General features: G+C 38.2%; 24 protein-coding genes and 1 pseudogene across 29 annotated transcripts; 17 read left to right on the top strand and 8 right to left on the bottom strand.

The window, feature by feature from the left end:
• The first annotated feature begins 1,206 nt into the window (after positions 1–1,206).
• LOC131795112 (uncharacterized) lies at positions 1,207–5,419 on the top strand. The gene is made up of 5 exons (XM_066161506.1): positions 1,207–1,247; positions 2,502–2,779; positions 3,421–3,538; positions 4,042–4,298; positions 5,045–5,419. The coding sequence occupies exons 1-5, from the start codon at positions 1,214–1,216 to the stop codon at positions 5,417–5,419; spliced, it is 1,062 nt and encodes a 353-aa protein (XP_066017603.1). The 5' UTR covers positions 1,207–1,213.
• Positions 5,420–11,813: 6,394 nt separating this feature from the next.
• LOC131795111 (uncharacterized) lies at positions 11,814–17,388 on the top strand. Its single transcript, XM_066161293.1, has 5 exons — positions 11,814–11,927; positions 13,940–14,190; positions 14,462–14,582; positions 14,704–14,954; positions 15,315–17,388. The coding sequence occupies exons 1-5, from the start codon at positions 11,831–11,833 to the stop codon at positions 15,678–15,680; spliced, it is 1,086 nt and encodes a 361-aa protein (XP_066017390.1). The 5' UTR covers positions 11,814–11,830; the 3' UTR covers positions 15,681–17,388.
• Positions 17,389–24,324: 6,936 nt separating this feature from the next.
• LOC131795079 (uncharacterized) lies at positions 24,325–30,298 on the top strand. Its single transcript, XM_066161421.1, has 5 exons — positions 24,325–24,446; positions 27,461–27,738; positions 28,484–28,601; positions 29,106–29,362; positions 29,694–30,298. The coding sequence occupies exons 1-5, from the start codon at positions 24,365–24,367 to the stop codon at positions 30,057–30,059; spliced, it is 1,101 nt and encodes a 366-aa protein (XP_066017518.1). The 5' UTR covers positions 24,325–24,364; the 3' UTR covers positions 30,060–30,298.
• A 4,155-nt stretch (positions 30,299–34,453) lies between these two features.
• Positions 34,454–35,662, top strand: LOC131798307 (uncharacterized; annotated as a pseudogene).
• A 6,564-nt stretch (positions 35,663–42,226) lies between these two features.
• LOC131795078 (uncharacterized) lies at positions 42,227–48,670 on the top strand. 3 transcript variants are annotated; one of them, XM_059112643.2, is made up of 6 exons: positions 42,227–42,351; positions 44,278–44,394; positions 44,742–45,010; positions 45,468–45,579; positions 46,229–46,479; positions 47,085–48,670. In XM_059112643.2, the coding sequence occupies exons 2-6, from the start codon at positions 44,313–44,315 to the stop codon at positions 47,454–47,456; spliced, it is 1,086 nt and encodes a 361-aa protein (XP_058968626.2). In that variant the 5' UTR covers positions 42,227–42,351; positions 44,278–44,312; the 3' UTR covers positions 47,457–48,670. The 3 variants fall into 3 exon arrangements, with proteins under 3 accessions (XP_058968626.2, XP_066017768.1, XP_066017769.1); XM_066161671.1 differs by having other exon boundaries at positions 42,242–42,347; XM_066161672.1 differs by lacking the exon at positions 42,227–42,351 and adding an exon at positions 43,728–43,769.
• Positions 48,671–49,059: 389 nt separating this feature from the next.
• LOC131795110 (caveolin-1-like) lies at positions 49,060–50,762 on the top strand. Its single transcript, XM_059112681.2, has 2 exons — positions 49,060–49,296; positions 50,051–50,762. Exons 1-2 carry the CDS (start codon positions 49,132–49,134, stop codon positions 50,408–50,410), a joined length of 525 nt encoding a protein of 174 aa, XP_058968664.2. The 5' UTR covers positions 49,060–49,131; the 3' UTR covers positions 50,411–50,762.
• A 2,896-nt stretch (positions 50,763–53,658) lies between these two features.
• LOC131795109 (melatonin receptor type 1B-B-like) lies at positions 53,659–54,594 on the bottom strand. The gene has a single exon (XM_066161261.1). It carries the CDS (start codon positions 54,592–54,594, stop codon positions 53,659–53,661), a length of 936 nt encoding a protein of 311 aa, XP_066017358.1.
• Positions 54,595–60,137: 5,543 nt separating this feature from the next.
• LOC131795108 (melatonin receptor type 1B-B-like) lies at positions 60,138–61,492 on the bottom strand. The gene has a single exon (XM_059112680.2). It carries the CDS (start codon positions 61,490–61,492, stop codon positions 60,557–60,559), a length of 936 nt encoding a protein of 311 aa, XP_058968663.2. The 3' UTR covers positions 60,138–60,556.
• A 1,728-nt stretch (positions 61,493–63,220) lies between these two features.
• LOC131795077 (chromosome-associated kinesin KIF4) lies at positions 63,221–82,396 on the bottom strand. The gene is given in 32 exon segments (XM_059112642.2): positions 63,221–64,466; positions 65,215–65,272; positions 65,380–65,493; positions 65,924–66,133; positions 66,576–66,638; positions 66,816–66,860; positions 67,239–67,409; positions 67,767–67,856; positions 68,331–68,392; positions 68,395–68,409; positions 68,877–68,926; positions 69,244–69,341; positions 69,796–69,948; positions 70,451–70,573; positions 71,072–71,155; positions 71,682–71,792; positions 72,486–72,560; positions 72,879–72,951; positions 73,060–73,160; positions 73,442–73,657; positions 74,067–74,120; positions 74,489–74,585; positions 74,889–74,947; positions 75,099–75,176; positions 75,528–75,588; positions 76,161–76,228; positions 76,629–76,804; positions 78,043–78,165; positions 78,566–78,660; positions 79,344–79,507; positions 81,538–81,630; positions 81,902–82,396. Coding segments are annotated over 32 exon segments (3,843 nt in total). The 5' UTR covers positions 82,334–82,396; the 3' UTR covers positions 63,221–64,035.
• A 117-nt stretch (positions 82,397–82,513) lies between these two features.
• On the top strand, positions 82,514–91,559 carry LOC131795133 (SH3 domain-containing protein 19-like). The gene is given in 10 exon segments (XM_059112704.2): positions 82,514–82,607; positions 83,082–83,348; positions 84,985–85,835; positions 85,838–87,125; positions 87,321–87,444; positions 87,816–87,956; positions 88,404–88,884; positions 89,499–89,699; positions 90,534–90,634; positions 90,770–91,559. Coding segments are annotated over 9 exon segments (3,468 nt in total). The 5' UTR covers positions 82,514–82,607; positions 83,082–83,187; the 3' UTR covers positions 90,890–91,559.
• Positions 91,560–93,260: 1,701 nt separating this feature from the next.
• LOC131795131 (uncharacterized) lies at positions 93,261–102,397 on the top strand. The gene is made up of 13 exons (XM_059112702.2): positions 93,261–93,428; positions 94,669–95,392; positions 96,340–96,391; positions 96,525–96,595; positions 97,587–97,653; positions 97,848–97,929; positions 98,056–98,166; positions 98,575–98,677; positions 99,213–99,319; positions 99,725–99,761; positions 100,230–100,380; positions 101,287–101,348; positions 101,516–102,397. Exons 1-13 carry the CDS (start codon positions 93,307–93,309, stop codon positions 101,834–101,836), a joined length of 2,010 nt encoding a protein of 669 aa, XP_058968685.2. The 5' UTR covers positions 93,261–93,306; the 3' UTR covers positions 101,837–102,397.
• A 2,851-nt stretch (positions 102,398–105,248) lies between these two features.
• LOC131795128 (cyclic nucleotide-binding domain-containing protein 2) lies at positions 105,249–116,233 on the top strand. Its single transcript, XM_059112700.1, has 17 exons — positions 105,249–105,708; positions 107,250–107,320; positions 107,874–108,048; positions 108,487–108,561; positions 108,976–109,064; positions 109,386–109,459; positions 110,077–110,159; positions 110,893–110,976; positions 111,083–111,150; positions 111,559–111,636; positions 112,443–112,503; positions 112,975–113,161; positions 113,870–113,922; positions 114,022–114,117; positions 114,226–114,291; positions 114,872–114,961; positions 116,014–116,233. Exons 1-17 carry the CDS (start codon positions 105,337–105,339, stop codon positions 116,116–116,118), a joined length of 1,827 nt encoding a protein of 608 aa, XP_058968683.1. The 5' UTR covers positions 105,249–105,336; the 3' UTR covers positions 116,119–116,233.
• A 7,977-nt stretch (positions 116,234–124,210) lies between these two features.
• Positions 124,211–138,586, top strand: LOC131795084 (TBC1 domain family member 19). 2 transcript variants are annotated; one of them, XM_059112654.2, is made up of 23 exons: positions 124,211–124,381; positions 125,061–125,179; positions 125,682–125,757; positions 126,103–126,177; positions 126,501–126,570; positions 126,760–126,806; positions 127,372–127,424; positions 127,774–127,834; positions 128,048–128,126; positions 128,767–128,805; positions 129,370–129,482; positions 130,579–130,653; positions 133,771–133,833; positions 133,924–134,008; positions 134,191–134,235; positions 134,556–134,588; positions 135,120–135,189; positions 135,374–135,413; positions 135,749–135,840; positions 135,929–135,989; positions 136,517–136,571; positions 137,209–137,279; positions 137,862–138,586. In XM_059112654.2, the coding sequence occupies exons 1-23, from the start codon at positions 124,286–124,288 to the stop codon at positions 137,928–137,930; spliced, it is 1,587 nt and encodes a 528-aa protein (XP_058968637.2). In that variant the 5' UTR covers positions 124,211–124,285; the 3' UTR covers positions 137,931–138,586. The 2 variants fall into 2 exon arrangements, with proteins under 2 accessions (XP_058968637.2, XP_066017608.1); XM_066161511.1 differs by lacking the exon at positions 125,682–125,757 and adding an exon at positions 125,786–125,810.
• A 130-nt stretch (positions 138,587–138,716) lies between these two features.
• On the top strand, positions 138,717–142,078 carry LOC131795152 (uncharacterized). Its single transcript, XM_059112724.2, has 5 exons — positions 138,717–139,439; positions 140,108–140,219; positions 140,596–140,776; positions 141,104–141,251; positions 141,384–142,078. The coding sequence occupies exons 1-5, from the start codon at positions 139,412–139,414 to the stop codon at positions 141,437–141,439; spliced, it is 525 nt and encodes a 174-aa protein (XP_058968707.1). The 5' UTR covers positions 138,717–139,411; the 3' UTR covers positions 141,440–142,078.
• A 326-nt stretch (positions 142,079–142,404) lies between these two features.
• LOC131795069 (uncharacterized) lies at positions 142,405–145,158 on the top strand. Its single transcript, XM_059112633.2, has 6 exons — positions 142,405–142,543; positions 143,012–143,129; positions 143,413–143,505; positions 143,728–143,824; positions 144,154–144,322; positions 145,021–145,158. The coding sequence occupies exons 2-6, from the start codon at positions 143,093–143,095 to the stop codon at positions 145,066–145,068; spliced, it is 444 nt and encodes a 147-aa protein (XP_058968616.1). The 5' UTR covers positions 142,405–142,543; positions 143,012–143,092; the 3' UTR covers positions 145,069–145,158.
• A 5,832-nt stretch (positions 145,159–150,990) lies between these two features.
• Positions 150,991–157,371, bottom strand: LOC131795143 (zinc finger protein GLI2-like). The gene is made up of 3 exons (XM_059112714.2): positions 157,277–157,371; positions 155,109–155,606; positions 150,991–153,171 (listed from the first exon to the last, which is right to left on the bottom strand). Exons 2-3 carry the CDS (start codon positions 155,604–155,606, stop codon positions 152,473–152,475), a joined length of 1,197 nt encoding a protein of 398 aa, XP_058968697.1. The 5' UTR covers positions 157,277–157,371; the 3' UTR covers positions 150,991–152,472.
• Positions 157,372–158,365: 994 nt separating this feature from the next.
• Positions 158,366–161,854, top strand: LOC131795145 (transcription factor AP-4-like). The gene is made up of 3 exons (XM_059112717.2): positions 158,366–158,616; positions 158,729–158,885; positions 159,005–161,854. Exons 1-3 carry the CDS (start codon positions 158,540–158,542, stop codon positions 159,551–159,553), a joined length of 783 nt encoding a protein of 260 aa, XP_058968700.1. The 5' UTR covers positions 158,366–158,539; the 3' UTR covers positions 159,554–161,854.
• Positions 161,855–162,966: 1,112 nt separating this feature from the next.
• Positions 162,967–180,943, top strand: LOC131795148 (cytoplasmic FMR1-interacting protein 2). Its single transcript, XM_066160887.1, has 27 exons — positions 162,967–163,210; positions 165,883–165,960; positions 166,038–166,321; positions 166,770–166,998; positions 167,800–167,925; positions 168,446–168,664; positions 169,387–169,500; positions 170,117–170,194; positions 170,486–170,533; positions 170,701–170,870; positions 171,179–171,326; positions 171,954–172,187; positions 172,901–172,974; positions 173,471–173,567; positions 173,682–173,758; positions 174,364–174,481; positions 174,897–175,016; positions 175,137–175,336; positions 175,805–175,892; positions 176,257–176,400; positions 176,971–177,061; positions 177,619–177,749; positions 177,932–178,004; positions 178,657–178,751; positions 178,885–179,123; positions 179,610–179,757; positions 180,146–180,943. The coding sequence occupies exons 1-27, from the start codon at positions 163,013–163,015 to the stop codon at positions 180,302–180,304; spliced, it is 3,780 nt and encodes a 1,259-aa protein (XP_066016984.1). The 5' UTR covers positions 162,967–163,012; the 3' UTR covers positions 180,305–180,943.
• A 149-nt stretch (positions 180,944–181,092) lies between these two features.
• Positions 181,093–184,762, bottom strand: LOC131795147 (large ribosomal subunit protein uL22m-like). Its single transcript, XM_059112718.2, has 7 exons — positions 184,737–184,762; positions 184,608–184,644; positions 183,923–184,067; positions 183,095–183,160; positions 182,243–182,320; positions 181,937–182,006; positions 181,093–181,421 (listed from the first exon to the last, which is right to left on the bottom strand). Exons 1-7 carry the CDS (start codon positions 184,750–184,752, stop codon positions 181,201–181,203), a joined length of 633 nt encoding a protein of 210 aa, XP_058968701.2. The 5' UTR covers positions 184,753–184,762; the 3' UTR covers positions 181,093–181,200.
• An 83-nt stretch (positions 184,763–184,845) lies between these two features.
• On the top strand, positions 184,846–206,633 carry LOC131795093 (gem-associated protein 5). Its single transcript, XM_059112667.2, has 27 exons — positions 184,846–185,156; positions 186,176–186,230; positions 186,840–186,966; positions 187,460–187,599; positions 188,107–188,341; positions 188,782–188,926; positions 189,862–190,074; positions 190,460–190,545; positions 191,126–191,199; positions 191,801–191,928; positions 192,170–192,243; positions 192,561–192,688; positions 193,404–193,484; positions 194,076–194,224; positions 194,824–194,998; positions 195,451–195,918; positions 196,374–196,508; positions 197,190–197,315; positions 197,408–197,545; positions 197,936–198,083; positions 200,854–200,973; positions 201,064–201,148; positions 201,736–201,861; positions 202,834–202,984; positions 203,703–203,896; positions 204,266–205,528; positions 206,079–206,633. Exons 1-27 carry the CDS (start codon positions 184,848–184,850, stop codon positions 206,286–206,288), a joined length of 5,283 nt encoding a protein of 1,760 aa, XP_058968650.2. The 5' UTR covers positions 184,846–184,847; the 3' UTR covers positions 206,289–206,633.
• A 2,599-nt stretch (positions 206,634–209,232) lies between these two features.
• On the bottom strand, positions 209,233–231,405 carry LOC131795080 (octopamine receptor beta-2R). Of its 3 annotated transcripts, none has more exons than XM_059112647.2 (3): positions 231,280–231,405; positions 230,752–231,044; positions 209,233–211,791 (listed from the first exon to the last, which is right to left on the bottom strand). In XM_059112647.2, exon 3 carries the CDS (start codon positions 211,186–211,188, stop codon positions 210,082–210,084), a length of 1,107 nt encoding a protein of 368 aa, XP_058968630.1. In that variant the 5' UTR covers positions 211,189–211,791; positions 230,752–231,044; positions 231,280–231,405; the 3' UTR covers positions 209,233–210,081. The 3 variants fall into 3 exon arrangements, with proteins under 3 accessions (XP_058968630.1, XP_058968631.1, XP_058968628.1); XM_059112648.2 differs by lacking the exons at positions 230,752–231,044; positions 231,280–231,405 and adding exons at positions 212,279–212,342; positions 213,028–213,253; XM_059112645.2 differs by lacking the exons at positions 230,752–231,044; positions 231,280–231,405 and adding an exon at positions 213,028–213,253.
• Positions 222,731–226,912, bottom strand: LOC131792326 (uncharacterized). The gene is made up of 2 exons (XM_059109705.2): positions 226,370–226,912; positions 222,731–225,610 (listed from the first exon to the last, which is right to left on the bottom strand). Exons 1-2 carry the CDS (start codon positions 226,557–226,559, stop codon positions 223,446–223,448), a joined length of 2,355 nt encoding a protein of 784 aa, XP_058965688.2. The 5' UTR covers positions 226,560–226,912; the 3' UTR covers positions 222,731–223,445.
• Positions 231,406–234,199: 2,794 nt separating the features above from the next.
• Positions 234,200–236,070, bottom strand: LOC131795106 (melatonin receptor type 1A-like). The gene has a single exon (XM_059112679.2). It carries the CDS (start codon positions 235,948–235,950, stop codon positions 234,952–234,954), a length of 999 nt encoding a protein of 332 aa, XP_058968662.1. The 5' UTR covers positions 235,951–236,070; the 3' UTR covers positions 234,200–234,951.
• A 5,096-nt stretch (positions 236,071–241,166) lies between these two features.
• On the top strand, positions 241,167–242,081 carry LOC136278066 (histamine H2 receptor-like). Its single transcript, XM_066161263.1, has one exon. The coding sequence runs from the start codon at positions 241,167–241,169 to the stop codon at positions 242,079–242,081; it is 915 nt and encodes a 304-aa protein (XP_066017360.1).
• Positions 242,082–274,115: 32,034 nt separating this feature from the next.
• Positions 274,116–279,559, top strand: LOC131795127 (leucine-rich repeat-containing protein 59). Its single transcript, XM_059112698.2, has 7 exons — positions 274,116–274,289; positions 274,891–274,950; positions 276,507–276,770; positions 277,401–277,473; positions 278,011–278,163; positions 278,275–278,328; positions 279,197–279,559. The coding sequence occupies exons 1-7, from the start codon at positions 274,188–274,190 to the stop codon at positions 279,325–279,327; spliced, it is 837 nt and encodes a 278-aa protein (XP_058968681.1). The 5' UTR covers positions 274,116–274,187; the 3' UTR covers positions 279,328–279,559.
• Positions 279,560–283,622: the final 4,063 nt, after the last annotated feature.

Consider the following 283,622-nt stretch of genomic DNA (forward strand, 5'->3'; position numbering starts at 1 on the left):
AGAAACCGTTTAATGCTAGATTTTTGACGGGTTTTTCGTTTGCATGGACCGTTTACGAAATTTTTATGAAGAATGAAATTATTCTCCCTATGCTGCAGTATAGCAGAGGTAAATTCGCGTCTGCGCGGAAGTCGCCTCGTTGCCCCATGAAAACCCCCGCAATAATTGGTTAACTGATTATCATATGTGTTATTGACCAAACCTAAAGACAAGAGAACTGGATTTTAGCCGAGTTCTTTTTGCATTTTTATGGACCAAGACGACGTTGGGGTCCATAAAAAACAGAAAAAGAGAACGAGGCTAATATCAAGCCATGCTTAGTCAAAAAGGATTTATCATACAGCAAAGAGATTTCACTTTATTAAGAATCAAGAATGAACTATTTATTTCGAGAGCCGGGAAAGACACCTGTGTTCGTAGCACAATAAACCCACGAGAGTTGTTTATGTTTAGATTTTTTTATTGTCTTCTACCTCTGAACTCAGTTATCGACTCAGCTTCTCTTAATTCTTCGTATAAACTTTGCTTTTGTCAGAAGCCACAACTAGAATCACTTGGGGGTATGATAAACAATTAATAACCAAAATTAGAGCTTTTAATAAACGGCGAGGTTGTAATAAGTCACGAATTTAGAGAATCACTCGGTATTTAAAGTCTGACGGCAGAAATACTCTAAAATTTGTCATATTAATCTTCGATCGGTATGGTAAAAATAAGAAGGGTTTGTTTCGTCCCAATTGGGGAATATCAATTTTTTGGCGCAACTCCACAAGTTTCTTTAAAAGTCTTTGTATTATGTGTATTTAAATCATTTTATTTCCGACAGCTTAAATTTAACAAACGGCGAGGCTGTAATTAGTCACGAATTTAGAGATTCACTCAGATGTTCAAAGACTGAAGGAACTAAAATTAGTTTTCCCAAGAAAGCTGTCAGCAATAAAATGATGCACGTACGCATAACACAAAAACTAAGAGATTAAAAGATTAATTTGAAAAATAAACTGATTTTTGAGTATTTGTGCTGTCAGTCTTCGAACATCCGAGTGATTCTCTAAATTCGTGACTTATTACAACCTCGCCGTTTGTTAAAAGCTCTAATTTTGGTTATTAATTGTTTATCATACCCCCGAATGATTCTAGTTGTGGCTTATGAAAAATTCTTCTTATAAACTTCGCTTTTGTCAGAAGCCAGTTTATTTTTCTGATTGTAACGATGACCGTAATATTTATCTTAATAATTTGTGAAGGTATGGTTTCTGAAATTTGCTATTTTTGTCCTTTTGACCGAGCCTATGTTTGATCCGAGCATGACTTTGTAGTTTCAATGTTTGGTGCGTAAGCATCGATAAGGACTATCTTGAAGTAGACAACACACACTTTGATTACTCAGCACAACTCTTCAGTTCTAGAGGAACACCATAAATACATTTGTCTTTACAGATGAAACTTGTTTTTCGGAAATTGAGACCAATATTTGACACGCACCATGCACACGAAAGTCAAATTTCACCAGTCGCGCCGTCTTGGTTTTTTCACGGCTTCTTTTTTTCTTCCTTTACTCTCCCATTCTTTTTTTCTCGGCAAAACTGTCTCTTACCGAGAGCTCCTCTTTTTTCGCTTTTCCCCCTTTTTTCAGAAGAGGTTTCACACGATGTCGAGTGTTTTTATTGTTGCAATGTCACAGAAAACGGACGATCAATGTGAACTGCACGTTCAGGAGTCTAACGATGGAGATCAAAATAATGAAAAACGAGTTCAGTTTGTTATGAGCGATGAAACAGAATTGCTTTTTTCTATAACTAAACGCATTGAAAATGCTCGACACAGCTCAAAAATCCTTTACGGAAAGTCTGACTCAATCATCATCGCTATGGTAACAAGTGAAGACTAAGATCTTAGTTAACACCCATGTATAACAGCTTGTAGCTTTAAATCATTATTCACAAAACGGTCACTGCTAAATTGAACTACACTCACAAAGTACACCTGCCTCAAAATGTTTTAAGGAGGGTTTTAATGAGGTTGAATTTAGTCTTTAAGTGTAAGAATCGAAAAATTTTAACCTTTAGTTGTATAGAAAGTTAACTATAAATTTGTTTTTCAATCGCAATAGAAAAGAATTAAACAGCTGTAAAATGGCCAAAATTTCAATCGTTATTTAGATGTCCTCTATTAAACATACTTTGTCGTAAAGGATGTAGCTCTGGAAATGATAATAGGGGATTTTTTTGGTTTTAATAATATTCATCCCCTCCAGTATAATTCCGAATATTACAACTTGCCGAATTCTCTCTGATATTTCCATTCAACATAAATTTGGCTTTTGTTTTGAACAGCCCTGTTAAATTTTTTCCATTAAGTATCTTTAATCATAATTTTGAATAATAACAGTAGGACTGAGCTAAACAGTTTTAATTCAGTCGCCGGTTTTGCGGAAGGTTCTGTCGCACTTTCCACAGCTTTGATGAAACTAACATGAATGTAATTCCTTCTGTTAAAAGGTGTTCGGCAAGATTTTGATGAGCCAGGTGTATCATATGCGAACTTCAAGCACGAACAGTTTTCCTACTTAAACATCACAAGAATCGATTCAAAACTTGTCCAAAAGGACACCGAGTGTGGATTGGCTTGTTTACAAGTCACTTCATGTTCTTCTTTTAACCTGGCTACATTTCCTGATATCAACGGAAAACTGTTGTGTGAACTTCTACCTTCTGACAAGCACAGGATGCCCAATGAATTGATTCACAATCCGATGTTTGATCATTTCAGCAAAACGGTGAGTGTAGTTTGAATCGAAAAACACTCTAGTAACATCACAATTATCGTAAATGAAGATAAACCTTTTCAAGAGTTTTAGCAAATTCAGAGATTAGAGCAAGAAAATTATTTTGAAAAGACATTATTTCGCGTGATCGGCAGTCACATTATCGATTTTATACGTTATGATTTTCTGGCTAAGCTTCATAAAAGATGGGTATGTGAAACAGTTCTGATCATTGTAGATTAAGGAGTATACGACGTGAACATGGCCGATATATTTGTGAAGTTTGCAGACTATAATAAATCCAACTTGTATTTGGGGACCAAACAACGGCTGCGATCAAGGAGACTATCTACAACTGCTTGTGCCTGGTCTCCTTGATCACAGCTGTTGTTTGGTCCTCGTCAAGCAACGCGTTCAATAGTTGGAGGGGGCGAGAGCGCGTTGCATGTGGAGACCCAACTCTTACACGTATGTAAGAATGATTCCTTGGTTAACTTGGCACGTATGTTAAGTTCACTACGTCGCCTCTGAATGTTCTTATTCTTGTGGTAATGAGCCTAAAAGGTCTTGAAATAAGTAATGTTCTGATTATTGTCAAAACGCATTTTTATCTGGGATGATAAAGTTAACTTTCTCCTGTTTTGTGGAAACAGAGTCCCTGCATCAACGATCCTTGCATAAACAAAGGAAAATGTGTTGCCAAATTCAAAGATGGCGATTATTACTGCAGTTGGTGTCCTCGATTTTACAACGGAAAAGACTGCAAAACAGGTATCGTAATAAGAAATTCACGCTTTTTCTGTCCCTTTCTTTCTTATTCGTTACAATTCCCTTCATTTCCATCTCTTTCGTTCACAGTTGAACACAGTTCAACCCCGTGTTATTACCCTCTAATGGCCTACAAAGGGTTCCAATTTCAGAACAAGCTGATATAGATGTGGGAAACAGTGATAAGAGGCCCGAAAAAAGTTTAGACTCTCTGGTTATAGCCTTCATAGGCCTTTTTCCTATATGCCTTAGTAGATGTTGCTGATTCTTCTTCATCAAAGTGCCACAATACATGCATCTTGTATTTCAATATTTCACTCTGACGAAGGGGCATTGAATGTTCACTCGCCGTTGCTAAGCTTGCGGTTAAAAGCGCATTAACGTACGGTGACCCATTTTCTCACCTCATCGGTGTAAAATATACGTTCTGGCATGAAAATCAGAAAGTGAAATTTCTCTTTCCTTACATAAAGATTAATAATTACTTCGATTCAATTAATAATCAGGCCCCTTTGTTGGAAAGAATTGCTTGGACATCAAGGAGCGAGGTCTCTCACAAGGAGATGGCATGTACTGGTTAGACCCGGATGGAGGAAGCCATTCCAATGCATTCCTGGCCTACTGCGACATGACGTCATACAATGGAGGATGGGCCATGTGTTACACTACCGATGAATATATCAAACCTAAGACTGAGGTCACATACAACGCCTCTTTTCCTTATGGAACTGTCGGCTACAGAAGTAACTGTAACAATCTCCAAGTAAGTTCCCAATCACCCGTGGTTACTTTTCCGAATCCTTTGAATTATTGCAGTGTTATAACTGCACGAAGTGAAGTCCAAACAGAGTTCGAATCGAGTACACTTATGGAGGTGACGGCTACAGAACCGATTGCAACAACATCCTAGTAACTTTGTTAGCTGATATTAATCATCATACCATCGATATTCCGTTGTGCGAGATTTTAATGTAAAACACATTACTCCATTATCGTCCTTAGTCAAATGTAATTGAATATAGCAGTTTCGTGAAAGGTTGTCGGAAAAAGTGTAAAAATGCACGTTATAACCCCGAAAGATCTTGTTAGTAGTTGACCTCAGGATTTCAGGAAATCTGAAAAAACGTCACTCTAAGAACGAGGCACAGTGGGTTTGATTGATTGACTGATTTATCACGCTTATTGAAATAAAAGGAGTACCGGATACTCAGATTATCCTTTAACATTATTGTGTGCTCTTTTGCCTCTTTTTCCAGCAAAATTTCTCGAAACAGCTGTATGTGAACAACTTAATGAGAATACCTCGCTTCTAGGACTCCACAAAAAAGCTGTATATAATAACTAACTGTTTTTTCGTTGATGTCAATGTTTTTCAAGTTTATTGTTAAGTTCCTCTATCTCTTTTAAATTACGTTTTAGACAGACTGACTCCTCCATTCTGTATTGATTCTCTTCACTCTGCTTTCCACCAGAATTATTAAGTTTATTATTTCATTATGATTATTTCAGTTCACAGAAATCATCTTTGAGGATCACCAAACTGGAAAGAAGATTTACTTCAAGTCCCGAAACAATCAAGCTATTAAGGCCTCCCTCAATTACGGAAAATCTGCAAACTCCTATGGATTGTGGGACGGGGTGGGGGCTGATCCGGCTTATTCCTACCAGCTTCTGATTTGTGATGATCCGTTCTACAGGGGCTTCCTGATTTCTGCCCACACAGGGGGTTGTTTCAAGACATGCACCGATTGGTGCGCCGATGATAGTGCGTCATTCTTCCGCACTGCGTTCACTAATTCAAAGGGCGAGAAGGGTGGTGTGGCATTTGGTGAAAAAGGTCATGCTGTCCAGGATAAAAGGCGCATCAGTATCGGCTTACGATAAGTTTTCTCCTTTCCAGGTCCCGTGGCAAACACCGAGGCAGACCTAAATATAGCATGCATTTATTTCAAATATTTTCTGGGCGTGCAATTCGTAAATAGTTGCACGTTGGTACTAGAAAGTTCCTCTTATTTCTTCTCTCTCTCCCTTCAATCCGCACGGCACTCCTGACCCATTGTAAACGCAATGAACAATTGAGTCAGACCAAGTTATTCATCGTCACAGGTCCTATTAATTGTATTTAGAGACTAGTCGCTGCTCTGCTTTTCTTTTTGATGTTACTTACTTTTGAAGAATAGAAGAACGGCCGTCGTCAAATTTTATAACGTTAACCCTCAACTCCAAAAATGTAGCGGCGATTAGCATGTAATATCTCGATGAAAAGTCTGAACAATTAAACGAGTGTTAAGTTGCAGTCAGAATAACTGTGGACTTCATGTGTTTGTATAGATGTGTCGATACGCCACCACCTCTAAATATGTAAGTAATGGTTATCGATCTGACTGAAGTGCAATTTGGTCCAAAATTATAAGCTCGATTTGAAATCACAAGAATGATTTCAGACATAATAATATACATGAAAAGATTACTCAGCTATGATTGGTTGAGATAAATGCAGTTCTTAGGTAATTCAGTGCAGAAGAGGGTTAATTCAATGAAAAGAAAGTAACAAATCAGACATTCTGATTGGTCAATAATCAAAGAAACTCACAGACGGCCAATCAAATGCGAGCCTTGGATGTCGCAACAAAATTTGAAAACTTGCGAGCGAAACAATGGCCGGCGTTTTAGGTAGGTTTTCTTTCGCCACCGCGGCCGAAAAACGGCTCAAAGAACAAAAATACTGTAAAAAGCACTGTTTTTTGGTTGTCGGTTTGGAAAAAGTGGTGTTTAGAGAAGGGAATCGCTAAGGAAATCGAAAATTACGAACCGACCCAGCTTAACACTTTGCTCGAGCGATCCAACGCCGAAATTAAAAACAAACATGATTAAACCTCGGAACGACGATTCCATTTCATAGAAAGTGATTAAGACACGGACTGAACAATTCCTTGAACTGTTTAGCCGGACTTTGAATTTTTTTGCGCCTTAAAGATGTGAAGATATCATTGCATATTATTTATTTGATCGTACGCGGTTGTTTTGACCGAACGCACGGTTTGAACAAATTATTTTTGCACTTGATGCGCGCGCTTTGCTTATTATGCATTTAGAATTTCTAAAGCTGACTGTTTGAATGTTTGCTCGCCGTCATAACGCTCTAAAAACTCGAGATTGTTAGCGAAGGTTATACGATGAGAGCGTGGTAACATTTAGATACCTACAGCTTTACTGCAGTTCTTTCCTTTAAATCCTGGTGGGCATGTGCACTTATAATCGTCATCGACGCGCTTGGCCACACTAGTCGAACCGTTCTGACAAGGATTGCTGGAGCGAGGGTTCTGTTAAGAGGAAACTAAGTGTCAGTTTCATGAATTAGCATAGAGCGATATATCAGAAGCATGAAACAAGATCATGGACTCATTATTTATTGAACAAGTCTATCATTTGTCTGTGACTGGTGGAAACTAAAGTTAGGCAAAATTGATAAAAGAACTGAATTACACCGAACGCAAAATTAGGGAAGGTGGGCGGGTGAAATTAGCACGGAACTATATAGTTATTTATTTGGTCAAGTTTGAATTCAAATAAGATATAATACGCGGAAAACATCTCTTTCCATCTTTGATCTCAGTATTCCCAAATCTTTGTCAAATACAACTAGCACAAATACATTTGATCTTACTGGAACACTGAAGTGATTATGAATCGGACTGTAGATCAATTTATCCAAAGTTGTTATATTTGTGGTATGAGAGCTTTGCGTTGACACTAGGAAGTACAGCCAGGTTATACGAAAAACATGAATTCGTTCTTAAAGAGGCTAATCTACAGTCGATACCATCAGGGACATGTATGGACGTGATTCTTGTGGTGTTAAAATTGGAAAAGAGCGCAGGGATGAGGTTGATGAAAGCCGTGGTAGCCTTTTGGTTTCTGAATGGATGATCGAGTGGGTGAGCGAGCGAGCGAGTGAGAGATAAAGTGAATAAATGAGTGAGTTGTTTTCTTTGATTTCAATTTCAATATGGTTGTAATGATTCAAGAAAGTCGTGCGTTTCGGGAAGATGGTAAGCTTGAGTTTCTAACTTCAAGCTCATAGAACCAAGCTTCAAGGTTACTGATGCTGTATTTGACCTGGATAATAGCTCCAAAAACTTGTTAAATTTGGTCAAAACAAATTGAAAAAATTACGATTGAAAAGTAGGTATCTTGAGTTATAGTCCATCCAAACGAGAGAAAGATTGTCTTTGAAGCAATTTTGTATGACATTTATGATGCAAATGATGTCTACAGCGAAAGCTTATATCAATTAGCTATCTGAAACAATAGAAAGCTGACATGCCGCTTACCACGCAAGCTTATTGAATAAATGGCATGAAGCAAAGTGCGCTCGTAAATTTCTCATTTGCGCGTTCGTCATGATGTTGCACGTTTCATGATTACAGCAAATTTGGTGCCTGTAAAAATCATTTCCAGTCGTACCCCTGTTCAAAGCCTTGGGTAATTTCGATTTTTCAATTTCATTCTTAACAAAGCACATACCGTTCACATCTAGTACTGGCCCACTTGCCTTCCACTGCACACCAGAGCAGTTCCTAAAAGATCCCCGGCCGTAAAACTATACAGCTTCTTGCTTGTCTTGTCAGTAAATTTGGGCCTCCTCTGACCGCAGTGCTCGTAGGCGGTAATTTGCACAGAGTACTTTAGTTATATAGAGACCCTTTGTAAATAGCCCCAGTTTTAAATGTACGATATTTATATTGTAAATAGTTATTCAATTCAGCCTTTGGCTGTGACTTAGTAATTCCTATTAAACTATCTATCTTATTCACTGTTAACGGTACACTGTCAGTCTTATTCGATATGTTTAAATTTAAATTTTTAGTTTGTCAGATGAACCCCAGATAATCCAGGTTAGAATTACTGACAAACCAATAAAGCGACCGCAGATCTCCTTTGAACGTCAAAGAACTACAGTTGAGCGAAAAGTTCTCGTCCTTTAATAGAACGATACCGAGCTTTAATCATTCTCAGCTACAGGCATTTTCTTTTGGATGATTAAGCGCTTTTGTTTCCTATATTTGTCTCATCCTACACGGAAGAACGAATAAGGACAAGCCTTGCCTGTAACAGAATGATTTTGAATTTCTGCCACAAAGCTTTAACCGAGTGCAACAATAAATATCTTTGGAGTTAAGTACTTTTATTAAAGTATAAAGCAATGGTAGTGGAGAGCATTTTCGTGTCAATGATATTACATTGTTCATTCTCGCATCGCTCATCGTAGCAGAAGCGATAAGCTATTCAAAAATATCTTAAGTTAGATAGCGACTGAATTTTATTTTGCTTTGTTTTTGATTTTTGTTTTTTTGGGGAGGGATAGCATCTTTGAGCCTAGTGTTGAGGAAAGGTCGAATTGTTGTTTTAATTAAACTGCTAGTAATAACACTTCACTTGAAAATTGTAAATGAAAGAACATCAGTTGCCTTTGATGATATCATTTGTTTACTCACTCCCTGAAACACAAGGCTATCCAACCAAACCAATATAATGTTACACCTTCAAGACCTTTTAAAGAAGCTGTTGAATCTTTTGCAAACTAAAATAAGATGTGTATTTCATTCAAATACAAAATTTAGCCAAAATGCATTGTTTTTTTTTATGTTCCATGCATCTATGACATAAATGTTTAGAGAGAAAGCGTGAGCTAATATTTGCTCTTCTGAGAAAGTTGGTTTGACGTCTTCTCTCGAAAGCTAGAATGCAATTCATCAAAGCGTTTTGTTTTCACGATTTGTGCGTTCGACGTGAATTTTAAGGCTTGTATAGCAAAAATTTTGTAACCCGAAATTTTAAGTCCCTTAAAGTTGTTCCCCATTAGACGCGTCTTGTAATTTAGTTGTTGCTAATTTTAAATTTAAACATTAATATTGCAGAACTTTCTATGAATTCATTTATTTTTAAATCATAGTTCCACTGAGGAACTTCTAAGGACATTATTTAACCACCCAGGCGATGAATAAGGACCGGTTCCTAATGAAGGTGCTTTTCTACAAAAAAATGAACGCAACTGACAAATCTAGAAAAGCAGCAACATGATGGCGACAATGTCGATGGCGATAAGGAGAAGGTGGAGTAGGTCAGCAATGCTCACTTTATATGCATGGAAACGTTGACGTTAATTGATATCACTGATATAAAACTGATGCCAACTGAAACTAGAAGCAAAACCGAGAGGCACAGATAATAAATGTTCTTTAAACTCCTTTTTTAAGTAGTTCATGCATTAAATTTGCAAAGAAGTAACTTGGAATATTTCTCATTGGCTATTTCAATTCCAATTCCCACTCTAATATCTAAGAGTAATAACTAAGGTGTCCAATCCTCTGTTACTTTTCTTTTTGTTGTTATTATTTTTAAGGTATCCGTTTTCGTATCCAGCAAACGAAGCACTAGCGTTAGTTCTATTGTTTAGTTTTCATATGTCTATGAAAACACTGTATCATATGAAAACGCAAACCTTATGATGGGTACTGATTTGCACATCGATTAATATGAAGGGACAGCATGTGGCGCTTTGTTGTCGCCATTCTGTCGTCGCTACACTAGAAACGAAGCGCTTTCAAGACGATGCGCATCACAGAAAGGATGTTTTTTACTGAGAAAAAAATTGTTAATGATGATAATGACGACGACGACGTGGATGATGATGTAGATTACGAGGAGATCACTGCCCCATTAATTCACAACTTGTCCATAGTTTTCCTCTCAAAGCTTCGAACAATCGAGATGTACATTAAAAACAAGCGGACTTTTAAGAATTACTTGGGCCAATATTTACTTAGAGACTCCCCATACCAAAGAAACCGTATAATGCTAGATTTTTGACGGATTTTTCGTTTGCAAGGACCGTTTACGTAATTTTTAAGAAGAATAAAATTATTCTTCCTATAATGCAGTATAGCAGGGGTAAATTCGCGTCTGTGCAGAAGTCGCCTCGTTGCCCTATAAACACCCTCGCAATGACTGGTTACCTAATTATTACATATGTGTTATTGACCAAACCTAACGTCAAGATAACTGGGTTTTGACCGAGTTTTTTTTGGCGTTTTTATTGACCAAGACGACGTTGAGTTCCATAAATAACGGAAGAGAACGAGTCTAATGTCAAGCCATGCTTGGTCAAAAAGGATTTATCATACAACAAAGAGATTTGACAAAGACACCTGTGTTTATAGCACAGTAAACCCACGAGAGTTGTTTATGCTTCGTTTTTATTTACTGTCTTCTACCTCTGAACTCAATTATAGACTCAGCTTCTCTTAGTTCTTCTTACACACTTCACTTTTGTCAGAGGCCACAACAAGAATCCTTTGAGGGTATGATAAATAATTCATAACCAAAATTAGAGCTTTTAACAAACGGTGAGGCTGTAAAAAGTTACGAACTTAGAGAATCACTTGGATGCTCAAAGACTGACGACACAGATACTCTAAAATTTGTCATATTAATCGGTATGGTAAAAATAAGAAGGGTTTGTTTGTTTCCAGTTTCCTTGTTTCCCAAGAATGAGCTGTTTATTTCGAGATCCAGGAAAGAAAGCTGTGTTTGTAGCACAATAAACCCACGAGAGGTTTTTATGTTGAGTTTTTATCGTTTCTTTCTACATCTGAACTCAGTTATAGACTCAGCTCCTTTTAATTCTGCTTATAAACTAAGCTATTGTCAGACGCCACAACTCGAATCCCTTGGGGGTATGATAAACAACTTCTGAACTTCTGGACACAGTTATAGGCTCAGCTTCTTTTTATTATTCTTTTAAACTTCGCTTTTTTCAGACGCTACAACTAGAATCCCTTGGGGGTATGATAAACCCAACTCATTACCAAAATTAGAGCTTTTAACAAACGGCGAGGCTGTAATAAGTCTCGAATTTAGAGAATCACTCGGATGTTCAAAAGCTGACGGCAGAAATACTAAAAAATTTTGGCGGCTTACTCAGTTTATTTTTCATATTAATCTTCGATCGGTATCATAAGGGTAACAATAAGAATAGTTTGTTTGTTCTGAATATAGGAATATCAATTATCTGGCGCAGCTGCACAAATTTCTAAAATAGTCTTTGTATTATGCGTACGTGCATCATTTTATTTCCAACAGCCTTCATGGGAAAACAAATTTTAGTACTTGAATTCTAAGGAAACAGTTTAATAATTCATTTAGATAGGGCCATAGGTGCTTGTTTTTGAAACTTTCGTTTCAGTATTGCGAAAATAACGTATATTAAGTTTGTCTGTCAACAGTTCAGTTATGAAATTCCGTGCCACCACATCGCTCAATCTGCGACTACAAGGGATGGATCTGATTGTAACGATGACCGTAATATATATCTTGATAATTTGTGAAGGTATGGTTTCTAAAATTTGCTATTTTTATCGTTTTGAACGAACTTATGTTTGATTCGAGTATGACTCTGCTATGTTATCGGACTTTGTAGTTTCAATGTTTGGTCCGTAAGCATCGATAAGGACTGTCTTGAAGTAGTTAAACACATTTTGATTATTCAGCACGACTCTTCAGTTCTAGATGAAAACGATAACACATTTGTTTTTTTAGATGAAAGTTTTTTGGAAATTGAGACCAATATTTGATACGCACCATGCACAAGAAAGTCAAATTTCATGAGTCGCACTTTTTTTTCTGCTTCTTTTTTCTTCCTTTATTTTCCTATTCTTCTTTTCTCGGCAAAACTGACTTTTACCGAGAACTCCTCTTTTTTGGCCTTTTCTCCCTTTTTTCAGATGTGGTTTCACGCGATTTCGAGTGTTTTTATTGTTGCAACGTCACAGAAAACAGACGATCAAACTGAACGTTTGGGAGTCAAACGATGGAGATCAAAATAATGAAAAACGGGTTCCGTTTGTTATGAGCATTCAAACAGAATTGCTTTTTTTTCTATAACTAAATGCGCCGGAAAGGACCGAAATCGCCCAAAAATCCTTCACAGAAAGTCTGACCCGATCATCATCGCTATGATAACGAGCGAAGACTAAGATCTTAGTTAACACCCATGTATAACAGCTTGAAGCATTAAATCATTCACAAAAGTCAGCCACAAAACGGTCACTGCTAAATCGAACTACACTCACAAAGTAGACTTGCCTCAAAATGTTTTAGGAGGGTTTTAATGTGGTTAAATTTAGCCATTAAGTGTCAGAATTGACAAATTTTAACCTTAAGTCGTATAAAAAGTTAACCGTCGATTTGTTTTTCAATTAAAACAGAAAGAAACTAAACGTTAGCTGTAAAATGGCCAAAATTTTCATCGTCAGTTAGATGTCTTAATGTTATTGTGTCGGGTTTACCGTGTCATCGCGATTTCCCGAAAACAATGGGTAAAAGACAAGGCATAAACGAACAAGAAATATTGGGCAATCAAAGCTCAACTGCTGACAAGAAGCTTAAAACGAACGAGTTTCTTACATTTACCACGAGACCGTGAAGTAGATTCAGTATGTTTGAATTGTTGTTTATTAAAAATTCACGGCCAGGAAATTGCGAGGCTTTGCGTTGAAACTTCTCAGAATTTTACGATTTAAATCAAAATCTTCTATTGAACAATACTTTTAGGACATTAAAACTTAAAAATAATATTTACCGTTCCAAAGAATTATCCCCTCGCCGCAAAGCCTCAATTAAATTCAGAAGATGAATTTGTTCTTTTCCAGACATAATTGGCATCGCGTTTGGGAACGAAGTATCTTTAACTCCGAAGCAAATTTTTTTGCTTGAAAGATCCACATTCTTATTGTTTTTGGAAAAAAATTATAGTAGATTAGCATATTTACTTTTCATTTGAGCTCCAAAACGTCTATATAAGTCGGGATGGAACAGTAAAACAATGTCCAAAGGATTGAAAACTGAACGGGAACTTGCAGCTGAATGAAATTGCACAGCACACGTCATGTTATGGATGTACGTGTTTACATAAGCATTTTTGACATGGAATTTCCCATTTTCTTCTCTCCAACTGGTGCACTCATGGTGACCTCTTTCATTTTTTTTTTTTTGGGTCCGAGGCGCAAGAAAATATCTGCGAAGTTTCGGCATGCTAGCATTAGCTTGAGGCTCACATTTTTAGCCCAGTGAAACCATCAATTTATTTGCGGCATAGATTTATATCTGAATCTATACCTTTCAGTTCAGTTCATGATAGAATTGAGCAATGAATGGTTTGTAAATTAGTCATGCAAACCCGTCAAAGTTTCTCAAAATCGTTAAACAGCATCGCACTAAATAACTTTGACCTAGATTATGGCATTTCTTCAACACAGAAATATATTTTTTGCACGATATATGAAGGGGAAGCTTTATTTGAACTTGAAATGTAAAATCGAATCTTGATTCGATTCCTTACAGGTGTTTTTCACAGCAACTTCGCGCCTAAAGAGTTTGCTTACCTCAACATCACAAGAATCGGCTCACAACTTGTCCGAAAGGATATCGAGTGTGGATTTGCCTGTTTGGAAATCACTTCATGTTTCTCTTATAACCTGGCTGCATTTCCCGATGCCAATGGAAAACTGTTATGTGAACTGCTTCCATCGGACAAGTATAACAACTCAGACAAATTCATCTACAGCCCGATTTTCAACCATTTCAGTATCCCGGTAGGTGCAAATTCATTTGTTTCAGTTTTAGCGACTGACAGGGAAAAAAAATGATTGTCAGAGGAATAGTGTGAACTAAATTTATAGCATTATTAGTGGCCAACAAAAGTCGAGAATACACATTCGGAAGTACCTTCATCATCCCATGTTCTCTAATTTAGTATCACCATAGTGTCCACCAATCACAGACCGTCGATTGATAGAGCTGTTTAATAAATAATGAGTCGTTGATATTGCTTCATGCAAATGACAGCTTATTCATTTTCAACAGAACCCTTGCTCCAGTGATCCTTGCATGAACGGTTCAACTTGTGTGGCCAAGTACATCGATGATGATTATCAGTGCGCATGCTCTCCAGGATTTAAAGGAACACAATGTCAAATAAAAATAGGTGTGTCGACGTAGCATGTTCAATTTATTACCATCCAACTATATCTTTCTCAGTGCTACATTTATTTCGATATCTATTGCGACTTGAGTGAATTGTATGCTGATTTTTTTCCTTTCCCAAGCTCTGGGGAAAGACTGCAAAGACATTAAGATGCGAGGTGATTCTGGTGGAGATGGTATGCATCAATTGGACCCGGATGGAGGAAGCCTTTCAAATGCATTCTGGGCCTACTGTGATATGACGTCATACAATGGAGGTTGGACCATGTGTTACACTACCGACGAATATGTCAAACCCAGGACCGAGGTCACTTACAATGCCTCTTTTCCTTATGGAACTGTCGGCTACAGGACCAACTGCAACAACATCTCTGTAAGCTGATTGAATAACCTCTTATCTGTGAATATGGATCGCTTAGTATATGTGCGTATGGATCTCGAAATACTACTTCATTTTTTTCATTTTTTGTGCATGACACACACATAGGTGTTTCGATGTACATAATTGTTTGTTAGTATTTTTTTTATCAAATTCAAGAAAATTTTTTAAACAATTCTCTCCTTATAATGCATTTCATATACACAGATTTATTCGTTCACTGCACTAAAAATGGTTGCTGCTCTGTACCTTCTCAACTAAAGAAAATACTATAGCACATAAAATCTGGACTAAGGCAGTAAAAAAGGTCGGAATTTCACACCATATAATACGAGGCATTGTCTCTTTTTCTAGTTTACAGAGATTATGTTCTTGAATCATCAAACTTTGGCTAAAGTGTACTTCAAGCGAAGAACTAACCAGTCCATAAAGGCCAATTTGAATTATGGGAACAATGCTTCTACTTATGGATTGTGGGACGGTGTGGGAGTGAACAAAACCTACGACTATCAGCTACTGATTTGTGATATCTCATTCTACAATGGCTTCTTCGTTTCTGGTTACACAAATTGTTACAAGGATTGTGATTACTGGTGTGGCGATTATGTCTCCCCATACTTCCGCACTGCATCTACCAGTTCGCATTTCTCTGGTGTGGCCTTTAACACCAATGGCGCCCGAGCACTCGATAAAAGGCTCATCAGTGTCGGTCTGCGCTGAGACATTTACGGATTGAGCTGCATAATTCCCTTCTTATGTGTGTCATATTTAAACATGAGCATAACAGATTAATCGTATCTAGGCTTGTCCCGATTGTGCATCAAAACTTGACAACTTTTCTCATGCCTGTTGCGGTTCTTATCTGATATTGTAAGATGGCAAGACGTCAAATGAAACATGTATGTTGTTCCTTTAGGCATAAGAGTATCCTTAAATTTCACCCATATTTGCGAGCAATTTACTACAGCTAAGTTTTAAGCTTTTTTTCTTGACGAATGTTTGCAATTATTGTGAAGAATGAAAATAAAGATTTGGACTAACGTTTGAATAAAATAACAAGAAATTTAGGTAGTCACTTTTTGTATAAATTTACTATTTGTCAGCAACAGCAATTTGGTATTTCAACGAGTAACTTTCCAGAATTTTACGCGTACAATCAAGATAGGCCTAGTCGTATCTCCAAATAGCCCTGCCCCATCAAGTAATAATAATGATAATAATGATAACAATAATAATAAGATACATATTTTTTAAGAGGAGATCTCCATCACTCTAAGTGGTTTTCAGGGGCGTATGCCGAGTACATCTGAGGTAGGTGTGCTTTTGATGTCCTTGGCTCTACAATCTAATTATTATGACGTGCTGAACCAATCCTTCAGTACATCTGAGGTAGGTGTATTTCTGATGTCCTTGCCACTATAATCTAATTTCTATAACGTGGTGAACCAATCCTTCAGAGTAACGCTGGATTCTACGTATTTTGTCAATATATGAATATGTTGGTCTGCGAAATGTTCAGAGAGTGAGGCATGTAGCATAATATTTATCCACTATATGAATTAAAGGATGTTCAGAAATGGCTTCGCCACGTTGGTTGGGCTCGTAAGGTCAGCCAAACTTTAGGTGATCCCACGTTTAGGATGCATAAATTTGCGAATAAAAGGTCATGATGTCCATTATAAAAGGCGCATCAGAGTTGGCTTACAATAAAAGACAGCTTTAACTTTAAAAACTTGTAACTGTATGGTAATTGTATCTTTTAGCTTAATGTAACTCAGGATGTATATATTACTAACACACGCCAAGATTTGCCCATCTTACACCTATGCGCAGATTGTATAAATGTGGTGGAATCTGTGAGACAATACAGTCAAGAAAGATGTAGTAGCCAGTAGTTGAAGCAATTTACATGCTGATTTCGTAGAATCTGTGTCATAATACAGTAAAGGAAGATGTAGTAGTAGTGGTTGAAGCAATTTGCATGCTGATTTCGTAGAATCTGTGTCACAATACAGTAAAGGAAGAAGTATAGTAGTAGTCGAAGTAATTTTCATGTTGATTTAGAAGAATCTGTGTCACTATTAAATAAAGGAAGTATTCGTAGTAGTAGTTGTAAAGGCAATCTACGTGTAACATCCCTCTGTCATTAATCAACCAAGGTAACAAGAAAAGACGGAGGGCTTTATCTTAATATGACACCAGACTCTCTTGAGAGAATATTTCACAAGTATAATGTAAAGAGTGATTTCGGTATTGTTGTAATTTTATAAATGCAACATTTTGTAGGTAGTTGTCAGTATATAATCCATTGGAAAAATAGGTAAGCAGGCGGAATGATTACGAACAACAAGATTTGTTCAGAAAGAAAGTAGAAGGATTATGTATTTTTAATTCTACGTTTACGTACATTCATTGGCTTAGCAAAGCAATAAACAGTGAAACCGAATTAAACAGTTGATATTTTGTGGCATAATATTCAGGTCCATTTGTTGGACTTCATTGCCTAGACATTAAGGAACGAGGTTTTTCCCGGGGTAATGGCATGTAGTAATTGCACCCGGATGGAGGAAGCCATTCCAATACATTTCAGGCCTATTGTTACATGACGACACACAATGGAGAGTGGACCATGTGTTACAAACCGATGAATATGTCAGACCTAAGACCTAAGAGTTCGCATACAACGCTCAGTTTCCTTATGGAAGTGACCTACTACAGAACCAATTGCAACAACATCCCAGTAAGTTTGTTAGCAGACGTTAATGATCATACCACAGACATTCCTTTTCCTTTAGACTAGCCGTCTCTTAGCCATGTTAATGATCTTAAGTTGAAAATTTAAATGTAAGAGTTTTAAGCGAATATAAGTTATTTGTATAGGTAATCACATGATTTCGAGTGCAATTTGGAATAAATAAGCAGGAGTAAATTTTTTTAAAGACTAACAAAATTGCACGAGCCCGTAGAGCGAGTGCAATTTGTGGTCTTTGAAAAAATGAACAAGTGCTTGTTTATTCCAAATTGCACGAGAAAAATCATGTGATTACGTGTTAATAATATACATGGAAAAATACGAGATGGCTTATCATAATTAAACATAAGCAAAGCGCGCGCGTCCAGTGCAAAAATAATTATTCAAACCTTGCGTTCGGTCAAAACAACTGCGTACGATCAAAACAATAATAAATTATGCAATGATATCTTCACATCTTTAAGGTGCAAAAAAGTTCAAAGTCCGGCTAAACAGTTCAAGGAATTGTTCAGTTTGTGTCCGAATCACTTTCGATGAAATGGAATCGTCGTTTCCGAGGTTTAACCATGTTTGTTTTTAATTTCGGCGTGTGATCGCTCGAGCAAAGTGTTGAGCTGGGTCGGCTCGTAATTTTCGATTTCCTCGGCAATTCCCTTCTCTAAACACCACTTTTTCCAAACCGACAACCAAAAAGCAGTACTTTTTGCAGTGTTTTCGTTGTTTAAGCTGTTTTTCAGCTGCGGTGGCGAAAGAAAGCCTACTTAAAACACCGGCCATTGTTTCGCTCGCAGATTTTCAAATTTTCAAATTTTGTTGCGACATCCAAGGCTCGCATTTGATTGGCTATCTGTGAGTTTCTTTGATTATTGACCAATCAGAATGTCTGATTTGTTTCTTTCTTTGCACTGAATTAACCCTCTTCTGCACTGAATTAACTCTCTTCTGCACTGAATTACCTGAAAACTGCATTTATCTTAACCAATCAGAACTAAGTAATTTTTCCAAGTATATTATTAGTTTAGTAACATAACATTAATGAATGTTTTTTTGCAGCTCACACAATTTTTTTAGTTTCAAGGTATTCATAGAAAAGTAACAATGGAAACAACAAATCTATTTATATTATTTCTGTATTTTTTTTCCTCACATTATATTTGCCCTTGCAGTGTTAAAAAGCCAATGGTGTGGACTAATCGACACAATGAAGTGTTATTGCAAGAAATGTATTTGTTTGAACCTTGGAAGCACAAACGAGGAAGTAAGCAGCGAGGTCAAGTTTGGGAGAGAGTAAGTGAGTCCTTAAATGAGCATGAATCTCCCAGGTGTACTGTGAATCAGAAATCTGCACGCGATCATTAAATCCTGCAAGAGAAAGAACAAAAGAATAAAATAAGAGAAGAAGAAAAAGCCAGTGGGACTGCCCCGGAACATACACCATTTGATAATTCTATGACAGACATTATTGAACGATTCAAAGAGAGAGATGCTGAAGATCAGCACCTGGATTCAGAAAAAAGGAAAAAAGGCAGAGGAAGAGACGGCAAAGGCAGTTGAAATGCGAAAGGCTTCAATGGAAACATTTTCTCAGAGCAAGAAGAGGAAGGGCGAATGAGAACAAAAGAAATGCAAGCGTTCCACAGGCAATGAAACTGTTGCTTACTTAAGAGAAAAAGCTGAATTAGATGCCAGCCTGAAAAGAGAGGAGCTTCAATTAAGAAAGGCTGAGCTTGATGTAAAAAAAATCCAACAAGAAAATCTCATGACACAGCAAGAGAGTTTCACAAAGGTCTTATTAGACAACATCAAAAGCCAACAAAAACAGCAGGACCAGCTCCTACAGCAAATGCAAGTGCAGAACACCGCTTTGCTAACTTTAATGCAAGGTGCATTCAAGCCAAAGGATGCTTAGAGGCACTTTTGACTGTTAAATTGTTTTAAAACTGAGTGTCCATTATTTCCATCTTTTTATGAGCATTTGTATGGTTTTGCTTGTTGAGACTGCTGTAACTATGCAGAAGGCAGAAATTTTAGGTACTTTATGAAAGTGCGATCCTTATTCCTTAGCCACATTGTAAATTTTGCAGAAAAAAGGATAATTTGTGTGAAGTAGACATTTCACAAAACCGAACATTCTATTATCATTTAATGCAAGCTCTTTAATACAGTGGTATAATTTTATTATTTTCTATCATTTGTAAATGTTCAGAATAAAGGTTGTGTCCCAACAGTGGATGCTGTCCATTTGCCTGTCACTTGCCTTAAATACCGAATAACATAAATAGGAATAAACGCAACTTCTTGGTTTTATTTCAAAGTAACACAACAAATTTGGCTTATAAATACAACAGTCAAACATTTGTCAAGATGAAAAGTTGCCACCTACAGAGGTTCAGTTAAAGTTGATCTGACAGCTTGAGCTATGTTGCATGAATGTTGACCGTTTTACAAAAAATAGTCTTGGAGAGTTGGTGGTTGAACATCAAAATATTCAGAAGTTGTTGAACCATGTAAGCAGCACCTAGCATTGTGAAGTAAAGTGCAAACAATGCACATTTTTCCCACTGCACTGAGTTGAACTTTTAAATTCTTTTTGAAGTCTCAGAATTTAAAGCAATTGATTATGTCCTTGAAAATCCATTCTACAGATACCCTCACACTACTCATAGCACTATTTCAGTCATTCTCATTCTGTGTCAGCCTTGCTCCCTTAAAAGGATCTTGCAGTTGTGGACGATGGGGATAGGCGGGATCACCATAAATACATAATGGGTCTCCATTTATGTTAACAGCATATTGCACCAGTTGGTTATATAAATTAGATTCAGATAACATAGAACTATCATGTCGTTTTCCCTCCCCTGGGCTAAACAAATTAGCTACCAGACCGTTTGGAACCGCGACGGACTGAAATTTTATTGCGTGAACTTTTTTGTGGCCATTGTACAGTACTCTTTGAAAAACCAAAACAATTCTGCAAAGCACTGCCAGCCTGAAAAGTAGCATTAGCAAAGTTCTCCAAATTATCAGTGGAAAGCCAAGGTTGATTGAGCGAGGTTAGTAAATGGTTCCAGTGCCTATATAGATAATCCATTGCAGTTGCAATCCATTGCATAATCCAAAGTTGAGGCACGGGCCTAGCAAACCTTGGAATCATGTCAAGATAGCGGCAAGGGTAAGCAAATCGTTTTAAAAAGATGAAGAGACCATCAGTGCCATCTATTGTCAAGCCATTATAGCATATAAATTCCTCTGGGAGATTCAAGACTTCCTTTAAGTTATACACATCATTCTTGTAAAAGCGAAATTTAACTAGGCATTTATCGTCAGACATCATATCGAGTTCAAAAGCTTCGTAATTCCAGTAAGGAAAGTCAGGGCTTTTTGCAGTGTTGATATCGTACAGCAAAACAAATTCTTCATCATTTATGACACTTGAATCGTAGGCATAAAAAGGGAGATCCTGGTATCTCTTAACTTTGGCATAACTTCTTATAACAAAAGAAAAAAGACTAAGACACTTTCCATGTATTGCGCTTGCTCGCGTGGCTGCGATGTTTGGTGAGCTGATCTCAAACTGGCGCGTGGTGGAATTTTCCCGCCAATAGGATTAGCCGCGTCTTCGTGACCGGAATCAATCGTAAACTGTTAGACACAAGCCACCAGGCCCGACGCGACCACCAAGACAGACCGTGGCGTCTTCTAGAATCGCAGCATCGTAAACTCACTATTCTTTCGCCACCGCGGCTGAAATACAGCTCAAACAACGAAAACACAAGTATAAAAAGCACTGCTTTTTGGTTATCGGTTTGGAAAAAGTGGTGTTTAGAGAAGGGAATCGCCAAGGAAATTGAAAATTACGAACCGACCCAGCTAACACTTTGCTCGAGCGATCCAATGCCGAAATTAAAACAAACATCGTTAAACCTCGGAAACGACGATTCTATTTCATCGAAAGTGATTCGGACATGACTTAGACTGAGCAATTACCTCGAACTGTTTAGTCGGACTTTGAACTTTTTTGCACCTTGAAGATGTGAAGATATCACTGCATACTATTTTTTGGATCGTACGCGGTTGTTTTGACCGAACGCAAGGTTTGAACAAACTATTTTAGCACTTGATGCGCGCGCTTTGCTTATGCTTAATTATGATAAGCCATCTCGTATTTTTTCATGTTTATTATTAACACGTAATCACATGATTTTTCTCGTGCAATTTGGAATAAATAAGCACTTGTTTCATGCCGCCGCCTGGTTAGCTCAATTGGGAGAGCGCCGGACTGCTGTGCGGGAGGTCGAGAGTTCAATACCGGCCGGACCAACACTCAGGGTCTTAAAATTAACTGAGAAGAATATGCTTCCTTTCTCAACATCAAGAAATGGTTAGATATTCTAGTCTTCTCGGATAGGGACGAATAAATGGAGGTCCCGTCTCCTGCAGGGTTAGGGGTAGGAGACGTTAATTTCCCACGCACGAGATTACTGTGTGATGGATGTCCTCCCCTGGGGTGGGATGGGGGGGAAAAGGTGAGGTCGTTACATGGACTAAAGCGGCTGCCAGAGGCGCCTGATTATGCTGACGTCCGATCTCAACCTTAGTAAAAATTGTAAGCGCATTGAGATTCTTAAATGCGTATTAAAGAACGTTCATTATTATTATTATTATTATTGTTAATTTTTTCAAAGACCACAAATTGCATTCGCTCTACGGGCTCGTACAATATTGTTAATCTTTAAAAAAATTGACTCGTGCTTATTTATTCCAAATTGCACTTGAAATCATGTGATTACCTATACAAAATTGCATGAAACGAACTTCAATTCCCACTTTCTTGCATCTATTTTGGATCGCAAAATTCAGTCGCTCAATACAAGAAGCTTTTCGGCTGTACAGGTATTTTATTGATCTAGTAAAATGAACTGGTTTGTAAAAAGTTGCAAAATTTGTCTCTCGTTTTCCTGCAATTTGATTAATTTCTTCAAACAAGCCTTCAAATTTGTTTGGCTGCTGTGTTTAAGTAAAGCCGTCTTATTGGCTGAGAAGAAAGATGCGATGAAGAGCATAAAATGGTGCGATTTGTGATTAAATCGCACCGATGTGAGCCAATCAGCTTGAAAGGATCACAGTCAAGTCCGGGCCGGACATGCGGTTTTAGCCTTCCAAACAACGTCGTTATTGATCGGGCGGAGAATGTCATAAACTACTAGCACAACAACCTTCCATTTTCGATTAGGAACTCGTAACAAGCCGTAATAACCTGCGAAACACATCAAAGATTACCTAGCGAAGCGAAATTCGAAACAGATCTAAAATCTAAACTTACCATATGATGAAAGGAGGGAATCAATAGGGACAAATCACAATTTCAGAGCAAACCAACTTCACCACGGGCGGATGAAAAGAAATGAAAATGAAGAGAACGAGCTACTGAGGCTTCATGGTCTATAGAAAAACGAAAAAACCGAGGAACGGACCTACGGACTTGTTGAGAATTAGCCTCGATAGTGCATATTATTCTGTGAGAGCTTGTGAAGGGAAAAATCTTGAGATAACTGTATAGAGATCCTTTCTTACTTTGAGAATCATACCAGGTAAGCGAGATGAGGTCGGCAAGGTTTTAGTGTTCAAGTATTCTAAATCTGAGTACTTATTGTACAAATAATTTGCTTGGTTTTATCAACGAGTACATAATGTAAGTTGGTCACAGAAGAGAATTTCTAAAGCTGACTGTTTGAATGTTTGCTCTCCATCAAAACGCTCTAAAAACTCGAGGCTGGTAATGATGGTCTGTGACTGCGACTGGTGGAAACTAAAGTTAGCCAAACTGATAAAAGAACTGAATTACACCGAATGAAAAATGAGGGAAAGTGTGCAGATGAAATTGGCATGGAACTATATAATTATTTATTTTCTCTAGTTTGAATTCAAATAAGATATAATACGCAGAAAACATTTCTTTCCATCTTTGATCTCAGTATTCAGCAAGATAATCCCCAATCCCCCATTGGACGCGTCTGGAAATTAGTTGTCACTAATTTAAAACTTAAAAATAAATATTGCAGAGCTTTCTATGAATTCATTTATTCTTAAACCATAATTACATTGAGGAACTTCTTGGGACATTATTCAAATCAAATGTTTGCCTGTTTGTCCACTTTTATCTATTTGAAAAGATCTTATAGATAAACTGTTGATAATGTTTGGAAGGCGTCAACTGCTCTGCAAAAATAAATGTCAGAATTACTGAAGACAAGCGACCACAGCTATCCATGATACGTCAGACAGTTACTGATTAGCTGCAGGACATTATTTCATCTTTTCAGAATTAGACTCAAGGGGAGAGCTTAGAGCTGTAAGAATGAAACTGTTAATTACTATTATCAATTATTGAAAATATGTTTAAAGTAAGGTAAGGAAAGTTGTCAATGTTCACCTGATGTCGCCAATTCAAGCTCTCGTTTTGCAGGTGTTATCTGTTTGCTATTCGCTTTATAATTTTTTATTACAAGTACACTATTTACTTTGCCTTGGCCAATAGAAATGCATTACCTGAAAAAATAAAAAAATCAAGCTGGCCACTATGAAGTTCCTGTATTGATAACTGTATTGATTCGATAGTCCTACAAATGAATAATCTGCTGAAGCTTGGAAAATGAAACACAGCCTCTCACAACGTAGAAGGTGTCTTTTTACGATGGTGACCTTTATCTTGTTTGGACTGGCCATGACAAAAGGTGCTTTCTTTTTGATATTTTATCGATAAAATTTCTCTTGATGATAATGACGACGACGACGTAGATGATGATGCAGATTACGAGAAGATAACTTCCCCATCAATTCACAACTTGTCCATAGTTTTCCTCTCAAAGCTTCGAACAATCGAGATGTACATTAAAAACCAGCGGACTTTTAAGAATTACTTGAGCCAATATTTACTTGGAGACTCCCAATACTAAAGAAACCGTTTAATGCTAAATTTTGACGGATTTTCGTTTACACGAACCGTTTACGAAATTTTTAACAAGAATGAAATTATTCTCCCTATGCTGTAGTATAGTAGGGGTAAATTCGCGTCTTTGCGAAGTCGCCTCGCTGCCCCGCGAACCCCGAAATTACTGGTTACCTGATTATTACATATGCATTATTGACCAAACCTAAAGTCAAGATAACTGAATTTTGGCAGAGTTCTTTTTGCGCTTTTATTGACCAAGACGACGTTGAGGTTCATAGAAAAACGGAAAAAGAGGCTAATATCAAGCCATGCTTGGTCAAAAAGGATTTATCATACAGCAAAGAGATTTCGCTTCATTAAGAATCAAGAATGAACTGTTTATTTCGAGAGCCGGGAAAGACACCTGTGTTTGTAGCACAATAAACCCATGAGAGTTGTTTATGTTTAGTTCTTTTAATGTCTTCTACCTCTGAGCTCAATTATAGACTCAGCTTCTCTTAATTCTTCATATAAACTTCGCTTTTGTCAGAAGCCACAACTAGAATCCCTTGGGGGTATGATGAACAATTCCTTATCAAAATTAGAGCTTCTAACAGTCGGCGAGGCTGGAATAAGTCACGAAATTAGAGAATCACTCGGATGTTTAAAGATTGTCGGTACAAATAAGAAGGGTTTGTTTGTTTTCAATTGGGGAATATCAATTTTCTGGCGCAGCTGCACAAGTTTCTTTAATATTCTTTGTATTATCCCTACGTGTATCATTTTATTGCCAACAGCTTTCATGGGAAAACTGATTTTAAATTCTGAATTCTAATAATTCTTAGGTCTGCGCAAGGCCTTGGCCTATGAGGAAACAGTTTAATAATTCATTTAGATAGGGCCACAGGTGCTTGATTTTGAAACTTTCATTTCAGCATTGCGAAAATAACATATAAGTTTGTCTGTCAACAGTTTAGTTATGAAGTTCCGTGCCACAACATCGCTGTATTCGCGACTACAAGAAATGGATCTGATTGTAACAATGACTGTAATATATATCTTGATAATTTGTGAAGGTGTGGCTCCTTACATGCGCTATTTTTGTCCTTTTGAACGAAGATATGTTTGATTCGACTATGACCATTTTATATTATCGGATTTTGTAGTTTCAATGTTTGGTCCGTAAGCATCGATAAGGACTGTCTTGAAGTAGCTAACACACACTTTGATTATTCAGCTTGACTCTTCAGTTCTAGAAGAAAACCATATATACATTTGTTTTTTTTTCAAATGAAAGTTTTTCGGAAATTGAGACTAATATTTGACACGCGCCATGCATACGAAAGTCAAATTTCACGAGTCGCGCCGTCTTGGTTTTTTCGATGCTTCTTTTTTTCTTCCTTTAATTTCTAATTCTTTTTTTCTCGGAAAAACTGACTCTTACCGAAAACTCCTCTTCTCCACTTTTTTCGCTTTTCCTCCTTTTTTCGGAATTGGTTTCACACGATGTCGAGTGTTTTTATTGTTGCAACGTCACAGAAAACGGACGATCCATGTGAACTGAACGTTTGGAGTATAACGATGGAGATCAAAATAATGAAAAACGGGTTCAGTTTGTTTTGAGCACTGAAACAGAATTGCTTTTTTTTTCCTATAATTAAACGCATCGAAAAGGCTCGATGTAGCTCAAAATCCTTCACGGAAAGTCTGACTCGATCATCATCGATATGATACCAAGCGATGACTAAGATCTTAGTTAACACTTAGGTATAACAGCTTGTAGCTTTAAATGATTACTCACAAAACGGTCACTGCTCAATTGAACTACACTCACAAAGTAAACCTGTCTAAAAATGTTTTAGGAGGGTTTTGATGTGGTTAAATTTAGCTGTTAAGTGTAAGAATTGACGAATTTTAACCTTAAGTCGTATAAAAGTTAACCGTCAATTTGGTTTTCAATTGCAACGGAAAGAAACTAAACGTTAGCTGTAATATGGCCAAAATTTTAATCTTCAGTTAGATGTCCTCTATTAAATATACTTTGTCGTAAAGGATGTAACTCTTGGAAATGATAACAAGGCATTCTCTCTGATATTTCCATTCAATATACATTTAGCTTTTGTTTTGAACAGCCCTGTTAAATTTTTTCCATGAAGTATCTTTAAGCATAATTTTGTATAATAACAGTAGGACTGAGCTAAACAGTTTTCATTCAGTCGCCGGTGATGCGGGAGGTTCTGTTGCACTTTAAAATACCTGTCACACTTTGTAGTAAAATTGTCGCATTTTCCAATACCTGTGGCACTTTCTATAACACTTGTCACAGTGAGTAACAAAAATTCTGTCGCACTTTGTAATAACAGACCATCGCAATTTGTGATAATAGAAATAAAATGTGGCTCTTTTTAAAAATACTTGTCGCACTTTGTAATAACTTGGTATAAATAGTCGGAGGGAAAAGGTACTTAAACGAAGCAACCCGAAGCGCCCTAGTAAAAACACAGCAGTTGACTTCTTTTAAACTGTTTCTGATTGAACGGCGGGTCCGAATAGCTCACTAATGTGCTTAGTTACCGAGACTTTGATCAGTATAAGTTAAGGGTTCTCATTCTTTTATAACCTCGCTGCTTTGGTACATCCTGCAATAAATTGTTTCGTCTTTTACGTAAGGTTACGCTCAGCCGCTGTCCTGTCTAAAAGTGTTTCATAAAGCGCACTCCTTTAAAATAGAGTTTTAGATTCTGACGGGAAATCAGTCTCGAATATTTTGCCATAGCTTGATAAAACTAATATGAATGTAATTCCTTCTGTTAAAAGGTGTTCGGCAAGATTTTGCTGAGCCAGGTGTATCATATGCGAACTTCAAGCACGAACAATTTTCTTACCTGAACATCACAAGAATCGGTTCAAAACTTGTCCAAAAGGACACCGAGTGTGGATTGGCCTGTTTACAAGTCACTTCATGTTGTTCTTTTAACCTGGCTACATTTCCTGATATCAACGGAAAACTGTTGTGTGAACTTCTACCTTCTGACAAGCACAGGATGCCCAATGAATTGATCCACAACCCGATGTTTCATCATTTTAGTAAAACGGTGAGTGTAGTTTGAATCGAAAAACACTCTAGTAACATTAGCATTATCATAAATAAAGATAAACCTTTTCAAGTGTTTTAGCAAATTCAGGGATTAGAGCAAAAAAATTATTTTGAAAATACATTATTTTGTGTGATCGGCAGTCACACTATCGATTTTATACATAATAATTTTCTGGCTGGGTTTCATAAAAGATGGGTATGTGAAACAGTTCTGATCATTGTAGATTAAGGAGTATACGACGTGAACATGGCCGATACATTTGTGGAGTTTGCAGACTATAATAAATCCAACTTGTATTTGGGGACCAAACAACAGCTGCGATCAAGGAGACTATCTACAACTGCTTGTGCCTGGTCTCCTCGATCACAGCTGTTGTTTGGTCCTCGTCAAGCAACGCGTTCAGTAGTTGGAGGGGGTGGGGGGGGGGGGGAGGGGGGGAGAGTGCGTTGCATTTGGAGACCCAACAACGGCTGCGAAGGAGACTTACTTGTGGCCCAGGGCTGATTTTGGAATAATGTTCGGAGAAAAGTCTGAATTGACAGCTGTAATATTAGCTGGCAACTTCAATGAGGCAAATGAAGTTATGGTAAGAAGAATTCCTTGGTTAACTTAGCACGTGTGTTAAGTTCACTACGCCGCCTCTGAATGTTCTTATTCTTGTGATAATGAGCCCAAAAGGTCTTGAGAATGAGTAATTTATCTGGGATGATAAAACTACCTTTCTCTTGTTTTTTGGAAACAGAGTCCCTGCATCAACGATCCTTGCATAAACAAAGGAAAATGTGTTGCCAAATTCAAAGATGGCGATTATTACTGCAGTTGGTGTCCTCGGTTTTACAACGGAAAAGCGTGCAAAACAGGTATCATAATAAGAAATTCACGCCTTTTCTGTTCCCTTTCTTTCTTATTGGTTACAATTCCCTTCATTTCCATCTCTTTCGTTCACAGTTGAACACAGTTCAACCCCGTGTTATTACCCTCTAATGGCCTACAAAGGGTTCCAATTTCAGAACAAGCTGATATAGATGTGGGAAACAGTGATAAGAGGCCCGAAAAAAGTTTAGACTCTCTGGTTATAGCCTTCATAGGCCTTTTTCCTATATGCCTTAGTAGATGTTGCTGATTCTTCTCCATCAAAGTGCCACAATACATGCATCTTGTATTTCAATATTTCACTCTGACGAAGGGGCATTGAATGTTCACTCGCCGTTGCTAAGCTTGCGGTTAAAAGCGCATTAACGTACGGTGACCCATTTTCTCACCTCATCGGTGTAAAATATACGTTCTGGCATGAAAATCAGAAAGTGAAATTTCTCTTTCCTTACATAAAGATTAATAATTATTTCGATTCAATTAATAATCAGGCCCCTTTGTTGGAAAGAATTGCTTGGACATCAAGGAGCGAAGTCTCTCACAAGGAGATGGCATGTACTGGTTAGACCCGGATGGAGGAAGCCATTCCAATGCATTCTTGGCCTACTGCGACATGACGTCACACAATGGAGGATGGACCATGTGTTACACTACCGATGAATATATCAGACCTAAGACTGAGGTCACATACGACGCCTCTATTCCTTATGGAACTGTCGGCTACAGGACCAACTGCAACAACATCTCTGTAAGCTGATTGAATAATCTCTTATCTCTATGAATATGGATCTCGAAATACTATTTCATTTTTTGTGTTATTGCATGACGCATAAATAGGTGTGTCGATGTACATAATGGTTTGTTAGTATTTTTGTGTTAAATTCAAGAAAATTTTTCAAACAATTCCCTCCTTACGATGCATTTCATATACTGGTATCTATTCGTTCACTGTACTGAAAATGGCTGCTGCTGTATCTTCTCAACTAAAGAAAATACTAAAGCACTTAAAACCTAGACTAAGGCTGTAAAAAGGTCGGAATTTCACACCATGTAATACGAGGCATTGTTTCTTTTTTCAGTTTACAGAGATTATGTTCTTGGATCATCAAACTTTGGCTAAAGTGTATTTCAAGCGAAGAACCAACCAGTCCATAACGGCCAATTTGAATTATGGGAACGATGCTTCTACTTACGGATTTTGGGACGGAGTGGGAATGATCAAAACCGACGACTATCAGCTACTGATTTGTGATACCTCATTCTACAGCGGCTTCTTCGTTTCTGGTTACAGAAATTGTTACAAGCAGTGTCATAGCTGGTGTAACGAGAGAGACTCCCTATACTTCCGTACTGCATCTAGCGATTCGCATTACTCTGGTGTGTCCTTTAACACCGATGGCCACAGACCACTCGATAAAAGGCTCATCAGTGTCGGTCTGCGCTGAGACATTTACGGATTGAGCTGCATAATTTCCTTCTTATGTATGTCATATTTAAACATGAGCATAACATATAAATCGTATCTAGGCTTGTCCCGATTGTGCACGACAACGTCTGAGCAACTTTTTGTGGTCCAAACAACCTCGAACAATTTTTGCCTTATTGCCCAATTTTTGTGCAAAATATGGCTTTAGGGCACATTTCAAGCACAAAAAAAAGTCAACAGTTTTCATAGAAAACTTTAATGTATGCAAATTCTTCTTCTTATCTTATATCAGATTCTTATCTGATATTTTAAAATGGCAAGACGTCAAATGAAACATGTATGTTGTTCCTTTAGGCATAAGAGTATCCTTAAATTTCACCCATATTTGCGAGCAATTTACTACAACTAAGTTTTAAGCTTTTTTTCGTGACGAATGTTTGCAATTATTGTGAAGAATGAAAATAAAGATTTGGATTAACGTTTAAATAAAATAACAAGAAATTTAGGTAGCAACTTTTTTTATGAATTTGCAATTTGTCAGCAACAGGAATTTGGTATTTCAACGAGCAACTTTCCAGAATTTTACGCGTAAAATCAAGATAGGCCTAGTCGTATCTCTAAATAGCCCCGCCCCATCAAGTAATAATAATGATACTAATGATAACAATAATAATAAGATACATATTTTAAGAGGAGACCTCCATCACTCTAAGTGGTTTTCAGGGGCGTATGCCGAGTACATCTGAGGTAGGTGTGTTTCTGATGTCCTTGCCACTATAGTCTAATTTCTATAACGTGGTGAACCAATCCTTCAGAGTAACGCTGGATTCTACGTATTTTGTCAATATATGAATATGTTGGTCTGCGAAATGTTCTGAGAGTGAGGCATGTGGCATAATATTTATCCACTATATGAATTAAAGGGTGTTCAGAAATGGCTTCTCCACGTTGGTTGGGCTCGTAATGTCAGCCAAACTTTAGGTGATCCAACGTTTAGGATGCAGAAATTTGCGAGTAAAAAGTCATGATGTCCATGATAAAAGGCGCACCAGAGTTGGCTTAAAATAAAAGACAGTTTTAACTTTAAAAACTTGTAACTGCATGGTAATTGTATCTTTTAGCTTAATGTAACTCAGGATGTATATATTACTAACACACGCCAAGATTTGCCCATCCTACACCTACGCGCAGATTGTATAAATGTGGTGGAATCTGTGAGACAATACAGTCAAGAAAGATGTAGTAGTAGGACTTTAATCAATTTACATGCTGATTTAGCAGAATCTGTGTCACAATACAGTAAAGGAAGATGTAGTAGTAGTAGTTGAAGCAATTTACATGCTGATGTCGTAGAATCTGTGTCACAATACAGTAGAGGATAAAGCAGCTGTAGTAATTTACATGCTGATTTAGTAGAATCTGTGTCACAATACAGTAGAGGAAGAAGTATAGTAGTAGTCGAAGTAATTTTCATGCTGATTTAGAAGAGTCTGTGTCACTATTAAATAAAGGAAGTATTCGTAGTAGTAGTTGTAAAGGCAATCTACGTGTAACATCCCTCTGTCATTAACCAACCAAGGTAACAAGAAAAGACGGAGGGCTTCATCTTAATATGACACCAGACTCTTGAGAGAATATTTGACAAGTATAATGTAAAGAGTGATTTCGGTATTGTTGTAATTTTATAAATGCAACATTTTGTAGGTAGTTGTCAATATATAATCCATTGGAAAAATAGGTAAGCAGGCTGAATGATTACGAACAACAAGATTTGTTCAGAAAGAAAGTAGAAGGATTATGTATTTTTAATTCTACGTACATTCATTGGCTTAGCAAAGCAATAAACAGTGAAACCGAAGTAAACAGTTGATATTTTGTGTTGGCATCAAGCCTCTGTCTAAAGGGGAAAACTGAGATGACAGGTTACAAAAAAACAAAGTTGTAATTAGTTTGTTTACAGTTTTTTTTTTTAAAGCAACATCGCAATCTTCTATGAACAGTCTTGATTTTAACTTTTTGTGCCTGCAGTAAATCGAAAACGAGTTCGTAAACATTCATTTGTATTATGAATATTTCGTTTAATTCAACTGATAATCACGCAGTTCCATTTGAAGGACGAAGTCGAAATTGCCAACCCGCGTAACGAGAGGTTATTCAATTCTTGTCTTAAGTCATTCTCTTATTGGCTCCCGCGGTCAGTGTCGTTGTCAGGTGCAGATATTCAAGTCAATATATAATTGGCTTCCCAGGGTGAGAAAAGTTGTTTTTGTTTACGAATTAAGGACTGTGACTGTTATGTGGCTTAAAAAATATAATCAGAGATGCATTTCGAACTCGCCTTAGAACAATGTCAACAAAAGATGTGTTAATGGTTGTTGGTGACATTTAAAATAAAATCAGTTAACCACTAAGAAGTTCTGCCGCAATCGCACGTTTTCTTTCATTTTTTATCTTTCACTTTTTTTTATATGATGTACGCCTGTATCCACGGCAGGGAGCCAGCGCTTTTCGTCCAAATTTGATAAAAGTTCTTGAATTCTTGTTAAAAAATAGAGAGGCCTTGACTGTGCTCTTTTCTGTTATAAAGCACGCAGGAAGCGGCTAGAACACGAAAGAAGTGTAGGGAGAAACACGAGACGTAATCAAGACCGCTCGGGATGACAGTGCCGTAAAACTCGGCTGCAGTGACTGATGTGGCCTTCCACTCGAAGCATCGGAAAGGATATCAGAGCAAGTCATTATTTTTTCACTCGAAGGGCGGCCGGTGTAGCTTCTGAGGCTTGCTTCACTGCGATGACCAGAGAGTGCATGATGAACTAGCCGCGATGGGCCTCGGCATGATCGCAGTCGCTCTGACGCTGTCATGATTGGAATGAATTTTGACAGTTAGGCCAGTTTGGTTATTTTTTCATCATTCCTTTCTTGTTCTGCTTTGTTTTTGAACATAAAACTTTATATACTATACGAGTGTTAGCTGTATTTGATTTTTATTACCGTACGTAAGCTCGCAATCTAGCTGAGAGTGAAAACCCTTAAAACTCGGACTGTCCATTTTGTTTTCTCTTTGAAGATTTTCGTCTGTGCTCTCGTTTTAATAACGTAAATTACGGCGCCTGGCATGTTTACAAACCTTGGTTTGGTTCTCCTGTTGCTACTTGCCAGCTCGCTTGTTCCGAAATTTCCTCTAGTGTCTTACATCAACTTCAAACTTGAAGCGTTTTCTTAATCAAAAAAATTACAAGAATTGGTTCAGAGCTTGTCCAAGATGGCAGCGAGTGCGTATTTTCCTGTTCGGAAATCACTTCGTGTTTTTCGTATAACCTGGCTGTATTTCCTGATAAGTGGGGACAATTTTTGTGTCAACTGCTTTCGTCCGATAAGTACAGGGAATCCGATGAAGAATCCCATATTCCAACATTTCAGTAAAACTGGAAGTGCAATCTTGTTTCAGTTTTAGCTATACGTCCCCTCCCTATTTAAGTAAATCAATTGGGGCTGCTGCTAATAGGAAAGTGCATGATTGAAAGTGTTATTTGACAGCTGTGATTTCGTATGATAACTTCACTCAAGAGAATATAAACTGTAATTCTCTTGTCTCAGTGACACGGGCCTGGTCATAGAAATAGTAGTCCTTTTGTTAGAAAGAAAACTTAGCTTGTCAATCTTAAATATCTCGATTTTGTTAAAAACGAAGAAAACTCCGACACGCCGAGCGTAGAAGGGGGAGGGGAGTTAGGTCAGTTTGCTCTGACGTTTTCTTTTTCTGTTTCGTATTCTTTTGAGTTCAGGAATTTATTTCCAGCAAAAAAAAATTATATTCATTTTATTTAACCCGCGATTCTGTCAACCTCAATAAAAAGAATCCCCGATGATTCCAACCTTCTGCTTACTGAAACCAGTTTTCGTTTTCTTTCCGGGCATTTCCCAATCGGTTTTTTGTTTGCTCTATAGAACCACAATTTTCAAAACCTGACCAGTCAAAACGAACACGCTAATCCAAAACGCTGAATTATCGGTTTCAAGCATGCACGTGTACACAAAACGCGCGCCAGTCCAATCAAGTTAACCAGTTTTACACTTTTTCTTCAGAGAACTTGATACCTAAGTATCTCAAAATGTTCCTAAGTTTCTCAAAATGTTCCATTTTCATCTGACTACGCTTTACCAAAAGCAATTTCCTTAACAAGAGCATTTGATTCAAAACTTCAATGTTCGAAAGAAATGTCAATGTTTCCTTAACTCCGTCTATGTTTCACTTGCGATGATACGAACCTTTTCGAATTCAATTACCCTCGAAGATTCGAATTTTCAGAACTCAGCTGTAGTCATAAGTCATACTGATACGCCAACTTCTTTTAGCCACATAGACTCTGTTATTATTTCTTTTAATGTTCGGGTCCATTTGTTGGACTTCATTGCTTGGACATTAAGGAACGAGGTTTTTCCCGGGGTAATGGCATGTACTGGTTGGACCCGGATGGAGGAAGCCATTCCAATGCATTTCAGGCCTACTGTGACATGACGTCACACAATAGAGGATGGACCATGTGTTACACTACCGATGAATAAGTCAGACCTGAGAGTGAGGTCACATACAACGCACAGTTTCCTTATGGAAGTGACGGCTACAGAACCGATTGCAACAACATCCCAGTAAGTTTGTTAGCTGATATTAATGATCATACCACGGACATTCCTTTTTGCGAGATTTTAATATAAAGCACATTACTCCATTATCGTCCTTGGGCACATGCAATTGAATATAGCAGTTTCGTGAAAGGTTGTCGGAAAAAAAGTGTAAAAGTGCACGTGATAACTCCGAAAGATATTGTGAGTAGGCGACCTCAAGATTTCAGGAAATCTGAGAAAACGTCATTCTAAGAACGAGACACAATGGAGTTGATTGATTGACGGATTTATTTCGCTTAGTGAAGTAAAAGGAGTTATAGATACTCACTTTATCCTGTCGCTTGCACTTTTGCTTCATTCTCAAGAAAACTTTCTCGAAACAGCTGCATGTGAATAACTCAATGTGACCACCTTGCTTCTGGGACTGCACAAAAAAGCCGTCTATAACAAGTACCTGTTTGTTCGTTGATGTTAATGTTGCTCAAATTTATTGCTAAGTTCCTCTATCCCTTTTAAATTACGTTTTAGACAGACTGACCCCTCCATTCTGTATTGATTCTCCTTACTCTGCTTTCCACCAGAATTATTAAGTTTATTATTTCATTATGATTATTTCAGTTCACAGAAATCATCTTTGAGGATCACAAAACTGGAAAGAAGATTTACTTCAAGTCACGAAACAATCAAGCTATTAAGGCCTCCCTCAATCACGGAAAATCTGTATACACCTATGGGTTGTGGGACGGCGTGGGGGCTGATTCGGCTTATTCCTACCAGCTTCTGATTTGTGATGATCCGTTCTACAAGGGCTTCCTGATTTCTGCCTACACAGGGGGTTGTTTTATGACATGCACCTATTGGTGCTCAGATGTTAGTGCGTCATTCATCCGCACTGCGTTCACTAATTCACATGGCCAGAAGGGTGGCGTAGCATTTGGTGAAAAAGGTCAGAAAGTCCATGATAAAAGGCGCATAAGTATCGGCTTACGATAGGTTTTTTCCTTTCTTGGTTCCATGGTAAACACCAAGGCAGACCTAGATATAGCATGCATTTATTTCAAATGATTTCTGGGCGTTCAATCAGTAAAAGTTTGCTTGTCGGTACTAGTAATATCCTCTTATTTCTTCTCTCCTCGACAACAAGTTATTCATCGTCATTGGTCTTAATAATTGGGTTAAGAGATTCGTTGCTGCTTTTCTTTTGGAGATTGCTTACTTTTGAAGTACAGAGGAACGGCCGTCGTCATATTTTATAACGTTAACCCTCAACTCCAAAATGTAGCGGTGATCAGCATGTAAAATCTCGATGTAACGCGAAAGTCTGAACACTTCAACAAGTGTTAAGTTAGAATAACTATGGACTTCATGTATTTGTATAAATGTGTCAATACGCCGCCACCATCTCTTAATATAGACGTAATGGTTATTGAACTGAATGACGCGCAATTTGGTCTGAAATCATACGCTTGATTTCAAATCAGACGAGCGTGCTGCGCATGTTTGATTTTAAATCACAAGAATCATTTCAGTCCAAAGTTGCAATAAACGAAGTTCAATTACTACTTTATCACATCTATTTTGAATTTCAAACTTCAGTCACTCAATACAAGAATGTTTTCCGGCTGTACAGGTATTTTGTTGATCCAGTGTATTGAGCTGGTTTGTAAAAAGTTGCAAAATTTGTCTCTCATTTTCCTACAATTTGATTGATTTCTTCAAACAAGCCTTGAAATTTGTTTGGTTCTTGTGTTTTAGTAAAGCCGTCTCATTGGCTGAGAAAAATATGCGACTAAGAACATAATATGGTGCGATTTGTGATCAAATCGCATCGATGAGAGCCAGTCAGTTTGCAGGGATCACAGTCAAGTGATTTCAATATGGATGTAGTAAAACCGCATATCCGGGCCGGACATGCAGTTTTAGCCTTCCAAACAACGTCTTTATCGATCGGGCGGAGAACGTCACAAACTGCTAGCACAACAACCTTCCATTTTGGATTAGGAACTCGTAACAAGCCGTAATAACTTGCAAAACACATCAAAGATTACCCAGCGAAGCGAAATTCGAAACAGGAACTATCTAAACTTACCATATGATAAAAGGAGGGAAATAATAGAGATAAATCACAATTTCAGAGCAAACTAAATTCACCACGGGCGACTGAAAAGAAATGAAAATTTAAACTGAAGAACAAGCTAGTGAGGCTTCATGTTCTTACGAATCTTTAGAAAAACGAAAAAACTGAGGAATGGACTTAAGGACTTGTTGAGGAATAGCCTCGACACTGCATATTATTCTGTAAGGAGGTTGTGAAAGGAAAATTCTTGAGATAACTGTATAGAGATCCTTTCTTACTTTGCGAATCATACCAGGTAAGAGATGAGGTCGGCAAGATTTTGATGTTTGGGTATTCTAAATCTGGGTACGTACTGTAAAAACATTTTGCTGGGTTTTATCAAGGAGTTCATAATGGATTTTGGTCACAGTGGAGAATTTCTAAAGCTGACTGTTTGAATGTTTGCTCGCCGTCATAACGCTCTAAAAACTCGAGGTTGGTAGTGAAGGTTATACGTTGAGAGCGTGGTAATATTTAAATACCTACAGCTTTACGGCAGTTCTTTCCTTTAAATCCTGGTGTGCATGTGCACTTATAATCGTCATCGACACGCTTGGCCACACAAGTTGAACCGTTCCGACAAGGATTGCTGGAGCAAGGGTTTTGTGTAGAGGACACTAAGTTATACGAAGTAGCATAGAGCCATATATTAGTAGCATGAAACAACATCATGGACTCATTATTTATTAAACAAGTCTATCATTTGATGGTCTGTGACTGGTGGAAACTAAAGTTAGGCAAAACTGATAAAAGAACTGAATTACACCGAACGCAAAATTAGGGAAGGTGGGCTGGTGAAATTAGCACGGAACTATATTTTTATTTATTTTCTCAAGTTTCAATTCAAATAAGATATAATACGCGGAAAACATTTCTTTCCATCTTTGATCTCAGTATCCCCAAATCTTTGTCAAATACAGCTAGCTCAAATGCATTTGATCTTACCGGAACACTGAAGTGATTATAACTGAATTGGACTGTAGATCGATTTATCCAAGTTGTGAATCAATATTTGTTCCCGGGAAACCGAGCTCGATATAGATGACTCGAGCTCGAGAGCCTACCTGAGGCATTTTCCTTTGTATGTTAAAGTGTATTTGTTTCCCATATTTGCCTCATCCTACACGGAAGATTTAATGAAGACAAGCCTTGGCTGTGGAAGAATGATTTTGAATTTCTGCCACAAAGTTTTAACAGTTTTTGTAGCAATGGTAGTGGAGAGCATTTTCGTGTCAGTGATATTCCATTGTTCTTTCGCATCGCTTATCGCAGCAGAAGCGATAAGCTATTCAAAATTATCTCAAGTTAGAAAGTGGCTGAATTTTGTTTTGCTTTCTTTTTGGTTTTTGTCTTTTTTTTTTGAGGGGGGGGGAGCAGTATCTAACTGTTTTTTTAATTGAACTGCTGGTGATAAATAGAAGAACGTCGGTTGCCTTTGATGATATCATTTGTTTACTCACTCCCTGAAACACAAGACTATCCAACCAAACAAATATAATGTTACGCTTTCAAGATCTTTTAAAGTAGCCGTTGAATCTTTTGCAAACTGAAATGAGATGAGGGTGATATCCTCTTACGTGTGTATTTCATCCCGTGTAATTTAGCCAAAATGAACCGGTTTGTTTATGTTACATGTATCTATGACGCCTATGTTTAGAGCGACAGCGTAAGCCAATATTTGCTTGGCTCTTTTTCAGCTTTTCAAACTGAGAAATCTGGTTTGACGCCTTCTCTCGAAAGCTAGAATGCAATTTATCAAAGCGTTTTTTTTAAAAAATGATTTGTGCGTTCGAAATCAATTTTTAAGCTCGTATAGCAAAACATTTGGCAATCGCAAGATATAAGTCCTCTAAAGTTGTCCTCCATTGGACGCTTGTGGTAATTTAGTTGTCGCTAATTTTAAACTTAAACATTAATATTGCAGAGCTTTCTATGAATTCATTTATTTTTAAACCATACTTCCACTGAGGAACTTCTAAGGACATTATTCAAATCAAATGTTTGCCCGTTTGTCCACTTTTATCTATTTGAAAAGATCTCATAGACAAAACTGTTGATTGTGTTTGGAAGGCGTCAACTGCTCTACAAAAATAAATGTCAGAAGTACGAAAGACAAGCGACCACAGCTATTCATTATACGTCAGAGAGTTACTGATTAGCTGCAGGACATTATTTCATCTTTTCAGAATTAGACTCAAGGGGAGAGCTTAGAGCTCTAAGAATGAAACTGTCAATTACTATTATCGATTATTGAAAATATTTTTAAAGTAAGGTAAGGAAAGCTGTCAATGTTCACCTGATGTCGCCAATTCAACCTCTCGTTTGCAGGTGCTATCTCTTTGCTATTCGCTTTATAATTTGTCATTACAAGTACAGTATATACTTTGCCTTGGCCAATAGAAATGCATTACTTGAAAAAATAAAAAATCAAGCTGTAAGTCATTAACTTCCAGAAGCGACTATTAAGTTCCTGTATTGATTACTGCTCTTCAATAGTCCTGCAGATGAATAATCTGCTGAAGCTTGGAAAATGACACACAGCCTCTCACAACGTAGAAGCTGTCTTTTTACGATGATGACCTTTATCTTGTTTGGACTGGCCATGACACAAGGTGCTTTCGTTTTAATATTTTATCGATAAATTCTTAATTTCTCTTGATGATATGACGACGACGACGTGGATGATGATGTAGATTACGAGGAGATAACTTCCTTATTAATTCACAACTTGTCCATAGTTTTCCTCTCAAAGCTTCGAACAATCGAGATGTACATTAAAAACCAGCGGACTTTTAAGAATTACTTGGGCTAATGTTTACTTGGAGACTCCTCATACCAAAGAAACCTTTTAATGGAAGATTTTTGACGGGTTTTTTCGTTTACATGAACCGTTTACGAAAATTTTAACAAGAACAAAACTATTCTCCCAATGCTGCAATATAGCAGGGGTAAATTCGCGTCGGTGCGGAAGTCGCTTCGCTGTCCCATGAACACCCTCGTGATGACTGGTTACCTGATTATTACATATAAACGAAGTTATGTTTGATTCGAACATGACCATGTTAGATTGTCGGATTTTGTAGTTTCAATGTTTGGTCCGTAAGCATCGATAGGGACTGTCTTGAAGTAGTTAACACTGACTTTGATTATTCAGTTCGACTCTTCAGTTCTAGATGAAAAACATAAATACATTTGTTTTTCTAAAATATTGAAAATCACTGCAAAAGAAGATCAGTATTTTACAAACACCGTGCACACGAAAGTCAAATTTTCATAAGTCGCGCCGTCTTAGTATTTTCGCTGCTTCTTTTTTCCCTTTTCTTTCTGACTCTCATTGAGAATGGTGATGATTGGTTACCTGATTATTACATTTGCATTATTGACCAAACCTAAAGTCAAGATAACTGAATTTTGGCCGAGTTCTTTTTTGCGTTCTTGACCAAGCCATGCTTGGTCAAAAAGGATTTATCATACAGCAAAGAGATTTCGCTTTATTAAGAATCAACAATGAACTGTTTATTTTGAGAGCCGGTAAACACTCGGCTTCTTTTCATTCTTCTTATAAACTTAGTTTTTGTCAGACGCCACAACTAGAATCCCTTGGGGGTATGATAAACAATTCATTACGAAAACTAGAGCTTTAAACAATCGGCGAGGCTGTAATAAGTCACAAATTTAGAGAATCACTCGGATGTTCAAAGATTGACGGCACAAATACTCTAAATTTTGTCGTATTAATCTTCGATCGGTGTGGTAAGAGTAAGAAGGGTTTGTTTGTTCTCAATGGGGATTTTTCAATTTTCTGGCGCAACCGCACAAGTTTCTTTAATAGTCTTTGTATTATCCGTACGTGTATCATTTTATTGCCAACAGCTTTCATGAACAAACTAATTTTAGTCCTGAATTCTAAACATTATTATATACATATATAATTCATTTAGATAGGGACACAGGTGCTTGTGTTTGAAACTTTCATTTCAATATTACGAAAATAACGTATATATATAAGTTTGTCTGTCAAGAGTTTAGATGTGAAGTTCCGTGCCACAACATCGCTGAATTCGCGACTACAAGAAATGGATCTGATTATAACGATGACCGTAATATATATCTTGATAATTTGTGAAGGTGTGGTTTCTGAAATTTACTATTTATGTCCTTTTGACCGAACTTATGTTTTATTCGAACACTGATGAATATGTTATGTTATCGGATTTTGTAGTTTCAATGTTTGGTCCGTAAGCATCGATAAGGACTATTTTGAAGAAGTTAACACTCACTTTGATAATTCAGCTTGACTGATATTGTAAGATGGCAAGACGTCAAGTGAAACATGTATCTTGTTCCCTTAGACATGAGAGTATCCTTAAACTTCGCCCATATTTGCGAGGTACTCTTTAAAGGTAAATTTTAAGCTTTTTTCAATGTGTGGAATTATTGTGAAAAATGAAAATTAAGATTTGGATTAACGTTTGTATAATATATCAAGGAATTCAGGTAGCACCTTCTAATATTAATTTTCAATCTGTTTGCAACTTTTTTGGCATTTAAATGGGCAACTTTCCCGCATTTTATGCGCACAATCGGGATAAGTCTAATCGTACCTCTAGATAGCCTCATCAAAGACCAATTTCAATCAATAATAATGATACTGACAATAGTAGTGATGATAATAATCATGATAAGATACTAATAATAAGATTTCAAGAGGATACCTCCATCACTCTAAGTGGTTCTGAGGGGGGTCCTCTGAAGAAAACGTACGCTTCAAAATGTGGAACAGACACGAGCCGAGTACAGAGTGCATCTATGGTAGGTGTGTCACCCAGTGTAATATGATTTCAATCTGTTTCACGTAATTAACTAATCCCACAGAGTAACGCTAGATTCTGCGCATTTTGTCAATATATGAATATGTTGGTCTGCGAAATGTTCAGAGAGTGAGGCATGTAGCATAACATTTATCCTCTACATCAATTTAAGCATGTTTAGAAATGGCTTCTCCACGTTGGTTGGGCTCGTAATGTCAGCCAAACTTTTGGTGATCCCACGTTTAGGATGCATTAATTTGCGAAATACTTTCATTATGAAGTGGTGCGTGTTTATTTTGCATATGTTCGATTTTAGCTCAAAGTCAACCTTACAGGCTAGATCCCTTATCATACAGTGTATTTAACGTTAAAAATAATCAGCTTTTGCATTTACAGACAACAGTTCAGTCTGGGATGTTAACGCTCTATAACACTTCATGGAGTCTTCAGATGAAAAATGTCGGTTGCAATTAGATCCAAAAATCATTTTAATTTAAGTTACGTCAAGGAGACGCACGTAATATTTGCTTTCCATATCGAACTGACTTGTATCACCTGCTACCCAGGTCTCGTACTGATTGCTTTTCTAATATTCGTCTCAAATTTATGTCAATAGTGAAAGAGTATTTAATTTCCATTGCGAGTGTTTCGAACAGCCTGATCGTCAACCATCAAATCATCTTTCCTTTGAATGATCATAGGAATCGTATGGTTTTTAACAAGAATGCCATGCAAATGATGCTGGAAGATAGTACGTGAGTTGATATAATTTTGATCTCTTTTATGTCTTAGTATGAATGGTTTTATTGTCATGAAAAACAACAAAAGTAAAGTATTTTCGTCCGTGCCACGATGGAGTCACTTCTGAAGTCGATCGCGAAGCTCCGATTAATTACGTTGTGCCAATTATCTAAAAGAAATGAGGTCGATTGGCAACAATTTTAAATCCATGCTTTAGGAGAACACAGTTTATCAGGCGAACTCGATCATAGCCAGACGAAGAGAAAAGTATCGCAGTTGATCAGGAATTTGCAATTCACATCAGGAAAACTAAATGTTACACACACGATTACCAACTTCATTGCATCAATGGCAAACCAAGTCTTTATGGGTGTTTAAAGGTTATGAAGTTTTTGAGAGATTTAATAAAACAAGTAAAAACGGTTCGCTATCTAAACTCTTATTTCATACTTAATTCATGTAATATTAGCATGATAAATGTTTAATTTGGCATTGTTTATATTATGCTGTCGTTAGAAGAATTGCTTTAGGATGAATTGTATATATTTTTGTGGAAAGTTCGAAGCTACATTAAATTTATCACCTCCCTCTTTGTCGTGGTGATTTTGGCCTCCAACAGGCTAACGGTATTTCACTGGCCTCCTACAGGCTAACGGTGTTTCACTGGTCTATTACAGGCTAACGGTGTTTCACTGGCCTCTTACAGGCTAACGGTGTTTCACAGGCCTCTTACAGGACATCTAGACATCTCATGAAACAATTCAAAAAATCTTCCAAAGTGAAGCAAGAGAGGTTGTACTACTGTGACTTTATGTCAGGGAAAAAGCGCTAGGGGTGATTTCGGTCGATGAAATTTTTAACACATCAACACCTCCTGGCAAGTAATTCAAAGCAATAATTTCGATCAAAATTGAAGTGCCGCTTTCTTGAAAAGCTATTCTTCATTATAATACCGTACAGCCTTTAAACCTCTCCTCTTCCACCGCTCGATTTTAGAATCTGACAAAAGGTTTTCTAAACTTTAGTTACAAGAAAATACATTTTAGATCGGCAACATTTCTCGGCAATTTCTCAAATTATCATTAGCATGTTAACTCAAATGAAACCTGTCTTTTTGAAAATAGTGGTACTTGCATAATGACATAAACCTATGGAAACCGCTCTATCGAATTGTTCCACCATTGTAAGAAACGTTGAAATGCAAAAATTAATTGTGAAAATAAAAGATCGTTGGGATCGTTTCTGAAAAATGAATAAAGGAAACATTTTCCTCTATTGAAAAACTTACAGGAAAGGTGACGTTAGTAATGCTAACTGCACACACTTTGCAATTTGTGTGTAATGTAATCATTGTTTGTAATACTCTTGTTTGAATAATAAGCTTTGCAGTGTGAGCAAAGAATCAAAGTCAATGAAAAGCAAAGCTAGGAAGGTAATGAACGCAATGTGGAGAAGCTCTGGTTGAGCAGTATCGCTGCATTTTGATCGTAATGTATTTTTTGTTTTCATTTTACGTAATATAAACATCTAACTTTCAAAAGCAAATGAGACAAACTTTGTTGGAATTGTTCGTAAAACATGAGAGTATTTCATGTAGTTCCTACATAATTTATCATCGGAAACATTATTGATGAATAATTTAGGTTTGCTGTAAAACTCGTATTGTCCCTATACATCCATTATTCTTCCTTCTAAGTTTGTTTTTGACAAAGTTCTGACTAAATGAGTTCAATCAATTAGTTTATGAAAATTTTCCATCCTCAAAGCAAGGCCCCGAAATTAACCAGCCTAGGAACTTCACCGTGTTATGACATCCGCGTTGAATTAATAGCTAATGCCACATCTAAGTGGTACGGGTGGCGATATTGCCTTGTTTCCCAACTGACCGCTAATGAAATGACTTGGGAAAGTTTGCAATTGTTTACGTCTTAACCGTGCAGGTGAATGATGTGCTGAAGTTAAGCCACAAGACAAGATGGAGTACAAGCTCCGACATCATCGAAGCTATCTTTTAATGGCGATTATCTTTATTTGCTTTGGATCGGCCTTAACTCGAGGTATGTTGTTGCGCTTCTTTGAAAATGTGTATTACCTATAATTTCTTTGACAAATTGTCAGGTCTTCGATTTTTTGCCGAACTATCACACGTGCCTAGTAAAATACATTAGATCTAGCCTAATCTAAGTGTTTGTTCTCGACCTTGTTCAAAAAGTTTCTTATTCCAGGTTTAATATGTCGATGACAAGTAGTTATCCGAATTCAGCAATGATTTACGAAACAAGAAGCTTATGTTAGATGTTTAAATATTGACTGCCTGACTGGTTGATTGACTGATTGGCTGACCCATTCATTGATTGACTTGAAAAACGAATCCTGCTTAATTAACTCAAATTTTATTTCCCAGGCACAAGGCGAAAGTCTACTGCTAAGGTTATGGACTTCAAGGCTAAGCAGTTTTCCTATTTGAACATCACAGTAATCACGTCCGTGTTTGTCCCTGATGGCATCGACTGTGGGTTTGCTTGTTTAACATCGACTTCATGTTTTTCTTATAACCTGGCTGCATTTCCTGATGTTAATGGGAAACTGTTATGTGAACTGCTTTCATCTGACAAGTATAACAACACGGATAAATTCATTGCAAGTCCGATTTTTCACCACTTCAGCATTTGGGTTAGTATAAATCGGATGCCTTTTTGACGTAAAGCTGTATTTAACTAGTCTTCATAGGTGTTAGTGAATTAGCTTGGAAAAATTTTATCAGTTTTCTCCTTTTTAATAATTATCATATGGGAATATGCTTTCTAGGAACTTATTTTTCTGTATCCTTATTATTTTACACTATCCTAACGAGTACTGTGCTTATCATACCAATTACGTACGCGTTGTCTTATTCCCAGACCTTCCACGGAAGGTTCTGGGTACACAATTAACGAACGTGTTATCAGAAGTCGAGCTCCCACAATTCCGTGCGAATGGAGAGCCTTATCCATGCGCAAGGGCTTAAAGGGTGGGGAAGGAGAGGGTGCTCTGCAAAAGAGGTTGCAACATGCATGCAGTAGAGTGGAATTACTTCAAATTTAGGTGAGATAAAGATATAATTTTGAAATGATTTTTCTCAACTCGACAGAGTCCTTGCTTCCGCAATCCTTGTAAAAACAATGCTACGTGTGTAGCCAATTACGTAGATGATGATTACCAGTGCGTATGCTCACCAGGTTATATGGGAGAACACTGCGAAGGTATCCTGAAGTTGGTGTACTAATACGATTTTTGTTTTCTGAGTGCAGAATTAGAGAAGAAATAAAGAAGGCCCAAAACGGTTTAACTTAATCTCGCCCCTAGATCCTACCGTGTAACTGAAATGTTACAACCGCTTGGCCGTGGAAGGTCTGGGTTCGAGACTAGGTTTAACTCGTCGATAGGGCAACCGAAATTGCGTGTTTAAGATCATTCCTTTGAAATTGAACCTGCAGTAATATTTCTGTTTAACTTGACCTGTGCTATTGGTTGTTTATCTTATAAGAACATAACTTTTGAAATAAAAAGCAAAAGGGGGTGTCCCTGTACTCGTCCAGCTGTACCAAATAGAAAGCCACTGATATAATTCCAATAACATCATGACAATTATGCTCGCAAGTAATTGCTGAATTTGCATTTCCAAGAATTATTCTTACACCGAGAATTGGTTTGTATTTATTTTACGGAAAGAAAGTCATTGCTCAAAAAAATAAAAATTGATATGTCATCATGCTTGTTTGCGAGAAAATGACGATTTACTCTGGTGAGCTCCGGCTGTTTAAAATTATGCACGGTAAAGATGTACAATGCAATACTACGCCTTTTGGGAACTCATTTTTTAGTTGTGTTATTTTCTTCTTGGATAATCAGGTTTTGGAAAGGACTGCAAGGAAATCAAAAGACAAGATGAATCTGCGGTAGATGGTATGTACCTGCTAGACCCGGATGGAGGAAGCAATTCCAATGCATTCCAAGCGTACTGTGACATGACGTCCTACGATGGAGGATGGACCATGTGTTACACTACCGATGAATACGTCAAACTTAAGACTCAAGTCACCTACAACACGCAGTTTCCTTATGGAAGTGACGGTTATAGGACAGACTGTAATAACATCCCCGTAAGTTGATTGCCAGCTGATTATGGCTTTGAGGAGCCAGCTTTTATTTCCAGATTTTTGAGCGTCAGTTAAAACCTAGCATGGAGTCAACCTATTACAGACTACAATAGCTACGGCTTGCGTTTTCTTTTTACGAACTTTATGGAGAAGCTTTATTCGCACCCTTTGAAGGTTCCCTCAGCCTGATCGTTTGAATCTACGGTGAAGATTTTGCTCATCATCTTAGAAATAACTCAAAGGTCAATGTGTTGAATATAGAGCAGTAGTCCCTCAAGGCTCTGTAATATTCACATGACCCTTCCCCCTCCCCCCCTCGTTGGCAATTAATTGACAGGCAATTTCCTATAGTCCCCCTTTATACTCTACTGGCGACGACTGATCAATTGCCAATGGTTTCGATTTCGAATCGCTTTGTTGTTGTTTTTATTTTTTTGGCACCATCAATCTTCTCTATAAGGGTCTAAACTAAATATCATCTTAGTAAACCACAACGAATGGAGATAGTCAGGAGGAAAGGACATAGCAGAAATTACTAGAAAAGACTACTGATTCAAGAAACTGTCCCTTTGCACCATTAAAATGGACATTTCATTCCTCTTTTTTAGTTCACGGAAGTACTATTCGTTGATCATCAAACTGGTAACAAAGCGTACTTCAAACGACAAACCAAACAACCAATAATGGCGGCCAATATCTTCGGGAATGCTGCTGCGACGGGCCTCTGGGACGGAGTGGGCACTAACACAAATTTTAACTACCAGCTGCTGGTCTGTGATCATTCGTTCTACAGCGGCTTTTTCGTTTCCGGTCTCACAGGAAATTGTTACAAGCAGTGCTACTCTTGGTGTGGAGATACCTCCTCGCCTTACTTCCGCACTGCGTCTACAAGTTCGTCCTACAATGGAGTGGCCTTTAACACAAATGGTCATACCCCTAATCGAGTGAGCAACAGACTCATTAGTGTCGGTTTGCGCTGAATGAAGGTCTGACCTTGACACACCCTTTTGGAAGTTTTCATTTCTCAGGAAGTAAAACGGTGAAAGCCAAGGGACTGGTCATTTATTTATCACTAGGGGAGAAGGAGAGAGAGAAATGGGGAGGGGGGGGGGAAAGGTCTAAGGTTTTTGGTTTTGTAACGATACAAACTGACCAGATCCTCCCATAAGGCTCTCTAATGCTCTTATGCCCCACCGCCCCAGTGAATAATCTCTTGTCCCCACCTCCCCCTATTAGCAGTTAGTTGGCAGTCAATTTTACATAGCTCCCCTTTTATACTTTGTTTGCAACGACTGATTCCTATTTATAATCTCTTACCCTCCCCTCTATTGGTACTTAATTGGTGGACAATTTTCTTCTGTCCCCATTTTATATTTTACTGGTAACGACTGATTCTCCCTCTGAAAAAAAGTTACCCCACTATAATTTTATGATTACAGTATTGATAACGATGATGACTAAGATAATGAGGAAAACCTTTAAGACTTCATCATACACGAATTAAAGCACTGCCTAGTGCCGTTAGTCTCCTTTGCAGTTTTTCTTTGGGATGTTACGCAAAAATCGGCAGCGAATGAGATCATTGTAGTCATGGATATGGAGCTAACTGCAAAAAAAAAAAAATGCCTCAGAATCTATGTAGTAATAATATGATAATAAACGATAGGCTTAACTGTGCAAGTATTTTGATTGGTTTCTACTAATGAGCTTCTAGAGCTCGAGGACATACGTCACCATTGACAAAATTTGGCTTCATCTCAGATAAAACAATTAAAATCCTTGTTGCTGGGTTTGTCTATGTTTGTAATCACCCCGACATTGTTGCCGAAACTTCAACTCCGAATTCTTCAATTGACTGGGATATCCTCCATGTAAAGAACTTCCAGGAACATCGTCTTCGGCTAAGAACGAAGGACCGTATACAAACACGCTTTCAAAAGACATCCTTCAGCTCGCTACCTTTGGCCCAAGATGCCTCGCTTTTGTGTTCTCAACCCAGCTCACCTCAGACGGCCGCCATTTTGGAATTAGGAGTATACAGAGAGGTCAAGATGTGGTTAGAACATCAGTGACACATGCCTCGTATGCCTCTATTTTGTTCTTACCGCATTTTGACGTCATGTATTCTCTCCTAGAACAGACGCACGGCAACAGGGAATCTTTTCGTTTATCATTTTTTTCCAATAGCATCAACGACAACATATTATTTATCGGATAAACAACTACTTTAATCAGCGTCTAGCGGTAATTTGAAAATAAAGTTATGTAAGTAAATGAATTGTCATTAGCTCCAGGCCGATATATTTGAGATGAATTACCAAGTGTGAGAATCAAATGACAACTCAGGTGAGTTTGAAACAATGAGAAAAGTCTAGAAAAGGATGATTATGATAGCCGCATCATTTCGGTAGTCATGAGATTGAAAGTCCATAATAGGAATGCGTGACACAAGCTGACGTGACGACGGAACACCCCATAACATGGGATGCAGGGTAAACAAACATGACACCTTTCATCGAAGCATTTTGGAGATCAAATGTCCTTTGGTGTTTACAAAGTTCATTTATACAGTGAGCTGAAGAAAGCACGCGTACACCAGACGCTTACTCTTTATTCCAAGCACAACTGAAGCATTTTTTTTTTCATCACACGGACATGTCGACGTCAGAGCAAAATCTTTCCGACGAATTCGAAGGGGAACTGCCGGCGGAGGAGAAGCCTCGTCTTACCTTCACACAAGATGTTCCACCGGCCATTCATTACGGGCATAAACTGGATATGACAGATAGGGATCCCGTCAAAATGAACGACCACGTAAAGGTACAGAAATAAACACAAAGGAAATGTTTTTCAAGTAATTTACTCTATTTGCATCAATGACCTCGATAAACAAAAATGTTAGGCGATCCTTTATTTCATACGAGTGTTTTTAGGAGAGGGGTGTTGGCACTGTCCATTCGGTGTCACTTTTGAGCGGAAATTTTTCAATATAGCGAGCAAAAATTTCGGGAATCCATGTTCAATTTCTTTTAGTAACACCGTTGTAGCAAAGAATATTGTCATGAGTGCATACGCGTTGACATTCTTAAATTCTCTGGTTTAAAGATCAAAGAGTTCTTTAATTTGAACTTAAATTGGGTCATGGCTGAAGGAATACTGATTAGCTTGTGTATTGATTACAGGGGTTGACATTTGATCCAGCTTTGTGGAAAGTCTTTTGATAAGCCCTCTCACCGCTGAAAAGGGTATTTTTGTGACTCGCGTGGCGTGACACCCATTCTTAGAACAATAGAAAGAGTCTTTATCTGTAACCTGAAATGCAACTGAAATTAAACGTATTTTTCAAAGATTAAACGCATAGATTTTGAAAGCGCAGTACTAAACGAAATGGGAATGAGTATTTCGTTGTAAATGATCGATTTTTATATGATTATCTCAAGCGTAATTTTCTACCAGAAACAAGCAATGAAATAAACTTCTGAAAAGCTAAAACCATTGACGACTTGGAAAAAAAAGTGACTCGGAAAGAAAGATTTCTTGCTCACGAAAAGATTGATTTTTCATTTACGGACAGGTTTTCTTTCAAGACGTATTTGCTGAGCCGGATGGTTCCCACAGCATTGATGGGGTCTGGCGGACGAGCTTCAATACGTTCGTGGCCACCAAGTACTGGTGTTACAGGATAATTACAGCTATCTGTGGAGTACCTACTGCCATCTTTTGCGGAATCTACTTTGCTTGTCTAAGTTTTGATTACATCTGGTGCATCATGCCCTGTTTGCGCGCTTACGTCATTGAGCTGCAGTGCCTTGGGAAGCTGTTTAGCCTGTGTGTGCGCACATTCTTCGACCCGTTTTTTGAGTCTGTGGGAAGAATTTTTGGTGGAATGAGGATTTCTCATGCAAGAGAAGACAACAAACCCTTTTCGGCATGATAACATTTGTCTTGTCACGCAAATGTTTCTGATTGAGTTGTCTCGATTTTCTTAAAGTGCAGAGAAAAGAACTTAAAACATAACGCTAAACCTAGGAATTCCGTACTCATGTTTTACTAAAGTTCGTCAGTATTATACCATTAATATATATCAACCAACCTAGAATATAATCTTATATACCGCATTTACAATTATTAAGGCTCAATTCAACTATTCGCCTAGGAATTTGCAAAGTTTGTTCGCTCACCTTGCAGAACTGAACGTTGCAAGACGAACTTTATGATTAGCCTAGTTTATAGATTGCAAATATTCATGGCTTTTTAATTCCGGTTGTGTTCTAGCATGTCTCTAATTGAACATACGTCTTCAATACATACTTTTATACCCTTTTTTACTTATACTTTTATATCTACTTTTATGTACTTAATTTACCAAAGTATTAAAATTCTTCTTTCAAACTGAAACGAGCGCATTCGATTCCCCACATAATCACTTACATCAGTTTCTTTGATATGTCTGATTCACAAAACAGCCATTGCTCCCTGTTTTTTTGAGTATCGCACATCCTCTAGAGTGTTAGTCAATCGTAGGTTATCCCCCTTCCCACTTGCATTTAGTTAACCAAGACAGTCTTTTAAGAACTTACAAAAATTCCGCTTTGGTATCACAAACCCTAATCTTTCGTGCGCCATGAATTTTCTTCTTTTCTGTCTTTTTTGACCGATTTCTGGTATGTTTCGCCTTGTTTACTTGATTTCAGTGAAAAGGTCCTTATTTGCTCATCAAACCATGTTGGAAATTATGGAATATCGAAAGCCTATGCAACACGAATTAAAGAATAAAAAAATGTCTGCTAAAGGAAAACGTTAAGCATTTTTCAATCATCTTCACCCTTTAACTCCCAGGTTAAATTAAGACACAACAACTTCAGCTCGATTTACTTTGTGTCGTTCACAAATGGGTGTTACCGCTGGATTTTATGCATAGAAGGCTCGATTTATTCCTTTGGGTATTCCCTTCGGGGGCCGCGTAGAACCACTGAAAGCGTAATGAATAAGTTCGGATTCATTCACTCTGAAAAAGGTGAGATCGTTTGAAGGAAGACTCAAAGGAATGAGACGATGGCGCAATTTAGCGACCACGAGCGGCTACGTCTGTAAGTGAATCCCTCCTGTTTTGACGTGTCAATTCGATGTCAATGAACTCCAAAGAATGATTGAAAATATGTTATGCCTTCACGTTTTTTTGCTCAATGTTCTCAAGTTTGATTTGTATTTATTGAAACAAAGCATATTCAGAGCTTTAAAAAGAGATCTTGAACGAGCATATTTGATGATTGTAGGCCAAAGTTCGTATTTTACTTGTTGTTGTTAGCGTTTTAATTTATGCACAGCCATCTTTTACCGGTGTCACAGTGGATTTGAACCCCCCGCGGATTTGGACCCCCGGTCCAAATTCGTTAGCGGATATGGACCCCCCTTCGCAGATTTGGACCCCCTACCAAACTTTCCTTTTAAGCACCGTTTGTATCATATTTGGTAACTAATTCTAATTGCAAGCTTTTTGTCAATGTTCTTTTCAATCACGACACAACGTTCCTCAATTAAGGTAAAGAAAAACAGCCATTTCGTTCCAATCCTACCGTATTTATTATAGCGAGTCGTACAGTATAAGCAAGAATAAAATGCGAGCAAACAACTGCATTCGAACTATCGAAACTCTAACAATAAGTCTTTGCTTCTCCTGATGTAAATCAACATTGATACGAAACATCATAACTATAGTGGAGACTATTGCGTCCAGTCACAAAAATAATTCAGTCTGATTTTCTAATTAAATGACATTAAACAGTTTCTGAACAAGAACGAAGTAACCATTCCTACTACAAGTCGTTCGTAAAGCCTATGATAAGAAGACATGTTTCTACTCTGAATTATTGGAACTCTCAGCTTATTTTCAGATGCAAATCAACATTAATGTCTACGTCTTAACAAAAGTGGAGACTATAACATCGAACACAATCTTATTTTCTAATTTTAACGATTATTAACTGTAAAGGGATCTGAAATAACAAGCTCGCACGGTACCATGTCGTCCCAACACTTGGGAATTGAACAATAGCAAAATAAATTAGTGTCACAAGTTTGTCTCTTACTAAATCTAGCAGTGTTCGACTATCGCGGAAAAGGTTCAAAACGACCTCTCTCCGAACATTGAGCTCAATGCTTGCGCATTTTCCCTTGGTCAAAAGAAACATCCGACGGGTCATTTCCAGCTGCCTGTTCGTATGCATTGGCGATACGCATGCATATTTTAAATTAAAAACATACTTTAGTACGCACTGAAACGTAACGTATTATCTATTTCTACGATAACGTTATAAGGATGATGTTTTCACTCAGTTCTGTAGGGGGGCCAAATCCGCGGAGGGGGGTCCATATCCGCTAGCGGATTTGGACCGGGGGATCCATATCTGCTAACGAATTTGGACCGGGGGGTCCATATCTACTGGCGAATTTGGACCGAGGGTCCAAATCCGCTAGGACACCGGCAAACTATACAATTTTTGCTCGACCACAAAGAAATTAAGCTTTGAAATTTGAAATTAGCTTTTCCTCTACTCTCCGGCTCAAGCCGAAAATAACTGAAAAAGTTTATAACTGAAAGATAAGAATGATTCAGCTTACAAAACATTCAATATCTTTCAATCTTCAATTCTTTATAGGACCTTCCCTGGAATTCGAAACATTTATTTTAACAATCAGCCAATGTTTACTGAAAAAAATTCAGAGGGGAGTGCAAAAATTGGACGAAGCTGATACGATCCAGCAAAATGAAAATTCAGACAGAAACGTAGTTCGCACACAACTTCTCTTCACATGTTGATATTGGGCAATATTGAAAAATAATTACCTCCAAATGAACCTATTCTGCGTTTCCACGTAGCTTGAAAACTTGAGAATCAGTTGAACTTAATTAGATTTCGTGCAGCACCAGATTCCAAACACCCTTTGTACAGCTGATTGAATTCAGAGGCACGCGTACAATTGTTATGTGTCCAGTCATCAAACTCCTGTAAATTTGGACACGTTCATTTTCACCCTTGTTCTTCCTCGCTACGAAGATTTTATTTTTCTCGTTTGGTGATGAATTAAAAACGCATTCGCTTTATCAGATAAGGGGATTATTGACAGAGATAAGTATATAGCAAACAGATTGCAACTCCGAACAAAATTTGACTTATATGTTTATTCCTGTGGTTCGACCCTTCTTGTTATTCGACATATGGAGTTGAATTCTTCCCTAAAATCCTTGTTTAAAATACCGTAAATAACTGGGTTTAAACAACTTCCCAGTCCTACCGTAACTGAGCCGAAAAAGTAGACTTGCCGAGGAATAGGAAAATGTTCGTGAAAACTTTCGATCAAAATAATCACTAGAAATGGAGTGTAACATATTGTGAAGCTGACAACAATGCACGACAACAAACGATTGAGATGAACATCTTCGGCATTTACGTTAGAAGAGCTCATATGAGAAGTATGCCTTTTAACAAAACGCCACACCTTAAAATAACAGATAAAGATCACTTGGTAAGGTATAAAGGCCTCGAAAACTCCAATTAGAGCGATAAGAGTGTAGCTCGCGCTGCTGAAGTCAAACAAGCAAACAATATGGCCGGGATGAAACACATTATGAACATTCGTGATGTAAAATGATACCGGAATGGCACCCGTGAAACACCAAGCAAATGCTATGGAAATCAAAATTGTTTTAACCGACACCAGCTTGCGATGCATGTTTGGATAGACAACTTTTAAAAACCTGTTGGCTGCAATAAGAGCCATGTTCATCAGAGATGTTGTCCCGAGCATGGTAGCCAAAGACGCTTGGAACCAACACAGCGTTGCTCCAAACATCCAATTTCCAACCATCGCCGAGACGCAAGTAAACGGCATTGCAACAGCAGATAATATTAAATCCGAAACAGCTAGTGAAATTATGTACAAGTTGAAAGGTTTTCGTAGTCGCGGATTTCTATATACAGCAACAAAAACTAGACCATTTCCCAGAACTGATACTCCCGTAATAACAAGACAAATTAGTGTCTCGATCACAACGAGGAAAGTTCGTCGTGTTTGAAGCTCTGAAGAAAGCTTCTCTTCATATTCGTGTCGGGTCATTTCAAGTCTACCGCAATCCACTGAACTTGTCGTTGACACTCAATACTTTTGGTGCAATCTCCCGTATTTAACTTGGTAATACGTCAAGACATAACTCGCACTATTCAAAATTATCACACATCTATAGCTATCCGTGATTGGTCAAAAACTGTTTAGACGACAAATCATTTGTCTTTATTGACAAACCACCGTTAGTTTTTATCCGAATCGTCTGAGAGAATATCAGTTCGATACAGATGATAACAGGAAATAAATTGAAATCGCCTTTTATCTTTTTTCGATTCTACTTTTCTCTTTCTAATTTCTATTAGCAGGTGATAAAGTGTGGTCTTTGATGACAGGTGAGCTCCTTTACGGGGGGCGTACTTTAACAGAAAGTCAATTTATTTATCCCAGTAGCATCCACTTTTAATTACGTTTAGCGAAATTGAAAAAAAAAAAAAAAAAAAGACGACATTGTCGGCGCCTTCTGGGTTAAGGCATCCCTGTTTGGATTTAACTTATCATAGGCTTTCCTTTCGGATAAATCGAAGTACTGAACATAAATCATTTTTTTTCTTCTATGTTACAGTCGTAGCCGATTAAAAGTGATTATCTTAACTATCTTAAAGGATTGTGTATGTTTTTTCAATCAATGGATGTGGGTATAAGCGAAACATTTTTCTATCAAAACATAGGGTCGTCAATCAGTCAAAAGGTAGATCTATTAGAGGTCAGTAAAAAGAAATAATATTGCCTACGGGTATCAGATGATGCGCGATTGTTAATATCCCCGTGTGACGTCAGTTTATAACTTGGTCTGCGAAAGAAGTAAGAAAGTCAATATATTTAAACAAAGAGTTGCGGGGGAATTTACTTATAATTAAAAAGTCTTCCTCACCCGAAGCCAGTTTTAATCATAAATTAAGAATCATGACAACAAATTCTGCGGAGTGAGTCGAAAGGTCTTAAGCGGTTAATGTCTGGAGTCATCCGTCAGATCGTCAACTAATTTCTAGCCACCTTCAATTACCACTTACTGTCTCACAGTCGCGTCGATTTCCTGTATCTTATATAGAATTTATAATCTTTCGAGCGCAGCCGCAGGTTATTTGCTTCCCGTGAACCGGCCTTCACTTGTTTCATTAGTTATGATATCATATCAGCCATGCAACGAGCAAAAACCTGCCATGTTAGCAGTTTGGGCAATATGAAATTTGACCGACAGTGAGCCGTCCGCGATATAAAGGAAAAAATAACTGAATGCTTTCATTGAACGAACTAAACCATCGTTCACTCAAGATGTTCTACCAGCGATTCATTACGGGCATCAACGGGATAAGACAGAAAGGGATCCCGTCAAAATGAACGACCACGTCAAGGTACAGAAAGAAACGCAAAGGGGAATATTTTTCAAGCAATTTACTCTATTTGCCTCAAAGACCTTGATAAACAAAAATTTTAAGCGATCCTCTATTTCATACGAGTGTTTTAGGAGAGGGGTGTTGGCACTGTCCATTTGGTGTCACTTTTGAGCGGAAAAATTTCAGTACTAACGGGCTAAAAGTCCATGTTCGATTTCTTTTCTTAACACCGTTGTGGCTAAGAATTTTGTCATGAGTGCATACCCGTGGATGTTCTTAAATTCTCTGGTTAAAAGATCAAATAGTTCTTTAACTTGAACTTAAATTGGGTCATGGCTGAAGGAATGCTGATCAGCTTGTATACTGATTACAGGGGTTTAAACTTGATCCACCCTCTCACCGCTATAAAGAGCGATTCTTTTGACCCGTGTGGCGTGACACTCATTTGTGGAACAATTGAAAGACTCCTTATCTGTAACCTGAAATGCAACTGAAATGAAACGTATTTTTCAGTGATTAAATGCATAGATTTCGAAAGCGCAGTACTTTTACGAAATGGGAGTGAGTATCCTGTTGTAAATGAGCGAGTTTTTATATGACTATTTTAAGTTTAATTTCCCACCAGAAACAAGCAATGAAATAAATTTCTGAAAAACCAAAACCAGTAACGACTTGCAATGAAAAGTGACTCAGACTTTTTTCGCTCTCTCCTAACAAGTTTTCTTTCAAGACTTATTTGCTGAGCTGGATGGATCCCACAGCATTGATAGGGTCTGGCGGGCGAGCTTTAATACGTTCGTGGCCACCAAATACTGGTGTTACAGGATAATTACAGCTATCTGTGGAGTACCTACTGCCATCTTGTGCGGAATCTACTTTGCTTGTCTAAGTTTTGATTACATCTAGTGCATCATTCCCTGTTTGCGCGCTTACGTCATTGAGCTGCAGTGCCTTGGAAAGCTGTTTAGCCTGTGTGTGCGCACATTCTTCGACCCGTTTTTTGAGTCTGCGGGAAGAATTTTTGGTGGAATGAGGATTTCTCATGCAAGAGAAGACAACAAACCCTTTTCGGCATGGTAACATTTGTCTTGACACGCAAATGTTACTTACTGAGTTGTCTTGATATTCTAAAAGTGCAGAGAAAAGAACTTAAAACACGAAACTAAACTTAGGAACTCTGTATTCATTTTTACACGGTGCTAGACGATGTTATAGTTTGTCAGCATTATACAATTAAAATATATCAACTAACCTAATATGTATTCTTATATATATACCGCATTTACAATGATTAAGGCTCAATTCGACTATTCGCTTGGGAATTTGCAAAGTTTTTTCGTTTACATTGCAGAACCGAATGTTGCAAGAAGAACTTTATCATAAGTCTAGTTTAAAGATTGCAAATATTCCTGGCTTTTCAATTCCGGTTATATTCTAGCATGTCTCAAATTGAACATACGTCTTTTATACATACTTTTATGTACTTTTTTAATTATATTTTTATATTTACTTTTATGTACTCAATTTGCCACAGTATAAAAATTCTTCTTTCAAATTAAAACGAATGCATTCGATTATTCCCCACATAATCACCCTCATTGGTTTCTTTAAGATGTCTAATTTACAAAACAGCTGTCGCTCCTCGTGATTTGATATGCAGTAAGCGACTTGGAGTATCGCACATCCTGCTGGTTAGAGTGTTAGTCAATCGTAGGTTAGCCCCCCCCCCCTCCTTCCCTCTCCTCCCCCATCTGCATTTGGTTAGCCAAGACAGTCTTTGAACGACTTATCAAAAATTCCGCTTTGGTGTCACAAACCCTAATCCTTCATGCGTTACGAATTTTCGTCTTTAAATAATGACCGATTTCTGGCAGGTTTCGCCTTGTTTACTTGATTTCAGTGAAAAGGTCTCTCATTCGCTCATCAGACCATAATATAAATTATGGAATATCGAAGGCTATACAACACGAATTTAAAGAAAAAAAGTGTATTCTGCAATTCTCTTATTACGTACTGTTGACATAAGCCTAACCCAAATTTTCACCAAGACCGTATGTCCTTAGTCTCTCATTGGTTTCTGTCCTCGTCAGTCCGTGTCTCTCCCGTTGTCGTTGATGTTGTTATAGATGTCGCTGCCAGTGTTGCTTTTCGTTATGCTGCTGTCGTTTCTGTTTTTACTTTTGATCATGCTGTTTAATTGCCTTCAGTGTTACCTCTGCATGCTTTGAATCTCTTCGACCGTTCTCGTTCTCCTTGTTGTGGTCGTTGCTGTTGATGTTTTTGTTGATCTTCCTGGTGTTGCTGTTGCTCTTGTTGTTGTTGTCGTTTTTTCTAATGTTGTTGAGTCGTTGACTCTGAGGTTTTTATGCAGAGTGCACCTGCTGGGAACATTCCAACAGTTTCCTCAGTCCTTTACGTATATCTTTGTTTGGCCCAAAGTTCAATAGAGGATTGAAAACTGCATTCAGATGCAGAAAAAAATTGAAGAAAGGCTAAAACGGTTGCGCGGTCCAAAATCCATGCATGTACTAAGACACAGGACAAAGTGTGGCTGGGAGAAAGATAACAATACCAAGAGACATGAATATGAAAGTGATCTTCGCAGTAATGAACACTACTTAAGCTGTTGTGAAAATAAGGCATGAAAAAAAATTCAGGCCTGCGCGAAATTTTAACCCATGAACTGTGCGACACTGGTGCAGTGCGGTGTAGAGAAACTACAATAGATGAATAAATTGCAGAAATTGAAAAATATAATCTTCATGGATTTAGCAAGGGAACATCTCAGTATTAAAAAAAAATCTGAATCAATGATTGCCTAACGACTACTGATTTGCATAGATAAATGAACGTTCAATCGTTTGTCCCAAGATGAAAGAGTCAGGCTAATCAGGCTAAGATCGCGACGTTTCGACTGCTAGTCTTCGTCAGACAACGAGGTCGAAAGCCTAAAATGTTTATAGCCTTCTGTTGTGTGTACAAAATGCACATAGACAACGAGACAACCCAGCTTTTGCTGGGTTGTCTCGCTGATTATGAACATGCAGCATCAATTAAAAAATTTATCAGAGAAATCGTTTAACCCTTGGACTCCCAGATCAAATTTGTGATTCTCCTTACTGTCAACCATACAATTCTTATAATGTTAGTTCAGAGAATTTAGTAGTGAATCAACTAATTGTCCCCAAATTGATATTTTTCTTTATTCTCATCACTTATCTGGTTGATATTGTATTGATATTGTAAGGAGAAATTCTGTCTTGGTCACTGATGGGAGTTAAAGGGTTAAGCACAGGTAAAAGACCTCGTTCTATTCCAGCTCAGTGGTTCGGGTGAACTGATTCTGTTGACGAAAAGACGATCTGATTAAAGTCGAAGATCCTCTTAGGTAAATTAGTGTAGGTAATCACAAGATTTCAATTGCAACTTGGAATAAATAATCACTACGTTCCTCATGAAGGGTCGGTATTGAAATTCATTTGTCAAGGAATATATGATTAAAGTACTAATAAGAATGATCATAATAATAACAATAATAAAGAGTAATGACAATAACAATTATAATAGTAATAATATCAATAATGATTATTGTATTGATAATAATTACAATAATACAGTCGATCCTGTATTAAGCAGCACCGTATTAAACGGTCTCCACTATTAAGCAGTCGTGGTCATTAATTACTGAGTCCAAACATTGTTTCCCGCTTGTATTGGACGGTCACTTAGAGCGGAACCACTCAAATAAAACTAAGGATAATCTCTGAAGCAAAATTTTATCCATGTTTTTCTCCTCTCAATTTAAATAGTATTTTTGAGCGACTCTTTGTATATCAGGAGGTCAGTTATAGGATGAAATGGCCCTCTAAGTTCGTATTTTCATAGCATCACTATTCTGTGGAACCTTTATTAAGCGGTCATTTCGCCATTCCCCGCAATGTACAAGTTCGGATGCACTGCGTTGTCCACTTAGTACTGGCCATAGTTCATTTCAAAACTTTTTGCTGATGTCGATCTCAAATATTAAGTGCTCACTCAGGCGAAAATGAAACAGCAAAAGCTCTCTACATTCACGGAAAATCATACTTTATTTGCGAATATCAAACATGTCATAGTACATGTCATAATACTGCAGTAGGCTGGTCAGTATATTTACCTTGCAGATACGACTTTAGATTTGCATTTGCATAGTCTGTTGATGGCATTATACTAAAAAAGTGACGACAAGCTGACATTTATTCTCAGAATCAAGTCAAAGTAAGTTGAAACTCTCAAGTCTCAGTGTAAGAGCCAGATAACTATTAAGCTTCAGACAGTATCGACACTTGTGAAACAGTTGAACTTGATTAGATTTCGTGCAGCATTCGATTCCAAACACCCTTTGTACAGCTTACTGAATTCAGTGGCACAAGTACAGTTGTTATGTGTCCAGTCATCAAACTCCCATAAATTTGGACACGTTCATTTTCACTCTTGTTCTTCCTTTCCACGAAGATTTTATTATTCTCATTTGGTGATGAATTAAAAATGCATTCGCTTTATCAGATAAGGGGATTATTGACAGAGATAAAGTATATAGCAAACTGATTGCAACTCCGAACAAAATTTGGCTCATATGTTTATTCCTGTGGTTCAACCCTTCTTCGTATTCGACATATGGAGTTGAATTCTTGCCTAAAATCCTTGTTCAAAATACCGTAAATAACTGGGTTTACACAGCTTCCCAGTCCTACCATAACTGTGCCGAAGAAGTAGACTTGCCGAGGAATAGAAAAATGTTCGTGAAAACTTTCGATCAAAATAATCACTAGAAATGGAGTGTAACATATTGTGAAGCTGACAACAATGCACGACAACAAACGATTGAGATGAACATCTTCGGCATTTACGTTAGAAGAGCTCATATGAGAAGTATGCCTTTTAACAAAACGCCACACCTTAAAATAACAGATAAAGATCACTTGGTAAGGTATAAAGGCCTCGAAAACTCCAATTAGAGCGATAAGAGTGTAACTTGCGCTGCTGAAGTCAAACAAACAAACAATATGGCCGGGATGAAACACATTATGAACATTCGTGATGTAAAATGATACCGGAATGGCACCCGTGAAACACCAAGCAAATGCTATGGAAATCAAAATTGTTTTAACCGACACCAGCTTGCGATGCATGTTTGGATAGACAACTTTTAAAAACCTGTTGGCTGCAATAAGAGCCATGTTCATCAGAGATGTTGTCCCGAGCATGGTAGCCAAAGACGCTTGGAACCAACACAGTGCTGCTCCAAACATCCAATTTCCAACCATTGCCGAGACGCAGGTAAACGGCATTGCAACAGCAGATAATACTAAATCCGAAACAGCCAGTGAAATTATGTACAAGTTAGAGGGTTTTCGTAGTCGCGGATTTCTATATACAGCAACAAAAACTAGACCATTTCCCAGTATTGATACTCCCGTAATAACAAGACAAATTAGTGTCTCGATCACAACGAGGAAAGTTTGTCGTGTTTGAAACTCTGAAGAAAGCTTCTCTTCATATTCGTGTCGGGTCATTTCAAATCTATTGCAATCTATTGAACTTGTCGTTGACATTTGTTACTTTTGGCACAATCTCCCCTATTTAACTTGGTAATGCGCTAAGACATAACTCGCACAATTCAAAATTATCACACATCTATAGCTATCCGTTATCGGTCAAAAACTGTTTGGACGATAAATCATTTGTCTTAATGGACAAACCAGCATTAATTTTTATCCAAATCGGCTGAGAGAATCTCAATTCGATACAGGCAGAAACAGGAAATGGATCGAAATCGCCTTTTTTTTTTCGATTTTACTTCACTATTTTTAATTTCTATTGGCAGGTGATTAAGTGTGGTCTTTGATGACAGGTGAGCTCATTCACTGGGGGAGCGTACATTGACATAAAGTCAATATTCAGTCGATTTGTTTATCCAAGTAGCATCCACTTTTAATTACGTTTAGCGAAATTGAGAAAAAAAAGGCGACATGGTCGGCGCCTTCTGCATTAAGGCATCCCTGTTTGGATTTCACTTATCATAAGCTTTCCTTTGGTTAAGTCGAAGTACTGAACATGAATAATTTTTTCTTCTATTTTACAGTCGTAGCCGATTAAAAGTGATTATCTCACAAACCACTTAACCGTCTTAAAGGACTGTGAATGTTTTTCAATCAATGGATGTGGATGTAAACGACACATTTTTCCATCAAAACATAACGTCATTCAGTAGTCAAAAGATAGAACTACAAGAAGTCAGTTTGAAAAGAAATAATATTGCCTACGGGTATTAAATAATAAGCGATTGTTGATATCCCCGCGTGGCGTCAGGTTATAACTTGGTCTGTGAAAGAAGTAAGAAGTCCATTATCTTTAAAGAAAAGAGTTGCTGGGGAATTTACGGATAATTAAAGTCTTCCTCCGGAGCCAATTTTAATTATAAAAATTAAGAATTCTGACAACAACTCATTCTGCGGAGTGAAAAGTTCTGGAGCGGTTACTCTTTAGAATTATCCGTCAGATGGGCGACTGTTTTAATCGTCAAGCTGATCTCTAGTCACCTTCAATGACCACCTACTGTTGTCTCACAGTTGCGTCGATTTCCCGTAACTTATTAAGAATTTATCATTTTTAGAGCACAGCCGCAGATTAACTGTTTCCCGTGAACCGGCCTTCATTTGTTTCATCAGATATAAATCACAAATTCACAAATCCTTAAACAACGAGATTTTAAAAGTAAGTCATGCAACGAGAAAAAAACCTGCCATGTTAGCAGTTTGGGCAATATGAAAATTTAACCGAATCTGAGCCGTCCGCGACATAAAGAAAAAAACTGAATGCTTACATTGAAAGAACTTAATCTTGTAGTCATTTGTTTGAGGTTCATAACAGCTATCGACAAAGAAATCTGCTAGATAAAATGTGTAACTGGCCGTAACTATTACGCTCCGTTAGCCATGACCAATTCTATTTTACACTATTGATATAATGGTTCGTCGAATAGGCGCCTAATTAAAATTGCGGCTAAAAGCGGGGGTGATATCAATTAAAAGAAGGCGCTTAATCGAAGAGGGGCACTTAACAAGTTTTGCCTTCAACGAACAAACTTTATTTTGACTAAATCTTAAAAGAAGGAAAAAAAAACTAACACACTAACCACGTAGAGTCAATATGGAGAAAGAAAAGTAACTGGAAGTGAAAAACTTTTTGTTTGTACTTATTCAATTGTAGTTCAAGCTTTAAAGGTTGTAAATAAAGTGGCAATAAAAAACCCTGACTGAATCGTTAAGGAAATTATATCTTGAGCACAGAAACCAAAAAAGTAAACGATTAAAACTTCATACTGTTTAATCTTGCATCTTGGTTGTTTAGTGCTATAAATTTACAATTGGCTAAAACAGGCAAAAATAGCGGTTTTCAATTGAGTGTCGATAGTAAACCGCGATTGCTGACGTATTGCTTCACCATGGTTTGGTCTTGAAACTCGCGTCACCATTTCGAACAACCAGAGGCAGAACTAAAACCACTCGGTCATTCGGTGAATTCTCAATGGCTGCTTGTGTTATTTTGTTCTATTTTGATCGGCCACTGATAACTTTGGTTTTGGTTTTACCACACTCACTTGAAATGCTTTGAAAGCAGTAGAAATTATTTGTTACAATAAAACTACCAAAATGAAAAAAAAAAACAACAACAACCAGTATTTCAATTCGTGGACAATTACTGTACGAAAGCCTTGCTTATAGAAGAAAAATGATAAAAAAATCTGTTAAAAGGAAGATTACCATGGGTTTATCATCCTTGAACTCGTGAAAGTGATTGATGATATTTTCGTAAAGAAAACATGAAGACAACAAGAGTTGTTTCTACTTAATGCATTCTGTGCTTTCCTTACGTTTATGTTACGGTGCCAATATTTTAGGATTTAAGAAGTAACAACTAAATAAAACCGCTGAATATAAACAAAAATCTGATTGGCTCATTCAGTTCTTCGTATCTTAGCCTTCATAGCTGACGTTATTTACAATACGAATTATATTCGAAAACCACGGTACTCAGCTGCACCGCCAATTACATATCAAGGTTTACCAACCAAGCTTAAGGCTGTTTTGGAAGGTTTCAACAACTTTCGTTTCCTCTTGTTTTCATGGTCGAACTTTGCAATTGGCTTATTTACAACAATCTTCTTGGCAGAGCCAAAACTGAACCCAGGCGCCCTCGATTTGATGTGACCGGGCACAGACCGTCCAGGCGTGGACCCGGGTCTAGAGAAACCCCGATGTTTTGAGTGACCTCCGTCTTCATCAGAAGATGAAACCGAACTGCTAGAGTGAGGTTTGTGAAACACTTTAGGCTTTTTACTCGTTGCCAGTTGATTCTCTGTTCCATTTTGTTTAACGGACAATGGCGCGGCTTTGTTGTGTTCATACTTCATTTCTTGGGATACATTTTTCAATTCGACCAATGCTTGTCGCCCATTTCTGTCAGCGTTTAAGGATGGTGAGGAAGCTGTGAGAAAGAAACCATTTACAAAACGTAATCAATCAATCAATCAATCAATTTTATAATGTCATGACGTGGGATGACGTTGTCTTTACATCCGAGCAGAAGGCTAAGGCATGAAACGGACGACAAAGCCTGAGAAATTAGCAACCTCCCTGCTTACAAAATCAACAACTTATATCAAAATCCTAACTTAGCTCAGCGTTTTGCAAAGTCGCCATTTGGCAACAATAAGTCATAACACGGTCAACAGAAAATACAATTTTAGTCACCAGATAAAAAAAATTGAAGATATTACATGATATATTGAAAAAGAAAAGGAGGTAATCCAGTCGTAAAATGAAATTAAAACAATGGAGCATTTAACGTTCTTTGTGCAAACGTTTATGTCACTTTAACTCAAGTCCATGAGCTCGAAGATACACCTAAAACAGGTCGCCAAGTTGAAGACTTTCCTTTCAAAATTTGTCGACAAAAAGTAATTCTACTCGCTAAGGCAACCACAACAGTCGCAGCTTGGAGCACTTCAAAAATTACCCACAACTTGTGGGTGTATACGGTTCTTTCAGAGCACAGACTTAGACCTGGTAGATCTCCCTCTCTTTCAGGTGAAGTTGCAACTTAATTGACACGGTACATACACCACATTCATAATGACAGATGGGTCGGGAAAATCTCGGCACGAGAAAATGAAAGCGAGGCGAATGACTTTAACTTTAATGTATGTTTCTCTTCTACATACCATTTCCCTCACCATTTCCATTTTCACTTAGCACTACCGTATCAACAATTGGCACTTCCTGTAGAGATTTCTGAAAGAGGAATAGAAGAATTTTAACAGTTAAAAAGTGGAGGAGAAAGTACTTTCTCATGCAAAGGTACTTAAACGTAATGTATGGTAAACATGAAGTACAAATACCAGTTGACGATTAACACATTTCACTGCTTTACATCCGCATTCGTCTGAACAAGCGGCAGAGCTCTTCTTGCAAAGACAGTTGCTTGTTGCACACTTCCCTGTGCACTTACATCCCTAAAAAAATGGAAGCGAATCGATCAGTCAGTCAAGCAATCAACCTGTCAGTCAATCAATCAATCTGTCAACCCATCAATCTGCCAGTCAGTCAGTCAGTACGTTGGTCACATCTGTCCGTTCTCCTTTTCTTCCGGTTAACTCATTCATCTTTTTATTGATCCCTTCATCCACGTAATTTTAAACTGCCCTTCCCGTGAAAGCCACTCAGGCCTCCATGATCAAGGGAAAGCGAGCGCCTTCTCTCTCGACAAAAACATTTCTCCTTCAAGCAAGCGCGTCGAGATGAATAACGCACCCCTGTCAGAAGGAGATTGGAAATCAGGGCAATGACGCTCTTGTTACTCCGTCGGACGCAGCGCTTTTTCAAAAGCACTGGTTAACTCTTTAGAAAGCACGAAGATACCATATTTTCGAATTGCCCAGTTACCTGTCCTTGCCCAGAATTGTTGACCAGCAATGAAGAAGCGTCAGTAGACCGGGTGGTTCGTCCAGACCTCCGTTGTGGACGACGGCCTATAGGGGTTTTCACCCAGTCTGGGTCGAGCTCAACCAAGTCCTCCTGTTCGCTCTCCTCACTCAAATCCATAGCCCAGTCCTCGTCGTGTTCGTGCAACTCCACAGTTTTCTTCTTTGATTTCTAAGGGGAAAAAGGGAATGCAAGATTGTAAATTTTGGGCTGCCTCGGCTAGCAGGTGGAAACAACTTGAAAAAAGTGCAAAATTTAATCATATTTGTAAATCGGAAAATGATGTTTCCAACGTTAGTCCCTCATGTACATCTGGACAAACTGGTTTGAGTGCACTCTGCACGCGTACATGTTGTTAAAAAAGAAATGACGAACAAGTTTACGATCTTAGATGGATAACTTAAATCTGCCGAGAAAATAGGGTAACCACGATCAATTCATTCAGTATGAAACTGAGGTCCTTTTATCTTGAGTTACTGCTTTTATTTGCAAGCACGCGTCTTTATATATTGAGACTTTCTCGTGGACAGTTAAGCGGAAAAGGAAAACAAAACCCGCAAAATTCGTGGAATAAGCAGAAAATTGATAGAAGAAATTCTTCTTCATTAATTACCTGTTTCTTTGGTTTGGGGGATGGAGAGTCAGATGCAAAGACTTCCTTCAGTTGTCTCAATTGCTAAAAAAGAAACACTCACATAAATCAAAAGATACAGACTGTGATAATTTCAAGTGACATTCGAACGACGCATTTTTAAATGTTCGAGACTCACTTTTCGAGATTTCAACTTCGCAAGACGTCCTAGGTAATAATTAAAACAACTTGTGAACAAATACAATAACATGTGACTCATACCTCTTTCAAGTTGTTGTTCTCTTCTTTCAACGCTTCAAGTTGCTCCTGTAAAAAGGAAATAAACGGCAATGAAGTTTGATTATGGCACTTCTCGATTGACTGAGTGTTGTAGAACCAGAAAAAAGTAATCCCAACAGCCAATCAGAAGCAGGAAAATATCACAATTCACAAGGGGCCAATGGGAATTCAAAGTAATAATAAGCAAACTGCCTGAAGCGCGAAAAAACCGCAGGTGACCAGCACGTGGATGGTTTTAATTTTGCCCTTGATGGGATGGCAGGGTGGTGCAATTTTTTTAGACTAATCGCGGAAGGGAGCAAATTAAAACCAAAACAAAATTAGCTAACTTTCGTGGCTTGTTGAAAATTTCTCATCAAGAATCTATAAAATGCTATCTGCAGAAAACTTTTAATTATTTCCCACCTGAAGCTCTTCCCTTGTTTCCTGCTGGGAATTAAATGAGGCGTCGCTGGAAGGTATTTGCTGTAGAAGGCATTTGACCTTCTCCTCGTGTTCTTCCTTAAGACGTGTCACGAAATCGTCATGAGATCTTTGAATACTTTTTATTTCAGCCTGATGCTCCTCAGTCATGGACTGAAACAGAATTGGCTGCTTCAGTAAAATTAACACTTAAGTAACCTAAAGATCTACGCCAAATGTACGGACGCTGATAAATTAAAAGCGACATCCAAAGGATATTTCGATTTGCCGTTCATAAATATTCATTATTCCAATAAGTCGTGAGATAGCACATTTATTAGAATTTATTCTAAAATTCTATTTAGACATTTAGAAATGTCTTTTTCCCAAAAAGCTGAAACGATGTATTCCTACTTTATCTTCACCCGAACGTCCTTCCCAAAGGATTCTTTCAGCTCTTCCGTGTTACGTCGGAGCTAAGTTACATTTCAATGCACATATGCGGGGTGCGCATAGCTCTCTCTCACTCACCTCCTCACGCGACCTTAGTTCTGTTAACTGGGACTCAGACTCCTCTCGAGATTTCTCCGCCTTTGTGTTGACAAGAGTCGCCGCCACTGTCTACAAAGATAACAATATATTGGAATTTCAGTCGGTATCATCTGTACTTAAAACAGGGCAGGGCCCACGACGGGCTTGTTGTGCTTCGAGTAAGTGCACTTTGAAACAGAAATTAGCCTGTAAATTTGAATGGGTCCAATACCTAGTCCTTCACATTTTTTCTTCCTATGACATAATTACATTAAAAGTCAAACTTTTCCCGTTTCGTTTCGTTCAATTCAAAAATCCATTTTTGGCTCAACGGTAGACAGTGATAAAATGATAGTTTCTGTTATCTTGCAGGTTTATGTAAACAGCAACGGAAAAATACCACTCGAACGATAAAGAGAATCGTAAGCGATTCCTACGAAAATTTTAAAAATACTCAAATTAAGTTTACACACTTAAGTGTATTGCAATCATTTCGCTAGCTGCGGTATGTGTGGACCATCACTCTATTCGAAAACAAAAGAGACAAGAAACGAAATAACCCACCATGTTTAGCAAAACTTGTAGCCCTGCTTTTGCTTCAGCCATGCTGTGAATGTTGTTCCACGATGTCTCGACTTTTCACCTATTTTCAAAAGAAAAATCTCTCTTTTACATTGATGATCAGCTGCAAAATTGCTCAGAAATGCAAAGGATACTTCTATCATATAATTGATGGGAAATCAAATTGGGTACGGGGGTTCGGGTTAAGGGCATGAATTGAAAAGAAATTCATGATAAAATCATATCGCATTGCTGAGAGTAGGCAAATATTTCAGAGGTTCTTTTTATTGGAATGTTTTCCGCCAAATAAAAGAACACGCCTTGAAATAGGGAAAGGAGGTACGGAACAAGTTCTGATCCTGTGAATCTCACTCTCCCTTTTTCTTTTCAATCTAGACCAGGTTCCTTATCGTGGCCGTCTCGCCTTTTCAACACAACATCTGTGAATAGCTGTTCAAAGTAAACAGTTTTCGCAGCTTTTGATTGCTGAATTCCCATTCTACGTCTCTCTTGCATATTATCTTCAGCTAAGATCATGCTAAGTTTTACCTTGCTCTGCATCAAGAATCTTGTGCTGTAGCCCAGCGATTTGGGAACTCCTGTGAGAAAAGAAAAAAAAGTTCAGTTAGCGAGTAACTTATCTTCGGCCTTTTGCATTAACACTGCTGGAGATAATGGTCAAAGATAACGTGAATCGTTGGTAAGGGGGTAGTTATTTTTAAAAACATTGGTATCTTAACTACCAAAAAAAACGACAGTAAAACGCCTTGAAACAAACCCCATAGAGTCTGGTGAAAAAGCTGACGAGGAGGAAAAGAATTACGAAGTAAAAAAGATAAAGTAATTTGAATGAGAAGCAAAAGTTGAAACATAAAAAGAAAAATTATCGACCTTTCTTGACGACCTATAAACAAACCTTAGTTCGAGCTCGTGTTCAAGGGTGGTGATTCTTTTCTGTAAAATATGAGACTTGTTTTTCTTGTCGCTTGGAGTGCCAGCATCTTGGACCATTTTCTACACATCCACCAAAGATGACATAAAAATACAGAATTTGTGAGCACAAACATAACTCTTAAGTACAAGGAAAACCCCTCCAGGACATTCTGCCAACATTTCAGTGGTGAACCTTTATGAGGGCTGATATGTCGTATGAACAATGAAAGTCACCAGGTGAGAACAAAGGTGATGATGTCGTAAATTAAGTGCAGTCACTCCTTTTGAGCCGCGCGGAACCCTGGGAGTTAGGCGCACGAAAAGTAGTACGCCTCTCTCCCAGAGTTCGGCGCGGCGCGCTAACATCCATTTTTTATCAGACTTCGCGGAAAAGGAGGGACAGCTTGTATTTTAATGATGCGGAAATCAAACAGATAAGAAAGCTTCGATATGCAATGAAGATCTTTCATATCATAGTGCCACGAACGACTGCCTGACAGACAGGCTGACGAATTGACAGACTGACAAACCGTACCTTAGCAGCAGGTTCGTCATCCTCATCCTGCTCCTGATTTCTTAACTCTGCCAGCTGTCTCGACAACACTTTCCTGTCTTCAATGAGATTTTCTAGTGTCTGTCTAGCCTGGCCCACACTCACAAGGACTTCAACTTCATGACCTAACCAGGACTACGAAAAAAAGGCAAAATCTAAGTTTTTGCAAACCCAAGTCTTCAAAACGCATTCATCTCGTGGAGTCAGTCACTTCACGGTTTTCCATTTATTTTGGGTGCCTTCTTTTTGACCGAGAACGAAGGTCGCTCATCCCTAGCTTCTGATCCGAGAACGTACATTCGGAACTCCGATGCTACCACCGTTAACATAACATTTCATCGAGCTTAAAACTCTTCATCGAGGGTTTCCAGATGACTGGTGAGTTTTAAAGTTCATGCGCGCCAAAATGAATCGCATAAGCTCAAAAGCTAAAAAAAAAAAAAAATTCGAATTAAGCAGCGATGTTCGTTGGTTTTTATTTTTTAATCCTCGAATAGCGCAATAATTGCAGTTATTATCTGGTGCCAAACCAAGGGCTTTCCACCGAATAAATGGTGGTAAACAGGCGTCAAAGCCGTAGTAGTAGCTTTAAAGCTGTCATAGGAAGATTAAAGACGTCTGTGCTTGATGGAGATACCTTCATTCTTGGTACAAGTCCCTCGGCCTGTTTTTGTTGTTGCTGTTGTATCATGGATTTCTTCTCCGCCGCCTCTTTTTGACGATCCAGCGCCATCTTCAAACGCTTCTGAACTGCCGACACCTGAAAGATATTCACGCTTAGCTTTGAATTCGATGCTATGAGGATTTAATTTCTCTCAGGAACTCCGAATACTTCTCTGTCCCAAGCTTGTGACAAGATGAAAAAAATCTCTCTCCATGTACCCTTTCATTGCAGAAGAGTCTCCAGTCATGTCCTTTTTTGCAAGACTGTTATTTCCATTATCCGTTTTCGAAGGTTTCCCCACTCCAAACCAGCAATAGCCAATTACTTACTTTGTACCTCAGCACGATGAGTTAGATCAGATTTGACAACAAGTCTACCCATTTCATTTTACTTTATTAACTTTCAAAAGTTTCAAAGTGGATATGTCATTCGAGAATCCCCCTTTTTTTTACCCATAAAACCAGGCTTAAAATTTTCATCTTTTTTGGGTCCATCAGTACAAAATCGTTTACGTCGACAAATGCCTGAACCAGCTGACACGTGATTCTAGTGCCCGCAACGTTACCATTCACGTTTACGTCACGTGCAATTTACCTCCTCCGTTTTTCTCTTAAGGACAGCCTGTTGCTTCTGATGAATGTTCTCCAGCTTCTTATACTCAAACTGCCTTTTGCGACCCTATGAAAGTTGTGAAAATCGCGTTAATTTTAAAGTACTGTGATCTCTAGTTAATTCTGCCACGCCCATTTACCTCCCCCCCCCCAGCGTTTTTAGCCATATTATCATCATCTCGCACATCAGATTTGTCATTCTCCTTACTGTCAACCATACAATTCTTACAGTGTTAGTTTAGAGAATTTAGTATTGGATCAACAAATTATTCCCAAATTGAATTTTTTCGTTATTCTCATCACTTATCTGGTTGATATTGTATGGATATTGTAAGGAGAAATTCTGTCTTGGTCACTCATGGGAGTTAAAGGGTAAATAATGACAACGACGATAGCTTCGATGATGATAATTACTCCTATTATTATTGAAGTTTAAAATGTCGCCCAAAACTTTACTTCAACAAAACTCAAATAAAAAAGTATCCATAAACGAAAAAAAAACGAATCGTTTCCATTATAGGTGCCACTTCTACCGGCCTGAACAATCAATTGACAAAACCACTACAACAAAACAATTCCATTCCACCGCTGACCTGTTGCTTTAACTGATTGATTTCCTTGTCTTTTTGAGCCTTCAGTGCTCTGAAGCGCTCAGATTCTTCTTTTATCTGACGCATCAGCTTGACACGGATCGACTTCATACCCTGAATAGACAGAACATGATAATTACACGACATATTTTTGTTGTTGTAGTGAAATCATGGAGTTAGAGCATATCAGTATTCACATTACCCATAAGTAAAAATTATAGAGCAGCCAAACCAGAAAAAAATTAATTCGGGGATAAATAATCCCTATAAATTGAACCTGAATAAAAAAAAAGAGGAAACAAAATCGCGAACAGAATAGTTTTTTACTTAGTGGAAAATTCTACCCTTACGGCGCCACGTATCACTTGTGCATCTTGAGAACTTGAGAACTTGAGCAAAATATTTTTCAGGATCGTCAGTTCCAATTTATGGGAATGTCCTTCATTCCCAAGCAGCCAAGCTCTTCACCGGTTTTTACGTACCTCTTCGTCGCTTGGCACTTAGGAAATCGGAATAGCAGGATTGTCACTAAGCGCTGGCTGCCGGTGAAATTCGCGGGATAAAAAAGCGGTGATCGCCGGCTGGAATTTTCGCAGGCAATCACTTGGTAAAGCACAACAGGCACTTCTGAGGTCACGATATTTTCACCTGCCAGCCTTAATTCTGAATTACAACCCTGCGATGGGCATAAGCAGGATGGGACTTCTGACTCATAAGCTGTCCGGACAAATCCTATGGTTTGAACTATGAAGTTCCTTCCTGTAATAAAGGAGAAAAATCAAGGCAATTCGTTTGATCACCTCTTACCTGAATCTCAGAATTTAGTTTCTTTATAGTGCTGTCACTTTGTTCCTTCATTTTCAAGAGTTTATGTTGTTCAACCTGATAATTAAAAATAAGTTAAAATAATGATAAATAAACAACAGTTAGCCTTGTTCTTTGAACATTCTAGGCCACCAAAATATACGAGCTATTATTGCCTCGGTAAACTGGAGGTAAAATCAATCTTTAGTTTTAAGTGGAGTGAAATTATCTAGAACTCAAACGTCTGCGGTTGTTACATGCACGCATCGTTTATATATCATCTCACACGTGATGATATTTGCAAATGCAATTGAAAAAAGTAAAATTTTTAATACAGGAAGGTACCAAAAGAATCAGTACTAACAAACGAAATCAATAATTGAGAACTGAACTAACCTGCTTCTTCTTCAGATCTGAAATTTTGGTCTCCAGTTCTTTGATTCTATTTCTGTTCCTTTCATTCATTTTGCTGGAAAGGACAAAGATGAATGTTACACCAAAAAGTGCATCTGTAAGATCGGGGAAAGTGAGATAAGGGGGGTCGACCCTCTCTAAAATCAGGCAAGTTCACGCTTACCTGTCGGATGCCTCAGACTTTTTGTTGGTTAAGGCGACGTTAAGACTCGCCTTTTCCTTCTCCAGCCTCGCAATTTCACCCTCCAGTTCGCGAACAGTGTCCTGCACAAAATGAAGAGAACCATAAATTGAAAGAGTGTTGGGCCGAGGTTTGTCGCGATTTTTTAAGAGTCATGTCGAGTTAGAGACAAATATTTCACCATGTAAGTAAAATTTACAGGGAGAAAATGCACTGAGGGAATAAACAAATGCAGCAAAAACAAGCGAATGAAGAAGAATCAGAACCTCAAAGAATGAAGAATCAATCAATCAATCAATCAATCAATCAATCGACAAACGGCATAAACTGGAAAAACATTATCGTGTCGTTGACTCCCACTGACCTCATACTGTTTTCTCATATTGGACAACCGTGCGTCGTTCGACACCATTTTATTGGCTAACTCTTCCTTAAGAGCCAGCGCTTTATTCAATTCCTGGAGTTGCCTTCCAAGCTCTGCTCGCCTCAAAGCGTGCTGGGAAACAAATGACGCGTCCGAAGGGGAGCTTGAGTCAGAGCTTCCGTCACACTCATCCGGGTCTTCCGTGTCACTGGGGGACTGAAAATAAGAAAAGCGAGGCAGATCGTGATCATTGACTACAAAAATTAGCATCACTAGTCAATGGTCGTTTGGCAAAACTGTAAAGAAATACTTCTCAAGCAATTTTACTTTTTTGTGATCATCAACTAACCAGGACTAAAATGTAACTTTTCATAATTTAATTCATAAAAAAGTCATTAAATCATAACTTTCATGTATCGGTGAAGAGAGTCATCTTGATAATTCACCGAACTCTCTCCATTAATTTACAAGGGAATCAACAGCTAGATAGAGATTTACGGATCAGATATGGGTAGGCACTGCCATGAGAAAAACGGTAGCATTTACAAGTACCACTCTTGGTCGTTGTTAAAGCAATTTTAGTCTTACGTGCACATGAAATTTGGGAGAATTTTCCCACACAAACCTGCTCTTCAGCCTTAACTACATCTTCCAACTTTGTCGTTGAGCTAATACTCTCCTGAAAGCAGAAACACACAAAAGTAAATGTTAAAAAATGAAATAAAAAGGACTTAATTAATGTATAGTAATGTCTATGGCATCCCCACGTTATTTATCGATTGATAAACGAAAAAAAAAAGGTTGTTAAAAATCCAAACTAAAGGGGGAAAACAAGTCGGCGACTAAGCAGTCGAGTGGGAGCCTGGACAGCAAAGAAACAAATGACAGGATGATGTCAACCTTTGACCTCCTTTGTTGAACTAAAGCAACTAAGGTATTCATTTCCGTGAGACCGTGACACGTGGTGCTCTTAATCCGCTGTTTCTTTGTTAGCTGGAAATAAATTAAAAAATACAAATATATTCGTGGTTTTGTGAAGATACTGACCTCGAGTTCATGCAGCTTTGTTTGAAGTTCCTCGGCTAATGTCATATCAGCCTGGCTATCGTCCGTCAACTCGGTTACATTTGCAGTGATTTTAGAGCTGAAAAACGAAAAAAAATACCATCACGTTGTAGCTAATGCTTTGAAAGAAAAACAAAGTGGAAAATGAGAATTTCAAAAAAAATATATCTAATTGCTACATTCTGAACAGTTTATTTTAAAAGTAACGTCAATGTCAGTTTGTAAGCAACTGCGAACCTACCCCTCCCCTAACCCAACTTAACTCTAACTTGTTATTAGTTGACTGTTGTTGTGGGGAGGGGGGGAGGGGGGGAAGGGGGCTAGGTACACAGCTGCGCAGAGACTGACTTTGATCCGTCAAATCATACAACAGCTTTTCTACCTAAAATGTCCTTTCAGCTCATTGAATTTTCGCAACATCTTATCGCGAGCTAACTCAGCCTAAAAGTATAAACGAAAACATGATATCAAAATACACACACGCAAGGTAAACGGTAAATGTTTATATTTTGCTAACAATTAAAATAAGTGAAGTTCATAAAAATCAAAAATTTCCTTCAAGCACTGACAGTAATTTTTTCCACTTTCTTACCACCAACACCTTCTCGTACATCTGAGTGTTCTGATCAACAGAGGCGTGTAGCTCGGAGCTCAGCTTTTCATTTTCAGACTAAAAGAAATAAGCGAGGGAAATGAATCGCTAAAAAATATCAAGCTTTTTCTGGAATACGGTTTTATAAGGTCATATTTATTTCAGCTATTGGCAAACGGTGTATTTAAGTAAGTCACCCAAGTAAACCGGCCTGGATGGTCGAAGAAAAAGCTGCGAAATAATTGTGCAAACTTAATATCAAGAAACTATGGCCTTTCTTCTAAAAACTCATTATTCGAACAGCGTGGTCACGGTCATATTGCAAGTAAAGCACATCATAGACAAGCTTCGATCTTGAGAGGAAAAGCAAGAAAACGGGGTTACATCAACGTGCAAACATTTATAGAATGAAGATTCAAGGAGACTCACCTCGAGTTCTGTAATCCTGTCCGTCATTTCTTGGATGTTGATAGTATTAGGATTCTCGTCACTAAGAATTCCGACAAAACCGTAAAATAAGCTCAGTCGAGGGAGGATTATCACTCTGTCGGGGGGCTAACGCTCGGAACGTTTGCTTTGAAACTCTTTACGGTGGCTAATTTACATTATCAACTCAGTTGATATTACTAAATTACCTTCTTATACTCTCCCGCCGACGCAGCACCACAGTTTCTTTCGAAACTTACCCCTTTCATTCAACGGAGGATTAAGCTGGTAAGAGATTTTAATCCCCCAAAAATGCCTTCATCGTGTGGGAATCCCTCCCTATTTAAAGTCAAAATCAAGGTTTCTGCATCCCAAGTGTTGTGTGAACGCCCCTGTGAAGGTAACTCGTTCCGATGCGGACACAAGGGAGGGAGGGAAGTATGATAAGTCGTCTCCTTCTCCCCCAGCATAACTTTGTTGACATTTTTAAGCAAACAGAGAAAGATAAAGAACAGAAGCCGCAAGGGATGCACTTGTGAGACAAATTTACGTCACAGGATTGGTTATACTATAGATTACTTTGGAATCTCCGAAACAACCACCCTTTTTTCAAAATTAATTCACTATGAGCTGTACCTCGCTCCTCCTGTATTTACTCCTGTAATGGTTTGTCCCTGAAGAAGTTGCACTTGAAGTAGCTGAACCTACCGTAAGCAACATGACATTCAGTTTACAATTAAGATATAAGATATAATTTAAGTCTAATTTTCACAGAAATGTCCAAAACGTAACAACAGTATTTCCTTCGGCATCTTTGGCACGTTCACGCTTAGATGAACTGCATGAGCAAGCAAAAGCAGATACAGGTGGACATATTCAAGACGTTTTCATAAACGTATGATACATCAACTCCAAAGAAAATTTAGGTGTATCCAAATGAAAGAATGAGTGAGAAAAGAAACACCAAAGAAACAAACAAACAACAGCGATTAAAAAAATAAGCAAATAACTTATGATACTAAATCAGATTCATTAGGATCAGGAGAAAATTAAGTTAAATTATAAGAATGTTTAAGTTAGTGTTCTTTTTAACGTCTTAGTTACCTGTTGGCGAAGTCGCGCTAGTTCGGCCGCGGCTGGATCAAGATTAACAATTGGTTTGTTTTTTATCTGTCTCGCTCGATCCGCGTAACGAAGCGTGTTAAGGGTTTCCTCGAAATTACTGTCTGCAGGACTGACACAAGCGATCATCAAGGTATTACTGTTTCCTCCGAGAGAGTCTGCAAAAAAACAAAAACAAAAAAAAAGCATTCGAGAGTCTATTCCCTTCAAAGCCGTTATCATTATTAGGCTCTTCTAGGAAGCGCAAAAAGAGTGAACGAGAACAAGAGTGTAACACTGAGGCACAACTCGTTGTGTCCGCAATTCGTTTCATCCATCGCATCTCTTGTATCGCCATCGCCCTGATAGGCTACCTAAGATACATATACAATTGACGTGTCTTCAAACATTTTACGTGTTTCAATAACCGGAAAAGGGGCCGATCGGCGTGACCCGAACATAAGAGCCTGCTTCCAGGCCAAACAGACGGCTGTAGACCTCCAGGAATAGTTTTTTGTTGAAACTCCTCCTGTAGACACATGCGCATGCGTGGAAATGGTGAATGAAGTTTTCATCTAGAAAAGTCTGTTTAGCAATTATGCTACATATGATTCTGCGCGGGTCACATGAAATCATTCTTGTGGGGGAAGAGAGTGGGTCGGAGTCTTCCGCCTCCCGTAGTTTTGTGCCCCTTTGCCTCCCGACTCCTGCTCTTCATTGTATTGTTCCCGTCTTCAGGTTAATCAAGAGGATCAGAAACCCGGGTTTAACTTTCAAACTGTGCCAAAACTTAACATCCTTTAACATTCTAGTTCATTTTCTGGCCTTTGTTTTGGCGGGGGGATCATTGGGTCCCGATGAAAGTTATTACAGGTCAAAACCTAAGACGTAATCGAATTGAAGGGATTTCCAAATGCACCGGAAGTAATACTGGTTTTCCAGCCCGAGTACAAATTTACGTTTTCTTGCTTTCAAAATTTTCTTTTAAGCATTGGTGGATGTTAAATGGAAATTTCAAAACTTTGCTAGGTAAGTGTTTTTGACTGAATAATACCCATTAGTAAACAACAAACTATCCCCTGCTTCATTTCTGCTCCCGCTTCCCGCCCTCTCCCACCCCCTGTCCTCCCGAGCCGCGCCCCCCTGTCCCCCTCCACATTCTTCATCCCAGATGTATGACGTCATATTACTCGAAAATGCTCTGAGTGACTACTAATCCAAATGACTTTCAAGGATGATCGTTACCGAAAAGAATAAATAAACACACTAATATAAAACATGATTAAGAAAATACAATACAAACAAAAACAGAACACAAATATGCAGAAAAAAAAGGCAAAAAAAAAAAACCTCAATACAAAACTAAAGATGGTTTTGCGACATACAGTGACACATAGTATCGAGTGCATTTTTTTACCTTGAAGAAGACGGGTCAACTTGGAGTCTCGGTAAGGCACGTGTGCGTTAGATTTCCTCAGCTCATCACTAAGCGCACTGATAACGTTACCTAGTGCTAGTAACCCTTTGTTGATGTTAATACCTGCGGAACGATATTTTGGAATAGAAGGTAGCGAATGAGGAGTATATCCAGGAATTATTGATGAGGGATTGGAACGTGGACTAAGATGAAACATTTTTTTCGTTGCCACAAATCACTACTCTAAACAGGATAAAAAGACCCCCCCCCAAAAAAAAAAGAAAAAAAAAATTAGTCATCATCGAGGTAATTTGCGATCTTGTCGTTGCAAAATAAAGAAGTAAAAAATGGAAAGGGGTCTGAAAGCAAATCACAACTGACACACTCAACTAAAGGCTTCACTAAGTGCAAATGACTTAAGAAAAAAGAGAAAATATAATAAAATCATATTTACTCTGCATTCACGTTCATACTACAAATTCATAAAAAAAACACAGTATTTTGAAACAATGTTAGGTTGTACCTTCCTTGAGGCGTTCCCCTTGAGCATGCGTCTTCTTTACTCTTTCAGAACCAGCAAGATCCACCAGATGAAACTTAGCTTTTTTGAGTTCACTCCTGTAAACAATGTTGTAGAAAATAACTATCAAATCAAACATTTAATAGAGAGAACTCTAAAAAATAAATTACCAATGGCACCTCTCTCCAACCTTCGAAAATTCTGTTGGGGAAAGCCCTTTTCTATGCATCTTCTTAGTTACAGATTTTGTGCACCACTCAATTCATTCTTCTTTACTTGTTCAACAAGAGGGAATGACCATAGTGTAAATGGGAGCTTTACTCTATAATGAGAGTAATAATACTCTATAATTTTGATAACATTATTTTCAGCTATAAACCTTTAACCTACATGCATCCCAAGTGAAAACATGTGAAATCTTCAGTAAATATATGAAAATCATATATATGTGCACTGCAGTTGAAGAAAAAAATACAGAAGCAATCCTCACTGTTATGAACACTGCTGAACTAGACTAGTAGTTGAAATAAGGCCTGAAAAATCTTTGTTTTTTAGATTTCAGTGCAAAAAAGAGATCCTCAAAAATACTTTAAAGACTTCGTTTGAGCTTTTATAGGATAAAATATCTTTGAGGTTATATGGGAATACTTATATTTGATCCAACCAGGCAAAATTTTTGGGCATGCCAAAATATATCTTTTGTGGAAAACAAAATTTTTTTTTTTGACAATGACTACTCTGATTTCAGTTGAGATCTTCAAAAATCCTGAAGATCATTTACCCTTGCAGCTCCTTCTGCTCTAAAGTTATTGTAAATATGGCATGAGAGCGGCTTGATCTGCTGTTCATGGCAGTGGCTCCAGTTGCCCTTGATGCAGATCCCTGCTCTAAGCATCTCACCATATCAGCCCCACAAGTTACCACCACTTCCTGTAAACCAGCAATCTATGAAAAAAAAAACCTCTAAGTTACAAGAAAATTTCTACCCTTTGGGGTTTAAGATTTATGTATACAACAAAATTAAGACACAACTTTCATCACCACATAAACTTGTACTTACAGTACTAAAATCCATTTTTATCAAATTGGCATCAACATCACAAAAAATCTTAACAGATTGAGTGACACGGCCATGAGAAACTTGCATACAGCTGTCTAAATGAAGCTCATTTGTGTAAGTTTAACCCTTTACACCCTAACATCAGAATGCATATTCTTCATACGGTTCTCCATAGATTTCCTCAGGTGCTGATGAGGAGAATTTGTTCAACAATCAAGAGCTTCTTAAGTTGGTGATCATTTCCTTTATTCTCATGACCTCAGTGTTTGTTTAAGGGATGATACTGATTGGGGTGAATAGTTACTAATCATTTTTGCATCTTATGTTAATGACCTCCCTGAATCTATTACCAGTGGAGAAGTCTATATGTATGCTGATGACACAACAATATATGTAGTAGGGAATACTGTTGATGAAATAACAACAGGGTTACAGGCTGTTTTGGACCAGGTTAATTCCTGGTGTCTTAGTAACAGATTGATTCTACATGAAGGTAAATCCGAGGCAATGGTCTTAAGTACTACCCCCTTCATAGGTCCTTTGAAACAGCTGAAGTGGGGTATGGACACCATTCGGTATGTGTCCTCCACCAATTGCCTTGGGGTTACAATTGATGATAAACTCTCTTGGTCTCAGCATGTTGCATTGGCTAGATCTGCATTTAATGCCAAAGTTAAAATGTTGAGACGTATAAATTTCCTATGTACATCTATCTTGGAGACTTTTTACTATAGGATAGTTATACCAAGTGTTCTATATGGAATTGCAATTTGGGGGTCTGGATCCAAGCTTAAAGACCTAGAAATGATTCACATCAGGGCTGCCAGGCTAATTCATAAGATACCAAATAGTTTTGGGGATAATGATGTACTTTCTAAGGTTGGCTGGATGCCTTTAGAGTATTTTTATAAGCTACGTATCTTAACTATTACATATAATGCTTATTATAATTTAGGGTTGCGGGAAATTAATTGTTTGGTGACCAAGAACTCTAACAGTTATAACCTAAGGAAATCCCTGAATGTTGTACTTAATAGGCCCAAAACCGAATTGGGTCGTAGGTCCTTTGCTCATAGATCTGCAGTAGCATGGAATGCACTTCCCGATAATGTTAAAGATTCTCCAAATTTATCTATTTTTAAATATAACTTAAAACAATCCAAGCAAACTGTTATGAATATTAATTTTGAAAAGGGAGGTAATGTTATACAAAACATGAAACCAAATTTTCACTATTACTAAAACTTTATGGTTTACTTGATTTATTCAACTTATAAATTTTATCATATCTGTATTTTATATAATTATAGACTAATTAGTTTAGGCAGGTCCACATCAGCTGTAAAGTTGCGCAAATTTTAACCTGCGTTATCAAATAAAGTTATGTATGTATGTATGTATGTATGTATGTATTTTTATGGGTTAAAAGGTTAAGAAAAAGTGTACAGCTGCATATTGTGTTAGGATAACATTAAAAAGTAATGTCAGCTCAACAATAAAAGTTCTTAAAGATAGGATCTTGTAAACAGGAAACATTAATTGACAAAAAAACCATATGACAAAGATTGATCTACCTCTAATCTTTAAGGATTCTTATTTGCAAGAGCTGAGGAGCTCTGGAACATGCAGACCTTAAAGGTGACATATTTCCTCAGTGTTAAACATAAAGTAAGATGCTACATAGATACATTATACTCCTAGCAGTACTGTTACAGTAATAAATAAATCAACTAACTGTTGTTAGAGGGAGTAACCTTTTATCAAACAAGGCATTTACAATCTGACATTGTAACTTTTGTTTGCTCCTCAAAAGGAGACTTTTCCAGTGAGCAAGTTTATTATTGTGCTGGGTGTAAGTGCCTTCCTAAGTCTCCCAGTTCTGCTTTAACACTTTAACACTAGCAATCACATTCACCTTGATTCCACCATCGTGTGTTTCTCTTATGGCAATCTTACATTCTTCAGAAGAACAAGGATTCAAAAGGTCATGTATTTCTTCATTGTGAATCTAGAAAATATAGAATCAAAATTTGTTCCCACAACAGAATATGAGCCAGGACATATAAAAGAAAAAATTGTCTTCAAAGAGCAGTTAACATGAGCATTTATTCACGCAATTTTTTTTTCAAACCTTTAAAAGGATTGTTATCAAATGAGAGGAAGGGATATAAGGAAATATAATCTAGTTTGCTACTGATCAAAATAATTAATTCCACGTACATTTACGATCAAAACATCACATTAACGATCACTTACATACAACACATTTCCATCTGTACCTCTAAAAATGATGCTTTCAGCAAAAAGTCAGTTTTTTCCTTTCTTTCATTGATCCAGTGAAATACAGTCTCGATCAGCCTTGGAATCACACCTCTCTCGTCTGACGTCTCGTTACACGTTGTAAATGCTGTTCCCATGGAATATGTCTTTCCCGACCCTGTTTGTCCATATGCGAGAACTGTGGCGTTATATCCATTAAAAAAGCCTTCGAGCAACGGAATTATTGTTTCTCTGTACAGATCTTCTTGTATGCTTGTAGTATCGAACACATAGTCGTAAGTGAAGGCTTTGTCATTGCCGATGACAACTTGGGTATTCTCTGGTATACATCTGATACATTGCTTGCAACCTTCACCGACTTCTTTCGGAACTAGCGGTCTAATTCTCAAAGCAACACGCACAGGAATAACTTTCTCCTTTTCTTCGGGCATAGTCAATCAACGGATTTGCTCAGGTCAAGGAAACACGGAGTTATTCGAACATGGAATACATAAATTATCTGTTATGATCGCTTGAAATAACCGCCAACATTCCATTGCTACCCATAATTCAATGGGAAAAGCTTGAGTTAAAGCAAACTAAACCAGCGGTTTTCAACAAAAGACTACGGCCCAGGGTTCGGCAAAAACAACTTCCAATAAACCTGAAACATCACGAACCACAGAGAAGTAGCGTAACTCCGTTAATTTTTGTCACAGCTACAAGGTATATTTTTGTATATTGCATAATATTTAATCCGTACCTTCAGATTTTAGAGTAAATGCCATACACGTACCGTACAGATCATGTTGAATCGATTTTTCAAACTGAGTTACACGTCAGATCAGGCTTACTTCACTTTGAAGGTAACCTGAAGTACGCTTCAATTTACTCGAGAATAATCAAATTAAACTTGCTTGATATCAAATATTTATCTCTTAAATGTAAATAACTACTGCCAGTGAATCCTTCGATGTCGTCCCCGCTGTAAATTCACTTGTCTAGTGTTGTTTAAAACTGATTCAATACATTGCGAATAGCCTCACATCATTCACTACAAGTTTAGCTTTAAAAGTATGGACACGAACACGCCTGTTCAAATTATTACACCAAGAAAGTCGTTGAAATTGATTAGATCTTTAATTTTACTGACCTTGCAATTCCTGATGATGCACTTAAATATCTCTTTTCTATTCACAGATTTCTTACAAAACTTATGGCTGTCTCCAATTAGTTGAATGAGATAGCTTCAGGCCTCTGAATCCAGTTCTTCTTTCCTTCACAATAACACCTGAATTACCGTTCAATGGCTTCTTCAAAAGCCCACCCTCCCATGCCTGCAAAGAAGCCTGGGCCACCTCCTATACCATCAAGGTTAGATCTTGGTGAGGCACCTGTGGATTCTGTCAGCCCCAATAAAGGGCCCGGAAAAGATGACTTATCAACCAAAGGATCCCCAAAAATTAAGTGAGAAAAAAGCACAACAATTATAATTATTATAATCACTAAGTACTATTCTTACTATTATTATTATTATAAGTTTTTTACTTTTGTTATTATTGTTTATTATATTTCTGTTCTTAAATCCCCAGTAACCAATTGGTACTTCCTGTTGTGTTGTCTGTGTCTCAGTGATGATATTGTTGACACCATTAGTCATGTAGTTCCATTGTCTTGGTTGGTCATTGGGATACTTTGGTTTGGTTCATCAACACTCATCCAAAAAGTGCTCAATCAGAACTTTGTTACATGTTTACAGGCTGCTTCATGAAACCTTAAATAGGGTCCTGTTTTGGTTACTTACTCCATTACTCCAAAGAGGGATCAGAATATGTTTTCTCTATAAACTAATCCTTTAACTCCCACAAGTGATAAACAAGTAACTTCTCACTGTAATATGTATATGTCCAGCAAACAGGTAATGAGAATACTCAAACTTGTCTGGTAGAAGTTGTTATCATAAACTAACACTAAATTCTTGTATTCAATTTACTGGGAAATGTATGACAGCTAGAGGGGAGAATTGACAATTAGATATTGGGAGTTAAAAGGTTAAAAAACAATTTTCAACCAAAGTTTAAAAATAATTGTTGAGTGCATTGGTTTTGCTTTGCTTTGCTCTCCTCTTAGTCTTAAAAACTGGCACCTAATCCTCTCAACCAATCTCAGTGGTGTATATTAGTCATGTTTGGTGTAAGGCTAAACCAATTATGACTTGGCCTCTTGCATTTTCTTGCAATCCAGGTAGATAACTTGGTTCTAATTTGAGTTTTCATTGGCTCCTTATGATAGCAGAGCTCACAGAGCGTAGCCCCATAATTATACAAAATAGTAGTAACCCATAAAGCCGAAAAAATTTGGATGTATGACCATATGACGGTACAACTGTACGACCATACAAGGGACTACTTTTAACATACATGGTTAAGTGTACAGCGGACACGCCAATGCCATGGCTTTGTTCAGTAGTCCAGTGGTCAGTGCACTGGGCTCTGAGGTGGACGACCTGGGTTCTAGTCCTGGCAGGGGCAAGGTGTTGTGCCCTTGAGACGTGCAGGAAAAAAAAATGCAAGCTCCGAATTTAGGCTTGGCTAAATTTATATATTATTTCCTTTTTTCTATTTGGCCATTGTAGGTTAAGGGTATGCTGGCTTTTACCCCTTAACTCCCAAAAGTGATTAACATGTAACTTCTCCCTATAATATCCATACATTATCTAGCAAACAGTTTATAAGAACACTCAAACTTATCAGGTAGAGGTTGTTATCTTGATCTTATGCCAAATTCTCTCAACTAATTTACAAGGAAATGTGTAGCAACTAGAGGGGAGAATTGACAATCAGATCTTGGAAGTTCAAAATTTTTACAGAGACATATACAGAGAACTACATGAAGTACTATTTTTCCTCAAATTTCTCAGGACAAGACAACAAGTACATGTAGAGTTTTTGGATGGGAGAATTAGCTCTGAGATTTTCTAAGTTAAGGTTTGAAATATTCTTCACCATACCTTGTTGTTAAGAGAAATTTTTGAAAGAAAATATCTACTAATGAGATAAACATTTGAATACAGTTTGAATCGTTTCTGTCTCTTCTTAAATAGGGCAAAAGGGAGGCCAGAGATAACCATAGTATCAGCAAGACCAATGGATTCCTCGGAAGTCATACCACCTCCTTCCAACACCAATCAGCCTGCATCAGCAACTCAGATTCCAACTATTCCCCTAAAGCCAGGCCGAAAACCTAAGGGTAGGGAGCCCCCACCCAGACCTAAGTCCCGCCCTGTGAGTGAACTTAACTTGGGAACAGATGAAAAGAACGAAGGGGCAATTTCTGGGGAGGGAGCCAGCGTTCACGAACCTGCTGAGAAGGGCAGGGAGAGGGAGAGGTCGAATGGAGTGGAGGTTCCGAAGAAGGGGCCTGTCTCAAGGATCTCAGCACCAGTTGCTCCGGTGCGGAAGATATCAAAAGACGAAGCTGAGGAGAGTGATATCGTAGGACGAAATTTAAATCCTTTCTTTAATGATAACTTAGAATCGAATGGAGAAGTAGAACCTGACACAATGAAAGGTCTTCCTGTAGTAAAGAAGCCCGTTCCAAAGCCCACAGTCATCCGACCAAAACTGAAAGAAAAGGAAAAGAATAATTCAGACCCCATCGTGGACGATGATGAGCAAAATGGCGTCTGCAGTGTAATAACGGTTCATGATGGAGCTACAGGAAAGAAAAGCAAACCTACAGTCATCGTCCCTGCTAAAACAGCCAAGAAAAAAGCAGATGACACAGAAGGTTTGAAGGGGAAGCAAGACAAAAAAGAGGAATTTGGTGAAAAACCAAAACCTGACAATAGTGACGGAAGGAAACCACTTCCACCTGCTAAAAAACCAAAGCCGCCTGTTAAACCGAAACCTTACAGTTCTTCAGAAACGCCCAGTAAACTGTCGACGGAAGAAGCCCAAAAGAGATTACCGCTGCCCCCAAACCTAAAAGTAGGCCCACGGTGATAGTTGCGGCCAGGCCTCCAAAGAAGAGTGAAGCCGTGAGGCCTGGTGAGGAATCTTCCGCAAATAAGGATCAAGAGGATAAACCTCCTCTAAAATCACCCAATACAAATGAGTCTACTCAGAACATGCAGGAGGCAAAAACCAAAGAAACAGCGGTTGATTCACCAGCTGTGAAACCAAGGCGTGTTCCTACTGTTATTACAGCATCCCGCCCTGATTCACCAAGCCCTCATGCCGAGCGTAAACCTCCCAAAAGGCCAAAGAGAGGACCGAGTATCAAGGCAGCACCACGACGACCAATAAGTGCTCCAAGTGAGGAGAACCAAAATTTCGGTGCCCTTTCAACCGACAGTCAAGACGAGCTAAACACGCGAGTTTCCCAGCAGGACGCGGAAACACTGCAACAGAAATCACCAAAACCTAGAAGACCCGTGAGTTTGCCTGGAGTCAAAGGCAGAGAAGCGTTAACAACTGCAGAGAAGGCGAGTGATGCTAGTTCTCCTCCAGAAGAGACGAGTAATCAGACAAGGAAGAATTCGAAGAAGAGACCACCTCCGCCGAGACCACCTGCAGTGGATAATGCTGGTAAGCCTGTGGTACATTCTGAACCCCAAGATTCGAGCGACAAGTCCAAAGGGAGAGGAAAACCCCCTCCTCCCAGACCTCTCGCGGTGGGACATGCCGGTAACAAAATCGACACGGCCGAATCAGCAATCACCGATGTGCATGACTCAAGCGAGAAGTCAAAAAGAAGCAAACCACCGCCCAGACCTCCCGCAGCGAGTCACGCCGGTGATGGACCGGCCTCGACTCCAGAGGAAGACAAGACCGTCATGCAAGACTTTGATGATAAAAAGTCAAAAAAGAAAAACAGACCTCCGAGGCCGTCCTTCAAGGTGATTGACACTAAACAATCACGTGGGGGTAAAGAGGAAGGTCACGCAGACGAGAAACGCAAACCAGCTAAACCTGTTCCTGTTGCTCCACTTGGAACCAATCTCACGAAAACGAATGTGACTGAGACACGAACGGTGGCCGAGTCGTCAGCTGACAATCACGTGAAAGACATGTCACAGACGCGTAATTCTGAACGAAGAGGAGATGGATCTGCCACTGAAGACCACGAAGAAGAGAGAAATGAACAGGCGTCTTCGAAAACCAAAGCGAAACCAGCGAGACCTCCATCTTCTTCAGTCTCGATTAAGAGCAAACCACGTCGACCATCAACATCTGGCGAAAAGTAAGCAAAACCTAAGCCTTCGTTGTAGACTTGTTTGGTTGCATTCGCGAGTTAGAAACCGTTCGTCAGACATTTGGCGGTAGAAATTGTATAAGTTAAGATGATTCATGGCTCAGTTTTGCTTTCTTGTTTGTGTTCATTACTAGACGTTTTACTCATTTTGTTTCCCATTTTTTTATGCGTGCGTGGACCCAGGGAAGAAGCTAAAGAAGAGCAATCTACGACCACAGTGTCATCCGTGAGTAAGACATACATTGAACCTTCCGCCATTGCTTTGTACGACTATGAACCTACTGCAGCGGATGACCTATCATTTAATGTAAGTGAATGAATTTATAAATTAATCTATGTTTTAGTCCGTTGGGGTTATGTTTACGGCGGTTTGAGGATTGGAAACAGGTCACACAGTTGGAGACGTCTAACCAGCAAGATTTTCCAGCAGAATTAGCAACTCAGGAAACGTAAAAGTCATTCTTTCTCTCAAAACTGTAGTGGATAGCGACATCGAAATAAACGTTTTTGAAATTTTGGGGCAAGTGTCCTATAAACCATTTCGATCACCGTCAGAAGATGTTCACTTCCAGATGACTGGAAGTTGTAGCCTTTGCAATTGTTTAAGTTGATAAATCCAACGTTAGTTAAGGTGTTGCATTTGATATCAAATAGTGGTTGATCTTCTCTCGTCAACAGGCAGGCGATGAAATTGTTCTTGTGCAAAAGATGGACGATGATTGGTACGTAGGCCGGCTTGGAGATAAACAAGGGATGTTTCCAGTGAAGTTTGTGGAAATAATTGAGGATCTCCCGCAAGAAACGAAATTACAAAGTCAGGTAAACGTGTACAGTTTACTTCTTTTAAAGTACATAATCAGAAATTCCTTCCGCGGAAGCTTAATATCGTAGTTAGTCTTCTATCTTCTCATTGGAATGGTCTGGATGCCATGGGAGGGCTATTTAAGATAAGAATTTAACATTCTCACTGTATTTCTCTCCACTTTTCGCTTTGCATCTCTTTCTCTTTTAATCCAGAGTGAGACTGTAGTTATTAGGCTTTCAGTCAGTAGAGGAGGTCGAAATTGAGCGACAAAAATGAAAAAATGAAAAAACAACTTGGCCGTTGGTCTTGGAGAGAGAAAAAGGCGGTCTTTGCTTTTTTTCTTTCTCTGGATCATACGTCGCGGTGTTTGGCTGCTAGGCCCACGGGCACGGTGTCCAAACCATTTAAGCGTTATTTGTATAGACCGCTGAAATGCTAAACATGTTTTATTTTTTGTGCAGCCAGCTACACCGCCAGAGAGCTCCCCATTCAACGTGATGGCATTGTATGATTTTCATGGAAACCTGGAGGATGGCGAAATAGACTTCACTGCGGGTGAAATTATTCACGTGGTCGCCAAGATCAACGACGATTGGTTAAGGGGCGAACTCCGTGAGCAGTCCGGGGCCTTTCCATGTAACTTCGTTGATATAAGTACAGATGTAATCAAGAAGTTGCCTCAGTATGAGGAAAAGGAGACCATATCCAAAGGTAATGAAGAAGAATCTTCGAACCCGAGTTCAAATTTGTTCTGCGAGGCGTTGTATGATTATCATAGCGACGTCTCGCAAGATCTAAGCTTCAATGCCGGAGATGTCATCAGAATTAACAAGAGAGTAGGCAAGGATTGGATTGAAGGCGAACTTCAAGGAAAAATGGGTATGTTTCCGGCAGCCTATGTAGAAATTCTTCACGACGTGCCAGAACAAAAGAAGCAACCAGGTGAGCAATAAGCTTTCATCTTCGACTTCTCACTTCCCACGGTGAATAAAGCTGAAGAAAGCTCTTTTTGGAGGAGTTTTCCGTCATTGTGTAAGAATTTTGAGAAGCGTATGAAAAGCGCTGGATAGTTGAGTGGACCAACGCTCGATCAAAGTAGTATTGCTTTCACGTGTTAGAGGCAGTTAGCGTGCGAACGAAGAGAAATTGCCGGCTGGCTATATAAAGGCGGTTTTAGAAAATCGAAGGGGGGTTTTTCAACGAGAAATAGTTTTTTTCCATTATTAGCTGCAAACCTGCTTCACTCTGCATGCAAATATAAACGTTCAGATAGAACGACAAATGATAATGAAGATGGCGCTAAGGCCAAGCAAAGGACCAGGTGCGGCTTTTTAAGCAATTCACAGTTTTCTTGAAAAGACAGAACAAAACGAAAAAGGTGACATGGTATATTGTTAAATGGAAATAATTAAAAAATAGTAGCAAAATGAGTCATTTAGAGAAAAGCGCTTTTACCAGGTGGAAATCACCTCAATTTTGCTGGAACTCAGTGTACAATTGAATAAGACCAATGGTTGCCAAGGTTGTCATTAGCAAACTTGTCTATTTATATTCAGAGGAGAAGGAGCATCACAATGTTGAATATGGTATAGCACTGTATGATTTCACCGGCTCAGCAGCCGACGAACTGACGTTCCATAAAGGAGGCAAAATAGAAATCACCGAAAGAATTAACGATGAATGGCTGAGAGGAAAACACAAAGGACAGGAAGGAATGTTTCCGCGGGCTTTTGTGCAACTTTCAAAAGAGGAATCAGGTAACGGATTGAATTAAAAGCTTACCTTTCTAATAAATAGACAGCTATGTAGGTTAACCCATCGGCCTAGGTTATTACCCCGCCGACGGATGATGTCGGAAAGAAAAGCTACTGCTCCCCAGTGGATGGGATGTTTTTTAATCGTATGTTTCCCCACGAAGTTTTGACGGTTGACCGTTACCATTTTTTCCTTAAGTGACGGGAGATATTTTTTATTTTTTCGCAAAGCATCTTGCCTAAGAACACGACACCATTACGTAATCGGCCAATGCCGGAGCCTGAATCAAGCACTAACCATTGTACCAAAGCGTTACCCATAGCGAAGGACGAGTTACTTTCAGGGATGTTACATCTAGGTCCAACGTAAATTCTTTGAGTACTAGCACGTATCTCCCTCTCTTTATTTAGCTAAGCCCTCTTTTCTGCCTACCCCAGTGAAGTTAACTTTCACTCGTAAAGAAAGGAGACAAGGCTTACAAGGACTCGAAAAGTAAATTTTAATCGCATCGCGCAAAATGCCTGGACATTATTAGTTTTTCATGAGCACTGAAGCGGGTAAATTTGAATGCGATCGCGCCTTGAAAAGCCCAGATTAAGAGAAGAAAGGACCGAAACTAGCGTAGCAGCGTTGATAATTGCTTACCAAGGGAAAACGCACGAGGCTTCTGTGTGCCTCTTCTCTGCTTGAACATCTCCGAGTGAAATGTCGTAAGGAGGAGGGGCAGAGCGATGTTGAATAAGCTAGCTTTAATAACCAAGTACCTGCACCATCACACGACTTTACGTTTAACGGCCAAAAAATATTTACTTGTACCTTTTTTTCCTTTCATGCAGAGACAGAATTTCCACCTGTCGAAAGAGAAATGCAACCAACGCCAAAAGCCAAGGCGTTGTTTGATTTTAATGGCGAGTTTGAAGATGAGCTGTGTTTTAAAGTAAGATTCTTGTTAATCAGTTCTTCTCACTTCCACATTTAACTACTTGCTTCAAGCATTTTATGGACATCTTTCTATTTCTATGTTTCCAACGCACTCTCGATTAATTTCGTATGGCGTCTGTTTTTCCTACAGACTGGTGACGTAATTGTACTCCTGGAGCGCGTAAATGACGAGTGGCTTCAAGGGGAACTGGAAATGAAAGTCGGTCGATTTCCAGCAGCATTTGTTGAAATCCTGACACCACTACCTTAAGATTTCTCTCTAGTGGAATCTACCTAATGCAGAAAAAAGACAAAAACAAAAGAGGAAAAACAATGGAATAAAACCGCAAAAACAGTTGTCTCTGTTTGATATTTTAGGAGGGGGAGAAAGAAACCATTTTCAGGCATAAATGTGGTGGCCGTGCACATTTCGCGAGGCTGGAAAATTAAACTTGAGCAAGTGAACCTGGTATTTGTTCTTTGCATTTGATGTTAAGAGAATTCATACTGGACTGGCTGACAACTCACCTCGATTTTATGTGACAAAGTGAAGTTCCGAGGGCACACTCGCTCCGGTGTGTTTGGCATGGGAAGAGGTGATGATAAATTGCAACCGTTTGATTGAACAAATAGAATTACTACAAATCAGAACTGTGAGTCTCGCTATAGTCTTTTGATTATTTTTATTTTAATTCATTGCGCTGAGAGAAAAGTATCCATCCCAAGTTAGATCGAACGCTTCTTTTGGTCCATTATTATGACTAGTTTTCAGAAATGAGTTACGTATTTTTTGGAATTATATCAAACTGTGAAACAACAGAATGTAAAAGCCCAAGAGATATTGAAAAATTGCGATGCGATGCGATGATCTTTTTCAACCATTTTAATTCAAACCGGATGATGTCGCTTGTCAATTAGCGACTCGTTTGTGATTGTAAAAATTATTCAAAATATATAACAATTTTTGAAATCTGTCTTCTTTTTTTCCGTTAGAAAATACAATTCTTCTGTTCTGTTCTGTTCTGTTCTGCACTTTCGTGTTCTAGTTGTTTTACCCACATGTTTTCTCCCTAAACGACACATACCTGTAAATTCTTAGTGCGATATTTTTTCATGTTGAATTTTTCACGTGTTCAGAGTTTATTATTTATGTCTTTTCACCCGGTAACTTGCCAACGTTTATACTTACTGTTTCATTGGCACCTTTTTATTTTTCGTCATTTTTTATTCCCACCTTATTACCGCTTTATTGCTACCTCGCGTAATTTATATATATATATATATATATATATATTTATATATGTATATATCTATATAATAAGCTCAGTTATGCACGCATTCTGATTGGTTCTCACTTATGATCTATTGGAAGACAGACGTATATATGACGTTATCATTAAAACTTTTTTTCCTTATTTTTTAATTCTTACCACATTTTGACGTCATCTGTGATCTATTACTGAACAGACGCACGGTAACTTGGAATCTATTTGTTAAATATATATATATATATATATATATATATATATATATATCGGCAACATGCCTTTCTTCTCGGTTTTTTGGCACTAAGCGCAGTTCTCAAGTATAACGGAACGCCGTAGTCACTTGTCTTTTCCTTTTTTTTGGCCTCAGCATTTTTTGCAATATCAATATTGGTCTCTTCTGTGGCCGTAACAATGTAATTGTTTTAGAGTTCTCTTTCCGTCGTGTTGTTATTTTTTTATATCATATGTTATGTAACTTTTGTAATTGTTTATTTTAGTTTCAACCTACGTCACTTCACCTTTAAGGAGTTAAAGTACATTGTTTTATTTCTACATGACAGGGAGTTGTTCATTCCGTGGCCACAAATTTCATTTTCGCATAGTGCAGTTTCAATACCTTACTTCTCCCCCTGTAGGAACCATGCCATCCATGCCCAACAACTCTATGCGGTAATAATTAATGAAATAGAAGACTCTGGCGTGTTCTTACTGATATGTAATAACAAATGTACTTTTATTGGACAAAATAGATCAACTGTCCATATTTTACATCCAGTTTTAAGAATGTTTAGGGCGATTCGGTCTTTACTCAGCTTTCAGTAAAAGCCCACCACAAATGTCAGTTGTCAGTTAGATTTTCAGCGATTTGTCGGTTGTCAGTTAAAATTGTGGTCAGATGTCAGTTAACCCCATCCAGACTATCTAGAATAATATGTCTAAATCCTCCCCCTATAGGAACCATGTCATCCCTGCCCGAAACCACAATCCCTCCCCCTCCCCCGAAACCACAATCCCCCCCTCCCTTCCTTACTCACCTTCCCTTGCACAGCCAGGTTTTGGCTCGGTCACACGCTAAAATTAATAGTAAGTAGGTGAAAATGAAATTTAGGCTAAAGTGACGTGATTTTGAAAAAATGAACTGTATGGGTTGATCCAAAGGAATACAAGAAAAGTGGGTAAATTTGAAGCCCATTTTCGTATTTTGCGTCGTTCTGAAACTCATTCTCGCCACCCCTAAGGTGGATACTTAGAGAAGTTATTCCTGTTTCCTCTGGCTGCCCTCAGATCCTCTCGTCCGTTACAGGTTGTGCGAATAGGGCCCAGGTTTCGAAAGAGAGCGCGCAGAGGATTGTTGTCAATGCAAAATATACATAATCTGAAACCTGACCTGAACGAAGTTATTTCTTCATAAGGGGCAAAAATGGCCTCAAAATTTGACAGTACCCAACTCAGCTTGCTCAAACAATTTGTCGAATTGTGTAAAACGAAGCCTGAACTGCTGTATTCTCCACAGCTGAAGTTTTTCAAAGATTGGGTGGAAAGGTACCGTAACTTATACGCTTTGTATTATTGTAATATACTGTCAGATAACAGGCACGTGCAACTGTACAATGCCTAGGTGACAATTTTGAACAGAGACCCCAAGTTATTGATTGCTACAGAAATGTACTGATACGTTTAATACGTTGATATCTCAAATATGTGTATTTCATTTTTCCTTTTTCCTGATGTCAGGTATGGTAGACCTCCTCGTAAACGTAACGTCCCCAAAATATCGAACGCTAATACCTCAGGCCTTGGCTACATTTCACTTTCTCGAAACCATACAATTTTATGTTGTTTTTTTAAAAAATCTGAAGTTTCCCTAGGATTTAGGAATTAATACGACGCTGTTTGAGAAAAAAAAAAAAAAAAACGTGTTACACTTGCGAGTCATTGCAAAGTGCAAGCTTTCACCTTACAACCAAGACGGAAGTAGAAGTTGTTTAAACTTCCTGTTTGTTGTAGTGATCAATTGTGCACCTTTATGCTCTCGGTATTTCTTCAAAAGATTTGTATTTTTGTATGTTTTACTGGAATGATAGATTGTATTCCTTTCCTACACAAAGCACAACTCTTAAACCCTTTAACTCCCATGAGTGACCGAGACAGAATTTTTCCCTACAATATCAACACAATATCAACAAGATAGGTGATGAGAATAAAGATAAATATTAATTTGGGGATAATAAGTTGATCCAATACTAAATTCTCTGAACTAATATCATAAGAATTGTATGGTTGACAGTAAGAAGAATTGCAAATTTGATATGGGAGTTAAAGGGTTAAGTTCACGCTCAAAGCACATGCGATAACCCCTCAAATGATGAGCACATGGAATTGTGATACGTGCACATATGCAAAAAAAACCCCTGACTACCATAGGAAGCTGATGCTCATTGTTGTTAATTCTGTTAAATTGCATTTAGCTGTATTATTTAAAGGTGTTTTGGTGTCATTTTTACAAAGGGTAGTTGTTTTATAACTTCCAAATGTAGTGTTGTGTGATTTGTCTGTTGCCCACATACACAAAAAATAGTTGTTACACTGAATCCTAAAAGAGTAAATCCTAAGGTTGAAGAATGCTATAGGGTATAATTTACTTTACTGCTGATAGAATTTCAGTGATATTCAATGAAACTTGACTCAACATCAATAAGGGAGGACTGCTCTAAGTATTATTTTGAGAGCATGATGGTAGACAGTTAAGTCTAATTACTCTTTACGATATTCTTCTTTTAAGCGTGGGAGGTAAGATTCCTCCACCACCAGAAAAACCTAAAGAACCAGAACCAGAACCACCTCCAAAAGCAGCAGAGGAGCCTCCAAAAGCAGCCAAGGAGCCTCCAAAAGCAGCTGAGGAACCTCCAAAAGCAGCTGAGGAACCTCCAAAAGCAGCCGAGGAGCCTCCAAAACCAGACGAGGAGCCTCCAAAACCAGCCAAGGAGCCTCCAAAACCAGCCGAGGAGCCTCCAAAACCAGCCAAGGAGCCTCCAAAACCAGACGAGGAGCCTCCAAAACCAGCCGAGGAGCCTCCAAAACCAGCCGAGGAGCCTCCAAAACCAGCCGAGGAGCCTCCAAAACCAGCCGAGGAGCCTCCAAAACCAGCCGAGGAGCCTCCAAAACCAGCCGAGGAGCCTCCAAAACCAGCCGAGGAGCCTCCAAAACCAGCCGAGGAGCCTCCAAAACCAGCTGAGGAGCCTCCAAAACCAGCTGAAGAGCCTCCAAAACCAGCTGAAGAGCCTCCAAAACCAGCTGAGGAGCCTCCAAAACCAGCTGAGGAGCCTCCAAAACCAGCTGAGAAGCCTTCAAAACCAGCTAAGGAGCCTCCAAAACCAGCTGAGGAGCCTCCAAAACCAGCTAAGGAGCCTCCAAAACCAGCTGAGGAGCCTCCAAAACCAGCTGAGAAGCCAAAGGCAGCTGAAAAGGATAAGGAAGAACCAAAGCCCACTGCTTCATCAGAAAAGGTATAATGTAGATCAACTCTCTTTATAAATGTCCAACTTCCTGGGGAGTAACAGTGTTCTTGTTTTCAGAGGACACCTGAGAAAATTTGCCACCCATAGTAGTCCTCTTATTACCACTTAAAATTGCTTGTAATTCTTTCAAAATTATCCAGTTAAAGGATTGATAACAGTTTGAAAATCTATAACTGTCATGCCTAAAATAGGGGAGAACGCAGGAGTAGAGGTGCGTAAGATGATTTAAAGAGATTGGGCAATTTAATTGAGGCAGGATTGCACCAAGGACATTTCAACTTCCTCTAAAGAACCAGGTCTAAATTGTTTAAACAGGACTTTAGAGTCAATAACATATTCTGTCTTAGAGCTGATTCATCCTCACCTTTTAGTTAATTTTAACAGGTGATGATTAAGTATGATAGTTTTTTTGGAAGATAATTATGGTATAACTCCGCTAACTCGAGCTCCCATCGGAAACAGAAAACAGGTTGAGTTAGCTGGAGTTTGAGTTATGGGGTGGTGTTGAATATCAAAATCAACAGCCATTTTTGTACACTTAGTTTCTTTTATTAGAGATTTTTTGATATGACTGTTTAGTTTGGAAAGTTTAGCTAAAGGTAGTATGTTTTCATAATTGCAATTAAAGATTAGGATATATCATTCAGCTACTGGTATGTCCTGGCTCTTTGACGTTTATGGGGCGACATTTTTTATTAAAGTCCAAGTTATCAGCCAAGGGAAAGTAAAATTATTGTTAGAGAATAGGGAGTTCAGATTAACTGAGTTCAAGTTAGCTGAAGACAATGTCAAATACAGGGGAAATTGGATCCTGTTCAAATTAGCAGGGGGTTTGAGGTAACCAAGGTTGAGTCAAAGAGGTTCTACTGTCAGTAGTAAGAAAAAAGCAAAAAGATAGAAAATTCACTTTTAATCTTAATGGCTCCCCTTTGCAGAAGGCTGCACCAAAAGAACCTGAGGACAGTGAGAGTGAGGAAAGCGATGTTGGTTAGTCTTACAGTTTTGATGCAGTATTTTCTTTGACACTTTGTACATGAGATTTTCAAAGATGGTCAATAGATAACATGAAATTCCTTGCTTATGACTGCATGAAAATATTTCCTTTCTAACTTTTGAACAGAAATTGACAAAGAAGGATGTCTTGAACCAGACAATGATGAACCTCAGCAAATGGGAGATGCAAGCATTGAAGTAATATTTCTCTTTTGAACGTTAAATTATTTTGTTCCCATGAAGTATTGAATAATAGACAGATTACCAAGCCAGGCTATTTTTAGTCAATATTTTTCTCTGGTATAGGGTATTGTGAAAAATTAACATTCCTTGTTAGACTGCTCAGTGTTTTACAAGCAGCCACCCTTGTCAAAATGGTTGTATTTCCAAATGGCCTTCTTTTCACAATTAACCCTTTACCTCCCATGAGTGACCAAGAGAGAATTTCTCCTTACAATATCAATACAATATTAAGCATAGAAGTGATGAGAATAAAGTAAAATACCAATCAGGGGATAATTAGTTGATCCAATACCAAATTCTCCAAATTGACATCATAAGAATTGTATGGCAGACAGTAAGGAGAATTACTAGTGAGATCTTGGGAGTTAAAAGGTGAAATGAAATTATCCATGTTGGTGTCCTGTACTAGTTGGGCATTAGTACCCCCTTAGCAAGGAGGCCACATGTTGGAGCAAGCAAGGAAAATAAGGCTTCCTTTGCACTACCTTTTTTTTTTGAAAATGGAACAAATAATTAACCCTACTTACTTTCAGAGTGATTTAATGACATGTTTTCCCAAAATTGGATTAATTTCCTCCTTACAAGTTAAATGCTATTTAAACCATACATGGTACGTTATGCTACTTTCATTTTGGAGTGCATTTCTGTTGAGTGTCTTAAATCAAGAGCACAGTAATCACAACAGCCAAACAGAATGAAGGAAATAATTTAACAAGATACTAATGAGAACTGAAAATGAAAACAAGCAAACTGCCTGAAATTTAGGGAAACATGAGTAACAAAATTGTGATTGGTTTTAGATTTTAATCTGAGTGGTTCAGAAAAAGGCTTACTTAATATTTAATTTTCTGATCTGATCACTTAGCAAAGTGAAACATTTGAACAATCCAAAAAAATTGCCCCTTTGTCTTAGTTATTGAACTAATAAGATGGGTTGATTTCTAAGGTTACAGATGAAATGAGGGAGGAATCCTCCACAAAGAGAATGGAAGCTATTGCAGCAATGAATGAAGGTTTGTCTGCTTTCTTAGCAGCTAGTAAAAAACATTTCACAACTGAATTTGTGGCATGAGTCTCCAATTGGACAACTTGTGTTGTTGTTCTCAGTGTCCCTCTCCTCCCAGGAGTAAAATGCTGGCTTGTAAGCTGACTTGGCCTGTTTTTCTTTTTTTTTTTACACTGATCAAAATGTTTCCTTCCCTTACAGGAAACTTGGATGAGGCACTCAAGCTTTTTACTGAAGCTATTGTTAAGAATCCATCTGCGAGCATGTATGCTAAACGAGCAAGGTATAAATTTATAATTTATGACTAAGTTTTCAACAATTAATTACTTCTTGAGCCATTGCATCATATGAAAATGAGAATGGGAAATAACTTTTTTTAATTGATTCCTTTTAATGGCATTATTTCCAGTTGTTTTATTCGCATGAAGAAACCAAATGCAGCCATTAGGGACTGTGATGAGGCTGTAAAGATCAACCCTGACTCTGCCCAACCGTACAAATGGAGAGGACGAGCACACAGGTTGGTATCAAATTGTTCTATTCTTTTCCTTTAGTTCTTGTCTAAACTCTATGAAATGTTACACCTTTATTGGATCAGTGATTATTTAATCTCACTGTTAAAAAAATGAGGCCTGAACATTTCTTGTTGGTGAGCACAATTTTACACGTCGAGAAAGCATCATACCTACATATCTGTTTCCTTCCATTCTGATATTATCAGGTAGTGGGAAAACCGCAATCCCTGGCTGTACTTTTTAAGTAGTAACCTTGTGGTACCACCAAAGAAAATTCCTTTTTCAAGATCCTCTTTTTTCAAAACCATCCAAATCAGGACAGCTGTTTGTCTCAGACTTTTGGGTTGTCAGTTAATCCAAAATCCCAATGTCTTTCAAACCTAACAAAATATGTTCAATGTATTGTTGTCAAGACTCCTGGGTCATTGGGCAGAGGCAGCCAAGGATCTTGCCATGGCATGCAAACTGGATTTTGACGAACAAACTGATGAGTGGCTGAGGGAAGTGAAACCAAAGGTACTGATTTTTTTAATATTTTTAATTCGTTTTTTATTTAAAATAATTTAGAGATAGAAAGATTATGGGCAATCAACAATTGCTCTTGAGAATTTTAACAAATCTCTTAGTTTATAGGAGAAAAAAATTCTGTCCATTTGTTGACTGTCTTTCATTACAAAGTTATTGTTAGTACAAGTGTATAAATTTACATTTATTTACTGATTGATTTGAATTATTTTTTTCTTGTGTGCATGTAATACCTAAATTGTTTTCTCTGTTTACTATCAACATGTTAAAAAGCAAACCAAAAACAACTTTTTTCTGTATGTAGTGGTTATTACTCACTTTCTTCATTCAATTTTCGAAGAATTTTGGGGGGGGGGGGGAAATATCGAAGCTTCAAATTGATTGGTGCATAATGTTAATTAGATAGATTGGCTTATGTTAACTCTCAATATTGTAGGCTGGCTATTTTACTTATTTTAATGATCATTAGTTTGATCTTAACTGTTTATAGATTTGATTAAGCATTTTGTCATTGTGATTTACATAGGCACAACTTCTACTAGAGCATCAGAGAAAACAGGAACGGAAACGTCTGGAGAAAGAAGAGAGGAAGAAAGAAGAGAAGAAAAAAGAAGAGAAGAAGAAAGCAGACATGTAATAGGATAAAGACTTTTATTATATAAACTTTTGTGTTTTGCAAAGAGTTCCAGCCCTGAGAGAAAGTGCAACTGAACATGTGTAAAACTACAACAATTTTTTACTTGTGATTGATATTACCAGTCAGGTTGTTAGGTTGATGAATGAATGACAAAGCATTCACTATTCTCAATCCAAGGTCACTTGTTAACTTTCCTTGTCAGAAAAGGCTTTTGGTGTCTTTACAATAAACAGAGTTGTTGTTCTTATGTTCAACGCAAAGAGGAATTCCATATCTATGCATGCTCATGTGTCTTTCTCCCTATGTGCAGTTATCTTTTCTGTTTTGTCATTGATTTGTACAGCTGTAATTTGGCTATCACGTATTGATCTACACTTTGTTTTTAACATTCCTCTCATCAGGAAAAAGATGAAAGAAGCTCAAGAAAAAGCTAGGAAGGTAAGTTGTCTCCATAGGGCCAGTCTTTGTAGTTTTTAGAGCAATTTTGAACCAAGTGTTGAAAGGTATTTGAGATTGCTGTCAGTTGTTTTGGCTTAAACCTTAAATAACAACTCTTCTCTTACAAGAAAAGTTGCAAGAGAGTGTAAATGAAATCTATTCTATAGCTAAACCAGATCTTGTCCCCATAAGGGGTAGGAAGGGGCAATATCATCACCAACTAATTAATCATAGAATGATCTCAGATATAACAAAAATGGCTTTTACCTGAACCAGAACCCAAAACAAGCACACTCAGATTATCCAAAAGTGTAATTCTAAATTTCTTCAAGTTTTTTTGAGTTTGTTTAAAATCTATGAAGGTCACCAACTGCTCTTTATTCATTGCAATTTCCTGTTATCAAGAGCATAGCTTCTTACGCGAGTTTTCGCTCATGCTCTTTCCTATACTTCCTCTTACCTTAACAGGAAGAAGAGGAAAGACAAAAGAGGCAACAGAGGCAACAGAGGTCACAGGAGCACACAACATTCCGTGGTGGCTTTCCACCTCCTGACCTAGGGGCAGACCTTGGGGAAGACGCATTCCCTCATCCTGAGCCAGGAGGAGCAGCCCCTGGAGGTATTTATTCTGACAATTCTATCAGAAGACATCCTTTTTACTGTTGAATAGCAATGTATACATACATATTTTATTGGTTCGTCCCCACGGGGCTTTTCAGAGTCGATGTTACATTAAGTGCTCAAAAATCCCAACTGGCAGGAGTCAGATCAGTTGGATATTTACACCGCGCAGCCAAGGAGTTAAACTCAGGGCGACCGAAAACAAATCCAGTGAGTGGCAGGTGGAGGACTTGAACCTGATAACAAGTCCAGCGCCCTAACCACCTAGACACAAAGTGTTGTGTCTATGTAGTGGAACTGTACATATTGGGCAAATTTATAGTTGCAAATATCAAGGAGACTGGATTCCATATTGACCCTTTATCTTCCATAAGTGATTAACATGTAGCTTCTCCTTATGATATCCATATCTTATCCAGCAAACAGGTAATGAGAATACTCAAACTCATCAGGTTGAAGTTGCTATCTTAATCTAACACCAAATTCTTGTAACTAATTTACAAGGAAATGTCTAGCAGCTAGAGGGGAGAATTAACAATCTTATCCTAGGAGTTAAAGAGTTAAGAGTCAGAAGAACAAGGCCATCGTGCTTTGTGATAATCATCCCGGGAAATGTGATTAACTAATGAGACTCAGAAACTCAGAAATCGTTACTACCCCAAAGTTTTATACTGTCAGATTGGTTAGAGTTGTTGAGGGGGGGTGGGGGGGGGGGAGGGAATAGGGAGTGGGGAGGAAACAGTACTCGTAATTCCTTAATTTCCTTCATGCCATTGTTCCAGGTTCCAACCACGAGTTCTTTGACAAATACTGATGTGAAGTGTGGATCATGGAAGCTCAATAACCCACTTGAGTGAATTCATGTAATGCTATAATACTCCGGTTGTATTTTTGAAATTTTCAGGGACCGATACACCAAACTTGAACGAGCTTCTGAGTGATCCAGAGTTGTTAGAAGCTTTCCAGGTTGGTACTAAATGTTGTCCGTGTCGTAAATTGTGTCACAACCTCAATTTTGAATCGAGTATCGAAAGTGATCCTGGATTGTGTGTTTTCTTACTTCACCACGCTCTTTGAATGGTCAAGAATTCCCTCATTCTGGCTCAACTAGAGACTCTCTTTTTGATTTTCAGGATCCTGAAGTGATGGCCGCCTTCCAAGATGTGAGCCAAAATCCAGCAAATCTCTCAAATTACCAACATCTTCCCAAAGTCCAGATGATCGTCGACAAACTCGCCGAGAAGTTTGGTCCCGCGGGATCTGGCCCGCCACCTGATACTAGCGGGTTTCCCGGGGGTGGTTTTCCCGGAGGTGGTTTTCCCGGGGGTGGTTTTGGAGGCGGTTTTGGAGGTGGTTTTGGAGGTGGGTTTGGAGGTGGGTTTCCTGGCGGGGGTTTTGGTGGTGGCTTTCCTGGCGGAATGCCATTTGGGAACATGTTTGGCGGCGGGCGGTGAATTACAATTGTGAACTCGAATTTACTTTGGATTTTTTTTTTCTTTTTGCTGCGCAAAAGCAAAACGTGAAACAGTAACTAAGTATTGTAGTCTTAACGACACGAATCGCTTTGCGTTTCAAAATAGAGCGACCTCTTTTGTTAAATGTGTAGCCAACCTCGTAATAGCCGAGGGCGATAGTGAGTTTGCAATTCTACTATTTCTACCAGAAACCGAAAGGAAGGGTCAGTTTGATCTGGTTAAACTACTTAAAAAGTGAGGTCAATTTACATTATAATTTTCAGTTCACAATTGAACTTTTAGTCCTTTATACCAACATACTTAGAAAAGCCATAGGCTGACGCAGTTTGTCGGAATTGTTCCGTGGGATGTCTGTGGCATACCACGATAACAAAAAATCCGGCTGGGTTTCTTTTTCATTCTTACTAAATTGTAACGACCACAAAACTGAAAAAAGGCAAGATTATTACACCGTTAACAAACTTCTAGCACCAATAAATTCAGCACTTAATCTCAAAACAAGTCCTTAAAACATAATAAATGATCTGTGGTTCCAAGAAATGATTCGTCCTTTTCGTTGAATTTATTTGCAAATGCGCCTCTTCACTCACACATTATACCCTTTTGTAACTTCTCGAGGAAAACATATTCCTCGTCTCCATTCTTCAGAGAACTGAATCAGGATTTTCACATCGAGTTGGATCGTGGCGTAGGGCTCCAGGGTAATGCATAGCATAATCTTTAAATGTCTCGAAACTCAAATGGATATTAGCTAATCATATTTCGAGCCCTAGTCATAGTCTTTTCATGATGTGCTTTCAATCCTCCCATCTAGAAACATCTTTACTTTACAGTTCACTCAATGGCAAGATTTCCGCATAACCCCTAAACTTCATATGCATACTGTTGTTTGCTAAACGAAAACCACGGATTGCTTTTGAGACTTGAGCTTAGTTTTGGAATAGTATAAGGTTCTATGGAAACATTTCCCACACAGGTATTTCCTAAGTTGTTTTCTCTGTTACCATGCCAATATTTTGTTAAAGGGAGTAAGTTTCTAAAGAAACTGTGGTGCTACGTCGGGGGGAGAGTATAACAGGTAATTTAATATTATCAAGTGAGTTGTTAACGTAAATTGGCCTCCGAAAAGAGTTTAAAAGCTGACGTTTCCAGCGTTAGCCCTTCGTCAGAGCGATTGGAGCAGATCAGAAAAATATTTTGTTAAATGTGTTTCGCTCCGAGTTGAATGTACTTTTGCTCAACAAACAATCACAATATTAAGTTGTCTTTTATCTCCCCTGTGTAATCCTGACCTTGGTCCGTTCAAGGTGACGTCAAAGGTGCAAATGGTAAATCTTTTACTGTGCATCGCGTGTAATGTTTCCGGAGAATAAGATGTGATCGATACTTCGCAGTTGCTTAAACAATTGATGTTTTTCTCGTCAAAACGTTTATTTCTTAATTTACAATCTAGATCACAATCGTGGTTATTCTACAGTAAAAAAGGCATTGTCTTGCACTTTATCTCAGTTGCTCCGTTAGCAAGATGTTAGCACCTCGACTGACATTGATAGTGGATCGTGCGATGTTCGCTTAGTCAGATAGCTTGAAGAATAATTTAAAGTCAGCTTGAATGATATGGCCCGAAAACACCTTGAAAGAAACCGAAATTGGAGTGTTTCAGTTTCTCCGTAAGCGAAGGTTACAAGCGCAATGACCAACGCCAAGAATCATCTGGTACAGAGAGGCAAGTGAAAGACCAAAGTATGATGCTGAGTGTCCCAGATATTACGCTGACATCCAGTTGTAATTCGCTGGAACCGTCTCGATTTAGGACCAGACGAGCCAGCTTTTCAGGCGTTCAAGACATCCGGCTCTCGCGGCCACGATTTTCCACCAACACCACCTCGCAATCACATCCCCCGGTTCTTAAAGAGAGTCGGTCTTCACCGGTCTCTGTTATTGAGATGCAGCCACAGCGGACGTCTGACCGCCGAGGATCCGTAGGTCAACGCCGACGGTCGAATAGTGTATTTGCGAAGGGTCTGGTACAGCCTGCCTTGGTGCTGTTAAGAGTGAGACGTCGGAGTAGAGCTTTGAGCTCAAGAGAGATCAAGCTATTAAGGGTGAGTTACAACAGGTTATCGAGGTTTGTAAAGCGTCAGGATTTTTTGAAAATGTATCTAAATTTGTCAGTTCATCAATAAGACCAGGAAAAGTGCGCTCATCTACCTTCAAGGGAAGTACAAGACCCATACAAGGACTGGACTACAAAAAGAAGCGGAAAAGGAGCCTAAACGAACTTTTAAACCTTTCTTTAATTCCAGAGACAATTTGATGTTGTATCAAGGTGACATCATCCACATATTGACTTCGTGTCTACTTCTCACCTGTTTGCCGGATCATGTGCTGAGAGTAGAATTTTAATTTTCGATCACTGTTAACAGCTAAGAGCTAATTCTTTTGCATTGCACTTACATAACGCACTCCGAGAAGCCGAATCATGTGAAAGGTTTTTAATCCTGAGCATAATTGGGTATGGATTTCCTCTGTGCTCTAGGAGGAAGTTAACACCTCGGTTAAACTTAGTTTCTAAAATCAATCCACAGAGTTTTCCTAACTGTACCCGTGTAACACTCGAGGTGGGTTTTGTCAACCAATTGTACGTCCGCGCAGGCGTATTTCTGGTCCAGGTTGTAAACAGGTTGAGTGTGCCGATTTGCCTTCAGTTGCCTTATTTTTGTTCCCAAACGTTGATCGTCACACCAACGCGCGGATAGTAGAGAGAACCTGGGTGTTAATTGATTTCCGACGCGAAAATTAATTTTTCGATTGGGAAAATACCCTGACTGAATTTTGAACGGTATGTTACGCCATACCTGGGAACAAAGATTGCCACGATATATTAAAAACAGATGGATTAATTTTTATACCGGAATGAACACTTGAAAAATCCGGAAGCCTGAAATTAGATCAAAACACACCCTCGTATTTAGGTACAGAGAGCGAAATCCAGATTTCGGTGCGAAACTAATTCCTTAAAACCTTGTTTCTTGACGTTATGATTTTAGTTAAATCTAGTTTAATGAATGCCACAAGCCAATAGATTATGTTCCTGCCTTTGTTTATTGTTCTGCCAGGATTTGAGCGCACGCAACGATCGTTCGTCACGACATTACTGATATCACGCTTTGTTGCAATTAACAAGCCAAAAGAAATGCAGTTTCTAATTCAAATTAAAGAAAAGGTTGTTCTCGGTAATTGTTTGTTTTATTTAGATTTGAAACAAATTATTGTTATCACGAAAACACTCAAAAATCGAGAAGGGTTTTTATTGAAAGGTCAAAGGTATTTAACCTCTCTACTCGGATTTCTCTGGCGTGTCAGCTCAAAATTATATCCAAGGCGACATGTGATACAGTTGATGTACTTGCCTCTTAGTCATATTCCCCCTGTTTTGAGACTTTTCAAGGGTTTATCCTTTCCTTTCAACGACGTCAATGCTTCCATCGTTTGAAAAGAGACCGTATTTGTTTTCAAAGCGAGATACAAATCCGAACTGGCGAGAATTAAGTGCAGTTAAGAACGTCATCAACGTTACAGACGTCGAGTGTTCAGTAACCGAGCGTGAACGCGCTAAAAACACTAAATCGCGATTACATTCTCGATCAAGTCATAGACACGATAGCCTTCCTACGATAAAAGAAACGTCAGCCCCAGATTTAACACGAACTTCGACACCAAGCACAGCAGCGGTAAGCGATGAAGGCGGTCAGTTGCTTGGATCGAAAAACGAAAACGTCCGTTTGTGCATCAAACGATGGAGGAAAATGGGCCTGAGCAGATCGAATGCGTCCACCTTTCATTTCGAGGTAAGTATTCATCAAACAGGCTATAACCGCAAAGATAAGGTTCTAAACAATTTTATTCCGTCGTATTCATTTAATAAGCTTTTTCCTTGTCCTAAAATCAATTGTTATGGCTCATGTCTAATACAACGGCTAGGAGAACGGCTGGGTGTATCAGTATGCCACTTGCAAGTTATCAGGAAATTGAGTTTATCATTGTCAAGGCAATAATTGTTTAAATTTTTAGGTTAAAGGATTTCTCAAGCTCGTAAGTGGTTAACGTAACTGCTTCCTTCTTCAGACGTAAAAAGAGTTTGTCTCGAACGATACGATTAGTTCGCAACAATATATTTAGGCCGGGGTAACAGAAAGCCGTGGCACATGTCAAAACTTAACGATTGCAGTAAAGATTTACCTCAACTCAGGTTTATACGTTGTGTTTATTTTAATGTCCTTCCTTTCCTTTCTCGTATTGTCGGTCTCTCATTTCCCAAGTATACTTCGATTTAAAATATTGAAATTATGATATCTTTCTAAGGTGCTGAAAATAACGTATAGCGTATGTACATGCCCCTTGATTTTGAAGCCGAACTAACTGTCAGTCTCGATGTAAAATGAGGGGAAATGAACTCTGAGGTTGTTGGTGATGATCGCGCCGAAATTTTATAAGCGCTTTGCATTGCCGAAGAGTATTTCCTTTCAAATGAATCAAGAATAATAGAACAGGAAAAGCATGAACGTTAAGCACAGTGTGGATTCATTTTAAAAGCGCTTGGGTCTTAAAGTTTGAAACGGTAAACCGCAGTTGAGTGACTATAATTCAATGTAAAACATGGTGCGACCGAAGTGGAATCAAATGGCGCGGTGACTTTCCGGTTACTACGGTCAGACTGTCTCAGGATATTACCCACCGAATAAGCTGGGAATTTTGAACAAATAGAGAGCGCTCCGGGCCTGAAGCGCTCTTAAAAATAAAGCATGCAAGTAGGGTATGAAGATTACCTCAGTTTCCTTCATTCTCCTAATTTTGGTGTCCCAGCTGCAGCGGCGTGGAGCCCATCCGGGCTCGTTATGCCGAGCAATACGAGTTTATTGGTTATCAAATGCTACATGACGTAGGCCTTTTATTTGCATGGGGCCGATTATTTATCATCAAAGTTTAGCCGTTGTCTAACAAAACGGCGTTCTAAACTATTTTAAATTTAGCCGAATCTTATATCTGAACATTCATTTTTGTAAACAGTGTCAAGCGAGCCAAAGGATAGTAGTGAAAGGAAATTTATTTAGTGAAAAAAACCCTCTTAAGGGGAATACATAGGGCACACTGCTTGCGTAACGCCGCGGTTTCGGTTAGACCTCTTAAAAATAACCGGCCCTTAATGTCCAGGATTTAAATGGTAAACTTACAGTACTTCTTTCAGCACTGACACAGATAAGTTTGTATCTGGCAAATACTACCGTATTACTACACTTTTTCTGGCAGATGTGCTCACGAAATAATCTCTGATCTGTATGTATATTTAGTCTTTATTCAATTAGTTAAATAGTTTGCTTTATTTCCACAGCCCCTGCAGAGTTTCAAAAAATTAGCAAGAATAGTGCTGATTGTGATTAGACTTGGAAATGCTCTTAAAAGGTGGGTTGCCATTTATTTTCTTTAGGAGAGTCAATCTCGAGGCGTGACATGTGATGAATGTACCAAGTAAATCTAAAACAAAACTGAGCGCTATGAAATATCGGCGCTGAGGAGATTTTGTGTATTTTCCGAACGCTGATCTTAAATCCGGAATAACACGGTTACTACTTGCGCGATCTCATTGTTAAAAGCGCTTAATAACATCATTAGCTTTTATTAACAAGCGCATTATTTTTCCATCTAATAATCGAGTGAGAGCAACGCCAGGCAAGCACGGAAACGCGAATGACGCACGACACAAGGAGCAATTTTCTCCTTTTTTTGCCCTCCTTCACCCAGGCGTCGCCCAATCTTCACGCTCTTTTGGAGAACGCATCGTTCTCTCCCCGTTCTCGCCCCTCAATCAACTTGACATCGATTGACAACAATAACAAATGATGCCCGTTTTTCAAGCTATATTATCAGTCTCCTCTCAGTCTTTCGTTGAGCATAGGTGAATATCTGAAGGTATAGTATACAGATTAAAATGGATTCATGTGCCTTTTTTGTTCAGTGACCCCAAAGCCATTTTCCGCGAGGATGGAATTTCTAAGTCGTTACTGGAGATCATGGAAGGCTACATGACAACAAGAGAAAAACACTTAAAGGGTGACAATAAACAGAACATTCCTGGTTTCTCTACTTCTGCTCTTGTGTTTGACCCAAAACAATTCAAGGCCAATAAAGAGGTACACACTAAATGCGCTTTAAATCATTTAGTTTAAATAAGCAAAGATTAATGTTTCATGTCGGACTCCCTCTACAGATGACACCACCCTTCAAGGGACTCAAATTGTTTAACCCCAAATCAAAAAAAGTGTTTAAAAACGATTTTGTATCTATATCATTGAAAAGGGACACCTCTATTCAGGGAACGCTTTTCTATGTCCCCAAGGCGTTCTGTAAATGAAAATTCGCTTTTGATGGTTTGGAAAGAATGCCAGCTATTTAAGAGGCCAATCTCACGCTTCCTCTTTAGTCAAACACTATTAATTAAGAATCGACAGGTAATAAATGTAGGCAATGCATTAGAAAATCGCTGTCATTAAAACATCAGCCGATGGTCAAAAGCCGGTGTCCACATTTGCAAGTTTACATTTTCAAGTTTTTTCTGGTTTTATTGACAGGTAAAGATTAGCAAGGAAGTCAAACAGTTGTTAACCACCTGGCCAGATGTGCGCACAAGCGACCAACTTCAAACTGTGAGTTACCTTTACATTACTGAAAGTTGAATTGAATCGCTGTTATTCGAGAAGTAGGCTTAGGGGAACACGACCTATTTGAAGGGGATATAAAAAACATTGAAAAGAATTCAATTGTTTGGATAGACAACGACACATGCTGGGGAAAATGTCTGTCTCAAGAATACTATTGTACTCACCCGCCGAAAAAACAATGGGGTCCCTTAAGAGAGAACTGCAGGGTAACTTGTGTATGCTTCAATTGATGAACTTTACACCGAATCAGTGGGCTCCTACTGAATGTCGAAAACATGTTATCGCTTGTAAGGCGCTTTAAAGTCGCAAATTTAACAAAATAAGTAAAAATGATCTCGTAGTAGGTCACACTTCTTTCCTTAAGACGTTTGTTCATGTCATCTCGGTTTGTTCCAACAGGTGTTGTACGCTCTTCAAACCTTGGAATCTTTCTCTGAGCTCCCTCTCCATATGCAACAAGATGTGTGCAAAGTTGCCTGGTTACAAAGGTATAAAAAAAACTTACAATCGTTTTTTTTCTTCTTTAAAAATGTCGTGGTTCCCTCGTTTTGATTCGTTAAAAGGTCATGTTACTTGAGGTTACATACCGTGAACAACTTGAAGCCTTTGTCGCGGAATAAACAAGGCATTTTGTCGCAATTTCTGTAGCACGCTTTGGAAGTTTTTCGAAACTTGGCGTTAAATCAATAAGGAATTTCTGTGATGGTTAAATTATTTGTTGGCTTTTTTGTTCCTCAGAGCCGTGATCGACTTCTTTCGTTAAAAACCAATCCTTTTAAATTTGGTTTGTTTTTTTGCTTTCTTTCAAGCCTTCCCCCGAATAAAGTAATCATAAAACAAGATCACGTGGCCGAAAACTTTTATTTCATCATCAATGGAACGGGTAAGTAACTGATGTTAAATCCTCGTAACGCTCTACAAAGTCAGTACACCCAAGCTCATTCTGAAGGTTAACCTCTCGCAGGTTTCATTTCACACTCCTCAGACTGCCTCCATGCATCTTACCAAATCTCATACCTATTCTCATTTTACAACCTCGATAAAGATAATTTATGCGTTGCTTTATTGGCCATAACGGCTAAGGAATATTTCACTAGCAGGTTCCTTAAAACATAAAGCTTTGATGGTAGCTCCTCGAGCTCGTTGAGTAATCAATATGAGTTGAAATCGCATGCGTTGAGGAGAAGATACGTGAGTAATATTTACTTAGTGATCGACTGAGTGGGGGACGGTACTGCTAGCCGGAGTGAAGCTTATTCCGGAAACACAAGAAGAGGTCGTCAGAGAGGAAATGTGAAATCATCGGTAAAGAAGAGATACACAAGACAAGATAAAGAGTGTTCTTCAAGGCTTTGCACTTTTGCTCCCTTGGGTGTTTGACTCTCGACAATCATCTCCTCTTGCTTCAGATGCGATTTACCCAAACTCGAATCATTTGTTGTCCTGTTGTGAGATTCTGCTCATTAATAACTGTTTTTTAATTTCCTTATCACAATGTAGTAACTGTGCTATCCGAAAATGATCCAACAAAGGACTCGCCATTTACGTCTTTGGCAACACTGAAGAGAGGATCCAGTTTTGGAGTGAGTAGAAAATTCAGTTTATCTAATCGTCAACAGGTTTTCATCTGAACCAAAACCAGCCATTGTTTGGTTAACACCCCCGTTTCAAAAAATACGACTGCATGTGCATCAAACGTTATTAAGCAAACTGTCTTATCATCCACGTATCCGCTGTCATATGGTGAGGTGTGGAGAAGTGACAACTGTGCTAAGAGCCACTATCTTGTTAAAAAAAAATTTACAAACTTTGGTGACCCACCAACCACCACTCAGTACTCATACTGAGGCTTACTTTTTTCATCACCAAAGTGAACTATTGATTTCTTGAGAGCAATTTTTGTGATGCGTCGGCGGGCATGTAACATTTTCCGATTAACAAATGTTTGCAAGCTTGCTATGGCCTTCTATTCTAGAAAACTCGCTGTGGCTATGTAATGACCGCAAGTCGCGATCAAGAAACAGCAACTTCACTGCATTTTAAAACAACGCGTTACTGCACTGCGAACTGAAACAGTTGCCATCTGCCAAAGTACTTCCCTGTTGCCAGGAGGAAGAGAAGCTAGAGTTGGTGAAAAAAGTGTTGGTATCATTACAGGAGGCTCATCAGATAGTTTCCTAGCACTGACCTTTCTGAAGTCCCCTCCAATCAGTGCCGCATTATCACTCTTGTTACCTAAATACTAAGAATTCTACCCACCCTTCCTTTCATGAACACCAACATTAAATATTTCAAGATCATTTCAATTTTTTTTAGGAGACTGCCATTATGAACAACGTCCGCAGGACAGCATCTGTGGTCAGCAACGATCCTGTTCAGCTCTTAGTAATAGGAAAGGAGGTAGAATCTTATTACAAGATCACAGTTACACAGAAAAAAAACCTTATTTTAGTTAACAAAGATCAATGGTAGGAAAAAGAAAGTCGGTTTTCGTTGTTTCTTGTAGGATTATAAGAGAATTTTTATGGGTCAGACCAAATCAGGAGAAGAGCCTGCGCATCTCAAATTTTGCAGGTAGGCAAATCTTTTTCATGTAGAACATCATTTCTCATTTCCCTCGATTGGTTTGCTTTTTCCATTTTCGTCCCAGGAGTTCTCTTTCGCTCTTTTGCATCCTTTTTCGAAATGATTCCCCTCCCCCCCTCTTGAATTCACTAGTAGAAACCTTTTCCTGGGACTTGCTGTCTCAACTCTTTTCCTTCCTTAGATGCCTTCGCGAGTGGAACAATGCCATATGGCGGGAAATCGTAATAAAAGCGCTTGGAGAGGCCCCTCATATTCACACTGGGCACCAATCATCCAAAAAATGGAACTTTTTGTTCACGTCGTTCATTTTGGCGTAAAATCCATAGTATACCACTTGTTAAACGTGCAGTTCTGAAAATATCTACAGATTTCAATCTTTTCATGTTGACTTTTCAGAAATCTAGACTTTCTAGCCGACTGGCCGGTTGATCTACTACTTGCACACCCGGAAAACTGCCTTTTTCATTACTTCAGGTATGCTACGCAAACTGTGTACAGTGGTTACTTGTGAAACAGTCTCTAAGGATAGCTCCTTAATTTTTGTTCACATATATGCATTACAATAACTGAACACACGCCAGCTCCCTGATTGGCTGGCTGACCGAATGACTGCCTGAGCGAGTCACTCACTCAGTCAGTCACCCACTTACTTGCTCTCTGAATCACTGAATGACGTCCCAAATTACGGATTGGCTGGCCTCACTAAGAGACTGAATGCTTGAATGATTAAACTAACGTACGGACTGGTTTGGCAGACTACGAACCGATGGACTATCCGGTTTATCCCTGACTGACTAACTAAGCGACTTGGTGACCATTTGAGTAACTGATCTGACTTACCGACTGGACGAGATCAACTAGCCAATTAACTTATCCATGCACGCGCTGACTCACTGACTAATAAACCGTCAGACCGACCGATGGACTGACGGATCAGCGGACGGACGGACGGAGGAACCGGCTGACTGACCGACTGACTACTTGGTGCACTTTCTATCTGCTTTCTTGCCTGCTTCTTTGATAAATCAGTGACAGTTTGGTGGAGAGCTCGCTTTGTCAACTGATCGATGAAACTGGCCGTTTCTGTGACTGAAACATCGACTATCTTTTTATTTTTTTATGCTGCATTTAAGCTTCGGTTCAACGATTTTCTTTCACTCCTTTCTGACTAATAGAATTCTTAATCCCATTCTTCTCTGTAACTTTGATTTTTTTCGTTTGTGCGTCTTGTAATTTTTCCTATATTGTCAACTTACCGACGTTTTTTGTTTCATGAAAAGAAGAGGAACAGTGATTGTAAAAGACAGTAACAAATCTGACTGGCTATACGTCATTGTCTCGGTGAGTCATCGTGGGGGGGGAGGGGGGGGGGGACATGTTATGACTGATCTGCAAAATTTTACACCGCCGCAATTATTTTCCTCCAGACGGGAAATTTAAATCGGGTGAACGTCGTATACCCTCATTAACCCTACATTCACAATCATGATGATGCGTCACTGACAGAAGATATCGAGGACATTTTACCCCAACTACGCCATCGGCTAATTTACCGCTTAAGGTTTTCTACTCTTGATATTCGATGGTCGACTGCTAGCGTCATCGATATCCTCTTACAAATTCCTGGAGCTTATGCAGCGAAGCCCCACGGGGGGGAGATGTAAAGAACTACTTGAACGACATTTTGGTAAATGTATGTAGGCATGTACGTTTGGTTTGATGTACGACGAGCCCCAATAGGTTGCAAAACGTTCCCCCGCCGACAATGAAGGTTGGTTAGCTAGGATCACTATTTGTTTTTTTTTTTTTTAGGGAGTTTGCCAGATTCTTTTGAGACTTGAAATATCCAAACCAAAGTTGTGTGGAAAAAAGCATTATCGATATAGCGAAGACATAACCGCAGCAGAAAAATTGGCGCATTTAACGGTGGAACGTCACAGGAAAACTAATTACTCCGCTTCCAGATTAAGAAGAATGCCAAAGAACATGGACAAATTAGGTGGGTGGAACGGTGAGAGATATGAGGCAAAATTCCATGCTACCTCTTACAGTCATCATCATTGTTCCCTTCTCTTCTTAGGAGGGGAAGATAGCGCTTCCTCCACTCTATCACTCTATCTCCAGGGTCCCCCCCTCTGTCTCCAGACTGCTTGTTCTTTCCCCTTGGGAGGGGGGGAGATGGTGCTGCCTATCTCCAGGATCCTCCCTCTGTCTCCTATTTGTCTCGACTTCTCTTTCTATGTCTTTAGGCTTCCTCTCTCCGTCTCCAGACTGATTTTTCTTTCCCCGCTGCTGCTTGCTCTTTATTCCTTAAGCTGCTCCCTTTTTCTCCCTAAGATGCTTCCTCCCTGTCTCCAGGCTGCTCTTCTTCTGTCTTTAGGCTGATCGCTCGCTCTCTTCAGGTTTCCCTATTCCCTGCATCTGAGCCTTGCTACTTCAGTGCACGTGCTCAATCTCCTCTTGAACCCGTTCATGCCTATATCTCATTTTAGAGCGGTATGATAGTACACGGCTTTGTATGGTGTCCGCTTGAAAAAGATTTTAGTGCGATCAGCCAGATATAACTTCTGCTTGAGTTCTGTTTTGTTTTAAGTCACGTCACAGTCGCACACCAAGCAAGAGTCTAAAGCAGTGATGTGAGAGAGATGACAAGCTTAAAGAAAAATTGATTTTTAGTGTAGTAATTTGTTTTTTTTCTTATCACCAGCTTTCTCAAGATATCATGTGGAAGGACGTCGCACAAAATCCCTTCCACCTGTGGTAGGAAAAAGACTCCATGACTCCATACAGGCGCGCGTTTTTTGAAATGTCTCTCATCTTGTTTATGACATTTTCGCTTTGCTTCTTTTATATCAACAGTTCCCCGTCACTGAAGTGTCGTCCACCAACAACAGTCAACTTAGAAAACAAACAGCCTTTGTGCAGTTGGGTCTTCTTCATCCTAGGAGTGTTTTCGTGAGTATTGTCGTTTCCAAACTGCTGACTGATGGATCCCTTCCTTTACTCATATGCCCTCTTATTCCTCTAAAACGTATTTGTGTTTGTTCGTGTTCCTGTTTCAAGGGTTTATCAACGCTTCCTAATTTTGATGAAGACTCTCAACTCCTTCAACAAGCCAGTGTCAGCCTTGTGAGTAGCTATGACATAGTTTGTAATTATTGGCCAATCTATGGGTGAATATTAACAAACAAACATTCTGGTTATTAGATCCTTCCTCCACCTCTGTCTTAGATTTCTTAATTCTCAAAGGCTGAGAGAGGAATAGAATTAGTCGCTTGTTGATGATGAACTTTGCTGAGATTTCTAATCAAAATTTTCGTTTCCGCAACTAAACTTCGCCCGCGAGGCGAGTCACAAAATTCGAACTATTCAGAGTAATGACACGGTGATGGCAAGGAAATGAAGAAATGAGCCGGAGCGACCTGTTTTGGAAACAATCCACTTATCAGTAAGACTTGCCACAACGACTGACCGCCCACTATGACTGATTAATAAATGATGAGTATCATGATTATATTCCTCCACTTAACTCCTTTTTTTCCAATGCATGGCAATTATAATTCCTCGCCTACCTCACCGATATGCCCCCTAACAAGCTTTTCAAGCCCAGGGTTTGATACCGGAATGCAACATTAAAAGCACTTCTTCGTTTTCATTATGCGAACTCAAACAGAAAATTGTAGACAATACTTTCTGTCTCTGATTTCAGGTCAGTCGAGGAGCTGAATGTGTTATGATTTCTAAGAAGTTCTTCATAAGCCAAGCAAGCGAGCTAACCAAAAAATGGATCCGACATAATGTAATTATAGACTACTATTTTACCTTTATCTTCAAACGTCGTCTATCTAATTATCACTCCCATTGGAACCTTAAATGGTGGAGTATCTTACGTGCCTCGGTCGAGTCTCAAAATAAAAAATCCACAGCAAACGTGACCTTTCAAACTAAAGGTTTAAGACTCTGAGGCCATTAAAACTGAGCTCACTGTAAGATTGTATAACCTGCCTTAATCCTTTAACTCCCAGAAGTGATTGACATGTAAATTCTCCCTGTAATATTTATATGTTATCCAGCATACAGTTAATGAGAATTTTCAAACTTATCAAGTAGAAGTCGATGTCGTGATCTAACACCAAATTCTCAAAACTGAATTACAAGGAAATGTGTAGCAGCTAGAGGAAAGAATAAGCTGCGATAGGATGTTGGGAATGAAAAGGTTTAAAGCCGAAGAGGCACCAAAGACTGGGACTGAAATGGTGGCGGAGGTTTTCTAAACCAAGCACAGAGCACATTTCGGCAAAATTGGTGTAATCCTGGATCTAATCTCGTACCCACATCCTACCGTGTTATTTAACTGGAGTGTTTAGCCATGGAGGGTCTGGGTATGAGATTATCCCGCATCACCTTTCGACTCTGAGATCAAAAATGCCTTTGAAGACAAGTTTTGTTCTAAGATAGAAATTCCGAAACATTGGTTGTCATTGGTGTTAATTCTGCAGTTCTGACTATGAAATGAACAGATCTAATATCTTAAGCATTAAAGGACTATCACTTACTTCGTAAACTTCAGTTTTAAGAAGGGAGTAAATTTCTAAAGAAATCGTGGTGTTGCGTCGGTGGGAGAGTATAAGAAGATAACTTGGTATTTTCAACTGAGTTGATAACGTAAATTGGCCATCGTAGAGAGTTTTAGCTGACGTTTCGAGCGTTATCCCTTCGTCTGAGCGAATGACGAAGGGCTAACGCTCGAAACGTCAGCTTTGAAACTCTTTACAGGGGCAAATTGGCATTATCAACTTAGTTTATAATACTAAATTACCCTGTACGCTTTTTTACTTTGTCTCATTTAAGGTGCGTTCTTACCCGTCAAGAGAGACGCTTCAAAGAAATCTTCAAGAAAGGATCAACTGGGATGCTTACAAACAAGACGTGATACAAACTGTTATAGCTAGATGATATTCATTTTGGATATGGAAGATCATTGTGAGCTTACCCAGTTACAGAAAATCTTGTAATCTTCAAAAATTGTTCCATTTTAAGTTTCAAAAAACGAAATGTTGACCTCCTTCAATTTGTTTTGATTTGTTTCGTTTTTAATTACGGCAGTATTATTATTTCTCTTAGTTAGAGCGTGTGCTTTTATTGGCCAATTTAGCGAGCCGAATTTCACTGTAGGGTCCACTAAATTCAAAGGTTTGTCTGAATTCAAATCCTCCCCCTCCAATTGAACTTTACAGGTATAGTTAATACTTTACTACCCTAGTTTATCGGTCCGTACTGTAAGTTACGGAACCTCATATTTTCCGCTTGGATTTATGGCCCTAGCGCTTCGCGCGCGGGCCATGAATACGTGCGGAAAAAAACTCGGTCCGTAACTTACAGTTTGGTTACTCTGTTAGTTAGAGGTATATTTGATATACTTGACTTCGCCTTATCTTCTCAAGCAGGATTGGTTCTTAGTTTTGGCTGAGTCGTGCTTGACGCTTTGAGTTTTAAAATAGCTCCGTAGCATACTGTGTTCCTGAATGATCTCTTCTTAAAATTATGGCTAGAAACAAAACAAACAAACAAAGTGACCGTCCGTTTTCATAAGATTACATTTTATTCAAGCTGAAGGTTAACTGAATGATGACCTTGATAGTTCTGAAACACACTGTTACCATGACACCCCATGAGACAAAACGAAAATACTTCTAAACAGTGCACACAATTACAATTACTTCGATCGCCTTGAAATTATCGTTCCTGTTCATCGAAAAGCATCAAAAATAGGGGACGTTGGCAGCACTGTGAGCAAAAGAAAAATGATAAAAATCAACGTACAAGAAAATTAACTTCATTGTTTGTTCCATATGTTTGTTCCCACCTTTCCCCCAGTCCCCTTCCCCATCTCTCCTCCTCATTCCCCCTTCCCACCCCCCAACTTGGATTCAGAGGTAAGTGTCTCATTGGTAAATTAACCCTTTACACCCCAACACCAGTATACATTTCACTACACTGTTCCCTACACATTCCCTCTGATACTGACAAGGAGAATTTTTTTGACAATCAGGAGCATCCTGAATCAATGATCGTTTCATGACTTTTTGCGTTGGATTCAAGAGTGAAACTGAAAGGAGAAATTAGAAGTTGGTCACTCTTGGGGATTAAAGGGTTAATTTCGTGTGTCATATATGCAGTATGCTAGGCCAGCGGTATCTCTTCGAGGACGATGTTGTCCAAAGACTTTGCGTGTAGAAGCAAGTGCGCGTACTTTCACTCTTGAGGATTAAAGGGTTAATTTCGTATACAATAATGCTGAAAAGGACGTTATTGTAATAGAACTTAACGGAAAGATGACGTCATATGCAAATATATTCTATCTCTCATCTGTTATTCTCAAAACGTTAAGCGCGTTCATATTACTTAACTACCTTTGACAACTCAGTCCTCTTCCTTGTTCAAGATGCCACTGTAGACTCGGCGTTGTTCTTTTGCCTCTGTTTCCTCTTCTTTTTCTTCATCCACCGGCACTGCCACAATTGGTTGATAGCAAAAGTTTTTATAACTGTTAAAAAATAGGAAAAAGCAATATGAAATTAAATTTTTGATCATATGATTCCGCACTGAGCTGCAAATATCAACAGCGCTTGCTCAATGGCCCTAGAGATTCTGTTTTGAAGCATGAAGCTAACTTAAACCATCAAACAACCCTGGCATGCAATCCATTTGCCTAGTCCACAGGTGTTTTACATTCGCCAAAACCTGAACCCAAGCAGGGAGCATGACCTTATTCAGGGAGACCTGTCGAGAACGTTCAGTCCCCATCCACACTTTACGCGGACAACGAGGTACGAGGTGAGAAAGAATGCTGCCAATCTACAAGTGGCCGATAGCAGTCGTTGTTATAACTGTCGATAAATGAGAATAGCTCTTTTGATTCTAATTTTCAATCATATGATTCCCTGGAGAACTGATAGCAACTGTTTTTTTTTTCGCAACTAACCAAGTGCCTGGGTCGCAACACTGTCCTGATCCACAGCTCTCGCAGTTACCACGTTTCTGAGGATTTGAAATTTTTGGAGAATACTTTAAACACCACGACTTAACTGAAAGTTCCCATTGTGATTGGCCTTTTATAAGTCACAAAGTTTGTGTCGGGTAGGGGATATTGTCTAAGGTCAGGGGAAATTTGACAAAATCATAGCTCAGCCATATTAAAAAAAAAAAACACTATTCAAAGGTTACAAATGTGCATCTTCTCCACCGCTCGATCAGCTAATACGTTCCTGAAGATTTATAATGTACAGAAAATAGTCTTAAGACTATGGCAAAATTGAATTATCTTTGACATGCCTTTATGTTAGAGAAGTGAAGTTAGGTGGATCATGTTGATCGCATGATTATCTTAGGATTGATTGTCTAGGGTCGACATTAAGGTGACATCGAAGCTTCAACATCCCCCGGGCAACCCAAGGGCATTTGAACGCCTTACGTGCCCAATGGGTTGGGGAATTTGAACCTTGCCGTGGTGTGGTGGGGCATTTGAACTTGAAGTGTAAAGTCTTTACAGAGTAACACACGTGGTGTAATGGAGGAATTTTACGGAAAAGAATCTGCTTTCGTGAGAGAAACAATTTTCACATCACAGGATGATACTTACAAGCGAAAAATCCAGCAGCAGCACATGTACAAAAAACTGAAATTTGGCTTCGCTAAATTCCACAACATTCGTTGACCAAACAAAGAATCTTTCAATATTAGGAGGGGCATTTGAACGCAATTGTGGCTCGGAGGAAGCGGGTGGGAATTTGAACCAGCCGATCCTCAGTCCTCAAAAGGTCAAATACCCGAGTGAAGGGATGTTAAAGCTTCGAACTGATCGACGCATACTAGACAAGATGGATCCTCATAAGGCGACAAAAAAAACCGTGATACACAGAAGAGAGTTTTGAAAGTGAGATACATTTGTGATTCATGTTAGTTATTTCACCTAAAAAAGTATAGAAATATAACGCAGGATTTATGTAAACAAACGACAAAACATATGGAAAAAAACATTAAGAGTTGTTACGTTGTAAACCGGCCGATCCTCGTCATTGACGTGACGATGTAATTTACGCGGAGACAAAGCCATTGTCATGGTAACCAGCATGGCCAAAATAAGTAGCAAACACACGTTCATCCTGCAGGAAGAAAAGATCGAAAATTTGTCAAACATCTTCCCAAATTGAAGCGTCTCTCAATATATACTCTTCCCTATTTATCTCCTGAGGTACTGACAAGGAGAATTTTTTTAGCAATCAAGATCTTCTTCAGTTCGGGATCGTTACCTTTATTCTCCTGACCATGATGTGTGAGGGGGAGGGGATATTATAGGGAGAAATTAGATGCTGATCACTCTTATTCATTAATAGTGATTATAACTGTAATGATGCTAATCATAATGGTAACAATAATAGCGCTGATATACTATTGCGTTCGACGTTTGAACGGATACTATTTGTGTTGCTTCTTTCTTTCAGTCAGGGTTTGGGCGCCATCTTGGACTGAGTGACCACTCGCTTCGACTTCATGCGAGGGCTTTAAATCCCTCAAAATGTGTCACAACCCGCTTTTTATAACTACTCTATCCGGTGGATAACTCTCTACGTGTTGCTATTACTTATCCGCCGGATAGCGATTCATCCGTTGGATAGCGTTATCCGCCCTTTATACAACTGGGCCCAGTTGATTATTGTACAAAGAAAATGAACTATTCTTTTGAGAAAAAGAATGCCAAAAGAAACTCCGCCACAGGAGAGAGAATGAAGAGGCAGAAGCGAGATAAACCGATTGAAAAGAAGGAAGATGAAATGCAGTGTCAGAAGAGCGTAATCTTTTGCTCAGGTGAAAGAGTTCAAACAGGAACGAAATAACTTAAGTTTTCAGAGAAGTATTGAGACGTTCAGAAACTTTCTGGAGTCAGTCTGCAGTCTGTTACACTCGAGTGATAAATGACTCATTTATTCAAGACACGAATTGAAAACACTTATTTACCCACGGTTTCATTCACATGAAAATCTCTTTGTTCAAACTGGAACCTCCCACCAGAAATACATTCCTTAATGACCTTGCTATTGTTTCGTTCACTTCATTTATTAATTGAGAAGGCTGTTGTTGCTCTTTCGTGGAACAGGGACAAAATGACTTAGGAGAGGTATTGAGACGTTCAGAAACTTTCTGGAGTCAGTCTGCAGTCTGTTTCACTCGAGTTATAAATGACTCGTTTGTCATCATAAATGACTCGTTCAAGACACGTATTTAAAACACCAATTTAACCACGGTTTCATTCATATGTGAAATTTAAAAATCTCTTTGTCCAATCTGGAACCTTTCGCAAAAAATACATTCTCTAATGAAAAAAGGGGGTAAGTTTCTAAAGAAACTGTGGTGCTGCGTCGGTGGGAGTGTATGACAGGGTAATTTAGTGTTAACAACTGAGTTGAAAACATAAATTGGCCACCGTAAAGAGTTTAAAGGCCGTGGCATTTCGAGCGTTAACCCTTCGTCAATCGCTCTGACGGAGGGCTAACACTCGAAACGTCAGCCTTTGAACTCTTTACGGTGGCCAATTTACGTTTTCAACTCAGTTGATAACACTAAATTACCCTGTTATTCTTTACTGACCTTGCTATTGTTTCGTTCACTTAATTTATTGAGGTGGCTGTTCTTTTTCTGCCTGAGCTTCAGACGGAGTCAAGGATACCTCTACAACTCAGACTCTTCACACCCACAGTGGCAAATAAAAATTCTATCGTCTGCACGTTTTATTATTGACATTATTTTTACGCCCCTGAAATTACCATGAGAATGCAACCCAACTAAAGAGGAGAAGAAAAGAGATTTATACCTGTGGGAAATAAACAAAAACAATCAGTTTTTTTTCGATATATAATAAATCCGAAAGTCTTTGGTTCGATTTCTCATGGGAACTCAGAATTTTTTTCTTTGTCCCTCGCTGTAACCAGGACAATGAATCACCTTTCTTTAGGTCATTACCGAGCCTCAAATCACTTTGTCTTTCTCTATTCAGTAGAGACTGTTAGAAGGAGTAAGGTCGAAGGTTGCCTGTGAGTGACTCACATGGAACCTTCGACATTATTCATCCTAACAGTTTGTGGAACGCGTGCCACATATGCAGTATGCTAGGCCAGCGGTATTTCTTCGAGGACGATGTTATCCAAAGACTTTGCGTGTAGAGAGTGAATGGGAAAGCAAGTGCGCGTACTTTCACTCTTGGGGATTAAAGGGTTAATTTCGTATACAATAATACTGAAAAGGACGTTATTGTAATAGAACTTAACGGAAAGATGACGTCATATGCAAATATATTTTATCTCTCATCTGTTATTCTCAAAACGTAAAGCGCGTTTATATTACTTAATTACCTTTGACAACTCAGTCCTCTTCCTTGTTCAAGATGCCACTGTAGACTCGGCGTTGTTCTTTTTCCTCTGTTTCCTCTTCTCTTTTTTCACCCGCCTTTGTTGGCACAATTAGTAGATAGCAAAGGTTGTCATAACTATTAAAAAATTGGAAAAAGCAATATTAAATTAAACTTTTGATCATATGATTCCGCACTGAGCTGGAAATAGCGACAGCGTTGGCACAAGTGGCTCTAGAGATTCTGTTTTGTTGCACGAAGCTGACTTAAACCATCAAACAACCCTGGTATGTTATCCTGGCATGTTACCCTGGCATACTATCCATTTGCCTAGTCCACAGGTATTTTCCATTCGCCAAAACCCGAACCTCACAGAGCGGGGAGCCATGATTTTATTCAGAGAGACCTGTCGAGAACGCCCAGTCCCTATCTACCACTTTACGTGGGTAACGAGGTACGAGGTGAGAAAGAATGCTGTGCTTAAATCTTCAAGTGGCGGATAACAGTTGTTGTTCGAACTGTCGATAAATGATAAACAAAAATGATGTGAACAACTGATAGCAACGGTATTTTTTTCACAACTAACCAAGTGCCTGGGTCGCAACACTCTCCTGATCCACAGCTCTCGCAGTTACCACGTTTCTGAGGATTTGAAATTTTTAGAGAATAATTTAAATACCATGACTAAACGGAAAATTCTTATTTTGATTGAGCACAAAAAAAATGAATGTGGAAAAATTGAAAAATGTGATAAGAACAAAAAAGAGGCACACGAGGCGCAGCCGAGTGTGTCACTGATGTTCCTACCACATTTTGACGTCCACTGTGATCTATTACTGAACAGACGCACGGCAACTTGGAATCTATTTGTTTTATATGATAAAGAATTTAAAAAAAGTTCTAATGATGACGTCATCTGTACGTCTGTCCTCAATAGATCATAAGTGAGAACCAATCAGAATGCGTGCATAACTGAGCTTATTATATGATATCTCATATTTTTTCATGTATATTATGGTTAAGTAATCACATGATTTTTCTCGTGCAATTTGGAACAAATGAGCGCTTGTAAATTTTCTCAAAGACCAAAAATTGCACGACCCTGTAGGGCTCGTGAAATTTACATCTGCTTATATATTCCAAATTGCACTCGAAATCATGCGATTACCTATACAAATTATAAATTCGTTTCTATTTCACGTAGCTCTGTCGTTATTCTTGTTGTTATTATATTTGTCCTAAGATATTTGTATTAATTATTTATTTTTAGTCGAATCGCGTTTACACTTCTACACATTGTTATTTCAAAACATTTGTGAAACAGGGACATAATAACTTACGTTTTCAGAGAAGTATTAAGACGTTCAAAAACTCTTCGGAGTCAGTCTGCAGTCTGTTGCACCCGAGTGATCAATGACTCATTTATTCAAGACACATATTGGAAACACCAAATTTACCCACAATTCATTTACATGTGAAATTTAAAAGTCTCTTTGTCCAAACTGGAACCTCCCGCCAAAAATACATTCTTTAATGACCTTGCTATTGTTTCGTTCACATAATTTATTGAGCCGGCCGTTCTTTCCTGCCTGAGCCTCAGCCGGAGCTAAAAATACTTCTACTACCCAGTCTCTTCACACCCACAGTGGCGAAAAAAATTCTCTCTCCTGCTTGTTTCAGTATTGACACTATCTTTAAACCCCTGAAATTTCCATGAGAATGAATTGATGAAGGCAATAGACAGGTGTATCGAAACGTTGGGTTTGTACATTGTAACTTCTTCGTTTACATTCATTAAATCTTTAAACCAAAGTAGCATCAAACCATGTCTGATTATTGTTTTTTCTTCCATTTCGTTTGCATAACATGAAATGGATATCTGAAAAAATATTTCAATCCACTTCCATGCGCATTAGATTCGACCCTTACGGAAAGTAACAAATGAAAGGAATGTTAAAACATTTAATTTAGCGCCATCTTGTTACATTTCACTATCAGGCAATATATAACAAAGGTTCTTGTGTGATATCTATTTTTCTTGTAGCTTTCCGACAAGGAGTTCCTTAATGACCCTGTTTTCTGTAGTTTTTCCCTCAGGAGTATTGGCATGGTGCCAAAGGTGTACATTTACAAATGATGTGTGGTGGCCAATCCAAAGAGAGTTTGAAATTCAAGGTCTTTGAAGAAATGGATCAAACTAAATTACTGTTCCGTCATATTTGAGCTTGTATTTTCTAGGTTTACTGGTTATATTGCGCTTCTCTTAACAAACAGAAACGTAAAAAATAAACGCAGAAACAACAACAATAACAAAAAAAAAAACTCAAAACACTGCGGTGACACTTCAAAAATCAGGCCTCACATTTCAAGGATTTCTCAAATCTGTATCCATTGAAGTGTTAGTAATGCAAAAAGAAAAAAGAAGAAAAAAGATGGTAGCAGTACATGTAGGACGTGTGAACCACTCACACTGCACAAAAATCCAATTTTTCCTTGCACTGGAATGCGTGTAAATCTGGGAAGATCCAAACGGTGTCCGATCCTTGGTTCCAATTTTTCCAAGTTGACCTTCAATCGCAGGCTCAGCATCCTCGACAATAAAATGTGTATGTGTATATGTCACAGCATTCTGTCTACAGTCGCGCGAAATGGCGGACAGCCTCCTTCAACTCAATCAAGTGGTGCCAAGAACGTAACCCCGGAATATTTCATCATAAAATGATAAAGGAAGAAGATAAGAATGAAGTTTTTGGCAGAATCATCGAAAAGCTACAAAATAGCCCGCTTTTTCTGGACATGAAAGCAGATCTGCAGGTAGGCTTTAATTATTGGTTCAGTTATCTAATCACAGCGGCTGCCAAGGGAATAAGGGAAACTGGACAGTTTAGGGTGTTAAAGAGAGTAGTTTTACTCTTTTTTTTTTTTTACCAAGGGCAGAGCATTTTCAAGTTATGATGAGTTTCTTACGGCATAGCAATTGCATGTAGTAACATATAATATACTCATGCTCACATATTTTATTTACGAGGAAACAAAAAATAGTGTTACACACTGGAGTAAAATGTAAACCAAAATAACCATCGAGTGAGGTAGCGAGAGCCTGCCAGTTTGTCATATGTTACTTGTAGTCTCACAGATATTTTATTGTCTTGTTTGTGAAATAAAGCCTCTTGAATGCAGAGGTCTACTTCCGCCTGTAAGATCAGACCTCTTACCGCGGTCTGTTTGGCCTTCGAGCAGGCTGTCGTGTTTGGGTTCCTTGGAGTCCCTTTCCGTGCACAGCCACCTACAACACCATCGGCAGCTTCTAGTGGAAAAAGTTACTGAAACTCCTAATTGAAGGAGTTCTTGCATGATTCGCCTCACCAATTCTCAGTCGGTGATAAACATGCTGTTGTGAAGATGTTGTAATTGTAAACATGCATGATTTAATTCATCCTGACCGATGTTTCACTGATAATTATTGTTTTGATTTGGTTTGATGATGATACAGAAGGAGGTCGCAAAACCTCACATTCATGTTACCGACATGAAGAAGAGCATTCAAAATTATTTGAAAGACTCAGGGTGGGAGATCAAGCTACAGAATGCAGTTTATTTTCAGCTAAAGAGGTAAGGAAGACAGACTTTTTTGCTGCTGATGTGGACAAAAATGCAAGTTTGCAAAGAAGAGAAACTTCTATGCAGCTTCTGTGGGCAAGGCAAACAATGTCAAACTGTCATTGCTTCTATAAAACTCACTGCCAAAGTGAATTCAGAAAATGATGTCCAAATATATTGCAAAACTTTTCCTCCATAATCAACCCAATGCTTAAATGGCCTGGAAGTTTTTGGGTTGCTTTCCACTTGTTTCTTGAAATTTTTTTTGTTCAAAAGATCTGTATTTGCTTTTTACATCAAGTCAAAATGTTTCCTTTTTTTTCCTTTAACTCAGTGTGCTATACTGCTTTCTGTCTGATGACATTATTGACACAAGCAACAACATCCAACTGTTGGCTTCAGTTTAGCTCAGATATTTTGTTTTTAGATTCTGATACATAATAGTCTTTATTTAAAAGGTATAATACCTTTTAAAGTGCACATAGTAAGTTTTTTAAATGATATTTCTTTGTAGTTTACCAATGTCCTCAATACAAGGCATTCCTCAGAATCAAGTGAAAGAACCATTAGCATTCATTCGTAAGGCACAGGTATTTATTTATTTAATTTTTTTTTGAGATTGGACATGGAACTTTATCTGAAGGTAACCTGCATTTAGGGCAACTTAGAAATTTTATATTCTTGACACATTTAATGACTTGCTGAAAATGCATTTTGTTTGGACATTAGTTAGATTATATAACTAGGATTAGACCAATGAGATCAAGAGCTGTCAAAAATTTCATCTTATTAGATGATTTGGTGTTAAGTATTGCTGAGTATATTTATGAATCGCACAGCCTTTTTGACAACCCCCTTGTACATGTACATGTTAAATTACATTTATATTTAGTTTCCCTTCTTATACATTGTATGAATATGATTTTTTTTTATAGATGAACTGGGAGAAGAGAATTGTCAAGAGTATAAACAGCATGTGCACAGAGCTATCACTTCCTCTGGCAAGAAAAGTAAAGTATTTACTACCCTAAGCATTCTATGAGGCAAAATAGTGTGCTATATAGTGCCAAACTAAACATGTTAAGAAATGGTCAGAAACTGGCATAGGATTGAAGTGTAAACTGTCTTTTTGCCTCAACTTTTTTAGTGGGTACTTAGTGATAGACAGAGAGACACTGTTACTAGTCGAACAGTTCTTGATGTAATTCTTCCCAATAATACAATAATCAAAAGGGAAGATGTAGTACATTAGAATGTAGATACATGGGAGAGTCTTTTGTTAACCTTAATAGACGTACCTTATGCTTCAAAATATCAACTTTCTTTCATTCAGAGGTCAGCAGCAGACCAGAGTGTCATGTCATCAAAGTTTGAAGTTTTAGGTGGTGAACTGGATGAAAAACGTAAGTTAATTGAACATGGCTCGGTAAGCTCATTTTTTGCATTGGTACTGTTTTGTGTATAAAGTAGTCAACAGAAATACAATGATTAGGTGCTCTTTTTTGTAATCCATCTTTAATGCAGTATAATGTCATACATGCTCTGTGACTCCAGCTTTTGTAAGATGTTACCTTTTTCTCTTTTGACCACAGAAATGGAAAAGATCAAACCAGTCTATGCTCCAAAGGACTTCTTTGAGGTGAGGTCTCAGGTGAATAAGGATAAGGTATATCCATGTCCACTCAGAAATCTTTTTAAGATCTTATCAAGATTCTTAAAAGGTTCTTACAGGGATTCTTACTGAGATTCTTAGTTGAGAATATTGTGAGATCTTGCAAGATCTTGTCACAGGATTCTTACCATATTCTTAAAAAATCTTACAAGATCTTGTAAGATTCTACACTGTAAAGTATATATGTAAGATTCCTATGAGATTCTTTCAAAATCCCTAAAGTATATATCACAAGATCTTGTAAGACTGTATTCACAAGATGCCAACAAAATTTTGAAAGATCTTACAAGATCCCCTGACAAGAGTCACTACAGGATCTAATCCACTTGAATAGGTTTATCATATATGGTATTAAGTTGGCATACAAGACTGATTTGCAAAGCAATCAGAGCTTTTCCAGAATTCAATACACTAAATGCCAGAGTCACCACATCCCCTATAATGATTGTTTATTCAATTTATAAAAATTTTTTATCAAGCTTTGCTAGCAAATTTGTGCACTTTTTATTGCAATCATTGTTCTGCCTTTCAGGCCCTGATAAGTATAGAAAATCCAAGCTTTACACCACTTCGCAAGATCCCCAGGTATGAAAGATTTGAATTGGAGTGCTCAGTATAACCTCTGTAATCTATTAAATATGGTCCATGATTACAGCTTTCTTTGATAAAAGCTCTATATCTAAAAGTACTAAATGCATTTTGAAACATGTAATGTATTTTGAAATGCTATTTAAAATTCTGGAAATCAGATTAAACTGGTGTGTTTAACAATCAGGTCTTAGGAGTTGAAGGGTTAATGTGGCTGAAATATTGTTCATTGCATTGTAACAGTCAGTTAGATTCATATCTGAAATAATGTTTATGTGACTCCATGTTTGAATCTTTGAATTGGTTTTTGACAGTTTATATTTTATCCTTTATTTTTTGACTACAGGTCAATCAAAGGATGGGGTTTAATGAAGGTTCAGCTTTACACCAAATCCCTTCAAGATATGGTGTGTTCTTTCAACTTGTCATCAACATCATTGTTAACATTTTCACCAGTCTTTATTGTCTATAGAAGGTTGTTAATTTTTTTTCATAAGGCCAGTTGTTCAGTGAATAGACTACTAGTCACTTCAAAACAGTTTCAAGTTGATTGGAATAACCTAATTTATTTGTAATGGGTAGCTGTATAGTTTACTTATGAAATCTTTTTTGTTTTCCAGAAAGTTGTCTACAAAGAACTGGACCCAGGAAATTCTCACAGTGGAGTGGATGACGCCTTACTTGAAAGTACCTCATGTGGTAAGTTTTTTTTAATTTTTAGATTTGCACCCTCTCCTTCCTCTCCTCTCCCCTTTCCATCTGATTCCCACTTTCTCTCTCTCTTCCTGATTGTCAATTATTCTCTTTTGCAATATGTATTATTATTCTCTTTAGCAGTATGCAGTCGAAACATTGTGATCTACATCACACGTGACTACATCGTGAGACAAATGAAAAAACTTAGCTTTTTATTGTTATTCACTATGATGAATAACCACAACCTTTTCTACGAAATTATTCTCTTTGCTCCCAAATTTTATTTTCTTTCTTATCCTCAGCCCTCATCCTCTCATTCCTCTTGCTTCCTAGCACCTGGCCCTTAAGAGTAATGCAAGCCTGTATATATAGATGCTACTGACTACACTTTTAAGTGACTTTCATCTAATTTCTCCTTACAGTATCATCCCTGAATCACATATTTAGGTCATGAGAATTAAGGAAATGATTACCAACTAAAGAAGGTCTTGATTGTTGAACAAGTTCTCCTTGTCAGCACCTTAAGAAATGTATCTAGGACAGAGTGGAGAATATGAATACTGATGTTAGGTTGTAAAAGGTTAATTCATTCTTAATTACCTTACTTTTTCTTACTTATTCCTTGTAATGATTTGTCTTCTAGAATCATTTTCAACTGATTGGAACAAGATTGGAAGGAAAGGTTTGCAAGCATTTTCTTTTGGATGGCATTGTAAATGGGTTAATTCACCAAGCTTCAAACATTTCCAGGCATTCTTGCCACTGAGTTTTGCTAATTTACTACAGTCAACTGATTTATCTATAAGCTTCATCTTTATCTAGGTCTTGATTAAATCAGAGCTATTAATTTTTTCATAGAAAGACTTATAATTATCCTCTCATCCCAGAAGAATGACGATATGACATTTGAGACACTGGCAACAACTCTTTAAAGATGTCTTTCAAATTTTTGAGGGCAATCTTCATCACATACACTAAAAAAAGTCAATACACACAAAATTAGTCCTGAAAGATTCACCATGATTTAAAAACTTGGAAACCTTTGAGTTCATTTGCATCAACATTTCTTCAGATAACTCAGAGTTCTGCACATGCTCCAGTATAGCTATACATGAATGTGAGCTCAACATGTTCATGCAGATGCAATAATGCACTGCCTTAAAACCATGTATGCTGTCCATAACTGTGCCACACAGCAGAAAATTATTACTGGAAGTTAATCTTCAACATGGTTTTTTTTTAACAGTAATTCAACATGGAAGTGCTCCAGTTGCCCGACAGTATGCCAAGTATGGCTGCCCTCCCGGGCTGAGGAGGGAGGTCTGGTGTCTTATACTGGGGCTGGAGGTTGATGATGTGGTATGTCACTCTCATGGTCTCATTAATAATTCTCCTGACTATTTGCCATACAATTCTTATGATGTTGCAATGTAGTTCAGAGAATTTGATATTGGATCAATTTATAATCCCTTAATTTATATTTTCTTTAGTCTCATTGCTTGTCTGCTTGATATTGTAAGGAGAGGTTCTATCTTGGTCACTCATGGGAGTTGAACGGTTACAGTACATGTAAATAATTAATTATAAATGCTAATGACAGGCAAACTTCAATGAATAGACCTCTCATGGTGTGTATTGCTCAATGTATTGGTTTGGTGTCACTAAGATTGCAGATGTCATTTTGATGTCTTGATTCTTGTGGCCTAACCATGCCATGGTAGGGCCTAGAAGTCCATACCTGTGGTTACTGTTCTGGACTTATCTTTGCTCTCTGTAATATGAAGTAACTAGTATTGCATCTCCTTGATGGAATGTTTATACTTGTCATGTTGTCTCTAAACCATTTGTTAGGCTTCCCAGACCAGTTTTAAATACCCATTTAGGATATATAGGATATGCTGAATTATTACACGCGTTTTTGACTGGTTCTTACTGATGATCTGACGTCATTATTTACAACATGTCGCCTTTGTAGATCACAGATGACGTCAAAATGTGTTAAGAAGATCAGTGACACACTTGGCTGCACCTCGTGTGTTCTTATTACATTTTGACGTCATTTGTGATCTATTGCTCACCAGAAGAGACGCACGGCAACATGGAACATATTTGTTAATTATACTCCTGGGTGAAGAGGAGAAGTGGGGGAGTAAAGTGTTTTGCCTGAGAATGCCACGGTAAAAAAAACAGGCCTTGTTGTTCGAAAGGTGTATAACGCTATCCACTGGATAAATCTCTATCCGGTGGGTAGTGCAGTAAGTTTTGTTAACACTCATCCGCTTGACAGTGATTTATCCGTAGGATAGCTTTATGCGTCCTTTGAACGACTGGACTCAGAGCTTTTGATCCGGAGCCCAGAGTTTTATTTGCTAGTCCCAAGGCCATCACGAGATTAGTATTAGTTCAGTTGTTTGTTTTGTTTTCGTCTGTTTAATGTGTTTATTTTTGTTTGTAGGACCTGTTATATTTCCAGCAGCTGAAACAATATGTTATCGAGTATGATATGCTGGTTGACAGCCTGATAACGAAGGTAACATGATCGTAAACCTCATTCAATGACAATGCCTTTTGTTTATGTGTCACTAACAGTGTATTTGTTGTTTCCTACACACATCGAGCATTATTTCTGCCAAGCGTAGTGGGCTCGCGAAAAACAGTTGGGGTTACTTAGCCGTTTCTCTGTAGCCGCTAGTTCTTTCTCGTCTGCCCATAAGCTTATCTAGGCTGACTTAGAGCTTGTAGCTGATTACGAAGAAGTGAATGGAAAAGTGCTGCACTCGTTATATACAAATTTTTATTCATTACATCAACTGAAAAAAGAGCTTTTTGCATTAAAGTTTTCATCGAAGAGTGAATGCCCTCATTGTACATTTTACCTTTTTACAAATTTTTGAAACTGCTTTTTTGCTTTTTGTTGGTTTTTGTAGCTTTTTAATTCAGCTGGGTACATGTATTTTACTCAGATATATTTGATGGGAAATATTCTTGCAATGTGTTGAGAATAGTGTTCTGATTGATATTTAAAGATATGTTAATCAATTATCAGAAAGTTGTTGCACACTTTATAATTGTTTTTCTTATTTTGTTTTTGAACTTTTTTAAGATTTTTTTTGTCTAATGAGAAAGTATAACGTTGTAGGTCAAAGCATTGCACAGAGAGCAATGATACTTATCTAAACTGAGAGTCATTTAAAATCACTATATACACGAAAATTATTCTGAATCTGAGCCATAATAAAATTCTTCGTCGAATAATTCTTCGTCTGTGGGAACGATGTCCTCGTAGAAATCAACTTTCTCCGATACAGGTGGGCCTTTTCCAAACCGTAGCGACATCACCATTTTTTTCCATCGCGGTACAACTTGAAGTATCTTAACGAGAGAACGGTATGTAAAGTAGGTAAAAACGACTGCAGTGCCTCCGAAGGTGAGAATCGGAATCAGAATTGAAAGGAACGGGATCGTAGACACCAAGATGACTCCAAGGAATACTGCTGAGGCAGTAGTGAATATGACGATCAGCGAGACGGAAAGAAACATCAGGAAAACGAACATTGGTAAGAAACCAAGAACTAATACAATTGCCAAGAACATTGCAATGACTGGGTGTCTTTCGGCAAAATCTTTGATTCGCCGAATTCTTCCCAAGACTTGGCATTGAAGTTCCTCTGCGCGTTTTTCCACAGCTCGAAGACTGGCAGAAGGGAACCAATTTGGCAAGAGGAAGTCAACATTCTCGACTTCAATCATTGCGAGTGAGCCACCCCTGTTGAAAATAATAAGAGACACCGTTAGAGTGTTAATGTTTAAGGACCCTTGACGTTTTTCGAGGAACTACGTATTTCGATGGCTGACAGCTATTTTTCCCTGGAGCGCCTTTCTACTAAATGTCATAAAACCAAGCATACTGTTCACCATTTACTGCGTAAATTACATGTAGCACTCAGGCGTGGATCATTCTTCATTTATCAGCAAACCGTAGAAAGCACCGGGAAAACGCGAGGGATTTTGTCGCGAATGCTTATTTTCAGCTTTGTGGGTAGAGCACGTTTTTGTCATAGATCGTGAAGCGTAACCTAACAAGGTGCAATCATTTATCAACAACTGCCTGAGAAGAATTCTGAAACTGATAACATGGTTAGACAGACTGAAAAAAAGAGAAGATATGGGAAAGATCAGGTCAGGTAACCATTCAAATACAAACCAGTCAGTGGAAGTAAAGATGGATAGGCTACACCTTGTGGAAACATCTTGACAGTGTTACTAGACAACCCTTGAAATAGAATCCCCAGTGAAAACAGAAACGAAGACGCGCAAAAATACCTAGCGACGAGATGTTCAGGCTGAGATGAAGAATTGGGGCCAAACCGGGAACACACAAGATAGCCCAGGGGCCAAACCTGGACCACACTTGAAAGCTAGCCCAGGATAGGATGAATCGGAGGAGAGAGATCATCGATGGCCTATACTTCAGGAGGCGCCAAGGGCATAACTGACTAGCGTAGTAAAACCTTACCTGCGCTTGGGAACCACAATTAAAATGGCTTACAATATGCGAAAAAAATCTGTTTCCTACTGGCTCTATTCAGCACGCGAAAAAATCTAACTATTAGTTTGAAGTCTTTCTTGTTAAACCTTCGAACGGTAAACAATGACTTAGTTATAATTGTTACGTGTATATTACAATTCAGACCGTCAGGCCTTGCGTTGCGCACGCGTCGATTTGTCTTCGATATTATGCTCTTTGTCGTACAGTCTCTAAGGTAAATCTGCTCATGAAAAAGCGCACTGTTAAGAAGAAAGTATCGGACTGGCGTGTCGTGAAATTAGCGCGCGCGCGCTGAGACATTTAACGTTAATCAGTTCGTAAGCAAGTTACGCGTACGATTTCTCGCGTGTGTGTTTTCGCAGTTTTAGTCGCATTTGGGAGATTTTCGTTATCGCTTGTGTTTTTTCAGTTTAAGTCCCATTTAAGAGATTTTCGTTATCGCTTCCGAACACGCACAAATATTTCAAGTTCTCTCTTGCTCATTAAAATTCACGCATTGGGTTCTTATACGTTTGATCCTAAAATACTTTTTACACCAGTTACAAATAAGCTCAGTTCTCGCCCTCCTCGCCTTTTTCGTGCCTGATTACTAATTTTTCCGCCCCGCACTTGCTGCTGGTTAAACGTTTTCACTCCACGGTGTGTTCTGGTTTTTCGAATGGCATAATCCCCCATCTCCATTCATTTAGACCACGAACAGTCCCTCTTTCTTGACGCAGTGCAGCGCGCGAGTCAAAGAACAAAAAAGGAAAAAACGTGAAAAATAAAAAGAGATGTTAGTGCGCTGCTCGTAACTCGTAGTCTCGTAGTCTACCCTTCATTATGTGCCAGTTGCGTGTTTCATCACATGCAGCGCCGGTGGTTATCGGTTATTCTGTAAACTTTGTTTTCGTGGTTTTTTTGTTGATCTTGTTCTTATGGCACAAAGAAAATTTCAAACGTTAAGGTCGTAAGAATTAAGTAACATGATCACGAACTTATACAGCTCTTGATCGTCAAACAAATTCTGTATGTCAATCAAGAGCTGTATTCACTGAAGGGCGAATATGTAGTTTGAAATATTTACTCAGTCTTCATTACTGTTCCTTATCTTTACAGGACATCAAGCTCACGTCCTCGAACGATGATAACTACTTTGTGTTTGAAGATGTTCTTTGCCAAGTGAGTGTAGTATTTGAAAATGCACAATTGTGTCGATGTTGAGATTTCAGGCGAGCTGTTGATTTGATGAAACTGAATTTTTTTTTTCAGGCTCTTCTTGTTTTTAGTCGAGATACGTCCATCTTGGAGCATTTCGAGCATTCCAGTGCCACGCCCCCAAAATCTTACATTCGAGGTATTTTGTTCGTCAAGCGTAGATTTCTATGAGAAATAATTGACTAGCTTAATTTTGTTGGAGTTTGTCCTGGTTTCCTCGAACATGAAACCACAAAAAGTGTTCCTTCTTCCCTATAATAGGATTCTTTGCTACAACAGCAATTCTCGTGTAAAAAAAACATCTGCTTTCTTTTCTTCTAGGCAAACTTGGTGTTCAAGACTATGCTGTCGTTTATCCCCCAAATGGTAGGTGTAACTTCAGAAAAATGCTGCAAGGCTCAAAGAGAAAGAGCTACAATCTTACAAAATTAAGTTAACGTATCGAGTTGATAGTGAAGATTTGCTACAGGCATCCTTTTTAGACAGGGAGTGGTGTCCTGTGCGAACGTCTGCGTGTGAGCTCTAATACTTTTTCGTTACTGTGTCAAGAAGCTAGACCGTTTCACTGATTTTTTTTATATTTCATGTTTTCTCGTTGCAAAATGGAAAAAATATTCTTCATAACGCCACATGACTACACTACAAGTACCACGTTTTTCATTACCTTCTTGTTTCTCTATCAACAGGTATCATACCCTTCCACGGCTTTTCTATGTATGGTGAGCTTATTACTTCTTTTTTCTTAACGAAAAAAAAACCTAAAACTTCAAAGAAAAATTCAAAACTTATCCCGCTTTCCGTTGCACGAAGCAATTTGGAGCATTGCTATTCCACCTAGATCTATGACGATTCGTCGATAATCATTCATACTCCTGGATGGAGAGAGTCTCGGTGAGAGTAAACTGGCTTACCTAACAACGCAACACAACGACCTGGCCATGGCTCAAACCCAGGCCTTTTGATCTAAAGGTCAGTGCGCTGATAGGGCCGCTGACCAGAGGGTCGCTGCGTCTATCACTTCCAGTGATTCGTATGGAAAGCACCAAGTAACATTGCCCTATGTTCCTATTCCTAACCCTAACCGCCGGAATATCGCGGGTTCACATGGTTTGTAGCAATGTTGCGTAGTGCTTTCCAATCCATTCGAACAAAAATGAAGCTTTTTTTTTCTCAAACCTTAATCATTGGTACTTGAAATTAAACGATTTACTTCCTGGCACCGTTGACCTGCTCTTTATTTTATTTCATAGCGTCTCCTTTAGGTTATATTTGCGCTGAAGCTCCACAACTTTACTTTCTCTTTCGACGAATTTACACCAGGTGAGAGTTGAGTTTATCTCGATGGAGAACCTGTGGGCATGTTTTGATTTAGATTTGGAATTTTATGGCACCTGTTTGAAAATCATAGTTGTTTTTTGTACTTGAGATGAAATTTCCCTCGTGCGAACTTAATGTTAATAGTTTCGTACAAGTTTTACCGAAACGTTTTTAAAATTTTTTGTAGATACTTTTTTCGTCTTCACGGCATGTCCTCGCACCCTCAGGTAATGTAGTGTGTGTAATCTGTTACAACCGATGTAATAAAGCAACTATGTGGTGCTGTAGCACTAACTGCATAGTCATTAGTTATCAGAGGTATACCGTGGGGCATATGAAATCAATGCTCTTCTTGAAGGACAGCATACGTGGCTAATTTGCGCGGGAAATACTGATCTGAAGTTTTGACATACGCAACCCTTCTTGATGTGAAATATAGCTATATCAAGTACGTAGTTCGCAATTGCTGCACAGCCTTTTGATTGGGTGGTATGTTTCTGAAATACGAAAGATAATTTCTGCAATTTAGTAGATTTTAACCTCTTCTTTTATTATTTTACAGGGAATTATGTCACTGTGTGTGTTGTTCGAAAACCTTCTTCAAACTCACGAGCCTGCCCTATTTTACCATTTAAAAGAAGTCGGTGCTCACCCGTAAGTACGGAGCCATGTCAGGTTTTCTTATCTTTTTTTTCTTTTTAAAAAGGCACCGGAATAGTTGTGATTTTCATTTTGGTTTCAGGCTCCGTTTAGTCTTTAACTGGTTGATATACGCATTTGCTGGTTATTTGGAGACAGAGCAGGTACAAAATGGAAAAAATCATTTTTATCTATTATCGTAGTAGTGATTGTTGTTTTTGTTGTTTTTATTTTTGTTCCTGTTGTTGTTCTTTACGTTGTAGATGTTGACTGTTTTCTTGTTGTTGATGTTGTTGTTTTTGGTTTTCTTTTCGTGGTGGTTATCAGTGATGTCAATGATGCCCTCAAACTCCTAAGAGTGACTAGCATCTAATTTATCCAAGCAATATCACCCCTGGATTAAACGTTAAGGTTGCGACAATGAAAAAAAGAAGCTCTTGATTATTAAACAAATTCTACTTTTCGTCAGCACCGTTTCATGATGTTTTGATGTGATTATATTACACAGCAACATTAGCAACTATGTCTTATAAAGATTCAAAGTTTTAAACCTAACGCTAAATTAGCTCAGGAATTTTGGCTTTTCTGCACAATTTGAATGCATTTGACATCACTTTTGTTACATTTTTGTGCTGGAATTCAAATTGTGACCGTCAATAAACAAGTGGTTCATCTGTGGTCTTGTCAACAGCTGCTCCTTTTGTGGGACAGGATATTTGCTTACGACTCAATGGAATTATTAGCAGGTATGGCGACTTCTTAAAATACAGTATAGCACTGCTGTAGTTTAGTAACCAAAGAGAAATTGTGAGCCTCAAGAATCCTATATAATAAAACAATTAAGTGTATGGCGGCGGACATGAAAATGCTTTAGCACGACTAAAAGTCAGTTTAGCCCGAGCCGCTGGGCGAGGATTAAAATGACTCCGAGAAGGGCCCAAACATATTTATGCCCAATGACATGAATGATATTACTATTATTGACATTTTTGAGGGAATTAAGAAAATACACTGAAAAAATGACAACTAAACATTCTGAACTATCATGCGAGCGCTTGCGGGCTTAAAGGCAAAATCTCCTCCATTTTAGCCCCCAAAGTGTGCCACAACCCCCGGAAAAATGATGATAATTGTGGCTGAGACGGCCCAAGGTGTGAAACGCTTAGAAATGGGGGAGGTGGAAGGCTATTTGTGATAGGCTTTGATGAGCAGTACTCCATGTCCTTTCATGCTTCATAGTTCGAGATACACAACGGCGTGAATGAGCCACTATTCCCGTTTAAGCTGACAAACGCAGAAACGACAGACCACGTTTAAAACCTTTTCGCAAGTTGTGGGAGAAATTACTGGGAACCTCTAAATCTTTGTTTGATTTCCTTTCAGTTCTCGCCATGGCAGTCCTGTCCTATCGTCGCGCAAATCTCTTGGAAGTCACCAGCCTACAGGCAGCTCAGGTTTGTATGCTCATATTGTGAACTCTCTCCACTAAATGACTTACATCTCGTTGATATGAGAATTTTAAATTACGACGTGTTTTCTATATTTCTGTAAAAGAAATTTTGTGATAACAGATTTGTTCATCGGCGAAGGTGGGGTACACGGAAATCTGGAACATAAGATAGCGGAGGGAAAATAGAGTTGGGAAGGCAAGAGATCACTGAGCAGAAGTGAAATTGCTCCCAAGATCTGTTTGTTAATTCTCCCCTCTAGCTGGTAGACATTTCCCTCTAAATTAGCTACGAGAATTTGGTGTTGGATCAAGATAGCAAGTTCTACCTGATACGTTTGAGCATTCTCATTATCTGTTTACTGGATAATATATGGATATTATAGGGAGAAGATACATTTTTATCACCTTTGAGAGCTTAGGGTTATTCTTCACTCATTCCAGCACTCAAACTGGAACTTCAGTAACGTTTGAAACTGTTCGTAAACGAGTGACAATTTTTATTAACGGTGTGGACTATTAATAGTTGTATAAGGTGGTTTAATGATGATGCATTTTGTATTTATTCTTTCTTCGTTTCTCGTTACAGACGGTGCTAGCTGATATTTCCACGTTAAACTCCATTGCTTTACTGCAATACGTGTTATTTCTTAAATAATAACTCAATATTGCTCCTTGACTATCGAGATTATAGGCAATGCGGAAGCCTGTAAACCAAGATGGTAAACCGCTTGTTGTCCGTAGCGTGCCACCTCCTCAGAACTGGTCCTTTCCTAACAACCTGGGAAACCTCGCCCGTCGTGGTACTGTTAATGTTTGCTGGGAAACTCTTCCCACCGCCTCACCAGCTTGTAGTCTTTTCCCACCAAAAATTGCCCCATCCGTCACAGTTCTGAACAGGCCAATCTCTGAGTCCCAGGACTCCTCCTGTTTTGAGAGAAGTTCAGTGATCTTCTGGGCTCTTGTAAATGACATATAAAGTGTAGAAGCGAGTGAACTACGTTGCATCATCATCCAAGTAGGACCTCTTGAACGTTCTACATTCCTTTCTAGCTTATGACGATGACGTTTCTTTCCATATTTCATAATACATTGTATATAAACAAGGGAAGTACTATTTTCTCTTTATATAAATTATTGTTGATAATGCAGTTCAAGAAGAAAACAACTCGAACTCGTTCGTAAAAGTACTTTTTAAACTGTACATTACAACCCGTTTGTAAATTGAATGTGTATTTATATCTTCGTTTCATTGATTGAAACGTATTATGAACCTTTATTTTCGCGATATTAAAGGGTCTCTTTTTTATCTTCCTACTGCTTTTAAGACGAAAACTGACGGCCACGTAAATGGGAAGTTCATTTATAAATTTATCTGTGCAAGAGAAATTAATCATTTCCTAACCACAAACTAAGAGCACTTTTTAGCATACTCTTCCTGTTAAAATTTACATGTCCAGGTGAATGCTAGAATATAATTGAACTTTTACCACGAACGCTCTAATAAGCTCTTAAGGGACATTGTTAGCTGTAGAGCATCTAGACTGGGGAGCTGATAGTGTAGGCGCTTATTAAAAAGGGGACGGGAAAGATTTATTAGAGCGTTCTTGGTAAATCTTCTGGGGAGATAAAATGCGCGAAGGGTTCCCTTAAAAAAAAGATTGATTGAAAATTCATTTCTTCTTTAATGAAAGCCTCGCGTTACTTGATTAGGATTTTTTTAAACACATTGTTTACTCGGCGCGAGTGTTTTTGTTCCTTAGGTAAATCAAAAACAAAGAGTTAATCCAGGTTCTGTTTCAACTGTTTGTTTCTCTTGTAAAAGGTTGAGGGGTCAATATTGTATTTCAATACTTGACAACCAATTCTGTGCGGGCATAGATACTGAACGCATAGCAACACAATTTCAGATTTTTCGTCGTGCGCCTCAGACTTCTGTATTTCCAGCAAAAGAGCAATTCTTTTCACCACAAACGCGTTGAATTCTTGGTAGAAGGAGGTATTATTTTACCACCTAGAGGATCTTTGGATCGTCAACATTTTGAGCTGCAAAGAATCACAAAGCGCGAGGAATTAGCATTCCTATCGATTGAATCATTTGGTTGAGTCTGGCGTGTTTCTATTCCTGCTAACGCCGCTATGAGTAGTGTGACGACACCAGGCGCGGGTAAGTTCAGTGTTGTTGGATAGTAACTTCGCCTATTATTTTCACGGACCCAAAAAATGAGGGAATCACCAAACGAGTGAAATCTTGCCCGAGCGTGAAAGAGATGACCGTCAACAGATTAATTTTTAAGTCAGGCCATTTCTCTGAGTGGAATTAACATGTTTTCATATTTTACTTGCCACCAATTTGTTCGAAAGGAAGGAAATTTGTATTTAAGTGCTAAGATGTAACTTGCTTTGGTTCCCAAAGAGTTAATTTGTTACTTCGCATTAATCAAGTATGACACGATGTAAACAGTCAACCAAAATTTCTATATAACCCTTTGCACTCTAGCATAAGTATTTATATTCTCCCAACTTTTATCCACATTTCCTTTGGTACTGACAAGGAGAATTTGAGTGAAAATCAGCTGCTTCTTGAATTGTTGATTCTTTCCTTTATTTTTATGACCTTTACATTTGATTAGGGTGATAATTTAAAGAGAAATAGAAGTCAGTCACTCTTACGGGTTAAGGTTTAATTCTAATTTTCTAAGCAATGCAAATTTGCCCATCGAATCTAAAAGCCGTCAAGATTGAGCAATTTTATTCAGCACAATCACACCAAAGAGATCCAGTTCACACTCATGTAAAGGAATTGTAATACTTTGTTGTCTATATGCATTATAGAATCATCATTTGAAAGTTCCAAGGACAGCTCACGTTCTCTTCCATCCGCCTTTTTATCAACATACAACAGGGAATATAAAGGTTCTTTTGGTCCACCAGCGCCAGATGCGAGGTAAAATTTTCCTGATGGCGGCATGCACAACACAGATCGTTTGGTTATAAATCACTTAACTAGCAGTCCATAGGCGTTTTGCACAAAACAAATTAAAGTCATAAGTGGCTTCTATTTATTCCCTCTTCAAAAGTAAACGAAAGGGAAAATGGAAATTTCTTTAAATTAACTTCTCCAGTTTCCTCTCTCTCGCCAAGTCTGACCTGGCGTAAGTAAATTAGTCTTGTTTGCATATTGTTTCGACAAATGAAAGTTACAGAAAATTCCTCTGGCTTTGATCTCTTAGTTATTAAGTTTCTGTTCTCATTTATTCTCCTCATCCATTTTAATTTTGAACCTTTTTATGAATGAAAATTCTTTTCTCACAACTTTTTAGAGTGCGAACTTCGCGTTTCTACCCTCCAGGACAACCATCAGTTGACTCCACGTATAGGACCGATTTCCTAAGTCACCAGGGAAAACCTACAATTAAAGTGCCTTATGGGACATCCTCTGGAGACAGGAGCAATAACCCTCACCCTCATAATATGGAGCAGGTGTTCGCACATCCGATTAAAGTAAGTAAAGTAAACTGAAAGCAAATTTGATAAATTATTCCCTGTGATTGGTCTCGCAAACTTACACTGTTCCCTCGAACAGCCAGATGCAAAAACCAAAACCTATCGCTACCAGGTCACTCTCTTTTTCCCTTGATAGAGGACGGTTGTATGGGTAAACTAAGAATTATCATGCATTCCAAATAAATCTTTGACTTGTTTATTCAAAGGAATTTTGTGTTCAGCTTGTCTCACTTCTATTCTACAGCATTAAAAAACATAAATGAATAAAAGAGATTAAAGTTTAAGATATTAAAATGACTTCGTACGTTCTCTTCAATTTCAAAGGATTATTTCGTGTGGTCCCATTACCGAAAGCTTCCCCCAGTTAATTCTAAAGGGACAGAATCCTCCACTAGCTCTGAGCTCCTTAAAAAAGTGTGCCAGGACAAGACTCGGTCGACTTATCAACAGGATTATGTCCCTCATATTCAAGGTAGGGTGAAGTTCCTTTAAAGTGTTGTGAGTACGATCAAAAGGAACCAATCGAACGTTTTTCTCTGAGCAGTGACAGACACCATTTCGCTTTACAGTTCATTTATTTGTCTATTTTTTTTTTAATTTTTAGATCTTCCCTCTACAAACAATGGCGCTGAAGGCCAAGGATTAAATCAAGAGAGATAACACGCTGAATAGCTTTGATCGCCATGAATGAAGAAATATTCCTTTGAAAATGCAAATATTATGGTAAAAGAGAATTATGTAACTTTAATAAAAGAAAAAAATTGACATGCCTTTGTCCTCTCCTTCTCACTTTTGCTAAAACTCCGTTAAGTCAAAGGAGTTTCAGTAAAACTGTGACTAACACGTCTTTCTGTAATCAGAATGCCCGACTCAACTGTGTACCGAAACAAAAGAAACACTAACGTGCATTTGAAACGGTTCTTTTACAGGCAACACACCATACTTATATTTTGGTAAACAGTTGTATCAGACTCTTTTTTTTAACTCTTTTTCGTTTTGCCAACAAATACATCTTTTTATACACCATTAAACACGATATTGGTAGTTTTCAATGCGTTCAAGCCGGAGCCTTGACATGTTGTACCGTAGATTCCAATTGGTGATCAAAACACAAATTGCACAGGGTCATGACTCACCTTTCATGCTGAGTCGTTGTTCAAAAAGGATCATTTTCAGTAACAGCTTTGTTATGAATTACATTTGAGTATGAATCATCGTATGTTGAATTTGTTCAAGTCTTTAAACAATGACGTAAAACAGAGCTGTCAAGGACGATAATAGAGCCTTTTGTCTCTTCAGTTGAATATGAAATAAAGCAAACGAACTTACAAATATTTGTGGTTGTTTGTTTGACTGTTTTCTCTTGGGAATTTGTAAAAATGGGGTCTTACAAACTAATTAAGTGAGTGTTATTACTCTGAAAGTAAATACGGCGATATCTGATACCGCTTGATGCGCTTATAACTCAAGTTTATGTAGATAACACATAATTGCATTTTTGTATAAGGAACTGATAGTCGCACAAAAAAGATAATTCAAACATTGTGATAGCTTTGTTGATGATCTTCTGATTAACTGTTTGATTTCGTGGCAGCGAGCACACTCTTGAAACAATGAATAGTCATCTTTGTGGAGCTGTGCAGCCAATCACAGTTATGCAGTTATCAGGGGAATACATTCAGTTGTGGAAACCGTGGAAACACATCATTGCTAAACTGCAATTTTGCGCTTGAAAACATTTTCCATTTGAATCTTTCTTTCATGGTAAGTTATGGGAAGTTGTTCGTTCTTCTTTTTCAAGAGATCTGACTTCCAAATAGTAGCCTTTATCATGGTGCGATTCTGTTGAAATTGTTTGATTTATATAACCACGTCTATTAAACAAAAGAAGAAGTAGTGTACATTATAGTTAAGTTTCTCTAAACACTGCATTAGTACTGTTTTTCGCTTTGGAGTTTTCTGTTTATTGTTTTCATGACAGATTGAATCACTAGTGTACTTGAAACGAGGATTTCATCGCAAAAACAGTTTTTTTTCAATGCTTTGCACGCAGAGGTCACTAAAGTGGTCGAAAAGTATGCATGAGGAATCATAACATTTTATGCAACAACTTTAGACGCCAAACGAACATCTTTTATATTTTTAATGGCAGATCCGTTTTTCTTAGTAATTAGTCAGCCAGTACAGATGAGACTAATTAATTAAATGTTTACTGACTAATTTTTCATGTAGGAACGACGAAGATCGTCATGAGAAGTAGTTAAATTTTTGACAAACTGATTTGGGTTGGCTTGCATTCAGTTGTCAATTGCCATGCCATACCAAGGCGGGAGATATCTACCTCCCATAGGTAAATAAATCTTATTATTTACTTACTTTTGTTCGTTGTTTTTGGAGATGTGTCGTAGGTAAAGATACTCGCGAAGGGTTACTTTGCAGGCAACATTTTGATCAACATGCTTTTCCAGACTGGTGCATGAAAGAAGTGCAATGAAAGCTTGATAAATCTTTCTGTGAATCTTCAGTAACAACTACGAACATTTAAACATTTGGGTAGAGCATTTGTTTCATCTCTCTCTCCTTCTTTCTCTGTGTCTCTTAGCCCTACTTTTCTGTATCTTATCATTTTTTAGCAACTCCAATTCAGACAACATATCAGAAGGACTACGTCAGTCAGTCAGTGGAACCCCCAAAATCCTTTAAATTCAGATCTATCAGCAACTTACGTGAGTATAACCGGATACGCTTTATTTTTGAAAAAAAAAATTTTTTATGAAGTTATTTTTTTGGAAGGAATAGTGAGATATAGTTGCAAAATTCAAACAAAAAGGCTACATCAGTCGTTTGTTATAAGATCTAGCAATATTACAGCTGCACCATTAACTTTCTACGAGCTCAACGGAAACTGTCAACGTTCCTGAATTAAAATGTATTTATTTGTTTTTCAGCTCCGATTAACTATTCAAATTATCGTAATGTAAGCAAATCAACGAAGTACAGGGACGAGTACCAAGGAACTTTTGGGCCAGCAGCTCCGAGCGCCAAGTAATTTTCATAACAAATTTTATGGCATTCATCTTTATCTCTTAATCTCATTTACTTGGCTGTCGCTTTCTATTTGTCTGAAATGGCCGGTCAGTGCCTGAACCAACTGTTGTAAGATTATCAAACAAAGAATGAGTACTTGAATACTGATATGAATGCTCTGTTTTTCTTCTTCTTCTTCTTCGTTTGTCCTTTTCTAGTCTTTTATTTATTTATTTATTTTTTGTCTGTTGCCATTTTTTTGCAACATTTGAGAGATAATTTCTTATTCTCTATTTTGGCAAAAAAAGTTGTGGTTTAAACATTCTGATTTTTTTTCTCTTCCCCAGGCCACCCCCATACGACTACCCTTCAGAGGACCCTATTGGGGTATCGACTTACAAAGCGAATTTTAGAGAGACCAACTTTCCAAGACAAGGTCCTCACCCCACTTCACCACTGCGGAAAAACAATCCACACCCAAAAACCATGACCAATGCGTTTAATTACCCGAACAGGGTAAGTTTTTCTTTAGGGGAAACGGAGGATTTCTTTTTCTTGGGGTGGGGAGAGCGGAATCACATGGTTTTCAGAGGGGAAGGATGGGGGGAACAGTCGTGGCCAACAGAGAGTAGAGGTGCAACTTTAGAAAATTGACTGCAAATTAACTGCCATTAAGGAGAGGGGGATAATTAGAACATTACCGAGATAATATGACCAGTTTATACTCTCTTGATATTACTAAGTTTTATGGGGGGATCAAGTAAATTTTATCCTGACCCAATCAAAATCTTCCGACCTGGCCTTCCCCCCCCCCTCCCCCTCCTCCTAAACTAATATCTATCATACGATGTAAAGAGTTATGGGCTATCAAGGCTATTTCTTTTTTCTTTGGAGGGTTAAGAAGCTAGGTATTTCATTTTTCTACATCATATATAAGCAGGGTCAATGTACGCCATATTTACCATATCTGGAGAACGTGAGGACACCCTTTGTTCACCAGACCGGTTAGGCCTATAACAACGCTGAAACCAACTTTCGTGGCCAGCTGCAAACATGATCGGTCACTTTCAACGTACTTTTTTAGCAGAGAGACGCCACTGACTGAATTAACCTAACTTTTTTTGTCTCCTATTCTGTCATCCCGAAATACAAAGCCCTCTTAATTGTGCCTTAAATTAAGTTATAGTTTTAATGAATTTTTTTCTGCTTTTCAGGGTTATTGGGTATGGCCACACAGACTGCAACCAATAAAATTTCAATAACTCTGACTGATGATCACAGCTAATAAAGTAACTTCAAGATGTGCTTTGAAGAGTTATGATTAGGGATGCGTCACTCCACCTTGGGTCATTTTAATTTAAGCGCCACAGAGAATTAACGAGTAAATAAGCCTTAAAATAATCATCCGTTTTCCAGGGTTGGTAGGCAAACGCTAAAAAATAAAAGGTAAACGTGAAAGAGGAAGTTTTGCTGGTTTTCATTTGCAGCAGCTCCTCGGAGTATCATGTTACACTCCCTCCTCATCCCCCTTGGGGAGCATTTACGTGATACCCCTGAGAACAGCGATCTAGCAAACAGCTACGAAGGAGACTGAGGCGGTAAGGAATAAAGAAGGTTGACAGGGAAACCAACAAGGGTGTAACCAGAATTTTTCCTGGGGGGAGAGGAGGTTACAGTCACGAGTTTCCGTGCGTCTTACCGTAGTTCTGCCTTGTTTGTCAGCGAGCTTATATTCAATCGGCGAGAGAGAAAAGCCAATGGGGAATTAAGCATTGGAAAAGATTCATGCCCTTTAGATTCTTCGGATTTGTGCGTTTTCGCAAACCTGAAGTATATTACTTGTTTGCCACTGACTTAACGAAATAACGAAAGAAATTTAAAGCAATTTTCTTTCAAGCTAACAGCCCGCGACCAAGACTCTTTTAACTAAGTTATATCAGTCTCTTATAGTCGTATATCAATGATATCTAGAGCAAGGTAATCAAGTAGAATAAACTGGCGAGAGAAAACCGTTAAAGTTAACTTAACATCTTCTTAGAGGATCGTGAGCCGAGAGAGTTATCTAGAACTATTTCACCGCTTCTAAGCCACTAAGCACAAGTGTAGTATTTACAATAAATGCCAAAAAAAAGAGTCAATACTTGTATTATGACACTTATTGTGTATTTTTCATGCGCAAGAGATTTATTTCTTCTCGATATGCTATTGATTAAGAAACAGATCCGAACAAAAAGGGAAGCTTGAAATTATGAATAACACAGAGGCGAACAAGTCATTTTCGTTTCTAAGTTAAGGTTGTCAGAAAGGATGGTCACTATTGACACATTCTGTCCTAATTATGTATAAGTCAAACAATTAAAGAAAAGAGAATTCAGAGCTGTGCTTACTTATCTGTTGCCTAATATCAAAGTACCTGATGGTCCTATTACCCCTATGCGAATAGAATTGCTGTCAACAAAGGCAACTGGCCCTTGCGTTAGCAAGAGTACGGTTGAAAAGAAGTAATCAATTAAGTCAAATTATTGGAAAGGTAAGGAGGTTTCAAGTTTACTGACTTTTAAATGAGAGAATGGAATATGTTCTGAAACCACTGAAGCCTCTATAACCAATATTCTACAAATTTGGATTGCATTGTCTTAGCGAAAACAATACCTTTACGTCTGGATGAAACTTTGCAATCTATAGAGCCATAAGGGAGCTTACTTTAAGGCTGGTACGGGTTCTTTGTGCAGATTAATTCTGAAAGGAATGGAATTTTTCGTCCGTCCATCGTCGGTGGTTTGGTTATTATGACCTTCAATTACCTCCTATGACCTTAGGACAAGCAGCGGCTCCATTCCAGTCTCCCAGCGGATCCATTCATCTACTTTGATCGTCATCCTCAACCATGGCCAGGATCAGGAGCTGGTACCGACCGAAGCGTGAACTGAGTCGCTTGTTACCTGATACTTCTAAGATGGCTTTCATTCAATATATAAACATTTTTCACTAATTCATTCCTACGCTCGACCTTGCATTAGGTTAATTAAGCCGTGTATGCTATTTGACGAAGCGTAAATGAAGAAGAAAAGGTGCCGCAAATATGTTCTAATCCTTGAATAATCTGATCAGGCATTGCATTTGATTTTAAAAGCAAATTACAGTGGCAGTAACTTTAGGTACCATGTTCAACTTTACTTCCAAGCCTGTCTTGTGAGTCTCGCGCGCACTTTTGGGCATCGTGCAATTTGATTTCAGCTGCCCGGATAAAAGAGATATTAACACCACCTTGAATAGAGTGTTTGTGTAGGTTCGAAGCATTTTAATCTGCATGCAAATAAACCACTGGTTTCTCAAAAGACTGTTAAACAAGTAAACGAGATGCGATAAATATTGAATTATTCATTATTACCCGGTAAACAGTTACTCGCCACTTCGTTACCAACTCAAATACGAGACGTTGAATAAGTGCTACGCAAAATATCATGATTTATGGACTGGCGCTTATTAACCGATCAAGCCTTTAAGAACTGTTTTCACGGAAAGAATCCAGCGATTCAAGCTGGAATGTTAATTTCTGTGTCCAACAAAGGGTAACCAGACCGTGGTGAGAGCTAATTTACTTCTTTCACGAAAGCGTTAATCCCTCTGACAATGGCTCTTGCAGATGTCCTTATCTGTTAAACAAATACTTAGGCTCAAGTGCCAAACGCGCGGTTGAGTTTGTGTGTCTTGCATGCAAGTTTTCCTATGGTCGTGAGGCCTTGCCAAATATTCTTACGCAAGCTGACATTGACAAAGCACGAAAAAAAAATTCATATTTTCATCTTACAAGAGGTGGTCTCAGTTCGGAAGTCGGTCTAGGTTTTTGCACAGAAACAATTTTTTGTCGGTCTTAGTGCACTCGCTACCAAACTTCAAGAGAATGAGGGATGAAATTCCTGTATCAAAGAGCAGTGGTAGAAGCATACCTTACAAAGACTGGGCAACTACAGGTTAGAGAAGCCGTTTTCTAAGTACTTCCTTATTTTTTCGGCTCTTTTAGTCACAGTTAATCATACATTTACGCGAATGTAAAATTTCTACTAATTTGTTCTTTATTCATTACAATGATCCTTGTTTGAATATTTCTGGCAGTGAAGGATGCCAAAGCGCGTCAAATTTCTGTTAGTTTACCGCCAAATTTGAAGAACTACTTCGAGAATGCTTTGAAGAAACCTACGATGGCTAACATCTTCGGGTAAGTCTTTTTTCACGATAAAAGCCAACATCTTCTTCCAGTTCTTCCCATGAAATCTTAAACAATAGTGCTGTACGTCCCTCATAGCAACAAAGCTTGTGTTGTACTTAGGTTCTGTCCACTGCTAAGATAGGCATCTGGTCAGAATTTTCGGTTACAATGAGTATTTAAAGGAATCTTTGACGTTCTTCGCCACAAAAAAGAAGACTTTCCGTTCTCTATCAGTTTTCTTTTTATGTCGATATTATATTTATCCTTAATTTCCAGTTTTCAACAAGAGGTACCCCAACGAAGTTTTAGGTCATGGTATAGAAAGACGCGATAGCACGGAAAAGAAAAGCTGGCGTTGCAAAGTAGAAAAGGAAGGAAAATACCTCTTAGAGGCAAAAGTAATTAATTTCCATCATTATTTCAAGTAAAACAAAAAAAAACCAAAAAACTGTGAAGTAGAATGGTCATAGGAAAAGGATTTTAAATTGGGATAAAAAATCGAGCGCTGAAAGATCCATTGTTTTTCGTTTTTCTTGGAAACAGCTCATGATTCTGAAAATCAAACTCAAACGGAATATTTCGATGGAGACGTAAAGAATTCTCTAATACTCCCTTTCCCTTCAAAGTTTCGTAAAAGCTTACATAATACATCAATCTTACATTAATTATGTTTTCTAACTGAACAGCGGAGATCCCGCTGAAGCCCATGCGCGCCGGAAGTCTCAGAACGCGGGAATGGAAAGGAGGACTATTTTAAGTCACGTGAACAGAAACAAACCTCATCCAAGGATATTCTTTCCGTTTCAAACTGGTGATAGGGTAAGAAACAAACAAATAATTAAAGATAAATATTTTTATACTTTGATTTAATAAGCGACCATGGCAACCGAACTGTAAAGCCCTAAGAAGAGAGTAGGGGTGGGGTAGTTAAGGAAACATTCTGTTATTAATTTGGTCCTATTGGCTAGGTTCCGCTAAACAGGGTATGCCGGGTATCCAGGGTCTTTCATCTTATGCAGGGTGTAAAAATGTTTCTAGTTAGGGTCTTGAACTGGGTGTCTTTCTGTGGAACGGCAGCATCGTGTGTGAACAAGAGCTCATTGTTCATGGTGTAAACCGACGTGTGCTTAAAGGGAGTCTAAATGTATGTGAGCGTCATGGTTGTTCTTGTTCCCTTCAGCTTCAAACATACATGGTTTGGATACCAGAAGACCAAACTTCCAGTTGTTCTCTCCCACCCGTCCCTCAGAGACGTATTGACCGCACCCCTCCCTCAAGAAAATACAATTCAAGAATGAAGGGAAACTTTGGTCAATTCATCGGACTCAACCAGACCACTTATCAAGAAGAAATTTCACAGACACCTTTTCGGCATAGACCTGGTAAGGAATTGTTTTCAAAACGATCAGTCTTTGTTTCCAAATTAATATAAGACATAAGATCATAAATAATTTGCTCAAAATAAGCCACATCATTAAAATGACGTTTACCGTTCTATGCCTAAATTGACTTTGTCTTTCTTTTTTGTAGTCAATATGGTGGATCACTTCCCCTCAAGCAACAGTAACAAAACCACTTTACATCGTTTGAAAGTCTGGTAATATCGTTAATCCGACAGATCAGAGGTCGCCTGGGTATGAAAGTTACGAAGACAACAATGAGACAGAGAAACTTTTAAAACATTGCTGGGGATCGATATCGGTTCAGCAAAATGGCGAACTTTCGACTTATTTTTTTCTGTGTACTTGGAATACTTTTTTCTGCGGTTATTTGTAACAATACGAAATTTGTACATTTTCTTTGAGTGATTTTCAGTTGATTGCCGTGAAACCAAAACTAGTGCTAAAGTAAAAAAGAGAAACAGCCAATCAGGGCACAGAAAAATACCACAAGGAGCCAATGAGAACTCAATGTAAAAGCAAGCAAACTGTCTAAAGCTAGGTAGACCGCGATTGACCAAGTCGGATTGGTTTTAGAGGATGGCGCGAGTCTCCTGGACCAATACCAGAGCTAAGAAAAGGAAAAAAAAACAATAAAATTCCGGATTACTTTCTATACTCAATTGTTAAGTGCTTTACCGAAACTTCCAAATTGGAAAACGGAAAACTGATCCCCTAAAGTGCATGGAACATCTTTTCAGGGGGTATTTGTGCGTCTCTCCCGAAGTTTACTGTGAATAGATGTGTTCTCCAAATGGAAGAAATGCAAAAAATTGCATGGGACCAAAGTTTATGTTCCTACAATGGAGTTGTATATTAGATTTAGCAGTCTCATTGAAATAGACCGTTCACTGTATGGCACATGCGTTATGCCTTCAGTCCGCAAAGTTTTAATGGCAGGACTATTTAAAACAATTGGAACAGAAAAAAAAACAGAGAAAGGTTAAATATTTCTAAAAGTAATTGTAAGTGCCAAATCGGTTACCCTCTCAGAGTAAAACCTAGAGTTTTTCAAGTAGGTATTTTAAAAAGAAATCCGCAGCAGGTAACCAATTTATCAGAACCCTCTCACTGTATTAACTGAAGAATCATAGGCAGCATGAAAACTTCAGTTTAAATTACCTGAACAAGATTAATCGGACCCATCAAACTTTTGTAATAGATAATTTCCTAGATTTACAGATATCTGTCTGAAGTGGGAGGGGATCGACTTAGTAATTCTGAACTATACGAAATCCGACTGTATCGTCCGGAACAATATGGAACCATCTAAAACTGGACATGAACGTCCGAAATCGGACGGGACCGTCGAAAATTAGATAGAATCCTTCGAAAGGGCTTAACGTTCCGAAATCAGACAGTGGATCGTTCGAAATCGATCGGAATCGTACATAATTGTAGTAAGTCGGACGTAGCTGCGCAAATTTGGACGTATCTGTGTGTTTTAGGATGGACTTTAGTTAGACTGGACGCAGGAATTTGAGCGAAAGAGACTATCTTTAAATTTCAGGTGTACACAAACACTCTAACAAATACATATCAATCGGTAAACTTTTATTACCCTTTCAATTTTCTTTACCAATATCTTTCAAATATACACTTATACATTCAGTTAAATTCCACTAACATTCTATCTCAAATGCTGCCATCTGATCGAATAAGCTGCACGCTATCTATTTCGCGATAGTTACAAAGCGTGAGATTGTAAATAAAGTAAAATGAAATCTCAAGCCTGTCTTTTCTCTGAGTTTTGAACGAATAGTAGCTTTAGAGCTCTTTTTGATTAAGTGTCATAAAACCGAAACCGAGGTAATTACATCGGCCAATCAGAAGAAGGGAACATTTTCTGGAGAGCCAATGAGAACTCAAGGTAAAAACAAGCAAACCGCCCAAAGCGCGGGAAACGCGGCCGACCAACTCGTGATTGGTGTTAGTTTGGCATTTGATTGGTTGAAAGAGTGGCGCGAGTTTTCTGGACCAATCACATTGTGAAATAAAGTAAAACCAATGCAATTCCGGGTTACTTTCGACACTCAATCGAAAATTGCTTTACTCTTAAACAATTAGATTATTTGCTCTCGTTTTTTATACGTAAATAGTTAATTCGAGCATAACTCCATCGATTGCGACACAAATATCGTGCTCCTAATAGAACTGTTAACAATATTTCTAATTCAATCAATCAAAATTAAATCGTCTGATTCATCTTTGTTACATCGAAATATGTACCAGCAATCGAAACTAACATATAAGAACGCCTTGAGCATGGAAACGTGACTTGACGTGACTTGGGAGTTTGTGACAAGCCCAACGTCTTCGTTGCCATGGCATTGAAGAAACCTACGTTTTGATTGACAACCCAGTAAACAGGCTGAAATTAGAACAAATTACCGCATGGAAAAAAATTTTCCACTCAACCGAAAAAAAAAATGCACCTAAACCTCGTTTCCTGAAACTCCTGGTAACCTAACGAGCCCGAAGCCTTATTTTAAAATCATGGTTTAAAGAATCGAGGAGTAGGTTCTAGAACCCTAACCAGCTCATTTCTGTTTTGAATCCCGTATCTTAAACCAAACGAACCCGTTAGGCTATTTGGGGACTTTGAGAAACGAGCTCCAGGCCCAAATAGCAAGATAAAAAAGGAAAATTTCACTTCATTACCCCTAAAAATATGGAAAAAAATATAAAATTATACTTAAATATCATATACCTTTAACTGTGCTTCTCTTGCTGGTTGTCTCAAATCTAGAACAACATTTTCTCGCTTGCATCAAACAACAGCTCCCAGGTTGAAACTTTGTACGGGTGCTAAATTGAAGTGTGTTGTTTAGGTATTCCCAAATAATTCCCCGCCAGATTTTTTCCATACGACAATAAGTGGTTTCATTTTTCAGCTGCTATTTCAAGAGGGTTCTGTCAAAAACACAGTCGTTCAAAAATTGTGGAAAAAATATATTAAGAGAGTAGAAAAAAAGTACGATGCAATCTAACTGTAATTATAAGTGGGTCATCATTCATTAATCTTGCTCTTCACTAATTATGTCTTTCCCGTGGATCGTTTTGTAATGTTTTCTCAATGAACTCGGATCTGTGTACCTTTTGTAACAGTTGGCCACTTTGCAGTGGTAAGGTTTGGTCTCTGAGTGGGTCCGTGTGTGTTTGTACCTATCACTTGAATTGGAGTACCGCTTATTACAACCCGCCACGGGACAAACGTACGGTTTTTCTCCCGTATGAGACCTGGTGTGTATTTTTAAATTCTCGAGCCGTGAGAAGCTCTTTCCGCAAGAGTCATGATTACAACGGTGGGGCCTTTCTCCGGTATGTGTTCTCATATGTATCAACATTTTGTACCGGGCATTGAAGCCCTTTCCGTTGCGCGCGCAGCCCTGCCAAAGGCAGCTATATTCACTTGCTTCAGTTCTAATGTGGTATTCATTGACATGCGCAACCAAATCCTCTAGAGACAAGAAATGTTCGCAGCAGTTGTCCCATTTGCACTGGTGAAGTTCCGGTAAGGTCGGTGACAGAGGTGATGTAATGCCATGAGGCAAGACGGATACAATTTGACCCTGTGGACTAACTTGGTCCTGTTCAAAGATCTGCCGTAGATAGGTCAAGCTAGATGGGTGTGCTGTGACTACAACATCTGTTGCTGAGGAGGAGCTGAGTGATTCTGAAGCACTGGTGCTCTGCAATGCTTCTGATGTTGTAAACTAAATAAAGAAAAGAACAAAAACTTAGAAAATGAGAAAAAGAAATATGAACGAAGGGAACAGTCATCATTGATGGTCTGGGGAGGGGGGGGAGGGAAAAAAATCAGAGGATTTTTGGGGGATCACATGGTTTTCAGGGGTAATAGAGGGGGGGTCAGTCGTACAAAGCAGGGGGCCCGTATAAAAAATTGACTGCTAATTAACTGCAATGAGGTGGTGGTGGTGGTGGATGTGGTGGTGGTGGTGGATGTGGTGGTGGTGGTGGATGTGGTGGTGGTGGTGGTAGTGGGGAAGGGGGGGGAGGGGAATTCTCGAGAATATTATAGAGCCTTATGGGTAGATCAAGTAAATATGAAATTGTGACACAACCAAAATCATCTTATTCTCTTCTCTGGTCAGGTCCCTTAGTATAAAAATACTGTCTGTGATTGCCATGCCTTTGTTCAGTCTGACCTCCAATTGAATCCTTGTAATATTTTTCCATTGCTTCTGAGTGATTATTATGTTGGGTTACAACAATTTAAAAAAACCCTCTGAATTTGTACCCACTGCATTAACCATAAAAAGTTACATTCAGCAAATCAAATCCTAAGTGAATGTAATGTAAAGTGCACTACTGCACTTTGCAATCTCATGAGTCAATTAGCAAAGTTTTCAGAGGAATTTACCACAGTGAGGTACTTGTAGTCATCAAACACAAAGTTTGTGTTCAATATTAGTTCTCTGATAAGATAAAGTTGTTATTGGGCCATAACAGAGTGCTAAGAATGCAACTACCCACTCTTTCCTAGTCATGACTGTTGTGCAAGTGGAAAGAAATCACGTAAAAAAAAAAATTAATTTTTGTCTTATCTCTTTAAACTTCAGCATCCAATCAATCATATTTATTTAATATTTTCACTTGTTTACTTTATTCGATTAATCTGAAGTATTTACTTGCTGTGACTGCAAACTTTGGTGATGTTTTTGTAGTTTTCCTCAATAAGTTTTAAAATTCTAGAGGATGACAATTCAAACAAATAAGGTATTCAGTTCCTTTGGTGATTGAAAACAACTGGCTTCTAAGTTCTAAATAATGGTGAGCTCCTAAGTGTTTCAGGTCTCAAATTTAATCCTTGAACTACCATGAGTGACCATGACAGAATTTCCCCTACCAATATCAGTACAGAGAAAGATGTTTTTTGTCTTTGTCACAAGCATGCGACAAAGAAAAAAATTCCCCATGAGGAATTAAACCTCAGCCTCATATATAATGCACAAGGCTATCAACATAGCTGATCCAAGCAGTATGCAGGACTCTTGTCATATATGAAATTTGTAATGGGCCTTGCCCACCATAGAGTCTCTGTGGCTCAGTGGTAGAGCATCAGAGCAAGGAATCCAAAGGCCTGATGTTCAATTCCTCATGGAATCCTAAATCTAAACCTAAGCCCTAACCCTAAGCAAAAACATCTTTCTCTATTTCTTAACCAAACTCAAAACTTACTATCTTTCTTATTCGATTTAATATCAGTACAATATCCAGCAGACAAGTGATGAGAATAAAGAAAAATATAAATTACAGAATTATCATTTGATCCAATACTGACTTCTACAAACTAGGATCATAAGAATAAAGGGGGGAATTTTTTATTTGCTGTGTTGGTTTGGGGCTCAAAAACAAGATAATTTGGTTTTAACAACATAGTTGATAACATAAATTTCCAAAGCCAACTTTCTAAGAATTGTAGGGCAGATGGTGATAAGAATTACTGATGAGATCTGGGGAGTGAAAGGGTTAAATGAACTTAATTCTCTTCCATACTCATAATCATGTTCTGGTTACCTACAAAAACTATCTAAGGAAGCAAATATATTAAAGAAAACTATCATTATAGATATTTAAGTTCACATTCACAACTTGGATATGATTCATTTTGACCTTTAAAAGGACTTACCACAACACAAGGTTCCAGGACCTCTCTGTCATCCCTTTTTACCATTAACAGTTCCTCCTGAGCCTCCCCTCTCTCTTGTAGTTCACCAGCAAGGAGCTCTGAAGTTCCTTGTACATGAGTCAGCACACATGGCAACACAGACGACGTCAACACAACAGGCTGTTGTAGTAGCCCTACAGTTGAGTTTATGACTGAAGAGTCTGAAAGCAAATCTGCTGAAACTGGCGTATCTGAGAGGCAGGGAGAACTTTCCAAGTCACTAGAAGAAGCAATTGCTTCTGTTTCATTGAGAACTGATGACCCATGCAGAACAGAATCCTCTGCTGAAAGATCTGTCATGACTGACGTTACATCCCCCTGATCTAGCATTTCTGAGACAGTAGATACCACAGTTAAGTCACTGGTGCATTTGTCTAGCTGCAAGTTGCCATGAACTTCCTTTTGTGCATCCTCTTTTAGATGTAATTTTGAACTTTCCTGATCATTTTCCTCTGACATCTATTACTCAAGGGAGAAAGAATGTTATATTTAATGAGTAGTTATTAGGATTTTCAGTGCAAGTCTTAGATGCAGTTATGAAAGCTGAGAAGTGAATAACCCCTTGCACAAATTATTTAGCTTAGAATTATTTCATCTCCAAATGAAATCAAACTGGTTTGGTCTGTGATTTTCAATGTTTCAGGATTATGATGATGTAACTGGGATATAGTACAATACTGATCAAACTGGTCTAAAACCATTTTGATTTGAAATCCATTGAAATTTAACATCTATTCAGTACTAGAGATTTCAACCCTTGCAGAGAGACCTACTCTTTTCTTTCATTTCTGGCCTCAAATTTTCATACAACATTCTCCTCGTTGAAACCTTCCTCTAGAAAAGGAGTAAAAGTGTTTTCCTTCTTTCAACAGTCTTTTTAATGTGATTCTTTATCATCTTTCTGTGCCACCTTACGATTTTTAACTTTTGCACAAAGGAGCATACTGGAATAAGTCTGTGCTTTGGTCTATGCTATGGATTACCTCCACTTCATACAAGGGTGAACTCAAAATACAGGAAATGAAATCTTGGAGGCCTTTGTTGACAACATTTTCATCGGAAATGTCAGATGACACTTCTATGTTTTCCTCCCTTTGGTCCTTAAGGCTGCAGCTTTGCGAAACTAAAAACCTGCCCTTTTATTTTCCCAAAGTTAATATCTCTGTCACTCACTCACTCACTGGAGTGTCAGTTACTAAGGCTAACCACCAAGTGAATGTCAAATAACTTTAAGGCCAAAGGATTCCAAAGAAGACATTTGACATAAGGAGCTGCATTATCATTTACATGGATACTTTCTTTAAATTATACCCTAAATTTCACCAGAAAATTTGAACACGGAAATTTTTGGCTATCTGAGGGGCTCTTTAGGAAAATCAATTTGTAAAGATAAGTACAGTACTGCAGCTAAATGAGATCTATGATTGGAAAAGACATTGGTTTTCAACAAGATGAGCAAGATGCAGACCATGATTTTGTGTGTCAAGTCTGTGTGCTGTTTAAAAGCCATACTGGATAGTGATTGAGAAGAAATTGTCTCATCTGATGAAGCAGAGCTGAAAAGAAGTATGTATTAGCATCAGAGACGCAGTTCTGGCTTAAAATCTCAAAACAACACGAAATCAGACGTTCTGTCGATACTTACAGTAGGCATCTCATTAAGATCAAATCGCTACAGTATAAATTCAACAAAACATAACACTGCAAAACTTTTAAAGTAATTGTATGAGACGCAATTAAATTTAACTTCACGGATATTTCGAACAAATTTTGAAGTTCGTGATTATGTTTACAACACACAATCCTAACCATTTCACAGTTATTGGCCTTGCGGTGATAATAAAGGTCTGAAAGTTCTTCGCTCTGTCTTTCTCTCCAACGGACTCGACTTAAGCGATTGAAATGTTTAAGATTACTTGTTACTAACGTTAGAAGTATTGTACAAAACGGTCCGTGGAGAATTTGTTATCGAATCAAACATACGAAATTCATCTAATGAAATGTATCACATGATGCTGTGGATGTGTACCACTTGATCACGCACGACAAGATGTTCAAAAAAGGGGTAACTTTGAACCCTACTGTAAACATAATACTTAAGATAGTCTTTAGCGAGAAAAAAGACTTACTTCTTGAGGATTTCTTCCGGTAGATACTTGAAGTATGGTCCTTCGCTTGAATAATCGAAGTCGAAGAACTCATCATTGTGAAGTCTGTGGCTTGGCAACCGCGCCTCGATAAAATCACGTGCGGGCTTCCCACGCAACTGTTTTGGATGTCCTCGCAATGCGTGTTTGTTCAATCGCGTTACGATGTTGAGCGGAAGCAAGTAATACCCTGAAAAAAGAGACGCCTAAGAAGAGGTAGCATACAAGAATATGACTGTATTGTTTCTGCTTCATGCCATTAACTCGAGGATCCACCCCTACTCTCCACAATCAAGAGAGTAGTAATCTGGCAAAATGATACAGGGGGTTTTCTTCTTTCTTATTTCATTTTTTATTTCTTCCACAAAATATTGATCTTAAGAAAAAAACGAATTGTTCCAACCGGCAACCTCCACTTCCCTCTTTCCTCAATTTATACTGCATCATCATTTATGAACTAACTTAAGATTGGAATAGGCAAGAAATTATGTAGATGCAATTGAGATCTCAAGTTTTGCATTACGAGTTCAGCTGTCTTGTAATGAAACTTGTAAATATGAAATGTTTCTCTTCACATGAAATGTTTCATCTTCGAAATAACAGGATTTGGCTGTTTTGCTGAAGCAAAGAACGAAAAACAGCTAATTATATCCCTCATCCCCAGCTGATGATGCCCTTTGGAAACCAATGAAATTTTGAGGGAAAGTTGTTTTTCGGTCCCGGCTGAATGATTATGTATACTTGAAGATATTGTATTTTGAAGTTAGCCCTGATTGGTCAGGGAGTGTTGCGCATTGTTTCAAAGACTTAACAAGAAATTCTTTTCAATTTCAGAGTCTGTGTGGATTTGATACTTACATTATTCGTATGAGGTACTTCTGAAAAATTGGGAATAAAGTGACAGTAAGTCTGTTGTAGGAAAATAGTTATTTTTATCAGAACCTTGGTTTGTTGGCTTGTAAATTAAAACTTTTGAAAATGTAATTATGATCAAACAATATCTTCTTAATAGCTTATCAAATGGCATTCCTCTGCTGTGCCGCATTCAAATTTTCTGCTTTAGGTCTCGGTCACCTGATCACTAAAGCCAGCTGTTTCCCGCCGATTTGGTGGTCTTCTAAGACTCATACTCGTTCGCTTGTTTGGCTTGAATTGCAGAAAAGCTTCACGCTTTTCTCAATCCTCGGCTTCAGCTTAAGAGACTAGGTCGTCATCTAAATTGCGTGCTTTTGAGAGGTCAATGCGATGTCATTTTATGCGCGAACGACAGAGAAACGTAAATCTTACGAGGTGGACGAGCTATACGAGGATGACGATAACAGGTAAAAATATTGGAAATTCAGCTGGTGTATTTCATGATCTGTGTGTTTTATTTTCACATCAAATAGCTCATGCCATTTCATTTTGCACCTTCGTTGTCTTAATTTGTTGCAGATTTAAAGTTGAAGTGGTTGATAATCGTGAGCGGGAGCGAAAACTGCGGCGGGAAATTGCAAACTCAAACGAAAGACGACGTATGCAAAGCATTAACTCCGGTTTCCAAGCACTGAGATTGCTGATTCCACACAGCGAAGGCGAAAAACTAAGCAAGGTATTTCCTGTTACATTTATGTTGCATTCATTTTAGTGATTGAGTTAAGCTGGTTTGAAATCCCTGCAAGAAGTGAAGTCCTCGCACTGACCTCTAATACTCACTGATTTTACGAACAGGCCGCGATACTTCAACAAACAGCTGAGCATATTTTTGCTTTGGAGCAAGACAAGACCCGTCTTTTGCAACAGAACACGACTCTAAAGCGAATATTGAGCCAGTGCGATCGAGAGGGAACGAACAGCTCGGATCTGAAGAGATCTCCGCCGAAAAAGTCTAAAATTGATCAAGAAGCACGTGCACAGGAACATAGCAAGGACGATGAAAACAACAACGTTTTACAAAGTGATGATTACGTCGAGGAAATACAAAAGGAGCTCATTGAACTAAGGTGCCAACTAGAACGTGAAAGGAGACTACGGATCAGCGTGGAGGAGAAGAAGAGACAGCTCGAATTAGATCTAGCGGACGCTAGGTCGAAGTCAAACGACAAATCGCCAAAATCACTGACGACTTCTCGTCAAAATTTGGATACGATCGTTCAGGCAATCAAACATTTAGAAGGGGACAAACCTGAACTTCTCGAAACCCCTACAAAGTGTAAAACTGAAGCTGTCACGAACGGCCCTTCTAGTGCGGAAAACGCTTCGAGAAGGCTCATAGTTTGAAATCTTGTTTGAAAGTTTACTCGGATGTTGAACAGCCCGGGAACAGCTGATTGGCGTGGCTGTAGTTGATGTATGCAAATTTCCCATGTTTGCGAAACCCATGGAATTCATGCATGATAATTTGTTTACATAGAGATTTGTAGAACACGTATAAATTACGTTTCTTTTCTTTACCCGTTCTCATCCGCTTCGTAAGTGGCGTTGTGAAGTTTTTCATTAGATTCGATCGGGAACTCAGAGCGTGCCGGATTCACGAGTTTTCCGGAAATCTAAAATTTTACAGCATGCCGATTTCAATGCGATGTTGATCATCTTTTGCAAGGTTGGTAGGTGACGTCTTCATGTGAATATGTATATAATTTTTAGAATCCAGTCAACACATGTAGGTTTCCTGTGGGGTTAACTTTGCATTGGTTAGGGGGGCTGAGTGGGGAGGGGGTTTCCTTTAGCATTGCCTTACGTTAAAACTAGACAGTGAATCGAGTATTTCTCAGAACTGTGCTTGCAAGGTGTTTTGCCTCGAAGTTTGAAGACATTTCAGAACTGAAAAACTTATTGAAGAATCATCAAACTAAAATTGCATGTCAACTGCCTCAAAAATAAAAAGGCTAGGAAAGAAAAAAAAATAATGACAAAACCACTTGGTGGTGGAAGATTGAAATTGTCGAAAAAGATCTTTTTGTTATTTGTTGTTTTGATGATGAGGAAAAAATAAGAGATTCAACCATTGGCCTCTCAATTTAAAATCATGATCAATAACAGAGACAAACCTTTAACTGAAGAGTGCAACAGTAAGACTGATATACTGCTAATTCTTGCTAGGTAACAGTGTATCAGTCAAACCTCACAATCTTCAATCAATAGTACAGCTGTGCAATTTATAAATCTAAATCAGGAGACAAATGAATCCATGTTGATTTATTATTGAGGATTGATGTTGGCCAAACACTTTGCTAGCCTGATATTGTTGTTTTGCTTTTATATCACAAAATAGCAATTGTAGGTACCATTTCTCTGAGATAGCCTTTTTGAATAGTGTCCTTTTTCCCCCTTTTTTCACATTTTAGGCCCACCAGAACTAATTTATTTTATTATTATTATTTTATTTTACTGCTGGCAGTTTCATTTTACAGAATTGGGCAATAATATAATTAACAGAAATTATTATGTATACAGCTTTTTAGAAAATTCTTTTTCTATGAAAACATGGCCTCTGGTGCAGTATTTATATGTTTGATGGAAGAAGCACTTTGATCCAATGTGTATATTGCATAAGAATTTTTAAGTTTTCCCTTTGGAAGGATGTTTGGAAGCCATGAAAATGTTTTATTTTCACATATCAATCAAGAACAGATTCAAAAGTAGTTAGTCAAACTTTTAGGGCTCGTAAAACACCACATGGTGACTGATTTCCTGCAGTTGAGAAAATAACCTTTTACACTCTAACATCAATATTGATATTTTCTATACTCTTCACAATACATTTACTTTGGTATTGACAAGGAGAATTTATCCAACACCTTCACTACCAGATCTCATCAATAATTCTCCTCACTTTCTGCCATACAACTCTTATAATGTTAGTTTGGAGAATTAAATATTTGATATATTAATAATCCCCTGTTGATATATTTCTTTATTCTCATCACTCGTCTGATTTATATTTTATTGATATTGTAAAAAGTTGTAAAGAGAAATTCTGACTTGGTCACTCACGGGAGTTAAAGGGTTAACAATCAAAGCTTCTTCGGTTTGTGGTCATTACACTTATTGTCATTATCTTGATGAACGATTTAAAAGTATTACTGAAAAAAGAAATTAGATACTGGTTTCTCTTAGGGTTTAAAAGGTTAAATGCTTGTTGCATAGGCAGAAAAATTGCAGCTATTACAATACTCTACTTCCCATATGCTTTGAAAAGTCAGAAGGGATTCCTGATTTGATATGTGTTGATGATTTCTTAAAACTTTATATATTACAGTATGATATGTACATCTTGCAATTATTTTGTAAACAGCTGAATATTTATATGATCTAACAATTAAGTATTTCTGCCTGTTAGCCAGTGTGTGAAATGGAATACATCTGGATGATAAACACTGATATGTTTTTGTAATTGAAGAAAAATTCCTTACAAAATCTTCTTGCAATTAACTTTTATATGGTGTTTTTCACCTGTAATCATTCATAGCTATTGTAATTACTGAGCATCTGAAGGGTGTTGAGAGAAGCATTTCTAATATTTATATGTCACATGCCCTTAAAAAAAAGAATGAAATATATGATGAGTTGTTATGTGCATGTGATTCATTTCCTATTTTATAAATGTGGTACAATAGAGATACTTATTCATCACTGATAACCACCTTTCCCCCCCTCCCATCTCAAGCTAATATTTTGTCAGTTTACTGGTACTTGTTCATACACCTGAAAGAGTGGGGATGTTTGGGATGCCAGGCTTTTACCAATTACACCTCCTTTGATCCCCTCAGTATTTTTTCAGTTAACTGGTCAGTTTGTCATAGTCACTTTTTCTTTGGGGCTCAGTCAGTGCAGTTCAAAGTAGGGAATCTGCAGTACAATGGATAAATTGCTATCCAGTGGATAAGTAGTAAAGAATCATTCAACAGTATCCACAAGAGAGAGATTTGTCTAGTAGATAGTATTATCCAACTTCTACAACCTGGGTCAGAGTGGAGGGAGGCAATTGTGAGAGTGATATATCTTCCTTGAGACCACAACACAATGACTTGGCTGTGGCTCTTGCTTACCGGTAGATATTGCCATGAAGAGGAGAGAGTGTCAACCAGCTGGGTCTGTCAATAACTTGAAAGAACAAAATTGGGATGAATCTGCCATATTCCCTTTTCTTTTCCACCTCGTCCCTTGCATTCCTTGTATCACCTTTGATAATTTATTTCCCATCTGCATTCATTTCATTCTTTCATTTTTGTCAGTTATGCAATTAAAGTATAGAGTGACTTCTTTAAATGGGATCCTTAAAGGGTAGTTATTCAATAGTTCTTTGTCATTGGAACGATGACAAAAATATTTCAAGAATGCATTTTTAAGAACTGGGTCATGGTTTTACAGAGTTCATTCTGATCTCAGTGGTTTCAGATGAGCGTTCTCAGCCGTTTAATTCCAAAGTTTCAAAAGACCAGACAAGGTTTGTTAAAGGAAAAAGTGTGTCAGAGGTAATTTCATCTTTGAAGCTTTCAGTGAGGAAAAAAATTATTTTTCAAATTGCCTTAAAAAATTAAAGGATAAATTAAAACTTTAAATCAGTCGAACATTTCACTGACGTGTTAAATGCCTCTCACTCTGAAAAAAAGAAAGAGAAAAACTTCTTCAAAAGCAGAAAATGATATCATCGTCTTTGTATGTGTGACGTCTAGGGTAGGGTAGGACCTGACATTTTCAGTGAAGCCCTCAAAGGTCGCTGGGACACCAAGCAAGATGGCGACCCTGGACGATGCTATTTGTAATGTGCAACAACTTCAAACCATTTCCCTTCCCGACGAACAGCCACAAATAGAAGCACCTCCGGCTTCTGTCACTTACATTTCCAACTTTGATACCAACTTTGAGGACAGCAAAGCGTTCATCACATGTATCAGCAAGTATCTGGAAGAGGCGGATGTACACAAAGGCTTGGTAGGTGTGACTTTTCATGATTAGTTGCGCAGACCTTCACAAGGAAATAAATAATTTAGCTTCCAGTAGCGCTTGATTCGACAGAATCTTGCAGTATCAACGTTTGCCGAGTATAATCTCTCTGGAGGGATATAGTCAGTAAATTCTGAGCTCTCGGTCGATTTTTCAGCACTGGTAATCACGATCACTTTATTTGCTGAGAGTGTGAGTCTAAGTTGAACGAAATTTTAGGAAGCTTTTAAAAAATGCCTAACTGCTTGTGATCATGCCCATCAGAAACACTCTGTCTTCTCTTTCATGAAAGAAAACGATATAAAGTTATCATCAAACTCGTGCTGTTATCTTCTCATGCATACATGCACAACTTCGATAGTTTCACATCAGCCATGGATGATAACTTTGAAATATTTGATTGTTTTGAACCTAACAGAGTTGCTGATCCTTGTGATCTAGATTACCCTCTTTCTTACAATCTTATGGAAAGGCAATAGAAATAAGATTACTGAACGGTTACATTCGTGATACGCTGTGTATGTTTTTATTCGGTTGATCAGGGTTCTAACATAAGTACAATCGATTAAGTCAATGATCGATGACAATCGATGGTACAGTCGAACCTCGATTATCCGGACATCGATTAACCGGACTTTTCGATTATCCGGACTTTTTCTCTGGTCCCGTTTTTTTCATGAATGTTAATGACCTTAGATGTTAGAAACTTTAGGAGGTAAAAAAATTCAGAAATTATGTTAAAAGTCAGGACAATTGTATTTAAAACAGCGCATTACACGCTCCGCTTTCGAAAGATCAAGTGCTCAAAGACAAAAAGAGACAAGAAGTATTCTAATGCATTCAGCTGAATTTTGATTTGTTCAGTATTGTTTTGTTGCTAAGCTGAGCGTGGGTTATGTAAACACATGAGACGATCATAACTCAAAAAGACAACATGTCCACAAAGCAAAAGCAATCTGTTGAAGCAAACTTTTAGAATTAAAAATGTGCTATCTTTATTTCTTTTGTTTACATTGTCTCATTAATATTCATATTTTTGATTATCCGGACTCTCGATTATCCGGACTATTTACCCTAGTCCCACTGAGTCCAGATAATCGAGGTTCGACTGTAGTCAGTGTCAGTGTAATCAGTTGATATTGGTAATCCATGGGCAATAGGTTGCAAAATTTTTTGTGTTTACTGATTGTCATTAAGATATATTCAATCTGCATAGTTTTTCTGATCATTGATTTCCACATATTGTTCAGTTCTGTGGTCTCCCTATACTAAAAGAAATACTGATAAGCTGGAAAGGGTACAGAGAAGAGCAACTAAATTTATCGTAAAGATTTATGATCCCTATGACATTTGAAACCTCATGTCTCTGGAGAAGAGAAGATTACTGACTGATGTGACATTCTTATATAAAGTAAATGCTGGCAACATAAATATTGACGTCAGTAAAATTTTAGATTTCCACTCTGAAGCAGACCGCTTTTCACTTAAGTCTAAGGACTTTTTAACTTTAAAGAAGAAATATGCCAGAACTAATGTCTTGAAGTATAGTTTTTTCCATCGAATAATTGACATGTGGAATCAATTACCTTTTGATATTCATTATTCTGATAATGTAAATATTTTTAAGTCTAGAGTTAAGAAATTTATTAGTGATTCTTAAATATTTTTTCTTTTCATAAATGCATTTCTTGAATTTATTATCTTCAGTGTATTTATATTAGTCCATAAGTGATCTGTTTTTACTCTGTTTATGTAAATATTTTTAAGTCAAGAGTTAAGAAATTTATTAGTGATTCTTAAGTATTTTTCCTTTTCATAAATACATTTCTTGAATTTATTATCCTTGGTGTATTTATATTAGTTCCCAGGTGATCTGTTTTTATATGGGGTTTCGAACTCCTTTGCAGATTATCCTTTGGCCTTTTTGACCAATAGACTGTAATAAATAAAGAATAAAAAAAAAAGAAGGCCTGGGTTTGATAAATTGAAAGCATGATATTGGAGTTTTACTAACTCAAACCCCTGTGACGTCCTTAAGATATTTTGGTCTAGAATACGATTGCTTACTTAAGGTACCTGGACGGTTTGAATAGAGGAGGATTCTGTCGGTTAAAGTAATGCATGGTGAAAAGACCAAAATCAACTGCTCCTTAACTGTTTAAACCCAAAGAGTGACTAGCATCTAATTTCTCCTTACAATATCATGACTGAATTATACATTAAGGTCATGAGAATAAAAGAAATGATCACCAACTAAAGAAACTCTTGATTGTTAAACAAATTCTCCTTTTCAGCACCTTACTAAATGTAAAGAGAACAATATGGAGAATATTAATACTGATGTTAGGATGTAAAGGGTTAATTTGTGTTGATAAATGTAAACTTTAAGGGAGCAATTCATGGGTATACAGTGTATGGTTTGAATAACTGATGGTGGTAGTTACTGATTTTTTTTTCTGCACAAAATCTTTGAATCATTTTAGTAATACCCTTCGTGTTATATCCTTTAATTTTTCAAGGCATTTTCTATGTGTACATCTAACTGAATTATTTTATCGAAATTCTTTTTTAAATATATATTTTTTTCTATGAAAAGGAGGTCAATTGATCATTTGATGTGGAAGGCTTGTTTACTTATAAACTTTATTTACTTTTGACAGAATGAAATGCTTGAAGAGGGTGGACAGTATGCTGTGATGTTGTACACTTGGAGGAGTTGTTCACGAGCTGTTCCTTCTGTAAGATGTTTCTATTGAGTCTTTCATAGTAGGTTACCTTGAGTTGTTACAATGTTGCAATATTCTTTGGTCTCTAGGTTAAAAGTGATGACCAACCAAACAGAATTGAAATTTATGAGAAGACAGTTGAAGTTCTAGAACCTGAGATACGCAAACTTAAGGGCTTCATGCACTTTGCTAAAGATGCTGTTGCTAGATTCTGCAAGGAGGTGAAGACCCTGAGTCACCCAGAGAGAAGGAAGGATTTTATATCTGAGAGATATCTGTTGACCCTTGGAAAATTTGTCAACATGTTTGCAGTCCTGGATGCCTTGAAGAATATGAAGGCATGTCTGAACAACGACTATGCATTTTTTAAAAGGTCAGTATCGCAAAATGCTAATTATAATACAAGTGTGAATGTATAATTTTTCCTTAATTTTTTATAGGGAGAACAGCTACTCAAGATTTTGAGCCACTAGCAGAGATTTTCACCCTTTCTAAATAATGAAATAATGTGTTGCTGCCATGACTGTCATCATTTTCAACATGATGTTATGATAACAATTATAATTAGTATTATCAGTAACATTGTTATAACTATCACTATTATTACTATTATCTTTAGTAATAGTAGTATTATCTTTAGGTACCAAAAGTCAGTCTAGAATCTTTGATTTTGTATTTTCCTTAATATAAACTTCAATGGTACAGAAAACAGATGAAACAATAACAGGAAAAAAAAAGAAAAAGAAGAAGAGAAAGCAGAAAAAAAAAAGGCTACAAACTTGGTCATCATGTTGTTTTTGATATTCCTTCTACCTTTCTAGAGCCGACACCTTCCTACGTCGAGGAACTGGTGATGTATCAATGATTGAAGAATCACAGAATCTTTCACTCTTTTTGGCCAATCAACACAAGATCACACACATGCTTAAAGATGACCTGGTGAAAATTCCAGGATATGAAGATGTTTTGGCTGATGTGTTGAACCTATGTGTCAAACTGTACGAAGGCCACATGTACATAACACCAAATGATAAATATGTTCTTTTAAAGGTAATTTAACCCCTAAACCGGTGAGAAGCATCTAATTTCTCCCTACAATATCACTCCTGAATCAAATATTAAGGTTATGATAATAAAGGAACAGATCACCATCTAAAGAAGCTCTTGATTGTCAAACACATTCTCCTTATCAGCACCTTAGGAAATGTATACAGAATGGTATGAAGACTATGCATGCTGATGTTCAGGTGTAGAGGGTTAATGATAACATGTACACTGTTCATGGTCTGGGGTTATCAATTGTCTTGTTTTCTTGAACAATTCTAAAGAAAGTATCATGAAACCAAAGCTAGCTCACCAAGCAGTGACCAAGACATGCTTTCTCATTACAATAACATTACAATATCATGAAAACAAGTGATGAGAATATAAAAAGTTATCAATTAGGGGATGATCATCTGATCCAATACTTAATCCCCAGAACTGATGTTGTAAGCAATGTGCAGCAGACAGTAAGGAGAATTACAGAACAGATCTTGGGAGTGAAAGGGTTAAGTACTTGCAAAAGCATCTAGAACCACAGAAATTCTCAATTTGAGGTTAGCTTAGTGAAAATTCATGATAAAAACAAGCAAAGTTCCTCAGCATGGGAAAATGTAAGTGATGAAGATGATGTTTTTTTTTGGGAAGGAAAGTGACCCCAGTTTAATCATGGGTTCCTTAACACCCAATATTGAAAAGTGCTTTATCATAGAACAAGAATTCTAAGGTAAAAATTCCAAGTTAATCAACAGTTCTAAACAAGGTAATGACTAGGAGAGTTGTGGAATTTTTTTGCCTTCTACTTTATAGGTTATGGGATTTATGATTTTTCTGATGGATGTTAAGGATGGTAAGGAAGTTAAGGACAATACTAGTGTGCTAAAGATGGATCAGAAGAAAAGGATCAGCATCAGTAAGATTGACAAGATCTTTAAGGTGAACAGAATCTCATAAATAATATAACTTAGCTGGAACCCAATGGTAACTGTTGATAGTCTAATCTGATTTATTGGGTGTGGGTAATTCTCATGGAACTATGGTAGGGTGGTCACTGAAGCTCCAGCTGCCAGCAAAACTATTTGGGAATGGATAGAATGAGGCCATAATACAAAAAACTGATCTTATCTTTACTAAAAAATACAGTGTTCAAGTATATCTTGCAGAAAAAAGCAATCTTCCTATTTACACTTTTATGATTTTTAATGATCTATTAATATTTTATTTGCATATAAAACATGAGTAAAGGAGGTAAGTTCTAATGAAACTATCAGTGATGCTGCATTGTTGGGGGGTATTCCGAGATAATTTAATTTTGTTAACTGATTTGATAATGTAAATTGGCCACCATAGAGAGTTTCTAAAGCTGACTTTTCGATGTTAGCCCATTGTCATAGTGAAGTAGGTGAGGAAGGTGATTAGCAAATGATTGCTAAATTTTTTTCCTTCCTTGCCATAGCAATTTCCAGTGGTACCTCTGTTTGGAGATGTCCAAGTTGCTCTTGTGACCTACTTGAAAATGTGCCCAAACTTTGACACAATGAGAGAGAAATGGACTTCAGCTGCAGAAGGTGCTGATGAAAAAGTGGTTGGACAGTACAATCTCCTTGGAAATATGGACAGCATCAGGGAGGAGCATGTGAAGTTTATCAGTGAACTTGCTCGCTATAATAATGAAGTATGTATTTATGACGAATTTAATTTCTTACCATAGTTTGATTTTGGATCACAGTATTATCAGGGTTTTGAGTCAGGTTTTGTAATGTAATGACCAACCTCCCTCTCACAACCCTTTCCTTTACATCCCTTATATTCAAGGCAACTGCTGGGTGATATGCTATCGTACAAATAATCCAGCGAATGGATTCTGGATTGAAAAATCCAGGGAATGGATTCTGGATTGAAAAATCCAGGTTTAGTGTGTGGATAGGTACATTGTTTTATTTTTTGAATGAGACAATGTTGTTCTTATTTAGGAAGAGTAGTTTTTTCAAAATTAATTTGTGTCATTGGGAGACAGTCCTGTTTTTGTTTACTTCTTATTTTTAACTAAAAAGCAACCCCAGTGCTTGTCACCAGGCTTGTTATAGAGCATATTGATAACTGCTTTGCAGTCATTTTAAGTAATACCATGAGGCACCACTTTGCTTTATTTTTGTGCAGCACATTTTTTATACCATTTGTTGATGCCAAGAGGGGTTATATTTGCAAGCTGAGACTTCAGCCCAGCCTTCAAATTTTGGGATACCTTTACCTTCTTGTTACCTTCAACTTAGGCTATATGTGTCTCATGACAGGTTATCAGTTGTGAGAATGTTGTATAATTGAGGCTCTGGGGGATATTCAGCAATACGATCTTGAAGATCTTCTTCTAACCTTGTCAATTAACAATTACTGCAGATGATCACCTCTAGTGCTAATCCAAGAAGTGATACACAGTGTAAGGAGCTGACAAATCTGGCTCTCAGAGGATTAAGGTTACTGTCCTCATGGACTGCCCAAGTGATGGAACTGGTAGGCTCATACATGTGCATGTGTCATAGATGTAACCCTTAAACTTCCCAGATCTAACTTGAGATTCTCCTTTCCAGCTACTACACTTTCTCTTGTAAACTACTGTAGAGATTTTGTATTATGTCTAGGTAAAACCCTGGCTCTCATTGATAAGTTTTTCTATTTACATCACCTGTCTGTGGGACAAATTGTCTTTTTATGGTGAAATAATTTTTAGTTATGTTTGGTAATTTTCTTCCAAAAATCATGGCCCCGTTTCCTTGTCTCCTGCAGGATAAGCCTGGAGATGTTTGGTGAATATCCAATCCTTTTTTATTTGTATGGACCAAAATTTTATTTCCTGTGACTATTCTATGACTCAAGGTTTCCAAATGGTGACTAGGAAATTAGTTGAGCTTGGAGCACTGGATATGGAAATGAAAGGGCTAAATTAGATAAGAGCAAATCTGTCAATAAATCGATCCATTAAGGGACATTATTGAAGGCTATTGTTACAGAGTTACCCCATGAAATGATTCTCAGTATCTTTCCTTTGAATGGAGGGGATTTTAAATGAACTCAAGTTGAAAGTCAATGGTGTGTATTTATCGTAATAATTATTTTGGTTTTTGCACAGTACTCTTGGAAACTTCTACATCCTACAGACAGATATGGCAATCCTCAATGTCCTGATAATGCTGAAGAATATGAAAGAGTGAGTAAAATTATTAATGATCATCATAGTTAAATTTGGTTTTCCTGTTTTTAAAGTGCTTGTAAAACATTTTTTGATCTCTGAGAAAAGGAAAAGAGGACTTTCATGTTTATCTTTAGACAAGTGGTCTCCCACTGGTTAACGAGTTCCTTTTTATATTTCTCCTTCTTGTCGCTGATAAATATGGTGAGTTATATTTGTGGCAAGTAAATTGCATGGAAATATTTTTAGTATTAGTTTTAACCCTTTTAAATGATTCCTAACACAACTTTTTCTTTGTATTACTTTTAGGCTACAAGGTACAACTACAACAGCGAAGAAAAGTTTTCACTTGTTGAGGTAAACGACTTTGCGAAACATGATTTAAACGTTACGTTAAAAATGCTGAAAGAAGGAAAAGCAGAAAAATTGAATTGGCTTCAAGAGCAGAATTTTGGTGGAGAAGAGAGAGAGAGAGGAAATGAAAAATTTGTAACTTAACAAATACTTTTCTGCTATTCTGTCAGGTGATTGCTATGATTAAAGGTCTTTATGGTCAGATAGTGCGACTTGAACCAATGTTTTCAGAAGTGATCAAACATTCCGTACACACAGAAGTGCAGCAGTTTATTCAGGTGAACCTGCGAGAGCCACTGAGAAAAGCTGTCAAGAGCAAAAAGGCTACTCTACTGAAAACGTGAGTGTAGATGTTGAGGACAATTTGTGGTTGTTGCATTTTTGTTTCAAACTGTTCTTTGCATTTGTTTTCTACTCATTCTCGCCAATTTGGTTGCGAATGAAAGAGTTTTATTGAAATAATCGTTAAATTCTTACAACTTGCAAAACGGTGACATTGAAAAATTGATGCTTCCTTAGCAGATATTACTAAAACTAAAAACAAATTCTCGTTTAGCAGATGTATGTATTTCAATGTATTGTCAATCTCTCTTTTTAGTTAAATGTCACATGTCAGCCAGCAACATACATTTTGTGTTTTTACTTCAGAATTCTATTGTCCATTCGGGAGACCGGGGGAGACTGGGCCGATGGGCAGCATGGAAGAGGGGACCCTATTCTGAAGGGAGAAAAGGACCCTAAAGCAGGGCCCAACATTAAGATACCAGAAAGGGGCGTGGGACCCTCTAGTACACAGGTAACAATGTGCACTTTTTGAACAGCGTAAGAGCTCCAGTAATGTAAGAGATTAAATTAACGAGCAGGCTAAAATGAAAACTTGACCACGTATTCAGTTAAACTTGGTTTTTCATTTAGATCTGTTTAAAGCTGACTTGTTGGGAAGCACACAGGCACAGGTTGCCCTTATTTCTCTTTATTTTGTGGTATAGATGATTTGTCTTCATTTTAATGAGTAGAGCGACAAAGTGGTGAACTTATACACCACAATAAACGGCAGTCTGTAAAATTTAACCCTGAATTGGCTCACTTTGCTCATAATTTTTAACGTGCTTTTCGATTAAATGTCACCAAACCAAAACCAAAGTAATCACTAAAGCAATTCAGAAAAAAGGAAAATACTGCGGGAGTCAACGAGAACTCGAATTTAAAATGAGCAAACTGTCTTAAGCGCGGGAAAACGCTGGCGACCAAGTCGTGATTGGTTTTAGATTTGAACCTGATTGGTTGAGAGGGCCTTAACAAAATAAGCCAAAAACAAAGCACTCCTGGATTCCTTCTGGAAAATTGCTCTAATTCTCCAAGCTTTACCTGTCTTTTGAGATTTTTTTGGTGATATTATAACAATTGTTTTTCCTTTTAATAGTTGTACATGGTCCGCACCATGCTGGAATCCTTAATTTCTGAGAAAGGAGGCAAAAAGGTCATGCGCAAAGAACTGGAGAAAGAATCAGTGGAGCAGATTGAAGAGTTCTTGAAGAAGTCTTTCTTCTTTGAACAAATGCTTCGTTTTAATGAAGTTTTGAGGGAGTGTTGTGACCTTTCTCAACTGTGGTTCAGAGAATTTTATCTGGAGTTGACAATGGGTGCCAGAATTCAGGTTAGAACTGCTGAAAAACGACTTACCGGCATTAACCCATAAACTCCCGTTGGTGATCAAGATAGCATCTTTCCTTACAATATAATTACAATATAATGTAGACAAGTGATGTGAATAAAGAAAAATATCAATTTGGGGATCATTAGTTGATCCAATACCAAACTCTCCGAACTAACATCGTACGAATTGTATGGAAGACGGTAAGGAGATCCACTAAAATGAGATCATGGGAGTGAAAGGGTTAAGGAAAGTGTAAGACTTTTCACAGGACCTTCTCGGTCCGATGCCCTGTCTTCCGAGTTACACAGGACTCGGTAGCGTGCATTAACTGTTACTAAAGGGAAGCAGCGCGTGGTCTTACTGTGGCCACAGACTGGATTTATTTTGTTGGTTGTCCTGGGTTCGACTACTGCATCACGCTTGCCCACAGCCTGCGAGATTTTTTCCGCCTGTCGGAGTTCACCTTAGCTTTGATTGAACTTGACCCATAAACAAGCTGCAATAGTTGTAGCAAAGTGCGTGCATTATAACCGTGTGTTTTTATGATTGCCTTTTCTCCTCAAATAACAGTAAGCTCTAAGGATTTCAAATATTGGTTACGAGCGTGGAGCAAAGGAAATTTCTGAGTTCCCCCCTATTCCTTTTCTCTTTTCTTTCTTTCCCTCGTTGCTGTTGTTTTTTAACCTGCTGATTTTTTGGTTTTTTGTTCGTAGTTTCCAATTGAGATGTCGATGCCGTGGATCTTGACAAATCACATTCTAGAGAGCAAAAATCCAAGCATGATGGAGTGAGTATTTATATCAAACATGGAGATGAGGTATTTTTTAATACCGGTGTGTTATTGTTGCAGTTTTGTCTCACCAGGCGGTTTGCTTTTGTGTTTAATTTTATTGACCAAAGTATGATGGCAGAAACAACATATGTTAGAATCACTATCGACTAATGATATCTATCATTTAAAGGATCTCCTTATGTGCGAATTAAACCTTTAGGAAACCTGAAAACTAACTCGGCAATCGGACACACAAAACTAACTTCCAGTTGAAAAGGGGTAGTAGTTGGGGCGTTTTTGCCGCTCATGTTGTGAAACAATTGAGTGACCCGAATTCCAACGAATTTCCCATATTTCGCGAAAAATGTTAGTTAAAAAAAAATTCGTGGTCAGAGCATGTCAAAACTTAGAGGCAGTTTTTAAGAACTAGTTAATATGAATACCAAGGATTTGTAAAATTAACGCAAAGGAAGTTGTTAAAAACTGATCTCTTTGCTATTCCGTGGTGTAGGTATGTGTTGTACCCGCTGGATCTTTATAACGACAGCGCTCATTACGCCATGACTGTATTTAAAAAGCAGTATCTGTATGATGAAATTGAGGCAGAGGTGAGCGGCGAAGAAATGTGTTGAATTTTCATCTTGAGAGTTGTACGCCTTTTTTGTTCAGCTAGGAGTATTTTTCGTTGGATTTTTCATTAATATCCTTTCCTCTTTCGACAGGTGAACCTGTGCTTTGACCAGTTTGTGTACAAACTAAGCGATCAGATATTTTCCTACTACAAGGCACAGGCCTGCAGGTAACTGCTGTGTGGTAATTCTTGTCAGGATGCAAATCCTACCCGCAAGGTTATGCACCCAGTCAAGCAGAGAATTAGGAAAATTTTCCACTTTAGGATAGATTCACAATATCACAATAAAGAAAATAAATGGATGCCGGTAAGGAAAATTAGGTCTTATATCTTGAGAGCGATGGGGTAAACATCCTGCGTGACAAGTTTTTTTCTTGGGGGTGGGGAACGGGGAGAATAGGCGTGGGACAAGTTAAAAGTATATGTTCCCCCCCCCCTCCCTTCATTATTCAACGAAGTAAAGGTAAACATCTACCACTTTCGCCAAAAATAAGTTGAATACACAAAGATACTTTAAAAAAAATTTTTTTTTTCAATATATCGAAAAATGGTCAGTAATTAAGGTTTCGACGCGCGATTTTGTCTCATCGGCAGCTCGGAAGTGAATGGTACGCGCTATTCACTTCCCAACTAGCCAATCAGCGCCTGCGAAAAACACCATTTACTTGTGTGGCACATAATAAAGAGTTACATGTATATTGATATTGTGAGGAGAAATTCTGTCCTGGTCACTCATGGAAGAGTTCAATCTTGCTTTGTTGTTGTTTCTGTAGTATGTTACTGGACAAGAAGTTCAAATCGGAGCTGGTCCGTTTGAATGCTGAGGCAGCTGCGAAACTGGGGACCCGATCCAACAGATATGAGACTCTTCTTAGACAGAGGCATGTGCAGGTACGTATGGAATTTTCTTGCCTGGGAAAAATCGTATCAGTGCAGGAAAAGAATTACGAAAATTGTAACCAGAACAAGACACAGAATATGATAACTTTATTAATAAGTAGCTTAAAATTTCAGTCTCACCTAGATCATCTGCAACTTATCCTGGGTTTGGGTTGGGAATGGGGAGGAAGGGAAAAGCCCTGTCTTATAATGTGATAGTGTTAACTTCCTCATCCTACGAGCCGAGCCAATGCTCTCCCCACAATCAATGCACTGCCAAAATTTTGATGCTGTTCACTCTTTCTTTTCTTTTGGAAGGGGACTGGCGGGGGGAGGGGGGGTTGAGGAGATGATGGTGTGGTTGAATCTGGAGGTGGTGCCAAGACGATTGTCGGCCATTTCATTTAACAGCCTCCTTTTCTCTCAGCTTCTAGGCCGGTCAATCGACCTGAACAAGCTCATCACGCAGCGTCTGAACAACGCCATGATAAAGTCTTTGGACTGTGCAATCGCGCGGTTTGAGAGTGGAGATATCTGTGGTGTTGTGGTATGTTTGTTAAAACTCTTCCCTTTCTTGATATTGGTTTTAAGTTACATTGATGTTCATAGTGAAAGGTCCACTCGTTTTTGACGTACAAATAGTTTCTCAGTGACTCGTGTTTTGTAGGACTTGGAGAACCTTATTGAAGTGAACCGAATGACGCATCAGTTGTTGTCCAAGAGCGTAAAGCTGATTCCGTTTAAGAACATGTTGGGTGAGGCCAACCATTCGGTGTCTGCGCCTTATGGAAGGATCACCCTTCATGTGTTTTGGGAACTCAACTTCGATTTTCTTCCAAACTACTGCTACAACTCGTCCACGAACAGGTGAGGAAAGTTATTGTGAATACTCTAATACAAAGAAACCCCTTACTCATATAAACGCCCACCTCTTTTAGAATGTCTTGCTCTCAATTTAGAGTTTTGATCATTTGTTTGAGCAATTTTCGATTGAGTTTCGAAAGTAACTGGGGATGACATTGGTTTTTCTTCATTTTGCTCTGTGATTGGTCCAGAAGACTCGCGTCACTCTCTCAACCAATCACATGCTCACCTAACTAACACGAGTCACGACTTGGTCTCTTTTTCCTCTTTTTCCGCTTGTTCTATTTTTTTCGCTTTGCTGGTTACTTTCCTTTTTTTCTGACTGGCCATTGTGGGTACTTTAGTTTTTTTTTAAGACACTCAATCCAAAAGTGCTCTATGAACAAGTCACATAAATGCTATATTCCATTTCTTCAGAAGTCACCGAGAGTTTTTTTTAAAATAAATTACGATACTTTATTTTGTTTACAGATTTGTCCCCACGTCGCTTTCTTTGGTGGAAAAGGTTTCCAGAGAACAAGCTCCAAAACAAGCACATCATTACTTCTTTGGCACCAAGGTAATTTCAAAACTTTCTTCACAAAATGTGATTGTATGGCTGGCCAGTGCTGCTCCTTAACATTCATTCGGGCTTCATCTTCATTATTAACCGTGTAACTCTAATGAGTGATTAGACAGAATATCTTCTTACAATATCAATATAATTTAGAGAAAGATATCAATTAGGAGATTGTTACTTGATGCAATGCCAGGTTATCCAAACTTACACCTCGAGAGTTGTATAGCAGGCGTTAAAGAAAATTACTAAAGAGATCTCGGGAGTTAATGGATTAATTATCCTGTCATGACTGAATTGTTAGCTCTGCTCGATATTGACTTCAATTTGTGTTCATGTATTTGTTTATATATTGTTTTCCTTACAGCTTCAAAACTCAGTGTTCAATGCCATTGGATCACTGTACAGCAACTTTGTCGGAGATATTCATTTTGCTTGCATGTCTCGCTTGCTTGGTTATCAAGGAATTGCTGTAGTGATCGAGGAACTTCTTAAGATTATCAAGAGTGTGGTAAGCCATTTAAGAACTATCTTGCATTTCACTAAAAATGAGTGTCAAAAATCTTGGTGCAGACTGGATTGACCTTATTTTGATAGATGTGGTAACATTATCAACAGTTGTCACGATCCATGTAATCTCATGCTTCTTCTGCCGACGAATTCTGTATTTCTCGCCTTAAACCCGATTCCCCCCTCTCCCCCTTTCCTGATTTAGCTAAAAAAGAAAAATTTACATAGATCCCTGACTCGCATGGCTGTTAGAGCCGGAACACGATTTCTGTCATGTAAAGCGACTAATCATATTCCCCTTCCTCCTGGGCGGATGCTTGTCCAATTAAGGTTATTCCCACTCTTCCCTTATGGCACTTCATGAGTCTTCCGTCGATGCCGAGTGTGTTGCTCCAAGGACACAGCACACTGACATGACAAGGGCTCGAACGCAGGCCTTCGATCCGGAACACAGCACGTTAAAGCAGCGTTTTGCCCATAGTAAAAAACCCTTGGAAAACCTAAATCAGCTCAGGGCTTGTAAACACAATTTTAGTCCTATTAATGTAAAATTCGTTATTTTGATCCATAGGTTCAAGGTCAGCTTCAGCTGTACATAGCACAGCTCATCGAAGGGATGCCAAAGAAATGTGGCCTTCCTCGCTTTGAGTACGGATCAACAGGTAATATACTTACTCTCAAAGACGGAGGGAAATCTTGCTGGAGTCGTTCGTCATTTGTAATGCGTGCATGTATGACTTAACCTTTGGCGGCAAGTTGAAATGAGAGTTTTCGGCAAATATTCCATCGCGAAAGTAATCTGGGATTTCACTGGTTTTAGTTTGCTCCGGGGCAACCTTCTCAATCAGTCAGACCCACAGCCAAAGCTATCCCCAACTTGGCCACTTGCGTATTTTTTTGTGCACATGAGGCCAATTACATCAATTTACCCTGGGTCGACATTTGCTCCATAAGATGTTATCCTTTGTTGTGATCGTGTGATCATCTGATCGGTCGTTGTCAGTGATTACTTTAGTTTTGGGCTTCAGACACTGATCGTAATATAAAAGCCTACGTCGCAAACAACTAGTTTGAAAACAGCATTCAGGCCTATTAAAGACTTGTATTAATAGTACGGTAATTTCAAGGCAACTCAGAGCAAAATAAAAGGTATGGCGTTTTGCTCTACTTGTTCTTTTTTATAGTATGTTGTAATCTTTTCTCTTTCTCCCTCCTAAAGGTGTTCTGGAATACTATCATGCTAGCCTGGAACCGATCATGCAGTACCCATACTTGAGGACAGATGTGTTCCAGGGATTCAGAGAGATCGGCAATGCCATACTGTTCTGTGTACAACTTGAGGGCTTCCTTGTGAGTAAAGCTTACTTTAGTTCCAAGTAATCGTTGCGGCCTTGGTAGGTCGTTGGCGAGCTAATGCTCTTTTGAATTTTGAGAAGTGAGAACTTCACCAATGTAAGTAACATAACTGGCCACAGCTTGGGAAACTTTTTTCCTTGCAACTGTTCCTTAATTTTTTTAATTTAATTTTTTAGTCTCAAGAAGAGATTATTGATCTGTTACACGCAGCTCCATTCCAAGGAATTATCCCCAGGCCTTATCTGAAAGGTAACTTGATTGGTGACTAGAATATTGAAGCTTATTATGAAGTCAGACAGAGTAAACTGAGTGGTTTGGGCACTGGGACTTATATTCAAGTAGTGGTCTTGTCTTCGTGTCAGTTCTCTCGTCACTCGCTACATTTTTTAATTGTCGGTGATCGCCTAGAAGTCAGCACTCTGACTGCGCTCTGTCACTTAGTGATTGGTCTGTTGCCGTTTAAGAACTGTCACTACTTAATTTTTATCGAGAATATCCTTTTTTTTCTATAGTATTACAGTTGAGATTCAATTTGGGTCTAATGTAGACTATCAACAGTACCTCTTTTTATAAAATTCCGTGTACGTCCGCCTCACCCCATTTCCTTCTTATAAACTCGCAACGAAATGTAACCTCTCCCTTTAATATCCATACATTATTCAGCAGACGGGCAATGAGAATACTCAAACTTATTAGGTGGGAGTTGTTATCTTTATCTCACACCAAATCTCGTAACTAGTTTACAAGGAAATGTGTAGAAGCTGGAGGAGAGAATAAACTTGGGTACTCACGAATTCAAGAAAAAACAAGAGAAACATTTAGGCAGTACAGCAGCACGAAACGGAAGCTGTTCTTTTTTACGTCTGACAGTTTTCCTTTGTTTTCTTTTTGTCAATGGCAGATGGTGAAAAACTCCAGGCCAAAATGGAGAAACTCGAAAAACAGTACAACTCTTTGCAAGTGTTGTCAACCATCACCAAGCTTGGAACCAAAGAGGTAAATTCCCGGTCTAGTATCTTAAGGTCTTGACGAAGCTCGTCACGCAACGCTATTGCGCCATTGTGTGACTTGTTTCGAGCTGTACCTTCATATTTGCGTCGTTGACGAGGGATGGCTGTTCTCTTTGCAGCAAATAGTCAACGCTAAAGAAGGCGACGTGTTGACGAAAGAAAGACTTTGCTGTGGACTTTCCATCTTTGAGGTGGTGTTGAAAAGGATAAAAAAGTTCCTGGTTCATGAAATATGGCAAGAGATACCACCATCCAATGGAGTGATGAACATTGACGAGTGTAGAGAGTTTCACCGTCTGTGGAGTGCCATCCAGTTCAACTACTGCCAGCCGCTGCGGCAAAATGAACTCACTGTCGAGTAAGTGTTACTTTGTATTTACAACACTTTCTATTTGACTCTCTCTCTGTTTGATAAAAAGCAATATACTGTTAATGGTGACTTCATTTTTGTGTCTGTCCTCCCAATAGATCATCAGCAATAACCAACCAAAAGGCGTGTATAATTCAGCTTATCATTTAAAGTCTAGTATTTTGAATGGTTTGCTTTACGTCAATTTTTGATTGGTCTAGAATACTCCTGCCAGCCTTTCAACCAATGAAATACAAACTGAAACCAATCGCGATTTGGTTACACGCTTTCTTCTAAAGCTCGACTTTGGCTATTGATAAAACTCATTGCCACTGACAAACCACGGCAATATTTCAAACCCTATCAGCAATTTGAAGTTGCTAATAAGATCAGTCCATCTGTTCTTAAGCTCACGTTATCACTCATATGATACTATGATATGAACTAACCTGTTATGCAAGGCTTTCCTCATGTTGCTCTCTTCGCTTCTTTTAGGCAGTGCTTTGGTGAGGGCCTCAACTGGGCCGGATGTACCTTCATTGCTCTGCTAGGACAAGAAAATCGTTTTGAAGCGTTGGATTTCTGTTATCATATCGTCAAAGTTTACGAGGTGGATTCGCGGGACGAAGTGATTGGAGGCGTGGTATGTACCCTGCGCAGATTCATTTAGGGCAAAATTTCTTCAGTTCCTTTGTCAAGGGCGTGGTCGAGAGGAAAGTGCTTCAAAGAGGGTTCTTATCAAATTTAATTTGTGTTTCCTCTCCCCACCCTGGACCGGTCACATTTAAATAGAGAGATAAAGCGCAAATGTTTTTGAGACGCAGACGGAAGCCTAGCGGAAAGTTTATTATTCCTTGTGCTCACCATAGCTTTTTGGTCAGCACATTTTGGTTGAAAATGCTGAACGACGTCGTTCCAGTCGATTTGTTAGCGTCGAAGAGGCTAGAATTAGTTCCATTCATTTTACTGTTGACATCCTAGTATCAGAAACAGACGTGGCTAAGAAGAATATTATCTTACATTCGTTTCAGGATCTCAAGCGGCTTGTTAGCCGAGCACGTCACTTCAAAGTACTAAACGACCAGATATTCGCCGTACTTAACAAGCACCTCAAGTCCTCAGACGGTCCTGTTGAACATGTCCGCTGCTTTCAGCCGCCAATTCATCAGGCTTTTGTTTCACCGATATGATCTGAATTTGCTACTGGATCCATTTTGAAATGTTAAGCGATGTACAACATTTAATTAATGCAGAGATAAGGTTCAGCTACTCAGAGAGGGATATTTTTTCTCCTATTTTGTAATTGAAAGTAAGGTTTAGAAAGAATTTTGACTTTTCTAACCGCCCTAACTTGCGGCAATTCGTAATTTTTCGTGCCCGTACATGTGGCAGGCAGTTGTCGTCTTCACGTGTGGCATTGATGCCTCAAAGAAATCCTGAACGTTAGCATATCGGGGTATTCCGTGTCCGTGAAGAGGTTACTTTTCAAAGGCTTTCAGTTAGGGGCTTGCGTGAGGACAATGGGATAGGACTTAAAATTTGTACTAGATCGTGCATGTTTGTCTACTTGTATGGTAACCACAATTTTAAAACCTTTTCCTCTAAGAAAAGTGTCCATTCAGTAATGCTTGGTGTAGCGCTATTAAAGAAGGCAAGTTTCAAAGAATTTAGCAATTAAGAGAAAAGATGCCATTTTGGTTTTTACTGTTTGGCGTTGTGGACTGCCCATAAAAATTATCTAACGTTGTTAGTAATATTGTTGGAATGTAAATAAAATTACATAGTTTTTTTTTATATATGCTCTTTATAATAAAAACGAGAGATTATCATTCTTGTTTATTTTGTCATCACGTTAGCCGTTCCAGGTCCCACTTGGTTCGTTTGGTTTTGTTTTGTTATTTTCACGTTGTTCCGTCCCTATTAGAAACAGAAGTTACTTCAAGTGCATATTCAAGAACATTAAAAGGACAGTATCTGATAAAATTGATATCCTTCCTTTATTCATAACAGCCAGGTTGGCTGTGTACAGGTGTTTTAGAGAGGATTTACATTTTCCACAGCCATAATGATCAAGGTCAAGCCTTCTTCACCACCATGATAGAGAGTTCCGAATGTGTCGTGGATGCCTTTGCACAAGTTCTAACTCACTCATGTGTCTCCTTCTTCTCTTCTTGTTTCTTGGTCTGGCTGTTCCTTCTTTCAGGACAACAAAGTAATTACAGTATTTTATATGCCTGATGCCAAAGCGACCCATTGCATGATACCTCATTCTCTTGATATAATGTCCTTTGCTAGCATAAGACTGAGCTGTAAGAGAAGACAATGTAGATGGAATGACTGAGAGCAAGAAAAATTGCAGCTAAGAGATGAAACTCTCAGGAACATGGACTCATTCCAGAGGATATGAGGCCAGTTTGCTATTATCTCAACACAGTGACAACCAATATCCAACACCACCAGTCACCATGCCTTTCAAAGAGGGCCGTAACTTGTAACAGTTGTTATGACAGAGCTCACCCAGAGTCATGGGTGAAGATGTTTATTACTGTCACAGAACACTTAGGCACATATTACACTTCAGTTTTGGTTCAGTGCTCAAAATACCTTAAATTCAACATTGTAACCCTAAACCTTCAGCCACCTAACAGGTTAAACCCCAAATCTTCCTGTACTGTTCAGTCACAGACTACTGATTACTTCCTAGCATAGTAAAAACACAGTTGTGGCTTGTGGAGTTTTCTGATAATCTTTTTTTGTAAGGGCAGCACAGCATGAATCATTGTTACTCAGTGTAATTCTACACTTGTTTGGTAAATACTTACCAACCCACAAGTGTGTTTTGTCCTCTACATCATACTCCTTTTGAGCTTTTCCTTGTGCTTCTAGGATTACCTTGAGAAAAAAAAATTGTGACATTTTTTACCATTAAGTTCTGCAAGGAATAAATTAATTTGGTTCTCATTAGACATGGATCTAAGAGAGTGGACTGACTAGCTGTTATTTAAATCACCAACTGCATGATAGACTGAGAAATGTTGCTTTCTTTAGCTGTATGTGTTATTCCTAAATTCAAGATATAGCAATCTGTTTGAATACAAATCCTCCTATATTCTCTAGGTAATACCTACTTGTTTAATAATTTCTGCTGGTCTTTTGGGTGAAAATGTCATCTGTTTAATAGCTTCTTCAATCTGCAGTCCCCTGATCTGTGCAAAAAAAAAAAACAAACAAACACACAAGAATAAACAAACATTACTTTACAAGACATGTACATCTATTTAAACCAGTGACACCAGCACAATAAAACCATCAAGGGCACAAACTGAAACCACAGACTTCAGCATACTAAATCCAGCCCATAAAATGATGCTCACAAAACAAACTCTCAACTTAAACGTTGACTGTGGATGTGACCTGAGCATCCACTGAAAATTGAGTTCAAACCCTGATCCTTTCAGCTCTAATTTCACCAGCGTGCAAGAAAGCTCTTGAAAGCACTAAAAAGAGCTTAAATTTCACAGGCTTGTTGGTTGCAGGAGTAAAAAACTGTATGAATTGAATGCTACATTCATTCAGTTAATGGTAGTTTGTTAACTCAACCCTTTAACTCCCAAGATCTGATTGTTAATTCTCCTCTGTAGCTGCTACACATTTCCTTGTAAATTAGTTATGAGAACTTGGTGCTAGATCAAGTTAGCAGCTTCTACCTGATAAGTTTGAATATTCTCATTACCTGTTTGCTGAAGAATGTAAGGATATTGTAGGGAGAAGTTTTATGTTAATTACTTCTGGGAGTTAAAGAGTTAATATTAAGTAACTAAGGGAAAACAAGGATATCAAGAGTTACAGTGTCATTTGTAACTTTACAAATGAATGGAAAAATGGGTGCAGGGCTTGAATTGATGTATATTAAGCAAGCCTCTCAAATGTTCTTTTAGTTTTCTTCTTTTACACCATCAAAATGGAAGAAAACTAATCACCTGTTTTGCTACTGCATTAAACTTAGTTGGGCTTCCTTTGATCTCTCTTCTAACATGGTGAATGGTCTACAAAGAAAAAAATTACTGATTTTTAACTGAGAGACTTTGACATGCCACCCTGTCATAGTTTGATAAATAGAGAACATTAACCCTTTAACCCTTAAAAATGACTGGCATCTAATTTCTCCTTACAATATCACTCCTGAATTACACATTTAGGACAAGAGAATAAAGGAAATTAAACAAAAAAACTTATGATTGTCAAACAGATTCTTTCTGTCTGCGCCTTAGGAAATCTTTAGGGAACACTATGGAGAATATGCTTACTTTAAGATGTTGTTTGTCAATTGTACTGAAGAGAAAACAATTAGCTTATCATAAAGGAAAATCAATCATCATGGTGTTGAGCACTTGATCTCTGTTAGGGCAAATTATGGCTCTCGCTTCCACATTTAAACATTCAATCTGGAGATTGATTTTACTGCCCCGATAAAATGGTGTTCAAATGGTTATTTCAATCACCTTCAGACACAAGGTACTGGCAATTTGCACTGCAAAGTAATCTTAACAAATACCCTGTTTCTCGTAAATGTCTTTTGTACCAGTCTACAAGGTAAGGCAGAACTTGATAAGATCTTGCGCTTCTAAAGGTGATTTTCCTAACAAGTGTGAAATGTATGGCAAGAAAGGAAAAATCACATGTGCATCTGCCATAATTTAAGGGCAAGCTTCTATATTGAATTCTATACCTGTCAAGTATTTCATGAGAGCATATATCCCAATATCTAGCTCCACAACCTATCGATACTAATTTGAAGTTAGGCATACCTCTCGTGGGGGTTCTGGAATTCCCTTTTCCTCTTCAATTTCAGCTAGTGTTTTCCCCCATAGTGCTCTGGTAATTGAAAAAGTAGCAGGTCGCAATGCACAGGTGTGCAGCTTTGAGCACAAAACTGGCCGCAGGAACAGGTTCCTTAAATACAAAGAGAAAATGTTAAGTAAGATGTTGAACTTTTCATAAAAACAAATAGATCTAAATAATTATAAAAACTATTTACCTAAGTGGAGGTGGCTAATGGTAAATATTTACTGGTGGACACTGCTGGCCACTGAGAATGAGGTGAATAGTTGTTTTAATAAAAACTAAAACATTGAGAAAATAGAGCACAAAAAGGTGATTTTAACTCATTTATCCTTGCACCGATTTCAGTATTTTCAGGCACATATCCCACACGAGTTGCTCGGACGCGAATAGCAAAAGATATTCAGAGTCTGAGTAGCCAATCAGAGCACGCCTTCACTGTTATCCGCTGCTTTAGTTTTCTCTAAATACGTTTATCCAAGTGATATCCCAGTAAGCTACATGATACATCACTAATGCTCCTGATTTTCTAGAATGTGGAATTTAAGTTAAAGTCTGAGTGCAATATGCTATAAAAACTGGTGAGACAGGTTTAAAGAGGAGCCTTATTTTGTGACTTTCTCAAGCCTTGGCCTTCAGTAAGAAACTTACCTTAGCTGAAACTGTACAACTCTAAGGAGTCCCTCGACTATTAGAAAAATAAAAATATGTTTCAAATTGGCATACGTCCTTTAAAAATGAGCTCATAACTCGAAAAGATATCATATATACCACACGTACCTTTAGACGCGGCCATCTTGAAACAACTCTCTGTTCCAGGGTCCCGCGATCTTTGGTGGCAACACCATTAGTGCCAGTCTCTCTACAGCATTTCGCGGTTTCTATTCCAACATGGCCGACGATGCGTCGAAGTTCGTTCTTCTCGCATCCCCTAACTGGTATTGTAGTACTGTGGCAGACTGTAGTTTGAACAGTGTTTATGCGTTTGGTGCTAGAAATTGCGTCTATCTTTTGGACGTCAGCTCGGTGTCGCCTGTTTTTGAGGGTCAACTTGACGGCCATGTGGAGCGTGTGACAAGTGTGTGTTTTTCCAAACACAAGCTTCACGCGAGTTTCCTTGCTAGCGGTTCGGATGATAAAACAGTGAAAATTTGGGACGTAGGGTCAAAGCTTGCACTAATGGAACATAAGGCGCACAATGTACGTATTTTTATTTCCACAAAATCATAATCCTGTAAATATATTTGGTATTATTTATTACGGCTGATTTGATTTACTCCATGAACAGCTGAATTCATTCAGCTGAATTGATCTTGAAACTCACCTTCGCTTCTTTCCTGTTTTCCTGGCATAGCTTGAGTTTCAGAACAACGATATGACCCAAATGTGACTATAGAAGCTATTTTTTTACAGCTAACAAGTTTCCTTCTCAGTATCTTGTGAATTTTGGTGAATGTTTATATTAATTTATTTGTTTATTTATTTTTCGGATTGAGATATGTGCGCTTGATGAAGCATTACCCATCAAACAGCCAGAGCTACCCCTCTTGTTTCTTGCATCACACTCTCTTCTCCTTGCTAACTCTCACAGTTAGATTCTATGTGGACAGGGCATAGCTGTTTAACCTTTAACCCCTAAGAGTGACTATCATCCAATTTCTCCTTACAATATCACCCTTGAATCACACACAAAGGTTACAAGAATAAAAGAAATGATCACCAACTAAGAAGCTTTTGATTGTTAGGCAAATTCTCCTTATTGGCATTATAAAATATGTACCAAGAACAGTATGAAGAATATGAATACTGACCAGTGGGTGTAAAGGGTTAACATCTGCATCTGCACCAGGCTTTGATGTGAAAAACAGATTTTGAATCTTTTTTAAAGTTAATTTCCATTCCGTTGCTTCTGGGCATTGTTTTCCTTGCTGTTTTTCTTTTAAAGAACAATATTTCAAAAAAAAAATTTCTCAACAACAAAATGCCTCAATTTTAAATACCAGTGCCCTTTTTTTTCTTGAAAATTCCCTAAATTTTAAACCTTGTGTGACATGTCATTGTTCAGCTCTGCCTGTAGATATTAATAAATAAATAGATGAGATGACAAATTTATGGATGACATGATGTTATGTACAACTGCATACCAGAATCTTCCAAGAAACATTATCTTTTTCCTTAATCTAATTGATGATAATATCCAGTATTCCTTTATCTTTTAGGCTAAAGTGACATGCCTTGCTTGGTCTCCTGTTGTTACAGATCTTGTTATCTCAGGTAAGAGAATCCTGCACATATTATGTGTTGAAAAAATTTTCCTGAGTGGAAATCATCCTTAGAGATTGGTAACATTGCTATTTGACCAGAATAGCTCACAGAATAGCTGTGATTTTGGTGAGCAAGCACTCAGTATTTTCTTCGTGAAAATTATAGCTACCATCTTTGATTTATCTTAGCGGCAGAAGGCTGGGGAGAGAAAGACTCAAAGAGTGAATGATGGTTGAAAGGAAGGAGAGGGAGGGGGAGAGGCAATAAATATTTTCCCAGAGTTTGCTTGTATACTTGGCGCCTACAAATGGTCTTGAATTCTGTGATTGAATCACCTGAACTTGGACACATTTACATGTATATGTTCTTGAATTATGTTCCTGTAGGCAGAGAGGGTGTAAATCAGGAACAGGGATCAAAGAATTCTTGGGCTACTTTACGGCATTATCTGGTCAAAAGTAGATGGCAGAGCCATCAATAACTTTTTTTCATTAATCACATGTATTGCTGTTTCCTTAAGCCATATCTTCCTATACCTGACCCAGTTAAACATACAATATTTTTGAAGTTCATACAGTTGACACCCTGTTTTGAAAGTTTTTGTACCATTACTTACAGGTGATGAAAAAGGTTCCATCATTGCATGGAGGTATACAGAAGAAAATCTGTTTGAAGCTTGTCCAGTCCAAGATCATATTTTCTCTGTAGCTCTTTCCTATATTTCACAAGGTGAAATAGCTGTCGGGTGAGTTCAAACAGATTGGAGAAAATTTTACAGGTTTTTTTTTGTCTTGGTCTCTTAAACCATAAGCTTGTTTAGATTTTAAGCAGTAGTCTCTGTCAAAGTGGTCCTTTGCATTCATCCTTCACCCTCTAAAGAATGTCCTGTTGTGCACAGTTTCATTCAGTTTAGGAAAGCTCTGTTTGTTTTTGCACACTCCATCTGATTTCAGACAGTTGGTAATTTATTTTAAGAACAAACTCTGGGTAAAACAATTAGAATATTACAAGCTTTGAACCTCCTGAACTGCAAATAATTCATGCTTAATAATTTTGCAACTTCATGGTTTTTTATTCAAATTTTTCCAATTTTTTTCATTCTGATTTCACCTGTTGAAGACTGCAGTTCAGGCAGTTGATTGCTTGTAACTTTTTAAATGTTTTAGCCAGAGATCATTCTCAAAAAATGGTTTATTAAAGACAGTTTTAGTAAATTTCAGATTATTATTATCTTGTAGGTACAAGAGTGGTCTGATAGCTGTTTTGAATGTTGATACAAGCAGAAGGAGTTTTTCGTTAGTGCACAAACTTCAAGGACATTCTAGTGAAATTCACAGTCTAACCTGGTGTCCAGCACCTAAGGAAGACATTGACTTTGGTAAATTTTTATATTAACCATACAGTATATTGTGTAGATTGATAAAATATTCCTGCTACAGGTGGAGTTGCATCTCATTCCCAGAGGAGAGAGGGGGCAGCAGTATTCCTATTGATGGGTTGTCTGGCAGTTGCGAGTTTACATTTTTACAGAGGGGATTTATTAAATAAATCATATTTAATTAATAATCATTATCATAGTAGGACTGAGTGGAGTCCAATTCTGTCTGTAATCATACAAGTGATCAAAAAAAATTGGACAACTGCAGAAGTCATAAAAAAGCATCAGTTAACATGGCATAATGTGTGACAACAGCACTCGCTCATGATGCATGCTGTCCTCTTGCATAGGTATGACTCATCAACTGTCCTATTACATTGTCCTATTGCAAGCATGATGTGTATACTTTCCTATTAGTTCTCAAATTGGGCTGGTGATTACCAATCACATTAGAGAATTTTGTTATAGTATTAACTAGAGGGTTTATAAGACATGCATTATTTTAAGGTCCTATACAAGACAAGGTTTCAGCTGCTGAAGGACACTTGATAGTGTCAGGTTCAAGGGATCAGACAGTCAGGTTATGGAATGCAGCACAAGGCAAAGTTCTGTCCATTAAACAACTGCCTAAAAGATCATCACGAAAGGACAAACATGATTCTTATGGCCCCAGAGACAGATTGTGGGTCAGTGTTTGCTGGCCGGCTGCATCACCAGGCCATGTTATTTCTAGCAGTCATGGGTAAGTAAGTTTGCAGAATCAGTGAGCAGGAGGAAATCCTTTGAAAGAAGTAAAATTTGATGCAGGTTATAGTTATGCATAAGAAACTGGAAAAATGTGTTGAAAAGTATGCCTGGCTTTCTAACCAGTCTGTAATGAGTTTCATGAGAAATGAGTGAACTCTCAAACAGCTGTTAATAATGATGCCAGATTTTGAAAATGATGAAAAGTATTTCTGAAACTTAGATCCTATTTGTTTGCCTGGCCTAAGATCTTGTAGTAAACAGATTTCAAATAAATGACTGTTCACCACTTCAGTTATCTTGTTAGCTCAGTTGGTAGTAGAGCACTACACCGATATGGCAGGGGTCATGGGTTCAAATCCCAGGGACACAGCATTGTTAAGTTAAACAAAATTGTTATCTATGCCTTAATTTGTTTTTACATAATCTGGTGCATAGTGGCGAAATTTTGTTGTGGGATCTCAGCAAGAATGAAGGAAGAGCTCAATGCCAAACATTTGGCGTGGGCCACTCAAGAATTGTGTTTAATATCAGCTGTGACATTTCTGGTACAAGAGTGCTGACTGCCTCCATGGACAGACAGGTACAGTACTCATTTTATATCACTGGTGCAATACATTGCTGTCTCTAATTGTCTTTTACCATAAATGTGAGTTTTTAGACTTCACGTGGTAAAGGGTGTACATAGCTCGTAAAACAGGTGTATTGTCATCATATTCTCATCATCATTATTATATTCTCATCATCATTATTATTGTTGATATTATTGTTATTACTAATGTAGTGTTATTACTACGAGGCAAAGGCAAAGCACGAGTCATACGCGTAAGGAAGAGGGAGGAAATATAACAGAGCCCCTTGCCCTTCGCGAATCGCCTGTGCGCCCACCTCGTGCCTATCGCCGGTCACCTAGAAAACGCAAAAAAAGAAATGACGCCTGTTTTTCTGTCTAGGGTGTATCTACCTAATTCTTCCTTACCAGGGAGTGTTTAATCGGTAAAACTAGAATGGGCGCGAGTTTCAAATCGCGTGTACAAATGCGTCTGTCTTCTCCTCGTCTCGCGTCCAACGTGACGCTCTCTTCATGGATTGACGAAAATTACGCTTTGGTTTCTCGGCACATTCCATTATTTTGTGGTGCTATTATATAAACGAAAACAGATTAACGTTAGGATACTAGCGGGAACTCGCATGGAAGAAAAAGTTGCCCTGCTATCATGCCAAAATAAATACTTCATTAGAAATGGTTGGTAGACAGGAAAATTGTCTTGCACTATGTACAGCAAATTGATAATCAAACCTAGACAATTGAAACCACTGATTCAGAGGACATGATGGTAGTCTTAAGACTACCATATTATTCACAGTAGTCAAACACAGTTCTGTTCCTCTTTAAAACTGGCAGAGATTGAAAGTCATCATCACAGCCCAGTTCGTTCATCATCTAAGCGAAAAAGTAAAAAACAGCAACAATTATCACATGGCCACACTAATCTTTCACTTCTCTCCAAACCTCAGATTGTTATCTGGGATCCTCAACAGCTACGAAGTTTACAAACCCTCCCTACCCTTGGTGGCTTTGCTTACTCGCTGGGCATCTCCCCCCTGGATCCTGGTACCGTTGGAATAGGAGTAGGAGACAACATGCTTCGAGTTTGGCAAACAACCTCATCTGCTGGACCTTATGAAGCTTTGACTGTTTGGCAAGGGATCAAATCTAAAGTGATGGTGGTAAGTATTTTTAAACTAAACTCTGTTGGGAAGTTTTATGCCTGGCGTTTTCTGCATATCTTCAATGCTCAGAACGTGAGCAAGGTCAGGTGTTTGGGGGGGGGGGGGTATTTTTCCCCGGGCTCTTCAACGCTGGTTTATCATGAGTAATCCTACCGCCCTTAACGTTTTATTAGGCTTTGCTAACAGTTGGCCAGTATTCATATGTACCCCTGAGTGGAGAGGGACATTGTGAGATTACTGTGTTCAATGTAACAACGCAATACCACGGTCAGGGTCGGGGCTTTAATCCAGACCTCATGCTCCGGCCTGAATCGAGCGCACTAACGACCGGACCACCCCTGTGAGAGAGATTAGTTGTGATTCCATTTCTGTGTTTTTGCAGGTCAAATGGCATCCAAGCAAGGAAGGCTTGTTAGCATTTGGAGCAGATGATGGACAAGTTGGGGTTTATAATATAATTTCAAAAAAGTGTGTGTCCATGTTGATTGGGCATTCTGTGTGTGTTTTCCTCTCTCTGCTGGTCTCTTCATGCACACCCAGTTAATCTACTTACACTTGAACCAGGCTAACTCAGAGTTGGAGATTCTTTTTTCTCTCCAAAAAGGAATTCCTTGAAGCACAGGGATAGAAATTCCTGGCTCGAATTTTACATTATGTATGGGTAACTGGACACTGGTCATTATTTTACTGTGACAAAATTAGCTTCTACTAATATTGGTACGTTCTTATACAAGATATACAGAAAGGAAATATCTTTCAAACTTTATTATAAACCAAACTAATCAAGGCTGTTGGCGTGATCTTCGAACTTTGAAAGTAGACTGTCATAAATTTGAATGAAGTAATTTGTAAAAATCGTTCAACTTCCATTTACCGTAACTCGCTGTATTAAGTTTCAGGTCTCTTGGTTTTCTTTTGTTTTTGTTTTTTCTCCAAAGCGCACTTTACACCAAACGGGATCTAGGTCCATCTCTTCAAAACTCTTGTGGTATAGCTGATAAGACAATTATTATAATATGTTTCTGTATCTTCCTTCAATTTCCTCCAGGTTAGATAGCTCTTCAACATACCACAAGAAGACAGTGTATTCTCTGTCTTGGGGCCCTCCCTGCCCCGCGGAAGGTGCCTTTTTGTTTTTGTATGGTTACTTTAATATTTCATCATATTTTTAAGTTCTACGCTCCTAACAAAAGTGTAAAAACTTTCTCTAGTCTACGACTTTGCTCCAAATGTATCATCATTTCCAAAAAGGATCCTTTCGACTTGGCTTATTCTTACAGTCTACAGGATTCTTGTCATCTATGAGCCTGCTATGTTGCCCACTGGCCCGCTTATCGCATGGCTGTGGTTTAGAGCCGTTCGGGGGACCAAGATATTTTCTTCGTCACTTGTTCCTTGCAAGTGCTTCACGTCTTTCTTTAGCAAAACACATATTGACACAACTGGTGCTTAATGGTTGTAAATTGGTGAGACAAGAAATCTTCTCCTAAACAAACATCGGCTGTATTTATATTGTGCGGTTTGGTTTGGAAAGCCCAAGCTAAAATTCTAAGGAGTTTATATTTTTACATCTACTAAGCCAAACTGGAATTTTCTGAGACTTGCGTTGAAGTAAGGTTTAGATATATATCTTCCGGATTGATTTCTGCAGAAATGATTGAAGAGCGAGTATGTTGTGTGGCCAATTTCTGAAAATGTTTTCCTCTTTTTCTTTTTATCGTAGGTGATGGTGACACACTAAACCTGTACAGCTGTGCAGGAGACGGAAGTGTCCTTGAGCACAAAACAGGACATTTTATGGATGATGCAGTAGATGTGAATGCTTTAATACTAAAAACAAATAACCTCAAGGTATGCGTGGATTGAAACATTTCACTGCTTCTTCCGCTAGAGGTTAATTGTGATACTAGTAAAACACAACTTCAAAGGTCCGTGTGTCCGTTGATTTTGATGCAAAATGAACGATGTTGGACTTGTGGTCTTGTTTGTCAAACTAAAGAGAAGAGCACGTTTGGATAGCTGTTTGTGTTTCTATTGTAATATGTTTTATTCTGGCGAAAATATTGGTTTTTTTTTGTATTTTCACTTACAGCACAAGCCGTTTGGTAGAACGGATGTTTCATGGAATCCAGATGGTTCCGTGATGGCTTTGGGAAATGAAGATGGGTGAGTCAGGCATGAATTAATATCCCTTGAAAAATGCTTAAGACAAAGCTGATACTGAGGCAGAAGCTGTTCCTAATCCTAATCCTGAAAAATACATTGATAAATCTATCTTCAAGTGGCGCCATTTTCATTGATTGTTCATGGTACTCTACATTAAATGCGCTGTACTGTACGAATTTCAATGATGATAATTAAAAATGTTACAACAATTACGATGTAATTTAAAATAGTCGCATTACAATTAAAAACGAAAGCCCTAAATAAAATGCGTCACATTGTAATTTTTATGACTATTATCATTGCCATTCACTTTTTAGTTCGATTGAATTGTATGTTCCACCGGACTTGCAACAAGTTGGGATGATTATCACGCACAAAAAGAGCATCACTACTCTTATGTGGCATCATGGTCACGGCGAACTAACTGCAGTAGTAAATGGCAAAGGTAAACTAAAGTCTTCATTGTCATGCTTGCGTGTATTGTTGGTAAAGTCAGATGAGACATTCTCGCATCTCTACCGAGGCTTAACCTGGTTTGTGTAATCGTCAGACCGTGATGCGGATTGCATTACCCCTTTAGAGTGGGATGCATAAGTCAGGAATTATTTTTTATGTCTGCATTGAAGTTATTGGTACCCATGTTATCCGGTAGTACAAGTACGTGATTCAGTTAAAGGAAGAGAGGAATAGGGCATTCTTATGGCCACTCGTGTGCTGTTTGCGTGTGTTTTACCCAAGTGAAAAATTTAATGGGTGCGAAAATCAGAAATTATGAAAATGAAAACGATAATCTAATGGTCTGATAAGGTGATTTGAGTACCTTGACACTTACGTCATCAACCCTATAACTCCCAGACGAGATTAGCATGTAACTTCTCCATACATTTTCATTGCACTGTCCAGCAGCCAGGTAATGACAATAGAAACGCTAGTAGGTCATTTCCGAATTACCTTTTGTCTATTTTTCAAAATGAGGCCTGGTGCTCAACCATTCGTATGAAAATGAATTTAATTTGCATGTGAATGAAAACTTATTAGCACACGAAAGGATGAGCACCAGGACTCGTTTTGAAAATGAGGCCAACTTTAATTCGGAAAAGGTCTATCGTCCCAACTCCCAGAAGTGAGAATTTCAAAGAAAATCGTGTGTTTCTTTCTAGGTAGTGTTAGTTGCAAGTATTGGTTAGCGTCAGGATCTAATGAGTCTACCATTCATGTCCATGACCTCAGCAATATGTTGGGTACGTAGCGGGTTACTTTATTAGAAGTGAAAAAATTGCATGGTCTGTTATGTCTCTTCGTTCACTCGCTGTTTCGTGATCAAAATTTATTCCCTTTTTGCAAAGCATTCCAACCATAGACGTGGTCGTACTGTGAGGTTTAGGTCTGGATTCACTCACTCCGTTCTGATTTTGATAGACAACTAATTTATCCAGTAACCGCGTTGTCCCCGACCTCCCCTACGATCTCTACCACTCCTCAAAGTCGTCCTATTGTCATCTGTTCATATTTATGGGAAGTGGTACTAACGCGCAAATTTTTAATTGAGTACATGGAGTGATCAACATTATTCAAAATAGCGTCCGTCCTATTTAACCGTACGCTAGAATTATCAAGTTGGATTTTCCGTCTTCTCGCTCCATCCTTGATCGAAAGACACCTTTATCAGTGGACCACACAAACGAAGAGGATATAGGCAAAGACTACTCAACTGGAAAGAAAAGGACAAACCCTTGACTCAACATGTTTCTCTCCTGCCGCCTCTTCATCACAATAACTCTTCGCTCCCTCTTCTCTCGTTTTCTCCTAACGTAAGACATTACTTCCTACAGATGATTTGTCCAGTCCTACCGCCCACACGGCTCCCATCACCGAATGTTTCCGTAAGCTGTCGGGTCATTCGGGAAGAATCACTGATTTGAATTGGAGTCCACATCAGTCGGAACTACTTCTTTCTTCGTCGTATGATGGAACTGCTCAGGTAAATGAGACCCGTGATCAGATCCGTATCAAAGAGCAGAGTTGGTCTCACCGTTCAGATAAGGAGATTTGTTTTTCCTTCGGCTGTTCTTAATGTGTAGTACATAGAAATGAAGTTATTCAGGTTAGTATGTCTGCGGACTCTGTACAATAATGAGAGCAGACTGGTTCTGCATATGCAAATTATTTATTATGCCGTGTGTAGGAAAATCGATATGTCGCCAAAGATAGTTGCTACTCCAGGAGTCGATCATTATGTGTCTCACCTCGTTGTTAACCAACAGTTTGAACGATCTTTGTGTCACTCAGGTGACATAAATATCACTGTTACTAATGGAAACTTGGATCAATGTCAGTTTTGTTAGCAAATAAGCACCTACCCTTCCCCTAACTCAACATTAACCCTAACTTGTTATCAGTTGACTGTTGTTGAGTTAGGGGCGGGTTAGGTGCCACCGTTGCTTAGATACTGACCATGATCCGAAAACTTTTAAAGTTTGTTCGATGCATCAATTTTTCGTTATTGTTGTAATAAAAATAATTGTAAATAGTTTTTTCTCATCTTCCCAAGTCAGTATTTTTTGTACTTCCCGTTCGTAGGTTTGGGATGCGGTTAAAGGAGAAGCTTTGTACAATTTCCGTGGCCATAGCAGCCGTGTGATGTGTGTAGTGTGGAGTTATCTGGATCCTGATTTGGTATACAGTGGCGGAGAGGACGGCACTGTGCGACCTTGGAGACCTTCACTGCAGCAGCATTGGCAGCCACCTGTCTCGGGTAGGTGGAGGTGGACGGAATTTGTCCGACAAGGTCTATAGATTCAGCGCGCTGCTAAAGGTTTTCACTGATTAGGAATGGCTCGCCGAGGCTGAGCCACCCAATGTCAGATTTACAGATACGAACCGAATTCCGGCAGAGGTGTTTCATGGAAATTTGCTGAAATTTTTCCGAAAGCGGCCTTTTTCTTTGCTATTTTCATCTGCGCCGCCATCTGCTGTTCTTCCACTTTTCGCTTATCCACTCGCCACTAGTCATTTCCTCTGACGTCCCATCCTTCAAGCCGGTGGTATGTTTTGAGTCCGCCAAAATACAAAAGAAGCTCGTCATTCCAAACCTCCAGCAGCCAGAAAAAGGGGTTTAAGATACCAAGGTTTTTTAACCTTCTTATATCCGTTGTTGTGGAACATGTTGTGGTTAATATCGATCATTGTCACTTATTTTTCACGCAGACAAGAAAACGAGCCATTCAGCAAGTAAGTCCTCCAAAAGCAAGAAGAACAAGCAAAAAGGAAAAGGGAAAACTCCGTCAGACAACAAGGAAACATGGCGACACCAGCCAACGTCCACCGTCAATCTTGAGCACACTAGCACTCATGAAAAACAAGCTAGAGCAGACAGCTTCAGTGATCATTCTCAGGAACCGCAAATTATCTCACCCACCTCTACTTCAGAACCTAAAACTCGAGTAAACGAAAAGGAAGAAAAACCTAACGTTAGCTCCGAGAGTGAAGCAGCTGGGAAAGAGCCGGTGATGAAAACAGAAGAAGCGCAAAATAGTAATGGCAGAACTGAGTCGAAAGAGGGAGTAGTGGCAGAAAATGAGTCGTTGGACATTTACAATACATGCTGTTCGGCCGAGGAGAAGAGGCCTGATGTTGTTTTGAAACAAGAGAAAGTGATTCCCTTAAGATCTAAGGGTAAGTTGGACGTTACCTGTTCTCTTCTTTCTTTTTTGTTGCGAGTTGAAAGTTGATGCGATTAAATTTTTAAATGTTTGTTAATATGTTATGCAGCATTTTTGTTATAAGTCGTTATAAAATTGTCGAATTGTCAATCGTTCGCTTCGTTTCTCATTGTTTGATGAATCTTAAAAACACGTCTTTCGGGTCATTTAAGTATTCACGTGAAGCTCTGTTAACGGATACTTTGGTGACCACTTAATTTACTCTTAAAGTACCTTTGATAAAATACTGTGTTAAACCTTCCCAATAAAATACATGTGCTTTCACTCTTGTTTAGCTGTTGCAGACATTTTCTTTGCTTCACAAGGATGCCCACTTGTGCAAGCTTCGACTTCAGTTTTGTTCTTGTAACTTGTTGTACCCTTGTATTTTTGATGAACTAACGTCGTGGTTTTCGTTTGATTTTACAGTTTCACTAGAAACAACATCATCTTCCAAGAAAAAGAGGAAAGTCAAATCAATGTTTCCGCTCTCTGCTGTTGCGGACAGCAAATCTAAAACAGTGACACGAGAGGAGTGCATTGAACTAGCGAAGATTAACTATGGTAGGCAAGACCATCTTTAATCCTTTAACTCCCAGAAGTTATTAACAAGTAACTTCTCCCTACAATATCCCTGCACTATTCAGCAAACAGGTAATGAAAATACTCAAATGCATCAGGTAGAAGTTGTTATCTTGATCTACCACCAAATTCTCGTAACTTATTTACACGGAAATATGTAGCAGATAGAGGGGAGAATTAACAATCAGATCTTGGGAGTTAAAGGGTTGACTCGTTTTTTAACCCATAACTTACAGGAGGAAGCTTTGTTTTCTATTTTATTGCTGGTACTTAAATGTAGCGCTTTGTTTAGAGTTTTGAAGTACGGGCTTTGCAACAGATTGGTTTTGTTCACCGTTTCCGTCTCAAAAACGTGCCTATTGCACCAAACGTCAAATGTCCTCTGCACTGAGGTTTGGTTCACGTTATCCTGGTTCGAGTCCTGGTCTTGGTCATTCCGTTGTAGATGTAGCAATACACAAGATTTTCGCTTCCCTCCTATTAGAAAATATAAATTTGTAACTGCAAATTGTTAGTGAAGAAATGTCCGGGTCTATAGACTAACATCCAGTTCCAGACGAAGTAACAATACTCTGAGATAAATTCCCTCAAGGTTTGGGCCCCTGTAACCGTGAGATTCCAAGTCACTGATGCAAGGTTGTGATATATTTACTGGTTTGACAGGTCAGGAACAAGGTACACCCAGTTGCGGTAACTCGCCGTCGCATGGAGTAGCGGGATCAGAGGAGCTTGTGAACCTCGGGTTGTTTGCTGATAGGCGCAGCGCATACAGGATGTTTACTACGGAAGGTATTTAGATTTATTTAGCCAAATTTGAGAGGTTGTTTTTTTTTTTACGGTTTGTTGGTGACGCGGTTGTTTTCCTCGATCTTGTTGTGTAGGTGAACATCACAAAGACGGCGGCAACCTTGATTACCAGTTGCAGCTGGAGATCTGGAAAGGAAATCTTAGCGGAGCTTTGCAATTGGCGAATAACAATAACCAGCTTATTGACTGGCTTGTGGCTCTCAGTCCCCTAGGTAAAGAACACTTTAGGGTTCATTACGTGTTTGCTTCCTTCCCTCGATTTGGGTTTTATCCAAAAATAATCCGACCAGTACCCTATCATATCAACATTTGATTTTCGTTTCAACTCGTCTTGTGCAAATCCCTTATTTTGAAAACCGGCCCATTTCTGTGCATTGTGTTGCTCTCACGTCGCTGAAACTGAAACATCTTTATAGAAACAGGCCGCCTATCCTAATCCAGTTATTTTAAGTATTTCGCTAGGCTTGTCTAGCCTATAGGGGTCTTTATTTATTTGTCTTTTTTTCATTGTGTAAGCTGGCAAAGTCTGTATGTTTTGACGTCTTGACCTAACTTCTAAAGTCAAGCAAATTTGCAATATTGTAGCGAAAATTCACTTTCAGGTGGGCGTGAAGTATGGATGGCTACAACGCGAGCGTTTGCTGACCAGCTAGAATCGCAGGGTCAGTATCAGCGTGCCGTTTTGTATTACCTAGCGTGCCATGACACGTACAAAGCTATTGACGTATTCAGGAAACAGCACATGTATAGGTAGGTCGGTACAGCACACGGTGTTAACGGGCACTGGTTCACTTTACTGTGCACATAAAAAAAAATTATGTCGTTTTTTGTTTTATTTGTGTGAGTGTGCGTGTGTGTTTTTATTTCTTCTTCTCTTTTTTTTTGTGTCGGGCCGTCTAATACTAATAGTTATCGAGCATGTGCAGTCTAGGTAGGTTGGTTTACCAGATCGTACAAGGGAACGGGTTGCATTATGAGAGGATAAGCTGGGAGACTTACCCCCCCCCCCCTAATTTTTACAGTATTCTTGAAGGTTGTCCCCTAACGAGTTATTGTAGAGTTTAAGTTTTGAACTCCTTTTAAATATCACGGGTGCACAGACCTGTTGTGTAACTTGGATGTTTTCGTTCAGAATGATTTGACACTGTCTCTTCTTTACGCAATTTTAAGTTCACTCGCGTCATTGGTTCTATGAATATACGCGCATTTATTTAGGAAATACAGTTAATCAGGTTGTGGATAACCGGAACACAAGAGATAATTTATCCGATGGGTCGCAAACGTCTGCATACGAAACTTACAAAAACATTACCAAGTTAACAAGTTACTAAACCGTTTCAGTCTTGACATGAATTCTAGAAAAGATTTTCCCAATTGAGTAGAAACAAGGGTCACAAAAATTCTTGATGCAGTATGCAAAGATCCTGCCGAAGCACTCCAATCTTATCAGCCACGCCTTAACACAAGGTATCACACACCAAACGTACTCGAACCCGATACAGGCAAAGTAGCAGCCAAAACAGAATGCCAGTGGACCCCCAAAGATGAGCGTCAACCCAAAGTAGCAGCAGTTTTTAGTGAAGTTGTACGTTCTAAAGGCGCAATTGTGCAGGTTCTTGTGGGATTGAAATCCTTCAGGTTCAGCTATCAAATCCATGAAATCCACCTACGGAAAAAATTAAGAACTTTTTCAGTCAAAGCAATTTAATGAAAAAGTGCACAAACTTCCCTATTAGAGCCCTGTCGTCGCTAGAATTGCCGTAGAATCCGTGGTTTCCTAGTGGTTGTGATTTTCAAAATGTTCTTTTAAGCCAAAGTAACTAATAGTAGTTCCTGTAATGTAATTTTTATAAATCATTGAAGCTTTTTCATGATAATCCCGGTGTTACGATATACGTTAGTCTCTCTAGCAGAGGTTGTTGGAGTTTGTCACGCAGTGCCTACGAAGGGAGTGTGTAGAGCGTGACAGGTGCAATGCGGCAAACACTTGACTCGTGTCTAGGGAGAGTTGTATTTTTCAGTGAAACTAATCGCATCTTATAATTTCATATGGCAACAACAAACAAATCGCGCTCTATTTGAAATTCTACTTCATGATAAACGTAGCGTTGAATTGCTGAGTACGTATCGAATGGCGCAAACCCATGAATAAACCAAAATGTAAACTTCAGATTTCTAGCAGATTTTATTAGAGCCGGTGAACAGTGCTTTTATGGGGTTTATCAAGACTTCACTCCCCTCCTCCCCCCCCCCCCTTCCTCCTCCCTGCCCTTATTGGAATCGCAGGACTCTAGTTAAGTATTTGCTACATACTATTGCGACTTTCTTCCATGTATGTAACCACAACATTCTGGCGAATTATCTTAGATAATTCGTTGGATCTGCAAGTTACTCTAAAGTAGACGAAAGGAAACAACAAATTTACCTTTAAATAGGAGTTCATACCCGTAGGGTCACGATCTCCCATGTCTAGGATGATGGGTTCTTGGGATCTTGTGTTCCTACCTAACATCCTGGCATAAAACGTTTCACTAGGCTTTGGCAACTGTTTCTGTCTTTGGGTAGCAGATAGACAGTTTGTAACATTTCACTGCTCAAGAACAATTACCAGAATGGTTTTGATGCAATTAGAATAGAAAGTGTCTTGCTATATTGGTTACTTAGGTGGGCCAAGCGTGAACTGTCCATAATGAAAGTGCCCCCCACAGAGCGAGATTATTGATGCGGGTTTTGGATATAAATGCTAATTTCGAAATGACAGCACCTCCCGTTCGAAACTTCAAATGTTTTGAATTCGCCATGGCGGTTTAACAACGATCTTTTGACAATTTATCATCTTTGAATGAATGACCGGCGGTTTAACAACGATCTTTTGTCAATTTATCATCTTTGAATGAATGACCGGCGGTTTAACAACAATCTTTTGTCAATTTATCATCTTTGGATGAATGACCGATGAAGTGTTTTGTCTCCCGCCGACGTAACACGGCAGTTTTTTTCTTATTTCAAGAAATATTAACTTTACCCATTATGCACACATACATTGAGTTTTATGGAACGTGACATGAAGATGCACTAAGGCAGGCGTTAGCTTTTCTATGGTGTTTTCTAACATTTCCTATACCTGACCTATATTCTTGTGGAGTTTTTGAAAAGTAAACAAAATTCTCAAAAATGATGCAAGTGTAGCATCTTCAGCCTATAAAAGTTACCTAAGGACAATGAGCGCGAAGACACTTGCCCCAGGTCGCCGCTCCATCTCCTCTTATCAACTGCTCTGAGTAGTATTAAAAGTTTGAATGCTGTCAGTTTTTGATAAGGTCAAGGAACACAAACATAAGTTTGAAAAGAATTTCTTGGAGAGTGGGTTGTTAACTTTGGCTAGTTATCTCTCACATGACTTAAACGCATTATATGTTTATATCTTATAAGTATGCATAATAGGGTACGTCGTTTGTCAAGAATGGTATGTGAATATAAACCACGGGTCTGTTAGTATTCAACCTTTTGCTCTTTTCAGGGAAGCTATCGCATTGGCCAAGGTGCGGCTTTCACCTTCAGACCCAGTCCTTTTTGACTTGTATAGCACGTGGGCCAGGAAACTAGAAACAGACAATGCCTTTGAACAAGCAGCTAAATGGTAAGTTGATAGTTAAAGCAAGTGAAGAGATATGCAAATTGCTATTCAAATTATACAAAAGATAATAAACGGCAAACTATGTGTTTTTAGTTACTTGGCGGTGCATTCATCATCCGATGCTGTAAGGGTACTGTGTCGTCGTGGCGATCAGCCTTCTTTGAGGGCAGCGCTTCAGGTAAATTAGACAGGCCTCTATAATATCTAAAAGCTAAATTCATTGATTGATCAATAATTTAGACATTTTAACATTCCTAAATTATGAATTTACCCTGTCTTGTACTAAATCGTTTTCACGAACCGGTTTGAGAAATTTGTAAATTAAGGTGGAACCTAACCTAGGATTTCGTTGGTTTCCCTTTCGTTGCTCTGTGATTGGTCCAGAAACTCGAAACTTTGCCAATCAGATGTTGTACTAAAACCAATAGTCATGTGGTCGGTTAAGGTTTCCTGCGCTTTAAGTCGGTTGCAGTGTCACCAAATCATCTGTCTTTCAACTCGACCTACTTTTTATTATTTTGTTTTAAAATGGAATAAATGAATGAAGGAAGATAATAACTTTTAGCTTGTGATGGACTAGCATCCCATCCAGAGGAAGCGGGGGAAGGGGGGGGAGGGCAGTAGTGATACTCTCTCTTAGTCACTTCATGTACAAAAACCAGGATAAACTCCGGTTGGATGGAGCATTTGACCCGAGTAAAGACTTTGCCTAACCTTTTACTCTGACTCGTGACAATTGCATTCTTGGATACTTCGTTTTTGAAGGTTGCCATACTTTGTGGTGAATTGGATCTCGTCTCCTCTCTTGCCCCTCGGCTCATACATTCCTATTTGCTGTCGTCCGACTGGCGTGGTTGTCATGATGTTCTGAAAGACTGTCCTGAAGTGAAGGTGAGATTGTGAACTAAAATGTGTTAAAGAATAAAACTAAACTGATGGCCATGAAATGTCTTGGATAAATAATCAACGAGTCTTAAATGCGATCCTCGTTTATCAAGACTTTCAACGAAAATAATGGTTTTTTTTTTACTGTCTCCTTTATCTTCAAAAATGGATTTAAAGGAACGTAGTCTGAATCTGCGCATCGTTTGAAAATTTTACAAAATTGAACCTAATTCTTCATGTTCATTTTTTGGAATAAGTGCGAATCTTCGCCATCGGAACTCATCTTGTTTCTTTTTTCTTCCATCCATTCACTTCTGACTTTTTGTTTGTCCTTATCATTCATTGACATTTGTCTCCATTTAGCCCTTTGATTCCCTGGGAGTGTGATAAATAAGTGGGCCCCCCCACCCCAACCCTTCCTTCCCCCCCATAATATCAAAACATTAAAAGGCTCAGAGGGAAAACTGTAAGAAATGTAGAAATGTATAGTAGACAGGCAGGAGAATTTACATGGAAATCTTGGGATTGAGATTGGCACGATTACCGACCGCTGTTCTGGAATATGAGCCCACGCTCCTCCCTCTCTCGGGGGAGGGGGGGTAAAAAAAGACCGGACACGAGAGAGCGGCGGAAATCGAGCCTTGGATTGAAAAGGTTAAAGCTAATCTTCTGTGACGCTTAACCCTTTAACTCCCAGATCAAATTTGTCTTTCTCCTAAATGTCAAACATACAATTCTTATAATGTTAGTTCAGAGAATTTGGTATTGGATCAACTAATTATCCCCAAATTGATATTTTTCTTTATTCTCATCACTTATCTGGTTGATATTGTATTGATATTGTAAGGAGAAATTCTGTCTTGGTCACTCATGGGAGTTAAAGGGTTAAGTTGACATAAAACTTTTGGACTTTGCTTTCTTTAATATCTAGCAGTTTATGACAGTTTTAGATTGCACACTTCTTTCACTTTATTTTAGGGTCACATGTTGAATGTTTGTGTTCACGAGCTTTTGCTTGCGACCCTTGCTGATGAGAAAACAATCCACCTCGATAACGCTTTGGAAGATGGCACACGTACCCACATAAGTTCTATTCTAAGCAGTTGCACGAGTATCAGTGGACCATGGGGTAGGTGAATTTTGGCTTATTAGAGAGCCTCTCGATTGAATTTCGTAAATCTGAATTTGGTATATTTACTTAGATGTCTGCCACTTCCCAGTACTTTCTTCCTTTTTCCCCTCCCCTCCCTTTACTTCCCTTCACTTCTCATCATCATCATCATCAATCTTTATTTATACACGAAATCATATCATTTTACATGGTCTTCCTAAGAATCGTGTTTAAATTATTCTAAAATACTTTAAGAACTATTGACTATAATGTTAAAATTACAAAAACAAAAACAAAAACTTATATCATTAGTAACAAGGAACTATTTACTATAATGTTAAAAATACAATACAACACTTCTCTCCCCTTCACTCCCTACTCTTCCCTCCCCTTCCCTTTTCTTCCCTTCTGTTCCTTTTCCTTCCATTTCCCTTCCTTCACTTCCCTTCCCTTTACTCCCGATCCTTTCCTTTCCTCCCCTTCCCTTCTGTTCCTATCTCTTCCTGTTCATCCCTTTCTTTCTTTCTTTCTTTCTTTCATTTTCCCTTCCCTTTTTTTCAGTGAAATCTATTTCTATATCCTATAAACGCCTCTGTTGGTTATCTTCCTATTAGAATGTTCCAGTTCTCATCTATACTAATACTTTTTCTAAATACTAGACGTTTTAGGATTCATTCATTGTCTCGAAATTCTTGAAATATTCCCCACTCTTAAAACATCTCATTTATTCTTTCAGGTAAATATACCGATATCCCTTGCAGCACGTCTTCATGGATAGCTAATGACCATCCCAGGAAGTGGTTTGTTGTGTGTGTTTTAGAAGCCTGGCATCTTTCTGGTGCATTAAAATCTGGATCATTTGCTGTTCTTTGTGAGTCGATCAAAACTTACTACGAAACTACCTCTACTGGGGCTGATACCATTCCTGAGGTATTTTTTAATGGTACTTGATTTATATTCATTGAGTGCTGAAAGAAATTTTTTTTTTTTTTAAAAATAAGTTAACTTTTCCGGTAAAACTCTCTTACAGCACTTTCAATTGGCCTCTCTCTCCCTTTCCTATTTAAAGTTACACTGAACGAAATTTTTTATTCGGTTTTTTCTTTTTTCTTCTTCTTTTTTTTTTTTTTGTACAAATTTTTTGAATTGGCCAGGTGCAAAGTCGCTCTAGTATTATTTTTTAGTAATGAAGAATATTTCGCATCAAAGGCCTCTCACTTCACCTCGTTTAACGACGAGGCTTCGGCCATCTCGGAAATATCCTTTATCGTGAACTGAATGTAGTATTTTATTGTGCAGATGTTAGCCAAGATCTCCCTAGAGATCACTCTTGGGCTCTTAAAGGCAATTACCGGAAATCTTTACCTGGCATGTCAGTACTGGTTGCAAGCGCTCTCTCATTGCAACAAGAATTGCCTGTTTGGCTTGCAACGGCAATTGTGTTGCATGTTGCTACCACAAGGGAGCGAATCTTTAAACTACTTGCAGCATTTGAGCCAAGACTTGGATATAAATTCTTCTGATGAGCCACAAAAGGTGGAAGACGTACAGGAACTGTTTCGGCATTTCCTTGCGTACTACTACAAGGCTATACTGATTGAAATCTGGTATAGATGCCCTGATGTATTGAGTATTTTCACTTGCAATGACAATATAACAGTCGAAAATGGGGAATGCACAAGCAATGCCGAAAATGGGTCTAATGCCTCTAACGAAGCGCCACTAACTTTAGACTCTTCAAAGACATTGTTACAGAAATGCGCGTTAAATATGTTCGAGAACTCTTCGGTGATTTCCGAATATAACCGAACTAATAAGGACGAATCAGTTACCGAAAGGGGCGTTTATGGTACTATCGGTGACTTCGTCGGCAGCGGAGCGTATGAATTAAAGGAACTGTTATCATCGACGAAACGTAATCGAGCTCGGAAACAAGACATGATGACCACTTTAGAAAACTTGAAAACTTTTCTGCTATCAGAACAACACATGAAAATAAACTGTTTGAGAGAGATTCTCACTGACATTCGAAAAGCGATATTACTGAAGAGATCAAGACAGCTCATGGAGGCGATTTCTACTGACAGCAAAGTAAGCCAAAAGAAGAAGAAAATTAAAACATCAAGTGATCATCTTACTCATTCCAGTCAACCGCAAGGCTTTTTGCCGAGCCGTGGTGAAGGGGATCTAACAAGCGAGACAACCTGCAGGGGTAGTTCAGTTGACCCTGGAGAGTTTACACAGACCACATCAAATGAAGAGTTTGGTTTTGGTGATACTGTCTACTCAGAGTCACGGCCGGAGGAGACTGAGAAAGAGCCAAGAGGCGATGGTTTTTCAGGAAGTGTGAGGGATGAGGAAGCACACAGAGACGAAGAAATGAGTACTGCACGTAAGGGGCTTGGAGCGATTTCAGAGAGTGAGGCAACTGCTGGTAAACTCTCAACCTCAGATGGAAAACTTCCAGTCGATTTAAGATACATAACCAATGAAACGACTTTAGCGTTTCTAATAGAGGAGGAAAAGCGAGCCTTAAACGAGCTCGAGGAGCTTGAATTTAAGGTTTGTGACATTATAATTTTTTGTGTAACTATTGTATGTCGTTGAGTCTGGTCGATGTTCTTCATAACTTATGCCGTTTTCCTTATTTTTAGATCACAGATCACAGCCGGGGAGGGGGGGGGGGGGAGGGGAGACGACGGAGGGGCATTAGTCGTGGCCAACAGAGTATAGAGGAAGCACTGGAGAATATTGACTGCCAATTTACTGCCAATGAGGAGAGGAGGGGAGGGGAGGGGAGGGGGGAATGAATCCTAAAAATATATTATGGGGGATCAGGTAGATTTTATCGTGACGCAAAAAAAAAAAACATGCTCCAATCCCCATCCTCTCCTCCCCCCTTCTCATAAATAATGACCGGTTCCTAAGAGCAGCGGGGAAAAAAGCGTGTTGATTTGAGTGTCGGGTTCGGTACATCCGCCGTGAATTTTGTGTTTCAGTCCCTTCATCCATTTTTTTCTTAAATAAGTATGATAATAGAGAACGTTTGTGGCACATCCCTGATGAGTTTAGTCTGCCAGATATTTATTTATTTTCATTTTTTTTTCTGCAGGATCTCTCATTTCCCTCTCCACTGGAGTCGGCTTTGATAATGGGACACCTTTGCGCATGTTCAGATGGTCTTCCTATTTATGGCGTTGACCTTCGTGAACTGGGAATTCGTGTTGTTCAATGGGCTCAAAGATTTGCACAGACTTGTACTGATCTTAAGGCAATTAGGCGGATTGATAGGATGCACAACTCAAACAGCAAGATTATGTGATATTATAAGGCCGATGAAAATAAAAAACTGAAGGATGCTTCCGACCACTGGTGTAGGTGGCAGATGAGATACAAATTGTGCACGTGTTAAACTGTTGACTAAGGCAAAATAAGGAAATTTAAACCTCTACGCTTCAGAAGAAATTTGTGCCAATGATTAAGGAGCATTTATTACGCTTTATGTTGCATTTTGCTAAGTACAAGCATTTCTAAGAGAATTTCAGATGTACAACAAATACAATCTGAATTTTTCTAGCTGTTGTGTGAATTGTATGTGATGAGATTCAAGTCTGGTTTATGACACTCGTCGGCATGTTTTGACGAGAATAAAGTACGTTATGGTGAATTGAATTGAATTGTTAGTCTGGCCCGAACAAAGTACTTTATGGTTAATTTAATTGAACCTTGAGGCTGAGAGGTGAAAATATTTTGTACGGTTGTTATGGGCAGGTGGGTAACTAGGTGACTCTTGAATCCTTGTCCAACATCGTAGCGTGTCATCCGAGTACAAGAAGGATTATTCAGTTTGATCCTGTTGCTATTATGGATTAAGTCAACGCTGGGTTTTGATTATACCCTCGACCTTTTCAAACTTAAATAATATCATCTGTTTAGAAAATGTCGAGAATTTGAATACATACCAGCTTAGGAACCTTGTAACCCATTTCGAACATATTAAATCCCTTTATGGGAGAAAAATTGTGTTCTTTGTTAAGTTTTGCGCCTCAACGTCAGCCTGTGATTTGCTTTTTGTTGTTTTGTTTTTATTTTGTAATCTGTATGTAGACAAAGTATTTCATCGTAGCAACTCAGAAAATTATTAAGTTTAAACCGAAGAAATCAGCGCAAGGATCTTTACTTTTGTCATGACAAATAAAAAATTAAAATAAAAGGAAAAACACGATTATGTACGTGACGTGAAAATTGGGTAGCCTAGGTGCGTTGCTTTCAAATAGGATATTTTTATTTGAACAGGTTCTGTGGTTTGGATAATGAAATTTGTTTTCCGGTAAATAATGGCACGGATATTGTTTGATTTACATGATTCATATCTTAATGGGTTTTTGTCTTATCTTCAATCTCTACATGACTCCCCGCTAATTGTTTGGTGTATTCCTTCGACAAACAAGATAATTCTGATTTACAACTCAGATATTTCCCATTAGGAGACTTTGGAAAGTGGGGAAGGAAGAGATAACTTTGTGATAGGCCTAATAATTGTTACCTGAAATATTATCTTAGGTATCTTAGGTTCTATTTTGGAGTAATCGCAGTTAATCTGATAAGGGAATTGGCAAAATTAGCTCAAGGAGTGCATCTACGTGCGTTTGTGATACGATATCCTTTCTAGATTTACGTGTACGAAGCACGCAATGAAAATAACTCAGAATTATTCCACTATTTCTCGTTATGAAGTTTAACGGGACGCCATCGTAATGAATGGCTAATTCGTTTTCCTCTGAGTTTTCAAGCATCGTAATTTATTTTATCGCGTGGTGAGGGAAACAAACCTCTCTGATCGGTCTTCTTATAGTGCTGATGAATGAGATAAATTGATTAGTCTTGACAGAATAAACTAAATCAGATTTATTTTGTGACGCACAGAAAAGCTTTACTAAAGTAACAAATTCCCTCAGCGTAGGGCGTTAAATGTCTTAAAAACTTATCTTCAAGAGGTCTAATCTGATATCAAAGAAAATTGGAGGATAAAATCTTATGCAAAACGTGCCTTGTGTTGTTTTTTTTTTCCTAACCTATTTCAAAAGTCCTCGTATCAATTGTTCTGAGAGTCGGCAAAACAGGGTGATATTTTTAAACGAGAGGAAAGTAATCCGACGTTGCTTTTTATAGGATGGTAAATCTTACCCAGTCTCAGAACTATGCAGTTGTCTTGTTAATTGTCAAAGGTAAATGAATAAAGGGGTAAGTTTCTAAAGAAACTGTGGTGCTGCGTCGGTGGGAGAGTATAACAGGGTAATTTAGTATTATCAACTAAGTTGATAACGTAAATTGGCCACCGTAAAGAGTTTCAAAGCTGAAGTTTCAAGCGTTAGCCCTTCGTCAGAAGGAAAATATTGTCGCGGGTAGTTTCGGAGACGGAGGGTGTTGCAATCTAGGCGTAGGAGGAAAACCTTAGCGCCTTTCCCATTTCGAATTATTCTACTGAGACTTCAAAATCGATACGTTCGTTCAATTTTATGTCGTTATTCACAGTTTCTATCGCCTGAAAGATTTTCCTTAAAATCTTCGATGTTGTTCATCTTGACTACCGTCCCTCCACTTGTGTTTGTTTTGTTTTGCTCTTTCTTTCTGTTTTGGAAGCGAACCCTCCGTTGTGATTTTTTTTCAAAATTACACGCACTATTGTAACTAAAATGCTTTCGTCATAATTTTCGAAGGCAACAGCTTACAATGTTTTGTACTTTTGTTGCCAAATCGATAGGTGCGCCATTGTCCTTATATTGGGAATTTTATGGTAACTGTGTTGATTGTTTAGGTTCTTGTATTTGGAAAACGTGGTTTGGGTCTTTCACCTGCGGACAGACAGTTGGGCGCCAAGTTTGGTTTTCCCCACACCTAGATGTAAACTATAACCCAACGTTTTAGAAATAAGATATATTGTGTTTGCGCATTTATTGCTCTTCAACATCGAGTATCATGTTCTTAGGTCGCTTCCCTGATGCATGGTTTCTATAATTGTCATAGAATTTCAAGGTTTGGATTTGACTCGTAAACCCTGCTGTTCGATATCAAATGAATAGGAAACAAGGAAAAAGTCGCAGTAATATTTGGTGTGCCACATGCCATAAAGAAGTTTTACTTGAGGAGAAATTCTTCTGAACTGATACGATCGCAGGTCAACAAAACCTCTTTAGTGTATCACCCGACATGTAGTTGGGCCATGTAAATTATTTCTAACCGGGTATTCACGAAGAAGAAAACCATTTTTTTTTTTACATTCATAGCAATTTTAATTTAAGCATTATAACGATAAATTTTATTTGCTCAGGAAAGAATTGAAATTAGTCAAATTGCCCCAAGCGTTTTACCTTTCGGGGCCATTCTCTACACTAATGACTCTTTAAGTGACAGTTGGCAATTCAAATCCACTTGTGGTTATTTCTATCTTCGTCCAGATATGCTCCGCAGGCAACGACCGAATCTTCTTCTTCCTCTCTCGACCTCAATTAAAAAATATCGTCATTCTTGAAGAGAACTGTAATTTTCCGGAAATTGCGAAAAGGGAAAATGAAGAACACGATAAGGAGTCAACAATTTTTTTTTCTTCCTTGCGAAATTGACTTTCCCTTGGAGAACCGGTGGTCCTCGAGAGTTTTTTTTTTTCTGTTATTAGACACATGCTGAAAGGCTTTACTGTTAATCAGACAAAGGCTAACAACATTGTATGCAAATGTGACTTTCAATGCCTAATTTTTAAGCTTAGCCTTCGGCAAAGATTCTACTTATTTATGCTTGCCTCAGTATCCGTCTCCGGACTGGAGTAAAACTCCATTGTCGTGGAAAAATCTCCTTTCCTCTGATGATAAGCCGAATTATCTTCTGTCAACAAAGCTAACTTTAGTAAGTGTAGACAAATTTTCATCGGTCTTTACCAGAAAGGTTTTTTTTTTTCCTGATACTCAAGTTACGACACCTGTCATAACAACCAGAATACACACGAAACCGAAAGGGGTATACAGTATCGAATAACCTGCAAAGGTTTTGCTCCCATTTTTATTTGAGTGTGTGATCGACAAACTCCTTGCTTGGCATGAATAGCCGACGAACAACAGTCACGAAGAACTACTCATCTCCCTATGACTATAGTTCCTGTTAGTTCTTTTCCGACACATAAGTATATCTTTGAAACTCTGTCTGAATTTTTTGTTCATCACGCCATAAATAATTGGATTGCACCCGCTGTTCAACATAGCCAGCCATGTTGTAGTCGCAAAGAAAGCATCAGGCCAATTGCAGCTTGGAAAAAGTAAACAAATCATTCCAATAAAGTGAGGTGCCCAGCAAAAAAAGAAGGTGCCCATCACTATTAGAAGCGTTTTCGCGGCCCGTGTTTCTCTGTTAAACTTCTCCTTTGCCTCCCTTTCTTTGGCTTTATCCGCGGCTGAAGACGGAGGATCCGAAACTTTTCCCTTTTCAGTTCCAAAAGCCACCGGTACAGCCACCATCGTTTGCAGTGTCTCATCTTTAAGTTCTCCGACACGTGGAACAATTGTCTTGGATTGCCTTCTCGCCGCACGAAGAATATGATAATAGCAATAAGCCATCACCATAAATGGAGCAAAAAAACTCGACGCAAAGATAAATAAGGTGTAAGGGATGTCTAACCCCCAGTTTGCAGTGCAGATCGACTCGTTTGCAATGTAGATGTACGTGGACCAGCCAAAAACGGGCAAAAAGGAGAGAATGATTGCGTGGAACCAAACATATGATATCATACAGAAGGCAAGGCGGGAGGTCATTATCAAAGGATACTGAAGTGGCTTGATGATTGCAACGTATCGGTCAATGGATACTGCTGCAAGGGAGAGCATTGAAGCGATGCAAAAGATAGAGTTGAACATGCCGTTTATGGTGCACCATACTTTCCCGAAAACCCAGTCGTACGTGATGGACGAAGCCATGGTGAATGGCATTCCCAGAAGGGCCAGAAGAAAGTCCGCCATAGCAAGATTTGCTATGAACACACTGGTGATGCTTCGAAGGCTGATATTTCGATACATGGCGAGCACAATTAGTGTGTTGCCCACCAGGGAAGAAAGAATTATGATGAGCATGAAGGCAGCCTGTATGGCGATGGCCACTGGCGAACGCGAGTCCTCAGAAGACATCGCGGCTGCTTTCATACAGCCTGTTGTATTGTTCAACTGATTGTCAAGCATTTAGCGTCAAAATACTGTTGAATAGCTGTCAAACTCAATTCTCTATAGCGATCGATTGATTCAGCGAAAAGTTTACACGATTTTATCTCGGCGCCCCATTCTTCATATTGCTTAGACCATCGCCAAAGCTGTGCACGAATTCCGATTTACCGTCACTAATTTCACAGTGAAACACCTTTGTTATCGATGTTCAAGTTCGTGTTTGTTTTCTCTCTGTTAGGCGAGACTTCCAACCTCGACGAACGGAACCGCGAATACTCTTAAAACATCCTCGGATTTGCGTCAAATATTCTCCAAAAAATTCGGTGATAGGTCGTCTCTATGGTTACACCGTGAGTCGTCCAAATGTTCGCTTCCTTTCTCAGGGTGTTAAATTTGTTTCCTGTAACTTTTACTTCTAAATTAGGGTTTGAAATCCGACACCTATAAGCCCTGCCAAATCGATATCGGAGGCGAAAACCATGTTCACAACAGCGCTGTTACCGATTTGGTTGGCAAGAAGTTCTTCGCACAATGTGATCTCCCACAAGTTTGTATGAGTTGAGCTGTTTGTTTATATCCAACGCCTCGAAACAACTCGACACCTGGACCGATAAAGAACCACTGTAAAAGAAATTTAGCAAAATAGAATTGAATGTCATGAAAATTTCCCAAACGTCATCTTTGTCATTTTTACGTACAGGAAATGAAATTTGACTGAGATATCGGTCTCCCGATTTCTCCGGTCGGTTACACTACTTTGAGTAAACTCGTAAATTAGATATAGTCGTTTCATGGCGTCTAAACGTGGTCTATGAGACATGAAATGCTATTGGGTTGGGTTTATAATTAAGTAATACGGAAAATTTAAATAACTTGAATCCTTCCAATATGTTTGAACCGGACGACATAGGATATGATTAGAATTCGGCACGTTGTCACAGATAATTTATCTCAATTGGTTGCAAGTTTCACGATCGACTCTGTTTGATCTGAAGGGCTTGAGTTAAAGATTAATTTTGCTTTAAAAGAAATCGAACTTTTTCCGTATCGATCTAATGTTTTATATCTGTTTTAGAGAGCCTTTGTAAACTTGAATAATTATCATCACCTTTTCATAGCTTCAGGGAACAAACTGTGGTCGCGGTTCACCTAGAGCGCCTTTATACAGAGAACTGAGGAATTTTAAAGTGGACAGAGCAGAAGTCATTGGATTTAAATTTCTGTAAGCTAAGAAAGAGGTCTACTTTTGTTTTCGTTTCATCTTTTCCCTTCTCTCTTTTAATTCCGTTCGTGCTCTGTAGCTTAAATATGCAACTCTGTCAAAGTTGAACATTCACCTGTCAAATTGTGTTGTCTTTCTATTGGCAATGCACATGTTGTGTAATACTCCCAATAAATATTTACTTACGTTTATCAAACCAAAAAATGCATCACATAACGACAGCTTAGCATGTGTCTTTATGAAAGTGTTCACGTTAATGAATAAATATTTTGATCTCAGAGGACCCAAGAGGATCTATTTTTGTAACAAAGTTTGGTTATCTTTTCTACGTCAAACTTAAAGCAATGTAAGAAATAAAACTACAACCTCGTCTTATAGTCCAATTGACAGCTCTTATTCGTCCTAAAATCGTCTATCATTTGCGAGCCCAAAGTTCAAATATTTACCAGTCAGGATTTATTAATTTTGTTTTCGTACTAAATCGTGATGGGGGCCAAAATAAACAGTTCGCCTATGGACATGCAGTGATATTCAATGCAGAACTCCAGGTAGTTCCCGAGAAACAATATGCCAGCGAACTATCAGTGTTATACAATGAAAAATTCTTTGTACTCGCTAAGTGTGTTATCGCCTACCTTTGAAAACGCCGAGTAACAGCAAAATACACCACATGCCAAAAAAAAAATTCAAGGCTGTGCTCGAATTGTCCTCGAGTTAGAATACACCAGAACCATAACCCTACGAGGTTGTTAGGAATAGTGAAGAAAACACTTTGCTTTCAATGAATCGCAAAATTTGTTAATGAAGTAGTTTCTTTGTTTGCAGTTATCACATCAATCGTGTAAATATCCGTGCTTTTATTGTTTAGTAAGTATTTTTCATTCTCAGCTTAACCCCTGCAGGTCAAGCAGATTGCCGAGATTACGACGATGTAGCGATAAGTGTGTGATCTCATTACGGAACTTAGCAACAGATAACTCGTTTTCACAATCTATGATTAGAATCTGGCTTTCTCATGTTTTGTAATTGATTTTGGGGAAGTTCCACTCATGGATTGCAGGTCAAAGACATAGCAAGGCCACTCCAATTTAAGAAATGAAGTAAAAAATGATAGAAGTTGTCAGGATCCAGACATGGCAAGAATCGAATGAAGACTAAAACATTTTGACATAAAATAAAGAATCGAAGGGCAGAATTAACACAGAGCTCAAGAATCCCAAGCTGGTTACGTGAAGATTTACTTTGAAAATATGCAATCCAGAACTTGTTACGCAATGTTCGATTTACGAATCAAGTTGTACCCCGATTAGCTTCAAATGTGCAAATAATGAACGATGCCTTCAGACTAGTCTAGTCTACAATTTTTTACTTTTGTTTGGGTCAAATCAGTGGTCACTTGAAAAACTTTTTTTTTTACTTTTGAAATCGCTTCATATCGTTGCGTTTCCTTTGCAATGAGGATTGACAGATTTGACAACCAGCTGTTGTTCGTTTAGGAAATGAGCCTTCACTCCTCTCCGGTTCGGAAGACGAACTCAAGGTGATGGCAGAAACTGTTTAAAGTGAACATCGATGACGTCTTAACTACCTCAAAGATTCATCGAAAAAGGAGACTGTACAGTTGGTAATTCTTTTATACCACGACCACTGCTTATTTCACCATATTTAAGGTGTAAGTGAATTTCCCATAAAATCTCCATAAATCATAAATTGCGTAACAGCAACTCCCAAAATTGGGCAACTTTGTCTAAAATGTCTACGTATCAGTGGTTTTGTGTTGCGGATATTTTGCGGCTTTTTGAAACTGTAAACATCCAATGGATGGTTACCCTACGTAACAGATCGTGGGCAAAACGTTTAAGGCGAAAGTCACGATTTGTTTCGTTCACGCACTCAATTTCCTTCTGTTCAATTGTTCTGATTATTTTGATGCCTTTTATCTCGAAAAGTAGTCTCTGATTAAGTGCGCCTTAATTATATGATTTAGATGTCTTCCCATTTCAATGAATGCATTTCTGGCAAATTAATATTTCATAACTCATTGACTTTTGATTAAAATAAGTACACAACATCTCGTACGTACTGAAAAATTTTTCGTCAAAAAGGTCTTCGATACTTCAATACAGCATGTGCCACGGACCTTTTCGCTAATATTTCAAAACTCCACTTATTGAACTCTGGGGTCAAGGTACGAATAACTAATGTTGGTTTGAATCGTGTCATGATTCCAAAATAAATGAAAACAGCTGAACGGATACTTGCCTTTTAGTTAAGTTAACTTGGTCAACAATGTAATCTTTTCAACAACAACTGTAACAAGGTTTCCTTCTGTTTAAACTTTAGATGTTACAGTGAAACGACATGAGTTCTGGCGACGACTTAGGAAAAGAGAGAAAATCTGTGTGGGCAGAACTTTACCATACAGGACGTCCATACACCACAGAGGATCATTATAAATATGTTAGATTTGAAATTGAAGTTGACTCCCTGCTGAGTTCCTGATTAATTTTTTCATAATAGCCATTGCTACAAGGGGTTATACAGAAATGACAAAAATTGAAAGACTTTATGATCGGTGACTATAGTTGTATGTATACGTATCCTTTAAAAGCCGGTTCGAACGAAGGTAATATAGCGCTCAGTTATTTATCTGAATCCTATGGAAAATTTAATCTTGTGTAGTAGTTTTCCGATTATCATTTAGTTTCGGTAATATAATTCAAGGCGCCGAAAGTATCTTTTTTTATTCTAAAACTTTTAATATTTTGCTAGCCTGTTGTGAAATAAATGGTACTTTCGTCACTAACCAACCTTCGATTTTCCTTCTCACGACAAAACATCATCTACATTTTAATAGTTAAGTTAACTAATGACAATGCCAAAACTTGTATTCTTTCGGCATTTACAGAGATGTGCAGTGTGCCGCTTTCAATTCGGGCGAAATATTTAGTAAACAACTCACCCAAGCAAAGTCGGTGTTGGAGTGAAACAGGTTACCTATCCACAACAATGTAAACAGAGTGAAATAACCTGTGAAGTTATGAATTAAAGAGTTTTGATATCTTGTAAAATTGATAAGAAGGCTGTTTCTTTAGGAAGGCTATGGAATGCGTAGAAGACTTTCTTTTGAATTGAAGAAATTTGCGTCAAATGCTAATTGTTCTTCAGTTTTGGGAGTGTTTTCTTAATTCCTCTGTGGATTAGATTTTAGCACTGAGCTTTTTGTTTGTTAAGTGAGTATCTTCGTTTTGAGATGTATGGAAATGACGGACACATATCAAGTAAACCTGGAATATTGAAAATGTCTGCTGTTTGAAGATCATGGAAAGCTTAAATTTTATAATTTATCCTAGTACCCTAGTATTTGGGCGTCCATGGTAAGCTAAACAAAATTTAGCTAATCCTTTTTCCTTGCATGTCCAACATCTAATAAGTTAAAGTTTAGCCGTTTGGACGGGGGATTGTACTTGGATGGGTGGCCGTAAAACTCTCCGTGATGTAAACAAGCAAATGAAAGTGTTATCTTCAATTGCCAGCAACATAAATATCACATTAAACTTCCTGATAGAAAGAATAAATTACAACAGTACTACGGTATTTACCTCGGTGCGAAGGCTACTGTGACAAAGTGCATCGGTCAGCTTTGGAAGATAGTCGCAAATAAAATTTGAAGCAAAAATGATTTGGCTCATGATATTAAAACTACTGAGAGTGTTTACATTTTGTGGATCCAAAATGGCTTTTTACTGCGTAATTATTTAACAACTGTGTCTAAGCAACAGGTACTATTACCAAAAACTTGGGATCTTAGTCGGATTGTTTCACGACAGCGTAAACGTTCGTTATTATTAGTAACTGAAGAATGAGAAGTTTGGCTATCATTGGTTGTCACTCTTCCCGTACGTTTATGTAAAACAACATATCAAACCTTTGAAAATTAAATTTATTGTGATTTAGAAAACTCATGTCCAAGGTAATCAGGAGAAAAGCCGGAAAGAAAGTAATTTTAATCAGGCTTACGTGCTTAATTCCTGACTGCTTTTAATTTGCAAGGCCCAGACAATACATCAAACGTTTATCATTTACTTCAAAAAATGATAAATTGTTTGTCGTCGATTAAAAGAGCGAAAAGCCGGCGTTTTCTAATTAATCCTCGAAAGACCGTAAGAGATAAGTTCCGTTTTCGTGGGAAAATGTATCTGGGTTTTTGTAAAGAATTTAAGTTGCTCTTTCATTTGTTTCGATGTTGTATAGGTTAGATTACCAACCGCTGTTCAGAAATGAGCCCGCACTCTTACCTCAGGAAAGGTAAAGAACGAACACAAGAGAACGAACGAAAGTGTGCCTGGCCGTTGTATATACCGTAACTTAGAATTTGTGCGGTGTAAAGCACCACTGATATGTAAAGGCTGAAACGTTACTTGTTGCCATACTCAAGCACCAGCACTCTAATTGATCAGCGAGTCACTTCATTTAAAGGTTTAATAAATTAAGCTGACTGTTCCCCAGTCTACACATTATTAACATTTTCATCTGCTAGAGTCAAATCCCAGCTGGTATACCACTGAGAGGTTCAAAATTTTTATCAGGATAATTTGAATTTGTGAAATTGAGAAACAAGGCATCAGTAACGAGTTCTGAGACTGAGGAGTCTGTCGCGCAATTTTCATCAGCTCGCTATAATTATGTTTATCAACTCTTTTTCATGGCGGCACTAGGCCACGGAAACATATTCCATTAATTTTTCTGTTCTGTAAAGTTCGTAAGTTGAACGTGGATCAAATCCATGAATATTCCTCCAAAAGAGTTCAAGCCAATCTTCAAACTTTGCAAGCTAGATAAAGAGTCTGCAGGACTCTAACAGAAATCAAAGTGCTACTTAATTTTGTCGGAACTAAGAAAGCTGTTCTATTTTAGTTTATTCTTTCTTGAATTCAAGAGTTCAAGTTGTTACGATGTCAGCCTTGGCAGGTGGCAGTAAGCCCCACACACCAAGCTATAAGCCAAAGTTACTCGATGAGATCGAAAAGAAGCAATGATACCCAGAGCTCAATGTAGAAACGAAATCATCAAACGTTTGCCTAATTTTTCAATGCACGATGAATAACCAATATCCTTAAATTTTTGTCGAATGTTTCTTCTTGGCATGAAGAAGGTCATAAAGATTTCCAATTTTAAATTTTTAATGGTGTAAATATAATTATGGTCACCAACGACCGAGCATTGAGTTCATGATTCTCAGCACGATGAATATAAACCAATCTTCTTGGCACTATGGAAAATATTTTTGTACCCAAAGTACTTCGTTTTTAACGAAAATTCGTTCAGATTTTGGGCTACCGGACAACGCTTAAAGAGCAAAAAACGCGTAATTCCAGAGAAATTTCGAAATACTTTTTGATATCTCTCCGGTCGTAAATTATGCAAGGTTCATGTAGAGGTCTTTGGATAATGCATAGCTTAATACCGAAAATAAAATCTACATATATGTGAAGAAATGAGGTTAAATAAAACCACCAGCGTAGTTTGTTACAATAATATGCCCAAATACATCTTGTGTTTCGGTAACTCTTTCTATTGCTTTATGGTCAATGATTGGGGTTACGCCATAATGTGGTAGCAGGTTGTTTCTCGTCCCAGCCTCTTCCCGTTCAAACGCACAGGCAACGAAGCGTTATGAAAGTAGAAAAAAAATTGCAAACCTCTTTGCAATCTCAACAGTACTAAGTGTGTCGGTACTTACGAACGGTAAGGAGAGAGTGTAGACTACAAAAAGTGTACTTATCGGGAGGGTCGCGGATTGTGAGTCGAACTTCTGAGAAGCCTATTTGGACTGGGCAACTGTTAACCTATAACCCACAATCGATGTTTTTTGTCAACTATTATTGTAAGAGAGACCCGTTGGGCGGGATTAATTACAAAGTTGAACCATTATTACATAGTGCGACAGGGCAGCCTATCCATGGTATTGCAATCCGTGAGGTTTTTCGGTTTAAATCAACAATCTCTGAGATTCTTTAGAACAAATTTACCGACCTGCTAGACTATTCATCTTAAATGATTGATTTGCGTAACTTACGTATCAAGACCAAATGGGCCTAGATTGAAGATTGCAGAAAATTACGCTTGAGCGCAGAAATGCTGAATTATTTCTTTCAAAAATAGTTTTCTGAAACGAAGGAATAAATATCGTCTCAACCATGTGGTCGTCAACAGCGGTGGTGGCCGAGGAGGACGTAATAAATTTGAGATGGACTTTTCCGGCAAGAACCATATATTCAGTAAAATATCTGCAGTGTAATATCAAGCCATTTTGGGTATGGCCCAAAGAAGACTTTATAGAACAAGTACTCATAAAGGGCTTTTTGAAATCATAATTATTTTCAGAATAAGTGCTCTTGAATTTTAATAACGTGCAATATATTTTTGATAACTTGCAAAGTGGTTTCACGGACGTAGTGAAATGCCCTTAACAGAATGTGTTGTGTTAAATGAGTTATTACGGATAGGAGAAATAATTTAGCGAGTGGAGCACATTTAGAGCATGGGAAGTATTAAATTTTTAAGACTGGTTGATTATACTCGTAATACTGAATGATTGACGTGTGACGTGCAATTCTTGAGTGCCTTTTCATCGCAGATGAAAAGCAAATACACTTAACTTGAGCGAAATGACGAATTTACAGAAAATATTCATTTTTACTCAAAGCCGTTGGCAAACGAGTGATTAAAAGCAAGGTTGAATCATGATTTTGAGATTATCGTCAAGTTTTTTCATGAACGACGCTTTACCTGGCATATCCACCCTATATAGTAATAACTGATGGTCAATATATTTAAATGTTGAAATTCGGAAAATATTAATTACAACTTTCTGTGACTAATAGCTGAAAATTTTATGGCTGTGAAAGCGGTGTTTTCCAATTTTTAATCTTGTTTTTTCGTGTTACTCAGTTAAAACAAATGAACTAACATATTTTCATTTCGCGTAAAAAGGCTACCAACTATGTCATTATAAGGCAAAATGGCATAAGAAATTATATTGGATTTATTCCTCTTTTTAATTCAAAAACCTTCATTTCTGTTCCTTAAGAAATATTCTATCGACTTATGGAGCCATCATCCTAACTTAGACAGAAACTTGGTCTCTCTTTTAGTCAAGTTGGTTGATTAAAATCTACCGCTGTCGAATACAATGGATTAACAGGTGCCTACAGCTACAGTTATGAAATTTTTAACCGAGCTATTATTCCAAGTATAATGGTGATGTCTCGCAGCTCATAATCTTTCTTTTCATCCTTTCCGTTTCTGAAACACGAAATGAATTTTTTTGACCATGGAAAGTTCGAACTGATGGCGAAGCTCAATATAACAGAATCAAAATTGGTGGTAGAAAATAAATCTGGAAAGTTCGATTGATTGAGGTAATTGTAAGCACATCAAGTGCTGTTTCACCTCGTCGTGACTAAAAGCAAATTTGATGCTCTTGAGAACAGCTCATGAAGAGAAAAATTAAATGCAATATTCAACTTATTTCCGTTTTGGAGAAATTCTCGAAAAGACTGATTTTTACCACCAGGATGAATATCTATCCTTAGGGAATTAACATAAATGAAATGAAGATACATGCTGCTGTATGATAATAACTAAAGAATTTACCGTTCTCAACTTGCTCATGTTTACATCAAACCTGCTTTAACCAGCAAACAATCGACTAAGCAATGGTGTTTTCTTACCTCAGTTCTCTGGAGGTTAAAATATTTTTTTTTCGTGGCGCGCTTCAATGTGTTGTATGCACCAGATAACCTACAATCTAAATTATGGATCGTTTCTTTTAATTTAATCATGCAAGCAGTTTAAGTCGAACCTCGTGAATATTTAAAATAAAATTTTGAGCCAATCGGCAGCCGTTGTCGGATGGAAAACTACGTTGGTGGGATAACGGTGTTTTCGTGCACGAAAGTAAGTAGATAACTGAAAGAAAATGATAAAGGAATGCTTTATAACAAATCCAGCTTGAGTTGTATGAAAATTCCATTCGATTAAATTTTTCTATTGTCCCTTTTTTTTTGTGCGCACGAATTCAGCGTTAAATTAAGTTTTTAGATTATGCATCTTTTTATCTTCATGTTGCGTTTTGTTGGAGAGGAAATTCCTGTTGAGTCAGTGTCTCCTTTTTAACCCTGGAGATTGTATATCACCTCTATAGGTTTTTAGGGATTATCGATGGTAAACATCTTAAGCACCAGGACACTACTTGACCTCAACCTGCTTCTGTCGAAGATTTGCAATTTTTTCCTTGTCAATAACCAGTTGATTATTCAAATTGTATCTCTCATTAATCTTCCAAAGATGTACAAGTGATCTGTCGAAGCTAATTGCCGTATAGGAATAGAAGGATTTGGTGTACTTGAAGTAAATGATTGAATTCTTTTGGCCGAGTAAATTAGGCTTAGTGAGAAAGGAAGACTTGGGGAGTAAAATTCGATGAGCTTAAGTAAAATAACAATGAACAAGCTGAAACAATAATTTCATTCCTGATAATTGAAAAGCTGATTTTTTACAACATACTGATCCCCGAATTCGCCGCACACCCAACCAATTTTTTTTCAATCATGACAAAATTAGTTTTCTTATATGAATGAAGTTAAAAGAAAAAAAAATGAAAAGATGAGCAGTTATTGAAATAACAGAAAATTCAGAGCTTTCAATGTTATTTGTTGAAAATTTAAAATCACGTCCCCGTTCGACAGCTGGCTATTTATGCATCAAATATTTCAGAAAGCTTCTTTATTAATGCAAATTTGGAATGAAAAGATAAGCTTTGTTTATTTTTGTGCCTCGCTAAGATGTTTTCCCGCGTTTTCACGGTCTTGTTATTTTAAGCATGATATGATCGCAAAATGTGGCATTAAAATTGCAGAAGACCACGTAATTTAGAAAGTGCTCCAGTAAAAGTTGGTAAGAGATGACCAAAGGGCTTGAAAATTGCTCCCCTCTCCGGCGATCTTACCGTACTCTGATTTGCAAAACACATTAGAGTCAAATGTGAATGTGATATGAATCTTTTCGGCAAAGCCTTATGGGTGAGTTATCTTGCAATTCAAATTCAAAGCTGTTTTGCGACTGATCACCAAAGTGAACGTTGATACGATCCTGGTTTAATGAAGATCAAATAAGTTCTTGTATAGTGCCTCAGGTTACGGAACGGAAAATAAAGAAAACTCAAGGGTAGAATGGTTTGAAAAATCTCCCCAATTCTCCTTCGATTAAGCTCTCTCGATTCACACCTTTATTTTGAATGCTTCATTGTCAAAACGATAACGTAAGGTTCTCTGGTAAAATTATCAACGAAGCAAACGAGCTTTAATTCGTTTAAAAGGGCAGAGAAGCAACCAAATGCTCCTTTTCTTGAACAAATGATCTTAGCTGAAGGCAGCTACTGAGTACTTCTCTAATAAATTTCTTCTACGGTACTGCTACACACCTTGTTTGTATACGACTCGTACGTAAATGACAACTGACTGTATAATATTTCCTTCAAGTATACCCAAACTTCTATTATTACATGCAAAGGACAATTTTATTGGCTGAATTTTTTTCAATGGTAACATCTTTTGTCATCAATAAGACCCTTACACATGTTTATAAATAAATCAGATTTAATTATGGATCCAACTAAATGGGTATGTTGACTTTCCAATAAGTACAAGTTGATAAAGTAAAAACGATGGTGAATTTTCTTTTTTCACGCTAATGTTTTTCTCGAAGTGCGTGAGTTGTTTTCGAATCGAAGACGCTTCCGCCTAACGTTTTCTTTCCTCTCTCTTTTAAATAAATTTGCTACTATTTCTTTTTTTGATCTTTTGAGGGATCCGTGGAAATTCCGTTATCAGATTAAGCTTGCGACCAACTAATGAATCATCTCTGTGGATATATCAAATGTGGTCAAAAAATAAGGAGTGTTCAAAAGTTCAGAAGTTTGTGGCCTGTGGGCATTTTGATGGAATTGTTCCAGAAATGAGGGGAATTATTCTCGGGTAGAGGTTAATCCTTCAATTCCCACGTATCAAGAAAGGCGGATCAGCTGAAAGTTGAGCAGGCTTGACCGTATATGGCTACCTTGGAACAATGGCGGAAACAGCTTTAAAATACACGCGGGATTTTTCGAAATTTCCGATTATGATACAAGCGGCAGATTTAAACCATCGGCAAAACTGATGATACGACAAATCCTCCCCGTGGGCGTGATTCTGGTAGATTATTTAGGATGCAAATAGTCACGGTGGGGTGGATGGTGGGGCGACTGTAGCATGGTTCGTACGCTTTTGACTTTCTGACATTCCATGACTTTCCATGACTTTTTCCATGACCTTTTCCGATTTTCCATGACCCAATTGTTCAAATTATTTTTCTCAATATATACTTACAGTACCATCAATTCGTTTTTTCCTTGCATGTTAACCAAATTGTAGAAAAGAAGAAGATGCTAAGACCAGTTAAATTCATACGTATAACACGGAATCTTTATTTCCGTGCAACAAAATGACACAAGTGCAACAACACGACGTAAACAGATACTTTTTTACTAAACTTTACAGTCCAGAACTATATCTTTTAAATTTCCTAAGATAAACTTTACAGTCCAGAACTATATCTTTTAAAATTTCCTTATAAAACTGTACAGTCCAGAACTATATCTATTAAAATTTCCTAACAAAATCTATACAATGCAGACTTAATTTCCTAACAAAATCTGTACAATCCAGAACTATATCTTTTAAAATTTCGTAACAAAAACTGTATAATCCAGACTTAATTTCCTAACAAAACCTGTACAGCCCAGAACTATAAAATCTTAATTTCCTTACAATACAGTCATTGTTTCAGTGTTCACAATTGCAGTATGAGGTTTCAGTTTTCATCTACAATATAGAAAAATATATGAGTGCATCCTTGTATGAACAAATCTATTTGTTCAATGGTTAAATGCTTGCAATTCTGGTAAATAACTTCAAGAAAGCAGTACTTTTGGACAGGTTGTCACTCGGACTTATTTATCACACTCTTCCAATTCCTTGTTTAAGTTTTCTAGTTCTATCTTCTTCTCCTTTGCTGCATTTCTGAGTGCATTTGATTCGGTTAACAAGACGAGCTGCCTCTTCACCTCAGCCTCTTTAGCTAATTTGTCAGCATCAAACTGTAAGGTGGTGATCTCTGTTTCAAGTCTCTTCTTTTTCTTCTGGAAATCAGCTTTTGCTTCATCCACAGATTTTCGTTTGTGGCTTTTGGCAACATTTTTCGCAAGCTGTCGCTGCTCTTCAAGATGGGCGTGATACCGCTGTCTTCCTGCTTTAGCAGAGGTAAGAAGCTCGTTCGAAATGACCAATTTATGAAATCCATCAATACTCAATATGTGGTCATGAATGGTGCGTTGGGCAACGAAAGTGGTCTCCTTCATATTCTCAATCATTAGCTGTCGGTTAACGGAAAATCCCCTTTCTACACTTGCTTGCCCATGTGAGAGACACAAGAGGAATTTCACAACGTCCCACAGTTTGGAAAGTGAACCGACAAGACCAATGTGTTTTTGGAGAAATGCATCCAATCTCTGATCTGTAAAGTCAAAGTCTTCAAACTCAGACTTGTGCACCTGTGTAGCCCGTTCCGTAAATTCACTGTACTGTGACAACAAAATGTCACAATCATGAATATCAACCCTCTTGCATTCTACCAATTTCTTGAGGACAATCTTGAACCTCGCACAGCTTGCTTCTTTCTCTGTCACAATATGAATCGGATCCAAACAGCACAGGTTCCTGGCAAGGGAATAGGCAATTGGGGTCTTCTCAATAAGTTTTCCAACTGTAGCTGTAAGGAACGACTGGAATTCCTTCCTAAATTCATATGTCTGACGATCACTGATTTTCTTGGCTGCTTGCAATTCTTTCAGCTTCGTGGCAGCAACAAAACCAACATCCAACTTCTCCACGTCAAGGCAATTCTCCCTCTTCTTGAAGTCAATCTTCAGAAGCTTTACTGCAGAGCTGGCACCCTGGAGTACATCAGCTTTGACGAACCTTTTCATGAGACCACGAATCACCTTCTCTAGACTGCTGGCCACAAATGGTAGAAGAGGGCTGTCGCTTTGGAACTGTACCAGAAATGGTTGCAGCTGTTTAGCCACTGACTCAAAAGCAGCAAATTTGAGAGGCATTAGTGGATCTTGGGTTGAATCTCTTATCGTCTTGTAGGACTTTGAAGTTGGCACACTATATTTGCTGCTACGTTGCACCGTTGTCACATAGAAAGTGACTTCTTTCCATATTTCCTGGGCCCGTACTACAACTGGCAGGTTCTCCAGCCATCTGTGCTTGCAGTACTTAATTGGAAATACAACACTGCTGGTTATTTCTGTGTAATCCTCTCTTCGTGCTGGTGAATCCACAAATAACCAATGAAGAGAAGACAGAACTTCCTGAATGCTCCAAGTAGATGCCTTTGATCCAGCTTTGAAAGCATTGTGTACAATGTGAAGTCCACAAGAGCCTACGTTAACTAAGATGGGTGCGTTTTCGTCAACCTCAGAGATCAGTTCCTGGAATAGCTCATGCAGTTTCCAATTCACGTTAGGCCCGTCCATTGACAACTGCAATATGTTGGACTTCTGAATCTTGATACTATCAAGGTAGCTAACGATCTTTTCCAAAAGGTCGTCGGCTGTAGCATGTCCCAGAAATACAGAGGTTAGGTACCTTGTCTGCACTCTGGAGTTCTTTGCATCCCAAAACCTAACATGCAGATCCATCTGCTTGGTTTGGGTAACTTTATTGTGCGATTCATCAAAAAGTAAAACAAACAATTCAAGTTTTGTGACTTCATCCGTAAGCTTACGTTGGAAATAGGGTGCTATGCCAAAACAAGCTAAGTAAGCACATTTTTTCTCGCCACAGGAAAACTTGCTGGCTATCTGGCTGTCCGGAAACATACGTTTAAATAGTTCTGGAATGTCCTCACAGCTCTTGTAACTATAGTGAGACAAGATTACTTTCAGTGCCCACAAAACTTCTGCAGCAAGTGTCTCATTTGAAGCCACATAATTTCTTATATCATCGGCACCGGAAGAACATGGCTGTTCAGAGCGTCCTACTTCATGTGAACCACGCTGGCTTCCAACAGCAGGTAAAAAGTTTCTGAGGCTGGCATTGCTACTCTCGTCTAAAATCAAATTAAAAAATGTTTGTTTATGAATATCGTCAAAAATGAGCCCTAATTAAATGAATTTACTGTCACAGAAATCCTGGAATCTCAAAATTTCACAATAGCCTCATCGAAATTGCAATCCACTTATAAAAATAAACCATATTTTACAGGCGCCACAACAGAACTGAAGGAGGGGGGGCTGAAGCCATAATTAATCCCAATGCTGAGCCACAAATGTCAAGGAAAAATAAAAACTCACTTTTAGTGTATTAGTGTTGTATCGCATAGTATTAACTATTGTATAAATTTTGTATTAATAAATAAAGATGCGCTAAATAAAAAAATATGAAATGGCCGTTTTGCTAGTCCCTCATAATACATTAACTTTATATCTGAAATTTAATATACCTCCGAGTTTAGTCCCACCGGCCCCCAACCACCCCCCCCCCTGCAGCCTCTCAAAAACTCAAAAGAACACTCTTGCCTAAACATCGGTACAATCCATGCATTATCTTTGTCATCCCGAAATTAAAAAGACATTTATTTATATTCTGTCGCTTTAGATGACAAATTCTTTTGTTCTGTTTGATTATTTTGCCGATTCTTATTACACCACAGCACTTAAATCTATGTTATACCCAATACAGGCTGCATCCTAAATGAATCACGAGTTGGTACAAATATCGAGACAAATATCTAACGCAAACATGCATTTTCTTGTCTTGATGCAAACTTTAAATTCTAGTAAATTCAAATTTGAACACACAAACGTACCTTTAACAGCATCGACGTGCTTCTTCGATTTCATGTGGCTTTTCACTGCTGCTTCTCCCATATTTTGAACAGCGAATGTCTTTTTGCATGCTTTACATTTTGCCTCTGACGAAGAACTCCCGCGTTCTATCCACTTATTATACTGCGGGTTACTCAGCCAAGCATCTTGGAATTTGCATTTTCCAGGCATTATATATTAAATCTGCTTGAATGATCGCTCAAGCTCATCTTTACCTCGTGGCAGGCCTGGTCGCATGGCGATGCTGGGACTCGGCCCCAGGTCTCAGCAAAAACGTATCACACGGTATCGGGGGAAAAATGCGCGTTTGTCGTTGCAAACACGTAAACAAGGAATAGTTTATTAAACAAAAACTTGTGAAAGCAAGGAATTTTCTTTATTTTCATCTCGGTTTTTGCAAAATGTCAAATTATAACAATTTTCCATGACTTTCCATGACTCTGATCGAAATTCCATGACTTTCCAGGCCTGGAATTTTTTTTTCGAAATTCCATGACTTTCCAGGTTTTCCATGACCCGTACGAACCCTGTGTAGCTTTCGTATCTGAAGTAAAGAAATGTCACCGTTTTTTCCTTTACATTGCTTAAACTGGCGAAAGATATATTGAATTAGAGGCTCACTGTGCGATACAAAGGTGATGAGAGCATGTGTAACCTGGTATTAACGTCCGAAGCCTACCACGCCGTTGAATCATGTAGGAGACTATCGTCATTTGCTCGATTGTTTAATGTGCGGGTATTTAAATTTCGCGCTGCGTGAATGAGATTTTGTTCCTGACGTGCACTAAAAGATTCATAATCTCCTTCCTCTAGCGTGTGATTTAAACCTGGTAATAACGTCCGAAGCCTCGCGCGTCGTTAATTCATGTATTTTTACGGGTATCTTTCTCTTTCCGTATTTCGATTCAACGAAAGGAGTTAAAAAAAACAATGGCGAGTGGAAATAGTCGCACACGCTCGTTAATTTCTCCCATTCGACTCGACTGTTCAATCCGAGTATATTTAAATTTCGCGCTTCGTAAACAAGAAAAACTGAATAATCTCCTCCCACAATTTTTTTGTGTTTACACAAACCGACATCTAATTGATACCTATTCATCCTTTTGTGTGATAGCAGGAGGTGAGATTTTTTTCGCATAGTCATGTTCTGCTAGTTTCTTCCTTTTTTTTTTTTTTGCTTAACAGGTTACGTGTATTCAATCACATCACTGACGCTGTCAGATTCATCTACCAAATTTTAGGGCAATCGAATTTCGCGCTACGAAAGTTATCCTATTTTCTTATATTGCATAAAGCGCTGCGCAATCGCCTCCCATAATTTGGTTACCTTAGCGTAAATGCATCAGCCCAGCAAAAACTTAACACGCGAAAAAAAATCACACCCCTTGATTCGTTGAATGCCGCCTCGGTTGATTGAGAACAAACATAAAGTCCTAACGTCCGCTTTCTACAAAGGGAATATTTGGGAAAACTGTTGATAGCTTTATAATTTTAATAAAGACTGTTAGAATCCGTCGTAAAACTATGTAAGCTCAAGCAAGACCTGCTTTTTTTTTCTCCTAAAGAGAATATAGAACAAACCAAAAACAAAAAATTCGCAACTTCTCCATTGTGAGACTTGTGAGTAAAACATCACACTCTCGTCTTGCCGCACGTTTGACTGAAAACGAGAATAACTCAAAATAGATGTTCTCTCAAAAACTAGAGATAATTTCACTAATAAAACTCTGTTTTTAATGAGAGAGACTTACTTTTAAGCAGGACCTGCTTTTTTTTTGGAAAAGATAAATAAAAAAACTCGCACCTTCTTCATTGTGAGACCTGTGAGAGAAAAAATATCACACCCTCATCTTGCCACGCGTTTGATTGAAAACGAAAATAACTCAAATACATGCTCTCGCAAAAACTAGAAATCATTCCTTTGATCATTATATCTTGTATCATCAACATAGTTACACGAATTCGGCGCTTTTGCAAAGAAGGATCCTCGTGTTAGGTAAACAAGCTGGTTCTAAAAATGATGGGCGCCTCGTTTCAAAACAGCTGTGCGCCAGAAACAAGGTCTTTAATCGCCTCGAGGCTCTCCACAGAAAACCGTCACTTTCGATTGTATTTAACACCAGTAGTAAGACCAAAAAAATATATTTGTACGTTGAAAAAACTGACTGGTAAAAACCAGGCGACTTGACTTACATATAGAAAGAGGTGGTTTAAATGAGTCACTGCAACAGGGCTAAATTTAATTATTTTTGAATTTGCGAACCTTTGGCTCGATGCGCTAAACGAGGGTCAAGTCTAACCCTGGGTACACCGGTGGAGATTGGTTTTATTAGTGCATATTTACACTACCCACTCCCCCAGTACAGCAAAATTGTCACTCCGATGATTTTCTCGATCAGTTACGAGCTTTTCCGCCTCCCTTCGGCCAAAGTCCCTCAGGACTACCAATTACTCAGGACTTTTATTTGGAAAAAGGCACATCAAATTTGTAATTCTTCCCACTGCCAAACATACATTCTTATGATGTCATTTCAGAGAATTCAATATTAGATCAACTAATTATCCCCAAAGTGATATTTTTCTTTATTCTCATCACTTATCTGGTTGACATTGTATTGATATTGTAAGGAGAAATTCTGTCTTGGTCACTCATTGGAGTTAAAGGGTTAAAGCCTCTCTGTTTTTAAATTTTTTTTAATCGCCTGTCTAATCGGTTGGTTCAGACGTAAATTACGTCATTGAATAACAAGCTGGGAGTTATAATGGCTTGCTGTACATATTTGAATTTTGAAAGGACTTTTTTTTATTTGCATGAACACCAGTCACTTCAAAAACTTCACGATACAAAATTAGGCACTAATTAAGCCAAATTTGTGCGAGCAATTCTTTGAGGGAATTTGAAATAATAGTATTTGTTTGGATCGACTTCCATGTCCAGTTGGACACCTTATTTGTTTGTTTTATCGCTTCTATCGAAATAGTGATAAACTTTTTGCATAAATTTTTCCTCTCTGTAATGTGAAGTTGGATTTCATAACAAATTCTCGCCGTTACAATATTGACCCAATGGAATAATGAGATTCTTTAGTTACAAAAGAAAAATGACCGAGGGCTTACCTACCCCTTTTTAAAACTTTAATCCAATTTTTCGAAATAATTAATGCTTTTAATTATCTCATATCACAATTTGCAGTGTTTCTAATTGTTTTCTTCTTGTATGACGTTTGATTTTGAATAATCTCGGTACTTCACGGCCTTTAATTAATTCTAACACGCCCTACAGAAGTAGCTGCCGAAAATTAATATCGTGATGAAATGATCAGGTTCGAAAAATTTTAACCGTATGGACTGGGACCTAAATCTTTAACTTATCTATAAGCGCATTAGCGGTAATTTCACCAAAAGTAAACGCACTATGAAATCCTGTAAAATTCAGGAACAAGTGTTAATTGGTATTCATTAATGCGTTTCTTTTTTAAGCTTTCGCTTTATTTATATATTTAAAACTGAAACAGACAAAATACGTCAACTCCAAAACGCTAATGCATCCCCTCTGTGGTATTTCAACTAACCTTGAGACATTTTTGAATGTGAAAAGAAATAAACATTTTCAAATAGGTTTCACTTCCGGAATGTTTTTTCTCCACATGAAGTTATACTGAGATTAAGCAATTTTTAGTTTACATTGTTCGCTTTCATTAAATGAAGGTGTAAGTTATTAAAAGATTCTTGTTTGGCTTTCAGTAATTATCCACATTGTTTTTGCGATTTGAATAAAACCGCGGTTTGAAATATTTTTATTCAACTTTGAATAGCATTAATTTCTCAATAAAAGGTGAAAAACGCGCTTTTTATGAGAAAAGGACTGAACAAAAAATAGCGACATGTAAAAATAAATTCTACGTCTTTCGATTTGCATTTTTTCTTGATTACTGACCATTATCTACCTTCCTCTAGAGTCTCTTCCGTCCCTAGGCGGGCAAATTTATCATGTTAACATATTAAGCTGAACCTTAACTTTCAAATCATCTCTCGGCAAACTTTGCTTCCTCTCATTTCGAATTTTGAAATACGTCAACTTACGTATCGCTGCCGTTCTAAGCAAACCTATAAAAAACTGTTTCCTCGTCATGCGCGTCCTCAGATGAAAAATATAAATGAAATCAATGTGCAATCTAGCTCGGCGATCTTATTTGACTGAGTTTCAAATTGAAATGAAAACTGCGAGCGGCTTTTGTGGAATTGATCTCTATTCGACGCCTCAAAACTTGTTTACTCTGCGATACAGTTATGAACGGACTGGCAAATATTACATCGAAAAAACCTGAATTGCCAAAAAATAACAAAAGTTGAATTTACATACCTTTGAGATCTCGACTGATCGTGAATGAAAGCTCAGGGCAGAACTTGAATGAGGATGCGTCTCATGTAATTGCTTTCTTGAATTATTCTGTGACTGAGTAATATGTCGTCAAACTGAAAGATTCTGGCAAGGAATGAAAACTTGTTCCCTTAACTGTGACAATGAAATGATTGATTGCAGTGCTGAAACATCATTTCCGTCAGCATCTTTACGTCAGCATGTCATGTCTTCTGCTTTAAAGCATAGTTTGAATTCATACCCACTCTTCTCGCCACACGCGGTTCGGTTGGTATCTGTAATAGGCGAGATAAAGAGCAATTTCTTCTCTCAGAATCTTTCACTCAGCTCTAAACTGTAGCGATTGACGTACAAGTTCATTGTTTGAAAATTATTGTTAATGATTCAAAAATCAAATACGCGTCTCTTTGAGCCGATAGCCGCGTCAGTGTTAATGTGAAGACAATTCAATATATTGTTCGCATTCAAATGTTGTTTCCTTCGAACAGCTGCTCGACCAATCGTACTTACACTGTACTTGGAGGTGAAACAACCAGAAATACATCAAACACTTCGGCCCCTTTGCTCTTCGAGGGAAGGTCTCAGTGATTTCATTGTCTCACAGAGATAAATTAGCAGGCACTCGTAAAAGCCGTCATGCAATTGTTTCGATTATTTAACAAAGGATAAAACTTCAACTGCCTGACGACAAAAGGACCAGCATTTGCATAATAGCAGGATCTTGTCTAAAAAGAAAGGAAGCTGGCGGATTACATGTGCTGAAAGCAAAGAAAAAACGTACATAACCCACCTCGTTAAACGACAAGAAACTGTCCCATGTCGTTTAATTGTCCCATGAAACAGCAGGCTGAAAAAAGAATCTGTTCATCCAAAAATTTCGAGGAGAGGTGTAAAATGCCTAGCTCACAGCGTATAGCAATATAACCCGGAGGTTATCAGCGCCTCACCAGCGCACTGTGTTTAAATCTTTTCAGGTTTCAAGATTTGCATTTTGTGGTGAGGATTAAGTCGTAGCGAATTCGAATGTCCAATATCATATTTATCTCATCTGTCTTTAGCAAAGAGGACACCTTCAACTCGACAACAAATACATTTCTCTCTCCTTGTTTCGTTATTTTTCTGTTATGTTAGTTTTATAAAATTCCCTTTTGTTAAAAAATATATATATTTATGAAGGATGACGATATTTAGACTTTGTTCTTATTTCAATGGGAAGCTTCGTGCACGAAAACGGAGGGTCTCGCTTCCGACAACCGTTTCTTTATCTCCATAAACAAGCATCTGGTATGTTTGCAAATACTTCTTTCATCCAGCTAATATTAGCGTAAGACGCTTTTTCCTTCTAGAACAGTCGGACGACAAGCATGAATCATGGAGTAGTTCTTACCATCAATAACCAGGATCTATGTGAAATAATGGGATTACGGAACCGATTGGAATTGCATCATATAGGGCGTGCATGACTGAAATGTTAAGACAAGACCGACGTCTTTTCCGCAATTTCCGTTTACATTTTTAACTTGCATAAAAAGATTCATTTTGGATACCGAACTGGACCTCCGTATTTTTCCTCTTTATTTAACCGACGGTCGAAGCAGCTTATTGATGTAAAACATAAGGTAGGAGTAAAAAATGTAAGACGCCGTGACGAGTAGAAAAAAAAGCGCACAGAACTTCGAATTCAAGTGCAATACCTCGGCACTAAGGGACAAAGGGTATACATCCAGTCTATATTTATCCCCTCCTTAATATGGAAATAGTTTTTCGTAGGAATGGATTGAAAATCCAATCAACGAAAGCCAGCTCTGAGGGCAGGTGTCGTGTTGGCCAATCACAAAGCAGGTTTGCAATAAGTGGGCCTTTTCTTCATTGCAGACGGACGAATGAGCGAGTAAGAGAAAACCGGCTAGTTTTTAGGAAGAGTAAATTCAAGTGACGAGGGAGAGAGAAGTCATTTTTTTTCGGTCCGACGACGTAACTGCGTGGCGCAGACTAGTTTGCTTTAAGTCAGACATACATTGAATTATACCGAGTTTTACTACTCCAATATATTCTTTTGTTGGACCGTTGAAAAGATATCCCGTCGGTCCCTTATATATCATTACTGCGAAGATCGCTTTCACATTCATGAGATATATCTATTGCTCCCAAGTTTGATTACCAGTGAAATCAGCAAGGGACGAGATAGGTAACCAGCATTTCTTTTTGTTATATATTTATTTACAAGTTGACAGAGGCCTTTCAACGGCACCACGGTTTGCCCAATAATTTGATGGACGACAGCCTCATGTGTCACAGGAAATTTTTTTTGTTTGTTTTTCTCGCACGGAAGCAGGAAGTTGTTTGTGGTTTTCAATTTCTGTGTCATCCTGTCTCTGTTTATAAACAAGCTGATCGCCCTTATGCGTGCCATCCTTTTGTCACAATCGCCAGTGAATTAGATGAGTATTTATTGGTAATACTGGCCAGGGAGAGCCGCTTACCGTTTCAGTTCGTACAGTGCCGCTCAACAACTCAGTTTCATTGTTGTGCAGTATGTTTCGTTTCCTTAGCTTTCTGGAAGATTACTGAGTAGTTTAAATCTTCTATAAATAAAATTTGCATATAGTGACAATGCGTACGTCAAATTCTTAAATTAGAGAAGTAAAAAGGCCGGGGGCAGTTTTTAGTGAAAACTATAACTAGTTTTATGCATATTCGGATGCCTTTATGAAAGACTTATACAAAACCTAATATATTCGCAAGGGGTATCCAGATATCAGAGTTTCGTAAACGCACGGCTGGAAAGCTGTAATTGAAAAAATAACGAAGAAATGAGTAAATGAAAATAAAGAGAATTCTCCTTTGCCTTGTGGTTAGTGTGCTTGATATACATATTTGAGATCAGAAGTATCTCCTATTAACTATTTAACTCCCACAAGTGATTAACATGTATCCTCTCCCTATAATATCTATACATTATCCAGCAAACAACTTATTAGAAAATTCTGGTAACTAATTTTCAATTAATTGTATAGCAGCTGGAGGGGAGAATTAACAATCACACCAGGGGCCAGGAGTTCATTCAATTGAAATTTCCTGTCACCCCTTGAAGTAATTCATACATCTTGGTTTGAAAGCTCCGTTCTGGTTCCGGGCCATGGATGAGATGACTCATTGGATTGTAGTCGTGGACGAAAAAAACTTTATTTTTACTTTGGCTTAAAATGGACACAAGCGACTTGTAAGGAAGACTTGATTATGTTGATAACATGATGCAACCATGCGATGGAGAGGCATCTCAACCAGAAAGGAAGGAATATTTGTGATCAGCTGCTATTGGTTCCTATTTGAACGAGTGTCAGAGTTAATGTTGTTATTTTTTGAACACCCCTCACCCCCCCCCCCCCCCTTCGAGCTCCCCCTTGTCCCTGAAAAACGTAACATTTACAGTCTCGGAACATGTGGGTTATTAAAACAGGTAACTTTCTTGTCCTTTTCCAGGTTGAGTAATTCAATTATGATTGTTACTGGAGCACCCGTAAGGCTTAGAGAAGCCATCCACATGAGACATCATCCGGATAACATCATCAGATACAGTGGAATCGAAAATACCCGAGCATGCAAGTCTACCATCAAAAAGCACATGCGCCAGTCAGTAACTGAAGTGGAGCAAGGTAAGAATGAACATCAGCCGGTCGGATTGATGATGGGGAACGAAATAAATCAAACACACCAGTGACAACCAGAATCATCATGTTCCAGGTAGTTTATAGGTGTTAAAAAATTGAAAGCTTCACAGTGCAACTGAAGGTGACTCATCAAACAAACGACTAATCAAAAATTTAGCATTTATCATCTGGTCATGCAAGACGAGCAGATATATCATACAATTTTCGGCTGATTTCACTGTCTCTTTTAATGTTTTGGAGCTCCAAGTCCAGAGTTTTCAAAGCGCTAAGGTGCCAATGAAGAAACAGGAAGATATATAGTCGAACCACCCCTTTTCAACGGGTAGTTCCGAACGTTTCACCTCGACTATCATGAAACCTTTCTAGAATGACCATCAAACTCCAACTCTGTCTCAATGTGGCCGTAGTGATTGATCTGACGCAAGGGGTGATTGCACACTAGGTAGACTTATTGCAATCGCCGAAAAGAAAACCTCAAAATCTGTTGTTTCTTTTTCTTTTAACAGAATGGTTACAGTTCAGTTACTTCGCGTACTTTAGATTTAGCGCGCAGGCTGGAATAATGTGAAGTTGCACTGATCTTTCTTCTTCTCCAACGAAGCAAAATGTTTTCAAACTCCCTTTGCATCGCTCGATTCATAACCCCATAAATTATCGGGTTGATCCAAGCAGAGATGCAAGAAAACAGCATGGGCATCGACTGTAAGTAGGAAGGAACCGATATCTTCAAGCCAAACTCGACAGCTTTCATGGCAATCCCGGGCATCCAAGAGACACAAAATCCGAATACGGCGACGAAAAGAACCCGAGAGGTTTTTATTTCCTGTGCTCGTGATACGCCTTGGTTGTTTCCTTCATGTATGAAAGGAACGACCGCATTTTTGTGTCGCCAGATGACACGGTAGACACCGCAATAACCAAATAACACGAACAACATCGATAGAGAAGTGCATATTCCAAAACCTATGTAGACCACCTTCGTAGTATTTTCATCGGGGAAGGTCACTCTGCAGTGCAGGGCGTTTGGCTGCCATTCGAAAGTAGCTTGCAATGCAACAATGAACACGAGATAGAAAATAAACATGAAAATCCACACGAAACAAATCGAAATCATAGTTTTCTTTTTAGAGAAGAAGAACGAGTAATGTTGTGGTTTTACAACGCAAACATATCGATTAATTGCTGTAAGAGCCAAGATACTGAGGGACACAAAAACCCAGTAATTTGTAAGAAAACCAGTAAACTGGCAAAATTCGTGACTAAAGGGCCATTTGCGTAAACCAGAAGCTGCGGTCACAGAGGGAAACACAAAAACTGCCACCATGAGATCTACCACCGCCAGGGACAAAACGTAGAAATTAGTGATAGTTCGTAGACTCTTGTTTCTGTAGAAAGCCAGACAAATCAAGACGTTTCCAGCCAGAGATAGGACCATCATGATGGTAAAAAAAGCTGTGTGTAGAACGACAGCTCGCAGCCCTCTCGAATCTTGTTCTTCGCTTTCTACCATTGTAATGCTGAAGCAAAGAGCTAAAATCCTTTTAATTGATTTTTTTTCCCTTGAGATATGAAGCAAGGAAAGTATGAGGTATCGAGGTCTTTTCTCAACAGTCTTAGTCCTTTCTACGGCTCTTTCTTGGAACGCTTTGTATCAACTAATAGCTGACTGTGTATACCCCATTTTTCTGTTGGTGCAAAGTAACTCCTAGTGACGCACAAATATTGAACTAAAAGAAAATATAATTGGTACAATAGTTTCCCTTCAGCCAATGGGAAGCAAGAATTATTGCAAAGGGAAAAGAAAGCTGACAAGGCATTGGGATATAGAGCTGTCAACGCTTCCCTCAGAAACATTTTCCTTCATTTTTATATCATTATTTACTTTGCAGCACGTAGTAGCAACAAGGCTAAAGAGGTTTAACTGCAGAATAACTGTTGTTTTCAAATAAAAACTGACACATTAATTACCTTCCTCAAAGGGCATGTTTACTTTTGTGACGGCTATTTCTTAGAAAGACAAATACAAATTTTGTTATCCGGAAAAAGGAAAATTAAACCTCTTTTTGACTTTATGTCGCTCTGAAGACTCATTGGGGGAGGATTTTGCAATCTCTGATCTCCATACATCTGCCTTGCCTGGAGTGTAATCAATCCAATAAATCATAAAGAGTTTTTGACAGGTTCGTTCCTAATAACTCGCCACCTTTCTGCTCCCTGCTGTCTGTTTCTGAATCCTATTGGGTAAATGGACATTTCAAAATTACATAGATCAACTTTAAATTATTTATAAATGTTTGTCTCTTACAGAGACATGGTTAAATAAATGATAAACTCGTTACAAGTATAAAACTTGGATTTATGCCCTCCATAACACGGTGAAATAACAAGCAAAACCATGTTAAAAAAATTAAAAAAAAATAAAGGAAAAAAGAAAAAAAAGGCTCAGTGCTTTGCCCAAGTAAATAAAATGGTTCAAAACAAAGATTCAAGAAGCTTGCTCGCCGTCATGCTACACACAGTTCTGCTGGGCATCATTTTTGTTTTGTCTTCGTTTGGAAACTTGCTGGTATGTCTGGCTTTTTACAAAAACAGACGATTGCGATCAATCACTAATTTTTACGTTTTGTCTCTGGCAGTGGCTGATTTAACGGTAGCCATCTTTGCGTTTCCTTCTGTTATCGTGGCTTCTGGATTACGGAAATGGCCATTCAGTGACAGATCCTGTCAGTTTTCTGGTTTTGTTACAAGTTACTTGTTTATGGTATCACTTTGCATTCTAGCTCTGACATCGATTAATCGATATTTTTGCGTTGTGAAACCACAACGATACTCTTACTTCTTCAATCGGAAGAAAACTATACTATCCATTTTTTACGTCTGGATTGTTATGTTTATTTTCTATCTAACTTTCTACTTTGCTGTGCAAACTCATTTCAAATAGTACCTTAATGCCCTCTACTGCAAAATTACCTTTGAGGAAGAAAATACTACAACTGGCGCCTCTATAAGTTTTGTGATATTTGCCTGTCTATCAATGCTGATGGTGTTATTCGGGTATATTAGAGTCTACAGCGTCGTTTGGCAGCACAACAACGTTGTAGTACTTTTCGTACAAGAAACAAATATCCAAGGTGTACCGCGTGCGCGGGAAATAAAAACCTCTCGAGTTCTTCTTGTTACCGTAATTGGATTTTTCGTTTCTTGGATACCCAATATTGTCGTGGAGTTTGGTTTTGGAATAATAATTCCTTTTGGTTTTCAATCAACGCCAATGGTTTTTGCTTGTGTTTCTGCCTGGATTAATCCGATAATTTATGGTGTCATGAATCGGGCGATGCCAAGGGAGTTTCAAAACATTTTGCTCTGCGGTAAAGATGGAAGGATAAGTAGACAAATACGTGGTGCCAGCTTTTTCGTAAGAGCTAATGATAACAGAAGAACTTTAAATGAAAATGTTCTTACAGTTACTTCACTGTAAAGGAATGGATTGCGTGAGGCACAAGATCGATCCTAGCTTCAAGTTTAGCTCAACAGATTTATTTTTCTGTTGTCCTAGCTCTATAGCCTTAATTATTGTGTGTGCCGTGTTTCCTTGTAAATTAATTTCTAATTTTTTCTGATAAGGGGGTTGTCTCTTCAAAATCGCCCAGTTATGATAGGGCTTTGCGTATTAGCTTTTAGTTATTTGGCGATATTTCTGCTTTGTGAAGTAACAGGTAAAAGGAACATCAAGTTGTTGCTCTAGTCAAGTGCCAAATCCTGCTGGAGCAAATCCCACGTTCTATGGCTTGAAGCAACTAGTATTTTTTCTACTCCACCTGAATGGGGTGTCGTCAGGTTTACATGAGAGCCCTCCAGTACTCATTTACACTCTATGGTGAAAAGGGGCACTGTGAGAGTAAAGCGTCTTGCCCCAAAACACAACACTATGAAGTGGAGAAGCTTCGAACCCAGACCTTACGACCCAGAGTCTATCGAACTAACCTTATGGCCTCTTCATTCCAGATGGCATCCTAATGCCCCGTACTGTAAAATTACCTTTGAGGAAGACAATACTTAAACTGGTGCCTTTATAAGTTTTTTTTTGAACGGCAGTAACTCCTTCTTAACTCCTTCTTCTTCTCAATTTAACCCTAACAAACGCTCAGTCTATCAAATTTTCCTTAAGTCTGATTAAAATTTCAATAACGCTCCATGGGCGGTTTTTCTATTTGCATAGATCATTTAGATGACCTAACCCTTGATATGACATGTAACCGGCTAGCCTTTGTAGGAACACGAGGCGCGACCTTGAAATGAAATAGCAGGGACACGCATTACCACTCGATCTTTCATATTTATCTCAGTTCTAGGCCCCTAATCGTGGTGGTAATGATGACCGTGGCAGCTGTGGTGACCTTGATATGTAAATGGCACTTCTGGTGGGGTAAAGGATGCAATAAATTGGTACTGTAATAAGGACCACAGTGAAAACAATCAGGAAAACAGTAGTTATTATATCAATAAAATTGTTTCTGCAAAAATTATACCCGTTCGTAGTTTCTTTTTTCCATCTACGGTGCATCCAATTTTCTTGGTCAGCAACTGCTGTAACTCAAAGGTTTCCTTCAATGCGTTCTTCGTTTCTTTCTTTATTTTGATTTTTGATTTTTTTATCTATTTTTTAAATATTTTTTACCCAGCGTCCCCAAGTGATTTTTTCGATCTCGTGCTTTTCTCTTTCCTTCCGGCGCCCATTTCATCTTTATACTGATTGCATCCGTCGTTCTCTGATTAAATTTTTAAAAATTTAGATTCAACTGCTTCGCCTACTGTTTGTTTTTTCGAACAAATATCAGTATGCCTAAAGGCTAATAATAATGGTTAAAATGGTGAAAAGGTATCGGCTGCTCCAAATTCTCGTTAATGAAAAATCGAATTAGAATGACCAATTATTTCATTTATTTTTAACGACGTAGATGATTCCTTCTGACAGGAGATCTTGTTCGTCTCAAAAGGATCATGATTCAGCCAACAGAAGATACGATACACTTGCAAACGTCGATGATTTTCACAGCACTGTTAGCTCTGAACGTAGTTTTTACAGTCCTAAGAAATGCGCTTATTTGTTTGGCCTTTTACTGAAACAGGAGATTACGGACATTGACAAATATCTACGTGCTGTCCCTCGCTACAGGCGATATAACAACTATTTCCCTCAATTTGCCTGTTGGCTGTATTTCTGCAAGCTTCGAAGAATGGCCGTTCAAATTCCACTTTTGCCAATTTCTTGGCTTTGTTGTTTCCTTTTGGGCTAAAATTTCTGTGAACATATTGGCGTTAACAGCAGTTAATCGTTTCTTTTGCATAGTCAAACCTCACCTGTATTCAGTTCTTTTCTCAAGAAGGAAAACTATTTTATCAATTATTTTCGTCGTTTCACTAACTTTCTTGGCTTTCTTAGCAGCTACACTTGCCATACCTATATTGTTCGAATGGAACCAATTTTACCTATTGTGTTCGCCATCAGGAAATGACCTTAACAACAAATTCTCCTCTTTTATTACCGGCCTTTTGGCCTTAACCATGTTCTCAATTTTTCTCTGCTATGGGGCAGTTTATCACGCGATTAGACGCCACAACTCTGTCGTCATTCCTTCTCTATAAGAGGCAGGAGGTCCTGGAAATGTACCTGTAAGTCGTCATGAAATTCACGCATCATGGACTCTTTTAGCTGCCGTCGTAGGATTTTGTATTTGCTGGATCCCACCAGCAACCGTGAGGGCTTTACAAGATATGATGCATTTGCCGGTGCCACCATTTTGGTTGTCTTTTTCCACACTGTTTGGCGCCTTCAGTGGCTGGATTAACTCTGTTGCCTACGGTGTCATGAATAGAGTCATGAGGAAAGAATTTCTCAAAGTACTACGTCGCCAAAAAGAAAACTGATGGAGGCAGCTATTCGCTCCAAAAAATGGTTTCTATTTGTATTCTAGTGTATTCTTTGTAATCTGGGAAGGATCAAAGATCATGCAAAATAAAATTCAATGATATTTTCATTCTGATTCTTTCTCTTGAAGTAGAAATTGCTAGGCTTTTAGTCAGCAATATTGAGATGGGGACTTTGAATGGATCATTCAGTTACACAATACCCTCTGAATTGGTGGTCTACGGTGGTTGGTTGATGTTCTTCGTAGAAAATCGTTTTCAATTTCACCGACTATGGCAGCATGTCGAAAGGGATAAAAAAATTGCGGTGCTTATCTAGTTTGAACTAATTTTATGCACACTGAGATGCAACTTGGATCAAAACAGTTCAGTCTTTGAGTTAATGGCTTGTTCTGTCAAAGCTTCGACAGATGGTTTCAGAATCGGTTTAACATGCAGATGAGCTGTGAAAGACGCTATGACACCAATTCAATTCAGGTAAGAAATTAGTTTCAAACTGATAACAGCTTGTGGCACGATCATCACTCAAATAGCCTGAATATGCTCCTTATTGGTCGAAAGAGTACTATATTGCCAATATTTCTGGGAAAGAAAAACTATTGCTCCCAAAGAGACACATCTTCAATCAGAGCGACGGGAACGGGCTCCTGGTAATCAAAACATTGAGGATAACATGTCCACGAGAGAGCGGAAACGGCTACTCACAGTTAAAAACCTTTAAGCGGTAACCCTTTTACACTTGTATCTTTAGTTATAGCTTGTTGTAACCAGCTGTCTAACCTTTGGTGTCGCTGAAGAATGGAGGAGGATACACGAAGCTTGACAATCGTCGTCACGCATACAGTTTTTTGCAGTCTTTCGACACTTTTGGCACTAGCTGGAAACTTGCTCGTTTTTCTCGCTCTCTACAGAAACGGGAGATTACGAACCATTACTAACCTTTACGTGATGTCTCTGGCAGTGGCTGATGTGATTGCAGCGACCTTTCTTTTTCCTTTTAGAGCAATCGCCTCTGGCTCACGTAGGTGGCCATTCGGTTACAATTTTGCCCAGTTTGCAGGTTTCATTCGACTCGTCTGGGTTGGGGTGTCAGTTTGTTCCCATGTGCTAACAGCAGTAAATCGATATTTTTGCGTTGTAAAGCCACAAAGGTACTCCATCTTCTTCAGTAGAAAGAAAGCGATTCTATCAATTATTTTAGTTTGGCTAATAATGTGTGTTATTTCATTGACTGGTGCTCTTGGCTTACAATTTATTTACCTGTGGAATCCAAACAGCATCAGCCTAAACGGCATTTTAAAAAGTGATAAAAAGATTGGAAAGACTGTTAATATCGTTTTCTTATGCTTCGGCTCGCTATCAATTTCGATGGTAGTATATGGTTATGGAGGCGTCTATCGAGTCATACTACAACACAATAATGCTGTCGCCCCTTCTCTTCAAGGAGCCAGTAACTCAGATGCAGTGTCGGCACAGGAGATAAAATCCTGTCGAGTTCTGTTTGCCACCGTGTTTGGATTCTGCACCACCTGGTTTCCTTGGATTCCTTTGATAATTTTAGAACGTGGTTTTAACATTTCCATTCCATCCGTTGCTCTATCGATTCCAGCGTTGTCAACTTCCATCTCTACGTGGATCAATCCGATGATCTATGGTGTGATGAATCGAGCAATGCGAAGGGAGTTTCAAAACATACTTCTATGTCGGAATTGAGGGTGGCTGGGAAAAACTATCCGATGACACCGCTGTAGTGTAAATGACCACTTGGTAGAGAGAAACTGAAGCGAGGGCAGCATTAGATTAAAAAACGGAGGAAGTACTTGTGGTGTCAGCCCCGCTAAATTGTTTTCAATGGCAAGTTAATGTTTTCCCTGCCCAAATGATTTCCTTAAAATTTTTATTTGCCCAAACTAGACCAAACTCTCCGTCAGATCAAATGCTTCACCAAATATCTCGTGTCAGTTTAAGAAATTTCTAGGATTTTTTCATAAAGATGGCCAGAAAATTTAGCAAGCGAAGGTTGCTTGATGCAAGCTGGTACGAATATCAATTGCTAGTTCGGTCATTTATAAAAAATTTCGAGACCAAACTCCGTGAATTTTTTGGGATGTTTTTAAAGCAAAACAAGCCATAAGTATTGATCCTATTTTTCAGCATATGTTTTTAAAAGATAGACCATTTCTGCTTTTATTTGTTTAAAACGTTCACAATTAGCCAGGGTCAGAATGCTTCAGCAATTTTTCTGAGCTATTTAGTTTTTGTTCATTGTGAGGTACATATTGCCATTATAGCAGTGTTCAGCTCAACCGGTCTTAACACCCGCTGCAGGCGATAATGAGATTTTCTAAATCATTCCGCTTTTAAGGACCATTGGATTTAATTATTAAAATAAATGACACAACTACCTTGAAGCTGCACCTCTTTAACTTGCGTGGAAAGTTGATATCAAGTTTTGTCTTGAGCAGTGAAACACCTTGAACAGTGATCAGTAGGTTAATTCTGTTATGACATTCTTTTTGCACCCGGTACTTTTTGAGTTATTTTTTTTATAATAAAAAAATTACAACTATGTTAGCGTAAAGAGAGCGGTTTGTTGCTCGCACCAATCAGATCATTTAGGGTATGTACCTCGCACCAATCATGTGGCCGTATTAGGGTATGTATCTCGCACCAATCATGTGGCCGTATTAGGGTATGTATCTCGCACCAATCATGTGGCCGTATTAGGGTATGTATCTCGCACCAATCATGTGGCCGTATTAGGGTATGTATCTCGCACCAATCATGTGGCCGTATTAGGGTATGTATCTCGCACCAATCATGTGGCCGTATTAGGGTATGTATCTCGCACCAATCATGTGGCCGTATTAGGGTATGTATCTCGCACCAATCAAAGCGTAGTTTTTGCTCCATGGTTGGAGAGGTGTTAAAATTTCAACAAAGTAATGGGGGATTCGGAGAGAGCGGTTCGTAAAATGGAACCATCTTTTAGAATGAGAAATGTTGGCTTTTTCTATTTTTTCAACGTGTATTTTACCGCGCTTTATGAGAAATTCGATACTACTGGACAGATGAAAGATATTAGATTACCTATAGTAAACGTGTTACTCATGCTGTGAAAATGGTGGATAGTTATTCGAGAGAAAATGGAGTCCTGTGCACCGTCGCACGATCATGGTAATTGTTCCTTCACGACGATAGTGAGTGGAAAAATTTGAATCAAATATTGCTTGAGGTGTTGATGAATTGTACCAAACATTTTGATTTGAGCAGTTCTTTAACGGCAAGCTGTGTTGCAAGATTCATGATTTGTTGTGTGCCGATTATATTTTTCTGAATTGGTTTGCTTGGCGCTGATTAATGTCTGATTAAAATTAACTATGGACGATTTTGTGTATGTCTTCGATGCCTGGAGAAAATGATCTTGTGAAGTCGTTTGTGTTTGGCCAAGGACGAATTCAGATACCATCGTTAGCATGTTTATTTGATTTTGTTATCTGGAATGAATGATTCACGGAGGTAAGTAAATAGTATGTAATAAATAGATATAAAATAAATAAATAAATAAATATATTTAATAAATAGTATGTAATAGTATGTATGCCTAAGTAGTGCACATCACTGCGAGGATCACTTTCATTCACGTCTTTATCCGAAGTTCAAATATATGACTTTCATATATTCTTAACCAGTATTTTTACTAACATCGAAAATATATTAAGTCGAAGGTAGAGCTTTGGTCTCGGTCCGCAATTTTTCCAACAAAATAAACACATACCGCTCAAAAAGATGATAATACGGACCACTTGCAAAGCTGTCGAATATTGCGCGAGTTAAATAATCAATAGTCACATCTTATTTACATGCGTGACGTCACATATTCCTTTTTATTTCGTTGGACATCACACCAACCAACTCGCGCCCAAAATAGACTACATGAGGGCTTGAAATTATATGAAGATCGATTTTGATCAAGAAACGGGCCAGGAATATTCCACAATAGTACAAATAATCGTGAAAGCTGATCGCGGAAAAGCGATTGCGTGACGGTCGCCAAGTTGTAAGATGACCAGACGAAAAAACTCTTTAGATTCTCAGTCTGCATTTTGTACCCACTCTGCAGTCTGCAGTCTACATTTTGTACCTAGTCTACATTTTTTAATCCGGTCTGCAGTCTGCATTTCGTACTAACGGGTTACATGGCACCAATACAGTTTATTTTTGGTTACAGTTATTTGCAGAACACACACAATCTACCACAAAATACCTGTGTGAGAGTTAATTCGACATTTTCGTTCTTTTCCGCGTTAATACTCCTCTTTCCTTTTGTAAAAATGTAGACTTCACTTACAATGTTTCAAGTAATCCACCCACCTCCAAAAAATAACTCTTGCATGCATAGCATGCCTATGTTTTGCAAGAGCAGCTATTTCCTATAAATCATGATCTCACGTCGTGTTTTATCTTGAGGCGTTTCACGCTCAGTTGATTTGTACCTAAATTCAGACGTTTCGGACCCAGTTTGTGTCGGTTCGAAACCAACCTTCTAGACGATTCATACCCGTCCCAATGCTAGAGCGCAAGTGAAATAAATCTTTTAAATACCTTGGAAAATCAGGAAAAGAAGACATTTAAAACGGTAAGAACCATGCTTTTTACGCGCTTATTCCTGAGATTTGCAATTCCTGCCCTTTTTAGTAAACTATTTTCGCCAGCGGGAAAGTCCTTTAAAATAAATGGAAGAATACATTCGTTTAGAAGGTCCAGTTTGTAACAATCTTGTTCACTAGAGAAATACCACACCATAGAACAACGGCAGAATTGGTGTTACAACAAATTTAAGGGCCAGCGGTTTATCTGCAAATTAGGCTTCAGTCCCCTCGCGTCCGTATTGATATATTGAAATTTTCACACGAAAAGAACAGTACTGCTATGCAGTTTGTCGTGCTATGATCGTTTCTTTGCTGCATCTCGTGTGCTCCTTCTATCCGAACCGTCAGGTACTTTTTGCGTTGTCTTTTGCCGTTTGATGTTTCGCTGTGTGATCGTAATTATTGTTGTCGATAGTTGGCTGTAGTGTAATTTAAGTCTCTGCCCTATAGTATTCTTGAATGTCACTTTGCCGCAGACGCATGAACCTAAAGCTGTGGATAGTAAGGCCAGCAGTTGTTCCACATCTTCCATCGCATTCGTTTAAGCAAATGAAACGGAAACTCCACTAAATTTGGTGTTTTTAGCAAGCATAATCTGTCATTGTTTACCTCTATTCCAAAGCTTAAGCCGCTTTAATATTTGATTCTTTTTTCTAAATTTTAGGCTGCGCCTTCGAGGACTGCTTGAAATCGTTTCTGTCTTGTTATGTGCCAGTTTTGCAATTACAGGAACTCTTTATTCTTCCCATAATCTTACGAAGTAAGAATCTCCTCTTTGCTTGATATTTAGCACTTTGTCAAGTTGATTCATTCCATGAATATGGCTTAGTTAGTCGTATCAAAACCAAATCCTCCGATCGTGTCCCCCTAATTAAACTGACGGTCAATGTTTCTAAATATCATCTATTCGTTTTTTCTAAAATTAGATATCATTCTGTTGAACTCGAACCAGACATTAGCTGAGTTTTTACCTCATTTGAGACACGCCCTTTCATAGATACTGGATCCGCATTGGAGTTGTGGAGTTGACCATCCTCTACATATAGGCTTAATTGTAAAGTTTTGATTTGTAGGAATAAATCGTTTATAAGAAATATTGTTCCCAAGAACACTGCCTTGTGGTACTCCTCACCTAACCTCTTGCCACTCTCACGTTGCATCCTTCCGTGTAAGTAATCTCCAAGAAGCATACGATAAAATATAAGTTATCATTATCTTAGTACCATTTATTTCTAAAAAATTATTTCCTTTCCTAGTTTATAGTTCCAAACTTCAGTAAATCCATTTCTCTTGGTCACCAGCTGCTGTACACTCAAGGACTCCCTTTCCGCTTCCTTCCTTGACCTCCGCATATTATTTTTTTCATTGCTTTTTTCTTTTTTATCTATTTCGAAAATCTTTTTTACCCTGCGTCCCTAGGTGGTTTTTTCGGTCTCCCGCATTTTTCCTTTCTTTCTGTTGCTCATGTCAGGTTTATACTCTGATTGCAGTCGTCGTTAGTTGAAATTTCGATCCTCCTGCTTAGTCTCGTGGCTGAATAAAAACTGTTGTATACGGTGTCATGAATAGAGTCATGAGAAAAAATCTCTCAAACTACTACGTCGCCAAAAATTAACAGAATGATGGCTGCAGCTTTATGCTACAAAAAACAATTTGTATTCATCTATACTTTTTAAATGTATTATTTGTAGGAAGGTTCGAAGATTATGCAATATAAAATTCAATGAAATTTTCATTTTGTTTATTTCCCTTGATATAAAACTGCTGTGCTCTTAGTAAGTAATATTCAGATCGGGACTTCTGGAGGAATCATTGTTTACACGTTACCCTGTGATATAGCGTGGTCTACAATTGTTGATTGATAGTTTTTCGTACGATATATTGTGCTATTTCACGCTATTGACTATGGCAGCATGTTGCAGAAGATAAGAAAATCGTTTTTATCTATTTTGAACCAATTTTCATGCACAATGAGATGCAACTTGGATCAAAACACTTGTTATGACAAAGCTTCGACAAATGATTTTAGAGTCTGTTTAATACGTGCAGTACCAACGCACCGATTAAGTCTATTGAGTTAAGTTCCAGTTATATGGTAAGTAGATGAGCTATCAAAGACGCTTTGTCACTGATTCAAGTCAGGTAAGGAATTTGTTTCAAACTAATAACAGCTTGCTGCACGATCGTCACTTAAATAGCCTAAATATGCTCTCTATTGGTCGAAAAAATGTTATACTGCCAATTTTTCTACGGGAGAAGAACTATTGCTTCCAAAAGAATAGTCTGATTAAATCTGAGGGGAATTAGCTCTTGTTTATTCTCGCAAGATTGGGGATGATAAGTCCACGAGGGAGCAGGAACGGCTACTAACAGTTGAAGCGGTGATCCTTTTCATCACTTGTATTTTTAGTTATAGCTTGTTGTAGCCAGCTGTCTAACCTTTCGTGTCACTAAAGAATGGTACAAATAGAGGAGGATACACGAAGTTTGACAATTGTCGTCATGCATACAGTTTCTTACGGGCTTACGACACTTTTGGCACTAGCTGGAAACTTGCTCGTTTTTCTCGCTCTCTACAGAAACAGGAGATTACGAACTATCACTAACCTTTATGTGATATCTCTGGCAGTGGCTGACGTGATTGCAGCGACCTTTCCTTTTCCTTTTAGAGCAATCGCCTCTGGCTTACGTAGGTGGCCATTTGGTTATAATTTTGCCCAGTTTGCAGGTTGTATTCAATTCTTCTGGACTGGGGTATCAATTTGTACCCTTATGCTAACAGCTGTAAATCGATATTTTTGCGTTGTAAAGCCACAAAGGTACTCCATCTACTTCAGTAGAAAGAAAGCGACTCTGTCGATCATTTTAGTTTGGTTAGTAATGTGTGTTATTTCATTTACCGTTGCTTTCTCTTCGCAATTTGTTTACCTCTGGAATCCAAACGTCTGCATGTTCCGTGTTATTACGACTTCTAAAGCTAGTAATGTCGCTTACTCATGCTTCGGCTTTCTATCAATCTCGATAGTAGTGTATGGTTATGGAAGCGTCTATCGAGTCATAATACGGCACAATAATGCTGTCGCCCCTTCTCTTCAAAGAGCCAATAGCTCAGGTGCAGTATCGGCACAGGAGATAAAATCCTGTCGAGTTCTTTTTGCCACCGTGTTTGGATTCTGCACCACCTGGTTTCCTTGGATTCCTTTGATAATTTTAGAACATGGCTTTAACATTTCCATTCCATCCGTTGCACTATCGATTGCAATGTTGTCAACTTCCATCTCTACGTGGATCAATCCGGTGATCTATGGCGTTATGAATCGAGCAATGCGAAGGGAGTTTCAAAACATACTTCTATGTCGGAATTGAGAGTGGCCAAGAAAATCCATCTGATGACACCTTTGTAGTGTGAATGACCACTTGGTAGAGTAAACCTGAAGCGAGGGCAGCATTAGATTCAAAAACGGAGAAAGCATTTATGGCGTCTGCCCTAAAGAATTAGTTTTAGCAAGTTAATGTTTTCCCTTCACAAATAGTACCCTTTGCCGGTCCAAAGTAAACTCAACTATCTGTTAGATCAAATGCTTAAAACATTTTTCGATATTTTTTTTGAGAAGTTGGCGAAAGGTTCAGCAATTGAATGTTCTCGATGCATGCTGAGAAGAGAATGAATTGCTAGTTAAACATTTATACAATATTTCTAGATCAGATTCTGGCGAATTTTTGGATGTTTTGAATGTAAAACTAGCCATAAATTTTGAACCCGTATTTCAATTGAAAGATAGATTATTTCAGCCAGTATTAATGTAAAAAATGTAAAACACTGAGCTGGGCAGGAGTCATCTTAGCCGGGTTCAGAGTGCTTCGATAATTTTTGTGATATATATTTTGTTCGTGCTGAGGTCTATGCTGTACAGCGTGCTCAGTTCTGCTGGTCTTTGATACTCGCTGCAATCAATGGTGAACTTTTCTCGAAATCATTCTGTTTTAAAGGAACATGTTATCTTTTTTGTTAACGACAGAACTTTCTTAGAGCTGGACTTTCTTTCGTGATAATAACAGCTTGCGTGGAAAATTGAAATATTTTTCTCATATAAAAATGCAACCCTTTGACTAGGGATCGGCAGGTTATCTCCTTTATTTCATTCGTTTAATTAACACCTGTTGGATTTTTCCTAAGAGGAGCTATGTTTCCTAAAAACCATACACTGGCAAATGTTATAATTATCTGCCATTGACAACTAATATGTTGAGGCCTTTTGTTTTGTAAAAAAGATAATTCCGGCAGACGAGTTATTCTGTTTCTACAAGAAGAACAGTTCGGGGAGAAGACCTTACATTGAAATGGGTGTTCGTCGATTCTTTCTTTTGAAATTCTGTTTAGTTTTTCATTCTATCTTCACTTAACTATTTATCAAGAGAATATTCTCTCGTTATTTCACTTAGCTAGGGACCAGGCCCTCACATGAGAATATCAACGGTTTAAAGTCCCTTGACCCTCATCATTTTTAAACGCTTTGGCACGAGTTAAGAAAAAATAAGAGGTGGTTTGAGAAACGCGAGCCGGCTAGAGGTCTGCATGCATGCAAAGAATCTAGAAGTGATATGTTTAAGAGATTCTCAAAGGGGTTATAGCTTTTACAGCTAGCAGTTTAAAATTTTGGCCATTTCACGATTTCCTTTTAATCTTTTTCCTTTGAACAATATTTACGGTTGACTTTTTTTACGATTAACGGTTAAAATTCTTAAATTTTTCGCCTAACGGCTAATATTTTTCGCTGTGTTATGGCTAACAAGAAAAAGAATAAAGGCGTGTAAGTTACTAAAGAAACTGTGTTGCTGCGTCGGTGGGAGAGTGTAACAAAGTAATTTGATTTTTTCTACTGAGTTGATAACTTAAATTGGCCACTGTAAAGAGTCTAAAAGCTGAGGTGACGAAGGGCTAACGCTCGAAATGTCAGCTTTTATACTCTTTACAGTGGCCAATTTACGTGATCAACTCAGTTGATGACATCAAATTACCTTCCTTTTTGTTAGTTGGTTGTCAGACAGCTGATCCTTCTGTGCAGATGCATTGTTGATGTATTTATTTGATTACCTATTTATTTACTTGATATGACTTTGTCAATTCATGGTGAATAAAATGCACATTAATCATGAATTCGTATTTATCTGTCTCTCTGGGAGTTGCGTAGAAGAGAATGACGATAGACATTAGAGACTTGGCCAAAACTAATATAACTAATATAGTCCATGAATTTCAATTTGTTATTCGAGTCTAATTTGAAGTGTATCAAAACAAAGTAAGAGGAGGGAGGGTTCAATTTTAAAGCTCGCTTATGACTGGTCATTGTCAATCGCCGGGTGGCGGGGGAGAGGGGCGTCGGACGAGTTTAATACCTGATCCCCCATACGGTTTTGTAGTATTCTAATGATTCCTCTCCATTGACAGTCAATTTTCTGTAGCCCCCACCCATCCCCCCCCTCCTACTAAGCTCTCTGAGAAACAACTGATATTCCCTCCATTCCCTCCAAAAACCATATGATCCCCGCCCAAATCCTCTGACCCCAAATAATGGCCAGTTTCTATGGGTTCAGTATAGCTGGACGATGGCCATGTAACAAGCATGGCACTCCAAAAGGATTGGGGAACCACCTGCTCTTTTGTATCACTTGTCCCTAAGGATACAGCGGGCTCATGCAGTCTCATTTGGGATGACGAGTACCCTGTACATCTACTCAGCTGTTTAGGGGATGTGAAGGTTGAAGTAGGCCATCAAAGATGATTAGATAATTGTCCAAGGAGGAAATCAAGGACAAACTGGATGGAGAGGAACTAAACTTGAGCCTGTGCAATTTGACAAAAGTACCAATACGAAAGATGGTTTGCGAGTGTTTTTAACTCCAACATCAATTAATGGATATTCTTGCGTTGTGAAACCACAACGATACTTTTATTTCTTCAATCGAAAGAAAACTATACTATCCATTTTTTACGTCTGGATTATTATGTTTATTTTCTATCAACTTTCTACTTTGCTATGCAAGCTCATTTCTAATAGTGCCTTAATGCCCTCTACTGCAAAATTACCTTTGAGGAAGAAAATACTACAACTGGCATAAGTTTTGCGATATTTACTTTTCTATCAATGCTGACGGTGTTATTCGGTTATGTTAGAGTCTACAGCGTCGTTCGGCAGCACAAGAATGTTGTAGTCCCTTTTGTACAAGAAGCAAATATCCAAGGTGTACTGCATGCGCGGGAAATAAAAACTTCTCGAGTACTTCTCGTTACCGTAACTGGATTTTGCGTTTCTTGGATACCCAATATTATGGTGACAATTGTGAAGTTTGGTGTTGGAATGACGATTCCTTCTGGTTTTCAATCAACGCCAGTGGTTTTCGTTTGTGTTTCTGCCTGGATTAATCCGGTAATTAATGGTGTCATGAATCGGGCGATGCAAAAGGAGTTTCCAAAACATTTTGCTCTGCGGTATATGTAAAGGTGGAAGGATTAGAAGACAAACTTGTGGTGCCAGCTTTTTCGTAAGAGCTAATGATAACAGAAGAACTTTAAATGAAACTGTTCTAACAGTTGCTTCACTGTAAAGGAATGGATTGCGCGGGGCACAAGATCGATCCTAGCTTGAAAGAACCTTAGCTCAACAGATTTATTTTTCTGTTGTCCTAGTTCTTTGGCTAGATTTAGCCCTAATCATTGAAAGTGCCGTGTTTCCATGTAAATTGATTTATAAACGTTTCTTAAAAATCGCCCAGCTATGAAAGGGCTTTGCGTTCTGGCTCTTAATTTGTTTATTTGGGGATGTTTTTGCGTTGTGAAGTAACAGGTAAAAGGAACATCAAGTTAAAGTTGTTGCTCTAATCAAGTGCCAAATCCAGCTGGAGAAAATCCCACGTTCTGTGCATGGATTGAAGAAATTCCATCTTCTAGTCCATCTGAATGGGATGTCGTCAGGTTTCCTTGGGAGTCCTCCAATACTCATTTTACATTGTAAGGTGAAAAGAGGCATTGTGAGAGCGGCACGTCTTGCCAGAGAACACAACACTATGAAGTGGAGAAGCTTCGAACCCAGACTCCTGCATTTTTCTTTTCCTTCTGGTGCTCATGGCAGCTTTATACTCTGGTTACAATAGTCGTTCGTTGAAATTTCGATCCAACTGCTTTGTCTCGTGGCTGAATAAAAACTGTTGTATACGGTGTCATGAATAGAGTCATGAGAAAAAATCTCTCAAACTACTACGTTGCCAAGAATTAACAGAATGATGGCTGCAACTTTTTGCTCCAAAAAATAATTTGTATTTGTCTATACTTTTTAAACGTATTATGTGCAGCAAGTTTCGAAGATTATGCAATATGAAATTAGATGACATTTTTATTTTGTTTCTTTCCCTTCATATTAAACTGCTGGCTTTTGGTAGGTAATATTCAGATCGGAACTTCTGGAAGAATTACTGTTTACACGTTACCCAATGATATAGCGTGGACTGCAGTTGTTGATTGATGTTTTTTGTACGATATTTTGTGCATGTTGTAGAAAATGAGAAAGTGTTTTTATCTATTTTGAACCAGTTTTCATTCACACTGAGATGTAATTTGGATCAAAGCAGTTCAGTCTTTGAGTTAATGACTTGTTATGAGAAAGCTTCGACAACTGGTTTCAGAGTCGGTTTAACACGTGCAGTACCAACGCACCGATTAAGCCTATTGAGTTAAGTTCCAATTATATGGTAGGCAGATGAGCTATCAAAGATGCTTTGTCACTGATTCAATTTAGGTAAGGAATTAGTTTCAAACTAATAACAGCTTGCTGCGCGATCGTCACTTAAATAGCCCGAATGTGCATCCTATTGGTCGAAAAAGTTCTGTACTGCCAATTTTTTTTAGGGGAGAAGAACTATTGCTTCCAAAAGAGCAGTCTGATTAAATCTGAAGCTAATTAGCTCTCACCTGGGGATGATAAGTCCACGAAGGAGCAGGAATGGCTTCTATCATTTGAAAACTTTAAGCGGCGGTGATCCTTTTTATTATTTGTATTTTTAGTAATAGCTTGTTGTCACCAGCTGTCTAACCTTTGGTGCCACTGAAGAATGGTACAAATAGAGGAGGATACACGAAGCTTGACAATCGTCGTCACGCATACACTTTTTTTCGGTCTCATGATACTTTTGGCACTAGCTGGAAACTTACTCGTTTTTTCTCGCTCTCTACAGAAACAGGAGATTACGAAATATCACTAATCTGTACGTGCTATCTCTGGCAGTGGCTGATGTGACTGTAGCGACCTTTATTTTTCCTTTTAAGCAATCGCCTCTGGCTTACGTAAGTGGCCATGTGGTTACGATTTTGCCCAGTTTGTAGGTTGTATTCAGCTCCTCTGGATTGGAGCGTCAGTTTGTACCCTTATACTAACAGCTTTAAATCGATATTTTTGCGTTGTAAAGCCACAAAGGTACTCCATCTACTTCACTAGAAAGAAAGCGACTCTGTCGATCATTTTAGTTTGGTTAGTAATGTGTGTTATTTCATTTACCGTTGCCTTCTCTGCGCAATCTGTTTACATCTGGAATCCAAACGTCCCTATGTTCCGTATAAAGACTGCTAAGGCTGGTAATATCGCTTGGTCATGCTTTGGTTTGCTGTCAATGTCGATAGTAGTGTATGGTTATGGAAGCGTCTATCGAGTCATACTACGACACAATAATGCTGTCGCCCCTTCTCTTCAGGGAGCCAAAATCTCAGGTGCAGTGCAGGCACAGGAGATAAAATCCTGTCGAGTTCTGTTTGCCACCGTGTTTGGATTCTGCACCAGCTGGTTTCCTTGGGTTTGTTTGTTAATGTTAGAACATGGCTTTAACATTTCCAAACCATCCGTTGCACTATCGATTGCAATGTTGTCAACTTCCACCTCTGCGTGGATCAATCCGGTGATCTATGGTGTGATGAATCGAGCAATGCGAAGGGAGTTTCAAAACATACTTCTATGTCGGAATTGAGGGTGGCCAAGAAAATCCATCCGATGACACCTTTGTAGTGTGAATGACCACTTGGTAGAGTAAACCTGAAGCGAGGGCAGCATTAGATTCAAAAACGGAGAAAGTGTTTATGGTGTCTGCCCTACAGAATTAGTTTTAGCAAGTTAATGTTTTCCCTTCACAAATAGTACCCTTTCCCGGTACAAAGTAAACTAAACTATCTGTTAGATCAAATGCTTAAAACATTTTCCGATATTTTTTCAAGAAGTTGGCGAAAGGTTCAGCAATTGAATGTTCTCGATGAATGCTGAGAAGAGAATGAATTGCTAGTTAAACATTTATACAATATTTCTAGATAAAATTCTGGCGAATTTTAGGATGTTTTGAATGTACAACTAGCCATAAATTTTGAACCCGTATTTCAATTGAAAGATAGATTATTTCAGCCAGTATTAATGTAAAAAATGTAAAACACTGAGCTGGGCAGGAGTCTTCTTAGCCGGGTTCAGAGTGCTTCGATAATTTTTGTGATATATATTTTGTTCGTGCTGAGGTCTATGCTGTACAGCGTGCTCAGTTCTGCTGGTTTTTGATACTCGCTGCAATCAATGGTGAACTTTTCTCGAAATCATTCTGTTTTAAAGGAACATGTGATCTTTTTTGTTAACGACAGAACTTTCTTAGAGCTGAACTTTCTTTGGTGATAATAATAGCTTGCGTGGAAAATTGAAATATTTTTCTCATATAAAAATCCAACCCTTTGACAAGGGATCGGCAGATTATATTATCTCCTTTATTTCATTAGTTTAACTAACACCTGTTGGATTTTTCCCAAGAGGAGCTATGTTTCCTAAAAACCATACACTGGCAAATGTTATAATTATTCTGTTTCTACAAGAAGAACAGTTCTGAGAGAAGACCTTATATTGAAATGGGTGTTTGTCGATTCTTTCTTTTGAAATTCTGTTTAGTTTTTCATTATATCTTTACTTAACTATTTATCAAGAGAATATTCTCTCGTTATTCATTCATTTTTGATTTTTCGCTTAGCTAGGGACCAGGCCCTCACATGAGAATATCAACGGTTTAAAGTCCCTTGACCCTCATCATTTTTAAACGCTTTGCCACGAGTTAAGAAAAAGTAAGGGTTTGTTTGAGAAACGCTAGCCGGCTAGAGGTCTGCATGCATGTAAAGGGTCTAGAAGTGATATGTTAAGAGATTCTCAAAGGGTTATAGCTTTTACAGCTAGCAGTTTAAAATTTTGGCCATTTCACGATTTCCGATTTATCTTTTTTCTTTGTTATCAAAAGAACGATATTTACGGTTGACATTTTTTACGACTAACGGTTAAAATTCTTAAATTTTCGCCTAACAGCTAATATTTTTCGCTGTGTTATGGCTAACAAGAAAAAGAATAAAGGCGTGTAAGTTACTAAAGAAACTGTGTTGCTGCGTCGATGGGAGAGTGTAACAAAGTAATTGGATGTTTTCTACTAATATAACTAATATAGTCCATAAATTTCAATTTGTTATTCGAGCCTAATTTGAAGTGTATCAAAACAAAGGAAAAGGAGGGAGGGTTCAATTTTAAGGCTCGCTAATGGATTGGTCATTGTCAATCGCCGGGTGGCGGGGGAGAGGGGCGTCGGACGAGTTTAATACCTGATCCCCCATACGGTTTTGTAGTATTCTGATGATTACTCTCCATTGATAGTCAATTTTCTGTAGCCCCCACCCATCCCCCCCTCCTACTAAGCTCTCTGAGAAACAACTGATATTCCCTCCATTCCCTCCGAAAACCATATGATCCCCGCCCAAATCCTCTGACCCCAAATAATGACCAGTTTCTATGGGTTCAGTATAGCTGGACGATGGCCATGTAACAAGCATGGCACTCCAAAAGGATTGGGGAACCACCTGCTCTTTTGTATCACTTGTCCCTAAAGATACAGCGGGCTCATGCAGTCTCATTTGGGATGACGAGTACCCTGTACATCTACTCAGCTGTTTAGGGGATGTGAAGGTTGAAGTAGGCCATCAAAGATGACTAGAAAATTGTCCAAGGAGGAAATCAAGGACAAACTGGATGGAGAGGAACTAAACTTGAGCCTGTGCAATTTGACAAAAGTACCAATACGAAAGATGGTTTGCGAGTGTTTTTAACTCCAACATCAATTAATGGATATTCTTGCGTTGTGAAACCACAACGATACTTTTATTTCTTCAATCGAAAGAAAACTATTCTATCCATTTTTTACGTCTGGATTATTATGTTTATTTTCTATCAACTTTCTACTTTGCTATGCAAGCTCATTTCTAATAGTGCCCTAATGCCCTTTACTGCAAAATTACCTTTGAGGAAGAAAATACTAGAACTGGCACCTCTATAAGTTTGCGATATTTACTTTTCTATCAATGCTGACGGTGTTATTCGGTTATGTTAGAGTCTACAGCGTCGTTCGGCAGCACAAGAATGTTGTAGTCCCTTTTGTACAAGAAGCAAATATCCAAGGTGTACCGCATGCGCGGGAAATAAAAACTTCTCGAGTACTTCTCGTTACCGTAACTGGATTTTGCGTTTCTTGGATACCCAATATTATCGTGACAATTGTGAAGTTTGGTGTTGGAATGACGATTCCTTCTGGTTTTAAATCAACGCCAGTGGTTTTTGTTTGTGTTTCTGCCTCGATTAATCCGATAATTTATGGCGTCATGAATCGGGCGATGCGAAAGGAGTTTCCAAAACATTTTGCTCTGCGGTGTATGTAAAGGTGGAAGGATTAGAAGACAAACTTGTGGTGCCAGCTTTTTCGTAAGAGCTTATGATAACAGGAGAACTTTAAATGAAAATGTTCTAACAATTGCTTCACTGTAAAGGAATGGATTGCGCGGGGCACAAGATCGATCCTAGCTTGAAAGAACCTTAGCTCAACAGATTTATTTTTCTTTTGTCCTAGTTCTTTGGTTAGATTTAGCCCTAATCATTGAAAGTGCAGTGTCTCCATGTAAATTGATTAGTAAACGTTCTTCAAAATCGCCCAGCTATGCCAGAGCCTTGCGTTCTGGCTTTTGATTTGTTTATTTGGCGATGTTTTTGCGTTGTGAAGTAACAGGTAAAAGGAACATCAAATTAAAGTCGTTGCTACAATCAAGAGCCAAATCCTGCTGGAGCAAATCCCACGTTCTGTGGATTGAGGTAATTCCATCCTTTATTCCATCTGAATGGGATGTCGTCAGGTTTCCTTGGGAGTCCTCCAATACTCATTTTACACTCTAAGGTGAAAAGAGGCATTGTGAGAGCGGCACGTCTTGCCAAAGAACACAACACTATGAAGTGGAGAAGCTTCGAACCCAGACTCCTGCATTTTTCTTTTCCTTCTGGTGCTCATGGCAGCTTTATACTCTGGTTGCAGTAGTCGTTCGTTGAAATTTCGATCCAACTGCTTTGTCTCGTGGCTGAATAAAACCTGTTGTATACGGTGTCATGAATAGAGTCATGAGAAAAAATCTCTCAAACTACTACGTTGCCAAGAATTAACAGAATGATGGCTGAAGCTTTTTGCTCCAAAAAATAATTTGTATTTGTCTATACTTTTTAAATGTATTATGTGCGGCAAGGTTCGAAGATTATGCAATATAAAATTAGATGACATTTTTATTTTGTTTCTTCCCTTCATATTAAACTGCTGGCTTTTGGTAGGTAATATTCAGATCGGGACTTCTGGAAGAATTACTGTTTACACGTTACCCAATGATATAGCGTGGACTGCAGTTGTTGATTGATGTTTTTTGTACGATATATTGTGAATGTTGTAGAAAATAAGAAAGTCTTTTTATCTATTTTTAACCAGTTTTCATTCACACTGAGATGTAATTTGGATCAAAACAGTTCAGTCTTTGAGTTAATGACTTGTTATGACAAAGCTTCGACAACTGGTTTCACAGTCGGTTTAACACGTGCAGTACCAACGCACCGATTAAGCCTATTGAGTTAAGTTCCAATTATATGGTAGGCAGATGAGCTATCAAAGATGCTTTGTCACTGATTCAATTTAGGTAAGGAATTAGTTTCAAACTAATAACAGCGTGCTGCACGATTGTCACTTTTATAGCCCGAATGTGCATCCTATTGGTCGAAAAAGTTCTGTACTGCCAATTTTTTTTAGGGGAGAAGAACTATTGCTTCCAAAAGAGCAGTCTGATTAAATCTGAAGGTAATTAGCTCTCATCTGGGGATGATAAGTCCACGAAGGAGCAGGAACGGCTTCTATCATTTAAAAACTTTAAGCGGCGGTGATCCTTTTTATTACTTGTATTTTTAGTAATAGCTTGTTGTCACCAGCTGTCTAACCTTTGGTGTCACTGAAGAATGGTACAAATAGAGGAGGATACACGAAGTTTGACAATCGTCGTCACGCATACACTTTTTTCCGGTCTCATGACACTTTTGGCACTAGCTGGAAACTTGCTCGTTTTTCTCGCTCTCTACAGAAACAGGAGACTACGAAGTATCACTAACCTGTACGTGCTGTCTCTGGCAGTGGCTGATGTGACTGTAGCGACCTTTTTTTTTCCTTTTAAAGCAATCGCCTCTGGCTTACGTAAGTGGCCATTTGGTTACAATTTTACCCAGTTTGTAGGTTGCATTCAGCTCCTCTGGATTTTAGCGTCAGTTTGTACCCTTACACCAACAGCTGTAAATCGATATTTTTGCGTCGTAAAGCCACAAAGGTACTCCATCTTCTTTAGTAGAGAGAAAGCGACTGTGTCGATCATTTTAGTTTGGTTAATAATGTGTGTTATTTCATTTACCGTTGCTTTCTCTTCGCAATTTGATTACCTCTGGTATCCAAACGTCCCCATCTTCCGTACAGAGACTGCTAGGGCTGGTAATATCGCTTGGTCATGCTTTGGTTTGCTGTCAATCTCGATAGTAGTGTATGGTTATGGAAGCGTCTATCGAGTCATACTACGACACAATAATGCTGTCGCTCCTTCTCTTCAAGGAGCCAATAGCTCAGGTGCATAGCTGGTTTCCTTGGGTTTGTTTGTTAATGTTAGAACATGGCTTTAACATTTCCATTCCATCCTTTGCACTATCGATTGCAATGTTGTCAACTTCCATCTCTACGTGGATCAATCCGGTGATCTATGGCGTTATGAATCGAGCAATGCGAAGGGAGTTTCAAAACATACTTCTATGTCGGAATTGAGGGTGGCCAAGAAAATCCATCCAATGACACCTTTGTAGTGTGAATGACCACTTGGTAGAGTAAACCTGAAGCGAGGGCAGCATTAGATTCAAAAACGGAGAAAACATTTATGGCGTCTGCCCTACAGAATTAGTTTTAGCAAGTTAATGTTTTCCCTTCACAAATAGTACCCTTTGCCGGTCCAAAGTAAACTCAACTATCTGTTTTCAAGAAGTTGGCGAAAGGTTCAGCAACTGAATGTTCTCGATGCATGCTGAGAAGAGAATGAATTGCTAATTTAAACATTTATACAATATTTCTAGATCAGATTCTGGCGAATTTAAGGATGTTTTGAATGTACAACTAGCCATAAATTTTGAACTCGTATTTCAATTGAAAGATAGATTATTTCAGCCAGTATTAATGTAAAAAATGTAAAACACTGAGCTGGGCAGGAGTCATCTTAGCCAGGTTCAGAGTGCTTCGATAATTTTTGTGATATATATTTTGTTTGTGCTGAGGTCCATGCTGTACAGCGTGCTCAGTTCTGCTGGTCTTTGATACTTGCTGCAATCAATGGTGAACTTTTCTCGAAATCATTCTGTTTAAAAGGAACATGTGATCTTTTTTGTTAACGACAGAACTTTCTTAGAGCTGGACTTTCTTTGGTGATAATAACAGCTTGCGTGGAAAATTGAAATATTTTTCTCATATAAAAATCCAACCCTTTGATTAGGGATCGGCAGGTTATCTCCTTTATTTCATTCATTTAATTAACACCTGTTGGAGTTTTCCCAAGAGGAGCTATGTTTCCTAAAAACCATACACTGGCAAATGTTATAATTATCTTCCATTGACACCGTAAAATGTTGAGGCCTTTTGTTTTGTAAAACCTTATTTGATAAAAGATAAATCCGGTAGACGAGTTATTCTGTTTCTACAAGAAGAACAGTTCTGAGAGAAGACCTTATATTGAAATGGGTATTTGTCGATTCTTTCTTTTCGTTTAGCTTTTCATTCTATCTTCACTTAACTATTTATCAAGAGAATATTCTCTCGTTATTTATTCACATTTGATTTTTCGCTTAGCTAAGGACCAGGCCCTCACATGAGAATATCAACGGTTTAAAGTCCCTTGACCCTCATCATTTTTTAACGCTTTGGCACGAGTTAAGGGAAAGTAAGAGGTGGTTTGAGAAACGCGATGCGGTTAGAGGTATGCATTTTCATTTTTTTTTTCTTTTTTATCTATTTCGAAAATCTTTTTTACCCTGCGTCACCAGGTGTTTTTTTTCGGTCTCCTGCATTTTTCCTCTCTTTCTAGTACTCATGTCAGGTTAATACTCTGATTGCAGTCGTTGTTCGTTGAAATTTCGATCCTCCTGCTTTGTCTCTTGGCTGAATGAAACATGTTGTGTATGGTGTCATAAATAGAGTCATGAGAAAAAATCTCTCAAACTACTACGTTACCAAAAATTAACAGAATGGTGGCTGCAGCTTTTTGCTCCAAAAAATAATTTGTATTTGTCTATACTTTTTAAATGTATTATGAGCAGCAAGGTTCGAAGATTATGCAATATAAAATTAGATGACATTTTTATTTTGTTTCTTTCCCTTTATATTAAACTGCTAGGCTTTTGGTAGGTAATATTCAGATCTGGACTTTTGGAAGAATTACTGTTTACACGTTACCCAATGATATAGCGTGAACTACAGTTGTTGATTGATGTTTTTTGTACGATATATTGTGAATGTTGTAGAAAATAAGAAAGTCTTTTTATCTATTTTGAACCAGTTTTCATTCACACTGAGATGTAATTTGGATCAAAACAGTTCAGTCTTCGAGTTAATAACTTGTTATGACAAAGCTTCGACAACTGGTTTCAGAGTCGGTTTAACACGTGCAGTACCGACGCACAGATTGAGCCTATTGAATCAAGTTCCAATTATATGGTAAGCAGATGAGCTATCAAAGACGCTTTGTCACTAATTCAATTTAGGTAAGGAATTAGTTTCAAACTAATAACAGCGTGCTGCACGATTGTCACTTTAATAGCCCGAATGTGCACCCTATTGGTAGAAAAGGTTCTGTACTGCCAATTTTTTTTAGGGGAGAAGAACTATTGCTTCCAAAAGAGCAGTCTGCATGATTAAATCTGAAGGTAATTAGCTCCCATCTGGGGATGATAAGTCCACGAAGGAGCAGGAACAGCTTCTATCATTTAAAAACTTTAAGCGGCGGTGATCCTTTTTATTACTTGTATTTTTAGTAATAGCTCGTTGTCACCAGCTGTCTAACCTTTGGTGTCACTAGAGAATGACACAAATAGAGGAGGATACACGAAGTTTGACAATCGTCGTCACGCATACAGTTTATTTCGGTCTCACGACACTTTTGGCACTAGCTGCACATTTGCTCGTTTTTCTCGCTCTCTACAGAAACAGGAGATTACGAAGTATCACTAACCTGTACGTGCTGTCTCTGGCAGTGGCTGATGTGATCGCAGCGACCTTTCTTTTTCCTTTTTACACAATTGCCTCTGGCTTACGTAGGTGGCCATTTGGTTACAATTTTACCCAGTTTGTAGGTTGCATTGAGCTCCTCTGGATTTTAGCGTCAGTTTTTACCCTTACACTAACAGCTGTAAATCGATATTTTTGCGTCGTGAAGCCACAAAGGTACTCCATCTTCTTTAGTAGAAAGAAAGCGACTCTGTCGATCATTTTAGTTTGGTTAGTAATGTGTGTTATTTCATTTACCGTTGCTTTCTCTTCGCAATCTGTTTACCTCTGGAATCCAAACGTCCCCATCTTCCGTATAGAGACTGATAGGGCTGGTAATATCGCTTACTCATGCTTTGGTTTGCTGTCAATCTCGATAGTAGTGTATGGTTATGGTAGCGTCTATCGAGTCATACTACGACACAATAATGCTGTCGCCCCTTCTCTTCAAGGAGCCAATAGCTCAGATGCAGTGCGGGCACAGGAGATAAAATCCTGTCGAGTTCTTTTTGCCACCGTGTTTGGATTCTGCACCAGCTGGTTTCCTTGGATTTGTTTGTTAATGTTAGAACATGGTTTTAACATTTCCATTCCATCTGTTGCACTATCGATTGCAATGTTGTTAACTTCTATCTCTACGTGGATCAATCCGGTGATCTATGGTGTGATGAATCGAGCAATGCGAAGGGAGTTTCAAAACATACTTCTATGTCGGAATTGAGGGTGGCCAAGAAAATCCATCCAATGACACCTTTGTAGTGTGAATGACCACTTGGTAGAGTAAACCTGAAGCGAGGGCAGCATTAGATTCAAAAACGGAGAAAGTATTTATGGCGTGTGCCCTACAGAATTAGTTTTAGCAAGTTAATGTTTTCCCTTCACAAATAGTACTCTTTGCCGGTCCAAAGTAAACTCAACTATCTGTTAGATCAAATGCTTAAAACATTTTTCGATATTTTTTGAAAAGTTGGCGAAAGGTTCAGCAATTGAATGTTCTCGATGCATGCTTAGAAGAGAATGAATTGCTAGTTTAAACATTTATACAATATTTCTAGATCAGATTCTGGCGAATTTTTGGATGTTTTGAATGTAAAACTAGCCATAAATTTTTTTAACCCGTCTTTCAATTGAAAGATAGATTATTTCAGCCAGTATTAATGTAAAAAATGTAAAACACTGACCTGGGCAGGAGTCATCTTAGCCGGGTTCAGAGTGCTTCGATAATTTTTTTGATACATATTTTGTTCGTGCTGAGGTCTATGCTGTACAGCGTGCTCAGTTCTGCTGGTCTTTGATACTTGCTGCAATCAATGGTGAACTTTTCTCGAAATCATTCTGTTTCAAAGGAACATGTGATCTTTTTTGTTAACGACAGAACTTTCTTAGAGCTGGACTTTCTTTCGTGATAATAATAGCTTGCGTGGGATCGTCAGATTATATTACCTCTTTTATTTCATTCGTTTAATTAACACCTGTTAGATTTTTCCCAAGAGGAGCTATGTTTCCTTGACAACTAATATGTTGAGGCCTTTTGTTATGTAAAAAAGATAATTCCGGTAGACGAGTTATTCTGTTTCTACAAGAAGAACAGTTCTGAGAGAAGACCTTATATTGAAATGGGTGTTTGTCGATTCTTTCTTTTGAAATTCTGTTTAGTTTTTCATTCTATCTTTACTTAACTATTTATCAAGAGAATATTCTCTCGTTATTTATTCATTTTTGATTTTTCGCTTAGCTAGGGACCAGGCCCTCACATGAGAATATCAACGGTTTAAAGTCCCTTGACCCTCATTATTTTTAAACGCTTTGCCACGAGTTAAGAAAAAGAAAGGGTTTGTTTGAGAAACGCTAGCCGGCTAGAGGTCTGCATGCATGCAAAGGGTCTAGAAGTGATATGTTTAAGAGATTCTCAAAGGGGTTATAGCTTTTACAGCTAGCAGTTTAAAATTTTGGCCATTTCACGATTTCCGATTTATCTTTTTTCTTTGTTATCAAAAGAACGATATTTACGGTTGACATTTTTTACGACTAACGGTTAAAATTCTTAAATTTTCGTCTAACAGCTAATATTTTTCGCTGTGTTATGGCTAACAAGAAAAAGAATAAAGGCGTGTAAGTTACTAAAGAAACTGTGTTGCTGCGTCGATGGGAGAGTGTAACAAAGTAATTGGATGTTTTCTGCTAAGTTGATAACTTAAATTGGCCACCGTAAGGAGTTTAAAAAGGGACGTGACGAAACGCTCGAAATGTAAGCTTATATACTCTTTACGGTGGCCAGTTTAAGTTATCAACACAATTGATAACATCAAATTACCTTCCTTTTTGTTAGTTGATTGTCAGACAGCTGATCCTGCTGTGCAGATGTATTTTTGATGTATTTATTTGATTATCTATTTATTTACTTAATATGACTTTGTCAATTCATGGTGAATAAAATGCACAGTAATCATGAATTCGTATTTATCTGTCTCTCTGGGAGTTGCGTAGAAGAGAATGACGATAGACATCAGAGACTCAGTCAAAACTAATATAACTAATATAGTCCATAAATTTCAATTTGTTATTCGAGTCTAATTTGAAGTGTATCAAAACAAAGGAAAAGGAGGGAGGGTTCAATTTTAAGGCTCGCTAATGGATTGGTCATTGTCAATCGCCGGGTGGCGGGGGAGAGGAGCGTCGGACGAGTTTAATACCTGATCCCCCATACGGTTTTGTAGTATTCTGATGATTACTCTCCACTGATAGTCAATTTTCTGTAGCCCCCACCCATCCCCCCCCTCCTACTAAGCTCTCTGAGAAACAACTGATATTCCCTCCATTCCCTCCGAAAACCATATGATCCCCGCCCAAATCCTCTGACCCCAAATAATGACCAGTTTCTATGGGTTCAGTATAGCTGGACGATGGCCAGACTCCTCCTTACCCAGACTCCTGCATTTTTCTTTTCCTTCTGGTGCTCATGGCAGCTTTATACTCTGGTTACAATAGTCGTTCGTTGAAATTTCGATCCAACTGCTTTGTCTCGTGGCTGAATAAAAACTGTTGTATACGGTGTCATGAATAGAGTCATGAGAAAAAATCTCTCAAACTACTTCGTTGCCAAGAATTAACAGAATGATGGCTGCAGCTTTTTGCTCCAAAAAATAATTTGTATTTGTCTATACTTTTTAAATGTATTATGTGCAGCAAGGTTCGAAGATTATGCAATATAAAATTAGATGACATTTTTATTTTGTTTCTTCCCTTCATATTAAACTGCTGGCTTTTGGTAGGTAATATTCAGATCGGGACTTCTGGAAGAATTACTGTTTACACGTTACCCAATGATATAGTGTGGACTGCAGTTGTTGATTGATGTTTTTTGTACGATATTTTGTGCATGTTGTAGAAAATAAGAAAGTCTTTTTATCTATTTTTAACCAGTTTTCATTCACACTGAGATGTAATTTGGATCAAAACAGTTCAGTCTTTGAGTTAATGACTTGTTATGACAAAGCTTCGACAACTGGTTTCAGAGTCGGTTTAACACGTGCAGTACCAACGCACCGATTAAGCCTATTGAGTAAAGTTCCAATTATATGGTAGGCAGATGAGCTATCAAAGATGCTTTGTCACTGATTCAATTTAGGTAAGGAATTAGTTTCAAACTAATAACAGCGTGCTGCACGATTGTCACTTAAATAGCCCGAATATGCTCCCTATTGGTCGAAAAAGTTCTGTACTGCCAATTTTTTTTAGGGGAGAAGAACTATTGCTTCCAAAAGAGCAATCTGATTAAATCTGAAGGTAATTAGCTCTCATCTGGGGATGATAAGTCCACGAAGGAGCAGGAACAGCTTCTATCATTTGAAAACTTTAAGCGGCGGTGATCCTTTTTATTACTTGTATTTTTAGTAATAGCTCGTTGTCACCAGCTGTCTAACCTTTGGTGTCACTAGAGAATGATACAAATAGAGGACGATACACGAAGTTTGACAATCGTCGTCACGCATACACTTTTTTTCGGTCTCGTGACACTTTTGGCACTAGCTGGAAACTTGCTCGTTTTTCTCGCTCTCTACAGAAACAGGAGATTACGAAATATCACTAACCTGTACGTGCTGTCTCTGGCAGTGGCTGATGTGACTGTAGCGACCTTTCTTTTTCCTTTTAAAGCAATCGCCTCTGGCTTACGTAAATGGCCATTTGGTTACAATTTTACCCAGTTTGTAGGTTGCATTCAGCTCCTCTGGATTGGAGCGTCAGTTTGTACCCTTACACTAACAGCTGTAAATCGATATGTTTGCGTCGTAAAGCCACAAAGGTACTCCATCTTCTTTAGTAGAAAGAAAGCGACTCTGTCGATCATTTTAGTTTGGTTAGTAATGTGTGTTATTTCATTTACCTTTACTTTTTCTTCGCAATTTGTTTACCTCTGGAATCCAAACGTCCCCATGTTCCGTATAAAGACTGCTAAGGCTGGCGATATCGCTTGGTCATCCTTCGGTTTGCTGTCAATCTCGATAGTAGTGTATGGTTATGGAAGCGTCTATCGAGTCATACTACGACACAATAATGCTGTCGCCCCTTCTCTTCAAGGAGCTAATAGCTCAGGTGCAGTGCGGGCACAGGAGATAAAATCCTGTCGAGTTCTTTTTGCCACCGTGTTTGGATTCTGCATCACCTGGTTTCCTTGGATTTGTTTGTTAATGTTAGAATATGGCTTTAACATTTCCACTCCATCTGTTGCACTATCGATTGCAATGTTGTTAACTTCTATCTCTGCGTGGATCAATCCGGTGATCTATGGTGTGATGAATCGAGCAATGCGAAGGGAGTTTCAAAACATACTTCTATGTCGGAATTGAGGGTGGCCAAGAAAATCCATCCAATGACACCTTTGTAGTGTGAATGACCACTTGGTAGAGTAAACCTGAAGCGAGGGCAGCATTAGATTCAAAAACGGAGAAAGCATTTATGGCGTGTGCCCTACAGAATTAGTTTTAGCAATTTAATGTTTTCCCTTCACAAATAGTACCCTTTGCCGGTCCAAAGTAAACTCAACTATCTGTTAGATCAAATGCTTAACAGATTTTTCGATATTTTTTCAAGAAGTTGGCGAAAGGTTCAGCAATTGAATGTTCTCGATGCATGCTGAGAAGAGAATGAATTGCTAGTTAAACATTTAAACAATATTTCTAGATCAAATTCTGGCGAATTTTAGGATGTTTTGAATGTAAAACTAGCCATAAATTTTGAACCCGTATTTCAATTGAAAGTATTCAGCCAGTATTAATGTAAAAAAAGTAAAACACTGAGCTGGGCAGGAGTCATCTTAGCCGGGTTCAGAGCGCTTCGATAATTTTTGTGATATTTATTTTGTTCGTGCTGAGGTCCATGCTGTACAGCGTGCTCAGTTCTGCTGGTCTTTGATACTTGCTGCAATCAATGGTGAACTTTTCTCGAAATCATTCTGTTTAAAAGGAACATGTGATCTTTTTTGTTAACGACAGAACTTTCTTAGAGCTGGACTTTCTTTGGTGATAATAATAGCTTGCGTGGAAAATTGAAATAATTTTCTCATATAAAAATCCAACCCTTTGACAAGGGATCGGCAGATTATATTATCTCCTTTATTTCATTCGTTTAATTAACTCCTGTTGGATTTTTCCCAAGAGGAGCTATGTTTCCTAAAAACCATACACTGGCAAATGTTATAATTATTCTGTTTCTACAAGAAGAACAGTTCTGAGAGAAGACCTTATATTGAAATGGGTGTTTGTCGATTCTTTCTTTTGAAATTCTGTTTAGTTTTTCATTATATCTTTACTTAACTATTTATCAAGAGAATATTCTCTCGTTATTCATTCATTTTTGATTTTTCGCTTAGCTAGGGACCAGGCCCTCACAAGAGAATATCAACGGTTTAAAGTCCCTTGACCCTCATCATTTTTAAACGCTTTTCCACGAGTTAAGAAAAAGTAAGAGGTGGTTTGAGAAACGCGAGCCGGCTAGAGGTCTGCATGCATGCAAAGGGTCTAGAAGTGATATGTTAAAGAGATTCTCAAAGGGGTTATAGCTTTTATAGCTAACAGTTTAAAATTTTGGCCATTTCACGATTTCCTATTAATCTTTTTCCTTTGAACAATATTTACGGTTGACTGTTTTTACGACTAACGGTTAAAATTCTTAAATTTTTCGCCTAACGGCTAATATTTTTCGCTGTGTTATGGCTAACAAGAAAAAGAATAAAGGCGGGTAAGTTACTAAAGAAACTGTGTTGCTGCGTCGATGGGAGAGTGTAACAAAGTAATTTGATGTTTTCTACTGAGTTGATAACTTAAATTGGCCACTGTAAAGAGTTTAAAAGCTGAGGTGACGAAGGGCTAATGCTCGAAATGTCAGCTTTTATACTCTATACAGTGGCCAATTTACGTGATCAACTCAGTTGATGACATCAAATTACCTTCCTTTTTGTTAGTTGGTTGTCAGACAGCTGATCCTTCTGTGCAGATGTATTGTTGATGTATTTATTTGATTATCTATTTATTTACTTGATATGACTTTGTCAATTCATGATGAATAAAATGCACAGTAATCATGAATTCGTATTTATCTGTCTCTCTGGGAGTTGCGTAGAAGAGAATGACGATAGACATTAGAGACTCAGTCAAAACTAATATAACTAATATAGTCCATAAATTTCAATTTGTTATTCGAGTCTAATTTGAAGTGTGTCAAAACAAAGTAAGAGGAGGGAAGGTTCAATTTTAAGGCTCGCTAATGGACTGGTCATTGTCAATCGCCGGGTGGCGGGGGAGAGGGGCGTCGGACGAGTTTAATACCTGATCCCCCATACGGTTTTGTAGTATTCTAGTGATTCCTCTCCATTGACAGTCAATTTTCTGTAGCCCCCACCCATCCCCACCCTACTTAGCTCTCTGAGAAACGACTGATATCCCCTCCATTCCCTCCGAAAACCATATGATCCCCGCCCAAATCCTCTGACCCCAAATAATGACCAGTTTCTATAGGTTCAGTATAGCTAGACGATGGCCATGTAACAAGCATGGCACTCCAAAAGGATTGGGGAGCAAACTGCTCTTTTGTATCACTTGTCTCATTTGGGATGATGAGTACCCTGTACATCTACTCAGCTGTTTAGGGGATGTGAAGGTTGAAGTAGGCCATCAAAGATGATTAGATAGTTGTCCAAGGAGGAAATCAAGGACAAACTGGATGGAGAGGAACTAAACTTGAGCCTGTGCAATTTGACAAAAGTACCAATACGAAAGATGGTTTGCGAGTGTTTTAACTCCAACATCAATTAATGGATATTCTTGCGTTGTGAAACCACAATGATACTTTTATTTCTTCAATCGAAAGAAAACTATACTATCCATTTTTTACGTCTGGATTATTATGTTTATTTTCTATCAACTTTCTACTTTGCTATGAAAGCTCATTTCTAATAGTGCCTTAATGCCCTTTACTGCAAAATTACCTTTGAGGAAGAAAATACTACAACTGGCACCTCTATAAGTTTTGCGATATTTACTTTTTCTATCAATGCTGATGGTGTTATTCGGTTATGTTAGAGTCTACAGCGTCGTTCGGCAGCACAAGAATGTTGTAGTCCCTTTTGTGCAAGAAGCAAATATCCAAGGTGTACCGCATGCGCGGGAAATAAAAACTTCTCGAGTACTTCTCGTTACCGTAACTGGATTTTGCGTTTCTTGGATACCCAATATTATGGTGACAATTGTGAAGTTTGGTGTTGGAATGACGATTCCTTCTGGTTTTAAATCAACGCCAGTGGTTTTCGTTTGTGTTTCTGCCTCGATTAATCCGATAATTTATGGTGTCATGAATCGGGCGATGCAAAAGGAGTTTCCAAAACATTTTGCTCTGCGGTGTATGTAAAGGTGGAAGGATTAGAAGACAAACTTGTGGTGCCAGCTTTTTCGTAAGAGCTTATGATAACAGGAGAACTTTAAATGAAAATGTTCTTACAATTGCTTCACTGTAAAGGAATGGATTGCGCGGGGCACAAGATCGATCCTAGCTTGAAAGAACCTTAGCTCAACAGATTTATTTTTCTTTTGTCCTAGTTCTTTGGTTAGATTTAGCCCTAGTCATTGAAAGTGCAGTGTCTCCATGTAAATTGATTAGTAAACGTTCTTCAAAATCGCCCAGCTATGCCAGAGCCTTGCGTTCTGGCTTTTGATTTGTTTATTTGGCGATGTTTTTGCGTTGTGAAGTAACAGGTAAAAGGAACATCAAGTTAAAGTCGTTGCTACAATCAAGAGCCAAATCTTGCTGGAGCAAATCCCACGTTCTGTGGATTGAGGTAATTCCATCCTTTATTCCATCTGAATGGGATGTCGTCAGGTTTCCTTGGGAGTCCTCCAATACTCATTTTACACTCTAAGGTGAAAAGAGGCATTGTGAGAGTGGCACGTCTTGCCAAAGAACACAACACTATGAAGTGGAGAAGCTTCGAACCCAGACTCCTGCATTTTTCTTTTCCTTCTGGTGCTCATGGCAGCTTTATACTCTGGTTGCAGTAGTCGTTCGTTGAAATTTCGATCCAACTGCTTTGTCTCGTGGCTGAATAAAAACTGTTGTATACGGTGTCATAAACAGAGTCATGAGAAAAAATTCTCAAAATACTACGTTGCCAAAAATTAACAGAATGGTGGCTGCAGCTTTTTGTTCCAAAAAATAATTTGTATTTGTCTATACTTTTTAAATGTATTATGTGCAGCAAGGTTCGAAGATTATGCAATATAAAATTAAATGACATTTTTATTTTGTTTCTTTCCCTTCATATTAAACTGCTAGGCTTTTGGTAGGTAATATTCAGATCAGGACTTCTGGAAGAATTACTGTTTACACGTTAGCCAATGATATAGCGTGGACTACAGTTGTTAATTGATGTTTTTTGTTTGATATATTGTGCATGTTGTAGAAAATAAGAAAGTCTTTTTATCTATTTTGAACCAGTTTTCATTCACACTGAGATGTAATTTGGATCAAAACAGTTGAGTCTTTGAGTTAATGACTTGTTATGACAAAGCTTCGACAACTGGTTTTAGAGTCGGTTTAACACGAGCAGTACCAACGCACCGATTAAGCCTATTGAGTTAAGTTCCAATTAAATGGTAGGCAGATGAGCTATCAAAGATGCTTTGTCACTGATTCAATTTAGGGAAGGAATTAGTTTCAAACTAATAACAGCTTGCTGCGCGATCGTCACTTAAATAGCCCGAATGTGCACCCTATTGGTCGAAAAAGTTCTGTACTGCCAATTTTTTTTAGGGGAGAAGAACTATTGCTTCCAAAAGAGCAGTCTGATTAAATCTGAAGCTAATTAGCTCTCATCTGGGGATGATAAGTCCACGAAGGAGCAGGAATGGCTTCTATCATTTGAAGACTTTAGGCGGCGGTGATCCTTTTTATAACTTGTATTTTTAGTAATAGCTTGTTGTCACCAGCTGTCAAACCTTTGGTGCCACTGAAGAATGGTACAAATAGAGGAGGATACACGAAGTTTGACAATCGTCGTCACGCATACAGTTTATTTCGGTCTCATGACACTTTTGGCACTAGCTGGAAACTTGCTCGTTTTTCTCGCTCTCTACAGGAACAGGAGATTACGAAATATCACTAACCTGTACGTGCTGTCTCTGGCAGTGGCTGATGTGACTGTAGCGACCTTTCTTTTTCCTTTTAAAGCAATCGCCTGCGGCTTACGTAAGTGGCCATTTGGTTACAATTTTGCCCAGTTTGTAGGTTGTATTCAGCTCCTCTGGATTGGAGCGTCAGTTTGTACCCTTATACTAACAGCTGTAAATTTTTGCGGGTTGTACAAGCCGACAAAGGTACTCCATTTACTTCAGTAGAAAGAAAAGCGACTCTGTCGATCATTTTGGTTTGGTTAGTAATGTTTTTATTTCATTTACCGTGCTTTCTCTTCGCAATATGTTTACATCTGGAATCCAACGGCCCCAGGTTCCGTAGTGAGACTGCTAAGGCTTGGTAATATCACTTACTCCTGCTTTGGTTTGCCTGTCACTGTCGATAGTATTGTATGGTTATGGAAGCGTCTATCGGCGTCCTAATACGGCGCAATAATGCTTTCGCCCCTGCTCGTTCAAGAGCTAATATCTCAGGTTGCAGTGGGGCACAGGGAGAATAAAATCCTGGTCGCGATTTCTGTTTGCCACGGTGTTTGATTCTGCACCACCCTGGTTTCCTTGGATTTGGTTTGTCAATGATTAGAATATGGCTTTTCAATATCCCATTCCGTCCGTTGCAACTATCCGATTGCAGCATGTTTGTCAACTTCCATCTCTGCGTGGAGCAATCCGGTGATCTATGGTGTGATGAATCGAGCAATTGCGAAGGGATTTTTCAAAACATACTTCTATGTCGGAATTGCAGGGTGGCCAAAAAAATCCATCCAATGACACCTTTGTAGTGTGCATGACCACTTGGTAGAGTAGACCTGAAGCTAGGGCAGCATTTAGATTCAAAGGAGAAAGTGTTTGGCGTCTGCCCCTACAGAAATTAGTTTAGCAAGTTAATGTTTTCCATTCACAAATAGTACCCTTTGCCGTTCCAAAGTAAACTCAACTATCTGTCGCTCAATGCTTAAAAACATTTTCCGATAATTTTTTCAAGAAGTTGCGAAAGGTTTCAGCCATTGAATGTTCTCGATGCATTCTGAGAAGAGAATGAATTTGCTAGTTAAACATATTATACAATATTTCTAGATCAAAAGTCTGGCGAATTTAAGGATGTTTTGAATGTAAAACTAGCCATACATTTTGAACCCATATATCAGTTAAAAGACAGATTATTTTAGCTAGTATTAATGTGAAAACGTAAAACATTGAGGCGGGCAGGAGTCATCTTAGCCAAGTTTCCATGCTGTACAGCGTGCTCAGTTCTGCTGGTCTTTGATACTTGCTACAATCAATGGTGGACTTTTCTCGAAATCATTCTGTTTAAAAGGACATGTGATCTTTTTTTTTTTTAATGAAAACTTTCTTAGACTGGACTTTCTTTCTTAATAATAATAGCTTGCGTGAAAATTGAAATATTTTTCTCATACAAACATCTCACCCCTTGGACTAGGGATCGGCAGTTATCTCCTTTATTGCATTCGTTTAACATCTGTTAGATTTTGCCCAAGAGGAGCTATGTTTCCCAAAAAATCATACTATAGTAAATGTTATAATTATCTGCCATTGACAATGTAATATGATGAGGCCTTTTGTAAAACCTTATTTGACACAAAAAATCCGGTAGACGAGTTATTCTGTTTCTACAAGAAGAGTAGTTCTGAGAGTAGATTTTATATTGAAATAGGTGTTTATCGATTCTTACTTTTGAATTTTGTTTGGTTTTGCATTCTATCTTCATTTAACCATTTATCAAGGAGCCTTTCGAAGCCTTGCATTGATAATGTTTAAGAGATTCTCAAAGGAGTTATTGCTTTTACAGCTAACGGTTTAAAGTCATGACCTTTTCACGGTCTCCGATTAATCTTTTTCCTTGTTATTAAAAGAACAATATTTATGGTTAACTTTTTTTACGACTATAACGGTTAAAATTCTTAAATTTTTCGCCTAACAGCTAATATTCTTCACTGTGTTATGGCTAACGGTTTACCCCACTTAGACTCTCGTTTCACGTTCAGTCTACCTTTTTGCGAAAGGGATAATGGGGGTAAGTTACTAAAGAAACTGTGTTGCTGCGTCGGTGGGAGAGTGTAACAAAGTAATTTGATGTTTTCTATTGAGTTTGAAAACTTAAATTGACCACTGTAAAGAGTCTAAAAGCTGACCTGACGAAACGCTCGAAATGTCAGCTTTTATACTCTTTACGGTGGCCAATTTACGTGATCAACTTAGATGATAACATAAAATTTCCTTCCTTTTTGTTAGTTGGTTGTCAGACAGTTGATCAATAAAATGCACAGAAGTCATGAATCCGTATTTATCTGTCTCTCTGGGAGTTGCTTAGAAGAGAATGACGATAGACTTTAAAGACTCAGCCAAAACTATATAACTGATATCGTACATAAATTTCAATTTGTTATTCGAGTCTAATTTAAAGTGTATCAAAACTAAGCAAGAGGAGGAAAGGGTATTTTAAGGCTCGTTAATGGACTGGTCATTGTTAATCGCCGGGTGGCGGGAGTGAGGGGCGTTGAACGAAACATGATCCCATAAGGCTTTGTAATATCTTGAGAGACGACTGATCTTCTCCGTTCCCCCCGAAAACCATGTGATCCCCGCCCAAATCTAGAAGCTTGGTGCAGCTGGACGATGGCCGTGTAGCACGGCATTCCAAAGAGATTGGGAACCACCTGCTCTTTTGTATCGCTTGTCCATAAAGATACAGCGGGCTCAGTCTCGTTTGGGATGACGAGTACCCTGTACATTTTACTTAGCTGTGTATGGGATGTGATAGTTGAAGTAGGCTATCAAAGATGACTAGAAAATTGTCTAAGGAGGAAATCAAGGACAAACTAGATGGAGAGGAACTAGACTTGAGTCTGTGCAATTTGGCAAAAGTACCAATACGAGAAATGGTGAGCGTTTTTAACTTCCGATCGAAAGATCATTGACTTCAGAGACCACGCGCAAATTTCCATTTATTTTTATAGTGCTAACTGTCTGCTGTAAATTTGTTTTTAACGTTGATTCTTTTAATTTTTGGGGTGAATAGGCATTTATCTTCCTAGTCTCCTTTTGTGCGGCAAACTTGTCCTGTAGGGTTTTATTTAAAGAGAAAAAGGTTGATACATTCTAAACCCATTACTCACTCTATTACCGAGTATCTTCAAGTTAGGAGATAAATTGATAGAGTACTAAATGACGAACAATGTATGTAGGAGGTCGCTAGCATATCAGTCAAATAGTTTCATAGATATTTAAGTGCATAAAAACATATTAAGACACATCTGAGAGATGATAGAATTGTTCGGCCACTTTTACTGAGTCTTCCCGAGCGCGTTGATTTTCTCACAGACGTGTTGCTTGAAAAACCTATCTCAATCGACTTGCTTGTAGCGCGCAAATCCGGTATTAATAATGTTTTTTTGTAGTTTCCGTATTTGTCTTTTATGAGTAATAGGTTGCGTATCTTTTTCCTCAAATAATTCATTTTCTGTGGATGTATTATCTCCATAGGCCTCTCTGCCAAGGGCGACGATTGTGGATTTATCCTGTAACAATTTAACTATACTCTCGGTGAGAATTTTGTAATCTATATTCTAATGCGGCACTTAGAACCAGAAACAAAATTAATAATCGAGACGAGCGTCTACGCATAAAATTTGCACTGTAGGTTGCAAAATTAAAAAAAAAATCTTTGGAGGAAATGTTGCTAACGAATACAGTACTCTAGCGAAGACTCCATTGAGGTTCGAAAAATCACAAGTTATATCCGCTGCGATGTTGGTATTACGTTGCGTCCATATCCAGGGCATTCAAACGGTGATTAAAATGACCAGCTGTTTATTTGAAAAATAGAACGGGAATTGTTTTCATTGTCGGGAATTCGAAAGATTCTTTCCTGGCGCCAGAAATGATTTGGGATTTTTAAATGCTATTTATTGCCGCTGAGCCCTTTCTGCAGATATAAATTGGGAATTTAGCACTTTTTGCATATAAAGTATATTTTACAGTCCATGCTGGCCTATTTATAATATTTTATTTATGATGCTGTTAGGGTAGTTAAACAATTTAAGTATGACAGCTGAATATGAAGGCTGCTAACACATTTTAAGGAAATTCTGAATGTATGATTAAAAGTATTTTTACTAAAATTTTCTTTGATAAAGGGTTTTAGTGTTAATAATGATTATCTCTCAGTGACAAGCAAGCAGGTTTAAATTTTATGTGATAGAGTGAGTTGACATTGTAAGAAAAATGGTTAAATGTGTCTTTTTTTTTGTTGGCTTGGAGTCCTGAGAATTTCATCTTAAAAGATATATCCCCTGGTTATTTACTAAAATTGCAGTGCCTTTTTTGCTTGGCAGTTTGCTTAATTTATAGTGCAAATTAACCTACAGGAGATATTGGTCACTGACAGATGTAAAAGGTGGTGTCAAGGTGTAATGAGATTGGAGTTATAGTTTTTTTTGCATCTTTTTAAAGTCACAGAATTGCAATGTGCTTTTCTCAAATAATTTCAGAGGTGACTAAAAGCAAGAATAGGGTAGAGTAAGGATGAATTAGAATTGATAAGATAAACATAAATTGCAAATGAGGAATTTGTGAAATTTATACCAAATGCATGCATATTTTTAAGCTGTAGAAATCGTTATTTAGCTTGTGGCTTTTAGACTTTATAAGAACATTAACCATTATTTCTTTATTACAAAAATATAAATTTCAAGAGGTCTTTAAATTTCCCTGCTCCCATTAGTCTTAAAGCTCTCTTAAAGAGATCACTGCTAGTAGAAAAAAATTAATAGGTGAGACAACTTACCTTTACAGTGCGTCTCTCCACCCAGGATTACAAATGGAACCTGCCAATTGTCAGGGAAGCTTGATGAAATTTTATCCAACTAGAACCAACCTTGTGATGGACTGGTATCCCATCCAGGGGGGAGTAGTAATCCAGTTGTTCCATGCTATGGAAACTGCTGTTAGCTGCAGCTTGAGTATAGACTTTGTGTACTTACACTGTACCTCAACTGCAACTCAATTCATCTGTGGGGGGGTTCATTTTAAATGTTGATTGCTTCTTATGACAACAAACAATTGCAATATTCCCTTTGTGTTATGCTTTACCTTTTTAGGATGCATTTTGTACCTTACAACACCTAGTACAACTGGACTTAAGTAAGAATGCTCTCACAGAACTTCCAAAGGACTTTGGTAATCTTAGCCAACTGAAGCGACTTGACCTCTATAGTAATCAGCTGAGCTCCTTGCCAGTTAGTTGTGTAAGCCTCAGGGAGCTGAGATGGTTAGACTTAAAGAATAATCCTATGCAAACGTTATTGCCAGACATCATTGGAAATTGTTTAAAGGAAGAAGAGTGTAGACAGTGTGCTATAAATGTAAGTACAATAACTCTTTTTTATGTTTGATTTAATATCAAATTTGAGGGAACAACACATCTTAGTCTAAAGTCTTTTATGCTACGCAGGAGATTACTGCTCCTCTTGCAAATGGGTAAACTGTCTTGATAAGTATCAAAAGTACTGGATGAGCATCTTGGAAAAGGTGCAACACACTTGGATAAGAACACTGCTGTTCGACATACAGCTTTTTAAATCAAACTTAAGCAATTTAATGATGTCATGATTTCTTAGAGAATTAAGTTGTTAAAAGACTGCTTCACTGTAAGTTCAGTGACAAATGTCAGTCTGTAATCACAAGTATAATAACAGACAGAATTGGACAACACAAAGTCCTGTTACCAATTAAACAAGAATATGACAAAATTTGAGAAAGAAACTTAGACATCAATTATAGGTGTTCATAAAAAAAAACTACAGTTAACTCGGGGAAATGGGAGTCAACAGTGCACACACGTGACACATTCTGTCTCACACAGGCATGACAAGTTAACTGTCCCTTTAATTGTTTAATTGGTGTTCAAATTGGGCTGATGATAAACAATTACATGTAAGAATTCTGTTATAGTTTTGCTTAAAATATATATCAAATCTCATAACAATTGTTAGGTGCTGACTTATCTTAAAGTGTTAGCTGCTAATGAGGAACAGGAGAACCAAGCAAGGCTAATATTAGAAAGAGGTGAGCATGCATGCTTGTACTTAAGATGCATTGATCAACAGTTTAACCATTAATTTCTGTATTTTTGTGCAAATTTAATTGGTGGAGTGACTGTGGAAGGTGACAAATTGTGAATGCAACAGTTTTTGATACCTGGTTTCATCTCACTCCTGTGCCACAAGTTCTTTAATCCTCAGAAACAAGTTCACCATTTTTGGGTCAAAAATTGATACTGGGCCTCAAATACTCAAAAAAATGTTTTAACTGTGATTAACATGTGATTTGTGTATTTAGCTGTTATTTTATTGGATTGTAACCCTAACTCTGTAAACCCTTAGAGAGACCAGTATCTAATTTCAGACCCTACAGTAATACTGCTGAATCATTCATAAAGATCATGAGAATAAAATGAATGATTGCTGAGCTGAGAAACTTAAATTGTTAAGGGAACTCTCCTTGTCATTACCAAAGGAAATGTAATTCTATGGAAATGAGTGTGGGAAAGATGGATGTTGATGTTTGGACATAAAGGTTAACACTGGATTCTTCTTGTTGTAGAGCAAAAAGCACTTGAGAAAGAGAAAGAACAACAGCAAAAACAACTTAGAAAGAGACAGAAACAGCAAGAAAAACAACTAAAAAGAGAAGCATATGAAGCAATGGAAAGACAGAAAAAAATGATGGCAGAAGAAACTGACAAGGCTATAAAAGGTACAAAAGTCCTTTCTGTTGATAGAACTAATCATAATGAGATAGATTTGAACTGACAGGAATAATTTTAAAGCCTTCCAAACTATACCATTTCTTGCATTTTTTGCTTAGCTCAAGAAGAATTCATGGAAACCAGACCTGTTAAACCAGAGGCTCCAACCCAAGGTAGGATTTTTTATCTTAACCCTTCAACTCCCAGATCAAATTTGTAATTCTCCTTACTGTCAACCATACAATTCTTATAATTTTAGTTCAGAGAATTTAGTATTGAATCAACTAATTATCCCCCAAATTGATATTTTCCTTTATTCTCATTACTTATCTGGTTGATATTGTATTGATATTGTAAGGAGAAATTCTGTCGTGGTCACTCGTGGGAGTTAAAGGGTTAAGTAAGAGAGACACTGATTGAAGGCACAAAAATCTGAATGTTTTTGTTGTTATATATGCCAGTGACTCAAAGGCTAATGATCAAATGAACAGGTTATTGTTAGATTGGCATGAAGAAGTGCTTTGGCTGTGCTAGCACTTTCCTTTCCTGTAACTTTTTTTTTCATAATTCTAATGTCATGTTCTATTGGGATCAACTGTTTCAGCTACAAGCAGAAGCTTCACATGGTTAAAGTCTCCTTATAGAGTACTTTTTGCATGTAAATGTTGAGACAGTATGTTATTACATGTACATTGAACTCTGCATACTACGTAGTTGCAGCATGGAAAGGCATGGCTTAGGCCAAGACTAAGTTTGATTCTTTCAACCTTTCAACTCTCAAAAATGATAAACATATAACTTCTCCATATGATACCATTCATGACATGAGTCAATTTCAGTGAACTGGTAATGAGAATACTACTCAAACTTATCTGGTAGAAGTTATTATCTTGATCTAACACCAAATTCTTGTAACTAATTTACAAAAAAAAAAATTGTAGGTGCTAGTGGAGAGAATTATCAATCAGATCGTTAGAGTAAAAGGGCTAATGACAGTAGATGCATGTAAAATTTTACTATAATTTTTCCCATTTCTTGCAGAGGAAGATGGAGGGTTGATGGGACTGTTATTGATTTGCACGCTTCTTACTCTGGGTGTTGCCATGGCTATTGTTATCTTCTGTCATCATGATGCCACTTGCCATGAATTGTTATCATCATTATCATCTTGACAACACCTAATTGTGTCAGAGAATAGTTTAACTATAATAGAATTACAATATGGTCAGAAAGGTCAGAGTCAGAGTTGAAATATTGTGCTTTTAAATGCTTTCCAAGCTATGGAGTTGAAGATTAATTGAAAGTTCTAAAATGCAGTTTAGGTCATCAGCAATCACATAACCAATTTCTTGTGATAAAAGTGCAGGTGGTTTTCTGTAGTTGTTAGAAATAGATAAGCCAAAGTGGAGGGGGGGGGAGGGAAGGAGAAGGGAGGAAGGGGAGGAGGGGGGCTTATTTTATGCACACTCCAGGTCTTTTCTCTCTCTCTCCCAGTAATCCAGTCAATGTCTCTGGGAACAAGAACAATTCTTCAACTTTAATTTCAACCACAAGAACTTTGTTTACCCAAATGCAAACAAAGAAGGGGGATTTACTTCATTCTCTGAAACATTTGAAATAAACCAGGAAATCAATTAACATGAATTTAATGAAAATATTAAGGTATGAGACACACAAACAGAAAGGTACACCATTTGGTGAGTGATTTAATCACCTTAACCCTTAAAACTCCTAAAGGTGATTAATGTGTAACTTCTCCCAGTAATATCCATACATTATCCAGTTAACAGGTAATGAGAATACTTAAACTTATCAGGCTGAAGTTATTTTGACCAAGCACCAAATTCTCTTATCTGGTTCACAAGGAAATGTGCAGTAACTAGAGGGGAGAATTAACAATCTGATCTTGGGAGTGAAAGGGTGAATGAGTGCTGGATTGTTTGTAGTGAAGGAGCGGAAATTTGAAAGTTATGAAAATTAGACAACTTATTATTGAATGAATATTCCCTCGACCTTAGCACACAAGTCAGGGAACTTTGATATGAAAATGATTTAAAGGAAACGCTCAAGCAAAATACTAATTTCTTAATTATACGTAGACATTCTTACAATCGCCCGTACCTTGTATTTTTGTAAAATACAGTTGGAGTACTGTGCTGAATGGTACAGAGTTCAGATTGTCTTATCCTAGAATATTAAAAGGCAGCCAGGATATTAAACATGAGGCAGTTCCAAATGTGATACATTATTTAAATGTGTTTGAAAGATGGTGACTGTTAGAGCTCATTTCGAATAAGTATCGTTCACGCCGGCCAATCAAAACACGCGAGAGTGGAGCAGTTTTAACTTACGCGTTGAAATTAATCAGGGCTTGTATTGGTTTTGCTTTCCTGTGGGCTTTGATTGGTCTAAAAAACTCACTCCAGCAGTTTAACCAATCAGACGAAAAACTAACTTCCAATCGCGACTTAGTCACTCGAAATTTCCCGCGCCCTGTTTGTTTGCTGTGATTTCTCTAGTTTTGGTTTTAAGACAGTAAGTTGATATGCGCTCTATCTCAAGGAGCCAATGAGAACTCCAAAAAAAAATTTTAAAAATAAGAAACCACCTGAAGCGCAAAAAAAATCTGACTGTCTAAGTCGCGCGGTTTCAGTTTTCCGTAAAATCTGTGGGGAGGAGGGTGTGAATATTCTAGTCCAGTTACGGGGCGAGTATCTTTCGACTGAATAGAAATATTTTTTTTCGACAACCTAGCATGGACTAGAACTGGATGAATACCTGACAAACTGTCAGCGATGTTTCCTTCTACCAGCGGGTAGAGATTATTTCAAAATAAAAATTGAGATGGAGACTGTTCCACCCACAACTGATATCTATCAGGGCTATCAAAAGAGATTTGTTTATCTATCCAACAACAAAGACAAGCCTCAATGTTGAGTTTGACTCCTTTTCATCCATCTGTATTGATGTCATGGCCAGCAGTTGTGTGATGGAGAGAGCTCTTTGGACAGCGCTCATGATCGCCCTAAATTCACTCTTGGAAACATTAATTCACGAGGTACCAATAATGTGTTGCTCTATGGATATCAAACTTTGGGTTTAAATCCGGTCTAACAATAGGGCTGATGAGTGCGCCATTTAGGGACATATACTTTGCTCGAAAGGATTAATTTGCTGGTTTGCTTAAAAAACAAAATCTTGAAGTATCGATTCTTAGCCGAATGCTTCGGCGCGAAATTTGAAATTATTGGAAATGATCCAAATGGCAATCAAAATCAGCCTCGGTCGACGGGTGAGAAGGTTAAACAACTAATCACTCACCGGGTGACTTAAGGAAAACTTTGGTGTATGCAAACAAATATGGGGAGGCGTTTCAATTGTTCGGCCTATTAGACATAAGACACTTTCGCGCTGTTTTGGCCCAAAATCAAAAAGCAAAGGTCAAAGTATATAATTAAAAATTTTAAAGTAATAACCATATAGACCTTGGATTGGCAAGAGCCTCGGACGGACTTGTCTCTCGAGCCCTTCTATACGTTCTTGGTTATTAATAAAATAATTTGCATGAATTGGGGGTTCCTTTGTTATTCATAAGACGGCAAAATGCTTCTGGTATAATAACAAGGAATTCAAAGCTGATTGCCTTATTGAGTTAAAAAAAATATGGGTCAATGAATCAAAATACACCGATAAACATCGTGAGCTAAACAACGTTTTACGACCAGGAAAATTTGAAACCAGTCATCCTCTGATTTCATCGTCAGCTTTGACGCACTTGAACTGTTAAGAAAAACTCATTACTACGCAGATACTCAAACTTAATTGACTAACATTTTCCAGATATATTTTGTTATCTACCCGGTTAGAGATTATTTTAAGGATCGACTTAACAGGGTAAAAAACTGACGAAATCTTTAGACGCTTACCGTGAGGAAAAACCCGTCAAACACGCACTCATTGTGGAGAAATATTTTGTAAAAAACAGTTAATGATAGGTGCAAATGGGCCACATATTTTTTCTCCTTTTAGAATCGTAATAATCGACAGGCCTTTTCTTCTCATCGCCATCGCCACTAAATCATCAAATGACACAACAATAATACAAAAATTCAACTACAGCACCTTATTTATGCGCCATTATATTTATTCAGCCAACTTAAATAGCCTGAAAGAAACAACGAGACGGACTAAGCGACCAGCAACAAATTAAAACACGTCTAAAATCAGAGCTAGCTTCGACTACATCTCATTCAGGTAACGTGCTTAAATAACTTTTGTTTCACTGACTCAGAATTTTTTTTAAGAAAACTATTCCAATTACAGAAACTGTGACGACCTCAGGTTGTGTTGGTACCTCGTAGCCTATTTCACGCGTGTCTGATGACGTATGATAATATTTGGCATCTCGACTGATTCCGTTCTCTGCCCAGGCAGATATCATGATTACTTATTAAGGGTTAAATTTGACTGAAATCCAAGACGATCGCGATTCACGCTTATGTTCTCGTAAACCATATACACATTCATCTCTCAGCGGTTTCACCGCAGGCCGACTCAACGAACACGGAAAGAGATTAGCAACTTGCTTAGGCAAGCAGAAATGCTTTCAGAGGCGTTTCAGATTAATCACGTCTCTGTTTCCTCCTCGTAAGTTATGACTGCCTAATGAGTCGTGACTTAGACACTGAGGAAACCTCCTAGCGAAAGGTCATGATGATCTCATTTCCCGAAGTCCTTGAAAATATATCCCGAATTGTGTGAGCACATTCGGGATCGATCATAGAAATCGTCAGAAAACGGAAAATAAACTCAATCCACTGATAGATTCTTCCTCGTGTATGCTTTTAAGTTTTATTTTTCCTCTTCCTTTGTCTCCTCAAGCCTTTATACATGATCGGTTTTTTCGCAATCGAGGCCAGCCGTAATTAATAGAAGTACGTGAAAACTCAGTTTCGGTTCTGTGTATGTGTTTGACTTGCTTAAGCTGGCACGAAAACTTTTAAGCTATAAAATGACGGTTAGCTTAAAGTTTGCACTTTCCTTCTACAACAATAATGTTAGAGACGGATCAAATAACTGGGAGAGGATCTAAAGTGAATTTTTGTGACGTCACTTAAATTCTCGAATTTCACTGTTAAAATACATCTTCGCTTCAGCTTACATGGAAAGGGAAATTTTCGCTAATCTGACTTGTAAATAGGATGGATTTTGAAAATACCCGCATTTTCCGTTTAGGGCCAACAGTCCATTGGATCTGTCATAACGAAATTGAAATATTCTCTTGAGCTTGTGAACAGCAACAAAAATGATAACAATAATCAAATAAAAAAGTACATAATATATAGCTTATTTAACTAAAAATGACGTAATTAAAGTTGCACATCGCATTAGAGACACTCTCATTCCACCCACGAAAATTGTGAAATACTTCCTCAACAAGGGCATGTTTGTCTAGAAATCCATTCTT

This window comes from Pocillopora verrucosa, chromosome 14 (genome assembly GCF_036669915.1).
Source record: "Pocillopora verrucosa isolate sample1 chromosome 14, ASM3666991v2, whole genome shotgun sequence".
In the NCBI taxonomy this organism is placed as follows: domain Eukaryota; kingdom Metazoa; phylum Cnidaria; class Anthozoa; order Scleractinia; family Pocilloporidae; genus Pocillopora; species Pocillopora verrucosa.

Excerpts from the sequence above, each read along its gene's own strand:
- LOC131795110 (XM_059112681.2), top strand. The coding sequence starts at position 49,132 with ATGTCGACGTCAGAGCAAAATCTTTCCGACGAATTCGAAGGGGAACTG. Across the intron at positions 49,297-50,050 it reads AAATGAACGACCACGTAAAG|GTTTTCTTTCAAGACGTATT; the intron begins GTACAGAAATAA and ends ATTTACGGACAG.
- LOC131795112 (XM_066161506.1), top strand. The coding sequence starts at position 1,214 with ATGACCGTAATATTTATCTTAATAATTTGTGAAG. Across the intron at positions 1,248-2,501 it reads TATCTTAATAATTTGTGAAG|GTGTTCGGCAAGATTTTGAT; the intron begins GTATGGTTTCTG and ends TTCTGTTAAAAG. Across the intron at positions 4,299-5,044 it reads GTAACTGTAACAATCTCCAA|TTCACAGAAATCATCTTTGA; the intron begins GTAAGTTCCCAA and ends TGATTATTTCAG.
- LOC131792326 (XM_059109705.2), bottom strand. The coding sequence starts at position 226,559 with ATGCCTGGAAAATGCAAATTCCAAGATGCTTGGCTGAGTAACCCGCAG. Across the intron at positions 225,611-226,369 it reads GCACGTCGATGCTGTTAAAG|ACGAGAGTAGCAATGCCAGC; the intron begins GTACGTTTGTGT and ends ATTTGATTTTAG.
- LOC131795080 (XM_059112647.2), bottom strand. The coding sequence starts at position 211,188 with ATGCTTGACAATCAGTTGAACAATACAACAGGCTGTATGAAAGCAGCC.
- LOC131795152 (XM_059112724.2), top strand. The coding sequence starts at position 139,412 with ATGAGTAGTGTGACGACACCAGGCGCGG. Across the intron at positions 140,220-140,595 it reads CCACCAGCGCCAGATGCGAG|AGTGCGAACTTCGCGTTTCT; the intron begins GTAAAATTTTCC and ends ACAACTTTTTAG. Across the intron at positions 140,777-141,103 it reads TGTTCGCACATCCGATTAAA|GATTATTTCGTGTGGTCCCA; the intron begins GTAAGTAAAGTA and ends TCAATTTCAAAG.
- LOC131795069 (XM_059112633.2), top strand. The coding sequence starts at position 143,093 with ATGCCATACCAAGGCGGGAGATATCTACCTCCCATAG. Across the intron at positions 143,506-143,727 it reads CAGATCTATCAGCAACTTAC|CTCCGATTAACTATTCAAAT; the intron begins GTGAGTATAACC and ends TTTGTTTTTCAG. Across the intron at positions 143,825-144,153 it reads CCAGCAGCTCCGAGCGCCAA|GCCACCCCCATACGACTACC; the intron begins GTAATTTTCATA and ends TCTCTTCCCCAG.
- LOC131795106 (XM_059112679.2), bottom strand. The coding sequence starts at position 235,950 with ATGGTAGAAAGCGAAGAACAAGATTCGAGAGGGCTGCGAGCTGTCGTT.
- LOC131795145 (XM_059112717.2), top strand. The coding sequence starts at position 158,540 with ATGTCATTTTATGCGCGAACGACAGAGAAACGTAAATCTTACGAGGTG. Across the intron at positions 158,617-158,728 it reads TACGAGGATGACGATAACAG|ATTTAAAGTTGAAGTGGTTG; the intron begins GTAAAAATATTG and ends AATTTGTTGCAG. Across the intron at positions 158,886-159,004 it reads AAGGCGAAAAACTAAGCAAG|GCCGCGATACTTCAACAAAC; the intron begins GTATTTCCTGTT and ends TTTTACGAACAG.
- LOC131795147 (XM_059112718.2), bottom strand. Across the intron at positions 184,068-184,607 it reads GTTGTACAGTTTCAGCTAAG|GAACCTGTTCCTGCGGCCAG; the intron begins GTAAGTTTCTTA and ends TTTGTATTTAAG. Across the intron at positions 182,007-182,242 it reads CAGCAGAAATTATTAAACAA|GTAATCCTAGAAGCACAAGG; the intron begins GTAGGTATTACC and ends TTTTTTCTCAAG.
- LOC131795143 (XM_059112714.2), bottom strand. The coding sequence starts at position 155,606 with ATGTCAGAGGAAAATGATCAGGAAAGTTCAAAATTACATCTAAAAGAG. Across the intron at positions 153,172-155,108 it reads TCCTGGAACCTTGTGTTGTG|TTTACAACATCAGAAGCATT; the intron begins GTAAGTCCTTTT and ends TTCTTTATTTAG.
- LOC136278066 (XM_066161263.1), top strand. The coding sequence starts at position 241,167 with ATGGAGGAGGATACACGAAGCTTGACAATCGTCGTCACGCATACAGTT.
- LOC131795109 (XM_066161261.1), bottom strand. The coding sequence starts at position 54,594 with ATGACCCGACACGAATATGAAGAGAAGCTTTCTTCAGAGCTTCAAACA.
- LOC131795108 (XM_059112680.2), bottom strand. The coding sequence starts at position 61,492 with ATGACCCGACACGAATATGAAGAGAAGCTTTCTTCAGAGTTTCAAACA.
- LOC131795093 (XM_059112667.2), top strand. The coding sequence starts at position 184,848 with ATGGCCGACGATGCGTCGAAGTTCGTTCTTCTCGCATCCCCTAACTGG. Across the intron at positions 197,316-197,407 it reads CAGGATGTTTACTACGGAAG|GTGAACATCACAAAGACGGC; the intron begins GTATTTAGATTT and ends CTTGTTGTGTAG. Across the intron at positions 201,862-202,833 it reads AAGACTGTCCTGAAGTGAAG|GGTCACATGTTGAATGTTTG; the intron begins GTGAGATTGTGA and ends ACTTTATTTTAG.
- LOC131795131 (XM_059112702.2), top strand. The coding sequence starts at position 93,307 with ATGGCCTCAAAATTTGACAGTACCCAACTCAGCTTGCTCAAACAATTT. Across the intron at positions 93,429-94,668 it reads TTCAAAGATTGGGTGGAAAG|CGTGGGAGGTAAGATTCCTC; the intron begins GTACCGTAACTT and ends TCTTCTTTTAAG. Across the intron at positions 100,381-101,286 it reads AGGAGGAGCAGCCCCTGGAG|GGACCGATACACCAAACTTG; the intron begins GTATTTATTCTG and ends TGAAATTTTCAG.
- LOC131795111 (XM_066161293.1), top strand. The coding sequence starts at position 11,831 with ATGAAATTCCGTGCCACCACATCGCTCAATCTGCGACTACAAGGGATG. Across the intron at positions 11,928-13,939 it reads TATCTTGATAATTTGTGAAG|GTGTTTTTCACAGCAACTTC; the intron begins GTATGGTTTCTA and ends GATTCCTTACAG. Across the intron at positions 14,191-14,461 it reads TCAACCATTTCAGTATCCCG|AACCCTTGCTCCAGTGATCC; the intron begins GTAGGTGCAAAT and ends CATTTTCAACAG.
- LOC131795084 (XM_059112654.2), top strand. The coding sequence starts at position 124,286 with ATGATAAAGGAAGAAGATAAGAATGAAGTTTTTGGCAGAATCATCGAA. Across the intron at positions 129,483-130,578 it reads GGCTGGAGGTTGATGATGTG|GACCTGTTATATTTCCAGCA; the intron begins GTATGTCACTCT and ends TTTTGTTTGTAG. Across the intron at positions 133,834-133,923 it reads TTGAAGATGTTCTTTGCCAA|GCTCTTCTTGTTTTTAGTCG; the intron begins GTGAGTGTAGTA and ends TTTTTTTTTCAG.
- LOC131795079 (XM_066161421.1), top strand. The coding sequence starts at position 24,365 with ATGAAACACAGCCTCTCACAACGTAGAAGGTGTCTTTTTACGATGGTG. Across the intron at positions 24,447-27,460 it reads TGGACTGGCCATGACAAAAG|GTGTTCGGCAAGATTTTGCT; the intron begins GTGCTTTCTTTT and ends TTCTGTTAAAAG. Across the intron at positions 29,363-29,693 it reads CCAACTGCAACAACATCTCT|TTTACAGAGATTATGTTCTT; the intron begins GTAAGCTGATTG and ends TTCTTTTTTCAG.
- LOC131795078 (XM_059112643.2), top strand. The coding sequence starts at position 44,313 with ATGGAGTACAAGCTCCGACATCATCGAAGCTATCTTTTAATGGCGATT. Across the intron at positions 45,580-46,228 it reads TATGGGAGAACACTGCGAAG|GTTTTGGAAAGGACTGCAAG; the intron begins GTATCCTGAAGT and ends TTGGATAATCAG. Across the intron at positions 46,480-47,084 it reads CAGACTGTAATAACATCCCC|TTCACGGAAGTACTATTCGT; the intron begins GTAAGTTGATTG and ends CCTCTTTTTTAG.
- LOC131795148 (XM_066160887.1), top strand. The coding sequence starts at position 163,013 with ATGGCGACCCTGGACGATGCTATTTGTAATGTGCAACAACTTCAAACC. Across the intron at positions 165,961-166,037 it reads GTTCACGAGCTGTTCCTTCT|GTTAAAAGTGATGACCAACC; the intron begins GTAAGATGTTTC and ends TTTGGTCTCTAG. Across the intron at positions 166,322-166,769 it reads GACTATGCATTTTTTAAAAG|AGCCGACACCTTCCTACGTC; the intron begins GTCAGTATCGCA and ends CTACCTTTCTAG.
- LOC131795128 (XM_059112700.1), top strand. The coding sequence starts at position 105,337 with ATGCTTCCATCGTTTGAAAAGAGACCGTATTTGTTTTCAAAGCGAGAT. Across the intron at positions 108,049-108,486 it reads AATTCAAGGCCAATAAAGAG|GTAAAGATTAGCAAGGAAGT; the intron begins GTACACACTAAA and ends TTTTATTGACAG. Across the intron at positions 114,292-114,871 it reads AACAAGCCAGTGTCAGCCTT|GTCAGTCGAGGAGCTGAATG; the intron begins GTGAGTAGCTAT and ends CTCTGATTTCAG.
- LOC131795127 (XM_059112698.2), top strand. The coding sequence starts at position 274,188 with ATGACTAGAAAATTGTCTAAGGAGGAAATCAAGGACAAACTAGATGGA. Across the intron at positions 278,164-278,274 it reads AACTGACAAGGCTATAAAAG|CTCAAGAAGAATTCATGGAA; the intron begins GTACAAAAGTCC and ends TTTTTTGCTTAG. Across the intron at positions 278,329-279,196 it reads ACCAGAGGCTCCAACCCAAG|AGGAAGATGGAGGGTTGATG; the intron begins GTAGGATTTTTT and ends CATTTCTTGCAG.